This window comes from Drosophila teissieri, chromosome 3R (genome assembly GCF_016746235.2).
Source record: "Drosophila teissieri strain GT53w chromosome 3R, Prin_Dtei_1.1, whole genome shotgun sequence".
Taxonomy (NCBI): domain Eukaryota; kingdom Metazoa; phylum Arthropoda; class Insecta; order Diptera; family Drosophilidae; genus Drosophila; species Drosophila teissieri.
Genome location: NC_053032.1, coordinates 20,032,187 through 20,271,417, shown reverse-complemented (window position 1 = coordinate 20,271,417; position 239,231 = coordinate 20,032,187). Strand labels below are relative to the sequence as shown.

Below are 239,231 nucleotides of genomic sequence, written 5' to 3'. Positions count from 1 at the left end.
ATCATGTGGCACGGATGGACGGGATGGGTGCGAGTGTAGCTGTGGATGGTGGCAAGGCTGGATGGCTGAATGGCTGGGTCGTCATCTCTGCCGGCTCACTTAAATGTCTACACAGCCATCACGGAGCAACATACAAAAGGTGAGCCGGCTGCATTGGGCTACGACAACTGGATGGAGTAAATAAAATAAACCAAGTTTGCATTTACGCAACGAGCTCCCCGCCAGCTGCATCCTTGCATCCTTGCATCCTGGCATCTTTGCATCTCTCTATCTGAATGTGATTCAGAAACTGCGTTTGCAGCTGCAACTGCAACTGCATCTGTGTTTATTCTGCAACGTCTCCAAGGAGGCAGGTAAAGGGTGCTTGATGAGCATCATCGTTCTGCGGAGGGCAATCCACTTTGCAGCAGCGGCACAAGTGGAAAAATACATTCTGAATAGGACCCCCCCCTTTCCAAGCAGCATAAATTATGAGAAAACAGAGAAAAGGTTGAAGCCTCGGGTATACATTTATATGGTAATATAGACTTTATTTATAGTTTTTGAAAAATTTTACAAAATAATCAAATATACATACACATACGGTTTCTAGTCACATATACATTCAATACCGAAAATGTTCTGGTGTGGGGTTAGCATTATAATTACTTTAAAGTAGATTTGGTATTTCTTGTTGCATTTAACAAAATCAGATAACTATAACTAAGCTGTAAATTACACATACAAGTAACGGCTCGATCGCTATATCAGGTGTATATATACTGAGTACCGACTTCATCATCCTCCTCCTCCTAATCATCATCTTCATCATCATCATTTAGCTAACTTATCGATGGGCTCCAGTCGCCGGACCAAAGCAACTTTTGAGTGGGAATCGGTTGGGGGAATTGGGAGGTTTATAAGTGGGGAGAAGTTTGGGATTTGGATTTAACGTTATCTGTGGCGTTTTGTAATATTAATTGTATCGCTTGTTGCACATCCATTTACATTCACATTAACACAAATTATATTTCACTGTAATTCACTTTTCGCTTTGTGTGGCCAATCGTTCGACAGCTGTATTAATTACACATATGGCTCTATGCTAAGTTTTTGTTTTGTATTCGGTTATTTAACCACCTCATTTAATGCTAGAAAAGCTGAATGCGTATCTTGTATGTGGCTGAGTTTTATAATTAATTAAATGTTACTTTCCTATACATTTATTTATATGTAGGCGTCATCATTGTCGTTAATCTCATTACAATATTCACTTAACCTCTAGCTCATACGTGACTCATTCGACTTGGATGCTGGTCTTCTGGTCTTTGGTTTTCGATTGCCGAAATGGATAATTCAAGGGTGCCGGAGAACCAAACGAGAAAGGTGCCATTTGCGTTCTGAAGCAACAATACGAGTATCGAGTTTTGAGTATCGAGTATCGAACTGTAAGTACATGTATATCATGAGATTTCGAATGACTGTGGTGCACTATATTTACATAAAACAACCTTGGCCACACCCACTGTTCGGTGTACGAGATTAAGCCCGGCAAGTTCGGGAATTCATTTATATATATTTATAATTATTACTGTTTGCGATACACTGTTATTTAGCTATAGCACTGCTTCCCCCAATCAATCATATTTATTTACACTTACGCACTAATTGTAATCCAATAGCCATGCGGAAGCTGGCATTGCGCTGCCATTTTTGTGTGTAGATTAATTTACATACCAAATCAATAGGTCTGTTGACTAATTTAATTGCATTTATGCGGTCAATTAAGCTACTTAGCGCTACATACATACAAATTGCAAAAAGCTAGAAAACTCTATCTGCCGTCTGCCGTCTGCTGTAAGCCATTCAAATGCACTGCGTCTCGAATGATGCAAATATTTAGAGCTCTGAATTCAGAATTTGACTAAAATGCATGTGGTGTGTGGCGTGTGCAGTGGCAGTGCCATATCCGATAACTAGTTTATGCATTTATGTATTAATTAAATGAACTAGCCGCATAATGCTACAAAGTACTCCACACACCGCCAGCTCTTTAAACTCGAGTACGTTACGTTACTAGTTGTAGTTTAAATGTGTTTCTTCGCTCGTCGAGTGACTTTTTCTCATTCTTTGGTGCAGTTTATACCTAGGAGTATGCAATAAAATCTATGTACAGTGGGTTCCTTTTCTTTTTTCCTTATTTTTGAGTGCTGGAATGGTCGGCAAATGTGGGTGTAGTGAATGTATGGGCTTCATGGGTCCTAGTTTGAACAGTTGCATGCTCTTTTACATTGATTGTTACATGTATAATGTATGGTTCCGTTTTGCGTTTTGCGTTTCTTGATTCTTGCTTAATTCACTAAAACTTGCTTGAGAACGAATTGAGTTCGAATCGAACGATGAGAAATGCTTATGTCTATCATAAACGACTAGAGTGTTGTGCAGGACCGCGATATCCTTGGGAATCCTTGGGTATCCAATCTCCTTTCGGCTGTCCCAGATCAATGTCAATCGATTCGCTTTACTGTGCTATTGGCGGTGAAAATTCGTAACTCAGGTCGAATCAGAACTGGAAAGCAATTAGGCCACGAGCAGGCTCAGAGCCAAAGTGGCGGAACTCAGGGCCAGAAGGCCCAGTTTCTGTCGGTTGATGGCGCTGCTGCCGTAGAAGGTGACGCTCAGATCCCTCATCTCGTTATCTGCAATAAAGATGGATTGCATTCGCTGTTATTAATCCACTCGGCAAGGCATCGAAAAGAAATGGTACATAGAAACCCATATCGCAATATCGCAATATCGCACACGAATGTGTGCATTTCCATATTCATTGCTCTATATATGGTCGTAAAACAAATTGGTCGGGCATGCAAGTCAACAGATTGAAATGTACTCAATGGCTATGGATAGTGGATATGTGGATATATAGATATATGGATATATGGATGTATATATGAAATACACCTCGCCAGGACAAACACGCACACATGCACACACCTGCCATCTAAACGGACTTTGAATGGCATACATTAAAACTTGTTTTCGACTCTCTCGCCTACGTAGTTTTCTGTTTTTGATCGAGCATTGAAATGGCAACGGAAATGGCACGCCAAATAGTTGGTAAACTGTCCGGACAAACGCATTCAAATATGTACACCTATATGGTATTTGGTTTATTTCCCGATTTTATTTTCTTATTATTAAATTGCTATATTTCAGTTATTCCGTATGGCTTAGCGCAAATACTGGGCTGTGTGTGCACAAGGTATTACAAAACAAATATCATGCAGATAGAAACATGCAAAGAGTTATATATATATATAGAGAGAGAGTGAGAGAGGCAGACATACAGATTAAGACAGAGAGAGAGATAGATAGAGAATGAGAGTTAGAAAGAGAAAGAGTTGGAGGGAAGACAGAGAAAGAGTTAGAGCGAGACTAACCTGACAGACCGTGATTCAAAAAGGTTGACAGATCGACAGGTCCATCTGCAATTAGTACGTGTAGCAGTCGTTGAAAGTTAGGATAGTTGAAAGTGGGGATAGTGCGATATGGATGGTTGCAGGGGCCTACGGTGCTGGCAGTATTTGCAGTGAGTACCCCCCAAAAAAACACACATCCTGCCGATATTTAAATCAAATACATGCGGGCAAATAAATCATTAACGCTTAAAATGCAATCTGCAATCAGGCGGATTTACTTTTGCGCCAACGACTGCGATTGCGACTGCGACTGCGAATGCGACTGCGGATGCAGATGGCCAATCAAGTGGGCTGCTACAGCAGGCAAGTGGGTGGGTTGGTCAGTCCAGGCATTCCACGGATGCTTGGGTACTCAGATACTCAGATACGCGGATACGCGGCAGCCAGATCATTTCGTTAAGGCCGCCAATTAAAATGGCAACGTGCTGCATCTGTCAATAATGACAAATGAGCATTTGGCCACTGAAGTCGGGCCTCAAAGGGCGTATCTGACTCGGTAAACACCCGTAAATGAGGCGACCTACGGACCAGGATCAGCTCCTCCTGCCTGCCCGCATATACACATTTATACATATATTTATATATATAGTTGTATCATCGATTTTAATGAAATGTCCTGGCTGCCAGGGACATCGACTTCTTTATCTGCCGCTGTCGATAGCCGCACTGTCACAAGTTGCGGGCGAATAAATCTTATAAATATTTGATGGCCTGCCAGCCAGTCGGCAGCGACATATCTAAAGCACACACATCTCTTGGATGCTCCAAATGCACCCCTTATTCCCTCCCCCCGGCAACTAGAAAGGATGCCGCCCCTCCCACGCCCCCAGTGATTGCTGACACTTTTAATAGACAGCCAACATCGGACTCGCCTCCGGTTGGAAGCTGCTTTCTGGCGAGGAACGGGGGCAGCGAGGCGGTGGCAAGTGCCGGACGTGGTATCAATGTAGGTTGCATGTTGCACACGTGTTTGGCCAGCAACCAGGACAGCTTATCTATCAAGGCATCTGGGTTGCCAACGCCTCGCAACATGACAACTTTCATTTTCGAACTCCTGCGTACAATTGGCTATGCAGAGAAAACGAAGCTGTCTTGAGCATGTCGTACAAGGATCAGGAAAATATGAACACCACACACTTTTCAAAAGCCATTAAAATATAGCCATGCAATATGAACTGAATGTAGTACTTATATATACAAATCTCCCAAAGTTGGTTCTTAATGTACTTTTTGATACCTTTGTACAACAACTTTCGATGCAAGTTGAGAGTTTCTTCTGTCTGTGCATCAAATGCTGCCAAATCGCTCTCGTATGTCTCTATTCATTTGGCCATTTAGTCGTCGGCCGCTGGCTGTTGGCTGTTGACTGTTGGCGGTAAAGCGACTAAGAAAAATGGCCGACGGGCAATGCACACGGATACTCCCTCGGCATTACCATATAAATTCCCCAACTGTCAACATAAAATAAAAGCAAATTGTCAATTGCGGTGCCAGCTAACGCCGGCAATTTTGTAATGAAAACAGACGCGGCCACGTACCCGTGATGGCGCAAAGGATGCGGCATCGCAGGATGGCAGGATGCTCGTTTGGAGGATGCAGCAGCAGCAGCAGCAGCTGGACTCGTGGCCATGTGGCCGACTGGCTAATGCGTCCCGACCAATGCCATCCCCATTCCCATTCCCAGCCCACTGCCCATTCCCCAATTGGCATCGCAGTGCCCTGCTGTCGTGACGACTTTTATTGCTTGCGGTTGGCGGCACAAAACCGTAACGTCACTTGTGATTTCTCGTTTGCGCAGCTAAATAAGCGCGCAGCCATCGATGTCGCCGCAGTGGCGAGTGGGTCCGCTCCGGGTACGGTTTTCGGCACCTGTCCGGTTTCGGACCCCGCCACATCCCCACATCCCCGCCACATCCTCCACATCCTCCACATCCTCCACATCCTTTACATCCTGGCCATGCGGCACATCGCCCACATCCTACACGCGCTTTTCACGTTATAGCATTGCGGTGCGGCAACAAATACAAATGGCCGAATGCAATCGACATGGACGGACGCGGATTTGCTGGTCTGCCCTTACACAGCGACAAAAGAGGTGCTAGTTTAAAGTCTAGTTGAGTTGCATTTGCATAGGAAAAAGTTTCATTACAGATAAACTAGTTGAGTTCCTTTGAGTTGCATTGGCATAGGAATAAGTTTCATTATCGATTCTATGTGCGTTTTAATTTGATCATTTCCTTCAATGCTTGTTTTTCTCTCTGTGTAAGGACGTTGTTGTGCTGTCCTGGCACTTTTTTGTTGCCGCTGCCCGTAAGTACAGCAGGCAAATCCGATTTTTCGCACAGGTGACACGATGGTCGTGGTGGCATAGCCCAAGCCTGGGGCTGTGCTGCTAGTTTATTAGAGACTCGCAAAACGCAGCAGCGGCTGCCTCACCGCGGATTTTCAAGTTTGGCAACCCGGCAGCGACATTGCAACAATGCTCCACCAGCGGACCAGTGGACCGATGGACCAGTGGCTCGTTTGTCGCCGGCTGACCGCACGGATTTGGCTCTCCATTATATCTGGTTTGTTTTATTCCAGGGTTTGGAGTGGTCCCTAGCCCTGCGACCCTTAAAGTCCAGATTAAAGCTCATACTTATGCTGCCATAGCAGCATAATGCAGTTTCACATTCCTTTGTATGCAAGCACTCAGCGCTTGTGGCCGGGAACTTCAGCAACAGTGTCTCGGTGTCTCAGTTGTTTGTGCCCCAAAGTCCGCCCGTTTTGTCTGTGGCTCCTCCAAAAGCTGGAGCTGCTTGGTGTTGGGCTGGCATTGTGGGACCTGCACTTTACATAAACATAACATTCACGTGGAGAATTCGCATTACACATCGTGCAAGTTGCAACTGCAACTGAGAGCAGCGCGGTGCTATTTTTGCCTGTGTGCTTGTTATGCTGCCACTACAAAACTTCGGCCGGCTCTTGCCTCATTTTCTCCCAGCTTTTCTCGCATTTTTTTCCTCTCTATATGTGTGTGTGCCTTGGCAAACTTTCCAACTTACATGGAGGCAAACAAAAAAAATCAACAAAAAAGCAAGGAAAAACAGGAAAAAAAGAAAGGAAAGGAACGCAAAAAGCGATGACGCTGCTGCAGTTGTTCAGCGGGGCCTCGACTAAAGTATTCCCAGCGGCAGCACAAAAGCTTCAAACGCACAGGGGAGGGTCCTGGAGAAAGCGAAAGGGGGAGTGGTGATAGTAGTGGTGGTGGTGGGTCTGGTGCCGGAGGACACGATGGCCGCCATCGCCGACTAGGACGAGTAAATTGAAAGTTTTTGAGCAGACGCTCAGTGCCAGGAGCGGCGACGTCGCCCCGACGCATTCGCATTCTAAAGGACATGCAGTAAGGGTCCACTTTGTCATCGTTTGAATGCCTTGTTGCTGGTGTTGCTGCTGCTGGAGTTGCTGCTGTTGCGTTTGCTATTGCTGTTATTGCAGCAGCTCCTCAGTTGGCAGTTTCAGCAAGTTTTACGCAACTTTCAACGAGTCTTTCATTTTCTGATATTCCTCACTGGCAAACGTCCGCCCAATGCCCACTTTTCGCGCACAAACATCCGCATTCACACACCATCGCGCTGCCTGCTTACTTTATGCTGTAATTTTATTTAACTTCTTTTTTGCTTTATGTCGAGTATTTTTTCGCGTGCACAAAATGCATTATTTTTTATATCTCTATGTGCTCCACGTAACCCCTGACCCCTGTGCCCTGGCCCGCGTGCTCCACTGTCGTTACTATAACTGAACTCCATGATGTAAATGGCTGCATACCTGGCGGGGAGTCTATTCTACTATCCCATCCTATTCCACCCTCCTCCTCCTACTCCACCTGCCATCCACGCATTGGAGCTTTGACAATGGCAACACATACAAACACACACAAACGCACACACAAAAACAATGGCAACAAGGATAATATCAGCGACACAATGGGTCGCGATGGCAGACGAAGTATCGTAAAAATTAAATGCACTTGGAGCCCATTCGCAATGTGGATAATATGGCTGAGGAAAATCGAAGTTGATATGCCCTTTGGGGCTCCTTAAGCTGACCCATTATGTGCCGCATAAATTGTCCTTCTAAGCTGTAATGATAGCTTTCATTGTGCGGATACAGATCTTGGCTCGCATCTGCCATTAAAATATAATTTCTTTGAGCTAGTAGCATGCTGTATACTGTATATGCATAAAGCTCCCCATAAGCTGATAACTTTATATTAACTCCAAGTTAATATCAGTAGTTTAACCACCAAAGAAACCACCTTTTCCTCCACTTTTCCCCTTTTACTTGTTGAACTTCCCATTGGCTTTACTGTACAAAGTGCTATTGTTTCAGCAAACGTCACTGGCAGCTGGAAAGTGTCTACCTGTGGAAGCGCGTCATATTGCGGATGCAAGGTTCTTAAATGGAGTCCGAATGTGAACTGCAGGCAGCGCTCAATTGGCATTTTCTTACCCTTAGTGGCCAGGATGGAGCAGGAGTCCTGCGGAGCCACCTTGCTCTATTTTCAGGACACGTTTACGTGGCGAGGTGCACAGGTAAATGAACTGCTGATATTTCTGTGACTGCCTGCTGTCTGCCCTTCTCTCTCTCGACTTGTGCCAGTGTGTGTGTGTGTACATATAGTATGGCAGTCTAGGACAATTCTCGTCCTTTAGTGTTACGGTTATTGTGCGAGGATTGTTGTTATGACACTCCGGGCTCATTAGTTGCCGCTTTGCTCGATTGCACCACGCTGAAGGACATGGAAGTGGAGGGGGTGTGGCTGCTGCGGTTATTATTGCATCGCATGCTCGGTCACTAATTGCGTAAATTGTTTACGTTTCGAAAATATAATGAAGTCATTTCCATTAGCACAAAGCGCAGCCATAAATTGCCGCCAACGAAGTTGCCATTCGCATCGATGGCGCGCTCTGCAATGGCATTTCAATGGCGCGTAATGAAGTTGGAGGCGCAAGGACCTTCGCGTATGCCAGCATCTTATGCGGATACATGTGCGCCACAGCCAGGACGAGGACCAGGACCAGGACCAGGACCAGGACGAGGACGAGGATCGTCAAAAGCAACACGTCTTGCCGGCAGGCGACATCGATAGCATTTCACCATTTCGCGGCATTGAATGGCTGGCGAAGGGAAAGCCGTTTCCCTTTTGTGCAGTTGGTGCGTGCGCCGCATTCACGTTTTGCTTTATTAAATTTTCACCGCTTCGCTTTGTCCCTGCCGGCTTTTCCGGCTGGCAGTGTGTGTGAGTATTTCACTCACCATGTGCGTGTTTATTGCATATTTCTTTTGTTATTGTTCTTATTGCTGTTGTGGCTGGCTGTTGCCACTGCATATTTATGCGTTTGTTTGCCCCAAGAACGGGGCACAGAAGACCCATCAGCGTAACTGCAACAGCCGCAACGGCACTGAACCGTGCACTATTTGCATTTGCATGCATTTCACATGGCAGTGGCAGTGACTGTGGCAGTGGCAGTGGCTGTGGCAGGGGCAGAGGCAGTGGCATGGCAGCCAAAAGATGGCAAAAGACAGCGGATCTGGAGCCGGCGCCGCCAAATGTGCGTCATTTGCATGGAAAATCGCTTTTCTGTGCGCGCCACATTTCACGCTGGCAGTCCTACGTTTTCTTCACTTTTCCCAGCCGTTTTTCCTCCCCCCCTCTATCTCTCTCTCTCTCTTGCACGCTTTTCCAGCTGCCCGAATTCCGTATGCAACGCAACAATAGTTTTGCATATAAATGGATTTCGAGTGTGCATTTAGATCTACCCACCTTTCCAACTATCTACCTGGTCGGGCAGCCATCGACGCAGTGCATCTTTGTTTATTTATCGCCGTCACGAAGGTGACTTTCAAGCAACTCGGCAGGACTTCCGGTCTCGCCAGCCATCCAATTAGCGCCGCCTTGTGCTCCTTTTTGATTTTTCACCCTCATTATGCAGCGTCAAGACTGCGCGCCATCAATTAGTTATGCACACACATGCAGATTTTCTCAACCGCAAATTTATCAACTGGCAGTCAAAGTAACTGCCAACGTGGCGTATACTTGATGCGGAACGAGGTTTGGACCTTATTTACTCAAGATCCTTTGGCTTCTGCCAATTATTGACATCGAAAGCAAAGAACTACCTCTCAAATATGTTTAAATACAAACACTCAAGATTAAAGGCATGGCAAATATTTAATTTTCGCTAGAAATCGATATAATAAAAATAATTGTCCAAATATGGATTGCCATGTCTCTTTGAACTCGTAAATTAATTTCCTAACGACTGGTAACCAAAATTGGCAATGTTAAATTTTTTCGATTTTTTGCAAATTTTGATGATGTTACCCCTTACAAAAAAGTGAAAATTCATCGAAAAATTTAATTTTCCCAAATCCATCAAAAAGGATAGGGAACGTTAGTATAGATAATTAGCTGCAAAAATCAGTAATTTTTTCAGCTTTAAGATTATTTTTGGTCAAGTTATGCTAAAAATATTGATCAAAATCCACTAATTTGCTATATAACGATTTTCAGAATTTTTCCTCACAAATGAATTCGTTTTTCAGCCATAAAATTTAAAATAATTGTCCAAAAATGGAATGTTATGCCTTTTTGAACTCATAACTTAATTTTCTAACGACTGGTAACCAAATTTGGCAATGATAGATTGGTTTGATTATTTGCAAGTTTTGATGATGTTACCCCTTACAAAAAAGTGAAAATTCATCGAAAAATTAAATTTCCCCAAGTGCACCAAAAAAGGATAGGGAACGTTAATATCGTTAATAAAAAATCCAATAAAAAATCAGTAATTTTTTCAGCTTTAAGATTATTTTTGGTCAAGTTATGCTAAAAATATTGATAAAAATCCATTTTCAGAATTTTTTCTCACAAATTGATCCGTTTTTCAGCCATAAAACTTAAGATAATTGTCCAAAAATGTAATTTTATGCCTTTTTGAACTCTTAACTTAATTTTCTAACGACTGGTAACCAAAACTAGCCATATTCATTTTTTTCGATTTTTGCAAATTTTGATGATGTTGCCCCTTACAAAAAAGTGAAAATTCGTAAAAAAAAATTAATTTTCCCAAATCTATCAAAAAAGGATAGAGAACGTTAGTATTAGTAATTAGCTGCAAAAATGTGTAATTTTTTCAGATTTAAGATTATTTTTGATCAAGTTTTGCTAAAAATATGGATAAAAATAGACTCAATTGCTATAAAACGATTTTCAGACTTATTCCTCACAAATAGCTCAGCTTTTCAGCCATAAAATTTAAAATAATTGTCTAAAAATTAATTGTTATGCTTTTTTGAACTCCGAACTTAATTTCCTAAGGACTAGTAACCAATTTTGGCAATGTTAAATTTGTTCGATTTTTTGCAATTTTTGATGATGTTACCCCTTACAAAAAAGTGAAAATTCTTCAAAAAAATTATTTTTCCCAAATCCATCAAAAAAGGATAGGGAACGTTAGTATGGATAAAAAACTGCAAAAATCAGTAATTTATTCAGCTTTAAGATTATTTTTGGTCAAGTTATGCTAAAAATATTGATAAAAATCGACTTATTTGCTATAAAACGATTTTCAGACTTTTTCCTCACAAATGGAATCCGTTTTTCAGCCATAGAATTTAAAATAATTGTCCAAAAATGGAATGTTATGCCATTTTGAACTCCTAACTTAATTCCCTAACGACTAGTAACCAAATTTGGCAATGTTAATTTTTTTTAATTTTTTGCAAATTTTGATGATGTTACCCCTTACAAAAAGTGAAAATTCATCGAAAAATTAAATTTCCCCAAGTGCACCAAAAAAGGATAGGGCCATTTAGTATTGGTAATTAGCTATACAAAACAGTAATTTATTTAGTTTTATGACCATTTTTGGCCTAATTATTGTAAAATAGCCATTCATAAATTCCGAACTTTGGCCATTTTAGGAACAAAAACTAATTAGTATTACTATTATTTTCTTTAGCAATATTTGTACTGCACATGGTAAAGCTTTCATACATATTTATTTAATAGTGCTGTGCCTCGCCCAATTAATCGATTGTGTTTGATACAACTTAATGATGTTCCTTTGGTGTGGTTTATACATAGTCATTTGAATGAGGAGCGCGGATGATCACTACTCAAAGAACTCATTAAGCTGCGATTTCTATTCGTGAGTGCACTAGGACTGTGTGTGATAACAGACATGCTGTGCATGTGCAAGGTGGTCTGAGTTTTCCGAGTTTTCCGAGTTGTCTGAGTGTCTGGGTGTGAAATGATTGCGGAAACTCTCCGTTGGCTGCGAAAACAAACGAGAAAGCGACGTGTTCACTTCACGCTTCACTGGCCCGCTGCAGCAATAAATTTAACTGCATTAAGTTATGACAGCTTGAACATGTTTTCTCCTCGGGGCTGCGATACAAAAGCGATTGGTGAATTTTATTCTTTGCTATTTTTATGGCTTGCCTCAACTGTTTGCGTGCTGCAGCTTCATTGTGATTTTTGTGGATTATCGGCGAAAGCAGCGCATAATACCAAATTATTATGCATACAGCCAGCAACAGAAATGCAAAGCACACAAGCAAATGGTATTCAATTGACCCACGGCTAGCCGAGGTAGTAATACCCTAAGGGGATTCAACATATTCAACGCCAATCAAATGGTACATGGATTTTTCTGTAATTTCGTGTAAGGGTATTTGTATTTGCATGATTGCCACACGGAAAGGTAAACGGGATGCTCTATTGTGTTTGCTAAAGCTACAAAGAACGAGTTATGGCAGTTGGCAGTTGGTCGGTACTTACCATTTGATGATGTGGAGAAGACGAAGCTGTTGGTCAAATCGCTCCATCCGTATCGATTCCTGAAATGGGAGAATGGGAGAGCCGTTTGCTGTATTAATCATGGAGCTCAGTAACATTACCGGTATTAATATGCAAATGAGTGCTAATGATGGCAGCTCCCCCGTTATGCGACCATAAATAATATTTCGAGTGCGCAAATTAGCCAGGTTGGCTCATCCGCAACGCACAGTGGGCTGTTGACTCCTTTAATCTATGCCATAGCATAGTGTGTAGTATGCCATGCAGACCAACTAATTGAACCACAGTGCGGCTTTAAACTCCCTACAGTAGTGGAGTGGAGTTTGGCTCCCATAATCTGACACCATCCGGACTCACCTGGACTGCACGGTGGCCTCGTAATGCTGATCGGGATCCAGGCCGCGTACCATGTAGCTCATGCCCTGGGCGTAGTGGTGCGAAACGGGCACCGCCGGCAGGACGACGTTGCGCCAGTCGTTGTGGCCCCAGTGCATCACGTTGCCGTAGCCGGAGTAGCTGCCGCTGCCAGACAGTCCCGACAATCCGGACAGTCCGCCCATGTTGCTGCCAATCCGATGCGCATGTAGCCCAGAGCCGTACATCTGGGACGACGAGGAGGAGGAGGACATCGACGAGGAGGATGAGGGCGAGTCGATGGCGTTGCCAACGACCTCGTGTCCTTGCGGCAACTTGCGGAAGGACAGCTTGTACTCCTCGATGGGAGAGTGCGAGTCGACGGCCCAGGAGATGTTGTATCTGAAAATGGAGGATGAAGTTGGAGTCAGTGACTGAGTGGGTGAGTCAGTGAGTGAGTGAGTGAGTGAGTGGCTTGGTTATCGCAAAGTTTTTCGCGTGCAACAGTTGGCGGGGGATTTATTCCGAGGCGCTGGCAATCAATATGTAATTGTTAAATTCTCCATTGAGAGCTTCAGCCACTGCAGTTAAGGGCAACACGCAGACGCCAGTCACGTCAGCAGCGAGAATCCAAGCTGCAGCTCCAAGATGCTGGCTGGATGCAATCGGGTGCAGGGGGTTGGAAATGGGGAATGGGGAATAGGGAGCCCCAGAGTGACAACAACAACGTAATCAATGGCTGACGACAATGGCTGGGTTAAGATACTGCGTATGAGCGAGGCAGCTATCCAGCCAGCAGCTTTGTTGTCCGGGCATCGGGAGTAAGGTATATGATGGGGTAAGGAGCTCGGGATTCGAGGTTCGTCGTCCGTCGTCCTGCGTTTGCTGTTGCTGCAATCTTAACATAATGCCCGCGCCCTCGCCTTTGTTGTTGGGTCCTTGTTTGCCCAGCTGCCCCGCATCTCGCATCTCGGAGCTCAGAGCTCGCATCTTGCATCTGGGTGCTTGGTTCCTGGGTAACTGAAACTGCTCGCACAATGCGTCCATTCAACCGAAAAGCCAACAGTCCTGCCACATTCTCAGCTCAAGTGTAAATGAAGTTATATGACCGACCACGACTCCCTCAGCTGGGTGCATTGTGCCGCGATTAGGAAGCCAAGTGAAGCATTTTTGGTCATTGCCCCCTCCCGTTTGGCTTAAAGGTTCAACACCCCTGCTAGTTGGCTAGTTGCTTTAAAGTCGCAGCAGCTCATTAGCTCAAGTTATTTATGGCCACACTCCACTGGAGCTGCTCAAGTAAACAACTAATTACGGATGCCCCACTTCGTCCTGGGATGTCGCAGAACGCCATTACCAAAGGGGCGCAAGTTCATTGCTTTGCGATAAAGTCGGCACACAATTTGAATGTTAATCAGCATTGGGATGCTGATGCCATACAGGACTTTCGTCCTCTTTGGCATCCTGTTTGTGTCGGCACGGCCCAGCATTTGTTTTGCTTTCGAATGTATTTTGTATGATTATTGGGCCATGCGAACTAATAACTTCCAAGTCCTGGGCACAATAAAAACATAAAACGCCAATCAGGAAACTTTTCGCATATAGCATAAAACTAACGCAAGCAATAAAAATGATTATTAACAATTGAAGAGCCGGCGACTGGCGCCAGACGGCCGAGAAGGCATCCCAAAAACCCCCCCCCCAAAAATCACCCAAAAAAACGGAGCAAAAGTTGGTTTTGCGTACTTTGTATGCTCGTTTCGGGCTTTTTGGTAGCTTAATTGCTGGCAGCAGTTTCCGGCGGCGGGGAATCAAACCAAATGAAACGAAATGAAATGAAATCAGCGCCAAAGTTGACATGGCCAAAATGTTCGCTTAGTTGCCTTTTTGCAAAGTTGCGTTAACGGGGCGTATGCGCAATGTGGCTGCTACGCTCGCTACGCAGCTCGAGCTTTTTTGACCGCTTTTGACGTTTTTCCAGCAGATTATTGGATTTCATTTGAGTTGAATTATTGAAAGGTGTAGCTAGCCTGGCCGACATCTTTTTGTGAAATAAAAAACAAAAAAAAACAAGCTGTAAAGCCATCTAGCTGTCGGTCTATCTGTGTCTATTTCTTCTGCCATTTCGTTCGAGTGGAGTGACATGAGATGTGAGCTTGTTTGTCGCTTGGCTGACTTTCCTCACACTTTCCCCGCACTTTCCCATATCCGCATCCATTCGCCTTTGTCTGCCTGTGCCCCTTATCTGTGTGTGTGTGTGTGTGTGTGTGTGTGTGTGAGTGTGCGTGGGTTTGATGACAGCTAATCCAATTAAAAGTTTCATACGTTACGTTTACGTATGCGCACTGGCGGCCCACTGAGTTGTCCGTCCAACTGTCCGTAATTCGGTTGCCATGTCAGTCAACGAAATTAATCTAATAAAGTTACTCAGTGCATCATCATCATCATCATCATGATCGTCATGAGCTGCCACATCTAGGGGCAGTGTCTAATGTCCAATCAGGCCGGAGCACCTAGCATTTTCAACGGATTTTGCATTTTATACTCAATTACAAAGTCGTGGCCCTGCACTCGTAATTAGCCCACCCAACTGGCTGGCATTGTCCAACTTGGCACGTGGCCATTCTCCAAACTCACATTCCCAACCCACTTGGAATCGAAATCTTACCTGTCCTTGTACTGACTGATTGGCGGTGAATTAAAAACGGCCACGTTCGGTTTTCCGCTCAACTGGAGGGTCTTGCGTGCCTTTCCCAGCTGATTTTCCGCCACACAGGAGTAGTTGCCAAAGTCCTGCGGATGCACTTTGCGTATAATCAGCGTGTGCCTGGATCCTCGCGTCTCCATGATGTGCCGCTCCGTGGTATCCAATTGCATGGTGTCTTTGAACCAAATTACCTGTAAATAATTGAAAACTTGGTCAATCGAGGCGAGCACGAGCACGAGTTTCCAACTGGCAACTGCCAACTGGAAACTGGCAACTACTGGCAAATGTGGGTGTGTGTCCAGGTGCGTGATTGCGTTTCACCCGGTGTACCCGTGACTCTCAGGTTGCCCCAGGTCGAGGTTGAGTTCTGTGGTCGAGTGTTTTCGGTGCGGGGCGGGGGGTTTTGGGCGGACGAGGTAAGTTCACCATTTGGTGGGAAGGGGGGCAAAAGTTAAGACGATTTGCGGCGAGAGTACTTCCACTGGCACTTCGTGCGGCTGTCACTTGAGCGTCAATTAAGCGTAATTCCTGTTGAAATTGAAAACCAGATCGACGTGCCCCACCGACGCTTATTGATTTCCCATCAGATTTTTACCACCCCCCCCCCCCAATAAGAGTTGTGGCCAACTGGCGTCTGGCATGAAATTCATCTTCGATTCGGCAACGGATCCGTATTGTTTGTACCTATTTGTTTGCAACATATTTTCGCCAGCCAGCCGACGACGACAACATGTTTTGTGTGTCAAGTGCGAGTCCCGAATCCTCTGCAAACACATCCCGAAAAAGGACTGGAGTGTGTGTGTGTGTGTGTGTGTGTAGGGACTACACAACTACACAGACAGCGGAGGACCGTGCGTGTTTTGCAAATGAATTGAGGGCGCGAGTCACTGCAGCGCCGGGCTGTCGCCGCGCTGACAGCTCGTAGACAGGATACGCCAGCGTAGGGCCAGGATACGGCCAGGATGGGGCAGGATACGGCCGGATACGGGCCGTAGTCGGCAGATAAGCAAGGACAGAACGCACGAATTAACAGGGGATACGGGCAGCACCAAATTCCAAAAGCACCACGAGCACCAAAAGCACCACGAGCAGCAGGTACTCGATGCCATGGCGCACATACCGAAATCCAATCTCCAGTTCCCACAAAGGCGCAAATATTAAAACAAATAGAGGCAAACGTAAAAACAAGATGAGAATGAATGGTGGGGTTTGGAGGGATAGTAGCCAGCTATCTGTGGCATTTCTATTTGCAAGTCTAGTATTTATTTGCTCCTATTTGGCTGGATTAGTTAACGCTGGCGGTGCTTTGCCGCATATTCCATTAAAATGACTGTCAGCAGTGCATATGTGTTGTCATATTTTCCACTCACACCAGCGCGCCTGTCTAGCATTTTCACCCATTTCCCACCATTTCCACGCATTTCCACCCATTTCTACCCATTTCCCGATGTACGTGTGCAGTCGTAAATGTTTTTTTGCCCATGCCGTTATTTGTCCAAAATGTTGATGTTTGCGTTTTTCGCCTTTGTTGCTTTTGTTTCTAACCCACTAGCTGGCAATGCTGTTGATTTTACGCTTCCCTTAATTTAAGCTCTAGTTTTGGGTTACCCACTCCACTTGACCACCACTATCATCAGCGGTTAGAGAAATTGTCTTGGCCTCGCTGCTTCAACCGTGCGTAACGAGGCATAAGTGTTGACGTGGCAGAAAAATGGCCAGGAATTATTTTATTTGATAGCTAACTGAATTAATTGCTCCACGGATGGGGCAATTGATTGCCTCGGAGTGCTGTGTGCACTTCATTAATAGATCCACGCAAATGTGGCGCCAATCAATCTTTTGCACTTGCGCTTAATTTTCAATTGGAAGAGGAAATCGATGCGAAGCAAGAAACTTGGCTGGAACTCTGAAGCTGGCCGAAACAAAACAAACCGAAATGAGACGAGAAGTAGCGCCAAGAAATTAGCATTGATGAGCAGCAAAGCGAGAAATACCAATCAACACTAATCAGCCAAAAAGGAAAGAAAAGAAAGTAAAAGAAGGGAAGAGAAAAGAAAGCAGAAGAGTATATGCGTGCCTCAGCCAACTCGCATTCCGTCTTTCCTGTTCAAGGATCCCGAGTCCTGGCCACCAGCTCCTCTTCCCTTCCGTTTCGTCTGGCAATCTATTATGCAATACCTTCGCTCGCTGGCACGGCGGAAATTGCCAAAGGAAGAGTGTTGTTAGATGGGTGGCAGCTGCGAGTGAAAACGCGCTAAAGAACAAAAACAAAAAAACAAGAAAACAAAAAAGAAAATCGACCGAGAGCCAAAGTAATAATTGCAAGAGGCATGTGGGAATTACGCATACGCCACGTTGGCACGCACATAAGAGAGTTGCGTGTGGCATCGCCGCTTTCCTTTCCGTTTTTTTTTTCTTTTTTTTTTGTTTTTTGCTGGTGTTACTGGTGTCGCTGTTAATGGCCACAGTTTGACTTAAGTTGTTGCCAACACCAATTGGTCAGAGCCCCGGCAGAACCACAGCTGCTTCCCGAAAGTTGGCGCCCAGGGAAAAGCTAATAGAAATTAGATAATGACAATAAATAACTTTGGCGTAATTAATGACAGTAGTTAAACAGCAGTTTAGAGTGCTGGCCTACCATGTCATTAAGTCTATAATCGGGCCATCTCCTCAGACATTACACACTGCCGCATGCCACATGTTGCACACAGTGAAATCGAATTCAAAGTTTGGTATATCCTTGTGGCTTTAACCTAATTTCAACGGACATTTTATTGGGTTAACTAATTGTGGAGTTTAATGTTTGATATGCATTAATCCCCTTTTTGTTTAAATAAATGGTATAAAGCTTTCAATTGGAATTTGGGTATTACAAATGAAATGTAATATTCAGGTACCATTTCTAGCACATGAGCACATGAGCACATAAGTAATGCAAAGTATTTATTTAGCTAATCTGAAAACCCTTCATGAAGCCGTCTGCTTTGATTCCATTCTGATTAATTACGACTTAAATCGTGTGTATATCGAGTAGTTTTTGTAGCGTTGTGATGGCAAGTAAGCAATTTCCAGTCCGACGAATCTTCCAATTATCTCGCAATTTTGTGCCATCTAAACAGCTCATTTTGGATCGGGCCAATAGGCCAACTTGCAGTCCTTCCCAGCCCGGGCACAAAAACTCATTACGTGCGCTGTGTGTTCGTGTGTGTTCGCCTGTGTGTGTGTGTGTGTGTAAATGTGAAGAAAATTACCAATTTGGAAATTAATTTGCAAAATAATTAAAAGCCATAGAAGCGGCATGGCAGCCTCCACTTTCGCTCGCTGATGAGCGATGAAAGCTCATCAGAGTGGGTCCTTGTTTAGGACGGCGGGTGGTGTGTGTGTGTTGGTGTGGGTGTGGGTGTGGGTGTGCATGTGCTGGTGTGGGAGTGGGAGTGGGTGGGTGGTAGGGCACCAGTGGCTGTCCAAACGGTCGCCCATTAATGCTGTTAGCTGCTGACGTTGATGGCTCTGTCAAATGCTGCTGCATGTTTAATGCGTCCGACATCGATGACGGCGACAACATCGTTGACAATACTGCCACCGCCGCCGCCCGATGACGTTGATAATGATGTTGTCTCATTGCCGTCGCTCATGTTAATGACAATTGCTCTAATGACTTTGTTGCCGCCGCCCGTTGGTTGCTTGCTTGCTTGCGTGGAGTGGCACACACACACAGAGACAGAGAGACACACGGACAGAGCTTAGAGCATGTTTATGATATTCATTATGCAACAAATCGACAATATCAATGGATTATGAATATGCCAGACTTGGACTCGTGGTGCAATGCGTAATTAATATGTAAATATGCGCATAAGTGCCAATGCATGGGCGGCAGTCTGGGAATGTCAGCATATATGTACCTATATACATATATATATGGAGTACCTTTCAATGCGCGCTAAATAATTAATATGGAGCCCCCGTGTGGCGATGTTTGCGGTTTTTCCGCATCGAACTGCCTGGATATCGTTGACAAGACATAATTAAAATTGCACGCCGCACAAGAACAATCCGCACAATGATGTATATGTGCACATATACGTATACGTATAGCTATTATTCGCATCAGGAGTCATTAGTTCATTGGCTGCCGATCATTTGCACCTTTGTGCCATTGCTAAAATTCCGTCAGCGATGGAAATGAGAATGAAAATGCTATGCAACAGATTTGTGACCGTAATTACAGTACATGTGGCATGCCACAGATATTTGCAACCACTTTCCCCCTCTTATCACGCTAATTAAACTGACCTTTGGCTCGCTGCAGAGTTTACATGCCAATGAATTCCTTAATTAAGATTTTTTGCATAACAAAAAAACAGGAAACCAAAACCCTGCTCTGCAGCTAATCAAAAAAACTTTCTGTGTCTGTGGCACACACTTGAAAATTGTGTATATATGCGGTTGCAGGTGGAGCAGAGTCAAGTACTTGGAGGGAGGCTCGTTACAAAAAAAAAAAAGCTCCAAAAAACAAGCGAAAAGGAAGCGTTAAATTGTATACACTTAGCCACAGGGATACAAAAATAAAAGAAAAGCTTAACATAAAAAAATGGCAAAGGGGGAAAAGCATTAAATGAATGAAGGGAAAATGACGAACTGCGGCCAAAACGAGGAGCGAGCGGCGAGGGGCAAGTAAATGTAAAAATTGCATGCGGAAATGCCATTCTCAAAGACTACTAAATGCCACGCCCACCCTGCCCGTTGCAACCGCCCACAGCTCCGTCAACTGGCGATGGCGATGGCAATGGCGATGGCATGCACAATGCAAAGCAGGAGGCGTTGACGTTGACGCTCGGCTGCAGGGGGTTAAAACGAGGCAGTGCGGCCAGCGAAGGGTTAAGGGTCCAGTGGCGCAGGGGGACAGGAGGGGGGGCAGTGGCACAGGGGGGCAGCGACTATAATGAAATGTGTCGGACAGAGCAAATAAAAGGAACCAGCTAGCTGGCAAATAAATAGTTACGCTGTTCGCTGGAAAGCAGTCAACTCTTTGCGGCCACAAAACGAGGGCCGAAAAAACCAAAAAAAAAAAAACGAAAAAAAAGAAGAGGAGAAAATGTTAAAAATTAAATAGCATAAAAACTTAATGCGCTGTCGGAAAATTCGTGGAACGGGCCCAGGAGTCGCTGACGGGACGGACTTACCACGAAATCGGGCCAAAATGAAACGAAACAAAGTGAAATGAAACGGGGAGCTGTATAATTTTAAGGATTGACATTTGCGGTTGCAAGTCATTATTCGGGTTTCGTCTCTTACGTACGACGTTAGGGTGAACCCGCTTGCTTTTTGGCCAAATTAAGGTCCTGCAATCCCTTATTAAAGGTTTATGGGGCAGTCGGGGGAAGGGAAACTACGAGTAACCGGGTTTTAAGGACAATGACTTGGTCTTTTGGGCTTATCACTTCTGCCTGATTGTGCTGCCACTTGTAGCCACTTGACTATGTCATAAATAAACTAGAATATTGTATACACATTTAATTCAAAATTAATAATAATGGTAATGTTCTGGCTGACTTTTTGCAGCAAAGGATCACCCTGCTATAATCCAATCCCTCTCTTCTCGCCTGTGTGTGCGCCATGTCATTTTGGGTTTTCTTTTCACTTCTTTGGCATTTCTCTGCTGCTTTTTTTGATGTTTTTTCATTTTTTTTTGGTTTTTTTTGTCGGTAGACCGCCGCTTCTCACTTCCGCTTTGGCAACTTCCGCAATTTTACTTTGAATTATAGCCGAGCGTATTAATTTAAATGTCGACAAAAGGCGCAGAGCACAAAAATAAACACCAGAGGATGAGAGAGTGACTGAGAGCCGGGCTAAAAGTGAAGTCGAAATTACTGCAGAAAAGCTTGGCATGTACGAAAATGCATTGGGCAACAGGACGACAAGGACACGCTCAGTGGCACTCGCTCTCTCGCACAGTGTCGCCATCTCGCTCGGACTTTTTGTGAGCGATGTTTGATTAAAATTATGCTTGGCGCCTTTTCTTTGTCGTCCTGCTGTCTGCTGCCTGCGTCCTTTTTATCATCTCTTATCTGCTGCACTTTGTGCTGCACTTCAATTTGCCGCTGTAGACTTTTAATTAATGCGTGGTGGCAGCAGTCATCTGCCTTCGACTCTCAGCTCAACAATGGACTCCCCGTGACGACTAAGTCTTTGGGATCTGCCTTATACATATGGGCAGCGGCATCAGTCCGACTGTCCGAGTATCTGGGTATCTGTGTATTTAAGTATCTGTGTATCTGAATAACTGAATATCCGAGTATCAGAGTATCTATAATATTTGTGAATCTGAGTAACTGAATATCTGCAAAACTGAGTATACGTGTATCAGAGTATCTGAATATCTGAGTATCAGAGTATCCAAGTAAATCTGTATCTAAAGTATCTGTGTATCTATAGTATCTGTGTATCTGAGTAACTGAATATCTGAGTGTCTGAGTATCAGAGTATCCGAGTATCTCTGTATCTAAAGTATCTGTGTATCTATAGTATCTGTGTATCTGAGTAACTGAGTATCTGATTATCAGAGTATTAGAGTATCAAAGTATCTGTGTTTCTGAATATCTGAGTATCTCTGTATCTAAAGTATCTAAAGTATCTGTGTATCTATAGTATCTGTGTATCTGCAGCATCCGCTGCGGGGGCGTATGGTTTGCTGTACGTGTTTCCAAGTGAGCTAGCGCGATAATGAAAATTTATGTACGAAATTTAATTAAAACATACCTCAGGCTGTGTTTCGCCGTGGACGATGCAGACCAGCGTTGCCTCATGCCCCTCGCCCGAGAAGACCACGGGACGCTCCACGGAGATTTCCGGCGAAACTGCGGGCGCAAAATAACGAAGAGAATGTTAAGAAATTAGTTAATAACATGAACATTGTCCTGTCTCACGGAATGGTAGCGAACGCGAAAAATCAATGCCCCAATGGCGCCCACTCCCCCTCCTACATGAGCATCAGAAAAGTGTAAATTGAGATGGGAGCCATGTAATTAGCACATGTAATGACCAGGGGGGTGAGATCGGTAACGAACTCGCATCAAAATTATACGGACATATAAATTCTTAATAAATGTCAGAACGAGCGGGAGTCGCCGCCAGGCATTTCAATAATTGCCAGCCAACCAATAAATGTCGGTAAGTGTGTAAATGTAATAAGAGCAATCCCCATTTCAGTTGGCCAACCCGTTGCCACCGCTGACCCCTGACCCTTAGCCACTGAACACCTACCACCTACCACCCACCACTGACCTCTGGCCTTCCATGGCTCCATCATCTACGCGAATGCATGTGCCGCGAGAGCGTTAAAAGTCAATACCCGTTCGAAATCGAAATCAGATTTGACATAAATTGGACTGACAGGCGGACTCCGTGGCACAGTCGCGCACACAAAAAATTAATTCGTTTCGCTGCCATTGTGTGCCTACACTTGAAAATAAAACCAGCGGCAAAATACTGACTATTTATTATAAATAAAAAAACCCACTACGGTCTTGTGGAACTTTTTACAAAATTGTTTCGGACTAAAAGAGACGTTTTTATTCCGTTTGACTAATGGAAATGTACTCTGCTTGTTTCGAAAACATTCCGAATTGATATTGTTATTGATAGTGTTATGGTTCTTTTTTTTTGCAGTGTTTTATATGTGCATGTGGGTGGCATACTTACACAGGACATGGAGCACGACCTGGCTGGAAGCGGGCTGGCCCACGCGATTGTTAGCAGTGCATATGTAGACGCCGCCCTTGTGCCGATCCACATTCTCGATGGAGAGGACGTGCGAGTGGAGCTTCTCCTCGCCTGCAAGGGAGAACGATGGAAACCGCATGAAAAATGCAACCAATAAGGCCGCCGCCACGCGGACGGACAACCAAAGTCCGCTTCTGGTTGTCCAGTTGTCCGTAAGTGCAGCTGTCCGTTTGTCCGTTAGTCCAGCTGTCCGTTAGTCAAGCTGTCCGTTTGTCCGCGAGTGCGGCTGTCCGTTTGTCCGCGAGTCCGATAGTCCAAGTGTCCGCAGCCCAAGAAATGACAGAGCCAATTACGGGGAATCAACGTGCGGCCAAGTGACAGTGATGTCCGGCCGAGGTCCTTCTTCACCGCGGGCAGGCTCTGTCCGTTGTCCGCCAAACAACGAAGAAACCACCAACGGAGCCGCGTTCACACACTGCCATTTTGCCGTCGGAGTGAGCAAAGTATATATTTAATAATAAAGGACGCGCAAAGCGATGGCCGAAAGCGGGGCAGAAAATATAATTTCTTTGACTTTTCATTCTTATGGAAATTGTTTAAAGTTTCTTTTACGACTGTATTCATTTACGTTTTCGCCACCGCCTTTGTTGCGCTTTACGATTTTAATTTGCGTGGCCTCTGGTTGGTTTGTTTTTGGGTTTCTCGGCTGTTTGGTGGCGGGGGGCATCCTTTTATACTCGTCCTGGCACTTATGCGCAATCTTACCGTTGGGCAAAATATTATTCTTGCGGCTCCAGGTCACATTCGGCATTGGATTACCCGTGGCCGAGCACTCGATGCGCACCGACGAGCCCTTCTTGACTTGCAAATGTCCGCCGGTGCTAATGTGATGAATCCTCGGCGGCACTGTAGGGCAAAGAATGGAAAAGAATGGGGGAAAAATAAGTAAAACAGCGAAGTGAGAGAGTAGAAAAACACATTTGAAATGGCCAGTGGTCCCAGTGTCCCCACTGTCCACCCAAAAAAAAAAAGATGTGTATGCAAAGTGGGGCTGGGCAAGGACATCACACAATTTGAATAAATAACTGCGCCCCGAATGCAAATTGAATGAGAGAAAACGGCATTTACGCGTCTCCAACTTTGGACTTTGACTGGAAAAGTGCCCCTGGAAGTCCCCTTTTTTTTTTGTTTTTTTTTTGGTTTTCATTCCTTGACCCCACTGGGGCATAGTTTGATTTAATTCGGGACCGGCGGTTATTTATATTTGTGGCCGCATTATTTTGCAGCTGTTAAAAATTATGTCTGCTGTGCGGCGACTAAATCAAGGACAACGGCAGCTGCCGCCTTCGATGGCTTCATTCCATTTTATGGACATTTCCAAGGCCCTGTTATATTTCGTCCTTTTTTGTTTTTGGGTCTACTAAATGGCCAGCAGTTTGCTTTTTTTGGTGATTTTGTTTTTACTTCTTTACTTTTCAGTCTTGTTGTATTTTCTACACTTTTTTTTTGCTTTGTTATGTCGAAGCTCTCGGGGATTTTGTTCATTTGGCTAGGCCGAGACACACTAACACACACACTTTGCTGATATTTGGTTTTCCCCAGAAAATCCGACATTTAAGTGCGAGTATCAACAGCTCAATAAAGCAAAAGGCGCACAGAGACACTTCAATACATACACAAATACATATACATATAGATGTGCATTGGACTCAATATACGCATCAAATTTGAGTCCATCTACGGTCTCCAGAGGCGCCAACTTGAGGGGCTTGGGCTGGATAGCCCTGCATCACTGATTGGGACCCAATCAAATTATCACTGACTACGCCAGTGGACGCACAAACATGTGTTATTGATGCAATTCTTTCAAAGTACCTACATATGTACATACGTACGCTGTGCAATATATCAAATAATATATTCTATTTCTCTGGCCAAAACAAATAAGCCCAGCAAGGATGGCAGCGCGCTCGCTCTCCAGGATATTTGCATTCGAAAGAAAATTACAATTGATCACTGAGGGGCGCACAAATAGCTCGTGGCTTATGGCTCACAGCTGCACTGAGATAAATGAGTGCTACTTACATAAACTATATTATAAATATATTTCATATGCAGCGAAATTCAGAAGTATTCAAAACCATTTTATAATGGATGTTATGTAATGCTGCACCAGCTTTTTAATTGAGCTTACATCATACTTTTTTGCAGTGTAGCTCGTGTGCGGAGTGCTCTGTGCTCCTGCAGCCACAAAATATGCATTAGACTATAATAAATCATGAGCCTGGCAAAAGGCGCAGCGGGAATAAGGACTCGGATAACTCGCAATGAAGTTGCAGGCGGACAGAGAAGTGCTCCACCGCATTTACGTGTGTGTTTTGGTATGTATATATACTCTCAATATTCTCACGCTTTGTACACTCGCATATTGAATTCAATAAATATGTCTCCCCATTTTATGAAAGGGCGCCGCTTCGAATGGCGACTGGAGGGGGGAAGCAAAAGCTCTTTTAATACCCGATACCCGGACTGAAATTGATTTTGGCTGTGGAACTGTGCGGCTTGTAATACGTGGATTGCGGCATGTAATGTCATGCAGATGACGACTACTTAATGGGTCTCAATCTTGCAGACTGTCAGCGACGATGGTTTTGCGCTGGTTTTGTGGCCAGCTGGCAAAAATTTTAATAAGCAGCTCTTTCAAAGCATCCGCCGCATTGGCCGCAATGGCAGTGGGAGGCAGAAGGAGGAGCAAGAGGAGCAGGAGGATCGGGGGGAGCAGGACGAGCTGGAGGAGCAGAAGGAGCTGAAGGATCAGAGGGAGTGGGAGCAGCAATGCGGTGGTTGCGGCCAGTTTTGACAGAGTTTGTTTCATATTGATTTCGCAACAGCTATAGCTACAGCTACGGCGGCTGGTGGTGGCTCAACTTCGGGTCCTGGTTTTGTGGCATGCAAAGTTGCTCATCCAACCACTCATTCCCCCACCCACTTGGCTGGCCAGCCAGCCATCCAGCCAGCCAGTCATCCATCCCAACACACACTCATATCCAGGCTTAAACTTTAAGTGCGCCGGTTTTGTGGGCGGCAAAAGTTGGGAGCATGTCTGTTAAGTAATTTAAATCCATATTCTGTTGCATCCGATAAAGTTTAGTGCTAAAACTTAAGCGGCTGCCTGGAGAGCCCAGCACAGCAATCCGGGCATTTAATTGGGGGCTCCCGTTGCTCCAGATGCAGTGTCCTGTTGGTAATTTGTCTCGAGTAGCCAAGCAACTTGTGCGTGTGTGTGTGTGTGCGTGTGTGTGCGTGCATTTGTTTATCGTCCTTGTGGCATATAATTATATGCCTTTGCCAGCATCTTTTGTTATTGTACAAACATTGTTGTGCCGCCCATTGTACGGGGATCTATTGTCGGCCAGCTGGCCATAATTAAATGCGTCCCCCCCACCGCCTTCCGCCTTACTCCCCCTTTAATCCAACCCCCACTCCCCCCGCTTCCTTATCCTTTCTCTGCACCTGTCTCCGCCTGATGTGACCACATCCGTCTCCCTGTCCGTGTCCGTATCCGTGTCCGAGAGCAGTTGTTTTGGCATATTGTGCATATAAATCACATTAGGCGGCGGAGCTCCATTTTCCATTCAAGGCCACACCCACGCACATACACACACACACACACTTGTGCAATAATTATGGTTTCCGGTTCAATGATTTCATTGTTATCGATAGCATAAGTGGAATGCTTGACTTGGACTTTTGCGGTGCACAAAGACCCTGTAATTACACAGCTAATTGCCAGCTGCTGCGGCATTTAAACTAGTCGTAATCCGATGTTGGCCAATGCATTGGCCATTGGCCAAACCGATTTTTAAAGTCACGCGCGAAATGCATTTAAAAATCACACCGATTCGGCCGTGATAAAAATGTGTAAATTGCCGCCATGGCCGACCGCACAGCCACCGCATAACATAATGTTCTGCGGTTGGATTTGGTCCAGCCATCTCACCATTCAATCCCCCGCTCCGATCTGACCATAACCCATAACCCAAAGGCCCAAAACCAAAACCAAAAGCCCAAAAACCGAAACCAAACCGTACTGAACCGAACCGAATCGGCGACAGGCTGCCAGCGGCTAATGGATGGATTGTGGATGAGCCATGTCGAGGCCTAATTGGTTTTATTAAACGTCACATGAATAATGCGCGCTGCAGCTGCAGTCCTGTTAAAATGCTTTCAAGTCCTTGACACAGTTGCTGCTCCTGGCCCCCAAAAGAGGGGCAGTGGTATTTGTTGACTGCCGGTCAACAGAGATGGGCAACCTTGGTGGACTCATCAAATATTAAAGCCGCCACATCGGTTAGATACAGCACACCTAGAGTGCCAGATGTTTTCTGTTGCACAGCGGCGGGGAAAGAAGCTGGCAATTATTGCGAGGTCACCTAGAAATTAATGCTCGTGCCATATTAAAAGATTTGTCAACGGGCAAACTTTGGGGCCATTGTTTTTGGCCCTTTGCTGTGTGTGTGTGGGTTTGCTCGCCCAAGGAGTTCACCCAGAAATCCCAGCTATTCCGGCCATCCCGGGTGCTGGTCCATTTTTTTGCCATCGCCGGGCTAATGTCTTTGTAAGTGCCACGGCGGCCACGACGGCGGAAACTTTGGCATCGGCGAACATTATTTTTTCATCTTTAGTGTGAGCCAAACTGAAAGTAATTTACGCTCGTAAAAACTGCCAAGCCGAGATGCCAAAGAGTGGCAAACTTTATGAAATTTATATACGAACAGGCCTGCTGGATATTTGGGTATCTGAATCTGAGTCTGAATCTAAAGAGAATCCCGACTTTTTCCAGGCTCGGCGGTGCCGATTTCAGGGGAGGATGTCCATTGCCGGCCGTGTCGTCTGCCTGCTGAGCCTATAAAAACTTCGACAGCGCATTATTTCGCCTGTTTTCTCCTTTGACAATAATGGAGATTGGTGGTCGATGGGGGGGGAGAATCTGGTACAACAGAATGGTAGATGGTAGATGGTAGCGAATGGCCAAAAACGGGGCGAGAAATTTACGTGCGCCTGCGAAAGTTCAATAAACGAAATATTTCTGGCCATGATCATTATTTGGCAAACGGAGCGCATAATAAACACATAAAATAAACAAAACTTTTCAATAATCGACTTTTTTGCCCTCGCTCTCGCACTTCTCCGCTTCTCTGTTCTTCTCTGTTTTTCCGTTTAATGTTTGCCTGTGGCGCTGGCCGGAAAAAAATCTGGGGGAAATCGGAGCAACTGGGTAGGCAGACGCAGGACCACAAGGAGCAGGACCAAGTTTGAATGACAAATGAAAAAAGTTGTCGCCGCTAAAATAAATACGCATTTTTATAGGCCTTTGTGCTGTGCGATTAATGCCTCAGCCGAAATCCATACACTTTAAAGCGCCTTAAAGTCGGCAATAAAACTATTTTTCAATCGCTTACACTCGGCGCGGCAGATAGAGAAACTTTGGAGATTTGGGAATTGTATCGCAATTGGCATGCACCACACACACATAGAGGGGATTTTCGTGGAGCAGTTAAAAGGCAAGTGTTGGCCAGACACACAGGCAATCGTATGCAAATAAAGGGCAACATTGTAATTGGGGGAAATATATGTAAATTATTCATCATTGCTGATTAGAAGCGCCGTCGAAGACGCAAGGCAAAGCAAAGGCAGGCGGAGGGTGGGGCAAGGAAAAGGATAACCAGGATACCCAGGATACCCGGGATACCCAGAATGCCAAGGAGCCAGAGAGACAAAGCTGAAGTCGCACGCTTGTTAGCCACATCGGATTCGGTCTCCGGCAGGAAGTAGTTGAGCAGGACCCGGAGCCAAAGGAGCAGCAATTTGCATCCGTTCGCTTTTTCTCTCTCTCTCTCTCTCTTTCTCTCTGTGCGTTTGGATTCCAGGCAGGCACTTTTGCTCCGGAGGGATGAGCAGCGATGCCGGGCCGGGGCAAATGGCAGATTAGTTTTGATTTTTTCAAACGCCCCAAATTTCCACTCTCTATTGAATCTCTTGGCCGTAAGGCCGCCAAATTGCAGCCAAACCTACTTTGCATATTTGAGTGGCCCGGACGCATAAAGCACTAAGCACTAGGCACCAAGGATATGTAAGGATATGTTAATTTGACCAGCACACAACACTGTAGTAGACTCGCAGTGATGGAGCCTAACAATGGGGCCCCAGTGATTTGAGCCCGGCCGCATAAATTTCGCCCATAAAATTCCCATGGAACGTCAATCTGAATTGCGGGGTGAGGTGATTGGGATTGGGATTGGGAACTTTGCATAACAATGCAAACGCCGAAAGTGGCGAAAAGTCGTTGGGAAATTTGTGAGCCGGCCTACTTACCGAGTATCTCGACCGTGTGGGTGATTTCACGTGGATCCATGGTGGCAATCTGGCAGATATAATCACCGGCATCCGTGGGCAGGGCGTCGCGTATCTGCAGATTGAATCCGTTGACCAAACGCACTCGGGGATCGGGCGTCACTTTCACGGATCCGGCGGTTAATATGGCAATGCCACGCTTCCAGGCCACAACGTACGTGTCTGCAACATGAAAGAGAGAGAGAGCAATCAGAGGCGAATTGAATTTGAGAATCACTGCACTGCTGGAATTATGGCATTATAATTGATAAATTATGTTCGAGAGTTATTGAAACGAATGGCGGACTCGAGTGCTTGCATTGCAGTGGCAGCGCAAATTGAAAAGTCAAAATTCAAATGACTCAATTACGGGCCGCTTCAAAGGATCTAAAAAGGCTAGAAATTCAATTTGGCATGGACTCGCAATCACACACATACTCCTATACACTCACACACACACACACACACGCAGCTAGAGGCAGATCCAGAGTGGAATATAAACCGCAGACAGGCGGCATGAACAACACTGGATGAGAGTCAGACAGGCACTCAGTAACACCCACTTGATATCCGCTAATGTGCGGCATTTGCAATCATATGCCAGAATGAGAGGCAGTCAGACACTCGGATGCTTTCAACGGCAGTAGCTGCAGAGCAGAAGGGGGAGGAGCTGCAGATGGAGGAGCAGGACCTGGCTGCCATGATGCCAGCATGGTAGCGGAAGGATGCCAGTCCGCCAGGGTGGACCTTTATCGCTCGAGCTGATTATCATATAAATATTCATAAATCGAAATAGTACTCAATGCTGCTTAAGCGAACGAAACCCATTCTAATAAATAACTTGCGTTTAGTAAAATCCTTTTCTAACCTTAATAACCATATTTCTCAGTATTATGTTCATATACATCATTTTTCATAATAGGTTTTCATAATAGTCACAATGACAATCTTGGTCCACCCTAGCGCACACTAATACACTCATAGGCACGCTCAAACACTCAAACACTCATTCACGTACGACAGTCCAATGGCAATGGCGCATTCATCGAACTCATTAATTGTGATTCCTTTTTCAATTTATGTGAGTTGCTCGATGTAAATTTCCGAGCGCGTGCAAAGCATAGATGAGCGGCCAGAGGGGAGTCGCAGGATATGGCAAGGATATTGCGGAGTTGGGGCAGCAGAAATGAAGTATTGAAATGTGTATTGAAGCTGCCGGATTTGCTACTAATGATGTATGACTTCCGTGTTTCGGCGCCGATGAGCGGCGTTCATTAAAAATTAAAACAATTTTGCCCGCCATCGACGAATAAGTGAGCTCTGCTGCTGCCAAAAAGATTCGGGGCACGGGAAAATGACTAACAGCTGCGGGCAAAATTGTGAAACTGACGGTGCAAGTCAAAGGGATTTTCCTACAGCTTAAAGGATTACACATATTTTCGAGCTGCACTTTCAAATTATTCCATTTTGCGCAATAGTTTGTAGTTAATTACAGAAAAGAATAAAGAAACATTTCGACATCTTGTTATTGTAATATTTTTAAACAGCTTCGTAAATGCAAACAATGTCGGACTATCTGCATACCACAAGGCATTAGCATAGTTGAGCATAATCTTTTAATAATATTTTGGCCGCAGCTGTAGGCAGGCGAATCCTTTCTTCCGCAAATTGATTTCACCTCGTACGCACACCAACACCAACACCAACACAAACACAAGCACACACCAAATGGATGTGAGTGAGTGAGTGCAGCAGGACCTCGGTAGCAAGTTGGCTGGGCCGTAATAAATGCTTATGAAGTCATTTACATGCGCATTCAAAAAGCGTATTTATTTGCAATGAGTTCAACAACATCAACAAGCCAAGGCACACGGCACACGGCACTGCGCTCCATGAAAAGTTGAAAGGAGTCGCAAGGAGGTGCAGGCTATGCAGGCAGGAGGCGCAGTGCACTGCAAAAACAAATAAATAAACGAGCACCACCTGCTGTCGTTAGCGTGCTCTAAAAGGAGTCGAAGGTGGAGCTGTGGTTGCAGGATGTGGCTGGCGAGGATGGGAGGATGGGTCGGAATCGGAATCGGGTTATGTAGATGGTGTCCCTGCCGCAGAGAGCGGAAAGTATAATTCTTTAGGCTTCCCGGCTGGCGACGGCAATGGCGATGGCGTTGTCGATGGCGATGGCAAGGTGCTAGGGCATTGGGTTGTAGGTTGTAGGAACGCATCCTGCATGCATAGATCCTGCTTAGGAACGGGGTGGCAGGGGCGTGTTGTAACATGTATGTACGTGCTACAAAGTGCAGTCATATCATATTAGCCGCTTGATTGAGTTATGAATGAAGCAACGTCAGTGGTACATAGTTGGTACATTGCCAAGTCGATTTTTCAGCAGGAACATGCCAAGTTGGAGCCCAAGTCGGGCTGTCAATTATTTCGTTTTCCAGCTGGAATTGCCAGCCACACAATTGGTTAATTTCAACGAGTTCGGACTAATTGGCTGGGTTTGTTCTAGAGCTGTCAGCATATTTCAATTGCAAGTTCTTTAAATTCGTAAATAGATCAGGGAATTGCATTGTGCATGCCAATTACTGACATATTTTAGAGATCTCCTTCTTGTTACCCCCTGAAAAGAATGAGTGCGAAAGCCTGTAGTATAATTGATTACCCAATAGCATTAAAGGATGGTGTATATATTTTTATAGGCCTGGCTGGTAGGTTGCTGCATAAATGAATTTGGCAGCACTGGTTTGTGGAGTGGCAAAAATAATTATTCTGCAGTCGCTGTGCAGCAGAATCTAAGCCAAGACTGCGCAGGACTCAGGATCGTAGTCCTAGTCCGTTGCAAGGGCACTCATAAATCAGGAGCCTCGTTTCGTGTGCGCTGTGTACGGCTGCCTGGGCTGCAACTAAATAAATTGTTAACTAAAATAACAACAATCTAACGAAAACAAGCAAAACACGAAACGCCTCAATTTCCGGTTTAAGTGTTCTAAACTAAATAGAAAGGCACACAGATGTGGGGGGGGGCAGTTGTGGGGGCGGCATTACGACAACAATACATGCAAACAATTGCTCGCCGTTAAGCGAGCGGCAGGTCCTGGATTCAGAATTCAGGATTCAGGATCAGCCAACAGGCAGCAGGCAGCAGGAAAGTAACTGTAGCAGCAGCAGGAGCAGGAGCGTCAGCGGATGAGGATGAACGAGTTGGATGGCGTGGGGCGGAAACTCGGTAAAAGCATTTCGGTTTTTGTATCTCCTGCCCATCCTCGCTGGACTCACATAAACATGGCCTGCTCCTGCTGGACAAATGGCCGACCACACACGTCCTGCTGCAGAGCGGGGCTGGTTCATTGTTTACAGCCGAAAGCCAACTTTTAGTTTTCCACACTTCACCCAGTGACAGAGATACTACACACAGCACACACATCTATATGCACAGCTATAGAGCTATAGATATAAACACATAAACAGGGGTACAGAGGCACAGGCACAGCCAAACATACACGACCAATTCAAATATGGCCAATGCTCGCATTGTTGCAGCAGCGCCTTTTGTCTGTTTGCACTGGGCATACTGTGCGTATGCGCAATATGCCAGCCATCGTCCGCCTTGAGCTCGATTTTCTCGCAGTGTATATGAGGGGAAAAGCAGGGAAAGAGGGAGAAAAGCAGGGAAGGAACGGACCAAAGGCCGACCAACGGACATGTTGTTTGTCTGAGCGCAATTTATTGCATGTCGGAAAGGCCAATATTATAAGATGATGACCCCCGAAGATAAACGATGTTGCGGCTTAGCCGCCGCAGGCAAACTAGAGCGAATGGGGCAGACTTATCTGCAACTTCTTGCGAAACTTTGTGCCAGTATGTTTGCCCCCAAGTGTGTGTGTGCCAGTGTTGGCCAGTGTGTGAGTGTAAGTGCGAGTGTGAGCGTGTTAAGTGTGGCGTCCGTGTGCGTGTGTGCAGGGAAAAAGCGAAATTAGAACTGTAAATGGCATTAATATTGAAACTTTGTTGCCTCCACAGCTACACACAGTACAACATGCACCATGGCAAGTCGAGTGGTCCGTTCTGCTGTTTGCACAACTTCAACTTTTGCGGTACGATTCCATTTCCGTTTTGCTGGGGTAATAGTTTCCAGCGCCGACGCTCCATCAAAGCGTAATGAGCGTTTGTATGGCCGCAATGACGGGGTTTTTGTGTTTTGAATTTTATTGCATTCGAGTTTACAGTCACAGTCCGTTACAGTCAGTTACAGCCAGTTACCAGTTACCATTTACCAGTCACCAGTTGGCATTCGCCATTCGCCGTTCGGCAGTTAGCCATGTGGCCAGTTGTTAAATGTTTTTGCCCTCTGTTTGCTTAGTCCTTGTTGCTGTTTTTAAGCGAGACCGCAATGAAAAATTCACACGACACTGGCTTTGCATGCAGACAAACTCAAAATGGCCAGAGCAATTAATTAGCCGATTTGATAAAGCCTAAAAACTATGGCTTCTTGATGCTGCGTTTGGCATTTGAAAATTAAATTGGATTTGGCAACTCTGGCAGATTGCAACATACATGGTATATTTAGAAAGTTTTTAGCTATTTTGCCAGTTTACAAGAATAAATTATATAATAATATTTACTTGTCTCAGAAGGCACGGGATTAACATGCAAATTTGGCCAAACAAACTGCCGCAAAAGAACATGCAGCCACCTGTATTTGTTTACTTTTTCCTTTTGCCTGGATAATAAAACATCCTGCCAGCCAGGACATTTAGGTGACTGAAAGAGATACTGTACACAGGCCTAAGCAATCCGTATATAATTACGCTTTGACAGTATGAACTGTCTGTATGAACTGTTTGCCTCTGGTGATCAAAGAAGTCTTTGGATACACCGAAATTGATATTGTCGAGCTGGCACAAGTGCAAGTATTTCCACTCTAGAGGGTATCCTGTTTTTCCAAGCAAAAGCAGAAGCACAGCAATAGCAAAGCAAAAGCAAAGACAAACAAAGCAAAAGAAACAAGCAAGCCAGCAAGCAAGCAGACAATGAAATAAACAGACATTGCGTGCCAGACATTGAAGAACAAATAAAAATTCAAATGAAATGATAATGATGAAATGTTTCACTGTTTACTGTTTACTCGCACTCAGACACGACTATCCATTCCCTGGGAATGGCAAAAAAAGGAAAGGGAAAGGGAACGGCGAATGGCGAATGGCCCACTCGAGCTGAAGGATTACTCTTTCGGGGTGCAAGGATCCGTAATAAGTGTTTAAAGGCATTTTCATATTATATGGAAATGCTCACACGCGCCCTTTGTCTCTCTTTGAGTGTCTCTGTGAGTATGAGTGTGTGTGTTTGAATGTGATTTTCGTTCTCTCGAATTTTACGAGTTCGCATCGCATCACATCGCATAAAATGAAATGAAAATGCGCATAAATTGTACCAAGTCTCGGTGGGTTTAGTGCGGTTTTAAAAATTCTATCAATTATTTTCCTTACACTTTACGTTCGCGGCCATAAAAAGGGATGTGTTCCGGTTCACCTGCACCCGCAATCAGGCTAAATCGCCGGATACTCGTTGCCAATCATATTTCAGAGGACCTGACCCCATAAAGTATGCTACATTAAAAGCACGAAATCGCGGGGGGCAACTTCGCTTTTAATTATTCCGTTTAAGGGCGCAAGTAAGCCGCGAGCTGAGCAATGGCTGTAATGAAATTGTCGTATGGGCACTTTATTAGCATAATGCCGCATTAGCCAAGGGGAAGAAAACTGCAGAGTAAACCCAGCCATGGCAAACGCCCAGGCAATTTATTTTTTCCCCCTAACCCCGCGTGTCCTTTCCCGTTTATATATACATATACATATATATTTACTTTCTTGTGCTTTATTCTGGTATTTTCTATTCTCAGCCATGCTTTTTTATTATTAGTACCCAAATGCCCGCAGCTATAATTTTGTTGCAGAAATTGTCTGTGTATCGCATCGCCTGCGTTGCCCAGCTCCAGCTCCAGCTTCGTCCTCATCCTGTCGGGTCCTTTGCTGGCTGTGTCCCTGAGTCCTGGTCGAAGTTGCAGAGTTCGTCCTTGTCGGAGGCAATCAAGTGCAAGAGAAACGCAAATGAAATTCTTTGTTCTGTATTCGTTTTCTTATAAACGGATGCCACCCACCGCAGACGTCTCAAGCTCATATGCATCTATGTACATAAGGGGATACATCCTACAGGTCCTGTACACTTGTACAAAATTTGACAAACTGAGATAACGAAAAGTCTATGAACTTATTTGCTATCTAGATATTTTCTCAGTGTCCGAATAAAATGTATTCCAAGTGCTTGGGTCCGAGTTTTTGTGTGGCGTTTTGTCCCCGAGTTGTGTCGAGTGGCACAAGTTTCGACCATCTTGCCCAGTATCCAGCTTTATTTCAGTCAGTCCACCCACAGCTTTTTCATTCGAATTGCCTGCTCCGCTCGCATGCTGTTGCTTATGCTAAATCCCTGTTATGTACAAATAATCTCGCACACACGACCGCATTTAAATTGAAAAACGTACATGGACCGACCACGGCTCAAATGCCACGACTTGAGTGAAGCGCAAGCAAGGAAGGAAGGCAGGACGAAAGGACGTAAGGACGAATGGACGGATGGCTGGAGCGCCGTAACCACTACACATGTCTTGAATGGACATCTGGCCGTCCGTTTCGACCGCTGCTCCTGTTTTTCTGCGGTCGGATTGCCACAGCAGGAGCAGCAGCATCAGCAGCAGGATGAAATTTAGTCCTGTTTGCAGGGGTGGGGGGAGGGGATTAATGCATAGTTGTGGCCATCGCATAATGTCGGCTTAATTATTTGTATGGCACAGCCTTCGACCGCAGCATTTAAATGCAAACTGCGTGGGTGAATCAGCTCGTGTCGGTATGCCTGCTGGAAAATGCTCGGAAAATGCCCGGAAAATGTGTGGAAATGGGGGACTGTTTGGTACTCACCCGTGTTGGCCACTTCGCAGGGCAGCACTATTGTCTCGCCGGTGATGAATTTGAATGTCTCCGAACGTGAGATGAACATGGGCTCGTTCTTGGTCATCATGCTCTGGGCGGACACTGGAAATGGAAATAGGAGAGAGAGGAGACACAATTTTAATATGAAATGCCGTTTTGGTATTTTCGTACGCAATATAAGTAAATTACTCAAAATATTATTACTCGGCCTGGCCGACGTGTGTGTGTTTGTGTCCATGGATGATGTCATCTAGATCAACACAACATCTTGTGGATGGTCGGATGTGTGGCTAATTGGTTTAGAGCATTTAAGAATATTTGTCAGATGTCGGAAAGTTCATAAAGTGCATTTTATTATGCCCATCCAATGAAGCTTGTCAAATTTACACACACACACACCAAGGATGGGCGAATAATTTAATGCACTTGCTGTTGATTTGCTAATCAATTTTATATGTCTATCTCGGGATTTCTCGGGCGGTGTGAGTGGTAGTGGGTAAGTAGTGGGTAAGTGGGTAAGTTTTTGTATCTGCAGCATTTGCATGCATGTCTGTGCGAGTGTAAAGTGTTAAAATGCACTTAAATATTAAAGCCCACTTTCTGGGCCTAAGCCCCAAGTGAGCCCTGAATTAATTCAATTGCCAGCACCCACTGGCACGCACAGATACAGATACTTATACAGATACAGATACTCGTACAAATACAGATGCATGGTGCATGGTGCATTTGCGCATTAGGTAATTCGTGTCTTGCATAATTTATTCAGGCCCACGGTGACCACATCAAAGGACCTGCTGCATGCCTGGGCATTAGGGTATTTATTTGGTTTTGTAATTAAACAATGATTATTGCATAAATAGCCAGGCATTGCGGCCAGCCCCAATTAAACTCAATTAAATGCCGCACATACACATAATACATACACATAAATTATCCTTACAACTTTTCGCCTCACAGTGGGACAGTGGGAGTGAAGGAAATCGCCACGAAAAGCGGATACGCTCATATCCGGTTACAAGGTAATCGATTACTTTTAGTGTGACAGCGCAGAATGCGGATACAGATACGACTATGCTGGCCGCACTTCCGAGTCGCACGCAACAGCGGAGTGCCATCAAGGATCGTCGAGTGTCGGGGGGAAAATCGCTGGTGGAAAGTGGCGGGTAACAGCAAAAAAAAAAAAAGAAAAAAAGAACAAGAAAAACTGTGCGTCAGCTACAAAGCGTCGCCGACGAGGAAAACGACGATGCCAAAAGGCGATGGCAAACAATTTAATACGTTTAAGCGAATGTGTCAACAGGGCAAGCTGCCTTGAGCCTTAGGGCTCTGAGCGGCGATGAACAATGAATGCGGGAGCGGAGGTCCTGCGGGGAGGATGCCCTGCCAATGCGAATGCGAATGCGGATGCGAAGGACCCAAGAGCGAAGAGCGAAGACCAAGCACTTTTGACACCATGACAAGGCCTGACGTGGCCAGCCAAGGTCCTGGAATTGAATTGATTCGATTACGCTGCGGGCACAATAATGAAGTGTCAAATGTTGTATTTATCTGCTGCGGAAACATTCGGCCAGGCCAGGACTCCGGCCAGGACTTTGACTTTGGCGAAAAAGTAGGTAAGCAAAGCCAAAAGTCAGCAGCACGCACTTGCGAAAAAGTGGAGCCTGTCAGGCGACAGGACTTGGCACGACCCTCGATGCCATGTTGCTGGCATTTTATTTGATTCCTCTGCTGCCTTTCTGCTCTTTCTGCTTCACTCGGATTTTTTTCTATTTTTCTGCTTTTTTTTTGCCGACCTGCCTATTTGTGTTTTGTTTTCTTGATTTTTTTTTTTTGGCTTTGTGCTGTGCTGTTCTGGCCTGGTAAATATAATTTCTTTTGTAGCCGGGGCTAGTCAGTTGTCTGTTTTGAGCCCGGCTCGTTGCTTGTGACAATATTTTCGCAAGCCGGATAAAGGCGTTGGCAGCACGTGCCTCTGCTCCTGTCAATCGAGTCCTTGATGCGGATAATAACGAAATAATGTCAGAGGTGGAGGCAAGTGGCTTCTTCTTCGTGGAATTCGAACTTGGAAGCAAGGGTTTCCTGCCCCGCTTGTTGTCTTGGGATTTTGCCACTCGAGTGCTAATAAACCAAATGACTTTGTGCCACTTGGGCACTGATCCGCGTCCCCCCTCCAGGAAATCCAGAGGGGAGCTGAGATGAAAAAGAAAACGGAAAAAGAAAAATAGATGAAAGAATATTTCGTTCGGAGCCTCAGTCATTTGCACACTCACACGTGCCGCAGGAATATTTCCTGCATATTTATTTGATTTCAATTTTATCCACCGCTCCCCAGAGGTGAATGTGCACTCATTGAACCATAGTCCATAGTCCCGAGCCAGAGTCGAAGTTCGTTTCGAATTGGGCGTCCTCTATTTGTGTCTGGTCAGTTTGCCTGTTTGCCATGTCTGTGTCTACAATTCAATTTCAATTTTCCAATTTTAGTGGCCGTTCTAGGTCGCCCCGGGCATTGCCCCCTCCGCCCCTCCCCCCCTCCAACCACGCTTTCTGGGCAGGATTTTTGTGTTTTTGCGGTTTGATATTCAAAGTTTTTCCATTAAAGTTATTCGCAGAGAATAAGAAAAGTTTCCTCACATACAGTTGCAAATATTCAATTTGAGCAGAAAATTATCAAACTAGTTTTTATACTTCAACAGTTCCCGCCCCTCGCACCACGCCCCCCGCCCCCCGCCGGAAGCGGGAAGCACCCATTTCGCCCGCTGACCTTCATCAAAAACCATGAAACCCCCCGAAAAAAAGCACGAAAAATGTAACATTTTTGGTAGCACGCAAAGTGCATAAAATATAGAAAATGGCTGGCTGTTCCTGCTGTTCGCAGTTGCTGCAACATCTGCTGCCACCGTTGTAATTTCGAGGCTCGGGGACGCACCTGCTCTGCACTTCTGCTGTTCTGCTCTTCTGGTGTTCTAGTATTTTGGTATTCTGCTCTTCTGGGCCCGGAGTTGCAAGTGCGACAAATGAAACGGCGCCAGCTTGCTGCTGCACTCGAGCAAACTGGGTGAAAAAAAAGGACAAACAGAGTAAAAACTGGAAATTCATTAAACGCTGCGTTGGGCGTGGGGCGAAACTTTAAGCCAACATTGTAAATCCCCTGATAGAGCGCTAAAAAGAGCAGATCCTAACAGGTGCATTTCATGGCAGTCATGGCAAAGGCAAACACACGCAATATCTTTTGAGCGGCTACTTATGCCGAGTGGCCTTTATTCGAAAACCAGCTATAGCTCGCCAGACGTCTGCATAAATCTCCCACATTTCGGCCAGACAAAGTCCAGCCATCACATCTACAGCTCCACCTACAGCTACAGCTCCAACTCCAGCCCGGCACCATTAGAGAGCTCCATTCCCAGCACAAAGGGCAGGGCAATGCAATCTGACGGGCGAGGCGATAGGGAACCCAACCGACTAAAACCAAACCGAAGCGAACCGAGCTGCACTGCACTGCACTGAACTGGCAAATTTAGCACAAGGGAATCAAGGATTACCTCAGCAAACACACTGAGTACCGCTGGAATTGATGCACTGCGAGAAACTGTAATCCCGAAGAAAAACTACAAGAAAAAGTACTTGGATAGAAAGTTTCTTGGATAGCTGATGCTTTGTTAAGAGAGCAATAGTATTATGTGGTGTGTGAACTGAAGAATATTATAATTTCTTTCTAATCATCCATCACATATTTTAATTGCTAATTTTCTTCGTTCTAATCGTGCAGTTCCACATTTCTGCGCCTGCATGAGCACACAATTTTCGAGGAGCTCTTGGGGGTCGTTTGTGAGGTGGAGTGGAGAGTGGAGAGACCACAAGCCCGAAAAGCATTGCCAAAATTGAGTGAAAACCAAAGTTTGATACTGTTGTTGCAACGTTACGTGCCACTTCTCCTCTGGCCGATGGGCCACGCCCACATCCGCCACATGTTAAAACAATCTAAAAAGTTAGCGGGAAAACAATGTGATTGCAAGTGAAATATTCATGGAGTGCACTTTTGACATGAAACTTGGCCAAGCCGCAAAAGACGGCGAAGTTGAACTGCCGGCGATAACGGTGGAAAGGGGGAGGGAGGCCCAAATGCTTGTTGGCCAGGTTAGTAGAATGGAATAGAGCTGAAAGGAAAGGAAAAGAAAATAAGAGAAGGCCAGCACAGCGAGGCAGTGGAGCACTAATTTCGCAGCCACACTGGCCAAGCGGCAAACTGATAGTAAACTCCGCCGCCGAAACCCACAATGAATACCCACATGCACCGCCACTTTCTATGCACCACCACCACCACCACCAGCACCACCAACACCACCATTCCATTTTCGCACACATGTGGGCCATAAAATCTGAAGTTATGTTGAACAATTTTTGGCCAAACTGCTGTGGGTAATTTGTTTGCTCGCGTTCCTGTGGTTTAACAACATGTTATCCTGCGCCTGGGCCCACGAAAATCAATGGAACGCTTCTCGACCGCTGTATAAATTGCTGGTGCGCTTCCCTTTTTTCTTTTTTCTTTGTCTTGTGTGTGCTAGGGCATTCGGTATTTATTAAGTCCAGCTACAAGCGTAACATTTAAAGGGAACGTGAAGAGAGATACACGATACACAGATTCACAGATACACAGATACACAGATATACAGATACACAGATACGCAGATGCACAGTTACACAGATTCACAGATACACAGATGTACAGATATACAGATACACAGATACACAGACTCACAGATACAAAGATACACAGACACACAGATACACAGACACACAGATACACAGGCACAGAGACACTCGTACTTAGACTAATACGCAACAAATGGAGTAGGACGAATGCAATGTGTCACCTTTATGGCGACAGGAAAATGAAATCACGTTGTCCCTCACGTGACAAATGCTCGGGCTATGATAGATGTCCTGCGGGGGTGGGGGAGGGATGCCCGGGGTTAGATCCTTTCCGGGCTCCGGGCACGTTCCAGATGGCCCCAGTGACGACAACACGTAGCGAAATGCGCATTAAATTGTGAAAAATGGAATTTCTGGGCAAATCAAAAGCGTATTACAATGCCCGAAAATAAGTGAGAGAGCAGGCACAGTGAAAACCGGTCGGCGAAAAACAAATCAATGTCAATGCTCTGTGACGTCTGGAAGGACCCTCTGCATTTGACGTAACAACATGCGAGTGTGTGAGTGTGCGAGTGTGTGAGTGTGTGCCAGTGCCGTCGCCACGTGATTACGGCCCAGAAGTTCTACTCTCTCTTTGGTGCTGGTTACGAATTTGATTCGGCTTTGGTTTCGGTTTCGAGCACATGTCGCCCATGAATATCTGAAAGCATATTTATTGACTTGTCGACGGCTTCGTCACCTGGCTGCTCCTGCTTGCTCCTGGTGCTCCTTTTGCTCCTGCTGCTGCCGTGTCCCTTGACCTGCCTCATAAGCGCTGTCAGAGGCAACTTACGGGATGCCAAAAGGATACCAGGTGAGGTGCAGGGAGCGTGGAGCGGGGGCAAGGACTTCGACACGCCAGTTGAGTGCCTGCTCGTGCATTAGTCAACCTCCTGGCGCTCCGCTTATGCCTACAAAATTTTCACACTCAATTGCCCGGGCAACCTTTTCGCAGGATCACGCGCCGCAAAGCAGCCACCTCCGCCATCCGCCAGCTACTTAGCGAAAATGTTGCATGCAACACAGCGCGACAAACATCCGTAAGCACACACACACGCGCACACACATTCGCTCGTATCCTTTGGAGCAAGGACAACGAGTTTAGTTTGCCTTTCGCCAGCGGCGCCATTTCGTGGGACCCTTTGTGCGCCCAGCTCCTTGTGTATAAATTGTATTTTTCGATTGTTGTTGCCGCTCTCGGTGACATTTTTATTCACCCATGCTGTGTGTGTGTATGGCTATATGTGTGTGTGTGCCTGCATATCAGATTAGCGCATATATCATACGTAATGGTTTCCAAATGACGGCAATGATTTCAATTTCACGATAACCCAGCCAAGGGGTGCCACCTTCGAAAGTATTAAAGTGCGCTTCGCCTGGCGGGCAGATTGAGTAATCAAAGTTATTACCGAATTCCTGTCTGCCAACGGTGCGTATGAGTAATGCAGCAGGTGTAAAGCGAAAGCGAAGTACGGAAGTGAAATGCTGCTTCCTCCTAGCTGCTCAGACTTTTTCTACGCTTTGTGTACGTGTGGCACCTCTGGGCTTCTCTGGGCTTCTCTGGGCTGCTCTTTGCTGTTTCGTAGCCCAGTGATTGACGATAATTGACTGTCGCCGGCATAGGACATCAATCATGACGTCAAAATGGACAGCAGGCAGCATGTAAATTGCATGCGATAAAAACGAAATTGAATTCGGTAAACAAAATGATAAAAATCAGCTCGACTCTGTCCGATAATTTATGCAGGGACCAGGACTCTGCCACTCCTGCCACTGCGGCACTGTGGCACTCTGGCAGTCCGGAAGTGCGAACAGTGGGATGTCGCCGAAAAATGCTGCAAATTCATGCTATTTGTTAGCCGTTTAATGCGCAACGAAATGAATTTGAATATATCATGACTTTCAGACAAGGACACTGCCGGCTGCTGCTCCCTGCTCGCTGCTCGCTGCTCGCTGCTTGTGCATATTAAATATTTCTGCGTGTCAAATGAAATTTTTGTAATTTTCCTCGTGGCGTCAAATGAAATTCGCACAATTCGCACAGCCGTGGCATGTTTAACTTCTGTGCACAAGCAATCCACATCGAGTTCCCCGTTTAATTCACTGGAGTGCGATGCGAATATATATACATACCATATGTATATGTGACATGTTGCACGTGCAGCGGAGAAAGTTTCCTCGCGCTATGTGCCACACAGAAGAAGAATTCTGCTGAAGCAAGAGGAGAAAAAGCTTTAAACTTGCAGTCGGGGTGCATTCTTGATGCCCCTTTGTTTGCCGAGGTCTAGGCCAGAATGCTAAATAAATTGCCTTCAAAATCGCTTGGGGTGAAAAGTGGGAATTTACCGGACATGTAGCTAACGATTTGCCGCTGCTGCGAACCGGGAAATTCTGCAACGCTTGAAAAATGCGTGTATGCAAATTTCACCAACCTGCCAGTCGGCACCAAAAAGGAAAAAAAAATGTATTACACTCTCTAGTCGATGTGCTGGTGCAAAAGGCAAGAAAATGGTGGCAAAGGCGAACTGGTGTGGCACGAACTACGTTCGGGGGTCGTGGCCTAATTTTCGGTTCGCTTTTGCAGCGAAAAAGATGTGGAAAAAACGTTGGGGAAAGCTACCGGTGCAGAGTCAACTTAATTAGGAGGTTTTCCCAGGTTTTGCCAGGTTTTTCCCAGGTTTTCACGGAGTTTTTCAGGCTTTTCATCAGCGCGGTTCGCGCGGTGTGCGAAACGGGTAAATCGTATATATGCCGTATACCATATAATGCGATTCCTGACTGTGTGTCCTGGATGTCCGATCGTCCTTCCTGTTGACTCGCTAACTGGCTTTTTGTTTCATTCGCCCTGTTGTTATTGTTGCTGCACTAGCCGCATTGTTTCGTTTTTGTTGGCCAGTGCACGTGTGTTTGTGGAAAATAGAATGCATAAAGTGTGAAAAAGCAGGAGCAACAGCAATGGCGACCACCACAACACACAACACACAGCAACAAAGATGAATACAACGCACAAAGAGAAACAAATCGGATTAGGGCAGCGGAATTGTGGACGAAAATCTATATGTGTAAGTGTACATATATGGGAATGTGAGAATGTGTGAGTGTGTGAATGTGAGGTGACCTCTGTGCAGAAATATTGCGCTCATATCCTTCGACAGCTGCTGGCCAATATCAATTGCAGTTTACCGTATGTGTGACTGATTGCATAACTATATGGAAATCGCCCGAGATGGCTCTTAAAGCTCCTGCTCTCGAACTGGGCCAACACAAGCTCAATAAGCTCCGCATGCGGGTCCTTTTCACACATCCTTGCACTCGGAAAAATCGGCATGTTAATGAACTTAAATTGAAATCATTTGTGGGCTAATAAGTTCCAGAAATCAGAACAGAATCTATGCAATGCAATGGGTTTACTACTCTGTAGTGTAAAATATAACCCTTTAATATATAACCTCTTTTCTCGGCGTGTATGCGTCAACTGTGACACAAAGGACGATAACTAGCAGAGTGCATGTGTGCGAGTGCCAGGACATGGTGCATTTTTTACGGCCAGGCCAGCCATTTAAATTCTTCAACAAAGGCCTGAGCTAGAGCCACATACATAGAGCAGACAAAGCAGAAATGTTTGAAAAATGCGACAGGGCCAAGTGCAAGGCGGCGGAGTGGGTTAAAGCTGGGCATTGCTGCCGCTGGGAATTTAAGTGGCCACATAACTTAGTCGCCTGGTGACATTAAGCTGAAATTAACCTTGTAGTGTCACTCGGACAAAGGCAAGAGTGCATGGAGTACGCCATGTATATTATGTGGCTAAATGGGGGAATGAAAAACGGTGGGTGCTGGGGTAAAATTAATTACGCACCAATGTCGTAATAGCTGGCAAGCGATACTTAAAGCTGGGGAGAGAGTGGCTGGCAAACACAGACGCAAATGAGATGAGCGGGTTAAGGCGGCGGGTCGGATGGGGAATCAGATGCCAAGTGAGATAAGCAAACAAACAGCCTTGGTGCTAAATTTTAAGTGTTACAAGGACAACAACGCGCGGTGTGTTGCCCTATTTGTGTGTGTGCGTATGTGTGTTTGCATGCAAACGGAGATGGCAAGGACCTGCGGCTGTTTTCCCACTGTTCAAGTGTGTGTGTGTGAGGGAGCCTGCAGCTTGTGTGTGCGCCTGTGTGTGTGTAATTGTTTGCCGTTAAGTTTGCGGCAACCACAGGCGGTGGCAACAATCGGCGGCATCGCCAGCAATCAGCCAGCTTCCTTCGACTCCTTGATGAGCTCGACCTGTCAATGGTTGCCTTTGACACTAATACCCCAACATGCACAGCGGTTGTCAGGACGAAAACCCACACACACACACATACACTCGAGTAGACACAGACAGACATCTCATTATGGCTCCTCGAGCAGTTACGGCAGAAACGGCTTTGTGCTCGCACGATAATTTTATTCATTCCATTCCATTCGGCTAGACCCAAACGGCAAACGGGAATCCAACTACTTCGCCTTTAATTACGCCAACAGCCGAATACCATAATTAAGTAAGCGGCTTATGATGCACAATTAAACGGTTGCCTTGGCAGGACTTTCATCATCAACGGTATTGGCATTGGGATCGGATTCGGCATCAGCAGCGGCATCAGCGTCTTTGCCAGATTCAGTTTCCGCCGCCACAGAACCCAATCAAACTTGAAAGGCAGAACACGCATACGCCACGTGGGACGCACACGGCATTAGCATAAAGGCAGCGCAAGCCACTGCCATAAACAACTTACAACTGCCGCCGAGTCGCAGACGCACACAGCGAGAAATGGGGGGCACTTCTTATATTTTATACATAACAATACATATGAGTATAGAATCTATCACACAACTTTACCCCTTGCGTTGTCCTTTGGATTTCTTCCTTTAGATTTCTCGCTAGTCTTTTCTTGTTGTGCACACACACTTTGACTTTCTTCGTGTGTTTACATGTATAATTCGACCGGGTCGCACCTTTCATCTAACGAAGCTATCAGCCCCAAGCCGGGCACGTTTGATGTAGCGCAGAAATAAAAAAAAGGGTCAACATTGTCATGGCCAACTCAGGGCTGGCAGTGATTTTGGCTTGCTGCTCCTGCTGCCGGAATATTTGGGCTTGCGAAATGCCTATGCACGCACCGCTCCAAGTGTGCTGATAAAAATGTCAACACACAATTGATTCTCTCGCACTTTTGCATCGGGATAGGATCGAACATCGGCCATTCACATCCACATCGACTATGGCATCGACTATGGCATCATGGCATCACGTCTGTTGTTTGATTTTATTGGGCCACATTTTTTGTGCCCCGCATTTTCTCGGCCTAGCAACCGGAGTGGCGCAGCAGTTTTTATTTTCCAGCTTTCCTCTGCAGTTTTCCCTTTACTTGCTTTTTTTTTCGCCGAGCCATGACCCCAGCCTCATTCGCTTTTCCCATCGGGGCGTTGTTTAGACGACCCGGGCAATTGTTTACAGTCCTTGGGTTTCATGACGGGTCTCTGGTCCCTGGTCTCGGGTCTCTGGCCGTCGCTTGTTGGGCTCATGGCTCATGGCACTCCTGGCTACATGCTTTGCATGAAATCACGTCGTCATCAGGGCTGACATTATGTCCCTGGGATTAAAGTATCGAAATGGCCGTTCGAATTTATCGCTCAAGTTGCAAAGTGTGATTTTTATTGATATTGATATTGATACTCTCTCTCGACTTTCCACTTTCCACTTGCCACAGTGCCATAGTTTTGCAGGCAACAAACTTGCGTGGTTTATCAACTGACTTGCAAACCTCTTGCCAGCCAAAATAAGTATATGCAAATATTGTAATGAGCGACTGACTGGGTGGGAGATGCCTGCAAAGTTTTACTATCTTGCGGCTCAGCCCCACATTTGCAAAAGCCTCGAAATAAATATCAGATATATTTTGCATTTAATTATCCCTGCGCCTTGGCAGACGGAGTTCTGCTCCGGAAATAATCAACAAGCGGTGGAGCCGAGCAACCGAAATAAAAAACTAAATTGAATTTCACAGTAAATAAAAGTTTATCCGGCAGATAAAGGTGGTTGCAGGTGCAAACGCCAGGCTACGTGCATTATTTACTGAAAAAGGCAGCATTCTGGCCATTTTACTTTGGGCCCAGTAGTTCAGCAGCACTGCCAACTCCACCTTGGCTTAATTGCGAGGGAAGACGTGCGTGCGAGTTTGTGTACATTTTTGCGTCAATTAAGTTTCAACTCTCAGATACTTGGCAATTTACGTGTTGTAGCTGGGCTGTCGCAAGTTTTAAAGCAGATTCTCATTACGCGATTGCGAAACTTTTAATGTTGTTCTTTTGTAAGTTGGCCTTGCTATTGCTATTGCTTTTGCTATTCCTCCCAGCCGAGCGAGCTGCTCATTGTTTCTCGCCTCGAGTTTTGCTGGTGTTTCTGTTTCTGATTCTGGTGCTGCTACTACTGTTGATGTTGTTGCCAGTGATTTATGTGATAATTCCAGCTGAAGGAAGCCTCACAACCAGATGAATCCTGTTTCGCAGGCCCATCGTATGCGCTCCTCGCATGGCGTTGCTCGGCAAAACGGCAAAACGGATGTGCTCAGGATATGAGCAAGTTTTAGTGCCATAGTTAGTTGTTTATTTTGCGAGCTGCAACTTATTTTTTATGTTCGCTGGCAGGAAGTAATCATCTTGATGGCTCTTGAAATTTATAGCGTATTTTGCTGCATGTTGGTGGCGTATCTGCGTAATGAACTACACGATTTTGGCATTAAGGCAGCTGCTGCCGCCTAAGCAAAAAGCCGAACAACAATTGCAAAACACATTCCACTCGGAGACAACTGTGGGCGGTTTTCGGCTTAAAATCCCGGGGGCGTTGTGTCTGGGCGTGTGTGGCTGTGTGTGTGGCTGTGTGTGTGGCTTTGTGTGTGTTACCGACAGCTTAGCACGGCCTTAATGCCGTTAAACTCAACTGTCGCTAGCGCTTTTAACCTGAGGTTAAATTTTCAATTTGCTTTTACGCTTTTTGCCGGCTCAGACACAAAAACCCCAAGCCAAACCGTATAGTCACCAGACAATGGCGATTGCTAAGCATGTGTGTGTGTCTGAGTGTGTGTGTGTGTGTGTATTAACCGCCTTTGCCCACTTTGGTCTATGGGAGTGGCAAGCGCCTACAGGTTCCTTTTTCCACCAGCACCGCAGCAAATTACTCTCAAGCCGCCGCTTTGTATTGTTTTTCACATCGGCATATCCTTCTGCTGCTATTTCACTTGCCTCCTATTTTCTTGTTTTTTTGTATTTTTTTTTTTTATATTTATAAGTCGAGCAGACAGAGATACTTATGCACGCAGGCAGCTTTGCCTCTGACCTCTGCACTTGAATTTCGCACAGGCAAGGACTTGAAATGAAATTAATTCTATTGAATTTTATTAGATTTCGCCTAACAGAGTACAATGATCGTCATGATGACGATGGCTAGATGGCAAGTTGGCAAGGACATAGCCCAAAAACAGGCACTCGAAGCAGTTGCTTGTACAAATTGTACGGGAATAAAGTCAAAAATGCTCGTAGACGTCTCCGAAATTCCTTCTGCATTTCTTAAAATATATATATATGTATATGTATATATACACATTGCTTGCTGGAGTGCTCTTATAATTCAATTTCTTGGTGCTCTTGTTGGGGGCTTCCGACAAATTTGTTGAAGTAGCATATTTCATGCATTAATTTTTGTTTTCTACCCCAAGTTTGGCAATTAATTTAATCGCACTGAGCAGTCGAGGACACTGTCAAGAAACAATTACGTTCTAGGCAATAAAAGAAAATAAAATTCAATTAAAAATTAAATTGTGAATTGTGAATTGCTGGGCAAGGACATGCCTTTAAGAGTCCTGCTCACCGCACAAAGCCTAAAAACACAACAAGCCCAGAGAGAGAAAGGACGAAAAAAGGAGACAGCGACAGAGCGAGAGACAGAGAGAAAGAGAGGGAAGGCAAAAGCGTTTCAAGGAAGCCAGCGCCACGTTTGCATGGCATACTTTTGGGCGCTCTGTGAAGTTGAATGCAAATGCTTCCGTTTCCGTCAGCACAATGGAATGCGAGTGCGTGTGTGTGTGTCCGTGCTCTTGTTCGTGTGTCGGGATGCCTGTACTTGTGAAACCTTGACACAGAAAAGGGAATGCCGCATTCCACCCACGCATTCCCATATGGCGACCTCCCTTCCTCCTTCCACCAACCTCCAAACTTTCATAATTCATCTAATTACCGAGTCGGGGGCAAAATAGCGCACGACACTTTCGGCCATATAAATATCGACAGACGTGGAGCTGCAGAATGCTCCTGGCAGCGACCTTTTCCTTCAGCTCAGTCGCCAAATTTCAGCAAAATGACACGAAGTCACGTGTTAGACTTGGCGACTTTGGCGCTTGTTAACTTGTTAGCCCGCTGGCTAATGGCTAAAACGAATTCCCTGTTTGTCACCGAGCGACATTTAAGACTCGCCAAGATTTAATGAATCTCAGCCAGAGTTTCTGGCTATGTGTGTAAGTGTGCGACGTACGATGGCCAATACAAAAGTCACTAAATCTTTAAAAGGAAAACCAATTACGACCATTACCACATATGGCAATTACAAAGGACCGTTTCCTGTCTGCACGCGCTCGAACAGCAAAGTCTCATTAGTTGGCCACAAAAGTGGAGTGCGAGAGGGGGGAAGGTAGTGTGCCACTTACCGCAGATGTCGAAGGATATACGTATGAAGGATCCAGGCTCGGCGACTGGGGGAGCTAGAGGAACCGAGGAGTAATGCACGCTGGCCATGGATGACTGGCAATGTTAATGACTCTAAAGATGATGGCAAAGATGACGAGCACTCGCTGCCATCGAATGTCCTGGCGAACTGTTGCTAATGCAATAAAGCGACCATTTCACGTTTCACATGCATTATTCCCTGTTCAATCAATTTGCCAGCGATCCCGGCTAGGGTTGAAAAAGCAATCGAGTTTTCCCCACTCTCGACCTCAGGAAAATGCAACACAAATATTATATTATACCCGCATATATATTTTTTGTGTGATATATTTTTATGGACCTTTCAGGGCGGCCGGACATTTTACGGCTTCAAATCATTTTGCACATTTCGCCGCAATTTATAAAATAAATATGGGTGGGAAAAAAGCGTAATGGAATTTATAGAACAAAAGTGTGTATGCATAAATTACAATAACATCTGTACCCGCCCACCATTCTTAGCGACCGCCCATTCTATATCCCTATATCCGCATACGAATATATGTTTTCTTATTTTTGCTACATTTTTTGTGTGTGTGTTTGTTGTTTTTTTGTCATATGCTTTTCCGCAGGAATTTCATTTGGCGAATTGTTTGCCTTGCGTCGTAAATTTGCAGTAGTAAAATTTGTTAGTTGCGTTCCGTTCACAGGACACAGAACACAGGACATCGAACTACCGCCGCCGCCATATGTGCGTGTTTACAGGCACAACATACGAGTATACCACCGGGTTTTCATGATACCCCATAGTTTATGCCATCCAGATGATCTATGGATTGAATTTTCAGTTACTTGTTTTATTTTTTTTTTCGTTTCCGAAACGCCCTTATTGGGCATGCAAAAATCCATTAGCCAGAAACGCGGTTTTGCCAGGGATTTCGCATTCGTGCCGGCTGCTTTTCCTTCGAAGAACTCGGGAACCCAAAAATTATCTCATTAGCATATTGCGTGGCGGTGGCCTATTCCCGGCGCATATCGATAAGGTTCGTTAAAAAGATTGAAATGTGCGATTTAGGGCGATTTAACCGATGTGGCGAAAAGGCGAGAGGCAATCGAAGTAGTGGGGCTCCTTCTGGCCCGCGGGGCTTGGAGTGTTCGCAGTTGCCTGTTTTGACACTTGTCACCATTAAGTTAACAGCGCCAACAAGGGTGCTGCCGTATGGCAGGGTGGTTGGCTACATGGTGGGTTGGTGGGTTGGTCTTTTGGTGGGTGGCTTGGTTTGGTTTGGTTTGGTGGCGGAGACCGAGCTTTAAATTCTGCCAAGCCGTTTGACATGCCCGCCAAGATGTCGTTCGTCTACTGGCTGTTTTCTGTTCGCTGTTCGTTGTTCGCTGGCTGGCTGGTATTTTATGCTTTTTAAGTCAGTTTAAGATTTTTGTAGCCCACTCACAGACTGTCAATGACAACGGGGAAAAGAACGATGGGAAAACTCATGAAAAACGAGCAGGAGTCGCCGTCGCCGTCGGAGTTGGAGTAGGAGTTGGAGCTGGAGCTGGAGGAGCTGCGCCTCCTGGGAGATCTGGGGGCACATATAGCACCTCCCATGCAGCACGCTTCGCTTTTGCCCATTTCTGTTAGTCATTTGGCTTTTACTCGGCGCGGATTACGTTTTTATCCCTGTTGCCTGAAACACTTTCACAGCCAATTGTATTATACGCGAGTGTTTCGTTTCGTTTCGCTTCGCTTCGTTTCACTGGCTTTCGCTGTTGGAAAAATGGAAGCCTTTGTGTTTCAACTGCTGTTGCTGATTTTTTTTGCTTTTGCTGCTGCTGACGCATTTTGCTGTTTGCTGGCTTCGTGCATTTTTATGCCGCATATAAATAAATCTGTTAGTTGTGCATGTTTACGACTTTTAAAACCAACTCTGGGGAGCGGAACAGCCCCCCACGCTGTCAACTTGTTCATAAGCGTCACTTTTATGCATACTTCACTGTGTAAACAGCGTGAAATTTTGTAGCGAGCGTTTTGCAAAATTTATAAGGAGAAAAAAAGCGAAAGGAGAATGGGAGACTTAAAACTTAATGGCAAAACCATTGCCGACTTATGCAAATCGAAATGAAAAATGAATGCCAGCTGCTTCGGCGCGTGTTTGAGCTTATTTGCTAGTTTGCCAGCTGCCAAGGAAGCAGACCAATTGATCGGCCATTCCAAGTAAAGTACCTACAAATGCCAAAAAAAAAGGAAGTGAAAAAGGAGGAGGAGCAGGAGGTGGAGGTCGGAGTTCCAGGTCAGACAAGACAAGTGTCCAGAGCTTAGCCAGCGAAGCCGGGGTGCTGATTTAATGCCCTGCACTTGAGCCTCAGTGCGTAATTTTATGAGGTCCATTCCCGGGTTTTATTGGCCAGAGCGCCGACAATAAACTGTTTATGTTTATTATTTGCTGATGACCTACGTGCAACAAGCCCAGGAGCTTCGAGGAGCTTCAGGCTTTAATAGTGGCGCGTCAAATGAATCACTTACGGCCACTTTCGGAGTGAAAGGCCCAAAAACTCTTGCCCCATGAAACGCCTGACCGTCAGGAGCAACTGCGAATGTTGTTTGGCAGTAGTAAAAGCAAACGGATGCGGCCTGACTGCGTAAATTACAAATTAGCAATCACACTAAAACCGGCGCAATAAATTCCCAAATGCTTAGGGCCAAAATATTCAAAGCGTCAACTCATTAAACGGCCCTCGTCCGAAAAACTACGAGCAGCTCAACTCGAATCAAATGAAGCACGAAAAACAAATCAAAGTTTCACCACCCATACACTCAAACTCACTCACTCACACACACACTGGCACTCGCATTCCCACATTCTCGACTTTCAGATATTCACAGCCCGATTCGGATTCAGATCCAGCTACAGATACAGATACACACATTTACACCCCAACTTTGACTGCGAGTGCGAGTGTGAGTGCAAATAGGATGCGGATGCGTGTGCGTTGAGCAATTTGAGAGCGGAAATCAAAAATTGACCTTAAATCCCTGAAACGAGCGGCGAAACGAGTGCGAGTGCGAGAGAGCCAACCAAATGGGCGGTTCTGGGTCGAATCAAACGCGTCTGGGCCATTAAATCGACACCTACCATTCCATGCCATTCGATGGTTGGGGCGAAAGCCCCATGAAATGAAGTATACAAGTAGCAAAATAATAAAAATTTATTGAGAAATAAAAAACAATTTAATTTATTAGTATTTAGTGCAAGAGGAAATAATCGAAGTTATAAATTTTTTATGCCCGGCCAGGCCAAGCCATGCAGGTCCTTTAAATGCCAAGTGCCTGCGAATAGGATACGCTGTTTTGGTGGGCGGGCAGTTAAAAGGCGGAGGGAAAACAAATGAATTGGAATACGTTGGCAGTCAGTGCCAAAAATAAAGCGGAAATGCTGCCGGATGTGTGTCCATGTTACGTGTGTGCATGTCTGTGTCTGAGTGTGTCAGTGTGAGATTGTGTGAGTGGAGCAAATGAAAGGAAGCGAAAGGAGCAGAAAGGAATGTGAAAGAAAGGCTGCCCCGTTGTACGTGTCTATTTGTGTGAGTTAGTGTTTCAGAAACGCTCGTCTCGGATGTTGAGTTCCAGCTCTTATCAAGTGTGTAGATCTTACTTATGACTTTGGCCCCAAACTTCGTGGGGATTGGGTGAGGATTTAAGGACGAAAAGCGGTTAAGCACCGAGGCCTCGCCGCAGAAGGAAAGTCCAAATTTGTTGGCTGTCGCTGCTGGTGGCCGGGTAATTTAATTTATCGTCTTCTCTGTTAAATGACGCTCAAGAGTATAATTCGCTATCGGGGCACGCGACTAATGCTGGCACAAATTGCTCACTGTCAGCGATGAGATATATTTATATATATATATCTATATATATGGAGTATAAATAGGAAGTATCGACAGAGTGTTTCATCCACTTGGTGGAGTGCACAGGGAAAAAATGCCAATAATCCCATCAGTTGAAAACGTTTAAATAGTAATTTGTAGCAACGCATAATATTTATGTGCCATGAAAAACCATTTACCTAACCGGTAATACGATTCTACAGAGCTTTACACTTTTTATGAACGCTGTGAATTAATATCGCTTCTGCTAAATATTTAATTTGAAGGCCATAGGAATCTGTAGAATTTTAAAATTATCCCCAGATGCACAGCTTTTTTACATCTAAGAGTTCAATATGTTAAATTCTTTTATTTGCCAAGCTTTAAATGCACTATTTATATGCTACTACGTTTGATAATAAAGTACATTATTCTTGTTTTGGGACATGTGGAAATGGTTAGCAATTTTGTGCCGCAGTATTTTGCTTGCAGAAAGTGCTTAATTCGGCGCATTATTTCGCTGGTGTCGAGCGCGTCAAGTGTGCGGCTTTAAAAACACAAGCAAACAGCGACGCTCGTCGTGCGGGAAAATGCAAATGCTGTTACCAGTTACCAAAAACTGAAAGGAGGAGGAAATGGCGGGGGGGCTGGGGAGTCAGCCAGAGCGTAAACAATGCACATTTTAATTTTAGCCCAGTTCGTTGCCACAGAACACGGCGACGGCGGCAGTGGAAGCGAGTGAGCCCAAGCGGGAGAGCGAGGATATGTGCCAATAAAAAGTTTGGCAAACAAAGTTGGCGTCACAGAACTGCAACACATTGCAGCTGGAACAGCACCAGAGGCAAACTAACTGCCGAGCCAAAAATGGCAGGCAACGGGGCAAAAACCGAACCGCAAGTGCTCACTGGTATATACAACCTGATTTTCGCTTTTGGGCGGCCCAGCTTCCCAGTTTTCCAGCTTTCCAGGTACCCAGAATCCCCAATTCCCCTGATTTCCACGGACTCATAGACTCGCCGACTCACAGGAACCCACTTCAAGAAGCGCCTGTGTCTAGAAAGCAAAGTTAATTAACCCTAATTTGTATGTTGTGCGTGGAACTGGCTCTAAGCTGTTTGCTCTTGCTTTTGCTTCTGCTTTTGCTTTTGCTTTTGGCCCTCTGCAATTTGGTTGTGCTGAAGGAATGCACAATTCACCTGTCACACGAATGTCCCTGCCCTTGCGTTTTTGGGTTAAGAAGACTGGGGCACAGGATCAGGCGCAGAATGCCGCAGGAGCAGCCCGGCAGCATAAACGCTGTATAATTTATGCATTTTATGTGGAGACCGCAGCAAAAGGAAGCCCAGCTGTCCCAGACACCGAGCAACGTGTATTATGTATGTGGCTGGCTCACATTTTTTTCCGCCGACTAGCTGACTTGGCGAGTATGCCAGGACATCGTCGTCCTTTTGCCCGAAAATAAGTGGATGCCTTGGCGCACAAAATCACTGCAAGTCGCTGAAGAGCAGGCAGCAAAAAATAAGCTTTAAGACCAAAACGCTGTCGGCACAAGACAGCTCGTTTTTGGTCCTTGCAAGGACCAAGGAGCATCCTTGGGCATGGCTAAGCAACTGAAAATAGGGTGTTTCTATAAATATGGCGGCACCTTTCGTGCTTCCTTCTAAGGCTAAATTCCATTAAAAATTTAACAAGTTTTGGCCATGTTCGCCTAAATATTTAATGCATTTTCAGGCCCTTCGCCGCACCGAACCAATTGAAAGCCAACAATTAGGCAGCTTGACAGGGCCAGGACTTATCAGGCAAGTCAAGATATTATAAGGAAAACATAACACTTGTGTCTCGGCTCAACATTAAAATGGAAATATTTTGCACACTTCTTTGTGCGCCAGAAGGGGACAGACGAGGGCCATTGGTTTTTATGCCGACATGCTTACGCATTTTAATTAAGAAATTAAATTAAATACAAACTGATGCGTAACAGATTCCTCGTTACTAATTAAAATTCAATTTCTTGCCATTAAAATGAGCAGCCGCCAGTGGAGGAGGCTGGCCAACAACGCCAATTACAAGCCAAGCCCTTGGCGGCCCAGGAAAACCGCGCGAGGAACAACACAGGAATTGGGGGCGTGGCAGCACGCCTACGCCTCAGCCACGCCCCCCGCCCCCGTGTCGACCTCGTCGAACTGGCAAATTAAGCACGCAAAATTAATACGCAATAAAAAGGCAATAATAAAAGTCGAGTTGAGCCGAGGCGAGGCGAGTCCTTCGGGGAAGTCCTTCGATAACTGAAAACAATTTGTTGTCTTTCCTCTTGCACTTCACTTTTATGTGAATTTTCCAACCCCCACTACCCCCAACCCCCCTGGCCATGCCGCGAAAAAGCTGGAGTAAGCTGGGAAAAATTGAATAATTTCTTAATGAGAGTTGGAAAAAGTTTGCTGCTTCAAATTTTCCAATTAACATTTTATATTAAAACCGACATTTGCTTGATTCGCTTTAAGGCGAAGTCGATGCAGCAGAGCGATGCGGTTGGCAGCTCGGTATGCGGAACCGCTCGATAGAACCGCTCGATAGAACAGGACCCCCAGGACTCCCCAGGACTCCCCAGGACCCCCCGCCCCCCATTGAATCCAACATCCAACAATGGCAACCGCCAGCCGGCCGTACAAACAAAGGCTGCAAAAATACTTGAAGCAACTATGCCAAGAGTTCCCGAGCTGGAAAAGTGGATAACTCCCCGGCCGACCGAGCGGGCAGTTGAGTAAAATTGTTTGCTATTTGCCAGACTAAACGGCCCAACAAAGCGTTTTGGTTTCGTCCTGCAGGGGCAACAAATTACTTAAGAAAACTGTTCTTGCCTTATTGGATTAAGTACACAGCGACCAAAGGAAAGCTCTCTCTCTTCCACTCACAATTACCAGCGGCTCTTTGATAATTTCTGCCCAAGATTGGGTCGAGACCACGAGACCCGCTCGCAAACTTAAAGCTGCCGAAATGTTTGTCCATCTGCCAAATGTCAGACAGGCTTACCCTTTCGCCGGATTTCGTTGTTATGGCCACGTCAACTTGCAAATACTATTGGTTCAAAGGGGAAGCACTCCCCACCCCCCTCCGCGTTCATATGCGAAGATGGTCTCGTCTGGCGAGTGTTTTTGTACCACAAGCTCGTATTTGCCCTGGAGGCCCGTTTGCTGTATTGTTATACAATTTTGTTGGAATTTATTTACGGAGTTTTGTGCCACACAGTATACAGATTCAAGTTGGCACAATGGCTGACTGGCTGGCTGGTTGGGCATCCGCAGAAACAAAATCAAAATCCAAGAGCAAGACCAATATCGAAGCCAAACTCTGCGCTTGGCCAAGTTATGGCTTAAATTTCTATCCCAGCTCGCAGCGAGCACGGATAGCTGATTCGTGTTCTGCATGCCAAACAACTCTGTGTATATCTATAAAGATGTTGAGCTTGAGTTCAGGGGTCAAAATTGTTGCCGCTGCTGGGCGTGGCAGAAAACACAAACAAGATAATAAGTTCATAAGTATTATTTGCAATATAATCTCTCTTCCGATTTGATTTAAAATTCTCGCAGCCAGTGTCAAAGTTTTGTGACTCCTGGCCATTTTGCAGGATAAAGTGAGTGGAAAATGGGAGGGTTCTTGAAACCCATTTGCTTGAGCTTTGGGGATAAGGCAGAGCAGCCTTAGTTAATTGGTCACTTCTGTGGCAAGCTGCAGCCCAGAGTATAAATGAGATAGCGATAGCTGGGCGAGGGATCAAGTGGCAAGTGGCAAGTGGGAAGTTGTAAGTGGCGAGTGGATTTGCTTTGGCTTAGGGGCTACTGATTGGGCCACCAAGGCAAACAGGAAAAATTTGATAAGCGCCACGTGCTACGAGCCATTCAAGCTCCAGCTCCAGCTCCACAAGATGCCGCTCAATTTGCAGTGCAAACTGGAAATTTGTCGAGGAGCTCTAGCTAATTAATCAGCGCCAACGCCAAGTCGCAAGTAAACAGCAACTGCCACCTAAGAGCATTTAGCTAAAGCATACTTTGGCTAACACTTGCCAAGTTTCTTCCTGCGGAACAAGGACTAAGGACTCAGGACTAAGGACTCCGGCTTGAACTGAATAGCATGCTCCAGTGGGCTTCAGTGGGCTTCAGTGGGCTGCACTCGGGCAAAACTTTCACTGCCATCTTCTAACTGCAATTTATGAGTGCAGCGGGCCACTGGGCGAAATTTGTTTACAACTTAGGCGTTAATTGACACTGCCACAAAACAGAGGCGAAACTCAAAGAGAGAAGCACTAAAGTCTGGCTCTGCACCTAACCAACTCGGTTTCGCAATCCAATGACCCAGGGTCGAGTCGACACAACAATGCTCAAAGAGCTGACAATATTTATGCTGGCGAAACGGGCAAAGTTTCTAAATAAAATGTAACACCTCTTGCAGGTGTGCCCCCCGAAAACTTTTTGTTCCATTGAGGTCAAAAGTTGCACACCACTCCGCCCACCCAGACAACTTTAATGAGACAAACACGCAGGCGGGGAATCACACCAGATTGTTGTGCAATTAGCTTAAATGTGCAGAGGGTCCGCACCCAAAACCCCTTTGCTCTTCAATAGAAGATTGCAACAAAGAGTGCGAGTAAGCCGTGGGCATAGTAAATCAATGTCGCCTTAATCCTCGCATAAGGCACTTTATCAATCAATGCAGAAAGGATTTAGCCGGAGTTTTTTGTCATCGTCTAGTTAATGCATGACAGAGGGTTGCAAAAAAAACAAAGAAACAGAAAAAAAAGGTGGAAAGAAATAAAGTAACAATAAATCCGGGCCCAGACACGCCCGATTCGAGTGGGGAAAATCGTAATAAGCAATAAGAGGTAAAACAAAGTAAGACCGAATAACACAGTAAATCACAGGATAATGCCGCATTCACACACACACACATACTCGCACTGGGGCATCGAAGCAATCAAATTAAATCCCAATCGCACACTTAGGCGGCAAGGACGAGAGACAAGGACCCCGCGACGACACGACAAACGGCGATAAAGCGTTATGGTTCATTAGGCCCGCCGATTGCCAAGCGGTTTTGTGCTGAGGTGCTGAGGTTCCACAGATTTCCACCCGGGAATGGGGCATGCCACACACAATAGAAGCGTATATCATTTCAGCACAGCTCTGTCACATCAGCGCCCACGATGACATTGAGCTCTCAAACCCAAGACGAATGTCATGGCAATGAGGATGAGAATGGGAATGAGGATGAGGGTTGCGAATCGGTTCCGGAGGCTTAGGGGTTGCAATGCGCCTTGCACTTAATGTCAATATCATGAAGTGCCGCCATATGGGGAGATCTCCCGCCAACGGCACTCGAATGCAGCAATTGTCACCCGGCTCGGACGCTCGGCAAATATTTGCAGCAGGAAATTAGTAAACCAAACACGGCAGTCGGAATCCGGCACAGAGAAAAATATATGTCTCTGTTTCTTAAACTTTAAGGAAGTAAGGTTTTAATCAGGGAAAGCAAAGAGTTTTATACCTAAGTCAACAAGGATATTTTAAATAGCTTTGTAGGCTATCACATGAGTTACAGACATCTCTAGTTTATTTATACAAAATTTGAAACTAAAAGAAATCCTCATTTGAAACCACCGATTTCGCTCAGTGTGCATGGTACCCAGTCCATGTCGAAAAGCAGACAAATAAATAAAACATGCGTCGTATTTGTCAAATCTGTTGCAATTGTTCGCAGCCCAGGAGTGTGAGCGATTCCAGGTCCAGGACCTTAGCTCCGCCGCACATCCTCTCCACCCCCCAGATCCTTACCCCTCGTATGCCCGGGCACGACTCATTAAACTTGCAGACCCCGCCCCAACCCGATGGCGATGGAAACCCTGGGAAACTCAGGCGCTGGACACAAAACTGTTTGATTTATTTGACACTTTGTGCGTTTTGTACCCTGACACCGGAGAGCTGACACCTGCGCGCCAAATTAATGCAATGAAATTTGCCAAACTTTTATGAACGAGTTAAGTCCACTTGGCCAGAGTTGCCCCAGATGAAGGAGGAAAAGGTGGCGGATGGAGGAGGAAGCGCTAAAAATACGAGGAAAATACAATATTAATGAGTTTCCAATGTTAATAAGCTGAGAGAAGAGCTAAAATGGGCAGGACGTCAGCTGCAGTCCGCTGGCGAAAATCCCTTTATAATTTCATTTTAGCCTCAACTTGAGAAATAATTTAAAAACTTTGTTATGTATTCTTAAAGTCATTTAAGCACAGACGCGCAGCAGTTGCCATGGGCTGGTGAAGTGGCAAGAAATAAAAGGAAAAAATGCGATATTTTAGATGAGCTGCTGATGAGGCGTGCGCCCTGTCCACTGGCTATACATACATATATCTGTATAAATACATATAACTGTATACATACATATATATCTGTATTATAGACCCCAACCCCAGCGTTATCATCTGTCAACCAAAGTCGAAGTCCGACTTCGCCAGTTCTTCAGAAGCTTCAGCAGCCTGCGAGGCCGAAAAACTTTGCGCTCGCCTTTTGTTTTTTTCGTTTTTTTCTTGCCTTTTTTAATGTTTTTGTTTTCCATTTTTTCATCTTCATTTTCCACCAGTCGCAACTTTGCGAGCATAAAGAAAAATGAAAAATAACTGAGAAACTGTGGATCAAAAAACACAAAAAAAAAAGAACAAAAAATGGACAACAAAAAGGAATGTTTTAAAACAAGAGACAACACTTTGCCGAAGGCCGAATGCCCTTTTTTCGGTCCTAAAGTGAGAATTTCCCTTTGAAGCGAGCGAAATGTATGGAAAAGTCCAAGGACCTTGCAACGCGGGGCGCGTGGCACACACTTTTGTGATTTCTCGCCTCGCGAATCGTAATGATGGAAAAAGTATCTCCTGAATATGAAATGAAGCAGCTGGACAAATGTCGCCGGCGAAAACTCGGCCCTACTTCATCCTGCTCCTGCTGCTCCTGTTCCTGGTTTTGGTCCTGGTTCTGGCCAACTTGAGCCGGCCCATTGCCACTTTGTGCCGGGGATAATAATAATAAAGTCGCTTCGCCTGGTGCGGTTGGACAACAGCTGCGCTCCTCTGGCTTTTGCCAGCACTTTTGCTTTGGGCCAGGACACTACGGTCTCCGGGATAAGGATAAGGATAAGGATGTGAATGTGGAAGCCCGAGCAAAACGCACAGCTGGCGTCGAACTTAAATTAGCTTGTACATACAATCCGCTTTTCACAGCGCCCGGCCAAAGTTCTTATCCGTGAATTTATCTTTCATATGGCAATGTGGAAACTTTGGCCTCCATTTCCCGCACTGTTTGCGGTGGCACTCTGAATTTATTATTGCAACAACCACCGGGCAAGCAACCACCCAACACGAGCAGTGTGGCCAAGAAGCTTTTGATATTGTCGCCAATATAAACATTTTATCATAAAGAGATTAGACGCCGATAAGCGCCGTTGAGAGCAAACAGCAGGCAAATGAGAAAGGCCCTTACATACATACATACATACGAGTATATACGAAAAGACCCCGTGCATTTTGAAGATCCGGATCCTGGGCCTCTTTGTGCCGGCATCCTGATTTACGGCTTCCTGATGCCAGTGCCAAACAATGCCCGGCAATTTCCCCATGCGGTGAAATTAATTTGAAGCATTTGCTGCTGCCAACCACCCACTAACCACCCAACGGCAAAGTGCAGCTGAATGGTTCCCAGCCAACTGCAGGGCAGCCGTAAAATGGCCACATCCCATGGGCCACACCAGGAATCCCTGCTCCAAGCTCCACGCTCCACGCTCCGTGCTGCATGCTCCATGCCCCATGCTCCATGCTGCATGCTGCCTGGTGGAAAGGAGCAGGAAAGGAGGCCATCTGTTTGCCCAACGGGCAACGGGCTGAGTGCTGCCCTGCTGCACTCACTGTCAGTTAAATCCCGGCGCTGCATTACGACAACCCTACCCTACTACCCCACCACTCTTTTTTTGTGCCCGACAAATGTCTGAAGATAAAGCTGCAAAAATATTTTAACCTCCTTTGGCAGCATGTCGGATGTCGTCGGAGGACGACACTGGGCAACACCCAAGCCGGGCAATCCGATCCCAGCGCCACCACCAGCCACAAGTAGCCCGCAGTGCCTGCTCATTGTTGCCAATCCTGGTGATAACTACCAAGATGATGATGATGCTGATGATGATGCTGAGGCAGCACTGTTTCACCTGCACTAAGCTATGCTTTTGTCTGTTGTGGCTGTTTTCATATTTTATTTGCGGCCCAAAAAGACAAAAAAAAGAGAATAAAAACCAGTGGCATACAATGCCATCAGCCAGGTGCAAGTCCATGTCCAGCTGCAAGTCCATGTCAATTTGCTTGAAGTGCTCCTGCGCTCGAGAAAGCTGAGAAAGCCAATGCCAAACGCGTTGCAAATTAAAATTGCCCAGCCGTTTTAGCCATAATGAAATGGCTTTCCGGTTAAAGTCGGGCACAAAATGAAAGGGCGCCAGCTCGAGATTTTAATGAAGTTCGTAGCTCTCGTAGCAAGCAGTTAACTAGTATGTAGGGTGCCCAGCCAGACGGTGAGTCACTTTATTTTATTAGAAACCTGTTTGCCAAGCATTTGCACACAAATTAAATATGGTGCGCTACTGCAGCAGCAGCAAAGTGCTTTCCGCTGCTTCCAATTCAATCAGAGTCGTTAGCAGCTCAAAAGCCAACTTAGCAGACACACAATTTCTTCATTTGCCGGAGACTTTACTTTTTAATATCACCTCGATTGAAGATTATTATGCTGGAAATGCGGTTGATAACCTCTGCCGACAGCCGAAAGTCTGGTTCGCTCAACAAGTTCATTTCCCCATCGGTGGCAAGGACACTCGGGAGCACTGCCACACACACATGCACTCGATGGGCAATAAGCGGCACATTGCCCCATGCCCCATGCCCTGCGTTTAAGTGCGATTCCATCTCTGGCCTTAAATACTGCAATAAACTGGAATCGCTTTCACTGGCGGCAACTTGGGCAACTTGGGCAACTCGGCTGTGACTAATGTCGGCTCCTGGCATTCATGGCAATAAAATTTCACTCCTTACAACATGTCAAGCTCTCTCCACCCCTCGAACTCTCACTCGGTGGATTTGTGCGGCTTGGGTTTATGTTTATGATTTAATTGTCAATAAAATAATCATTTGCAAGCATTTTGCCACTGCAACCGCAGTACGTGCCAAACCGAGTTGAGGCAAATTTTTACCAATAAACGAATGTGGCAAACAGGGAAATGGGCATATCGAAGCCACAGCCAGCAAAATGGTACACTTAAAATAGGTAAAACACCTTAAAATTAAGTCAAATCACTTTAAAAATATGTGCATTTATTATATTACCATCGCCTATCCATTTCACTTTGCTGAGCAGTTTCAACAATAACTTTTAGTCTTATCTCAGAACAAGGCTTCATGAAAAGTGGCATTACTCGAACACACATTATTATTTATTCATCAAGTGGCGAGAACAAAAGCAGGTCCTGTAAGTATTTCTTTGTGTGTAGCACAGAGACCGAATAACAGGATAAAACTGTAGGGTGCCACAGGAACTGAGAGCCCTGGCTGGCACTTAAGTTATTGACGAGATAAAGTTGAGGATTTTGTGTGCATTTTTGTGAAGTGGCAGCCGAAGCCCATAATGACGGAGCAAGTGGAGGAATATGGAGATGGTAAGATGGGAGCATGAGGAGATGGGAACATGGGAAACTGGGAATCAGTTGGATATGGAGCTGGGAAGCTCGGAAGCTGGAGCTGGAGCTGAGATGATGGCGTTGACGTTGATATTGTCGACAGTTTTGATGCCTCTGCCGGCAGACTCACGTAGAGAGATGAAGCAATATGTGCCCGGGCTAAAGGCTTTGAGTGCCTTGTCCTGGCTCGCCACATATATGTGTGTGTGTGTGTGTGTGTTGGCAGGTCTAGTCTGTTTGCTCAAATGCTGCTCCTTTGCTCATGACACCAGAAGCAGGACAACAGCCAAATCAAACAAGCCAAAAAAGAAGGCGAAGGAAACCAATAAAAAGCCAAGCGAAGCGGAGCGGAGGCGGAAAAGAAAACATTGTGGCCAAAACGGCAATGCCAACGTCCCGCAGGATACACGGAAAAATGAGAAGGATATTATTAATCTCCAGGCATTAATGTTAAAAGCAAACTTAGCTTTCTTTGAACTATTTAAACATGAGTTTGAAAGGACTTAGCAGCTTGAAAGTTAAAATAACTATTTCCTTTTGAATATACGGATTAGGTTCTTAAATTCAAGAATACTTAATATGGTAAGTCCATTTTATGATATTCCTTCCAACCACAAATCATAAATTTCGTAGACATGATGTAAAAACCTTTTACGCACTGAAATATTGGCTTCTGAACATGATTGATTATTTCTCCGTGTACATGCAGGCATCGCCTCATCGATTTTCACTTGAGCCTTAAACGCGACGAGGAAATTCTCTGGAGTCGCACAAACAAATGCGCGTAAATTTTGCTTAGCGCGCAATTCAAGTGCAAATACTTGACACCGCCGCACCTAAACTGGTGGCAAAGTGTGGGGCGTGGGGCGGTGGGCGGTGGGAAATGGCAAATGGGAAATGGGTGGAAAAGAGGTGGCCAGGGACTGATGAACGAGCAGCCAACCCATTGCCACTCCCACACCCACTCCCATTCGGTCTTGCAATGCCATCAACGCGTGGGCCTCAAGAGCCTCTCGATGCGTCCTCGTCGTCGTCCTGCTCCCCGTCACACGTCAATATCCTTTTTGTGGTTTTTCCTTGTTTTGCTTTTTCCCCCAGCCCCCCGGTTACCAGCCCCGGAAAAGCAAAAAAGGCATTGGCAACTTTTCCGCCTCATCTGCCGCCGGCATTCCACCTATTATCGTTTGTTTGAGCCAAGTTTTGCACTGCCTGATGTCTGATTTATTTGCATTTGGCTTGTGGTCCATGCAGTTAATAAATTTCACTTACCCACTAGAACAAACACACATATATACGACGAATACATATGTGCAGAGTGTTATCTAACTGGGTAAACTGGGTGGAAAACAACTTTTCCGAAAAGTGAGTATCCAAAGTTTTGGGGCCAAAAGTTTGCCGCTGTGGCAACTTACCTATGTCAAATTGATTAGTTGAGTCCGACAGCTGAATCCAAATCTGTTCCGATTCGTTTCGGTTTTTCCCCCGAGGCGATTGGGATATGCAGATAATTTGATTGTGTGATTTATGTCACAATATATATTCAACATTAATGAAGATGAAGGAGACTTGCGGTTGGCAAATGCAAACTCAATCTGCCGTAGCGTTTTGCACTTCATTAATTGTGAAAAAATGCGAAATAAAAACCAAAAAGCATGGCGACTTTCATGCTGTTCGACACGCTGACAACCGCAAATGCAAATATTTGAGAGCGGAGCTGCGATGTCTGTTAACTGCAGACCACCGACGCAAAAGCCAAAACTAATTGTTACTGACACTCGCAGTTTGCCAAAGCGCCAGACAAACGTCCTGCAGCAATTGAAAAACATCCGGAAATCGGGGAGCACTGAAATTCTGAAGCGGAGCACCCGCTCGCAGACAAAGTCAAGTTATTTGCGGTTCATTATTCACTTTTGGATTGTATTTCCTTGTGGTGCCCGATGGTGGCGGAGCACGATCGAAGACAGTGATGGACAGCAGATTGAAGTCCGGTCGAGACACGTTGCCCTTCTGCTGAACCATCAAACCCGTACCCTTTTTTTTTTTCTCTCAAAAGCTGCATGCAAAATGACCTGACAATGAACCGCTGCTGTTCAGCCAACTGCATCGAGGATTCAGGGATTCGAACCAGGACGACGGCGACGACGACGTTTAAATTGGGAAATTTTGCTTGGATGCATTCAAAGCAGCAAAGCAGCAATAGAGGAGCATTTTTGCTCTTTGCTTATTCATCTAACAAGTTGAAAAATAAATTAATAATGCGTTCTTGCCACTGACGGCAGCTGCAACCGCACCAGAAGGAAAATTCAGGCGAGTGTCCGTTCACTGAGACACTGTCAGGCACTTGGAAAATTCGTGCTGAGCTGCTTTCTTTTTTTTTTTGCCCTCACGCTCTATATATCTATATAGATATTACGTTTATATATATATATATGTGCACTTTATATTTGACTCGTCTTTCGATTCCCGCATTCGTCTCGAAGACCATGACCACGTCCATCTAGATCTCCTTCCCGTTTTTTGCGCTCTTCTCCAAGCGACACCCCTGGTCCTAAAATTTAATTGCATCTTTTTCAACAATTCTAGCACGAAATGAAAATTCATGCAAACGTTGGCAGATAAAAGCGGAATCCCAAAAACCAGTCCCTTCGCAGCAGGACGAAAAGGACGAAAGGGGGGAAGTGTAGTAGGAGCGAATGGCCAGAGGAATTTAAGCTTTCAGTTTAGTTCAGTCAAGATATGAATACTAATAGCCACTGGAATGTTTGAGTAGCCAAAGGACATTGCACCGCCGCATCCCCAGATTCTCTGTCAAGGAACTCGGCCAGATCCCAAGACGCTGAAGGTTTCTCTGCCTTCTTGTCACTGCTTCCTGCTTCCTGCTCGCAGGATCACAGGCTCCTTTGGCTGGCAATGTCATTACTCTTATTTGATTCCGTGGACATTCGCATAAATGCCAGATTGAGTTTATGCACAGGCAAAAGTTGAGTCCTTGAAATGCACCCACTGCGGGGCAAATTTAAATGCAAAAAGTCCTGAGACTCCGACTGGTCGCCGCGACTCGTTCTGAGACAAAAACGTGGCGAAGAAAAGCAATTAGCGAAATTAATTGCTCAAGTTTCGCTTTGAAATATTCATCCGTGAGATTAATTCGCCGGCCGACAAAGCTCCGTCATCGAGCATTGCCCTTTCCCCCAACTTATGCCTCCGCTGCCCCGCAATTTGTGGCTTTGTCAATTGAATGGCTTTGCGGCCGGACTAGCTGATTGACTTGGCCCTCTTGCACGCGATTGAATTTGCAATTGCCAAGGGCCCAGTCCGCCAACCTGGGATCAGAGGTGCCAATTATGGCCGGCTGGAAATTTCAAAGCCCAGAATTATGCATGGTGATGAAGAAACTGCGTGAATAAGGTAAGCTAATATATTACTTGCTCTTAAAGTTATTGAGATCAGGATGGTCATACGGACGGACAAACTAACGGACAGAGGGGCGAACAAACTGAAGAGCATGGCTAGATCGCCTCGACTATTTAACACATAGAATCTGAGTATATGTTACGCTGAAATATTATGTTTACACATTTAATATATTACATGCTCCTAAAGTTACAGAGATCACGCTGCTCATACGGACGGACAAACTAACGGACAGAGGGGCGAACAACTGCAGCGCATGGCTATATCGCCTCGACTATTTATCACATAGAATCTGAATATATGTCACGCTAAAATATTCTGTTTACAGATTTATCATTTAGCTATAAAATAGCCAAGTAGGCAGCACCAGCTGCATAGGATGGAGTGATAGCAATCGTGCTCTCAACTTACCGCTCTCGAAGTGCAGGGACACCACTGCGATGGCCAGGAGCAGGATGTGGGGCAGGCTCCTCACCCGGCGATCGCGGATATGTCCTGGCTGGCTAATTGTCCTCGCTTCTGCGGCCATTTTGCCGGTGTTGCTGTTCTGCTTGCTGTTGCTGTGGCACTCGAATTTGTAAGCAATTCTACTGCTGCTGCTGCTGCTGTTGCTACTTCTGTTCGGCGACTTAGTCAGGTGCATTGAATTAATTATTTCATTGCTGCACACGAATTTGCAGGCCGCAGATTGTGTTGCGAGCAATGGTAGCTCCTTGCCGTTGTCCTGCGATTTCTTCTGCTTCCACTTCGCTCCAGAACTTGCACAAGCACTCGCCTTTGTCGACGTCTTCGACTGCAGCACTTACGGAATTTTAATTATTCAAAATAGGTTTTTAGCACAGCAGGCGGCGGCAGGATACGACGCTACCAGGATACTCCTGCTGGTACTGGTGGTACTGGGATACAGTACTACAGGTTCAGTTCGTGGTTGCGGGGCTGCACTGCTTTAATTGCTTGTTTTGCTGCAATGCATTTTCCTGGGGCGTTTGTAAATTTATAGCTGCAAAATACAAGGAAAACGATATGCGTTAGTTTTCTGCATGACCACAGAGAGTCCTTCGTGTGTGCGTGTGTGTGTGTGTATGTTTGCAGGGATGTATGTTTGTAGGGATCTATATGCCTGGTGTCCTGTGTAATGCAGCTAAGCCGCCGTGCCCAAATACATAATTCCTATGCAAATAAGCGTGGCCCAACACTAAAATTTATGTGCGCACAGCGTTTTGCATATCTGCACACAGAATAGAGGCGACCAAGAGCGAGATACCCTGGGTACACTCGAAACAAAACTGGACCATATTAAGCACCAAAAAATAGCATTGATTTGGTAATTTACTAAGCAGTTTTTAGAGATCCCAAAAGATTTCTGCTGCATAAAACTCAACAACTATTTATTAGATACTTTTTACATTATTGAGTGCAATGATTTGAGCCAAACCAAAGTGTAAGTTAATTTTTTGATGTGAAAAAATAAAATACGTTTTTTTCACTGCACATACGAACATTCGTATATATGCGAGTCTTCAGTGACGCTTTTTCCACAGGCAAATAAAACTCAAGCAGAGCGTAAAAAAATATAAACGACGGCAGGCAGGCCGGCAGGCAAAAAAACAAAATGCCAACGCAGGACAAGCTGCCAAATTAACAGAAATTTGGATCCAAGCCCGAACTTTTGGTCTCCGCAGGATAGTGCACAGGAGCAGGACTTTGGCCCCCTTTACTCCTGCCCACTCCACTCCACTGGCAGTGACAGCAAGCCAACTGAAATAATCCCGAAAAATATTGTGTGCGCATTTTGGATTTGTTGTCTTTGATTTGGCGCGGTTTTTCCACCATATCCCCGTGTGTGTGAATCTCGCCAGCTTTTTATTCTTTTATTTTCTTTGCATTTCCATTACAATCTCTATACTTAACATGTTTTGGCAGTTGCACTGGCTGGAACCCGCAAAATGGAGTACAATGAGGCCGAATGAATGCCGGCGATGCCAATATGGGGCTCATAAACAATTCTATTAAAATAAATGTAGCATATTTATAAGGAACCGGAGTCGTCGTCGTCGTCGTCGTCGTCGTCGTCGTCGTCGTCGCACAAAGTGAAAGGAAAAGCAACTTAAATGCTTTATAAATCGACTCGAATTTGTTTTCCTTTCGGCCAAAGACTTTGGCCAGATAGCCAGGATAGGTAGCAAAAAACAAGCGAAGCAACAAATTTTGATGATGAAAGCCATCGCAAAAAATATTGATAAAGAAGGCCCAGCAGAAAGATGATTGATTTTATGTGTTTGGACCAGGCCGAAAAACCAAAAAAAAAAAAGAAGACAACAACAAATAAAGGAGCAGCCGGGGAAAATGATGATGACGAGCAGACGAGCAATGGAGTGACCGCTTGGCCAAGAAGCTTGGACAGGAAATACGCAAAGATACACAAGGATATTACGTACCCAAAGCAATACGAATATACGGCTTTTATGTGCAGGACACAAGGATACGAGTTCAAGTATCCTGGCTTCCCAAAAAAAGCCACGAAATGAAAATCGAAAAACCAGGCCACAAGAGCAACAACCGGAACCACACGCAAAAGAGTTAAGAGTCGGGTGCGTATGAGAAAATTTGTGTATTTGCCATAAAATAATTTATCAATTGGAAAATTTCTACGCAGACTGAGAGTGGGTGGGATGACAAGAGTCCTGAATGGGGTAAGGAGACCCAAAGGGCGGAACTCGAGGATGTAAGGGAAAAGAAGGCCCAAGTATTTTGCTATCGCCACCCTTCATCTCGTCCTTGGAGCATGCATACTCTTCTATATATGCGAGTGTGTGTGTGTGTGTGCGTTTGAGGGTAAAATTATGACAGGAGGAAATAAAAAAGCATAAATTTATTACCGAGCCGAGAGGACGATGACTACTAAAACTTGGCCACAGGCCCGTGGGGAGCACTCGCTGGAAAGTAAAGATCATAAATAATCGAAAGGGCGACAATATTGGCGCAGGACAATGACAATGAGGGGGGCACTGTGACGTTTTGTGGAGCATATAAATAACCGTCGATACGTTTCGTTTCGATTCGACTTGAATTAAGGTGGTTGAAAAGTGGCAGGCAGGGGTGCAGACAGACGGGGCAGCGAATCCAGAATAATTGCACAACAATTTGCCGTAACAAGGATATCAAATTTGCACAAGTTGAAACCGAAGCGCAGACCGCGACGGCGACAGCAACAGCAACAGCGAAACAAAATAAAAAGGATAACGAGCACAATAAAAGAAATGAAATCGTAGCCCCCGAAACAGTTGCTAATTGGACAAAGCAACCGAAAAATGAAATCCGAGCAACAAGAGGATATACGCGCCAAGGATTCCCGACCGTCGTGTGTGACCCAAAAGCCAAATCCCACTGCCAGATCCTTTTGGACCCATTCCACTGCCAGCGCTATTCAAATGCACAACAAAAAGAAAGGGAACCAAGCAAAAAAAAAAAAAATAACCGAAATGAAATAAAAGAGATTGGCTTAGTTAGGTCCAATTTCTCGGGCAGACAAAGTGCTTAAAAAATAATTACACGCCGGCAATCAGCAAGTTGCGCTGGCTCAGGAAACCGGAAACGACGGACACGCGACGTCATCCGTTCGTCTGTCCGTCCGTTAGTCTGTCCGTCCGTATGTCCGCCCGTCCGTAAGTCTGTCCGTTTGTGTAACCTTCTGGTGCTGGCGGTGCTGGTCCACATTTGGTGGTGCAGGATGGCGGTGCGACTCGTTAGCAATTGACCGCTTGCTGGCACGTCAAATTCAATTTAGTTGCCGGGCCCCCGAAAACGCCATGCCGCAAATTCGCCAACTTACAAGTAATTAGGCAGCTCAACTGCAGCTGACCACGCCCACCCGCCCACAAGGCGACCAAAGGCTATCCGCACACAGACTCACACACACGATAGCACACACACACACACACACACAGCGACAACAAGGACACTCAGGACACGCGTCGTCAGCTGCTTTGCGTGGCTGCTTGATTGTCATCGCCACAGTGGAATGTGGATGCAACTGTATGGGTGTAAATGCAGGGAAAACAATTCGTTGAACATTCAACTGTATGAGAAAAATATCTCAAAACGATATTAGTACACAAGTAATACATTACACTACTGTGAAAAATGTAATGATTCAAGTCTCGCTAGATTATTCTCTTCAATAATGTAATGAGGGCAATTACTGGTTTTTTTCGAGCAGTGTAATTATATTTGTAGATGCTGCTGCAGTTTCAGTTGTCGTTGGCTAATTGCACATTGTTCAGAGACGGTGGCTGGCAGCTAGAAAGCGTTAGCTTTCTTTGCCGCACTCCGTTGCCTTTTTACGTGTTTGACATGCACTTCAGCCGGGGTAATTACCAATTTGCGGCGCCAATTTGGCTACCCATATCCGCCAACGCCGACTCAGGCCGGCAAAATTTAATTAGTTTGCCATCCAAATGCTCTGACACAGTATCTGCCATCTCTCTCGTTCAGTAGTCAACGCAAATGACACTTTTGCAACAAGGACAAGGAACTGGCAAAAAAAAAACAGAACGGGAGTTAAGGACATTCGATGGCCGCAGGCGTCGCGCAATTATGAGCAATCGCAGCGATCCCTTTGACCCTTTTGTAATCTCTTTAATGGCAGGGCATTGACGGTGGCCACAGGACTGAAGGACTGAAGGGAAAAAGTAAAATGGGCAACAGCAGCAGCAGTAACAACAGCTGAAATACACGCGTTTCGGGCCCAGTTTAATTTACTTCAAGTGGCCGTCAATTAATTTAATTTAAGCCTTTCGCACAAAGCATGATTACACTTTGACACTTTGACAACGCAAAGCTTTTGACCCACAGATGAATTCAGTAGCTGATATCTATAGCAACAGTACAACAGCACAAGAGTAGCGAAAGGATACCAAAGTGTTTGCCTGCTCGATAAGCGGGCCAAAGGTTGCTAGGTTGCCAGGACATTCCGGGTCGCATTGATCTCCCGACCGACCAGCTGAAGTTAAACTTTAATTAAACCAACCTCGTCCTGTCGCACAAATGTCGATGCACTTGCTCTGCGAATTATGCACACTTTTTCGACTGTCGCATAGAGTAAAGTAGTCTAGGTGCTTGTACACAAACAAGGACTTACACTGAGCACATTAACTAGCAGCTGTAATTTCAAGTTTTAAATGTGCTTAGTCTTCAAACTGAATCAAAATTGTATAAAGAATGTTTTTCAAACGAAATTCAATTTACTTTATATTCCACCCATCAATTTTTCCAAAGAATTAGACTTGAATTTGATTTTCCCTCTGTGCAGCAGGACGAAGAGCAGCTGCTGCAGCTATATTCGATTTCAAGGACACTCGATGGGGCAGCTGCCCTATCCTCATGCTCATCCCCATCCCCATCCCCAACCTCATCCTCATCGGTGTCCGGATGCCGACTGCTGGTAGCCGGAAGAGCTCTTCACAGTTTATAGCTCCAAGTGGCCGTTGGCAAGTGCAAGTGGAAATTCTTGAGCGCACTCGGCTCTTCAACTGATTACGGTTTGTTTTCCATGCAAGCAACACTCTGGATCGCATCGAGGACTGCCCCCACCCCGCCCCCGGCAAGGATAACGGCCAGGATATGAGCGTAAGTATGTGTGTGTGGTAGCAACGCTGTGTACGAGATAATGCGCTGAAATGATTAAGTTGACACACTGGCAAACAATCGAAATAGGCTTTTTAATTGGCCCCCGGTAAGCGGAAAGCCACCGGAAGGTTAATGAAAATTTGATTAAACATCTAATTGATTAGCGGTCTAGCGTGCGAGGGCATTGATTTTTACTGGGCGAGAGGATGGTATTTTTAATTTGATTAAACTCAAGACGCTGCAAATATTTAACGCTAATTAAACTCGACAACCAACAGAAGCCATTCAATGGACATGCCAAGGACTAATTAAGATTTTGTCAATTACTTATGGCGAGTGCCACGCCCAGTGAAAGAAGCAGAGAGAGAAGGAAAAGTAGAAGTAGGTCCTGACGCAGCAAACTGCACGCTTCACTGTATCCTGTATCCTGTGTGTGTGTGTCTATGTACGGCTGTGTGTGTGAGTGAGTGTGGTTGTATGCAATCATTAAAATTAATTTATTGGTTTCATTAACTCGACTGCCGAGTCTTTAGCAGCTCGGAGCACATTAGGCGCTTCTATGTCCGCCGATATCCCCCGCCGTTAGCTGAAAGCAAAGCTGCAGCATTTCCCTTCTTTCCTGTTCCAGGTCCATAGTCCTTGGTCCTTGGTCCCTGGTCCCTGGTCCCTGGTCCCTGGTCCTTGGTCCCTGGTCCTTGGTCCCTCTGCCGGGCGTCCTTTCGAAGCCAAATGACACTCTGACGACATTTTGTTTCATTTTGTGCGGCAGCCAAGCCAAAATCCGTTGAAAGCATAAGCCAGAAAATAGAGGCAGCGGGATTGAGCTGAGGAAACAGCTCGCTCCTTTCTCCGTTCTCCTTTTGCCCCCAAAAGTCTTCGCGCTTGGCTGACCAACAATGAAAATATAATGTCGTCGGGCCATCTAACGCCCCAATGCCACCCACCACCACATTTCCAGGCCCTTATTGTCGGGGCAAAAAGAAAAAAAAAGAAAAAAGAATGGCGCTAAATGAAAATGAACTAGAAATAATCATCATTAGGCACGGAGGCCACCTTTATGAACTTTGGCAACAAGTACGTACTTATGCTTTAAATGCAACCCACCACGAAAGTTTCCACCGCCAACTAACTAACTTGGACAATCCTCTCTGCCGGCGAGAAGGGAAATGGAAGCCAGCGTATTGAGTTTCATGCCTAAATTGAATTATTTCTCAAAGGAAAACTTTACCGGCGATATGAGTGTTGTGCAAATAGTTTATCCCCACTTCTGCGAATGATGAGTCACACATAGCCATGGCACTGGCACTGCCACAAATATTGTGGTAAGGAAACTTTGATTTTGACACTTGAACTAAGCTAATTATAAATAAGGAGGTGATAGATATGAAAGTTATAGCTGCATGAAAACTGCACCCCTCGACTGCTGATTACGAGCAATTCCCTGGACTTCTCACGCCCCTTTTCCCGCAGTGCAGCTGTCAGGGAGCCGTCTATATCTAAGCAGCTCAGCAGCAACACCAACACCATCACCACCCACGACTGCAGTGGTGGTTGTGCCCCTGATAAAGTGCACCCGCTTGATGCATTGCACTTTGGCGTGTTGCTGACGCCGCGGGCGAGCTGCGAATGCCGCAGTGCATTTGGCAAATAAGAAAAATTGCATAAATTTCATTAAACTCGAAATGTCAAGCAACTGTCGGGTGTGAAAGCACACCTCCCCGTCGCAGTCGCAGCCCTTTTAACCCCTCGCTGGCGGCGGGGGTGTGTTTTGGCCCCCGGCGCTATATCAACGATGTGGCTGTCTGGGCGACGGCCTGGCAATATTAAAAATTGTGCACCAAAATCCCCAAAGTAATTTATTAAGATGCCTCATGATGTTTCCACGTTCTACGTTCTACGTTCTGTGTTTTATGTATTTTTTTTTTTTTTTTTTATTATTTACGCGCCGCTGACTTCACGCCATTAAAAAACACGGCGCAACCTACATAGCGAAACCATTTTATATGCAAAAGTTCATTGGATTCGAGCTTTGTGCTGGCCTGAAAGGACTCACAGCGACTCCAAGAATGTGGTGGGGGAAAAGGAGCTGAAGCAGGAGCCCGAGATGAAGCCGTAGATATGAAGAGCAATCCAAGTGGCCAACTAATGCATCTGCAGAGCTGCAGCTCCCGGCTGCAGGGCATTCATCGTTAGCCCGGATGACATTTATATGAGCTTCTGGCCGGGTCTTAGCCGTTTTTGGCTTTGATTGCAATTCGCAGTTTTTGTGGCCAAGAAATTGTCATAAATTACTTTGCATTGCCGTTTGTTCCGCTTTGTATGTGTGCCTGCGTGTGTGTATTTGAAAATCGTAAATCAAAAGGGGGTGAGAGAGAACAAGAAGAAGGAGAAGCAGAAGAAGTAGAAGGAGAAAGTAGGAAATCTTTGCCACACTGCGTATGTGTGATATTTCATAGGCGTGTCATGAATTCTAATTACCTTCTGGCCATAGAAAGCAATTGCCATTTCTACGCTCGATTCATAAATTTCATTTTTAAATTGCTTTTCAAACTTTTTACACGCCACGCACACACATTTCACTATCACCTACATATGCATGTACATACATATATGCGGCAGTTGAAATATTAAATTCCACAGCGCCGGCAAAAAGCGCATAAAATAAACAGAATTATTTAAAAAATTAGTAGATAATGTGAATAATTAAATTTCAACAAATGCATAGCAACATGATAGCATGCAAATTTAATACGAATTACAATAATAATAACAATCATCATAGTTCCTTTTTTCTTCCATTGAATATTTAAATGCTTCCTTTGTTGCTCTGCGCACTTTGTTTTCCCGCTCCTTGCGTCCATTTCCCAACCATTTTCCCACCATTTTCCAACCATTTTCCAACCATTTTCCATTCATTCGACTGACCATTCAGTGCTAGCGATTCATTTTAGTGTTTCCATGTTAACGTCATAATCTGCGTTATGCAGTTTAGCGTATCAATTACCGCATCGCAGCAAAAACTGGCATGTGAATAAAATATATTGCCTCGCTGTGCGTCGCTCATCAGCGAATGATATTTACTACAGATAGCGCCGAGCAAATAGTGAATAAATGCACTCCAATCGAGAGTCTCGACTTTATTCCGCCATTTTCAGTTTTTAATATACATTTTGTAGTATAGTTATTCGTTATTCGCCTGTTAGGCTCGAGATCTGGGCAGCTGATTCATTTATTGGCATTTTTTTGTAATACAACATATAATACTTCCGCGTCATAATAACCCCAACTTGTATACCCTATACTATACTACACAGCATGCCGTGGATGAATTAAAAACAAAATATTTCCTGCCCATCTGCCAAATAAATTTACAATTTTTCGCAAATAAAAACAGCATTTGCCTTGGCCGTATGAATAAAGAATGTAAATCTGCCAAATCAAAAATTGATTTGAATGGGCATGCGGTAAGTACAGTTGAATGGGGGAATGAATGGCGAGGTGAATGGTGAATAATTGAAAGTGGGCATTGGTCAATGGTACCAGTACCACGTTGATAACATGAAAAATTCATTAAACGCGTCAGGCCACAAAAAGGGGGCAACCACAATGGGTGCGGTCCCTTCGTACTAGATTGCAATTGCAAATGGCCAAAAACGAGCCATTTTGATGAGGAGGCACTGCGGCGGTAAACGGTGGGGTAAACGGTGGCATTAGAAATCTCAAATTTCACGGAAATTCAATTTCAAACAGAGCGCACAAGGAGCGCCAGCCGATGGCTCAAATTAGCAAAATGCGGTTGCCAGCAGTCCGGCAAATATTTGCGTCATTTTCTGCATTCTGCATTCGGCCAGCGGCATTGGTTTAGTTAATAAATTAGTAAAATGTTCCCGGTGACAGTGTTGTTGGTCGAGCGGTTGTCAAACGACCGGCCTGTGATAATAGAATTTTTACAGCATTTTCCACGCATTTTTACTTTTCCTGAGCGACAGCTGCAATAATAATAATAATAGGAGCTGCAGTAACAGCAAAGGCAGCAGCACCAGCCACTCCATGCAACATCATCATCATCATCATCATGGGGGGCAACTAAAAATATGTTAGACAAGCGCCAACATTAGCAAAGTGTTTGTAAAATATGCCAACAACTCGATTTTCCTGCTTGTTGCAGTAAGCTGAACGCTCAGTTTTCCCCACCACGCCCACCGCCCACATTTCCATTCCAGCATTCAAAATATTTTGCGAATAGCCTAAAACATATATGCGGCTACATGGGCATGTGGATATATGTACGTACGTACGTGTATATACACACACACGCCATTGTTGAGGTCGACGTTGTGCCGGCCGTCGCTTTTGACGTTGCAATAAATTTTCACGTTTATTTATTATTGCGCCGCACGTCACTGATAATTAAAAATAAATCAATTTTTAATGGCCCTGGCTGGCGGACTAAACCGAGGCCCATAACTCGGCTCTCTCGCGGATGAGTGGACTCTGGTTATGAGGTTGTGCTGCACAAAAACCAATTAGCACACGTTTAGGATAAAAAAAGAAAAATGTAATAAGGTGCCCCCGCCAGTCAAATGTATAGGCATAGAATGCTGAACACGTAGGCAAAAACACACTCGCTTTTAAGCAAATCAGTTTATGATCCAGAAACAATACTTCATCAGGCGGCGCCTTTCACTTAGCCAACTCGCATGTACACACGCACATATGGCCCAAATGGCCCAAACAATAAAGCTCAGATCAAGAAGAGCGTAAAAGAGAAAAAAAATATAAAAATAGAAAAGAAATACACCAAACAGATGGAAAATGTTGATGCGTCACGTTGTTGCAATCATTAGGAATAGGGGCAGAGTGTGTTTGGAATCAGCAAACGTGGCTCATACAACACAGCGTATATGCCGCTCAAATGGTTAACAATTGTTCTGGCCAATTGCCACGGCCTATTGAATGGCTGGCGGAGTCGGTTTAATCAACTGGCGAAGATCCAGCCAAAACATGATTGCTGTGCTCGCCTTTAATTATGCAGTCAACTCTTTGCGGCGTTTATTTGAATGTCAGCCGTTTTATGGCCGTCGCATCAGCCTCCTCTGGTGGCAGTAAATCTAATAACATAAGCCTCGCTTTTCCAGCTCCCAGCTTTATACGCAATATGTGGAAAAGTCAGGGACCTTGTTATTTATATGCACGCATAAATATCAGGGCCAGCGTCTGACCACAGTTGACTTGGAAACCGCAGAAAATGGCATAAAAGTCAACATGTTGAACAGAGCCTGAAAAAATATATAGCCACACATAGTGGTGTGCGTGTGTGCGAGAGACTTTTCATATCTGGCCGGGCTATAAAGTATAAATTACAGGCGAATGTGTAACGCACAGTAAGGCAACAGTCCGCACGCACAACTAACTAACAACTATTAAGCCTCTGTGTGTGTTCCACTGTCCTTCTGGCTCTGACTCTGGCTCTGACTCTGAATCTGACTTCGTCTCCGGGTGAAATACGGCCGTAAGACATCGGGCATAATCAACATGCGTGGCACTGTGTGCGGTTTACACATGCGCCATGCCATTTTTCCGGTGATTAAGTGTTGATAAGTCTATAAATTAACTCGAACACACGCGTCTGCCGACAACGCCAGTCAGACAGACAGACAATAGACTGGGAAATCGCAGGACTCCTCCGCCTTGGTAGTTGTGCAGCATGGCCCACATGCCACACATACATACAACTGTCTATGATAATAGCACATGGACATATATTAATCATGCGGCAAAGACATTTACATCTGAATGGCCGATTGCGGGTAAAACTGTTGCCTACTTAATGATACGGCGGCCCTGGGGGAAAAAGTGTGGAAAGCAAAACAAATTGGAAATTCAAGCTGAGCGGCGCATTGCAGGTGATTACAGTATCAGCAATTCAACAAAATAACATCCTTTGTTGCGGCCACAAAGAACTACAACTACAAGTTCAGCAACCGATAGTTAGGCAATAATTGATTATTGTGCGTAGCCAGCGTGGGAACGATTTGCCCAAGAGTCTTATGGGAAAAATAAAATAAATTGGAATCGCCTTTGCATATATAAAAGCGCTTGTCGAGCATTCTTCAGCAGTTTATGTCAGATTGCAAGACAGACAAGTAAAGCCATGTTGTTTAGGTACTTGCGAAAACCAATCCCACAGGATCTACTGACTTCGCCAGACGCATTGCGGTACTTTGAGAATGGCATGTTTTGGATGGGATGGTTGGCTCCGGCAAAGAACCAGTGGTTGTACTACATAATAGCTGCCATACTTATGGCCTGGTGCATTGTCTATCTGCCCATTGGCATCACCATCACTTGTGTCAAGGACATCAATACCTTCAGTCCCAGCGAACTCCTGACTGTTCTGCAGCTCTTTTTCAACGCGTTCGGCACTCCAATTAAAGTCCTATTCTGTAAGATGCATTTTTGGCGATTTACAAAAGCCCGCAGTCTGCTGGGCGAAATGGACAAACGTTGCACTCATATTGGGGAACGCTTTGTGGTCCATCGCTGGGTGGTGCGCTGCAACGGGGCTTACCTCATCTATCAGGGCTTGTATGTAGCCTACATTTTATTCACCTTCCTATCGGCCACCATTTCGGGAGTGCCGCCGTTTGGCATCTACAATCCATTTGTCGATTGGCGCGAGAGTAGACCGAACTTCTGGAAGGCCATCCTCAATGAGTTGCTGCTCATGATGTGTTCCGTCTCGCAAACTCTTTTGACCGACATATATCCGCTCATCTATGGATTCATGTTGCGAGCCCATATCCAACTGCTAAAGCAAAGGGTCGAAAAACTGTGCTCGAATCCCGAAAAGAAGGATGAGGAAAATCAAGAAGATTTGGTCGAGTGTATCAAAGATCACCAACTGATAAAAGAGTAAATATAACGATTTATGATAGGAAAAAACATATTTTTAATATTTATAATATTTCAGATTTGCCAAGTTGATACATCCAATCATCGCCCGCACCATCTTCACGCAGTTCCTTCTAATCGGCGTTTGTTTGGGCTTGTCCATAATAAATGTGGTTTTCTTTGCAGACTTTTGGGCCGGGTTGGCTACAGTTGTCTATATCAATGGACTGATGATCCAAACGTTTCCGTTCTGTTTTGTATGTGATCTCATTAAGTCGGACTGTGCTCATCTCGAGATGGCCATATTTCACTCCAATTGGCTTAACAGCAGCCGGAGATACAAACTTTCACTGATTTTCTTCTTGCAGAACTGCCAAAACCCCATTGCATTCACAGCTGGCTCAATTTTCCCGATATCTACCAGTTCAAATATTCAGGTGAGTACATTGTATTAAATAAAATAAAACTATTTATTTTCTTTTAGGTTGCTAAGTTGGCATTTTCGGTGGTTACTTTTGTCAACCATCTAAACATTACTGAGCGATTGACAAAAACCTAAGACATAACTTGGCAGCAATGATATTGTAAAAACTATATAATCAATTGTTAAAATACTCTAATACTCTAAGAAAATCAAATTTTATTGTTAAAATTATAAATTATTAGTCCTCTTAAATAAAAAATGTGTGCTTTAGGCCAAAATAGTCGAACTACAATGTCGAAGATACATTAAAGAATTTCAGAAGGTCGACTATGGAATGTTTTTTTGTGGCAGGAAACCTCGAGAAAAGTAACAATTCATGCAGGATATTTTATTATGTGAGAGTGCACATCATATCCACCTTAATTATGGATATCCAATCTTAAATCCCAGTAACCCTTTTGGACCACCTTTCAAGTTCACATATAGTGTGTGCTCAGAACTATTGCGATAATTGCAGCTTTAGAAATTCTAAATTTTCTGTGATTACCCCAGATTACAGGTTTCAAAAACAAAAGATGATTTTGCGTAGCCATTGCAAATCAAATTTGCATTTTAGATGAAGACCTTTCTTTTTTGGGTGTGCGTAACAGTCCACAAAATTTGAAAATTGGCAGTATAAATAAAGTAGGTCTAAAGTAAACCCCTACAGTTTAGAACAGACTTCGAGACCGAAAAGTGCAACAATGTTGTTCAACTATCTGCGAAAACCGAATCCGCAGAACCTCTTGAGCTCCCCAGACTCATTCAGATACTTTGAATACGCAATGTTTTGCATGGGATGGCAAAGTCCAGCAACCTATAAGATTCTTTACTACATAACATCCAGTTTGCTTTTTGCGTGGTGTGCAGTGTACTTGCCCATCGGAATCATCATTAGTTGGAAGAAGGATACAAGCTCCTTTACGCCGAATGAACTGTTGACAGTTTTGCAATTATTTTTCAATTCAGTGGGCATGCCATTCAAGGTTATATTCTTCAATCTATATATTTCGGGATTTTACAAGGCCAAAAAGCTGCTGAGCGAAATGGACAAACGTTGCACCACTTTGGAGGAGCGAGTGGAGGTGCATCGAAGTGTGGTCTCTTGCAACAAGGCCTACCTTATCTACCAGTTCATTTACACCGCCTACACTATTTCCACTGTTCTATCGGCCGTCCTCAGTGGAAAGTTGCCATGGCGCATCTACAATCCTTTCGTTGATTGGCGAGAAAGTCGCTCCAGTTTTTTGAATGCTGCCCTCAACGAGATGGCACTCATGCTATTTGCTGTTACTCAAACCCTAATGAGTGATATATATCCACTGCTATATGGTCTGATCCTGAGAGCTCACATCAAACTTTTGCGCCTGCGGGTGGAGAAACTGTGCACCGAGCCCGGAAAAAGCGATGCTGAAAACGAGCAGGATTTGATCAAGTGCATCAAGGATCATAAGCTCATTATCGAGTAGCTAAAAACAAGAATTATTTTAAAGTACCATTTTTATTAGTTAATTTATTTTCAGGTATGCTGCTGCTATACGACCAGCGATCTCCCGCACAATCTTCATCCAATTCCTATTGATCGGAATTTGCCTTGGCCTCTCCATGATCAATCTGCTCTTCTTTTCGGACATCTGGACAGGATTGGCCACAGTGGCCTATATCAATGGCCTAATGGTGCAGACATTTCCCTTTTGCTTTGTTTGTGATCTGATCAGAGCGGATTGTGAACTTCTGGTTTCGGCTATATTCCATTCCAACTGGATTCATTCGAGCCGCAGTTACAAATCCACACTGATTTATTTCCTGAAGAACTCCCAAAAATCCATTGCTTTTACAGCCGGCTCTGTCTTTCCCATCTCCACCCGGTCGAATATTAAGGTAAATTCCTTAAGCACTTACAAATTAAAAGCATTATTAATTTGTATTTGTATTTATCAGGTTGCTAAGCTGGCGTTTTCGGTGGTTACCTTTGTCAATCAACTGAACCTGGCTGACAGATTGACATAGAATTAATTACTGCACAAAGTAAAGAATCTGATAGTTTGTAGCATTGCAGAAAATAACTCTGTCAAATTTAGTGCGCTATTAGTGAAATTATTTTCCATTAATTCTTTTGCTTGAGTCAAATAAAAAATTCCTTTCCCAGCTACTTCTGTGGTCACTGCTGCAAGCTAAATTCCGGAAGCTGACAAGTTGAAGGGGGATTAGAAGCAACTACCAACGTAAGTGACCTAAGTACACATGCACTCTGCTTAGCTCTAAAATCAATTTGGCCTAACCGCAAAAGGAAACATATACAGATAACAACAACGGCTTTCAAATTTTGTGGGAGAAAGTTTGCGGGGGGGAAAAACAAGTAAATAAACATGCAAACAGAGAGGCCAAAAGACGCTGGGGCAGATGGTAAAGTCAATTAAAATTCAGGAAAATTAATTGCTTAAATTACGCATAGAATTGATTTACAAATTCGCCAAGGACATCGTAAACAAGAAATCTGTTTTAATTGCGGTTGCGCCGTGGGCAAGGACTCCAGACTTTAAACTCTAAACGCCCCCCCTCCCATCCCCCCCGGAAAACCATTCCTCCTTCATTCCTTCAGCAGCGAGTTCAAAGTCTAGCCGCTAGCGAAAATGTTCTTGGCTGTCTTTGATGTGCAGCGCAGAGAAGGGAAGAGGAGTCGGTCGTCGGTTTGGAAAACCGTCTGGAGATGGAGCCACGGCGGATTCAACGAGATTTACATAAACCAAAAATGGAGGCCAAGGCAAGCGGCAAATGCAGAGCGCTCATATTTAATGGGCACCGCAGCAAAAGGCCTGCGGAAAATTAATTTGCATTTTCCCCCCTCCCCCCACCTCCCACAAAACACAAACGTGCTGGCATACATTTGCAATTGAGTTTGTACATAGTTTCATGGCGCACGGCAAGTTTTTGGCAACACAAGTTTTCACTTGCCCAATTCACTGGGGCATTCGAGGTGGCATTCCCGGTGGCGGCTCTACCAAACTTAATTCTCACAAATGGCCAAAAAACGAGAGCAACCACACTTTCTACAGTCCTTGCCTTCAGATGGCGGCAGAAAGGATGCGACGTTGTTTTTCCTTTCGTTTTTTTTGTGGCACAGACGCGGCACGCGTAGACGCATTAAATCAAATTAAAAGCGCGGCTAAAAGAAGTGACAAAACCCCAGGTAAATCCCATTTTAAATACAAATAGCATGCGTACTCCTCGGGGGCCAGCGAATGCAGGAGTCTGTCTGTGCCGTGAGTGGTTTTGCGGATTTCCCGCCCCACCAACAAGGACTCCGCCGCCGCATCCTGCCAGCATCCTGGAGCTGCTGAAGCTCCTGTTCGCTGGTCGGTGGCACACATTTTTCCGCAGCTTAGCGGGCGGTGCTTGTAATCTTAGTTTAAGTTGATTGTACGACAGTCTCACACAAACACACACAGATAGGAAAAGCAAGTGAGAGGAAAAGCAACGAGAGTGGGAAAGCTCGATCCTGGTAAAGTGCTTTAAATAAAAATTTGTGGGCCTGTCTTAGAGGTGGCAAATGTATTTGTTTGTTGGTTTTCCTTCTCAGTTCTCCCACTCTCTCTGTTTGTAAGCCAAAGGCTAAGGGTTGACTTGCCGGCTAACTCGTTGGAGTTTCTCGCCGGGAATTGCTTTTAGCGTAATTGCGTGTATTCCCCGAAGTTGGGTCCAAAACGCCTCCCCAGTGCCTCCTTCGTTTTTAGGCCGTGCACGGCGACCCACTCCGCTTTTCAATTACGCCGCTTTGCTGTTAGTTTTTTATTAGTTTTTAACCGTGGGGCACTGGAGCGGTATGTAGTGTAAACTACATACGCCATCATCGCTGGCGGATCGACCAACAGCAAGCCGTTCAATCAATCCGACGATCAATCAAAAAAATTCAATCACCATCAATTGCAGGCGGCGGGGCAAGCAGCATAAACAAACAAAATCCAACGTGGTAGAAAAATATAGCACCGATATACCGATATATACCGATTGCGGCTCATTCATTAACCCGCTGCAAAGCCCCTTTGGCCCAAAAAGCCGAAAATTGCAAATCGGCAGTTCAGTTCAGTTCAGAGCTCAGTTCAGTTCAATTCAGGTCGGCTTAGCTTACTTGACTATTCATTCAGTGGAGGCAAAGAAAGGCAAAGAGATGTAAAATAAAAAACCGTTCTGACTTTTTCACTGTAGTTTACGACGCTTTTTTCCTTTCTTTTTTAGCTCATGACTTTGGTACATGTGTCGGTGCGGCTTGTAAAAATCACTTTTTAAAGCATTTCGGCCGGGCAAAGCGACAGATACACGCATTGAAGCGTGGGCACTTTTGCGTTTTCCAGGACGAAACCAAAAGGGCCACACCCACTGAGGCAGTCAGCCAGCCAGCCAGCATATTTATTTTATTCCAGCTCGTTCTGGCAGTGCATAAAACTGTTTTTAACATGTCCTGCTGCTCCTGCCACTCCTGCTGCTGCTGCTGCTGCTCCTGTTTTTGTTGGCATCCCTTTTTATGCCAACTGTAAGCGATCCGCACGAAACTGACACAAATACGGGGCCGCTGAAGTGCCGAAGGACCAAAGGACTGAAGGGCGGAAGCCGAGTGTTGGACAAGCAGATTTAAACCGTTACGGTTTACCTGCCACCACACCGCTCTGCTCCTGTAAACACATATATGCACATCTATCTATATATATATGTACGAGTATATCTATATGTATATACATTTGCGTGCACACGTACATATTTAAATAAAACGCTTTCGCAGGACAACGCCGCACTTTGCGCAATCACAGGTGATGTGGGGGCCAGTTGGGGGCCATTTTTGGTGGGGGGATGGGGGGTTTTGAGTTTTCCAACCGAGAGAAGGGCCAGAATGCCTGGCGACGGCTGAGTGAAACAGCTTCCATTGATTTCACACAGCTTTGGCGAAGAAAAACACGTAAAAGCCGATGCAGTGCCGTGCCACACACAAAAAGAAACAGGGAAGCCTAACAATTTAAAAAAGAAATAATGACAAGGTCCAGTGTACCGACAGGGAGTTACCCCAGGAAAAAAAGAGTGTCTGTAAAAAATACAGCATTAATTGCAACTTGAATGAAAAACCAATTATAGAAATTAAGATCATAAATTGAATGCAGTGAATATTGTATTACTTTGTTAATTGAAATTCGTGCTATATTGTAATAAATATTCTGTGCCTTTCTTGTTTTGAAAAAGTTATTGAAACTTAATATTTGACGCAAAGCTCAAAATAAAAACAAATAATTTCGATGGTTTATATCATAATTCGAGTAACAGATGTTGATGGTTATATTATGGAATTAAAATTCGATATATGATATTTTCATATGTGGTCTGCATTTATTTCCTCTTGCCATCACGCAAATTTGCACAAATATACCCCTGAGCCCTGCAAATACCTGTGATAAAAAAAATGTTGCACACAAACACAAATGCAAATGCAAATACAAATAGCGCTACAAATGAGAGGGGGTGGGTTAGTGGGGCGGTGGTGGAAAATGTTGTCGTCACGTGGCCGCTGCATAAGCTGAAATGAGTTACATCAAATGCTTTTGGCTTTCACAGGAAATGGCAGCGCAATGCATTTTTATTTACATCTAAGGACAGCACAGGAGGGGAAAGTAAGCCATTAAGGAATTGCTCGACAATTGAAATGGCCAAGTCAAATAAAAGGCAGCCAGACATTTGCAGTGGGCGAAGAAGGCGGGGGGTTTGTGTCATGCATTTGATTAAAATTAAAAATACTCGGACCCAGCCAAGGCTTTGATGTAGACCACAGTGCGATATCAGCGGGATATTCAGCGCTCCTTTGGCTTTCGTTGTCCGCATCTCTTTGCCAATCCTGAGTATCCTGACATTGATTTATGTGAGCCAACTTAATGAAAAGACCATTGCCAGTTGTATCAGCTGGTCCAGGTGGCACAGCGCTGATCGTTTGATTAAGCTTAGCGAATAAAATTACATGGTATTAGGAACTGGAACTGGAACTGCTACGTTACGCATACGCAACGTTGTGCCGCTTGAGAGCCCCAATCCATCATCAATTACGATTAAATCCATCAGGAATTATGCGTCAATTTGATTGAAAGTCAGTTGGCACATTCTAGCCGGGTCGGACACTGAATTATGGCATTAAATCAATTTTCTTTTAGTTAAATCAATGGCCCAACTATTGCGCCAGACCATTGGCCCCGTCATTCGACTTCAGCCTTCAGACTTCAGACGGCGCATTAGCATTAGCCGCTCCCGTCACTCAAAGTCACCCAGCTGGCTGAGCTCATCCAGCACCGAAGCTGTACCTTAGGAGCACTGCAGCTGCAGTTGAGCACGGCAGCAGCAACTTAAATCGTCCCAGACTCCACGGCTCGAGTGACGGCGCAAAACTTTTGCCAGGCCAATAAAGTACGGCCAAGTGATGGCTACGCTCCTCAGTCCGCCAGTCCAGGACGAACCAGTCCTGTGACGCATCGACCTGTAGTCCACGGACAGAGCTCAGCAGCAGCAGCAGCCCGAGCTGCTAAGAAATGAAAATATTTTCTTGCAATTGCAAAAGGAGGAAATGGCAGACGATGGGGAAGCATAAAAAAGCAGACCCAATGAACAGAGGGAAAACTGCAAATCGCAGCGAATGCAAGTGTCTGGAGTCTCAGTCTCTGCAAGCGGAGCGCGTCAATTGACTGCAATAATTCTGGAAAATGTGCAAAGTGTAAGGCCGGACTGTCGGACTGCCAGCCGAGTAATTTATTTATCAAGTTTCAAGCTGCAGCTTGAAAACTTAATACGCCGCCAAATTGAATGCAACGCTGCAGACAAGGAGCGTCTTAAATTTCACACTGCCTGTAATTGCGGAAAATGCTGCAACAACTTTTGTCCAAAGCTAAAGCACGATCGTTGACTTTGTGCGAAGCTAGTGCAAAGCACTAGCCAATTTGCACTTTACCACAAAATTCAATTTACGCATCCTGCAATGCAGCGAAATCCTGGCCAGCAAGTAGCAATTCATGCGTGAACCTGACAAGGACACCCCCGTACCCACATGCCACACATAGCACACATGCACATAGCACACATGCACATAGCACAAATACCCATACACATACCAGCACACATAGCCAGGCAAATAGTGGGGAGGGTGGCAATGGCAAATAAAAAATGCGACAAAAGCATCCAAACGAGAATCCTTTGTGCAAAGTATCGAAATGACATTTATGCTGAAAGACATATGACGCAGAGGGTTTGACAACTCTTCTTCCCCAACCAAACCACTTGAACCATTACCACCACCGCCACCTGCCACAAATATTTGCTGAAAGCAATAACAAGCTCACTTTAAGTGCGAACAAAAGGGAAAGTGTGGTAACTGATGGCTGCCACAGGGTCTTTCATTACAGCCCAATTGCACGGGTCCTTGTCCGCGTTCTTGGCCCACTTGGCTCATGGCTCGTGCATCGAAGGGTCGCTGGGTCGGCCCTGAATATGTCAATTGAATGTAGTCTAATCGAAGCGCAATATGCAATATAAATAATTGATGTGCGCTTTTTTCCGGTTGTGGGTGCAACTCTGACGACAGCGGCGATAAAAACAATGGCGTTGCAATGCCAGCTGCCACAACGCGTTGCAACGGCAAAACAGTTTTGCATACTACTCTAAATGCATATATGAACAGTTGCAAACAGCAGATTAGATTATCTATTGCAAATAGATTTATATTGTTATTGAGTTTTAATAAAAAGCACAAATTTATTATCGAATCAAAAGCATGAATGGTTGCATACATTATTTGTATATCATGATATTCACTGATTTCTTTCTCAGTGGAAACCCGCTTAAAATACTCAATAAACAGTGTAAAACTTTTAAATTTCAATTGAGCTCTTATGCTGACCACAACTGTAGGTTGGTACGCTGCAAAAGCAGGTCCTTGTGCGCCTTCCCTTGGCCACTGATTGATGTCCTTTTGGCTGTTGCTACCATTGTTCTTGTTGTTCTCGCAAATTGGTTTCTATTGGGTCAGAATGCATACATATGTGCAGTGGTTGTAGCCCGTTTCAAGGTTGCAGTCGCATTAAGTGCCCACACACACAGACCCATACAAGAAGAGAGGCACACACATAGGCGGCAGCAGAAACAAACAAAAAATAAACCATTGCATACTTATGAGGGCAAAGTGTATAAGGCTCAATTAAAATTTTACGCCCGTTTGCATTTTAAGTGCATGTGCTCGTGTGTTTGTGAGCCTGCGTGTGTGGGTGTGTTTGTGTGTATAGGGTTAAAGACGGTTTAAGGACTTGGCGCTGAGTGTGTGTTTGTGTTTGTGAGGACCATGCATAGGCTCGAATGTTTGGTAGTTAGCCGGCAGCAGCTGCTGACTTGTTGTTGTGTTGGCCAACTTTTACAAAGCCTTTGCATGTGTGTGTGTGTTAGCACTTTGTTTTGGGGCTGGAGTGCACAAAAGCGTATTTAATGAAACGGAACTTGAAGCATAATTGAGTAAGGGCTGCCATAGCAGATTTGACAAAGCAGGATTGCCCTGGCCAGATGAGTTACACTCAATTTTTCCCTGTGTCCTCGAGGCATTGTGAAGTATTAACATGGCAATATGCAAATAATGTTTGCAGACTATGATGTGATGAAAATGTAGGCTAGGCGATTTATTTCGCTTCGTAAATGGATATTGTGAGCAATGGCAAATAAGTCTTTGAACTTTTCTCTCTAAATACACAATAATGGCACCTTATACTTTCTAGTAAATACCACCGATCAAGGCTTTCGAATCAATAATATTTACTTTAACAGCAGAATGCTTTGACAGCGTCCAAAAAGTATTTTTCAACAGTTCGAGTTGTTTATTCCGCCCAAAAAACACGCCCACAACTAAACTACTATCGTGCATCCTAACTTTTCCCCACCCGCATGTGCAATTCATTTTTTATTATCACTCATTTTATTGTTTCTGCCGACGTCGCTGCTCGAAAGGATATAAAAACAAAATCAACTTGCGAAATATGTTGAATATTTTACATAGAGCACAACAATGGCTATAACTAAAAGGCGGCAAATGAAATATGCAACAAAAGCGAGCGTGCAGCATGAGAATAAATTGAAAAAGTGCAAAACACAACGGGGAAAATCCAGAAAAAAAAACATATATATTTAGATGGCAAAGGGAAAAGGGAAAATGGGAAATGGGAAATTGGAAATGAGAGGGAACTTGGTTAACAAATTGCTGCGAATATTAGAGGCGAAGTCTAATGCAGCGGCAACAGACAATGGACCCATATTTCTGACAACGAATTAAAAAAAAATCCAACTGAAAACTAGAAACGAATGTGGATGTGGATATGTGTGTGTAGATATGCCTGGTAAGATTGGGATGTGCAAACACAATAAACTGCGAAACAGCGCAGACAACAAACTAAAAATGAAATGGTCGAAGTGGGAGAGGGAGGGGGGAGAAGAGAGGAAGGTCCTGGCAACTGGATCGATTTTTAGCGGATGATGGAGCAGCCAGCAACATGTGTGTGTTTCTTCCTTCAGGATTCAGTGCAGCAAAGCGTTTCAGCCAGTCCGTGGGATCCGGTTTGACTGGAAGCTTTCATATTTCCGCCTCGCCTTAGTCTGCTGCCAGGACAATTTTTAAAAATTCAATTTTCCCCCCCGGCTTCTAAGCGGTTTGGCTGGGTCTATGCGAGTGTCTTTGCCATAAATGTTGCAACCTCCTGCTGGAGAGCCTGAGAAAATTGCCTTTCTGCGGCTATTCTCGGGGCAAGGAGCAAATGGGAAAACAAAAATATCAACAAAAGTAAACCAGGAATAAACTATAAAAATAAACCCATGCAATGGCAATACAAAAACATGGCCTAGGTGGCTTTTCCCTGGCCCTGCTTTTCAATTTTTCAACAAAAATGGAAATGGAATATGGCACAAAATGCAATTTATGCTCATCAACTTGAAATTGAGAGAGAAACATACATTTTTGTTGGCCTGCACCACACTCCATTGATACATATATCAGTATATCAGTAGAGACGAAAAGCACAATTTCATTTATTTGCCAAAACACGCCAGGCCACGCCCCCCACACATTCAATCGAGTGATGCATGACCCCAATGGAGTGGCATGGATTGCCATTTGCTGCTCAGCTGTGCGTTGATGTCTAATCCTTAATATTAAATCCATACAATCAATTTGCAGACCTAAATTGCTGTACGGGATGACAGAGCGTATTACCGCCAGGGGACTTCAGGATATCAGGATATCTGGAATTTAATTTTCTGCATAGATACGCAACAGCAGCAGCGCTGCTGTGTGCGATATGAAAAATGCAAAGGGAATAATGAAAGTCACCTTTGGCACAATAATTCATCATTGTGGCTGTGCGAAAAGGAGGCGTGGCCGAGCTGCTCTGGAGCAGCATCGTCATATGAAATGAAATGCATAGTCATGCGATGTCAGCGCCCCAGACAAAAGCAGCACAGAGAGAGAGAGTCCCATTCCCATGTATACCTAACAACGTGGAAAAACAAATAATGCAATTTTTTGCCGCTCCTGCTCTATCTGCTGGTGTTGGTGACATCAACACATACACAGACGTACACACACAACAGGTCCGAGTGCAATCTACGCACCCAGCAGACAGTTGATGTATGACCCACAGTGGGCCAAACAGTGGGCACATGGGCACATGGGCAAATGGGCGGGGTCAACAGCCAGGGAATTGCTGAATAGATGAGCATACAAAACGCTGGCCATATGTCAGGGCATCAAATAAATATCATAAATTGCTGGCCCAAAGGAGCTGGGTGGATGTGAGCGCAAGGAAATGGACACGGAATGCTGGGTGTTGAGTAAGTGAGTAAGCGAGCGAGGATCCCGTGTCCCGGGGCAGGAAACAATCAACATTCTCTCTGCCCAATGGCTGGTTGACTGCCGTTAAGAAGCAAGGCTCAACGCTCCTTTTCCTATATATTTTTTTGTACCAAAAGGGCTTCAACTATTTGCAGAATTTATTGATTGCGAAAGCAAGGCATATTAAAGAAAATTGCCAGCAAGGAAACTCGGGCAAAGTTTAAGATTAAATACCCTTGCAGTCGGCTCATTTAAATGGTCAGGTTATGTAATATAAAATTGAAGATAGAGAGCAGAAATATACACTGCTTCGAATTCGTAGTATTCCTTTCAAGGGCATGAAAATCACAGGAGCCGGAGGACGATAAAAAACGGATTTACGCCTTTGATTCAAGTGACAGAGCGACAAAAGGAACAGGACTCCGTTGAACAGATAATGTCAATATTAGTCGCCTGCATAATGTACAATAAATGGCAAAATAATACAAAAGGCAGTGAGCGGCAGGACCAAGCGCGGCAAAAAGGGATGAAAAATCAATAGCCCCGAGTAACAAAGGAACAATGAAAATGAAAAGGACCCCACACACACACACAAACGCACACACACACACACAGAGAAGGAAGAGACGCACAAAGACAAGGACATCGACTGCGTGTAGCACTTTTGTATCCAAGCCGGATGCCAAATAAAAATGAAATTTGTCAGTTATGGTTTATGTGCATTTGCCATAAAATCCAATTAATCATTCCCCGTATAGATGGGCGTTGAGTACGAGTATTCTTTTTCCATCCAGCCCGTCAGCAGATTAGCATTGGTCCAATACACGAGACCGAAACATTTTATGAAAATTACAAGCAGTTTTTGCAAAATGAATCAAAACATGCGCACGTCATAAATTCCGTAAAAAGCATAATAAATAAGAGGAAATAATAACATTTTTATTACATTGCAGTCGAAGTAAAAGGCAGTGGAGCGTTGCCCGAAATGCTGTCGAAGACGAACTCCTCCCCCCAAAAAGTCCAAGTCCCAAGACTCCACAAAAAGGAAACCCAGTGAAAACCCAGCCATTGGCAACAGCTTCTAATACTTTCGAATGGCAAAAGTTTTGCAGCTCGGCAGCCCGGCAGCTCACCGTTTGTTGCTTTTAATGATGGCATCATAAATTATTACATTGCTATTTCGTTTTTATTGTTTCACCCGCGATTGAGCAGCTGCAAATTTCACCTAGCAGCAGAGAAGCTGAGTAGCTGGTGGTGGTCTGAGATGGTGGCCGAAACAAGGCTAAACGCAATTATTATTACTTTTAAAGCATTTTTATGCCCTTTTATTTCGCAGCCACACGATTTTCCTATTAACGCACAAACTCCTCGTTGAAGTATATAACAATCTTGGCAGCGCAAAAAATTTCACTTCAGAGTTTATTATGATTTTTTATGGATATAATATAGGCCGAACAGGTTCTTCCCCCAAAAACAAAAAAAATTGTAATACAAAATAAAAGACTGCGCACGTGCAGGTCCTGCCTGGAGTGGAATACTAAAGTCCTGCCTGGAGTCCTGGCGTCCTGAAGTCGCCACCTGTGCGATTCAGCATATTTCCAGCTCCCATTTCGGTCACCACCAAGCATATTGAAGCTGGCCACGATTTTTTGGGGGGAGGGGGGTGTGGCGGCAGGGAGCGGAAATTGTTAAAACTGTAATTGCTAAACGAATTTTAATGAGCTCATTAATTTGATAAAGGGATTTACACGGTGCTGCGGTCTGGCGGCTGGCGGCTGACTGCTGACGATGTCCTTGTTCCCATCCCTCGTCCTTTGGCCAAAATTCGCTATGCGGTTAACTCGGTTGGTATGTCTGTATCCGCCGGCACTGCTGCCGGCATTAATTAAAATTTGCTTCAAATTATTTCGCAGCTTTTTTTTTTTGCTGCTTTTTTGGTTGCTGCTGTTTTTGTTAACCAGCCAGCCAGCTGCCTCTGCTTGGCAAACAAAATTTGTTTGACTTGCTAATGTTGTTGGCGGAAAAAAAAAACAAAAAAAAAAGTCAAAACAAAAAAGTTGAAATGCTGAACATTTCACAATAATAGGTACACGCAGTGCGAAAAAATGAAGCAGAAAAATGGCGCCCAAAACTAAATAAACGAAGCGTGAAGAGATATCCAGCCGGAAGCGGCACTATCCTGCAGGATCCTGGCATGAGTCTGTGAGTGTGTGTGTGTCCGTTGGCCACAGTTGGTTGCAGTAACAGTTACTGGGAAGTTGCGATGACACTGACAGTCGCAGACAACACTCACACACATCTGTATGTATGTATAGATGGGCCATGGAGTGCCGCATGTTCAGTTGTCTGAAAGCCGAGAATGATGGCGAAACATTTATTCGCTTTTTTGTCGATTGTTTCTCTTTTTGTGCGCGCCAACAGACTGGTTCACAGTGCGTATGCTTGTTTTTCCCGCTCACCCCAGTTCATCACGTGTCCGAGAAAAACGGCGAAAAGATCAAGAGGCGGATAGTATTTCGAGGACTACTACTGCTACTGCCACGCTCATTGTTGCCCGGAGCTACTGTAAACGCCTTGATAAGCACCGAAAAAGCTAATTGGATTCCATTCAATCGAAGTTTGCCCCTCTCCAAAAGTGGCAATGGATGCCTGCCAAAGGATTTCACAGAATGCGAGATGAATATGGGCTTTCATATTTTGGGAAACAACACTTGGCAGTTTTTAAAGCCTAGTAATGTCATAAAATTTACATAAAGAAGGAAATCTCTTAAAGAAAACTCTGGAATTTACACCACTTATTCATTAGCTGACCCCTCGATACACGAGCAAAGTTAATTTTCTCCTAAGGCTGTCGCCTTTTCACTTTTCCCTGATCTGCATAATTTCCATAGTCACCATTCGCCCACTAGCCGAGCACAATTTGCACTCATAAAGCAATTTAAATTCATGCCAAAGATGAAAGATATCCTTCGCTGGGCAGCCAGGACAATGGCAATAGTGTGCAAATTGCTGGCGCTGTTTAAGCAAATGCTGCAAAAAGCAGGCCAGAGGATAACAGCACGCAAAACAGAAAGTAAACCCCAAAAACAAAAATCCAGAATTGTCGCTGTAGCTGTGCACAAGTTTCCCACGATCCAGGTGTATGAAATACGCGAAAAAATGGGGAGGAAAATAAATAAAACAGGAGGGGGTTAAGGTATATCAAAACATAAAAAATCATCACGCACCGCCGTAGCAGAGGAAATAAAAATAAAAATAATACAAATAGCAGTGGAGATAATATTTTCGCAGCCAGTTGTTGCGCGTTGTTGTGGACCCATCGGTGTTATTGTTTTCACACTTTTAATTCAGACCATTTTGCAGATGCGTAAATATTTTTAAACCATCGATGGATCGACAGTGCCGCCGACATCGCAGATAGAGCGACCATATTCCGCGCAAACTGGATTTTAATCAAGCCATCAAAATATGGCCAAATATGCAAATTGCAAGCGGGCGAGTTCCTGGCTGCCAGGATTCAGGATTCAGGACTCGAAATCTAGAGTCCGCCATGCGCTGGCGTCAGGACCGTAAGCCCATTAGCGAGTGACGAGAAAGGATTTTCGTCGGCGGGTTTGAAATGATGGAGCCAAATGTTGCCAAGGCGTCAAGTCAAACGATAAAATATTCAACAAGCGAGCTGGGAAAGCGGCAACAACAACAACAACAAGGACAACATTAGTAACATTTGTTTGAATTAAAATGAAAACGCTGACAATCTCAGTGACTTTGAATGCCAAAGGCGGTAGCAGCAGCTTGTCTTCAACAAAAATGGGTGTGTGTCTGTGTGGGTGTGTGTGTGTATATGCTTAAATAGAATTAACATTCGTCTTGCCAGCAGCTACGAAAAAAGCATAGCAAAAGCATAGCGAAAGCAAAGCACAAGCACAAGCAACAAAGCCCTGTAACCCTGCAGCCAACCTTTCACTGAAAGCGAAAACACGACAGCAGATTTGCTCGGCAGCTCATTCATTTTGCGCAGCCTGTCTGGTGCTTAGATCCTACACAGCGCCACGCCCATCCGCCTACATAACCCCCCGGAAAATCACCCCCCAAAAAACGCCCAACACCCTGCCCACCCCACTCCACTGCTGCCATTTCATTTGTATTCGAAGCATTGTGTCCTGTTGAACATTCTTAATTAGGTTAAATCTACTGTGCGACGCCGTGTTCTTGGGTTGGGCCCCAGGATTTGCGTCCTTGCCTCCCTGCCCCCTACTGTACCCCCCTCTGTGTCCTTGCATACGCACCCTTTTACGGGGGGGAAGGGGGGGGGGGGGGCCGTAATGAAGTCGGTCCTTCGGGGAGGCGACACCCGGAACGCGTGTTCGCCATTTGGCATAATTTAGTATGCCGCCGGCCGCCGAAGACACAAAACTCATATTTGCAATTTAAATCCAGGAAATGAAACAATTACAAAGTTTATCGGCTGCAATCAACCTCGTCACCCCCTGGAAAATCCTACCATGTGTGGTTCTATTAAAGAAAATGTATTGACAGACCCTTCTTATTGAGCACACTCGAAATAAAAATGGGGTATACTTTCATTATAGCTTAGTATTATAAACTAAAATCAAGCATTGGTAAAACCAAAAAAATAGATAATCATAGATGGAAACATTAGAATTATGTGAATTATAGCCGCATAACTTTATTATGTTTTTTTAAAACGCTGCACATTTTTTTCACAGTACATTGCCCAGATTTTTGGCAGTTTGTGGCAAAGGCCTGCCTGTCAGCCGGCTGCCAGCTCAAACGCTTATTATAAATGAACTGAAATTTAATTAAGAGTTTGCCATATTTTGTTTCAGTCTGTCCATGGAGCACGTCTCATCTCCATCAAGTTGGCCATCATCATCAAGATGGCTGGTGCGTTGTGTCTCCATTTCAGGCTTCATCACGAACAATATTAACGTCATTGTGTGGCCGACCACTCCACCAGGTTCACTTGCAGAGCCCAAAAAATGTTGTTAACTAAACTTTTACGCAAAATAACACAGCAGAGCACAAACACGAACACGATACAAAAAACCGTAGCCGTAAACGGCGACGTAACCATAACCATAGACTTTGCCAGGACGAAAGTGAGGAAAAACTTGAAATTCACTTTATTCGCGGGACAGCAAGAAGACACGAAGACGGTGCCAAAAAAAAGGACGAGAGTCCACTGTACACGAGTATACATGTATATATGTATGTTAGTGTCCTTTTTCCGTCCTGTTTTCCCTTTTATCAAATTGAATTTCACCCTCGGTCATGGACGGTGCCCAAGAATTCAAAATGAGGCCGAGGCGATATGTTTATGATGCCACTTGTCCGTCTGTCTACCAAATACAATTTTCGTATTTTTGTATTTTTGTATATTGGCGCTCATATTTCAGCGCCGTTGGCCGTTGACAATTTCGTCGCTTTTAAATTTGCTTTGACATTTTTGGGCTATATTGAAAGGAACTGAGAACATGTCCCAAGTCCATCCCTTCTCCAAAGTCAGCACGGGAAATCGAATTAAAAACTCATCTTTGCTCAATTTGTGCTTGCTCCTTGTGGCGCGGCAACCCATGTCCCACATTTCTCGCAGCCAGTCGCCAATGATTTGGGCCCGTGTCCTGACTAAAACACCATCTATCCTTGCCAGCCAGTCCTGACTTAAGCACCATTCATCCTTGCCAGCCTCTCATCGTCGTCCTTTCCTCCTTTTCAGAGCCACAGATCCGGAGTCAGCAGCCCAGAGCCCGCAGCAATTTGAAGTTTGATAATTGAGAATCGCTTTTTAATACATTTAATAACTGCAAGGGTATATATGCTTCGGTTTGTGCGAGCAAAGCTTCCTTTCTCGTTTTTATTGTTTTACTAGCAGAAAATCTGTTTCATTCGTTCGCTTTTATTGTTGCTACGAGTAATTTAATGTGTATTGCATTTAAGCTAATATTCGAGTTGTTGCTCGAAGGTTTTAATGCCGCTTTTACGATCTTTTTATGGCCTTTTTATTTGCTGCCCCTTGGACCTGACCCAGTGCCACTCACTGGTCAGCATTCCTCGCCAGCAATTTCTGTGGAGTGGCTCAACTTTACTCTACTAATTTCCAGCAATTACAATAGGGAAAAGGAATGAGCCAGCCCGCCAGCCTCTTTTATTAATTATAATTTCCCGGCTGCCAATTGCTCCATTTATGAGAAATACCAGCCCCATATCAATCATCGTAAAAGTCCTATTTGGGACGCAACCCTTTAAGGACACATTAGAGCCACTTGGCTGGCTGTCTTTATGTGATTCTGTTTTGTTTTGGGCGGGGGGAGAAAGTGGGGGGTTTTTCATTGAGTTTCTTGTTCACGACTTGGCTAACTGGTGGGCCACTTCAAAAGGATGGCAAACAAAGATAATCTCGACCACAATTTATTTACCTTTCGCTGACCAAACCAATTTACGATTTTAATCAAAACCCAGTCGGAGCAGGAACAGGAGGAGCAGTAGCTGCCATCAAAGCAAATAGTTGAGCTGCTGTCACTGTGCAAAGGGAAAGGGAAAGGGGAAAGGGAAAGGGAAGGGGCAAGGGGAAAAGGCAAAGGGCAAAGAGCAAAGGTCCAAAGGCAGCCGGCTAATGCTCGGTGTCCAACCTAATTTGACGCTGACGAGAAACGAGAAACGAGAAACTGTATGTCCGACTGTCTGTTTTTCCGACTGTCTGCCTGTCCGTCCAACCGACTAACCAACTGAATGACTGACATGCCAGTCTGTGCATAATGCTTATTACCGCAATCATTTACAGCACTTGGCCATGTTCCCCATATCCTAGGCCTGGTCCAGTGAAGATGCGGTGCTCCTCCCTGGCAGTGGAAGTGCTGCTTTCCCCAGGAATGCAATATGCAATCTGCAGGCACACGCACTCTACTCCCGCACATTAGTGAAAGTGTTTGGTGCAGTGAGAGAATAAGCAAGAGAACATAGTGCCATTCCAACAGCTTACACTTGAAGAAATTAGCCCTAAGCTAGTCCAATTCATTGGTATAGAAAAATGTAAGAAATTGGCAAACTTGATTTAATGATTGGCTTACAAATAAATTAAGGCTTATAAGTCTAAGTCAAACTGCTCATTCAGTTGGCTTCCTTTTTTGTATAACTGCAAACAATTAACACACAAAAAGTAGCCATTTTCCCAGTGCCGACAAGCAACAGTTTCCACTATTTAATGGCGATCTACGAGAAGCCCCCCTCACACTCCGTATGGTTAACACACACATGCGAACGAGTGTGTGCACTGGTGTGGTGTCATGTTGGCTATTATGAATTGTGCAATTGTCGTCAACGCCAGCGAGAAGTCAACCCCATTCTGTGCCGCTTTGGGTTCCCTTTTTCATTCCGCATCACCATCACCAGCACCATCGCCATCGCCATCACCATCTCGCCATCTCCATCCACATCTCCTTCTCCAGTTGAGCTGACAGTGAGGCAGTCAGTCCATCTCCCGGCTTTTGCCCCCGGAATCACTCTTTCTGTTAGTCACTTCTAGTGCTTGGTTTCATTCCGATTGCCTGCTCATCATCCAGCAGTTCTTTGTTTGGACGACGCTGGCACACACGGCGTATACGTAATGCTGGCTGCGTTTGCCTTCGTTTGCTTTCGTTAGCCGCCTGCATTTGCCGCCATTTTTCAACAGAGTGTTTTCGTTTTTTTTTTGCTTTTTTATTGTTTGTAAAACTACTGCTTTTGTTGCAGCTGCATTGCCTCGGCACTCGTAGTAAATGACTCTTCAACGTTTGTCGTATTTGTCTGGCAGCACTTTGGAGTGCCAAATATTTTTACATTTGTACATATACACCGCTTCCATTGTCATTTGTTTTAGCAAACATTTTATCTAGCAGACAAATGCTTTTGCTTTCTGCTAGGGATACGCACCGGATATCGAGCTGCTTCGGCATTTATGACATCCGACGGCACTCTAATTAAGCCACCAAGTGCCACCAATGAGCCAGGTGAGAAGCGCAGCAGTTAATCAAGCGAGCAAGTATTTAATTAAGTGCGGCAAATGGTTGTGCATGCGATGGGCTTCATTATGGTCCTTGCGCCGTAAAATCCTTTGCCCGCATTTCACGTGATTCTCCACGGGGGAGGATGCAGGTGGGTGGCATTGATAAGCAAGTTGGGTGGTGGGTTGTATCGCTATAACATTTATGCGCTTTTCCCGGCCCATCAAAGTCATCAAATGAAACGAGCAGCCCTGGCAATCCCACGTCACTCTAAAGATACACTCCATACATATAGCTCTGAATCAGATTGTGAATCTGCATCTGTGCGCTCTGGGTGTAAAGTTGTCAGCTAGTTTGCATTCATCAGCAGCAATGCCGGCAATTGAGTGACACCGTACCCATATTCCAGTATCATCATCATCAGCAGCAGCAACAGCAGCAGTAGTAGCAACAGCATTCTCATCTCAAAGATTTACATGACAGCAGTTGCAGTTCGTTCGCTATTCATTTGCTGGCAGTCCTTTTGATTGCTTGTATTAGTGATTGTCAGTTGGCCAAAGGGGGGCGGCAGAGGGGGCGTGGCTGTCTCTCCATTTGATTGCCATTGCAACACGTAAATCTCTTATGCTTATGAATATGCGCATAGCGAATAAAATTCCATGTTTGTCACACCGCATTGATTGAAGTGTGAGTCCTGCTACATATACATTCATAGTATATATACACATCCTCTTCATTATGCGAATGCAACTATTATCGATAGTACTCAAAAGGACTTTGCGCGCATTGAGGGCAATTTATTGATTTCTGGCTGAGCAAATGAAAGTCGCCCAAAGCAACGACGCTCATTACAATGCCGAATACCAATCAAACAGTTTCTCATGGCATTGTGAATGCTGTCGACACTGGCCTAAGCATTTAAGCCATTAACACGCAAAGGTCGCCAAATGCCATTGATTATGACCGCTGGCCAGACGAAAAGGGCCCAAGACCGACCCGCCCAGCGAAACGATAACAAATAACAAATAACAATAACAAACAAACAATCGACACAAAGAGTCCTGTTGAACTTCGAAGGGTTTTTCGGCTTTGTCTGCGGGGGAAATTCGGCGCTTGTACGGCTAAACTGTTTTCCTTTTCATTGTCTGGCTGGCAGTCGCAGTCGCTTGAGGAGGAATAAAAGTCGACTTGAGTTCAAGCCAACTGACAGCCAGTTGTCAATTAATACAATCGCATGCTATTACAATTTCCCTTAAGTATTGAGTGCATTAAACTTTGGTCCTTCTTACTTGAACATTTCAGTAAGCAACAATAAATTTAATAATCAATGAGTAGTAAGTAGCTTAATACATATATAAGAAATACAAACATCCAGTGAACATTAGCTTCTGCGACGAGGGTTTTTTAAATCCTTTTTCCTTGCCCGCTTCGAGGGTTTCATATATGACCTGTATTGAGAAGTATTGAGCCAATCGGCCAAGTGCGGCATGCTATTAATCAATAAATACCATTCGCCGAGGGGTATGTAAACGTTGCACACGCAGGCATTCAGCAAATGCAGTATGCCGGCAATTACGCCAAAGGCGCTCGACATATAGAATATGAATGCGAACTCGTTGCCGCAATGCTCGAACATGGACACGAGGAGGGTGAGGGCGCTTCCTAGGCACAGGAAGCCGCTGGCGAAATTGAACGTCATCGCCTGTAAAACACACTCGTTGAGCATTCATCATCGCCCAAAAACGCTCCCGAAACCAGAACAGCCCAGACCGAGCCCATCCCCAGCCCAGACCAGAAAATGTATGTGTACGCACAATTGGATCGAGGCCCACGGTGGTGCAGCACAGCCGGAATATGACGAGCACCACGCTCTGGCAGGCGGCGGCGGGCAGGATGAAGGTGTACATCCACACCGATATGCCGTACTCCTCGCCCAGGACACAGTGCGTGGATAGGATGCGGATGAGCAGACCTAGGGCCACAACCTCCAGGACCTGATGGACAAAGGCAGTGAGAGATGTTACCACGTTAGCCCATTGCACTGCCAGTTCGCAGTTGTAGTAGTCACCGCCGTTAGCAACTGCAGCACATAGTTCACCACACGAAAGGGAAAGCTCATAATGGTAACTAGAAATTTTGTTCAACTCATTGACAGTAAAATCAAATTTGCCATCCAAGTGTGGATTGAACGGAAAAACGGAAAAGTTTTCCTTCGCTTCGATTGTGCTTTGAATTGGGCGGAGATTGTACAAGTAATTAAGAAAACCCAATTCAGTTAGTGTGACCAACTTATCTGGATTACAATATCATGCCGCTTTGGGCACACTGCTTGCTCCGTATATGGAGATTGATAGGGACGTAGCGCATCTATGTACAAGTAATTAAGAAAACCCAATTCAGTTAGTGTGACCAACATATCTAGATTACAATATCATGCCGCTTTGGGCACACTGCTTGCTCCGTATATGCTTCATTCATGATACCCATTTGTGGAATGGCTTTCCCCGTGACTTTACGAAAATGGTGCACCGCAAAAGCACAGTATCTGTTCATCCGCTTGGCAGGAAAATGTTATTGTTTTATTTTCTGTTGCTCCTCCGTTTATTTGTGGCGTTTTTCATTTCGTTTTGGCCCAGCTAATCTAATTGGCCTCGATAGCGCTTGTTGAGTGCCAGCCAGAGTCGTTGCCCCGCCGCCACGCATTTGTTGCTTTGTTTGCACTAATTTCATTACTTGTGGAATGTGGCGATGATTTCATGCAATTTAAAGCCACATTTTTCAGTGGCCAAGCATTTAGCGTAGTACCTGACCGGACCCTAAACCGAACCCATGGAACTCGGACCCAAGTGCCCAAGTGCCCCAAGTACCCAGGAGTAGTCCCATAACCGGCTAGCCACCCACCCACTCCAGGCTTTTATAATAATTGCCTGTTGACACGGGATGGCCGAGGGGCAGCCGGCAGTTAGAAGGTACAGGAAGCATTGGGGTTTCGTTTCGGAACGCCAACTGGGATCGAGCAATGGAAATAGCGTTGATAAATGAAATTTTCAAAACGTGAACCAACAAAAGGGGACAAAAAACAAACGAAGGCAAGCCGAACACAAAACAAGCGGAAAAAAGTGGGCGGCTAATATAATATAATTTAATTTGTTCGCTTTTCAAAAGGTGCTCAGCCCTCTGCTATATATGTAAGCCAAACTCGCTTTGGTTAAGCATTGATTGAGCAAAAAATGTTTAATTTCTTAAAAGGAAAATGTGATCGATGGCCTACGAAGTCAATTGCTGGATGGGCGGACAACTCCCCCGAGTGGCATAAATTTTGCCAGCTTTGTTGCGACAATTGCATATTAGCCAAACATGACAACGCTTCGCCTTTTCGGTGAAATTTATGGAAAAATGTTGCAAAGACAAAAAACTTTCGACTCCAGATGGAGATGCAGATGCGATGCGAAGTGAACTGAACTCCCCAAAGCGGCCAAAAAGGAGCAGCTTCAGCAGCAGGAGAAAGAGAAATGTTCTCGAATAAACAACAGCGGAAATGTAGGCTATGATTTGCTTACTTGTGGGGCTGGCAGTGAAAATGGGGGGGGAGGGGGTGCATTTTCACCAGGGGAGTTGGACCAATGACAAGGGCGGTGTGGCATGGCAAAAGTTGCAAGAGTCAGAGAGCTGGCGAAACATAAATCAAATGCATGTAAAATTGTCGTACTTTCCGCACACATATCCTGATCCTGTGCAAGTGCATTGGGCAGGCCCAAAGCAGGACGTAGGAAAGGACGTAGGAAAGGACGAAGGAAAAGGACAAAATAGGAAGGACGGTATATATTGGTGGGCGGAGTGGAGCTGACAGTGTGTGTGTGAGTCGTAGTGCGTTGTGTTTTGTGCACATCCGTTAACTTTGTCATTTTTGCTCATTTCCTTCCGGCATGCGCAAGAAAACTGCAGCAGCAGGAGCAGGAGCAGGGCCAGAACCAGGACCAAACGAAATGATTCCCAGCAGTGCTCCAGTGAGCCACTGAGCCACCGAGCCACCGAGCCACTGAGCCACTGACAAGCCGTAAGCCGTAAGAAACCCAACCGAACTACAAACACACGGCTCGCTGGCGAAACAAAAGCAATGCGGAAAGCGGCAATAAGTTGAGGGCATAACTTTCAGTGCCTTCAGGAACACGCCCCCCAGTGGCGTGCGAAAGGGGGTCATTTAAGCCCACAAGAAGATACAACCGTTCTCAGCTTTAGCTTCCTAACTTTTGCGCATGCAAAGTCTTTTGCTTTCTCATTAATACAATTTTAGGCCATATCCATCTTTATTCTATATAATAATTATGAAATAGAGGATATTTTGTGAGCCCCTTTGAAAAATCAGAAGTACGCCCCTGAATGAGAGGCTCAGAGCATTTTGCATGAAATTAGAGTCGTAAGACACAACAAGCAGCAGGCAAAAAGTCTTGGGTCTATAACTTGCTTGTTGGAATTTAATTATTTTGCAGTTGCTGCTGTTTCAGTGGTGCAACTTGGTCACGGGGGTCTTATTTTTTGTGCATTACATGCCCCACACCCCACCCTCCTCCCCGCAGACCGCCACTTCCTGTCGGGAATCATGTGCCAAAAATAGCAAAACTTTGCTGCAATTTTCATTCGCATTTATTGTGTTGACATGCTGCCACACTGCGTATACGTATCCTTGATGCAGCCAAACAATTTATTTATTTAAGTTGAGCTGAGCTGAGTAGCAAGCCCGAGTTTTGGGGTGTGAGAAAGCGGGGGAAAAACTTTTTGCCGTATGTGTTTGCGTTTGAGAACTGGGAAATAAAAAAATATTTGTACACTTCGCGTTGTTTGCCATTGCTCGTATCCGATTAGATGTCCTGGATTCTCAAGGATGAGGTAGAAAGTAGGAACATGGGCGAATTTGAGCTGAACAGAAGTTAATACCCATGCCACCTGCATTCCGGAGCTAAATGCATTCAAAGTCAAAGCCACATTAATTAACATGCTTAGGTGACTTTTATCAAAAACCAATTAAATCCACACACTCAAACACGCGACACACACACGCACACACACACACACTAACACACACACGGGGGGCACAAAGTAAAGTTGATAATTAAATGAATCTGTGTGAGTGGCTTTGAGTTCAAAGTTGGCAGCCAGCTAAAACTCTGTGAACATAATTTTTTTCTTTATTTTCTCTGCATGTGTATGTGCATGTGTGTGTGTGTGTGCTCTTTGGTATAATGACACATGCGACACGACGGTATTAAAAAATATATATGTATATATGCATAGCATGAGGATAAATAAAAATTCACAAATAACATTATTAACGTTAAATTAAACTTTGGAATTTTGTTTGCCCCCCACCCCATCCAGACGGCCCCAAAAAAGGATTCAAAAGAACCTACAGGAGTAACTTTCAGAGTGCCTGTGAAGTGCATTAAAAGCGGGGAGGGGGAAGGGGGGCATTGGGGTTGTGGGGGGCAGGAAGCGGAAGTGAAGACCAAAGGCTTGTTTGTGTTTGCCGTAATTTGCGGCTCACTCTCAAAACATAATCAAAGACTTCAAATAAAGCCGCAGAGTTGGTCGTAATCGAGCATCTTACCTAGTCAACAGCTCGACGACTTCTCTGCGAATGTAGTGGGATTTTTCTAGATTTTTCCGCCACAGCTTTCCTTCCCCGTTTCCACCCACTACATGTATTTGTCAAGTTGCAAGCGTATGCGTGACACGTAGTAAATTAAATGCGAAACTCTGTAGCAGAGTGTAGCTAACTGAGAGTTTAGTGTTTGTGTGCGAAGTCGGAGTTTGAGTGGCTACAAAGAATGCTCTTGAGCATAGCTACATATATGTACATATATATAAGACATACTATATTTGTATGTAGCCCATGCTCCGGCTATAAATCATCAAAGTTCAACGTTTGCCATTTTGTCTACAATGTGCAAAAGTGTTCAAAAGCGAGTGTGTGCGAGTGTGTGTGTGAGTGAAAGTCTGTGCTTGCGTGAGTGTTTGTGCCCAAATGTGTTTGCTTTGCAATTTCCTTTTATTTATTTAAAGTTCTTTAGCAAACATTGCGCTCTCTGTACCAACTGCCCCTCTGCCCCCCTGCCTCTCTCTCACATTAAGTTTTCTGCCAAAAAGTTTTAACAAGTAATCTTTTAATTAAGTGTCTGCCATCCCACTCAGACAACTCCTCAGACATCCCGGCATTCGGCAGAGTGCCACAAACCCCAAAAATTATGAGAGCAACAGGAGGCGAGCGGGAAAAACGCACAAATCTAATTTGATTAATGGTCAAATGCTAAGCTTAATTAGTGCAAACAGCGAACGGCAACAAAAAACGCAGCCAACCAACTGGAATCGGCATTAATGGTTGCCACAAATACTGGCAAAATAAGAAATTAAATAAATAACCACAGAAACAACAACTAATTGCACCGCAAACGACAATAGCAAAGCGACCATTGGAAAGGAAAAGCGGAAGAGAAATGGAAATGGAAGTGGCAATGGAAAAGCGCAAAAAACACAAGCTGAAAATATTTCGCAACTAATAAAAACATTGCGGCGTACTAAATCAACTGGAAAACTGTAAAACTGTAAAACACATTTAAACAAAGGTGAGTGAGAAGAGCAAGGGAAAGCGGAAGGAAGTGCTATATAAGACTACAGGATACCCACTTTAAATATTTCATAGTAAATACATATGGAGAGAACAGATAGATACAATTGGAGTACTGCATTTACTGAGTATTTATATTATGTTCTAATTAAGGTAAGCATTTAGCAAAAAGCATATACCCGTTGTTTCTTGCAGTACCTGAGGCCAAAAGGAAAGCAGCCAACGGAAGGTGAAAATAAATGAGAAAGATGGTAAATAGTTTTCCCCCAGGGGGCAGCAGAACAAATGGCAACTGACATTTGACATTAGTTTTCTTGCGCCATGAACATTTGTACATTTATACATTTATACTTATCCAGCGCTGCTAATTAAAGAGATTGTCATGAATTATAATTGCGGCACTTAAGCAGAGCGATTCCATAAATACATATACTGGTATGCAGGGGGATCCGAGTGCGATTCTTTTGAATTCATTAGCATTGCGCTCTTTTTATCCACACTTTTTCCCCTCCACAATGGAAGTCAATGTACCCGAGTGCATACAGTTTTTTCCCCTTTTGTTTGGTTTTTTGCCATTCTAAAGCATCGGATCGCATTTCATACAATTGCGAATTGGAGTTTACATTGTCGGGAGTCTTTTTTCCATCTGTTTTTCCATCGTCGAGTAATTGGACTCCACTTTCAATTGCTGTGTTCTCTAAGCGTCTCTTGAGTTTTCAACCTTAATTGCACTTTAGCAACGTTTTCTGGCTTGTTTGTGTTTGACCAAATTTCATTTGTGCTGCCGCCGCCGCTCCCACTTGATCGATGGATTGATTGTATGATTGTATGATTGATTGATTGATTGTTTGCCCGATTGTTGTTCAAGTGTCTCGGACAAAGGAGAGAAATATTTGCATAGATTTTATTAATTGCCGGACCAACGACAGCCGCTGCCTGTTCCAATTCGGCTTAAATCGATTGCAATCGATTTCTCCTTTTTGGTAAGTGCGTTATAAGCGCATTGAAAACGAAGAGTCAATGGCGAAATTGACAGTAGATCAAAAGCTAAACGGCAATCATAATTAGGTTTTCAAGGAAACGTTTTCAATTAGCAGCGAAACAACAACTGGCCAATCAACCAAGCTCACGACCTTTTTGGTCAAAAGTGCAAACACGAGATGAAAACTTGGCCAAACTTTAGCGTTAGCTCTGCTCCTCTCCCACCAGCTGCTCCTAATTAAAGCCGAAAATTCCAGCATTTTACACTGAAAAACTGTGAAGACGAGGGGCCAGTTGGGGCCACGACGCTAAACCAGTTTTGCAAGATAAACGACACTTTTGGCAATTTATTTGGGCCACTCCTCAACGCCTTTTTGCCAGCACGTTTTTGGGGTATTTTTGGGGCATACTTTGGAGGCCACATAACATTTCAATTTCCTGACCCCATGAATAATGGCAAGTGTCCAAGAGCCGTTGGCCGAGCAAAATGCCATTTATAAGTCAGAGGACTAAGTACTTCAAAGCCCAAGTCGAAGGGTTTGTGGCCAAGTTTTGTGGTCGGCTAATTGAGCTAATTGCGAAAAAATGGCTTTCCATGCACATATAGTAGGTAAGGTTAGCCATTGCCAAGGGCCATTCGATAGGTAGATGGAATCAATGCCAACGATATTGATTTTGATTACGTTGATAGTCCATCATTCAATTAGTTTTTGGGGCAGAAGGCGTTGCACAGCTTCACAGTTTCACAGTTTTCATATCGAATTTTATGAGTTTATTAAATGGTATTTCCTTGTAAGCTGACAGCTCTCTCCTCTCAGCATCCATTTTGGTATCGGCTCAATGACAAACCAGACATTGACATGAATATTCACTTTTGTACAAACACACACGGATGGATTTGCGGACACTTAATATGGCAGCATGTTAATATTCCCGACCTCCCATTTGTCAGTCACAAACGTCAGAAACACAAATGTGCCCACATATATGTACACTCGTATATATTCGTATCTATAGATATGTACTTGTATATTTGTGGTATATTATTAACACCAAGCCTATGCACTTTTAATTCGGCGAATATTAAGTGCAGAACGCTTCATTATGTCCCCCCGATTTGAATGTCGAAAATGGTCGCGTGTAATAATTGATAGTAAAAAGTAAATAAATTAACGAAAATTCAATTACCTGATGGCTATTTGTTTTGGCCGACGTCGGTTTTAATTCCAATCGATGCGATGGCCTAAAAACGAAAAAGGGGTTAAATATCATGTACAATTATTAAATAAATAATTGAGTGCTAGTGTGCTGGTGATGGCATGTTATGAATGGAGGAGGCACAACCCTTTATTTTATATTTGGTGTCAAGAAGAATTGCAATTCAATTCGTGGTAAAAACCACGCTATGCTGGAGCAGCGACCACCGTCCGCAGTCACTAAAAATTAATTTCAATTTTATTGCAGCGAAGGATAAAAGGATGGATGTCCTGCAGGAAGTAGAAGGAGAGCAGTCAACGGTCGGCCGCAGCGCGGAAAACAAAACTGCACTGCACTGAACTGAACTGAGCAGAAATATGCAGATCAACTCGCCTGTCAAGGGGCGAACGGCGAGGTGAAGTGCGGGGGAGGGTATTTCCAGGCAAAAGCCAAACATTTATGAAAATGCAAAAGCGTTTTTAAGGTTTACCCCAGGTAAGCTGCACAGCAGCACCATCGCCACCAGCTGCATAGCGATATTAATGTGAATGGCTGCCAAGTAAAAAAACAGTAAAAAAAATATTAAAAAACGAAAGAAAAAAAGGGGAAAACCCAAACCGAGAGTCATACTAAAACCGGTGGGAAACTGTAAGGGGATGCCAAAAAAGCAGAGCATGAATTGCGGTTTAAACATTGAATTATGAATATTTCTTTACCTCGACCCCGACCTGGATTTCCCCGGGTGCCAGCGAACATTTATCATCCTGCCAGCCGAGATTCTGATTAAAAGCGAGAAATGTTTCGTAATAATCCCGCAGCCAAGCTCCCGAATGAAGCTCTGTCTTCCTAATGCTAAAATCGCGAATTACCAAATGCATGCATCAAAATTGCAAGTACACTCTTGCTACCCGAATATTCGGTATTTTGTGTGCCCCACAAGCCGCGTCTTATTTTGGGATAGGCGAATTTTTGTTTTGGCTGAATGATTACGTATAATGAAGAGGAGGGAATTTGCATTCAATTTGTAAAGCAATTCACTCGCTTCTTATGCTAAATGGCAATGGTATTATATAAATTAGACAAAAGCGCAAAACTTTTCAAGCGGCGAGAGTTGTATCCTCATCCTGCTGCTCCTTCCGCAAACTCAAACCGATACCGGGAAACTCAGCCTCGGGCCTTGAGCCACTATAATTGGCACAACTTTTGCTCGGTTAGCATGAAAACTCATTTATTTTAGCGCAATCAACACACAGATAGTCTCTCATACACACAGATACTCTCTCACACACACAGATACTCTCACTCACACACACAGAAACTCTCATACAGAGAGAGAGCAGCGGACAGAAAGTGGAAGTTATAGCAATTAGCGGACTCAACTGAATGGAGCCAAAAGAATTAGGCAACAATCCAGACAATCGTATCCAGGCAACGCCGCAATGGAGGAGAAAGTGGACCTTTGGAAGCCATTGAATGGAGATAGGGATGCCATGAAAGGATGTTTATCTTTTCCACAAAACTAGTTCATCTTGTTTTGCAACAAATTTGCTGCGAATGAATGTATAACCTTCAATTGAAAAGTGCAATTAAAAGCAGATTTAATGATGATGAAAACAAATGTCATGACAACGTGAAAAATCGACAGCCATAGTTCCTTCACTAGATAAAATCCCATTAGAGGCAATGACACATGTCCTGTGCTTTTCTTATGAAAAATTGAGATAAATACGTTTATTAATAGTATTTAATGGCTAGTACGCAGCAGTAATTAACAAACTATTCCAGGCGTAGCGGTAATTAAGTCCATTTATTATACAAAAAAATTATTTTGGCATTTAATCTGAAATCAAGTCCATATATTTGGAGCACACGCGCAATTAGCTGATTGTTCCAAATATTTAAATGATGTCAATATATAAGTATATACCATGACCATTCGATTTGCAGTTACCAACGGCTGAAAGTGTTCTCACAGCTGCTAACTGCGTATTTATATATATTCCAGATATTAACTTTGTATTGATTTATTAAATTTCGTGCAGTATTCAAGAGCCAGCCGAGCGGGCTCATTAAGTTCTATTCATTTAATGGCCTTTATTAGAGCTCCAATGGCGCTGCATTGTCGTCCTTTGTTTTCTTTGCCAAAAAAATGAATTTGTCATTTAATTAAGTCGGCAGACTGAAAATAATTTGCGCAATTTATGCACGACAACAATTTGCATAATGCAGCGCAACAAATCACAAATCAAATGTTTATTAATGCCCAGACATGGACACAGAAATCCACAACGAGGCCACATACGAAATACATATCCATATCCATAGCCATATCCATATCGTTTTGCATTTTGCAAACACGCTCCGCTGGCCTGTCCTCATGAATTATGTGAAAACAACTCAATCAAAATGCAAACTCTCAAAATGGGGCTTTTGGAAAATATAAAAACAAAAAAACAGAGAGAGAGAAATAAAAGCAAACAACTAGTAACAAATGAATTAGCCATATCTATGCGCCGGGCCATAAGCGCACGAGTGTGAGTGACGGCGTGATAACGCGTTATTACACTATAAAATCATTAATATGGCGGCTCTAATGTCGTGGATATGTAAATGCAGGCGCTGTCACGCGAAACGCTTATAAAAAAAAAGAAAAAAAAAAGCATAGACAACGAGCCCTGAAATGCGGCATTAGCTGCCTATAGACTATAGAGATCCATTGGCAACGCCTACCATTTGAGCCCATTACCCAACACTTTGGCCATAAAGTCGAGTGTGTGCCCCAGTGCGCCGCCAAGGCAACGAAATCTATTAGTTTGCCAGGGCTTGGCGGGAATTCCAGCAGAACGAGAAGAAGAGGTGGAAGAGCTGCGACAATTCCGTAAATTTGATATGCGCAATTTGTTGCGAGAACGAAGGACTAAGGACGAAGGACGAAGGACTAAGGACTCAGTCGAAGGACGAAGGACGAGGGAGCCTGGCAACCTGTTGCCGCTTGTTACGCACTTTTATGACGCCAGCGGGTGGGCTTCGAGTGGATTGCGTGTGTGTCGCAGCCCAACCCGGTGAAAACAACCTCAAAGTAGTCCCCATTAAAGGTAATATGCCACATGAGTCGCTGATGGAACTCACTCACATGTTTTCCGCGGATTGCCATAACATATTCAGAGGGGAGAACCATATTTGGTTGGTATATTCTGATTCAAAACATTAAAAATAACTAGTATGCTCTACTATGTTTCATTTGAATTGTAGAAGGCCTCTTTTCATTTCATACATTTCGACACCTAGCGAGTAATTGAATGTCTTAAATTGGTTATCAACTTTCCAATTATCTCAACTATGAAATTTAATTATAATAACGCATTTAAAGCAGACTCAATTCTTGGTTAGCTGAGAACTCACATTTAAAGCTGGAAATTTCTGTGAAAGTGCGATATGCTTATTTCATATTTTGCTGCTGTTCATTGCATTTTAGCATTTGATATGCAGCAAAAAAAGTGCACAAGTTTTTTCCAAGGCTCCGATATACTTATAGTTTATACTTTGGCAAATCTCAGTTCAAGACAAAAGTAGCCAACTCAACTTGGAAACTTTCCTCTTTTTTTCGTGCTATTTCTGTTGCAGCTCTTGGCATTTCTTATGCAGCTGATTGCATTTGGCCAAGAGCAACTGCAGCAACTGCAGCAGCTACAGCAACAAGAACAACAGCACAAGGAAAATGCAGCTGCAATTGAATTTTATAACAAACAATTTTACGCTTTAAGCACACTAGAATTCGCTTTTGTTGTAGCCACCAATGAGGCTGCTGCCTTGAAGTGCCCGGAGTGCGTCATTGACTTTGCCTCTGGCCAAAGGCGCTTTTCCACTCCTTTTTTGCTATTTATCGTTATTTACCATTAGCTGACTTTCACCTCTCTCCTTTTCGCCTGCAGCAAGGACCTGACTTTCCTCGGACTCAGTAACGGCCCCACACAATAAGCATTCTGGCCCAGTTACTTGCCTTGCTCGCCTTTCTTTCCTGCGGCTTCCCCTTTCGCAGCCTTGAGGGTAATCGCTGCCCATAAGCAGGCACAAAGTTTAATAAAAAGGCGCAGAACAAAAACGAAATCAATTCACCTAGGCAAGCAATTATGCCGCAGCAAGTTGAAAATGTAAAAAACTTATTCAAATGGTGCACAATTAAGTTAAGTTTCGGCCACGGCAAAGCTATGTAGCTGAACGGAGAAACAAGTTTGAGAAACAAATGTCCAAACTGATGAATGTCGGTCCAAAATGTTGGCTATAAAAGGAAATACTGATCTAACTATGTATGATATATTTTTTAATTTTTATTATTCTCATTTAAGCATTTTAAAGTTTTTACGCTCAGTTTAAAATATATACAAAACCAGAACAAAGGCATTGTCTTCAACAATTAACTTTGATTTAGTATATAACCGCATTTTGCAAGCTTCAATAATAATGTTTTAATAGAGTTATGGCATTAAAGTGCTAAACATTTTTGTAAAACTTTAGCTCGCACAAGTCGTTAGACTTTAATATTTGTCGTATACAAAGAGCTACATTTGCTTTATTTAATGTCGTGTGTGTGGATTTATCGCATTAGCATTTTTTAGCAGGCCACACTTAAGACATTGAAGACAAAGTTTGCACCCCCACAGCTCACAGCTCCACAGATCGTCAGCTCCACAGTGTCAGAGCTCCAAAGGAGGTGCCCAGCCCACTCTAATCCCATTTCAGCCCCTAGTGTATAATTATTCTATCTGTCGCATATGCATGAGATCAGCTATAAGGCCTGGAACACGCCCCCGATGTCTCCATCTGGCTTTATGTACATATGTATGAATGCCTGCCTATATGTACATATGTATATGCATTCATACTCGTACGTATGCCCAACTTCTTCGTCTTCCCACTCCGCAGCTTCATTAGCAACTTTGTGCGTATTCATTAGGAAGCAGCAACAGGGGGCATGGAGCCCCCCTTGGCCCCACCCCCCCAAAAATCCCCTTCGTTGCCGCACAGCTGCGACTGGTTGATAAAAGATTTATGCGAGCACTGATAACCCGACGAAACGCCCACATCCATAGACACACTGCCAGGATGCTGGATAAGTAAACCAGAAAAAAAAGGAAAAATTGAAAATAAAAATAAAACGAAACAAAACAAAAAAAAAATCAAAAACCAGAATACCGAAAATTGCTCAAGTCGGGTAGTCAAATGAAAAGATGGTTCAAAAAAAAATCGGGAAAATTAAAGCACATAAGGCAGCTGCTTGATTTGGCATTCAGCACAAAAAGCGACTCCGTCAGCTGGGGCTGCTCCTCCATGGAGAAAGCCTCACTGTCTGTCTCTCTGTCTGACTGACTAGGGGGCTTTGGACCCGGCGGAAAAGGCTCCCCTCTGCACCCCCCCTGTAACCGCAACTTGTTTCAGGAAATGTTTTGGCAAAATGTTTGGTAACTCGACGGCGGCTCTTTCACATGTTCATAAATTAAAATGCCGCAAATCAAATTCACATAAGGCTTCAAAACACTCAAACGCCCGGCTCAAAGCGCCGACAAAACTGACGGACAGAGGCGTCGTTCGGAAGGGGGTCTAAAAAGTTGGAAAGGGGGCCCGCGCTTCCACTGAAAAGAAGCGAGGCAATCCTTGAACATTGTCTAAACCGAAAAACCCAAAAACTGGCGCGCCGCTGCATGTTAAATTATGTTCACACTTTTGTGGGCTCCACTGGTCGGTCGGACCCAAAAAACCCCGAATCCGGACACGGACTACAGAATACGGACTACCAACGACTACGGCGAAGTCCATGTCCATATGGGTGGGAGTGGGGAGTGGGGTGTTGGGATGTGGCAAGCAGTGGGTTTGCATGTGCGGTTTTTATGCTGGCCAACCACTTAATCTCCTTTCGGTTTATGCCGCTTCTGTCTTGGTTCGTTTTTCAAGTGAAATTTATTATATTTTAATCACTCCCCGGGGACTTGTTGTAGCAGTTAAAGCGTATTTTTAACTTCTTTCTTTGTTTTTGGGGACGCCTCCTCGGAAATATTAACAAAATTGCGTCCGCTTTAAATTGCTTTAAGCGTCGACCCGATGGCGAAACATAATTCTTCGCACGCCGCCCCATTTCTTTTGGCCAGGCGTTTATGGCCCGCTTTTTGGGGCGATGGCAACGCGTCGTATACGCAACATTCGCATTGCTACACCCGGAACGCACTTAATCATTTTGATTGCCGTAAATGGCGCATTTTTAGTGCGTCGCAGCTCGTTGTGGCTGTGGCTGCCAAAAAGGGAAACAGTTTCAGCTCATTAGTGATTCATTTATTTATGCTGGCCATTACTTAAGTTATTATTATATGATTAGGCGAAAGTGCGGCTGGCTCATTTATTATGCATCACAGAGCCCACTTCAAATGCCAGAGATCGAATGGAGTTACACTGCGATTACGATTCTGAGTCAAGGGTAGCTGAAGGCCATGCACACACACACACACACACCCAGAGTCACACACACACCCAGTGCCTTTTGCTCGGCTCAACTGAACTGTCAGGCACACGGAACATCGATCGACTTGGACAGCTATTAGACATAATCACGGCCGATTCACACAAAGCCCAGTCAGCTGTATGATGGTATGATGGTTGCACGGCGCAGGGGGGAGGGGGGAGGCAATTGCAGGGGGCTGGGGATTGGTTATTGGAGTGCCTGAATAAATGCCTGCATGCCGAGGCAACCGACCAACAGACGGCCAAATTCCGAACGGGGCAGAGGGGCAGGCTAAAAGCCAAGGCGCAGGCAAATCACGGCCGAAAACACACACCAAAAACCAAAAAAAAAAAAAAAAAAAAAAAAGAGGGGAAACGAGGAAAATACCGTCAAGCCACAGGGATATATTGATTTTGCCTTTCGGGCCAACACACACAGCGTACATGGCCAAAAACGTGAACAAAGACAAAAATCAAAGCCGCATGCAGAACGCAGCCTGCGGCCTCAAGGAAGGATCCTTCTTCCTGCCTCCCCGGCTGCTCAGCTCCTCGACTCCTTCGTCCTGCATCCTCCAACTCACTTTCCGTCTCTATCAGTGGCTGGCTCCTTTGCCGGAGCGTTAACGAGCAGTTTGATGGCTCGCAGAGCAGCAAGATACTGCACTGCACCGGGAGAAAATGTAGCATGCAACATGGGCCCATTTCCCAAATGCATCTGTTGTGAAAATGCCATAGCTTGTACTTTCCTTATTACACTTTATGTGTTGTATGCGCAAAATGGGATTTTCTTGGGCTCACTTTCGTTTTAAGCCTTGAACAAGTTGGGTTTTTTGTCACAGTTTTTGGACCTCTTTGTTGCTGCCTTAAATGGCCCGGCCAAAAGTCGGCTTAAAGCCTAAACTGCTCGGCCAACTGTCCCGCGCTGACCCCTCATAGATCAACGGCACTTGTTGGCCAGTTTTTTCCGCCAGCTCGGCATTTTTGCTCGGCTTTTTTCTAGTTGCTGCTGGTGTAGTGTGCGTGTGTGTTAACGGTGTTGGTGTGCAGCGTGCAGTTGGCAAATGTCGTAACGGGCCAAGCGCAGCCACAAAGCGCAAAATAACATTGCCCCATCGTGATGCACGTTGCCTTTGACGGCCCATGGACGCCACATGCAAGGCAACAATGTTTTCCGACTCCACTCGCTTGCATTCGGCTCGATTTGGATTTCGTTTCGGCGGCTCGTCCTTGCGGTGGGCCTACCCAATTCAAAATCAAAAAAAAAAACGAAGAAATAGGGAAAAAAACTAGAAAAAAGTGGCGAACAATTCTATTGATTGACAGTTTGGTGAAACGCACACACGGCGCAACAATAAAAGCAAAAAGCCGAAAAGTGTAGAGCCGCAGGCGTTACCGCTGCGGATGTGCGCTTAAAACCGTTGCAGGCAACGTGAAAAAATGCTTCCTCCATTGATTTGTTATGCAGAAAGGTGCAGGCCTCACCAGAGGCGTTGAATGTGGCAGCAAAAAAAATTGGCAACAGGGCGGTGGTGGTGGGGATCCAAAAAGGGGGAGTGGCTAGATTAGCATTCAATTCGAACGCGATGCCGTGAGAAATTCTTTAAATTTTTGGCACATCTCCGACCGGCAACTAATTGACTTGATTGGCGGTGCGTGATTCCCCAGGATTTTGCCATGACTTGCCAAAATACCAAAATACCTACAGTTCCTAGCGTCCAAAAATCGCTTCGTTCGCTTGATTGATCTGCTTTTGTAGTACACGTTACCTGCGGGCCCGACATTGTCAACTTTTGCCAACCATTAATCACCATTAATCAAGGGCAGTGGCATTTCAGCAGATGTCAGAAGCTATATATACGCGCCCAGCCAGTCTTCATTTATTTTTTATCATGCAAATTAAATTTAATTGCTTAACAAGTTGTGGCAATTGGTCGGCAAACACTCCCCACTCCCCACTCACCATTGACCATTTACCACGAAAGTAAGAGAAACCCTCCACAAATTATCTGCGCCGGGCCAGACACTGCGGCCTGGGGCTCAAACAATAACTAATGTCAGCCAAGCGCAAATTGCTTTATTAAATAAAGTTCAGCCAAAATAAGCAAACCGAAAAAAAACCGAGAGAAAGTATCCCCACACGTCCGGGGGGACCGAAAAGGGGGCGAGGGGGGGATGAGTCCCTGGAGGGCAGGAAGAATCAGAGTAAATTGTACAATGTGGCCAGTGTTCGGAGCCGTCGTCTAATCATTGTGCACACACTCCAACTGGCTGTGAGAAAGGCTTTTGGTAGCAGTAGCTGTGGTATTGGGCCAATCGAGAAAAAGGGGCAAACAGCGCACACAAAAGGACTGGTAAGGACATGGCCAGGCGGCCAGGCGGCCACAAGGACTCAAAGTATTTTTAGCTAATATCAATTTTTCATAGTTCAAAGATTTTTGCCCCAGACACAATGAAACTGTGTGCACATGTCGTGGCCATTGAGGCAATAAGGAATTTTCTGGTTTTCTGATTATAAACGATCCTCTTGCAGTGTCTCAAACTCGAATATATACTCCGCATACTCCGGCGAAATAAATGTGTACACTTAAAGGGCAGAAGGCTCTTTGATTTGTTGTTATTCGCAGGCTAAGAAATAGTGCATATAATATAAAGTATCGCAGTAGTGGGACACTTACAGCCTGAAAGTGATAATTTATGGCCAATGAGCGCACGGCAACACATTCAATTTTCGACATCCGCCGCTGTAGGGGATTTTTTCCCGATCCCTGGCTATGAGATTTCATTAGCTGCATCTACTATGTATGGCATGGGAGATTCACAACAGGATTTCAGCCAGGTGTATGCTGTAGCCTGCTGCTGTTTTCCGATTCGATGTGACAATTTCACTGTGTGCTCATCGTAAATTTCCGCCAAGCGTTATCGACACAGGCATCCTTGGTGGCCCTTATTGTAAATCCCTATACCCTTCCCAAAAGGTATTTACCTCTTTTGTTCGAGGGCCATAGAACTATTTACTCTCGTTTTAATCAATGGGGAAAAATGTTCGAAGCCTTGGAGCATTTTTAGTTATAACTGCCCATTCAGAAGCATGTTTCATTAGGGATCCCTTGACTTGCTTCAATGAACTCAAGGGTATTTCAACTGCAACCAACACAAGTCAGTCAGTTTTCCTTCAGTTCAGTTCAGTTCGGTTTGGTTCAATTTTGTGCCGCAGGAGTTGGTCCTGAGTGTCACTCTTCTTGGCCGACTTGCAGCTGCATTGTTTATGTGCTCTGGCCTGGCTGAAGTCGTGTAAATTCTCCCCTTCATCTAATGGCAAATTTATTTGGTACGTAAACAGTTTTTTGGCAAGGGCACACAGGGATATATACAGGGAGATACAGGGAGATAGAGGGAGGCGTTGGGGTATATCTTCCGGATAGCTGTGCTGTTCTCTGCTGTTCTGCCTTTGGCTTCTGTATTGTCTGCAACTGCTGGTGGAGTCAACTTGGATTGCTTGTAATTCCTATGTCAGGCTGAAATTGAATTCCATTCGCAACCACAGTGGAGTGTGGGTAAGCCGAACTTGCTAATAATGCATGCAGTGCTGGTTTGGAATGGTGCGGATGGAAGGATTGGATGGAATGGGAAGGTGGTGCAACTACTGGCAACTTTTCCAACTAAGCCAACAGGTTAGACATTGACTCACTGAGTGATTGTCTAACTGTCTGACTGTTTGTTTTCTGCTTACCAAACCATTGGTTGTGATCAAATTCGTGTGCGTGTGCGTGTGATGTGCATTTCTCTTGTTTTCAGTTTAATTGCACAAATCCATTACGCATACGCAGCGTTTGCCACCATCCAGGACATGGATAGTGGAGTGGAGTGGCCTGGCCCACAAAGGGAGTAGCAAAATTAATTTTTCTCAGCCGCAAAATTGAAACCGAACAGCGTCGAAGCGCGTCGGCAAATTTACACGCCATTAAGTAGTTTACCAACACACAAACAAGGTGTGTGTTCGCCCCACCAACAACCCCATCAACCCATACACACATACACCCATACACACATGCACACATGCACACACACGCACACTGGCACATGATCCACATGGGTAGTCATTGTAATTTGATATTACTCTGCCAAATGGCGGCATGTGCCGCCTGGATGGTGCACACAATGGCAGAAACTGAATCGGAATACTCGAATGCTCGCTCGGCTGATAGAGAGAATAAGCAAAGTATGGCTGGGCAGGAGAAATATAATAAAATAAAACCCAATATCCTGCCGAGAAAGGAGTATGCGTGTGTGGATGTGGATGTCTGCATGTGGATGTCTGCATGTGAACTATTCAATTCGCTCATTTCATTAAGTTTCTTGTCGCACTCAAGCACTTGACGTTGACAACGTGCCGTATGCGCAATATGTGTGTGCGAGGTTGTAAGTAGTTGGAGCCCCATGTTTATCAGGCCGCATAACGATGTGTCACTTGTGCGTGGCACTGAATAGAGAGAGAGCCAGGAACCTGAGGATGTGAGCATGTGGGGATGTGAGGATGGCCCATCTGTGCTGCTGGCAGCGAGCGGAGTTTGAAGTTCGGTGCACACACTGCATATTGATATGCTAATCGAGCTGGCAGCAACACCAAAAAAACACCAACAGCAAAGACAGCAAATCGCTGGGCAAAAACCGACTACGCTAGCCAGTTTCTATGTGTGTGCGTGTGTTTGTGTGTGCATGTGCGTGTGTGAGTGTTTGCACGCCTAATGGCATAAAGACAAAAGCTCGGCGCACAAATGGCAAAAACGCAGAGCGTGATGTCCTGGACGTGGACGCTGTTGTGTGTTTGTTGGTCCTGGCTTTAGAGGTGGGTAAGCGCTATTAAGCGCATTATTTAGCTTTGGACACAATGGCAACACCCGCACAACAGCAACAACCGCAACTGAACAACTGTGTAGATAAGCACTTTTGACGCTGTAATGGCTCCGCTGACCACTTTGTATCCTTGTGTTACCATATGCTCGTCCCTTTTCACCACTATTCCTCTATCGAGGACACCCACACACCCACACACCCACACTAACACACACACATCTAAAGTGCCCTTAAGTGTCCTGGGCAGGCCACATAAGCGACGACACCTAAGCAAAACACGCAAACAACCAAGTCAGGCCAAGTGCCTGTTGTCCTGGCCATTTGGCGTGAGAGGCGCCTCCATTGATATGCCGAAACTCGGCTCGGACTCGGACTTGGATCCGCCCCATGTCTGCGGTTAGTTCTCGGTTCGAACCAAGTCAGCGCGATTAAGTAGTTGCCCTGCGGATAATCTCGAAGTTAAAGGACCCACCAAAGAACCAACCCAATTAATCATTCATTTGGTTTAACGTCATATTTGAACTTGGTGTAAAAATTGGGGATTGTTGTCTGCATAGGCAGTCTAAAAAAATCATAACATTCGTATGAAAAAATAATACTTAAACACACATTCTATTTACATTAACTATCCAGTTTAATAGTATAAATAGTGTATATTTTATATACTTCAATATTATGCCCTTCGCCAACTTTACTAAACCAGACTGGGAATCCTTGAGTATTGCTTTTAAATCTCTGGTAATTTGGCGTGTCCCTCTCAATTTATGCACGACTCATACGACAAGTTGACTTGGCTAAACAATTTCTGTTCTTCTGGGTTTTAATAAAAGTAAACAACCGAGCTTAGTTTGCAAACACCACCCCCTCCCAAATGACATAAAATTGGGGCCGAAAAGAATGCAATTTTCGTGCCTATTCAAAAGGACAACGCGTATTACTCAAAAAGGAATTAACTTTTCCTATCCATTCCGCCACAAAGTATTCCATTTGCGTGGAACGAGGGAAGTGCTTCCTTGGGCAGATGAGCTCACGTTAATCCCAAAATCTGCCCAAGTCCTGAGCTGTCTGCCAAAAACAACAACAACAACAGCAGCAGCAACAACAACAAAAGGCAAAAATAACAGATTCTAGGCGAAAGTAGCACGCACACAAATTCACAACGAGGAACTGACTGGGAAGCACGAGAATTACGCACATTCTGGCAAATGTACACACTGCGTATACGCAATATGGCTCCACTTTCGTTTTAATATGAATGCTAATAGGCTAAGTCGGGATTTCACTGGACGACGCACCACACTCGGGCTCCTCGAAATGTAATTTTCCCACAATTTTTGTTCACTTTACGCATGGGGAGGCCAGACAATGCGAGGCCGCATGAAAGGAACACTTGGCAATATGGTGCAGAAAGCGGCAACACAATGGCCAAGCCATTTTTATCGCTTTCTATGCCAGGGCTTATGTTCTGCAGTTAACCAGCGAGGACCAAGACCAAGTCCGAGACCAAGTCCAAGACCCAACTAAGCCCACTGCGGAGGGGGGGATGGCATTTCGTTTCCCATTTACTGACATTTAATATGACTCTACTTACGCAGCGGCCCACCGAAAAGTACAAGGCCAAAGCGGCGAAATCTTGGCCATATTATGCAAACGTCTTAGCCAGAGCAGTGACCTCCAATGACCCAAAAGCCAGCACACATACATAAATAGTGGCGAATATATTGGTACTTTTCGGGTATTAGTACACTGCGAAAACACAACTAACATAAACTAATTCAAGGTACGTTTTTTAATAAACTTACAAGTCTAATACGTACAAGTAGTACCATTCCATTTAGAAGTTTAATTTAACTTATGTAAAATATTTCATTATAGCTTGTGTAGTTTTTCCTTCAGTGCACTTGTCTACACTCGTATTTCCCTTGTATGAGCCATCTTTTATCGTTAACAAGCTTGCACTCTAATTTAGGCGACTCCCATTGTGGCCATTCCTTTTCCTGCAGGACCCCCGGTGGCGCAGGCAGGATGTTTATCGTGGCATTTGCGCCGTGTCCCGCCAGCTATAATTGGCTGTTAGGTCCGTTAAGATTGCGCTTCAATTTCAGATAGGTGACATTTCGTTGCATTTTAATGAGCTTCATTCCGCGCGGGCCACCATGGCCACCATGGCCATCACCATGCCATTCCATTTCATCAGCGGCTTATCGACTTATCTGCCAGCTGGTAATTGCGTGCTAAATTTTATGCTGACTCTGGCCAAAAACACAAAGGCCTTGGCGCCTTCATCCAAGACCAACCTTCAGCCATCCACCTAGGCCATAAAACGCCGAAAATGTCGAGAAATCTGTCCGAGCAGCAGGTTTTATGAATGCATGGAATATGTATGGCCTAATCAAAAGGCATTGCCAGTCAGATGTGTCTAAATAATTCAAGTGTTTCGAATAAACACATTTAACAGGTCGACGCCGAGCCAAGAAGTCAGCCAGAACTTTTGGCATTAACAAAAAAGGCTCAAACGGCAAAAGACCGCATAAATGATGCAAAGTATTCTTTTTTGGCCCCCCCCCCATTTGCCCGAAGTTTAAACAAAAATCTCTTGTTTTGGGGTAATGAAACTGCAAGAAGCCGCCGCCGGCAGCAGCAGCAAGGACACGGGGAAAAAAGCGCCACGGGTGGAAGGTGGAAGGTTGGAGGTGGAAAGCACCAGGAAGGAAAAGCAGCCTGGTGCTACACCTACATACAGCTACAGCTATATACACCTACAGCTACACCTACACACCTGCTGACAAAGACATTTACTCAAAAAGTTTTGTGCCGGCGCAGGGCGCAAAATAAAAGGCAAAACAAGGTATCCACAAACTGGGACACCGGGGCACGACAGGCATTTCTGGCAAGGCGCCCGCGCCCATTAAGGGAGCCCACAAAGGGCGCGTTTTTCATTACCATCGATGGGTGGTTGCGCCTAAGTGGGTGGCTTTTAAAAGCGGCGGGTAAAAGCCCAACAAAAGTCAAGGATACTGTCAAAAACTGCTGGCGGGCATTTCCTCACTTTCGATTTCACTTGTCCTTGCAATCGCTCCGTCGCCGTCTGTCGACTGTTTCATTCTTGTGTTGTTGTGCTTTCCTTTTTCTTTCCTCAACTTTTTTCTGGATTTAATTATTTGCGTTCCTGCGGGCAATACCCGTTCTCAATCCCAAAACCGAAAAAAAAATTAATAAAGGAAGTGTTGTCGTTTTTATTTGTACTCCCTTTTCGCTTTGGACTTTCAAGTGAACAAACATAGGCATACAATTTAGGCCTCGATTCGCTCGTTTCATTCATATAAATTTATCTGCCAAGAACTCACTCGTTTATTATTCGATTTGTTCACTTAATTAAGCCGAATTTAATAACAGCCCAAAATTGTTTGTTTATTTGCTTATGTGTATCTTGGGCAATTAGACTAAAGACTGTTTGGGATTCTGTAGGGGTCAGCATAGAAAACCAAAACAAAATAAAGTGTACCGCAGCAGAAAATACAAATTGCCCTTAAATTCGTTCAGGCCCAGTGTAGAAGCTAGAGTAGTATTTCCAATCGGTAATGAAGAACTAGTCGCACCGCTTCAATACTCCCAGTTGTCTAACTATCTCGCTCTCGCACACATTCGCAAGGCACGCAGACAGAATAGTATAGAGGCAAAGCCGGGAAAAGTCCCGTTTCTAGCGGTTCGCGCAAATTCCAGTGCACGTCGACTGTACAATGCGTAGATCAGCTCGTTCATTTGGTTTTGCAATCTCGAAGTATTTAAACGTGCGAAAGATCATCATCATCTAGTGCAAAGAAGTAAAGCCACGTGGACTTTATTTAACCACGAGGGTGTTACGTATATCCCAGTTTGTGAACAAAAACCAAATATTTAAGTCAGTGAAATCAGTCTATATTTACTCGCTTGCTCAGGTAAATATTTGCAGCCGTAAAGTTCGTAGGTAATTTAGTTTTTGTTTTATTGACGTAGGTCAAGGCCAGAACACGCGCTTGTCGCGGGCGCTCTCGCGCTTATATTTGTTAAATCACCCTTCTGGACCTGGCCAGCCTACCGTTCAGCGTGCAGCCACAGTTTATGGGCGCGTTCAGCGCGCAGCCACAGTGACTGGGCGCGTTCAGCACATTTCACGGCCAGTAACTTGATGTCGGAACAGAACAGCACCTCGGCCTAGGCAATACCGTCTGAACCACCGCAGAATGAAAATCGTCGCTAGGGACTAGTCCGGATGCAGGACATCCACCAAATCTGAACCGTCTCTCGCACCGCCGCTGAAAAGCCGCATTTACCGTTTTGCTATAAGCAAGCCCGCCGTAGCGCGCACCGGCCACGTGCGGCTCATGTTTAAGGAAAGTCGTCTCCCAGAAGTAGATCGTCTTGAAGAGAGATCCGCAGAAGCTCGTCAGCCGAACCGAAGCACGTGTGTCGCAGCCACATAATTTTGAAATTACGAATACGGATGCTGCAAGAGCAGGCAATCATTAAGGACCGCCATCGTTTAAAGATATAGAAAGAGAAGTCGTTTGCATTTATTAAATTTATAAACTTTAAGTCAGACCGTTTATCTTATACTAGTTATGTTCTTTTTCATATAGTTGTAAAGCGATCTGTATACCGCCGGAGTATATCCCATTTAAGAATGAATTAACTGCGCATTTACTTTGACAACGTTTTACACAGCACCTGCATCTCGATGGGCCCAGCGAATCAGCAGCGAGGATCTGTACGTAAGTGATTAAGCCGCAATATCGGCAAACGTAGCGCATATATTTTTATATTCAATTTTAAGTGGGAGTTGTAAAACCGGCGAATAAGAAAGCATGTAGGTTAATCTAACGAACTATCTTTATTTTGTTTTGGAAAACTTGTAATCGAAAAGAACACCCATGAAGGGAACATATTTAGATAATTTTGTAGTATGAATGATGGTTATTATGAATAGATAAGTCCACCAATCCGGGTCTGTTGCTAGTACCGTGATGCGAATGTCAATATCCTATGAAATGAATTGAAATATAATAAAATAATTGTTAAGGGGTAACCAATGAACATACATACAAGCGTTATCAAGGTTGGGAGGGTATAGAATGGGGGCAACTTACACCTAAGCCACCCTACATTGCTGGTATCCGCCTCTCTGATACACTACTTTTTAGGGTCCGTCTGTTAAAGTCCGAGTATTACACCTTTTGAACCAATCATTTAGAGAACAGATAGTGCACTTAAAACTTTTCGTAGTAGAACGGGTGTAACATATAGATGAGGAGGAAGACCCACGCCATATCAGACGAGCTTTGTATCGAGCAATTGCAAGAAGTGCACGAACCCCGATCCATCTATACGCTAGAGAGCCTTCTGCGTTCTAGTGAACACCTACCTCAGGGCTACTACAATTCTCTGCCACAAAAGCCACTTTAAATTTAAATAACAAACGAAAATAATTAGAAGGCAGGACAACGGGCTTCAAATTGTGCTCCATTTACACAAGCAAATTAAAAGCCAGATAATTAAAGGCCAAAGATGAACGCATTAGCACAGGCAATTGAAATGATATCTTATCTCCTCGGAAGATAAAGTTATTTCTTCTTTGTGCAATAATATTCATATCAAAACGCCTGTGGGCATGTCAAACATGATGCTTCTCCTTTGCAAATAATTGTGATTGGCTTATTGAGGAAATATATTTTTAATAACTCCTCTGTCATTAATTTTGAAAATTTAAAGAGCACAAACATTCCACACGAAACTGACTAAATAAATGTGCATGCCATCAACTGTGTTGCAAGTAAATGGCCGGCCACAAATGTCAATACAAATGCCTCGAATCAAATATTTGTTATTACTTGTCACAGAAGCTATTTAATAAATTTTGGATTTATTAGGCTATGGTTGCTGCTTGTGATGTGTAATTATTCCCCACTAGCACGAACAAATATTCGAACTTGCCATATTAAAAAACTAAATAAAGCAAATAAAAGCTAACGCCTAGAAATATATATTAGAAATGTTTTAAATACATAGAAACTCTTTTAAATTGGCTTTATAAAAGGTGCTTAAATAGCTTACATCACGAAATGTGCTATCTCTAAAATTGGAAAGTGAAATTAAATATTATGGAAAATCAGGTAAGAAGAAAATCTGTGTATCGTGTGCTGCAACTGGGCTCTTGGCTAATTAGCGACACGCACACACATGCAGCCGCACACACACACACTCATACACTCACACACACACACAGGGGCAAGCACAATCCTATAACAACAGCTTACAATTTAAGCTAATTACGTGGTGCACGTGAGGCTATGATTTAGCGTTTAGCATTGCAATTAAGCCGACAACTGGTCGTCGGGCCAAAACGAGGGATATCCTGGTGGCTGGTGGACCGGTGGACTGGTGGCTCCATGTAGCCAGCCTTATCATATCAGGAGCAGCACGCAAAGCGGCCTTAAGTAGAATGTGTGTCAAGCCATAATGGACAAGGGCGACAATCAAAGCCGCGAAGAAAGCAAATGGCTGCGAGTAAAGCAGAAGCCAATGCCCGTTGACAAGTCGCCAAGGCCAACAGGCTAAAACTATATTTTTATACACACATATACTACAATATTCTGTCCACTGTTTTTTTTTTGAAGGCGTAAGGATAACCAAAACGAGGATGCGTGCAGGACGGACGTTAGTGGGCTAAGTTATGGGCCCACGACCGCAGCGAAACGCGAATTAAGGGGGCGTTGGCAGAGAAGTGCAACAATTAAATTTAATTACCAGTGTCATAAATATGCCATGTCATACCGCACCACTACAGCCCACACTCACACTCGCACTCACACTCGCATTCACACTCACATCAGTAGCCGCAAACGAATGCAATTGCCCAAGTAAAATAATCAAATAACAGGCTGCCACGGTGCCAAGAGCGATGCACAGCCCACACAACCGAATGCCAACCAAAAAGCCAGTCAACCAACGTGTAAATTACCACTGCACAAATTAATTATTCAAATGTGCACACTTGAATGGCTAAACAAACGACGCATGTGTGTGTGCGTGTGTGTGTGTGGGTGTGGGTCCTAGCATTAGCCAGGCCCAAATGCAGCAACTGAGCCAATCTGCAACTGCAACGGCATCCTAATTAGCCGTAATAAAGCGCCTAAGCATGGATTTCCCTCGAATGCAGGCGGCACTGGCACTAACCAAAACAGCAGGATAATTCAAAGTCCGGCCGCATGCATTGAAATCAAGCGTCAAGCGGAATAAATTTATAGGGATCTGACCTAAGGCAAGCATCCCTCAAATAATTATATTTCCCGTTGAATAGTTTCTAACCCAACGCAAATATGAACCATAAGCATTTTATACAAAAGCCAAAGGATCATTTACTTAGCGAACGCGACGCCTTGCAAAAATATTGGCAATAGCAAAAGTCGTAGCATACTGTTCTGCACCGGCAGCAGAATTAGCCATTAGCCATTAGCCAAATCAAAGATTGCGCTTGACCCCCCAGTAATTCTACGCCCGTAGACGTTTTCATATTTTCACTATTTTCACGCTCATTATGCGCCAGGCAATGCTCATTGCCCCGATTCCTGGCCCCTCGGTCTTGGCCCCTTGGTTTTGGCCCTCTCACAGCAATTACCTGGGATCCTGGCTCATTTTTATTTTCCTTCCCGCGCTACGATTGCTGCCACATTTATTTTACTTACTCGCCGCTTCTGCCAGCTCTATTTCACTTTTTCCCCTGCTTGATTTTCTCCTCATTTTATTTTTTATTTTTTTTTTTTTTGCTATTTCAGCTGGCCACAAACAAAAGGAGGAGGCAGTGGAAAGCGTGGCTTGGCGTCATAATGAGCTCAAATTTATTGGGTCATTTGGAAAAATACGAGAAATCTACTGCGGCGGCAACTCCGTATGGACATTCCTTATTTTCCTTTTGCCATTGCCATTTAGCCAGAAATTTTAACATCGACCAAAATAAAAGCGAAGAGAAAGGGCACGAAAAATAAAATAGTTGCTTATTATGGCATCTAGATTTCGTTCTCTTTTCGTTTATTTTTGTAATTAGTCAATAGTTGGAAAAATGGTTGAGCGAAATTATAAGCCATCGCAAGGAAAATGAATTGTAAAATGAAAAGAAAGCTAATTCATATACATTAGTAAGCGGAGAAGCGAAGGACACCGAAAGGATAACAGAACAAAGTAAGTATTAGTTTCCTTTGTTTGCGTAAAATCAAAAAAAAAAAGTAAGCAGCTTAAAATTTGCTGCCCCAAAGTGACCAATATTTAGCTACATATGTGAGTAAACCACACGATCTGAGAGTGATTATGTGTAAGGCTCTTACTTCCACACAATTCTGTCCACTTGAGCTTCTGACTTAGTCACTAAGTAACCAAATAATTCCCTTGCCAACAGCTCTATTAATCTCTCATCCGGCAAATACAATTTGTAATTAAATGTCGGTAATTAATTATGAATTCCAGCGTGGCTGCGAACTAAACTAAAACGTACCCAAGCTCGGCATTTATCAATTTCGATGCCAGCAATTGGCAATGGAACAGCAAAAGGACGAGATCGAAATGGAGTATAGCTGTGGACTGGAAATCAGGTAATAGCCAAGAACCAATCGATGCACGGACAATTGAATTAAAGCCAATTGCAGCCAGTGCGTGTACGACTCGTTTTATTGTTATGAATTATGCTTTGTTATTATTGCCATCGACGTGGCCAATACAAGCGACCATATGCATATTTGGTACATGCACACGGATCCTGGCAGGACATGCGAGATGGCCCGAAATGGTGGCTAGTTGTCTGTGGTCGGTCGAAGCTACTATTTACATTATTCCATTATTATGGAATATTTTCCTGTGTACAGCGCGCGCGCCCGTGCGGTCTGGTTTAATTAGCCAAATTTATGTACGAATGCTTTAAAACAATTACCACAACAGGAGCTGCCACGCCCCCAATGAACATGAGGTATGCGCTAGTTGGCGTTCGGAATTTTGAATAACAATTCGAACTTAATAGAGTAGCTGGCTGGCTGGCTGGTTGGCTCTTAAATTAAATTGCATTTTGTGGGCCATCGTAGAATTAATGGCAAATGGTCAGGCAAGGATACCGAATGCCGAACACTGGATCCTGGGGATCCTGGGGGTCCTGGCAGTCCTGGCAGGCTCTGAATAATGGCCTTCGAGCCGGACCAATCGATGAATGCAGCTCAATAAATATAAATATGAATGTCTTTAACTATTATGCCATGTGATTGCTGTGGCTTTCGTGTGTCTTTAATTATTTAACCATTATGTGCGCTGACTTATTTATGCCAGTGTGTGTGTCTGTGTGTGAGTGTGCGTGTGCGTGTGAGTTTGCCCGTGCATGTGTGTGCGTTTGTGGAAAATGTACTGGGATATTGGCTGCTCGATTTTCCTCCGCGGGCGGGACGCACTTATTTATTGATATGTCTTTCATTTTTAAGCTTCGGCGGCTGCCCGCAGTATTAAACGGAAATTAAAGTTGCCGATATACACATTTATATAGTGGCTCGTGTGAAAAGATACATATACGATATGCATGCGTTTATTTTAAAACCCCATTTTCACCACATTTATACATACATACATATATGTACATATCGAAACTGTTTCTTTGCCCTCAACCCTTTCTTGCTGGAAAATATTGAGTTGCACCGTAAATTATTGAGTACATTGCGAATGAAAGCATCGGGAAGGGACTTTAAAATTTAAGGCAAATCCATTTCAACATTTTATGCTACTAAAGTCTGACCCGGATTTATACAAAGTATAGAATAATTTAATGTATTTTCCACCAATTCGCAGCTATTTGTGAATTCGTCCTTTTTGACAATTGTATTAGGCAAAGTTAATCCCATTTAAATACGATTGACACTGATGAGTCTTAATGCATTTTTTCCAAATCGTATTCCATAACAGATTTAAAAAACAAAATGCCGCACCGCAAAATTATCAGCGAGCATTCATAATTCATACAGATATCAATCGGTTAAGCTCGACTGGCATATTATGCGAGTAAACGAACTGTGATTGTCACATCGAGAGATTTGGTTTTCCTTTTGGATTTATGCCATTTCAATCAGATCCGCTCTGTGTTTTTGCAACTGGCGCATAATTGTTTTCTATATAAACTGCATTTTTACAATGTTCCCAACTCTCTGTTTTTTTTTTTTTTTGCAATTTGCAATTTGCAATTGGCCATGGCCAAAGCCTATGGCAAACGGCAATTTATGGAGGGGGGAAAAAGGAAAAATGATAAACTGGCAACAAAACGGAATAAAATAGAATTCTGGCAGCCAATTGAAGTGCGAAAACACATCATACATATTTTTAATTAATTGTTAAAAAATACAAACAATAAAGCAGCGACAAGAAATACGAGCAACACAAAATACAACAAAAATGGCAATCGTATAGCTTTATTTTATATTAATTATGCAGCTGAATGATTGCAGCGCGCGGGCATTTAAAATGCAGCAAGAGCGGCGCAACAAAAACAATGACTCCAATTAAATTGTGCAATTGCTTTATTTTTCTTAATGCCACTCGTCAACGCAGCGCTCTATTGTGAATGTGGATGTGCATATGAATAATTGTATGAAGGACTCCACTCTCAACAGGTGACGGTACTTACCTCAGACGGGAAAAATTTAAGGATTATTGCTCCTGTCGGATTTTTGGGTCTTTCAGCCTGACTAAGCACTTTGGCCCGATTGTTCGTTGTTTATTTGCTTTTGGCTGGCTTTATTTATGGCTGTTTTGGCTTGGCACACACACCATCTATGGCATTTGCTTGTGTTTCGGAAGCGGGAGCTTGGGATCACTGGAGCAGAGCACGGTGTATTGGGGATGTGGGATATGTCACTTTAATATGCCCAGCGATGCGACGTGGAGTCCTAATTTAAAATGCCGCACAATTTTCCGAGTGCAAATATTTAAATATTTAATTTGCCAGTGCTGATTGTTTGCGTTTGCGTTTGCTGCTGTTGTTGCGGCTGCTGGTATTTTTCACTCTTAATTTAATTAAAAATCTTCGTCTTGCTGTCGCTTTCGGTTGCGCTGCGGTTAATCACAATTTATGGCAATGTGCATGCGACGCTGGCGCTGCTAGACTCTTGCCCAGCGGTGTAGGCCCAACGGTATTTCGCGAGAGAGCGGACAATTTTTTGGCGAAGCGAGAGAGCGCGCGTAGGTGCCAACGCAAACGGTAGAGGACGACGCGAGAGGAGCAGCTTGGATAACCGAAATCCCGAACCGCGATTTTGCTTGCCGGTTTGAAAAGCCCGAAAACCTACAAAAGGTTTGGCAGTTGCAGTTTGATAGTTGTTTACTTTCCGAATGGTGTTTCTATGCACTTTACTGGCACTTCTACTTCAAAGTATTTTAGAGTTGATTTCTCAGAGAGATTGCTCTAATGATTTTAATTCAGCACTACTATTACCAAAGTACCGCGAGTTCGATTTTCGACTTGAACTTCTGCAAATTCAATTGTAACACCTTTTTTTCGGTGGCAGTGGGACGAGAGCGCACAACCGTTTGCTATCGCGTTTCGAATAGGACTGAAGACCGTACGCTTCGTTCGTCGTAGGTCGCACGAAGACGAACGAACGGGCGTTCGGCAACCACTCGTTGATTCAACAGTTAGCCGAGCGAGCACGACAGGCTGGGGAGGGGGGTGGTTTACGAACGACCCGCACAATGTAATTGGTATTAGAGCCTCTTCTCGCCCGTGTGGTTGTTGCTGTTGCTCTTTTTGTTTTGCTTGCGTTCGACAGCCGCAATAAATGTGCCACAAGCGAAGAGAGAATTTCCCGCCGCACTTAAGAGAAAATAGTGGGCGGATTATGGAACCCATTCACGCCGAGATGGTAGGGAATACTTATGTTCTTGTTTTAAACATTTGTAAAAAATAAAATAAATCAGTATTTACATATGTTTGAAGTAATAGTCTTTATAATATGAAAGTACTTTTATATGTATTCATTTTTTTATTAATGTATGTACTTCAATAAAATCTTTAAATATCATTACCAACTGTGTTCACTTTAGTTAACCTAATTTCAAATGAGATACCGCTGTCAAATTCCCCCTAAGGACACGAAAGCTTAAAGCTTTTCACAGCTTTGTTTTAAATGGGAAATTCACCTTAATATTCTTGATAAAAAGAGAGATGTTCTCTTAATTCGAACTGCTTGGTAAACTATATTTTTAAAACTCATATATTATAATATTTTTTTTTTTTTTTTTCATATTTTAATAAATAATAAATAAATAACCTCTATATTTTTAGAGAACCAATACTATTGTGCAACAATTTAGTGTTTCATCTGGACCTCTGATAAAACACTTAAAACTTGACCACGACATGAAGTTTATCTGTATTTTGCACTTTTTGTTTCGCCCCCCAAATATTTGAAAATTCCAAAATTAAGTAAGAAACTCTGCTAATTGACAGCTTTGTGGTGCGCCCTTCTGTCCATCGGAGTTCTGTGTTATTTATAGTTGTTTGCTTCTTTTTTTTTGTGCCTCCGGTCTCGTTCCATTGGCCATTCCGCCCATTTGGGCCATTGTGGCCATGGACATGAACTTAGACTCGGTTTTGGGCCTCATCTTCACGCTTCAAGGCCGACACACACTTGAGATGCGCCCTCAATTCATTTTCTTTTCTTACTTAGGCTCCTCGAGCGAGTTTATTGTTATTTTGGCCGTTGCTGTTTTTGTTTTCTGCCAAACTTCTTGTACTGCCATCTGCGAAATGAAGCTTACCGCCCACTGGCTGCCACTGGACGCCACTGGTCGCCAGTGGAGTGCCAATGGTTGCCAGCTCCTTGCCCGGCTGCTTGTTTATCCTGCAGGAGTCGTGGCCAGGACTGGCCAGTGTCCAGGCGCAGTTAGCCGCCGTGGCCGACAGCCCCAAACTATTTGCCATGCCCCACTCTCATAATGAATATTTATGAAGATTTAAAAAACATTTTCTTCGCGTCTGTTGTTTTATGATTTGCAAGTGTGCCTTTCGTCCTTTTTTTCCCTCCTCCTCCTCCTTCTGCCGCAGTGCCCGTCAGCTCAATGGCGTGCAAAGTCCTCTGTTTTTCGCCCCAGTGACGAGTGCGCCGGAATGCCATCGAGATGTACATTGGACATGGGACACGGGACACAGGACATGGGACATGGACCATGGACAAGGGGAAAAAGCAACCACATCCCATGCAACCCACGGGCAAAATCATTCTAAATACGCATCCTGCCATCGCTGCTTTGTCGTTTGTTGTCTCAATCGCTGCAGAGAGCAAAATGTTCAAACAAGCACTATAATTTCATTTTCAAAAGGATACTCAGTACATCTAAGCAGCACTTTTTGATTAATGTTTCAATTGAAGAACCTAATTTGGTATAGATTCATACCGAAATTGTTTTAATCAAGAGATTTTTCCAGGTCATCAAAACCAAAAGCTCTTTCTCATTTCCGTAGGAGAAATATGATTTTCATTGCTTTTGACAGGTTTGGAGTGCAACATTTGAATACATCTGCCCCCATTTTTTTGGGCAGTGCTCATCGGTTTGCCGCTGCTCCTTCTGCTGCTGTTGTTTTCATTTTGTAAATGATTTCATTATGTGCTACAAACGCCCCCATCGATGGCGTGGGTGGTGATGACCATCGCGCTGCCGCTTCTGTTTCTGTTTCTGTTTCTGGTGATGGCGATGGTGATGGTGATGGTGATGCTGATGGTTTGGGTGGACTGACGACTGACGGTGGCGTATACTTGATATTGCCAGTGCCATCGGCGGCAGGAGCAAGGACGAATTTGCGTCCGGCATGGCTCCTTGGTGGGAATTTATTGATAATTTAATTTGACATTTGCGGTCCCTGATTGTCATGATTGTTTTCATTTTAATCTTGTTGTTTTCCTAGCCGCTTCTTTGTTCTTTCAATTGTTTTTTGTTTTTTGTTTTTTGTTTTTTGCGTTTTTTTTTTGTTTTTGGCTTCTGTGCGCTTGCTTTTTTCATTTTTATTTGCTCTTTTATATGCATTGTGTATACGATTTTTTTTACATCGAACCTTTGGCTATTTGCATTTAGGTTTTATGCCCTTGTTTTTCCCGCTTTTCAGCGGCACTCCTCATCATCATTGGCGGGAGTTGGAGTCCACGCTGGAGTTGGAGTGGGAGTTGGAGTGGGAGTGGCAGTGGATGGGAAACAATATCGATGGGGCGTGCTGAAGGAATTTACATGCCGTTATGGTCCTTTAAAGGATCGCATCGTTTAACTTTTGTTTGCTGCTTTGTGTTTTGTGACTTGGGCCACGCTTTGTTCAGCTTGGCACATTGCAAATTTGCATGCGAAAACAATGAAATTCATTGGTCCTTGGCTTGGCTGCCCGGGCAGCTTCGTGTCTTATTGAAATGTCCTTCGTCCTGGCAGGCCTCTCCAAATACCTTGAGCATCAGCAGCAGCAGCATCAGCAGCAGCAGCAGCAAAAGCAGAATCTACAAAATGTAATGTCCTTAATGACATTGCCAAAGGAATTTTAATTAAACTATTTCCTGCCTGACTTGCTCGCCGGTGCTGTTGGTTGTTGGCTGTTGGCACTGGGCGTGGCTAAGCAGCTTCAAATGTGCACAAATATTGAAATATTTATGGAACCAGCACAAACACACATGAGCTTACAGTCAAAGAAAAAAGCCACAGTAGCTGTGTGTTTGAATGCATTTCCATGAAACATTTTGCTCTAAGCAGGCAACCAAATGAGAATGCTAAATGGTTTTAATGGAACTACAAAGATTATATGTTAAAATGCTGAAAGGAATTGATTCCTTGTGGGTTTTTCTCCTGTGCAGCAGCAGCGGCAGCAGCATCATGCCCATCAGCAAACCGAAGCGATCCAAGGCGAAAACCCAAACCAAATCTGAACCCAATACGTTGCCAGCTCTGGGCCGTAATGCAATTTTAATTTCAGGCAGCAGCAGCAGCAGCGGCGCAGCAGGCAGGCAAAAGTCACGGGGAGGTCATGTGGCATCAGCTGTGCAGCAGATTTTCCAGCATCAACCCCACCACCAACCGAAGGCCGCCCAGAAAGAATAAATGGCCCAACCCCCCTCAAAACCACCTATCCACCCATCCACCTTGTCGCGTTCCGTTTCCGGCAGGGCTGCCATCATTTCCGCTGCTCATTTTTGACTGACTGCTGACAAATTTGTATGTCTTCGCTTTATGTTTTCGTGTTTGTCTTGTTTGGCTGATTTGATTGTCGTCGAAATGCTGAGCAATTTCGATTGTCATTGTCTGCTGTGCTGTGCTTTGCTTTTCATTTTCATTTTCAGTTAGCGTTTTGTGTGTTGGCTGGCAATCAGCGGCAAATGTGCAACTTTAACGCTTTAGCTTTAAGAGGTGCCAAAAACGGAGCATAAATTTTGTGGCAACATAGCCGCAAGTTTTGCGCCACCGAAAACTTTGCATCAATATGCAGGAGTTTCCCCGTATTCCTGGGAAATGCAGCCATAAGGAAATTTCATTATTACCGCGCTTACACGCTAATGAAGCATGTAAAATGTCAATGTAGTCGTACATACACCTACACATCTACACCTACACACCCACACAAGCACACTCCTTGAAGCCTTTATGTACACACACATATATGGGCGTCTGAATTTGTGTACGAGTTGGGTTTCTAGTTTTATTGCAAATGTGTGTAATGAATGTAAATTAGTAAAAAGTTTTCGGGCGGCGGAGGTGGTGGAGGTGGCGGCGCCGAGGAAGCGTTTGCCAAACTATCCTGCGGCTGGCAAGGATCTGCTCCTTGTGCCCACACGTGTGTGCGTGCGTTTGCGTGTGTGTGTGTGTGTGTGAGTGTGCTTTATGAATAGCATTCGAATTAGGATGTCGGGCAAGACGAAATGCAGGTGTGTGGTTGTTAATTATGAGCAACTAAGCTACCATTTTATCGGTGCACTCGGAAAAATGAATATATATTTGCTCTATTTCAGTCTCTATTTTAGTTAAAGAAAATTTAGACTAGGCTTTGAAACTTAATCTCTACTTTCATTAACTTTAAAAGTACAATCCAAATTTGCTATTCGTTCATAGAGTTGTATCTAAAACAAGTTATTAAGTTATTATTAGGGCTAAACCTAGTTAAATGCAAAGCACTTCATGTGCTTGTGCACATTAAAATTTACAGCACCTCAAAGGCATAGCCTTTGGATAATTGTATTATTAAGCTGTCAATCAAATTTTAGGTTCATATTCGCTGTGCAGCAGCAAGGATATCGCGCCGAAAAATAGGAAAAGCAATGACCCCCTAAGCCAATTAGTTGGCTATGCAAATTAGCCGGAGATATTTCGCAAGTTTTCCAACTGTTAATTATCATTTAACTAATATCATTTAATGGCAAACACAGCTCTGCACTTTGTGGCATTAGGCGGGGCCCAGTAAAAACTTTAAACTTCTTTGGCCAACTGAGGTGCAGGGAGACGGTGGCAACCGACAGCTGCAACTTATTAGATGCGTTGTCTGGTTTATGCAAAACCAAAGGCAACAGTGGCCCCTGTCCCTCGGAACACCATCATCGCGCATCCTGCCAGTCCTGGCCACTGCAGCCATTCAAGCCATTCAAGCCACTCCTGGCACTCCTGGCCACCACCTAGTTCCATTTAAAATAAGCAAAGCAAACTAACAAAATTCGTTTATCAACGCCATGCTGTCTGCAGCTCAAGGAAAGTTCAACCAAGGTGCAAAATAATTTGTTGCAATCAGCTTAGCCTGGCCAGGATTCCGAGGATGCGATGCCCTTCGCCCGATGCCCGGTGCCCGATGCCCAACCACCCGAAAATGGGTAGTGCCTTGCCATGGTTGCGTTTGCCGGGGACGGGGCAAGTTTTCAATTTAAGTTGAATTATTATGACCTTAATTAACACGTCGTTTCATCATCAAATGCCGCACTACATCTTATGCTTTTGTTGCAGATATTTCGGCATGGCGCCGTCGCTTCAGAGCCAGGTGGATGGACTGAAACGGAGGAGTTCCATGATGCTGGCTCGTGGGGCTCGGATGAGGATGTTGAGCTCCTGATTCGATTTTCTGCAGACATGCACTTTCGCCAGGAAGGAGCTGCACCAGGAGCTTTAATCCCTGCGCCAAGTAACTGTTGCTCCGGTTGGTTGGTTGGTTGGTTGGTTGGTTGGCTGGTTGGTTGGGCTGCCCTGCTCCAAAAAGCGTTCTGTTCTGGGCCCTACTAATTTTGGTTTTAATTAAATTCAAACTATGTTGACGCTCCCGGCACTGGCGACCTCCGACGAGCGGCAATCACGTGGGTGATGGCCATGGGGGACCATACTCCTCCAAATGATGCCGATGATGATGATGATGAGGCTGCTCCATTACTTATGTAGCTAAATTTTATGCACCTCCTAATTGAATGACCGAAATGTAAATTTAAAGTGCCCGAATAGCTTAAATGGTTGTGCACTTAAAGACTTAGTCACTTTGAAATTGAAAATCTTAATTAGTTCTTATTAATCGATTTCCATCTCATTAGAGTTAATACTTCAATGCCCTTCTATTACCAATCTCTACCTAAGATCATAAACCATCTTGCATATTGCACTTCTGCTGAGATACTAGCATGCTTTCCTTTTTAATAATGTTGAATGTATACCAATTCTTTCGCGCCGTGTAAGCATACACTCGTACAAATCTGGAAATTGGCCAGCCAGAGCCGTCATCATCAGATGGCTGGCTGCCTTACACTATTTGCGTTATGATTTCTTTTTAATTTCCCAGCGGTATTTAGGGAAAAAATTTAATAATATCAAATATGAGAGCAGCGAGTGCGAGTGGTGGCCGTGGTGGTGGCGGTGGCTGGATGTCCTGTGGAGACTGGACAAGTGCATGCGTACATGTGGCATGTGTTATGTGCCATGTGTATTTGTGAGCAAACATTCAACAGCGCACAACAATGCGATCCCCCATTTTCCCCCGCTCTTCCTCTGCGGCTTTCCCTCGGCGAATGTGTGTGTGAAGGAGAGTGTGTGTGTGTGTCTGGACTTCCGCTTGGCTAAATTTGTTTACACTTTTTTTTCGCCCGCCGCCACTGCCCCACTCATAATTTCATTTTGAAATGTTTGCCTAAGCGACAATTTCACTCTTTTTTTTTTTTTGTTTTTTAGCTGTACGTTTCTGTTGTTTTTCACAGCCGGACATATGGCACTAAGCCTGGCCCACATTATTAAAACCAGCGACAAAAGACAACCGAAAACGGGCGCAGGACTCTCTCCGAAAGCCCAGAAACTGGGTCCACGGTCCATTTAACAGACTCCAGGAGGCGATGGCGTTGACGATGACGACGGCGATGGCGATGGCGATGGCGATGGCTGAACCTGAACCCTTGGCGGCACGGCACTCAGCACGTGATTTGCATACACTTAGGCCGGGCCCACCCAGTCCAAGCATCTGGCCCACACTTAATTACATGCCAAATGAAAAGTTGGCGGAAGCAAACAAAAAATTGGGGAAACCAAAAATATATAAACAGGAAAACAGCAGGAATTAAATGTGCGTTAAATTGCCAATAAACATGGCCTGCATCTCAATGGCCGAGCTAAAGCGAAAGGGTTCTTAAAGCAATAACAATATGCCACAAGACTTGTGCACTTGGCAAAAAGAGGGGGTACAAATGGAGTTACATCATTTTCAATAGGTTATCAAGTACATCTAGTGAGCTGTAGCAGCACTTTTGTGAAAAGTAGGCATTGTTTTTTGTGCTGGCAGTTTTGGGTAACTCAGAGAGCTATTTCTCATTCCCAAGGCGGCAGTCACATCGAAAACGCACCCAACCAAATATTATACTTGAAAAAAAACGCCACAAATAATATTTTTTTTTTAACTTTTCACCTGAATATCTTGTTGATCCATAAATGGAAACTGTGCGAAACAGGAACCCTCCTCGGGTGAAATACACCGCTCCACCGAAGCCGGAATCGACTGTAAGTCATTGGTTTTCCCCGATTTTGTTAGAGGTTCAGATCTGTGTTTACTTAGACGGATCTGAAGTTCACCGAGAATGAGAAGAAAACCATTACCGACCTGAAGCAGCTCTACTTGGAGACCATCAATCTGGATGTGGCTCTGCAACGCGACATTTACAACATGGAAAAGAAGTACGAGGATAAACACAACATCATTTTCGACAAGCGCAAGAAGATCCTAGAGTAAGTCACAAATGGCATGGGTAGAATGGTCTTAATTCCAGAATCCCCATTCTGCAGTGAGTTTAGGAAGCAGAACCACGGAGACACGGAGTCCAGTCAGAGCGTTCCCAACTTCTGGTTGAAGGTCCTCAAAGCATCGTACACAGAGTTCATTAGCAAGAAGGACGAGAAGATATTAGAGGTAATGGGTCATAGAACCGCCTACTGAGTTTCAATATAAAGTAGTGACTTTTCTCGCAGTGCTTGTGCGACATCCGTTCGCGGATCTACAACGATCCTGTGGTGAAGTTTGACATCGAGTTCCACTTCGATCCCAATGATCACTTCACCAACACGGTGCTAACCAAGACATATTTCCTCAACTGCCTACCGGATCCGGAGGATCCGCTTGCCTACGATGGCGCCGAGATCTTCAAGTGCGAGGGCTGCGTCATCAACTGGAAGCCGTCCAAGGACCAGGCGAAGAACGGTAAGCTATCTGGATAAACCGACATTCATATGTTAGTTAAATCAACTGATTGACCAGAAAATCATCTAGAAGAGCCGTCGTTCTTTGACTTTTTCTCGCCGCCCCTTCTGCCGGACGACACCGAGGATGCCAACTACTGTGATGTCAATGTAAGATCGGAGATTGGGGATCTGTTTGCTAGAAACTGGGGAACTTACATGCATCTCCCACAGGCCATACTGCAAAACGACTTTGAGCTGGGCTTCTACCTCAAGGAGCGCGTCATACCCAAGGCGGTGATCTTCTTCACTGGCGAGATTGCAGATTGCCAGAGCTCCAGCGGTTCGGAGACAGAGTCGGACGACACCGAGGACGACTTGGATGGCGAGGAGGAATCGTCGAATGACAATGACAAGTAAACATGAAGCCTGTTCTCAGTTTTACACCGTTTTTATAATTTATATACATTTTTAACTCGTGACACACCGAACAACCAAATTATTGGCCTGTCCTTACATGCTACAAACCTACCAAATAAGCATTTCATTATACATATTTACCAAAAGGATCGCGCGTTCTTTAATGCCTAGCTACAGGAATTGAATTGTGATTCTGGGGTTCTTGGATTTTTACAGTGCGGTGTGCGTATATTACTAGGTGGCTGAGCTACAGCACTTGCTTGTAGCCAGCGTTGTGGATTCATCGGCTTGGCCATGTCGTCTTCGTTCTAAATAAAATTAATCCAGCACGGCCCACTTCTTTACAAACAATATTCTAAGGAGCCACCAGCTCCTGCGAGGGCGGTGGCGATTTCGGTGGCTGTTGGTCGTGCTGCGGATCCTCCTGGTTAGACAGCACCACCGTATCATCCTCCTCTTCCTGTGGCTCCTGCTCTCCAAGTTTCTCATACTCCTCCAAGTGGTTGGCGACGACTTCGCACTCCGGTTTGGAGCTTCTGAAGCGCCGAACCGCCGGAAGCGTGATGCTTGTGCCACTCACATCGATATACACGAGATGGGGGGAACACTGCACCAGGTGCTCCAGGGTAAGATTTGTGATGAGATGGTAGTTTCGCAACGACAGTCGCTCCAGTCTGTTGTCTGGCGAGCGGTTGAAATTCCGGATCCAGACAACGTTCGGTTGCACCGGTCGCGATGCTCGGCCAAAGCTGAACATCGCCCGGTCAGAGACATAGTACTGAGGTGCTGTCTGACAGGGCGTCGGACGGTGGCGCAGTCGGCGAGCATAGTCACGATCCAGTGGGTCAAGCATGTTCCAAAACATCGGATGCTGAACCACCTGATCGTAGTTCGGACGCGGATGCGTGCGGTGTCGTCGTGTTGGCAACAGAACATTCATTGCGGGTGAGCGTTGTTGATTGACATAGATAACCTGGTCGCGTCGCGGTAGAAAATGACTGCAAGCTGGATTGTTACCGCGCATGCGGCCGAGTTGCTCCGCCCTCTGTTCAATTACGGCCACAATATTTCGCTGTTGTCGCGAGGTGTCAATAGCGTCGGGCATGTAGATGTAAGCGCGCGGCGTGGGTCTGGGATCCAATCCGGGATCCTGCCCGGCATCCTCGGGATTGTCTGCATCGGCTGCAGGCGGACGTGGCGGCATATCTGCGCCCATACCTCGCAATGAAATTACCAAAACTGGTGAGCTCAAGGGTGCAGCGCCGTTATGACCATTGCTGGGCGGTGATGAAACCTCGGATTTGTCCGACGAGGAAGCTGAGGTGGCCGATGTGGATGATGTGTCCTCATCATCGGATTCTGATGGTGTTCGGACTCGTTTCACCTGCAGGTCCTGGCTATTCGAAGGAGGCTCTTCCGGCACCGGCGACTGCTCCTCCTTTCTCTCGTTGCAGTTGTCCGAATTGAACGCAATCTTGCATGCACGCAGATGCTCCATGGCGGCCCGCGATGTGGACGGCTCGTCATCATTAAGCACTTTCAGTGAATCAGGCTGCTGGGAAGCAGCTTCGTCAGTGGCGTTGCCGTTGGTGGTTTTATCAGCAACGGCTTGTTCGGAGGGCAGGAGTGGCGACTCTAGCAGCAGTTCCTTGAGGTTCTCAATGGCGATGAAACACTGCAAATCTGAATTGTTGATGGGCGTCAGGCGAAGATCTAATGACTGAAATAAATAGCTCTTTGTAAATAATACTCGTTTATAAAACTAATGCCAACCTCTAGCTTTTTGAAACCGAAACGAGCCGCCATGCTGCCATAGGGCACAAACATGCACAGCGTCTGACAGCCCTTGAGACTAAGACGTCGCAGGGAAGGTAGCTTCGAAAGACCCATAATATAATAGGGCTCGAACCAGCTGTTGTCCTCAATACTGAGATCCTAGATAAAACAGCGTTAGGTTATTAATTGGACTGCCGCTCGCTTCATTGCGTTTGAAACAAACTCACCTCTAGATCCACCAGATGCAGCTCTATAGAGTGGAATATGCTTTTGTTCGAGTTGCAAACCCTAACGCTGCAGTCCTTTAGCTTCAGGCGCTTCAGCGTGGACGGGAACTCGGATATGTCTATCTGAAAGAACATAAACATTGAGATACTACAAGGACACTCGAGAAATGAAAGCCCTCACGTATTCGAAGTCCAGGCTGACGCCCTGCATCTCCAGCACTTTTAGCTGGACAACCTTGGGAAATACGGAGCTTAGGGTTTGGGTGAACTGCCGGAACTCGCCGGCTACATGCTGCGAGGATGGTGGTCCGCAGATTTTGATAGTGTGTGTCTTTTCGTTGGCTCGTCCAAGAATCTCTTCTAGAATGCCCATGGGCAGTGGCCCGTTGCTTAGGTCTATGTGGTGGTAGAAGCGATGGTCCAGTAGGAGGTTTTCCAAGCGCGGCGAGCAACTAGAAGATTACGGAATATTATTACTAAGAAAACTTTATGGGCAGAGAACATTGTAGAAATCTCATCGGCCTAGTGAAGTGAGCAGCTGATTGCGGGCTACTACTTACTGCATCACCGCCATAATGGAGGAAGTGTCCAGGTACTGGAAGATCTCGAAGAGCAGCTCATCGCAGAAGTCCAGGAGGTTACGCTCCGTATCCCGGACGAGGTTCTCTTCCTGCTCTTGTTCCTTTTTGCGCTGTTTCATCTGCGGCTCCTCTTCGGCCGGGATTTGCGGTAGCGGTGGCTGCTGGGGCGTGGCGGCTGACTCCCGCCCACAACGCTCGTTGGCCGGGAAGCGGCGCTTAGGCGCTGCAAGGCACGCACTGACCACTTCGGCCTGTTCCATGCTTGGGCTGCTCCTGCACTTTATTGCCAATTTTCGCCTGCAGCTTTTTTTCCAGCTAAAATGCTAGTAGCCAGTGTGACCGCATTCAGATCACGAGATAAACCGTTGGTAGGGGTATTCGCTTAGCGAAGGTAAGACCACTGGCTTTACTAACTGTTGTTATTCCAATTTCTAGGGAGTTTTTAGTGTCCGTTTTTATTTACAGATATTAGAAGTCTTTTAATTCTTAATTATTATAATTTGGCACAAAAAGCAATTGCTCCTATCATTGGAAACAAGCGGTAGCCTGAGCTGCTATTGCTCATAGTTATACCATGAAAATTGCTAATGGTCATTCCGAAAAAAGGGAATAATATCAGGTAGTTAATAATAAATTTATTTTAATGTAGATAGTAAGGTATTTTGCAAATAAAAGTTTGAAATAATGCATATTATTTATAAGTCATCCGGTGATATGGGAATAATATCAAGAGTTAATAACTGATTTATTCTTATGTAGATAATAAGATTTCAGTTTTGCTAGTGAAATTAATAAATACTGCATATTATGAATGTGCGTTTTAAAATGTGTATACCATACAAATAAAATAAACACATTAAATGTAATTCATTAAAAATAATGCTTAAATTTAAATCATCGCTAGCAAGCAGTGTTGGAAAACTGTGCGCTGCCATCACTAATTTCTGGACCCGTCTCGTGTATTTTTGTGCCGGATTTTCTAACTGAAAATGCACTTGCTGCGGAGCCTGCGCCAGCTGAATGGCCTCCAAGGAGTGCGCCAAGCCATCCGCCAGGTGTCCTCGGCGCCCACCAAGCCCTCCGCCCTGCAGTACGAGCGGGATCCGCAGCCGCTCTTCACGGATGCCGAAACCCAGCGGCTGCTCCAGTCCATGACGCAACTGAACTTGGACAAGGTGTATCGGGAGCGTACGGTGCCGGACAACAGCAGCGAGACGAAGTTCATGAGCAACGAGCAGCTGGACAACGAGTTCCAGGACTTGGTGGTGCGGGCTCAGCACATGCTCCGAATGCCACCCATTGTGCAGATCAAAAAGGATGTGGAGCGGGTGATAGCCAAGGATCCGGCGTTGAAGGACTTTGCCAACTCCAAGTTCGTATTTACGGATATCACCTTCGGTCGACGGCAGTCGGAGCGCAAGGTATTTGTCCGCGAGACGGACGGAACCTTGGCCTACGCCACTCTGGACACCACCAAGCGCATGAACCAGTTGTATTTCCCGCTAGAGGGTCGCCAATCATATACTCCACGCATGTTCGCGCTGGAGGAACTGCTGGCCAAGTGCCTGACGGAGCACAAGTACGAGTTCATCCTGGATCGCCTTTTGGTGCAGTACGAACCACATGAGCCAGAGTTCCACAACATTTCAGCGCGTGTGTTTGAGCATCTAAACGAGTCCAAGCAGTTTGATCTTTTGCGCTCCACCCGCCACTTTGGACCCATGGCCTTCTTCTACGCCTGGCACCGCTGCATCGACGATCTGCTGTACGACATGATCCGTCGGGATTATCTGCACAATGCCGTTGAGTTGATTGCCCTGAGCTACAAGCTACACAGCATCCCAGTGGAATATCAGTCAACACTGACCGAACTGGACAAACTGCATCCCACGCCAGCGGAAAGTGCTCTGTCGGAGCTAAGAAGTGTCTTCCGGCGACAGGATGATAAGCAAAACATTGAGCAGGAGATCCATACGGCCATTGGCAAGACGGAGTCTGATTTTGCCGCCGATGAGATCAGTCTGAAGTTCATTGAGCAATACATTGCCAGCGAACATTCGCTGAAGAAGGTGCAGCTGGAGCTGGCAGTGCAGACGCTTAAGGAAGTTAACCGGGAGAAACTGTTGCTGTTCCAGGGATTGAAGAAGGCTCACGGCGTACAGGCTTCGTAGGATTTTTTCGCTTTATTGTTATCGATTTCTATCAACTAATAAATACCAACTAGGTCAAGATTTGTATAACCTATTCATAACTCCTTAAAGAGGACCTTAGACAGCCGTCTGTAATGGCCGAGGATGCACTTTCTCCGGTGCCGCAGGCATACCCTCTCGCTGCTGAAACGCTTTAAACAAACTGAGCAACGTCTGGGATCACATCTACCCTTGGGCAGACGATAGTGTCTCCGAAAGAGGGCGACAGCTTTCGCCTTGGTACAACTCTGCTCTATTTTTCGATGTACCAACAAGGAGGTAGTGGTGTTAAAGTAACGCTTGCACTGGAGACATCTGTAGCACTTCCTGTCGATATGGTTCTTCAGGTGCTGGAGCAACTGCATCTCCGAGTGGCACATGGCATTGCAAAGGAGGTGGGGGCATTTAAAGAGCATGGATGACTTTCTGGGCGCCAGAGCGGGACAGCTCAGACTGTGACGCTTCATTAGGTTCTTGTGGTCCAGACGCTGGCCGCAGTTAAAGCACAGGGCACCTGGTCCAAAGTGCACCGTCATGTGAGCCTGATGCTCCAGCAAGGTATTGGCTATATCGCCGCACACCATGCACTCCAACATGCCGTTGGGAAACATGCTCGTGTTCTCGCTGACGTATGTGAGGAACTCGTCGGAGTCGGAGGATTCAGAAGTGGTATCCTTTGGCCGATCCTCTGGAAGATTCCACTCCTCCGAATCGCGACGGCACTGAATGCCCACGTCCTTAGTGCCCGTATCTTCTGTTTGAATGCCGCGTTCTCTGCTCGGAGCTGACGCCTCGCTCGCAAACATTCCAGTGACTTCGTTAAGTCTCTCCTGCTGCGCGGATTTCTTGGGGGCTTCTGTAGCCACACCATTGGTGATCGGGTCATGCAGTCCCTCCACTGGAATGCCATTCTCCATCGCGTATGTACGTGTCACCCACTTGGTCTCCACGCACACGTACTCCGGCAGCTCGAAGACCGGCACTGAGATGGGCTTCAGTCGGACGGGCCCGTGGCGCATATGTTTTCCGGCGGACACCGCTTTACTGGTATGTACCACCATTGACGGCTGCGCCGGATGCATTTTCCTGCTCGAGGTTAACAAATGACATTAAACGTTCCGCTGATCGATAGCTGACCCATATGGGAATTCGCATTTTACTTCGATCCTTATTTAGCCATTGTTCGTACTAATCTAAGCTTCGTTTTTATAAAAAGACGCGCCGTTTGCGGGCAAAAAAAAATGTGTGTTGCTATTAGTGCTGGCGAGTTGTCTTTTTTCCCGCCACATCTGACTTCTTGTAAAACTATTATAATTGTTGGCATATGAAGAAATTTTTTTTTCAGAAAATGTTAAAGATTATTTTTCAATAAGTACAATGAATAGATGGAATTAAGTGTGGTTTTTTTTTTATTTTTGCAGGCTAATATAAATTTAGATTCGTTCTGAAATTTGTACAGCCACACGTGCTGTTAGGGGTTGCATGAAATGTTAACAGTTATCAGTGTCATTCACGCTTTTATCTACAATTTGAAATTTGTTAAAATAATTAGGGGTATTCAGAAAAGAAAAAACGTTGAAGTATTTCTGATTTTTGTAATTAATTGCAAATTTAAATAAACAAACAACAAACGATAGCAAAATTTTAACCTTTTTGCTAAACTCCAACCTAATGCATAAAATATACAACTATAGTTTTCCTCTCTCTCCGTATAAACCATTGTCGACCGAGACGAGCTGAAGGCCCTAGCTGCTAATGCGCCTAGTTCTTAGTTACCTAAATAAATAAATAAACAATTATGTATAAATATCTTTCATTTTTTATGTTTCAGTGGAGTGTCAATTCATGTTATTTGATTTATTCCTATAAAGATTGTTTATTTGAACTGATTGTAGATCTGGTGGAATAAAACATATATTCTTATTTTTTCTTGAGAGGTATTAAATCAATCCTTATTTTATTGTACAATTATTAAGGTAAAGGACTACTTTTTGCTCTTATCCTTGTCCTTGATGGTGTACTTGTCGTAGGACTTGGTGGGATCGTAGGGCTCCCATCGGCTGGCCGGGAAGATGTGCTTGTTGCGTTCGTACCAGGAGCGGAGGAGCACCTTTCCCGCATGGGACTCCTCCTTCTCCACGGAGGCGTCACTGATCATGCGCACATCGTCGTGCACATCGAACTGGAAGAGGGGACCGGATTTGCCGCGAGCCTTGGTCACGATGAAGTCGTAGAAGGAGTAGTGGTGCGGAAGGATTAGATCCTCCTTGACGTACATCAGCTGGTCGGCCATGACGGTCTTGAGTTCGATGAACTCCTTGCGCAGCAGCTCCAGGCACTTTTGCAGAAACTGGTAGATGGAGTTGCCCTTCTTCATTAAGACGTTCCGTCGATGGCCTGAGCCATCCCAGTAGCTGAACGTGATAGAGATGTCCTCGTCCTTCAGTTCCGCCTGCTGCATTACCCATTCCTGACGCAGCTGCTCGCGCAGCCTGTTCTCCTGCTCCTCACGTTCGCGATCGGGCAGGAAGGAGGTGTCCACGTCGGGATTCTTGCAGATTTTCTTTTTCTTTATGGGCAGTATCTCTTCCTTGATCTCCGTCCACTTGGGCTTGGCCTTCTCCTCCTGTTTAATCTTCACCTGCACGTCGTCGTGATCCTCGTCGTCCCCCTCCTCCTCGTCTTCGTCCAGGTTAAAGGACAGCGCTTGAATCTGTCGCTTCTGCTTGTTCTTCTCCGCCTGAATGGCCTCCAGGGCGCGCTGCTTTTCTCGATCCTTTTCGTCCTTCTTTTGGGCTAGCTTCTTTTCCCGTTCCCGCACTATGTCCTCCTGCTTGGCCTTCATCTCGTCCAGGGTGACCAGGCCAATGGTCGAGGACTTAAGCTGCTGCTCCACGGCATCGTAGTGGGTGGCAAACTTGTTCTCAATCTTGTCCAGCTTCAGCTCCTCCTCGATCTTCTTTTTGCGGAACTCAATCTCCTGCTGCTGGATCTCCCGCTTCTTCATCAGCTGGGCGGCACGGCCCGCCTCGCTGGCGGCTCCTTTGTAGTGGGCCATCCTTACTGTTTTTTATATATTCTATATATTTGCTTTTACTTAATTCACGACCAAAATTTGTAAACATCCAATTGGTGTGACCGTGGCAGCAACATTGAAAAATACTACTCTGCGGGTAAAAAATATCCATCAGAAATTACTGCCATACCAAATGGAAATGTTTTTATTAATATAATTTTTTTAAATTAAATAAAGATTGTAGCAGCCACTACGACAATAAAGATCTTCAATTTTGTATATAAGCTGTATATTTTGTGTATCCTCTTTCTTTAACTTGTTTATCGGACTCGCTTAGTTTACTAAATTTACGTTGACTCATTGGAGGATTCCTCCTGGGCCTCGGGCTTGTCCTCCTCCTTGCTTTCACCATCGGCCTCTGCTGCATCTTCGCCTGGTTGATCCGGATTACTGGAACTACTGCCGTTGCTCTCGGCCAAGTCGTCCTGGTCGAATCCATTCGTGTGCTCCGGCGTGGGAGCCGTGTCATTTGCGCTGGGTGGCGGGGCAATGCTCTGCAGCTGCTGGCGGGCGGCATGAACGAGCTTCTCCAGCTCGACGCATTCCGTTTCGATTTCGTAGTTCTTAGAGACGAGCAGCACCCAGTGGGCCTCCAGGGAGCGCAATCTCTCGCCGGCCTGCGTTTGCGCCTGCTTTCGCTGCCAGTTGACGTCCTGGATGTCCTTCTTCAGCTGCTGCAGCTGAAGCTGGGCCTTCGCCTGCATGGCAGTGAAGACCTCCAGGTAGGACTTCCATGCCTCCGTGCCGTAGTCGAGCATCAGTTCCAGGTTGAGGGAGCGCACCCACTGGTGCTCCAGCTGAGCCATGGAGTTCTCGATGGACTCCTGCCAGGCGGACACCTCGGATAGTTTGCCAGATGGCGGCGGGGGCAGTTCGTAGCGCTTCATGGAGAGCGTCTCCATGGGCAGGCGGTTCTGGATGCGCTCGAACTCGTTGACCATCAGGGGAGTCTCAAAGGGCGAGCTGGCGGGCAGTGGCAGATGGTCTAGGTAGTTTTTGGTGGGCCGATAACGCCGGCATTCCTCTTCCACCATGGCGAGCGCCTTGGGAAATATAACATGTCATTAAATGTGTGTTTCTACGTGAAACGTGTATTTTCATATATTTACCGATTCCCGGACCCCCACATCATCGTATCCGTGGTCTATGTAGGGCAAAGCATCCACAATAACCTCGCCAGCCATTATTTATTATTAATTTTAAAGTTTTTACACAGTTTTTTCCGCAAGTAAACAAAAACAATCGCCGCTTCGCAGTAGCGTTACAGCTTAAGCTATTTTATAGCTATAATAAGTTAAAATGTTTGGTAACAGAATTCGGTTATTTATCAGCAACCAACAGTTTTTATTTTTAATTATTAGGATTTAACTCTTACTTGAAAGTTTAAGCAACAAAATCAGCATTATTAATTTAGCAACAAATATTGGGGAAGTTCATTTATTAAATAATTTGTAAATATAGTATTTCGTCTTGAATGATTTAAATATGATTCTGTTGAATTTTATAAGTATATTTCTGTTCTTATAAAATTAAATGGTACTTAATCAATTAACTCAATAAAGTAGAAATGTATAGTATCACCATAGTATACCTAATAGTATCATAATTAAGGTTTGTTATATAGTTCAAATAATTACGAGTATATAAACAAAAATTTGTCTTACAGGGATAAAAATCGCTAAAAGTGTTGGTCAACGTCAAAGGCAGCCTGCTAACTTGACACTTGCCGCTGTTAGCAAATGCAACCCTGCGCCTTGGAACGCGATTGGCGGCCATTTCCGGCAGCTCTCTTTCTTTCTTCGTTCTTCTTAATAAAAAGAGGACGGTATCTGCGTTTGCAGAATATTTAACACCTTTCATTGGGTTTGAAAATCAACGAAAATGGTGAGAAACGACGCCCAATGCACTCCGCAACCGCCTCCGACGCCAAAGCATTGGATTTAACACACGAAACGACGCGAAAATAGTGTAAAAGTGTCGCCCTAACCTCCACGTGTTTGGAATGTGCGGCGGTGGCGAAATGCGGTTGTTGTGTTTTGTGATGTGATCAGTGAGCAGTGAACTAAACTCGAATTCCATATCCAATTTCAGAGCTTAGGCAACGCCAGGCCATTGGTCTCCGTGTACACGGAAAAGAACGAGCCAGCCAAGGACAAGAACATCTGCCTGCCGGCAGTGTTCAAGGCGCCCATCCGTCCGGATGTGGTCAACGAGGTTCACCAGCTGCTCCGCCGCAACAACCGACAGGCCTACGCCGTCAGCGAGCTGGCTGGTGAGTAATCTGTGAATAACTCCTTATTTGTGTGAGTCTAACCCGTTTGAATTCCTATTTGCAGGTCACCAGACCTCCGCCGAGTCCTGGGGTACCGGACGTGCTGTGGCCCGTATTCCCCGTGTGCGCGGTGGCGGTACTCACCGTTCCGGCCAGGGTGCCTTCGGCAACATGTGCCGTGGTGGACGCATGTTCGCCCCCACCAAGACCTTCCGTCGCTGGCACCGCAAGGTGAATGTCAACCAGCGTCGCTACGCCCTGGTGTCGGCCATCGCCGCCTCCGGAGTGCCCGCTCTGGTCCAGTCCAAGGGCCATGTCATCGACGGCGTCTCCGAGTTCCCCCTGGTCGTTTCCGATGAGGTGCAGAAGGTCCAGAAGACCAAGCAGGCTGTCATCTTCCTGCGTCGCCTGAAGATCTGGGCTGACATCCAGAAGGTGGGTAACCTTAGACACGTTTTAGAAACTGAATCCAAAGAAGATGTTAGGCCACTTTGCGAAAGCTTATACCCATTAACCTTGCGTATATGGCCGTAGCAAATTAAAAAACCAGCGTGATTCAACATTTTTGTCTAACAAAACGTGGAGTTGTGATGGTTTATTGTTACGTACTATCTTTTTATTAGCTTCCTAAATTTGGGATGGTTAGATCTTACTCGGCAGCGTGTAAGCAACTGGCTACTCTACTGGTGGTCAGACGCTTGCAAGGATATCCTGCGTTGCCAGATTAAATGCTCTACTAGGCGTTACGATTGAAACTTGTTTCACGGCTTCCATCGTGGTAACGGAAGAGCTACATCTTTTGAACCATTTCAATCAAATTTTTCTTTTAGATAGATTGCATAAATTTGCTAAGAACTCTGTTTCCTAATTCCTGAAATATGCTCAACATTAACTTATTTCCTCATTATTCCGCAGGTGTACAAGTCGCAGCGTTTCCGTGCTGGCCGTGGTACCATGCGCGACCGTCGCCGCATCGCTCGGCGTGGTCCCCTGGTGGTCTACGACAAGGATGAGGGTCTGCGCAAGGCCTTCCGCAACATCCCCGGCATTGAGACCATCAACGTGGACAAGCTCAATCTGCTGAAGCTGGCCCCCGGCGGTCATGTCGGTCGCTTCGTCATCTGGACCGAGTCGGCCTTCGCCCGCCTGAACGATCTGTTCGGCACCTGGAAGAAGCCATCGACCTTGAAGAAGGGCTACAACCTGCCCCAGCCCAAGATGGCCAACACCGATCTGTCGCGTCTGCTCAAGTCTGAGGAGATCCGCAAGGTGTTGCGCGATCCCCGCAAGCGTGTGTTCCGCAGCGTGCGCCGCCTGAACCCCCTGACCAACGTGCGCCAGTTGATCAAGCTGAACCCATACGCCGAGGTCCTCAAGCGTCGTGCCGCCCTCGCCGCCGAGAAGCGCACCGTGGCCAAGGTGCTGGCCAAGGCCAAGAAGCAGAACGTCGAGCTGGCCAAGTCCCACTTCGCCAATGTGGCCACCAAGGCTGCGGCCAACCGCGCCAAGCTGCTCGCCGCCCGCAAGAAGAAGGTCGCCCCCAAGAAGCCAGCGGCCAAGAAGTAAACTTACTTTCCCCAGAGTAGAGCTGACACACTTTTATATTATAATAAACCACAAACGTTGTATGAATTTTATTCATAATACATAGAGTGCGACAGTAATGCTCATTAAACTCTTAGTCTTAGGCACATTTAGTTGGCTCTCTTTTTGGTCGTCTTGCCCGAGGCAGCGATCCTCCCTTATCATTCACCATACCATACCAGACCCAGACCATACCTCACACTACTCCCGCTCGCGCTGATAACAGCAGATGTGGCGGCTGTAGCTTTCGTTATCGTCGTGCTGCCGCCGATCTTGGTCTTCGTACACGTTCGCACATCCATGGGCCGCACATACACTTATTGTCACACGTTAATTGGCATTTAATTAAACGTCGAGCGTCGTCGCCGCTCTTATTCCACTGCGAACGGTCGACTGGCGCGGTTCTGCGTATCGCGCGAATACCGAGTGAACCGAATCAGAATCCCTCTGTGGTGCGGCGAATAAAAGGAAAAGGGAAACAAAGACGGGCGGCAGCGCCAGAATAAAGGATATATATTTGATTCAATTAACCGATGTAATTGCGCGACGGTTTTATAGCAATAAACCGGTTTCGAACCCACTTTATAGCTGTACGGCACGAGTGTAGCTGGGCTTGCCAAAAAAGTGTAGATGCTATCTCGCGCAAAATCTCAAACCTCGGATCATACGATATTTTTCTATGTGCGGGTCGCTACCGATGTCTGGTTATATTGGGTAGAACGCAATACCATATAGCCACCACCGATCGGTCAGAAGAGCGAGAGCGCCATCAGCATCCCGAAGAGAGAACGCTGGAGCGGAGCGTTTCGATGCGCGTCCATCATCTCCATCTCCTCCACCATTTTTCATATTTTTTTGCCACCACAGTGGATGGCAGTGCAGTAGTAGTGGCCGCTGCCACCAAAAGGGTCGCTCTCGCGTCTGATTAGTCTCGCGTTGTTTAATCGTCGGGGTCGGTACGTTTCCGAGACCACTTCCGATCACTAGGCTGCCGGCTGATGCCGGAGCATCACTGTACCCATCCCACTGACTAGTAGCACCGTGCCACTGCTGTCCAGCCCATCCGATCCGATCCGATCCAGTCCCCGGGTCCAGGTCGCAGCATAATCATCGCCGAGCCACCATCAACATGTTGACGACCGTCCTGAACTTTGCCCAGCGCGTCGCCGAGATTTCTTTGCTCGGCGGCATCGAGATTGCATCAGTCGCCCTTATTGTCTACTACATATTCGCCAAGACGAGGTGAGTGCAAATGGGCGCAGATGGAAGCCAAATAAATCCCATCAGCCGAGCCGAGCACCTATCTGTACGTATCGCAAGTGGTGTGGATGGTTCCGATAGTGTGGGTATCGCCCCCAACCTCCAAGTTCAAGTAACGCTGGCGAGGAAGAAGCGCCGTTATTTTTAGAGGCGCACTCGCAAGTTATCCAATGCATGCTAAATGAACAACAGTGGAGCTTGCCTAAGTAAGAGGCTCATAGCTCAGAAGTTTTCCCCAGTTTCGTTGGGTCGTCAATTGGGGATTTTTCCTTATCTACATGGGCTGTTCATTTGGCTTAAACTTTTACGGCTTAGATTAGTTTAATTGCCTACTATTGGCATGAAAATATGGTTCAAAGTTCAACTTCATAAATAACAAAGATGTATAAAATCAATTATTTGTATATTCTTTATAGATTAGGATTAAATTTGAGTGCACACTTATGATTCTGATAAGCTGATAAGATATTTGTTTTGACAAAATTTGATGAGATATATAACTGATAATTTCTGCTTTCTCTAATGATTCTACTTATAGTTTTATAATTAGAAAACAACCTTTCTTGATAAGAAATACTTTGTATTGCCTTTGAAACAAAATCAAGTTATTTCCAATCACTGACATAAAGCGATAAACCTTTCATTTCGAATGCGATGTAACGCAGTTTACAGTATGCATACATAGTGGTTTCCTTTATAGATGTTCCACCGTAGTTATGTTTTGTTTTGGTTTCGATCGCACAACAGGTGGTTGCTCCATTGGCCATGACTCACAATGCCCCTTTGTCCAGTTGGCCCTCTGTGGAATGCAAATTGCTAGACTTCCGCCTATCATCCACGTGCTAACCTACGCTGGGAGGCTGCCCTGGGTCATCGGTCGTCGATTGACGTCACCGGGCGTCAATAGTGTTGTTTACTCCGGCACAACACTTTCTCCCGCCCCCAGCAGCTCCCCTTTCCACCGCCTACTTCCCATAGAGCACTCTCTTTGCAAGGCGCAATTTGCGATGGTGCACTCGCAGTGATAACCACCGAAACCCCCACCACCCACATTTCGCTCGCCAATCATTCTTGGCAACAATTATCGGAACGATTGCCGCTGTTAAATTTGTACCCAATTATCTGATTAAGATTTCACAATGGCTATTCTCGTAATCTCGCTGGATTTCGAGCAGCTTGGGGGCCACAAAGAAAGCGTGACATTCATCTCGTATCGCTGGGCAATAAAGGTAAATAATCCAATGCGGGAATCCACTTGTCCTAGACCTCCATACAACACATTCGATCTCGATTTTGGGATAGGCCGCGAAATTTTCCACACCTCGAGATGATTGCAAAAACCCACTTAAAGATTAGCATATAGATTGCTTATACTGGATTTAAATTAACGCTATGGTCCCAACGATCTTTGCCTAAAGTTTTCCAGCTGAAACTTATTTTAATATTATTACTTAGGCACTTTGTACATATAAAGGTCTTACTTACACTGTATTGGTTAAACATTGATCTTAAGAATGAATGAATGAAGCACTTCCTACATATAAAGGTCTTACACTGTATTGGTTAAACATTGATCTTAAGAATGAATGAATTTGACTGTACATACACATCTCGATTTGTAGAAAGATGTGATTAAATTTGAAAATCTTTCATATCGCCGTTGAAGGTTTTCTTGTCGGATTGGTGGGTTTCGTCCTCCTCAAGGGAATCCATGTCCGAGTCTAGACAGAAGGTCGCCATGTGCTCATCCGACTGGGTATTATCCGATGTGCTTACAGAGGGTGTCCGTGGGCGGGGGCGACCTGATAGGTGGCTCCAGGGCTTCTCAGCTTCGGTGGCATGTGGCTGCTTCTTGAGACCTTGCTCCTCGTGGTACTTTATGTACGCGCGAAGCTCGGCGATCCGTTCCTTCTCCTTTTGGATCTGCTGGTTGAACTGCGCCTCCATCTTGCAGAAGCCCTTTAGGCGGCGCTCGTTTTTCTCGTGCTCCTGCATCTGGCGATAGAATCCCAGGTTGTCCGATGCTCGCTGGTCGTCCTGGAACTTGCTGACCTTGCGGTAGAGCTGCTGGAATCGAAGCGGATCCTCGAAGTAGTTGGCCACGTTGGGAGGCAAGTTCCTGTCGATCGGGACTGTTCGCAGATCCCGCTTGCACACTGGGCACTTCTTTTCTGGCGAGGATTCGGTCAGACAGGAGGCACAAATGACGTGCTGGCACTGAGTCATGTGGAAGATCACCGTTGGCTCAACGTTGCGGCGTCGAAAACACTTGTTGCAGTGGATTCGAAACATTACGAAACACTATTGTTTTGGTCTGTAAACTCGGAGTTTGTTGAACTTTTATCAGCTGCTTTTGAGCGTCTGTAATCTAACGGTTTTTATCCTTTCCAGTCTGGCCACTTCGGCGGCTGCGCGTCTGGCAGCACTATCCCCTGATTAAAATGCAGTGAACACTGTTGAGAGTGAACTATTGCTTTGAAAAGTGCAGGAAACACGGCTTTCATTGTTTAGTTTATGCTTAATAGCAATACGAATTTGGATTTCGAATCCAAAATTTCATAAATTCCTATTCTAAAGCGTATAAATGGTGTGTTTTGTTTACATATTCTCTTTGCAATTGAGTAGTCGTCTAATCAAGAAATGGTTTCGTGACAAAATAATTCAGCGTAAATAGATTGGGGTATTTAAAACCTTGATGAGAGGAAAACGTGCTTTTCAACGTAATGCGAACTTAAAAGCGAACACTTATGTAATTTATTTTATATTGTTTACTTAGGTATCCGCCTGGGTTTGATAGTTGTAATATGGTTTCAGTTTCAAGTTCACGTAAAGATTAAAAGCCAATTAACGCCTTCCTTTTAGTATTCAAATAACTTAGAAAAATATTTGGAATTATAAGCAAACTGCCAGAAAGTTCGTCATATAGCATTTGAGAAAGGTTGTTTTCTACACAGTAGCGAGAAAATGTTTAGCCTCTGAACATGTCAGCTGATTTTCAAGCGAATATGATGATACAATTGTATGTAGAGCCATACAAAGCGCGCTCAAAGTTCAATTCTGCGCCATATTTTATGAACAACTAAACACTTATCAATAGCGGCACTACTTAAAAACATACACCACTTTCCATATAAAAATATATACACGCTGATGACTGCGCGTTGGGCTAATGAACTCTGGCGAAGTTGGACTGTCGACCGCTCAAGTAGCCGAATAATAATCGAAGAGGTGTTGTATTGTTAATTGCGTGCTTCTGATTTGATTGCAGCACCACCCGCATTGCTGATATTTTATTTATTGATAATGATTGATTGTAACGCCATCCCGATCCGATTATGATTGCAGGGCACCGGTAATCATCGCTGGCCTGTTTCCCAATCTGAATCTGAGCTACCGGACGAGCTACCTCAGCAAGATCAACACCATACGCAGCGATCTCCTGGTCACTTTGCGATCATCCAATGTAAGTTTTCCCGCCTATCAGGCACCCATCCTCCATTAACATTAACCCCATCACATAGTACATGCCGTGACGCAATTGCAGGGAGTGTCTATTATCGCAGATAAGCAAACATTTCCACTCAATGAATTGTAAATACCGTGTCCGTATTGCAATTCAGTCAAGGTCCATAAAGTGATAAATTTAGTTGCCAAAACTGAACTTAATTACATTTATTTATGTTAATAACATTGGTTCCTAACTCTATCGCTCTATATAATTAAAAGATGTAACTATGCTTAAAATTTAAAAAAAAGGGTTTTCCCAAAGTTTGCACTATTTGAATTAGAGTACTCGCGGCGTTGCCACCTCGTCCTGCCAATCGATAACAATCCTGAAAGCTGAGCAGGACCTATCGGCCGTCGATTTCCTGCGAAAAAAGCCGGGCGCATGGAAATGCGTATATTCTGAATTAACAATTGGAAAGCGCTGTAGAACAGTAGAATCTCGTAGCTATAATGACCCTGAAGGAGTTTCACGCTCGCGGCTGGTTCGAGGTACCGATTGAGCCATCTACATGACGTCTATATGCATGTCCGTTGCATCACAATCACAGAATCGTTCCGATCGTTTCTTTGCAGGAGCCCAAGACGCAAAATTCGGTGGCTCATGGCATCGGGACGCAGAATATGTTGGAGCTGACCCCGCAGTCGGGTCAGAAGCCTTTCAAGAAGCTGTTCGACTGGGGCGTGCTCTTCCCATATGTTGCCCAGGTAGTGCGCAGCGAGAAGTTCGAGTACCGACAGGTGGGTGACCCCTTAAAGCTCATAAAACCCGTACTTATTTTGACCTGTATCCATCAGGTCACCGAGATCGTGCACAACGATGCTGTTCTGAAGCACGCAATTAAACAGGCCGCCGAGCAGACGCTGAGGGAGCAGAGGTACGCTAAAAATGGCCATCGTCTGCTCACGCGCAGTGCTAGCGGTGATCAGGAGTCGCAGGAGGAGGAGGACGAGAAAAGGGGCATATCCTACCAGGCTATTCTGCGTAAGCAGGAGCAGCGCGCCATTAGCATACTGAAGGACATGGGCTCCACCCTGAACAACGGCTTGTTGGCCTTCACATCCTGGATCCTGTACAAGTTGCTTCCCTGCTTCCTCTCCGGCGTTGTCACGAACACGAAGCAGATCGAGATGCTCAAAACAGCCACTGAGCGATCGCCGGGCACTCCGCTGATCTTTGTGCCGCTGCATCGCAGCCATTTGGACTACATCATGGTCACGTGGATACTCACGAACAACGATATACGAAGTCCGTTGGTGGCCGCTGGCAACAACCTGCAAATACCCGTCTTTGGTGGACTTTTACGTGGATTGGGTGCCTTCTTCATCAAACGCAAAATTGATCCTGTGGAGGGCAAGAAGGACGTTCTTTATCGGGCTGCTCTACACCTGTATCTCACCCACGCCTTGAAGCAGGGCCACAACGTCGAGTTCTTCATCGAGGGCGGACGAACGCGCACTGGCAAGCCGTGCATGCCCAAGGGCGGCATTCTCTCTGTGATTGTGAACGCCTTCATGGACGGCAGCATACCAGACGCACTGCTGGTACCAGTTTCCGTGAACTACGAGCGTCTCGTCGACGGAAACTTTGTGCGCGAGCAAAAGGGCGAAAAAAAAATACCCGAGTCTTTCGGCAAGGCCATCTCGGGCATTTGGAAGGCCCTTAAATCAAACTACGGACTCATGCGCATCGACTTTAACGAGCCCTACTCGATACGTGAGCTAGTCAGCTCTTACAACAAGATAGCCCGAGAGGACGGCAGCAATTCTAAGGTCTACAAACCATCTGCCAGGTAGGCTGCTGAAGATGATTTGACATGACATCTGTTTCAAATTAATGCTTCGTTTGTAGTTAATTTGAGTACGTTTTTCAATATTGATATATACCAATTGCTCTTTTATCTCAGGGTCCTGCAGCACAACCAGTCCACCTCCTCCTTGTACGGCACCGATGTTGTGTGCGAGGAACACCGCAATCTGATTGAGAGCATCTCGCGCCAGGTGGTCTTTGACTCCGCCGCAGCCACGTCTGTGATGTCCACCAATGCGTTAGCCTTTTTGCTGCTCACCCGCTTTAGGAACGGTGCTGAGGAGCAGATGCTGGCCGAGGCACTGGACGACTTGCGAAACTCGTTATCGGGTTGCAAGGACATCGGTTTTTCCGGGGAATCCTCGCAAATTGTGGCATATGCCTGTGACCTACTCGGTTCAGGTAGTCTGAACGTCGATTTTTCGTTTGGTATCCTGGCTAATTTTATTTTAATTGTCTAGGTCTTGTGACTCGCACCCGGGATGAGAATGGGCGTTTAGTGATTAAGGCTGTAAATTCAGTAGAAAGCTTTATTGAGCTGGCCTACTACTCGAACATGCTGACTCCGCACTTCGCCCTCAGTTCGATACTGTTGACCACCTTCCACTCCCTGCTTCCGGAAACGGAGAACAAGAAAGACGCCGCGGTGTCTCGCAAAAAGCTGATAGACACCGCTCTGGAAAACTGCCAGATCTATCGTTACGAATTTATTTTGAACAAACCGACTCAGGTGCTGGAGCATTTGCTGTACAAACAGTTGGACGACCTCTTGATTAGTGGATGCGTTCTGCCCGAAAAGGTATTGTATATTATAAAAACCACTTTGCCTTTATATTATAATGCGATTTCAATGCTCAATAGCTGCAAGGTGATGTGCCGAATGCGGATGAGTGCAGGCGCTTGGCCAAAAGCCTGGCCGACTGTCTTGACGAGGACGACGACGTGCGCAACGGCGACGCTGATGAACCCAAGCTGTTGTTCGCCAGCGAAACCCTAGCGCAGCAGCGCTACATTTGCGAGGTGCTGGCGCCCTTCGCCTGGACGTATGTGACGGTGGCGCAATCCCTGCAAATACTGCACAAAAACTCCATGCTGGAGTCTGAATTTATTAATTTTGTGATCAATGATTTGAGCAGTAAAGTCAAGCGCGGCAGCTGCATCTATGGTAAGACGAGCTATTTGAATCAGTAGTTACACTTAATACAATCGAGCATGATTCTTACTTTCAGCTGAAAGCATATCAACTGACTCCGTGCGCAACTGCCTGAAACTGTTGGAGAAATGGTCTGTGATCGAGGTGTGCAACCAGCAGGGCATGCGCCTGATCTCACTCAACACGCTCTACGAGATGTCTCGTGAGTCGCTCAACTCGATTGTGAAGAAGATCGACGCAATTGTGCCAAAATTCAACTCGGGTTACTTTACTGTAACGCCTTAACAAAGGGCACTCGCTTTATTTTTGGCACTCATTTTTTATCCTTGTATAGTGCATATCCACTTAAGTTTAAAGTGCGTACTCCTAGATCTTAGACTTAGATATGTCTAGTTTTATAGTCATACGAGTTTATATATGCCAAAGTGCTAGCTTTACTGTAACTAAGCGACAAACAGTGAAATATGAACAAATTTCTAATGTATAATTTAAAAAACCTTTTCTATATGCGAAAACAATATCAACTATACTGAACTGATTGATTAAACTTTATAACATTATAATAGAACAGCTTATACAATAATCTTCTCACTTTATTTTCACAACATATTTCAGTACAATCTGGGCAGCACAATCTTCGCTAGATTGTCTTAAAAACATAGTCATAACTTTTAGGAAATAAATACATGTGGTGCAAGCTAATAATAATGATTCATAATACAACAATAATGTAATGTTAAAAAAAGTTGCTAGAGTTTAAGCGATACTTAACTAATTGGCATCAATTACTCATTCTTCACATCCATTGGCTCATCGTCCGCACTTATGTGTTTAACCTTGGGAGCCTTCTTAGCCTTTACGTGGATGCGAACGGCGGATGCTTTTCCCCGCCGTATCTGCTTTAACTTGGCACTGGCCTTTCCCTTGGCTGTCTGCGCATTCGATTCCTAAAAACGGAATAGATTTGGAGCTGAGCTAGGCATTGTGCAAGTTGTGTATTTCTTTTGAACAGCTTACCTTAACTGCGCCATCCTTGAGTTTGCCACCGATCTCACCGGAACACCGAGTTGCTCCGCAGAAACAGGCCTTCTTGCTGTTGTTCATTAAGTCGTCCCACAAGTAGTTGAAGGTGAGCTCCGTGTTCTGAAAAAAGCAGTTTCATTAGATATACTATCACTGTGGGATCAGTGCCATTCAAACTTACCACTGGAATGTCTTTGATGGCAAATAAGCCCACACGATGGATGCAGTTGACGGTCCACTTTTGGGTCTCGCAGTTGGGCTCGCACGAATGGTTCATAAACCGAGCCAAGTTGCCCTTCGGTCCCGCATCAATAATAAAGTCCTTTTCCACGCCCAAGAAGTAGTAGTTCTCGTCCCGATCCCGCTGCTTCTGTTCCATGCGCCGCTGGAATTCGGCGTGGTTGATCACCTCGCCCACGTACTCGATGACAAAGTCACCCTCGGCAATGGGCTCACGGTTGACGAGTCCGAATCCCCGCTTGTTCATGTAGACCACCTCCAGACGTGGCGACTTGCGCTGCTCAAACATTTGGTTCTCGCAACGATTGCCCGCCTTGCAGAATTCCGGATTGCATTCATTGAACAGCATACGGTTAATGCAACCGGAGTCCGGACCGCAAGGATGTTCGTCGTCCGGCTGGCAGTAACAAGCACTCAAATCCTCTAGATTCTGTGTGAATCGCACCGGCGGCACCGCCTTGTTGGTCTTGATTTTCACGTATGGAGGCGGATGGAGCTTATTACCGCTCTGCCGTCCAATGGCCTGTTCCTGCCGGCGGGCTTTGATGATCTTGAGGAAGCGCGACGCCTCTTCCACGCCGGTGGTGTAGTTCCGAAACAGCTGCGACTTGGTCTTGTGGCCATCGCCCGTATCCCCCTCGATGTAGAGGTATACGCGACGCCGCGAAATCCAGCCATGATCGTGCGTACCAAAGAATCGCACCACAAAGTCATTCTCGCCGTGGGCCTTCTTTAGTATGTTGCTGGGCACCTCGGTGGGCGGCAGGATGATGGCCGGCCACCAGCGGAAGTTGTTAAACTTCGCCCACACGATTTCGCCGTAAAGCGGCAGGCGACCGCTCTCGCACTCCTCGCAGATGTAGTTTTCGTTGGTCTTGATGGGAATATTCCGGCAGTGGGCGTGCACAGCAATGGGGCATGTTTCGCAACATACCAATTCGCCGCCTTTGACGCAGATGTAGCACCACAAAACATTGACATGGGCATCCGCCTTGGCGATGTTGTGCCGCGGACAGATTATGTGGGTAGCATTGAGCATTTGTGTGCCGGCTGGAATGCAATGTGAGTCCTGGTGATAGGTGGCCGGGCAGCGAACGCATTTGGCCAGTTTGGAGCTGCCCAGCTGCTGGAACTTACCGCTGGGATCGTCAGACACGCATGTGTGGCACACGTGCCGCGGGCAACGAGCTGAGAGTTTGCTACTGTTCGCCTGCGGCCAATATTTGCAGCAACTCGTGTGAAACCGCTTGCCACACAGAGGCTGGCTGCATGTAAGGAGCTTATCTTCGAATGGGATGTGCGATGGTGCCTCCTCCTTCATGGGTGTGCTTGGTACAGCTGGTGATTCAACTTGATGGCAAATGACACAGCCTTCCGGTTCGCCTACATTGCACTCATGGCAAACCAGCGTAGTACTACCGGCTGCCACTTTGCCGTCGGCTGTTACATGCTCCTCATCGGGACTGGGAGATTTCGATGTGGGTGAAATGACCAAGGCCTTTCGACTGCCTATTTTAGGCATCGGAGCTCCTGTCTCCTTTCGTTCCAGGCAGTCGGCATGGAGCCAGCTCGAGCAGCTGCGGGAACAGCGCACTAGATCGGATCCCGCCTGGTAACAATATTTGCAAATGGGATCGCGTCCAAGTCCACGGAAGAGGTACTTGCTGTCCAGCTGCAAGATGTCTTCAACCACTTCTTCGATGGGCCGGTTGACGGGCTTTTTGGGCTTCGGCGCTTCCGCCAGGCGACGATCTGGCTCCGATGGTGCTGGCGTTGTACTCGGAGTCACCACTGGGGTCATGCTGCGGCGCACCATCATGGTTTTCAGGCGATTCGAGAGCCGTTTCATTGTGCCAACTCCATTGCCACGACCCACCACCGATGAGCCCAACGGCTCCTCCATTTCGCCGCTGGCCAAGTCGCGTTCCAGCTCGCGCAATTGGATTTGCTTCAGGGACCAGATATTGCTCACCACGGCGAGCAGAACCTTCTCCACTTTTTCCTCGGAACGGTGCACCATTACGTATTCCTTGACGGCTTCGAATAGTTGTCTAAACTCGGGATTCTCGTAAATGGAGCCGTCAGGCGAGTGGGTCTTTTCCAAAGTGCTTTCGGTCTGGGAAGGAGTTACTGCCATGCTGGTGCTACCAGTATCCGCTTCGGTGCCATTGCTTAGTTTTCGGCGCTTGGCTCGCTTCTCGTTTTTGCTCTTTAAGGGCGAGAAAGCCGGGCTAAAGGGCGACTCTGAGCGTTCTCGCTTCACGGCCAACAACTGCGTGGCTTGCTTGTTGTGCAGGTTGTCCGTGGAGTCGTACAGGCTGCTGCCCACGTCGGAAGTGTCCTGCATCATTGACTTGGTTCGGTTCCGTTTTTGTCTATTTAGAGTACTAAAAAGGCAAACCATTACATTGTATTCACTGTGATAATAGGGAAAGTGAGAGTTGATCTACTTACACCACGTTCTCGTAGATCTGGTAGAATTTTTCGAGGCGATCGGAGTATGGGATCTCGGTCATAACTTGAGCCTCTTCTATGGCCTGGCGCCAGATGACAACCTTTGTCCGCTTGGGCACCATCTGACGGTACTTGGCGCTCTTCGGTCCATACTTGATTCGCACTTCCTCGCGCTGGTCCTCGAAAACCTTCAGTCCGGCAAAGGTTAGCAGATTCTCCGGCTTAATCCAGTTGCGCCGTCCGTTATCAGCGAAGAAGCGCACATGCACTTGAATTGGAACGATGGCGTTGTCAAGGGATGAGCGCTGAGGATGGCTCGGCATGTTGCCCACAATCTGGCCAAGCGGATCCGGACACACCATGCATGGCCAGAAGCAGTACGAGAAAACCTTGCCCCAAAACAGATCACCAACTTGGTAGGTGGGCCAACCGGGATCAGTTACTATGGACAGGCCTTTGGCGCTATCGATGCTCACGGAGGAGGGGGATTTGATGGAGGTGGCAAGCGCTGAAGAGCTCAAGTCCGGGGGAGATTTCAGGTCCACCTCTGTGGAGGCGGCCAATGGCAGGGCAAATGTCAGTTCTTTAGTACTTTTTTCCAGTTCTTTCGGCTCTTCAGTGACAACTATGGGCGTGGTCTCTACTATATTGCTAACCATATCTAAGCTGGTAGCATCCTCTTGCTTTATATGAACATCTTCAACGACTGCTTTATTCTCAGCCTCAGTCTCTGGTTTGATGGAGATCTTGGAAGTTTCAACCTCTTGATTTGGAGCTTCTTCTGCCAGGTCAACTTCCCCTATATCTAGTGGCTCCGTTTTCACTGGCTTTTCTTCATCCAGCCTTTCCGGCTCCAGGTCAAGGGACACTTTCGACTTGGACATTCTCTTCATTTTGCGCTTGAGCTGCTTGCGAACAGGTGGCCGTATGGCCAGGTCCTCGGAGTCCGCCTCGAAGCCGGTGCTGTTGGGCGAACTGGCGCCGTTTTTGATTAGCAGCTTCTCAATGGGGCTCATATAGGTTTTGCTAAGCAGCTGATTAGCGTTACCGCTTCCCCCAACTCCTCCTCCTCCCCCGGTGGTCCTTGGTGAGGCATTGTCACGGGACAGGGTCTCGCAGGCACTGCTGCTGTTATTCAGAGCCGCTTGGTTAACGCGCCGCCTCGTCGTTCGTATCGTGTCATCGGAATCGGATAGCGGCGTGGGTGAGTTGGCATTGGCATAACCAATATATTTGGGGCTCAGGGCCGACTGCAAGTTGATAAGATCTCGTTTCCCTAAAGCAGCACACACAGGCGCGCACGAAAAAAAAACACAGATATATTAGCATATGAACGACATAGGGCGGGGTAAATTGCGCCATTGTTACACTCACTGTTCACCATGGAGAGACGCTGTTGTGGCTGTTTTTGGACTGGCGTCCGCCGCTGACTCTCCAGCTCGGACTCCTCCCCCGCCGGCTGCTCGCTGTTCTGGCCGGGATGCGGCTTGACCAGCCGCCGTACGGGCGTACTGTTGGTGGCGTCCTTCGGAATTTCAACATCGTCGCCTTCGGTGGCCACCGACTCGTCGTTGCCCGCAGCTATTTCGTCGGTGGCGGCCAGGGAATCGGACGCGGGATTGCACAGCACATTGCCGTGGGCACCATCGCCCTCGATTTCGGAGTGCGCGTCCGTGCTCAGCTTCATTCTGCGGTCCAGTTTAATCGCGCTTTCGTCAACCAAACACAACCATTAACTTGACAATTTCCCAGAACACAGAGGCTTCTCGTGCGCCAAAACTTCGATTGCAACCGTGGGCATCGCGGGAGTTATCGATGACGCTGCCGATGCATCGATACGTTCGCTGAAAAATGGGCGTCCCATATTCTTATCGATTACATTTAGCAAACTCGCATCGTTATGTACAGTGGGACAAAGAGTTTTCTTTTACTCACACAAAATAAATATTTTTTAATAAATTCAATAATTTGGTGGTTATTGTACATGTACTTCTTAAAACACTATTAAGTATAAATTGGCACATAAACTTTTTTTCTATTACTGTATGGGAACTTGGAATGCAAAACTATTAGTAAATAACTATGAGCAAGAGTAGTTTGAAAACCGTAATGCATTGTGGTATGGTAAATTTAATATCAATATTTTAAACTTTTAGTCAATGCATTCAGCTTACCAAAAGCAACATAATATTTATATTTTGAACTTTTACTCAATGCCTCCAGCTTACCAAAAGCAACGGAACACAAACTTTTTTTAACATTATGTACATTTAAGTAACTAATTTGTAATTTAATGAGGTATAACTAATTCAAATCAACTTAGATTTAAAATTTATTAAAATTTAAAAATCCATTTCAGTTGTATTTCATTATTTTATTAACTCTTTTCAGCCCTTATAAGTAAAAATGATTAAAGTATCTTTATCTGCAAGTCGGCAAAACTGGCTAGAAAAACTGAAAAGTTGGCATACCTACCGCTCACGCACGACTCACGAATCCAATCAGGGCGAAACTCACGCGGATCGGACATCTCTAGCGTAAACATATGTACATACATGTAAACGCATGTAAAGACAAACTCGACGTTTATCCTGGATTTCCACGACACTCACGGGTGTCGCGGCAAGCAACAGCACACGAATCGCAAGGGCAAAGGACCATGGACGACTTTATTAAGACGCTGATTGCCGAGGTGAAGTCGCAGGGCGTTTTCGACGAATTCCGCTTCAACTGCTGCCTGGCGGACGTGGACACGAAGCCCGCCTACCAGAATGTGCGCACCCGGGTGGAGACGGCGGTCAACGATTTCCTGGCCAAGCAGCAATGGACGCCCGAGACCAACAAGGTCCAACTGCGGGAGAGGCTGCGAAAGCACCTCCTGGAGTGAGTATGCTTTTGGCGGGGCCTTGGTAACGTAATCACATCGACTGTTTCAGCTCCGATGTCCTGGACAAGGGAGTGGACCAAATCGTGGACCAGGTGGTCAATCCCAAGGTGGCCACCATATTTGAGCCAAAGATCGAGAGCATTGTCTACAAGTACCTGGGCATCACACCCCCGCCGCCTCCGCCAGCGCGACCCGCCATGCTGCCTGCTCCGCCATTGCCGCCATTTGCTGGCCACTTAAACGGCAGCAGCCTGCTCAATGTGGAGACCACAGCCAGCCTGCTGCCCACGGACCTGGAGCAGATAAGTCCGGACTCCGATCGGGCTACCGTCAAGTCCGACTTAAGGGATGACGAGCTGCCGCCCGGAGTAGACGATGAGGACACCTCGCCATCTTACGAGCTAGTTAGCGATCGGAAAACACTGGCCAAGGAGGAGATAAATAACGTATCCTTGAACAACTCGGATTCGGTGAACGGCGTCTCGCAGGCGTCGCAACTCTCGCAGGTGTCCAGTGACAGTCGCTTGACCATCGCGTCCTCAACGGAATCGTTGACAGCACAAAACAGCGGGGAGCCAGAAAACATTTGCGAGGAGGCGCAAATGCCAAAGTTCAACGAAAACTCTTGCGATGCTAGTGCTGCAACAGGGCAAAGTGAAGGTCGCCAACTCCACTTCGACATCAAACAGGATGCCATTACCTTCGAAGGTGGGTGTACCAGGCGCCACAAAGGGGAATTTAACTTCTACGATTTATATCTCCTGCAGGTACTGAGCGAAAGAACTCAATGTCGGAGACAACTAGCACAGGCCCCCAACTTCTTTCCATTGAGGATGAGATTATGTCCGAGGTGAAGGCGAACATAGATGACGCCAACAATGCCAGTATTGAGTCTACAGTACCGGAGTCTGTACCAGTTCCAGCCCCGCCAAAAACTGCGCCGCCTCCTCCGCCAGCAGCGCCGCCGAAAGTAGAGCCTCCTCCGCCGGCACCACCAACAGTTGAGCCGCCTCCAGTGCCCCAACCACCAGCGTCACCTCATTTCGATCCACCTCCCCCACCAGCACCACCTGCAGTTGAGCCACCTCCACCGCCAGCACCACCTACAGTTGAACCACCTCCTCCACCAGCACCAGCTGAAGTAGAACCACCTCCTCCTCCAGCACCACCGCAAGTCGAGCTTCCTCCTCCGCCAGCCCCACCAAAATTGGATCCACCTTTAACGCCCCAAAGGGCAGAAGGCAGTAATGGATCCTTCCCAGAGCTGGCTGCGACACCCAATGAGACTGAAACTCGGGATAAACAACACAATGTAAACGCGGATGTCAAAAAAGAAGATGACCAACAATCAATAACGGAAGTCAAGGAGGATAAACACCCAGAGCTTGGATTGGAAGCACCAAAAGAGGATGTTTCCAAATCGTGTGAGTCCACAGCGTTGCCAGCATCCGCATCATCGCAATCTAAAAGCCATTCTAAGTCCAAGGACAAGGAAAAGGATCGCCGACACCACAGCCACTCAGATGATAAACAGCGACGCAGGAGCAGAGATCGGGACCGCGATCGTGACCGTGATCGTAGTCGCGACAAATCCCACAGCAAACATTCCTCGAGTTCCAGCTCTAAGCACTCCTCATCGAACTCATCCAGTTCGAAACATAAGAGTAGTAGCTCCAAGAACGATAACAGCTCCTCAAGGTCGTCAAGCCGGAGTAATCGAGAGTCATCCTCATCCAAGCGCTCGGGAACCAGTTCTTCATCTCGCCACGAATCCTCCTCACACAAAAAACACAAGTCCAGTTCATCCTCATCACGATCGGATCGAGATAAAGACAAAGATAAGGATAAGGACAAGGAACGGGAAAAGGAGAGTCAAAGTCGAAGTCACCACAGCAGTAGCAGTTCCTCGTCGTCTTCAAGGAGAAAAGATCACGATCGGGGCCGCGACCGTGATCGTAACAAATCGAACTCTTCGGGCAGTGCGGAGAATAAAGCGATCCACGATGATCACAGCGAAAGCAAAGCAAAGTATAAGCAGCGACGTGGCTCCGACTCAAACGATGAGGGTAAGCCTCCCAGTTCCGGTGGTCCTGCCAAGAACACCCAGCCAGAGGTTTCAGCAGCTCCAGTTAAATCAGATGCGCCTGTGGAGAATGGTAACGGCACGAATGGAAACTCCAATGGTAGCAGCAATGGTGCTTGCGACAATGCGGTAAGCAGTGCCAGTGGTGTTGTCATCGTAAGCGACATCCTGCAGCAATCGTCGAGCAGTTTTGTTGAACTGACAGCGGGGTCCCAGTCTCATAAAACAGTGGAGAGCAGTAAGCCTGAACCCGAAGATATTGACATAAAAGAGGCGGAGAGTCAGCCGGAAAAAATAGAATTGGAGGCAGCCCAAGACATATGCGCGTCGCAAGATGAAGTACCCAGTGTAGAACCTCTAACCTCTGCTGACTCCGTTCCTGATTTCCCAGCCGCTGAAAGCAGAGGAGACGAAAAAGCGGAGACCAATGTGGAAGAGAATATGCCTGCCCAGGAAAACATACCGGAAAATCCGCCTGAAAAGTCCCCCGAAGAACCTGCCAAAATCGACCATGTTGAGGATCTACCGAAAGAAGCTGACAAACCCGCCACACCAGTCCCAATCTCGAATGAGCAAAGCGACGAACTGCACGCCGACTTTGTGACCCACTTCGAAGAAAATACAGACGAGTTTAAGACCCGTCTGCAGCTCATCAATCAACTGATAGAGGATCAAAAGAATTTGCTAAACAGGTTAAGTGCGGATGGCACGCAGGAAGAGGCAGTGGATGTACGAGCCCTGCGACGGAGCATATCCAAGCGAAGACGGAGCAGCTTGCAGGAGCAGCAACGAGCGGTGCGGGAGTCGACACCGCCGCAGCTTAGAAGTCCGAGCAGCAGCACCTCCGGCAGTCCGGCAAAGAGACTGCGACGGGACGAGCCCAAGTCATCGCCAACGCCATCTGACGCCAGCATAAACTCGAAGGAGAACGAGGCTTTGGAGAAGCAGGAGCATGGTGCGTACTGTATCATTGCTAAGTTTCATTTGGTGTAGCAATCTAGTGTGTATACGAACATGTGTTCCTCGAATCTCTCTTTTGCTAACCCACACAAAGGGGTGGATCGATGTTATTAGATTGTCCTATATCTTTACGTTTAGATCAGCAAGTTTAATTGGCGAATAAAATCTATAATCAGCACAAATCGATCCACCCTGCGACTCTGATCTTCTACATATCTCATGCTCATCCTCATTGTTATTCTCTATCGCCTCTATTTTCTCCACACATGCATCCACATTATATGTAAACTAATATAGCTGTATGAAGCCACCACTAGTCCTAACCAAATCGCAATTGAGCTGGGTAAGCGGTTCCCGCGAGATTTTCTGCCTCTTTGCCCGCTTTATGTTGATGCTTCGAGCGAATCCCTTGAATGCGTGTGACTAAAGTGCTTGTTTATTCAGCAGACGCCCTGTCCGCCAGGCGACTCAGCAAGAAGCTCTGCCAGCAGCAGCGGTACACCAACGATGATCTCTACAAGCCCCGTCCAATCCTGTCGCAGCGCTCTCGTCGCCGGGGCCTGGACTCCATCCTCTAGCTAACCAGCTAACGAATAACCTGTTATCGGAAACAATAAAAGGCAATTGTTGTTAATGCATTTGACATAAAACAAGTGATCTCTTCTTTCATCCGTTTAATGGGCCTTTTCGCTTGCCAATGGTTTTGCTTTCGCTTGTGTTTTCTTTTGAATTCTTTAACAATAAAATTGTAATTTTAGCGCTACACCTTACAGTTTAATAATCGCCGGTGTAGCATATCCATATATATATTATGCATATATATAAACAAAAATAACAGTGAACGTAATAATATGATGTATTATTGTATATTCTGATCTCCGGCACTAGACTGCGTTTGCTACTCAAGAATGGAGAACTCTAGCACTGAGACGAGGTTGATGTGTGATGATGGATTAAAACACTGCAGAGGATGGGAAAGATCGTGCAGCTATATAAGCAATTGCAGTCGAGTGCCTGGAGCAAGGACAATAGACATAGCTAGGCTACTGCTCTACATGGGGCTGGCTAATTAGTACCGGGTGTATAGATTGGGCAATCTGGGGGAGACGTAGTTCTCTGGGAGCTGTATCTGCTGTTCGTTATATTTTGTAACATCTCAGTTTGAAGATTTTGGGGTGTAATTTGATTACAAATTATTGAATTTGCTTCTCGCGCGCGTGTGTGCTTTACATTTTTTGCTCTTGATTAGTTTACAACGATCAACATAAATATATGCATATATCATTTGAAAATTGTTTAAAAAAAATATATATAAATGTAGTAAATCAAAGTTTGTAATACATAGGTAATAGTATTTTACAAGAAGGTTCTCTCATTTCGAAATAACATAGATACAATATTATCAATAGCATATACTTTTAACAAGAATTTCGCACTTTGCCTAAAACTGTCATTGTGTTTGTGTGTGTGTAGGGAAGGTGTAAGGTGTGTGTGTGTTTGTTGTGTGTGGAGTTTTGCGTGTTGTGTGTGAGAGCGAGAGTTTTGTGCAGAACAACAACTACGATTTAACCTCCGACTATGGAGTGATAAAACTCTCTCACCGACTCCTCGCAGAGTATTCATACAAGCAGCTGGGTTCGGGTGCGCTGGAAGTGGGGCAGTGGCCAGGCGGTGGTTGGCGGAACGGCAGGCGTTTCGAACACCGTGTCGCTCACCTGCCCAAAAGGCCCCCAGTTCCATCCCAGCTTCCCCATTCCCCACCGCCAACTAATAGCTACGCTTAGGTTTAGCTGTCGCTGCTGCTGCAAACGTTTCGAACGCGGGCCCCGCTCGCGGCCACGCCCACTGGCGGCGCCTACGTGCTGAAGCCCCTTTCGTAGGGACTCTTCACGTCCGTGTGCCGCGTGTGCAGGTTGATTGTTGGCCCGGCGGGTCGCGTCGACAGCTCGCACACCGTCTTAATGGCACCGGAGGTATTGACCGAGGTCGGAGCGGAGTGCAGGGTCGCTGCGGTGTCCTTCTCCTTCGTCGCCTCGCGATTCTGATCGATCTGCTCCTCATCCGTAGTCCTGGGCAGCACGTAGTCCGCTTTGCGGGGCTCCGAACTGCCCGTAATTGACGATTTGTACTGATCAGCGTCCAAGCCGCACAGATAAAACTTGAAGAACTCGTACGTCGACCAGCAGATGGCCGTGGCGGGCATGGAGTACAGAACGCGGGCGGTCATGCCCCTGAAGAAGCCCAATGGACCGGCCATGTAGTAGATCTGTAAGTGGTTAAAGTTCATTGTACATAAAGTTTCATTTAAGCTGGCGTGACCTATAACCTTTTCAGGCAATTAAAAATAGTGAAGTACGATTTACGGCAATTGTCGAAACATTTGGAAGTCTAGAAGCAGTTGCTTAAGTTCTAATAGCACCATATTCACCTTTCGACTGGCCTCAATCATGCCGCGCGTCAGTCCAGTCTCCTGAGTATTCAGTAGCGTCTTGATCACGTCCAGGGGCGTGGTTACAGCCGCCGCACAGGCACCGGCTGCTGCACCCGCTGCCATGTGCACTGGTGGATTGTATTTGCGTTCCAGGTTCAACTGCAAGGCACACGAATATCATCAGTTATTGCAAAGATAAGTTCGTTGTTTTACTTACTTTGTTCTGGAAAAACTCGTATGTGGTAAAATGTATTGTCTGATATGGTAGATTCATGACCAGCTGTGTGCCGTATGCCCTGTAGAAGGCCTTGAAGCCCTCCTTCTTGTAGATATCCCGTACGCAGGATACCACCGATGTGTAGGGTGAGTTGTACATCTGCATCCGCTGCTTGATCACATCCGTGGGACTAGAGATGGCGTCGTGTATGAGGGTGGCCACCACTCCCGAAATCACTGCAATGGTTAAGGTTGATTAGAGGCCTTCGGCGTAGGATAATATCAAAACCTTACCATAGTTGAGGTTTCTCACTGATGTGAACTTGGCCGTGAGCTCCTTGGTCATCTCGTAGGCGGCGAAGTACAGCGAGTGCGCTGGTCCCGCACCCAGAACCACAGCACTGGCTCCCCGAACGGGTCTGCAAGTCGGAGGTTACAGTGATCACTCGATATGATATACCTTTCGCACCACTCACCTCAGCAAGCCCTCACGCGTGATCATGTTCCGAAGGGTGGACACAATGTTCATGTTTTGTGTGGGCGGTGAAAGACTTTGCATTCGCGTCTAAAAGTGGGCAATAATAAAACGTTTAAAATAATTATATTTATATTTACATTGTGCATTTCACAATGGGCTGTCGCAGTACTTGTTATTTAATTTACTTATTGTTTGTCCCAGATTAAAGTGGTTAAAGTGGTGCGTCAGAGTTACTAACTTTTTCTCTGATAATACATCAAAAACTCAGATTAAGTCAAGGGAAGTTAGGCGAAAAGACTCGTTTGTGGCTATTCTTCTGCAAGTCATGGTTACTCATGACATACAATACGGAACCCAACTCAATTGTCGGGGGTATCCAATATTCATTTCACTTGCTGACATTGTCAAGACCTCAGAACGTGCTCTCATCATGATTTGTGATTCAGAATTGATGTGGTGATTCCCGAAACTATTTCAATCTGGCGCAGCAGTTGCAGTCGACGAGAATCGAATTGTGCAATGTGGCAGCGAAAAGGAACAATAATTGTTTCAAGAAACTATTAAGCATTTTGTTTGGGCTATTAAACTTTTCTGGGCTTGTTAATTGGCAGTAGATAAGAACTATAATCTGTACACAATACCAGGGACTAATAACCGATATCAATGCAATATACAAATATATAATTGTGCGCTTGCCGGCAAAACTTTCGCTGATTTACAAGCCAGTCAGTCAGTCAGTCACTCGGGGCCTACAGATTTGCAGTTGCCTACGTATTTAACGATTGCACATGTACATTGTATCTGTATATACTTAATTGTATTTATTTAAAGGCGTGCCTGCCGCGCACTCAAGTCGGAATTGTATCTGGGAACAGAGAGCAGCAGCATCCATATTGTAAATTACGGAGGCGCTGGCTTGGCGATGCAGATAAGATTCCCTGGAATACAGCCCAACTGCATTTATCTATCTGCCGGCTGGCTGCTGCTATCAATAACAAGTCAACAAAGCAATCCAAGGTGAAAAGTAGCCTCTCGAGTGGGGGAAACCTAATTAAAGGGTGCTACGACGACCTGATAGAAGTTTCCATTACATAAATGCTACAATAGAACTGGGTTCGAAGAGATGGCGGAGTCAACATGATTCATTCGTCCCGATGGTGGGTGGCGTGATAAGAGAAATAAGCAGCTTCAATTGGTGTCCAATTAGGGTTTCCGCTTTGGCTTTCAGAACTTCACGAAATTAGCTCGTCAAACGGACTGTGTCCAGACTCTAGATTATAATGATGACGCCGGGAATCCCGGCCAGGCTTTAAACTGGCAACCAACTGCCTGCCGGCTGTCACTTGCGCGATTGACACATGTGGCCACAAAAATCAATAAATGCTCGAGCCACCAGCCAGCTGAGTGAAATACAACGAAACAAGAATCGGTCAATAATAGGTATTGAATGCGTGGTGTACATATCTATAGCACTATACATATCTATATATAAGCATATATATATTTGCGGCGAACGTCATTACGAGGTAGGAAGGTAGGCAAGTACATTTGCATATGTTTAAGTGGCGAACCTGTGTACTTGGCCCTACCGAATATTTAGGAGAACGCTGAGAACGCTTCACCAATGGGAGCTGCTAGTCCATTTAGCGAAATGAAAAACACTGGGACTAATCTTATCGCGGAAGCATAAACCAATGGAACGTGCTTTGATAAGCGCACAGAGTGGCTATGTGGCTATCTGGCTATACCACCCAGAGCTCTTAATGAGGAACGCAACTCTTGGTTGCACTCGAGACGTGGGGAATTACATCACGATTATGCCGAAGCAGCGGCGGCACACACAAAATTCCGATTGATAGTGAGGTTAGGTCGGGTTATGTTCATGCTGCTCCTCCGATTACCAAGCGGCAATGCAGTCTCACCTTGACGGAGTCCAGCGGATACATGACCACATGCTCCAGCACGCCCGCAATTGCGCCCGCCGTCATATTGACACCCACACTGGTGGTGGGCAGCGATTCGTAGTCGTCGATGTTCATGGTGGATCCGATCCGTTGCCGATCCGAACTGTTTCAAGTGTTGGGGGCTGGTGCTGCAGCTATGACTATCGACTGTGCGCTAATGTTGTGGTTGTGCCCTTGCAGTCGCTGCTCCTCTTACGACAACCTGCAAATCCGGACCAGTTCTGCCAAGTTGCAGATGCAGTTGCAGTTGCAGATGCAGAGCCGCTTTCTCCGCTGGGACCGGGTCGCTCCGCCTGGCGAAGATCGGCGTTGGTTTGCGGGCAACTTTTGGCCGGCGTATGTTGGGCACGGTGCAATTTTGTTGTATAACACGGATATCACGACGATACACGGACGCACGGGCGGGTGGTTTTCGGGGGGGTGGTGCTGGCGGTGGTGATGGTGCAGAGTGTACGCGTGAGGTGGTGTTATGCGAAACTGCTAATTGACACTGCGGCTGCTGGCCTGCTAGTACTGCTGCTGCACGACTAGCATACAGACGACATAGAGACGATTCTCCGATTCCCCGATTCAACGAGATTCACGCGATTTCGGAGCGAAGAAGCGATTTCTGGTTTAGTTGCCCGCGGATGAACTGCTGCTGCTGGAGTGGCGGCTCCGGATCGGTTGTTTTCTGGATATATACGAGTTGGTTGTAGGCGGATTGTGGCCGAAACGGAATTTTGGTTGGGTCGGTGTTTGGCAACTCACGCAAATGTTGAATGATTACAGGCAATCATTAAATTTCGCCCAATAAACAAGCCTCGTGCCCAGAGTGACCGCGGCGGGTACGTCGCGAAATACCAAAGGGCTCGTTTAAAAATACCAGGCCACGTCCAGATATGCCACCCACATGTGGGTGCGGAACTTTAATTACGCAGAAAATAAAACATACTAGAAAACTACCAACATTAAAATAATTAACTTAACTTTATTTTATTAACTGATCTGTACAGAATCATATGTTTTTATCATATTATATGGAACAAAAAGTATTACTTGATCTTTGTTAACATTTCAAACCTAAGTAAAACTTCATAAATATTTGTATCATCATTCCATAGAAACATCCAGAAATTTTCAAATATCCACATATCTCGTTAATCTTAAAAAGTTAAATGTATGTGCGAAGATAATACTGAACTGTCCGAAGCATTAATTTCTTTTTGTCGTGAAGCTTAAACAGATTAAAGAATACTTATTCGCTCGAAATAAATATCATATATTTTCGACTGCAAAGTCCCTTTGGAAAGCTTCATACATATTTAAGAATGCAAGATATAATAAAATAAACAGTAAAGTTTTGAACCTAAACCCATTTTTAAGCAAAGCCCCAAATAGATTGTAAGAATGTATAAGCAAAAAACATTAAAACTTTACATTTTTAAATGATCTCATATGGACACTATTTTCGTGCTCTATGCTGTAGATATATCCATCTTCCAGGGCAGTTTTTGGTATTTCTTTACAAAGCACTTCGAATATTCCAGCGCCGCAAAACGGTCACTCTGCGAGGCATTTAAAGGCGTTCCAGCCGTGCGTCGGCGTCAGTAAAAAAAAATCAAAGCAGGCGTCGCAAGTGCGGATTAATTTATTGCATCTGTTATTCGTGACGTGGCCTTTCGCCGGACCAACAGATAGCTCGTCCTCCGTAAATCAAGCTACCACCGATCATGAAGTACTTTTTGCTGTTGGGCCTGCTGCTCTTAGCAGGTAAGTGTCCGCATTTGCCACGCCGCCATGAACCGGTGTTTTAACCTAATTAATTGGCGTCTGATTCGCTTTCGCTAGGCGTCAATCAGATCGCCGCCGCTGAGGAAGAGGCCGCAACTGAGACCATCGACCTGGATCTGGGCTCCTTCAAGGAGGGCTCCCGCACCGGTACGTAGATACGCCCCCTGCCGACGAGTTGGGCGAGTTTTGTTTGGTACACGTCAGCGTTGCGATAACCGCCCCCTTTTTCCATTTCCAATCCCAATCCCGCAGATGCCGAGACTCTGAAGCGTGAAGAGGAGGCCATCCAACTAGACGGTCTGAACGTGGCGCAACTGAAGGAGATTCGCGAGAAGGTGGGTTCATGCCAGGTCATTCACTAGGTACACGTATGAACGGGAGTTCCTTTCCCTTTTTCTTTGTCTTTTGTCGTATGCAGGCCGAGAAGTTCACTTTCCAAACCGAGGTGAACCGCATGATGAAGCTGATCATCAACTCGCTGTACCGCAACAAGGAGATCTTCCTGCGTGAATTGATATCCAACGCCTCCGATGCCATCGACAAGATCCGCCTCCTGGCTCTGTCCAACAGCAAGGAGCTGGACAGTAATCCGGAGCTGCATATCCGCATCAAGGCCGACAAGGAGAACAAGGCGCTGCACATCATGGACTCTGGCATCGGCATGACCCACCAGGATCTGATCAATAACCTGGGCACAATCGCCAAGTCCGGCACTGCCGATTTCCTGGCCAAGATGCAGGATCCCAGCAAGTCGGAGGGACTAGATATGAACGACATGATTGGACAGTTCGGTGTGGGTTTCTACTCCGCTTTCCTGGTCGCTGATCGTGTGGTGGTGACCACCAAGCACAACGACGACAAGCAGTACATCTGGGAGTCTGACGCCAACAGCTTCAGCATCATCGAAGATCCTCGTGGCGATACTCTGAAGCGAGGATCCGTGATCTCGCTGTACCTGAAGGAAGAAGCCCAGGACTTCCTCGAGGAGGATACCGTTCGCGAGCTCATCCGCAAGTACTCGCAGTTCATCAACTTCCCCATCCGCATGTGGTCCAGCAAGACTGTCGACGAGGAGGTGCCCGTGGAGGAGGAGGCAAAGCCCGAGAAGAGCGAGGATGACGTGGAGGATGAGGACGCCAAGGTTGAGGAGGCCGAGGATGAGAAGCCCAAGACCAAGAAGGTATCGAAGACCACCTGGGACTGGACCCTAATTAACGACAGCAAGCCCATCTGGACGCGCAAGCCCGCCGAAGTGAAGGAGGATGAGTACACTAGCTTCTACAAGAGTCTGACCAAGGACTCCAGCGAGCCGCTGACCCAGACGCATTTCATCGCCGAGGGTGAGGTGACCTTTAAGAGTTTGCTCTACGTGCCCAAGGTGCAGCCATCAGAGTCCTTCAACCGCTACGGAACCAAGTCCGACAACATCAAGCTGTATGTGCGCCGTGTTTTCATCACCGATGAGTTCAACGACATGATGCCCAACTACCTGAGCTTCATCCGCGGTGTCGTCGACTCCGATGATCTGCCCCTGAACGTTTCCCGCGAAACTCTGCAGCAACACAAGCTGATTAAGGTGATCAAGAAGAAGCTGGTCCGCAAGGTTCTCGATATGCTGAAGAAGATCGACAAGGAGGCTTACGAGAAGTTCTGGAAGGAGTTCTCCACCAAGTAAGTGTTGCTTGCTAGAAATTAAGAAACGATCATGCTAAAACGGGGAATTATTTATGGATCATGCTGATAAGAATTTCCGCAGAATCCATTATAATATTGACCAAAGTGTGACGTGTATTCTTCTTTGCCAGCCTTTTATTTTATATAGTTTGTTGCTTTAAAGAATTTTGCGCAGATAAGATAAGGGAACCCACGTAATATTATAATATTGACCATGGTGACGTGTAAAGTTTTTACTAATGCATAATTATATTAAATATGGTAATATATTTTAGTAAATGTAGTATCTCATTAACTATGATAATTAATTGTTCGATTTTTTTTGCTAATCATTACTTGAATTACTCATTGCAGCATCAAATTGGGCGTGATGGAGGATCCAAGCAACCGATCGCGTCTCGCCAAGCTGCTCCGCTTCCAGACCTCCAACGGCAAGGGCGTTACCTCGCTGGCCGAGTACAAGGAGCGCATGAAGGCCAAGCAGGAGCACATCTACTACATCGCTGGTGCCAACCGCGCTGAGGTCGAGAAGTCGCCCTTCGTTGAGCGTCTGCTGAGCAAGGGATACGAGGTGCTCTATCTGGTGGAGGCCGTCGATGAGTACTGCATCTCCGCCCTGCCCGAGTTCGATGGCAAGAAGTTCCAGAACGTGGCCAAGGAGGGATTCCAGCTTAACGAGTCCGAGAAGAGCAAGAAGAATTTCGAGTCGCTGAAGAGCACCTTCGAGCCGCTGGTCAAGTGGCTGAACGATGTGGCACTCAAGGATCAGATCTCCAAGGCCCAGGTTTCTGAGCGTCTGAGCAACTCTCCATGCGCCCTGGTGGCCGGCGTCTTCGGCTGGACCGGCAACATGGAGCGTCTGGCCATGTCCAACGCCCACCAGAAGTCCGACGATCCTCAGCGCACCTACTACCTCAACCAGAAGAAGACACTCGAGATCAATCCCAGGCATCCGCTGATGCGCGAGCTGTTGCGCCGCGTGGAGGCCGACGAGGCTGATGACACCGCCAAGGACATGGCTGTGATGATGTTCCGCACCGCCACCCTGCGATCGGGATACATGCTCCAGGAGACTTCGCAGTTCGCCGACAGTATTGAGCAGATGCTACGCCAAACCTTGGGTGTCTCCCAGGACGAACAGGTGGAGTTCGATGAGGATGAGGAGGATGATGCCGAGGAGACCGCCACCGGCAGCCAGGAGGGCGCCAACGCCGATGATGAGGATGAGGAGCAGCAGCACGACGAGCTGTAAACTACTTCACCCACTGTCCACATAGATTGTACATAAGAGTGTGAAGGTCAGACTGAGTTTTAAATAGCCACCGGGTGGCCGGGCGCTCCATCAACATTACACCCTAGATTCTAAGTAAAGTAATTTCGTAGTCCTTCGCCCACGTTGTCATCCCCGCCAGTCGCCCAGAGAGCGCTCCATTACAGCCGGCACACTCAGCATTTCGGTTGCTCAAGCGTTTTCTTTTTTCGAAAGCAAATGAATTATGTATTTATACAATGTAATATGCTTAGTACAGAAAAGATTCCAATCAAACTAAATAAAGACAAATGAATTTAAACAAATGCCTGTTTTATATGGCGCGTAATGGTAATTTGTCCGCAATCGGATGCTAAACAATAGGTCTATCAAATACAAATAACGAAATGGATAAGTTCAGTCAAGGTCGGAACTCAGCGGCTCATCGTTCAGGGCCTTCAAGTAAGTGTTGTACTTCATTTGGTCTCGGATCTGCTGCACGGCCTCCGAGTGCGATAGCTTGTATGTGTCCATAAAGAGGCGCACTATCCACAGCGGGAGCAGACCGTTTACCAGGAGCGCCGTGTGGTTCTGCTGATCGGGAAGTGTTAGGACATATGCGATTCCAGGGCGCCCCAAACTTACGCTTCGACTGCTGTAGACCTCGCCCAGTTTCTTGAGCATCTGCTGATGAATGCCCTTGCTTAGTATGTCAATGATGTCCATGTGGGCAATGTTCATGTAGTGACTGGTGCGCGGCTTGAACTCGCGCTCCTTGAACAGCTTATCGAAGTCACTGCGATAGCTCTCGAACGTATTCAGGACCTCGTCTTCGCCCATTTTTTCCAAGAGTCTAAGACAATCAAAAGATCGCAGGTTGGAAGGCACTTTCGTATACGCTTTATTTTCATCTAGTCAGCATCACTTACAAAATCTTAACTTCGCGCGGCCTGGGCATGTCCAGCATGCTGTCCAGCCGCTGCAGTGCATCGAATCGTGCCCCGTCCATCTGCTCCACCTTGAAACCCTTGGCAGGCAGTGGCGATACCCGTTTCACCTTGGGCTTGGGTCCTTTGCTCTTGCTGCTCTTTGTCTCGCTGAAAGGGCACCCAGGGAAATGATTAACACTGGTCATTACAGCACAGTTTCTGTGTCGTACCCTACTACAAAGTTTTTAAATCGACTCGGGCGTATGGGCGATCGGCCGGAGCGGCGTGCAGGCTTGGACTCAACCGAGCTGGCTCTGGAATTCCTGCGAATATACCAATACGCTCTTAATCCTCTCACATCCTTCCATCTTAACTCACCGCTGCACTGGACTGTGAGATCGTTTCAAGCGGCTGCTTTGCTGCGAGGAACTGGCGCTGCTGGAAGCCTTATCCTTTTGGCCACCCTGGGAAATGGACCTTCGCTCGCGTTTGATCTTGGTTGGTAGGCTGGTGGAAATCTTATCATCTTCGTCGTCAGCGTCTATGTGCCTGGGCTTTGATTGCGTTCTAAGGGGATTGGAAAATACATTTAAATGCATTCAACTTCTGTGCATAAGATGTTAAAAGTGCAAAGGTGGCGTAAAGCTATAGACATGTAGACATAAAATTGGAGTCCATAAACGGCACCAAAAACGGTATTAAAATTATGAGGTTCTTGTGTTACTTGGGGGACAAACTTATAGGGTCCTAATTGCACGGTTTCCTACCCAGCTTTTGGCTTAGATCCCGAGTTTGCTACCACGCTCTTGCTGGAAACGGGTCTGGTGCCATTGGTTTCTGCCTCCGTGGCAAGTTTGCGCTTGGCCGGTATGACGCCCACAATGGTGGTGTCCTCATGGGTGATGTACTGCAGCTGAATGTCTAGGCAGAGACTCCTGGAGCTGGACTCCGCACCCGCCAGAAGTGCAAGCGTTGCAGGATGCGGCTTATCGGTGGCCTGGACGCGCACGTTGATGTGATCGATTATGAGCTCGGTGTCCAGCTTGAAGGCATCCTGCCACTGCTTGAGGTTCTCGAACAGACGCCACAGCCCACTCTCAATCCTGCTCCAGCGATCCGCCGTCATCCAATGGAAGACATTCTTCGGTTCCCGCTCAAAATGGGTCACAGGTGTCGGCAGAACTTTGACGCTGCAGACGACGCGGTGCTTCTTGTACTGAAAGGAGAACGGCTTCAGGACACGCCGGATTACACGTATTAGTAGTTCTTACTTGGTATATTTGCGAAACTAGTTGGCAATCGCCGATGGCGGAAAAAGACATTTTTACAAAATTACTATGCGTCCTGGTGTGACCGTCGTCGCTGACAGACACAACAACAATACTCTTGGCGAGTCTTTTGGCCACACTGCGAGCGCTGTGATTGTCAATCGATTGTATTGCCTATCGACATTTAGGCGCCAAAATTTCAATTAAACAGAATTCAATGATAAGCTTGCTAAGTTTCATTTATATTTATTATCAAAATGTTATATATATGACAAGCTTTAATTTTGCATTTTAAAACAAATTTCGGCAAAAGAAACTATAAATATAATTTATAAACACAACTAATATAAAAGTAGTTATTACTATAAATAGGGTCGTACTTCTTTGTATTAAAAAACTGAAGAGATGAAACCAAAAACTTTAGAACTCAATTGTGTAAGTGACAAAAGTGACGATTTTGAAACCATAACTGAGAAATGTTTTCAATCTGAATGAATGAGGCACCACTCAATGAATCTCCCAGAACTTACAAATCCTTATCACCAGCAGCGTGTGGCTTAGGTCAAGTCTTGGCAAGTCAAGTCTTGACTACACAGTGCAGCAAAATCATTCCTATGCCTCGAAAGTGTTTGATCAAATACTAATATGCCTGGAGTGATAGTTTAGCTGCCCATGACCTCCTTAACATTGTGCAAAACAGTGGCTTAGAATGCGCGCTATAGATGGTGAAAGTGTGCTCAACGACGTCATAGTGATGCCTGCTTTATAATCTCTGTTGTTCAGTGCTATAGGTCGAGATGGTTGCGAAAAAAGCACACGCTGTTGGGATCGGAGAGATGCCGCTGCTTGTTTAGTTCTCAATCGCGTTCCGGATTAGGCAGTCGAGCTGGTTGGGTTTTCCAAATAATCCGGGTCAATCGATCGTTCGCCGCACTACTTGATTATATTATACAAACTGCGTGTGTGCCCGGCGAATCGGTCCAATATGTTCTCAATCTCGGGATACTTTCGACTGCCCTTATGTACGCTGCTGGTTGGCATCGTGATCTGCGTGGTTCTGATGAGCGACTGCGAGGCTAGGAGTGTTGGGGATGCGTCCCATGAAAACACGATTACAGATGAGACGGCCGATTACCTTCGAACCCATGGCGCCATGATGAAGTCCTACATGAACTTAAGCGTCGACCCGTGCGATGACTTCTACGAGTATGCGTGCGGCAACTGGAAGAACGTGAAGCCTCCGCGGCAATCCTCCAATAGGCGAAACAATGTCATTGACATCAGCTACACGCTGACGGACGTGACGGAGCAGCTGCTGACCAGGACGCAATTGGCGGAGGCACTGAACGTGTCCGCCGAGCTCCTCGTTGCACAACGCTTCTACAATTCCTGCCTGGCGTCCGAGCTATTTCCGCACCCAGCTGCCGATCCCGCTTATCTATCGCTTATCAGGTCTATTGGTGGGTTTCCCGCCGTCGATAGAAGCGCTTGGAATGCCTCCAGCTTCAGTTGGTTCAACATGAGCGCCCATCTCACCAACTATGGCGGCCGTGGTCTGATCCACGAGGAAATTCTTCCGCAGCATCCCTTCCCCCCGTACTTTAAACTTCCGGAGCTGGGCTTCGACCACGTCGTCCACACCACCCACGTTGCCAATACGAGCTCGCGGGCCTACCAGCTCAACGAGAATCGCATGCGCGGCTACCTGAAGGCCTACAATCTCACCGATGATGAAATCTCTGCCGTGATCGATGGCGTCTTTGCATTTTGGACCGAGGCGCTCAGTATTGAGGATAAGTTTGAAGGCGATAAGGATAAGTGTGAATGGCTCAGTGAGATGAACGAGGTGCCACGATTTGGCCAATGGAGAAGCTACTATGAGATAGCCTGGAATGGGATTGACTTCCACAACGGCTCCTCTGGTGACGAATTCTGCGATTTTTACTATGTGGAGCTGGATAAGGTGTGCGCCAGGCATACGGAGGCGGTGGCCAACTATCTCGCCATGCGGCTCCTTTACCGCATGGACGACAAGCTGAAGGAGCCCAATGAGCCCAAGGACCTCAAGGATAACTGTCTGATGATCGTCCAGTTTTCGCTGCCGTATCTCTTCAACAGGCTCTACATGGCGGTGAGTTGAAAACGTGTGAAAATTAAGCTTTTCAATTGATATCAATTAACTTACGTGACTAATGCGGTTCCGCTTGCTTCGCAGGAGCACTTCACCGAGGAGAAACAGTCCGAGATCTCGGACATAGTGAACGAAATGCGAAAGGCCCAGCGACAGATCCTCGAGAATGTGGAGTGGTTGGACACGGAGACGCGGGCCGAGGCACTGAGCAAGGAGGCCGGCATCACGCCAGTGATTGGCAGCTACAAAAACGAAGAGCTATCGGACACTCTAATCCGAGAGATCAATAATCTGACCATTGTCGAAGGCAACTATGCCCAGACTTTGATCAATCTGCGAGTATTGGGCACGTATCTGCAACGCTACTATGGCTTCCATGCAGAGAGCATTCCCGAGGACACAAAGCCGCTGACACTGCTGGTCGGGATGCAGGTGAATGCCTTCTACTACAACCTGGATAACTCGGTCTACGTGATGGCGGGAATCCTGCATCCGCCTGCGTACCACCGCTCATGGCCCAACTCTTTGAAGTTTGGCACCATTGGCTACCTGATAGGTCACGAGCTCACCCATGGCTTCGATACGGAAGGCTCCAATTATGACAGCGAAAGTAAGGTACGCGACTGGTGGTCCACAAAGTCGGAGGCGGTGTTCCAGGAACGGGCTCAGTGCTATGTGGATCACTTCAACCAATACCTGATACCGGAAATCAACCAGACGATTCGTGGCAACGAAACGAGAGACGAGAACATAGCGGACGCCGGTGGGTTGAGGGGTGCACTCGCTGCCTACCGTAGCCACATGAAACAGCTTCAAAGAAGTGGGGAGGAAAACGAAACGTTGCCACCCAAGAACGAACAGATGCCCGGCCTTGACCTGTCGCCAGAGCAGCTCTTCTTCTTGGGATTCGCGCAGCTGTGGTGCGCCGACTACCAGCCGGAGCACTACTGGCAGGAGCTCACTGACGAACACACCGTCGATAAGTACCGGGTTCTAGGTGCCGTTTCGAACAACGACGATTTTGCTGGGGTCTACAAGTGCCCCCTGGGCAGTCCCATGCATCCAAAGGCTGAGAGCTGTCGGATCTGGTAGCCTTATGACACATATCAAGAAAACGATGTAAAATACTCTAGATGTTTCACTACAAAATAAAATAAATCATTAAAAATCGACTCTACCTTTTAAAGTTGTGTTATCTTGAAGATAATACACTGCAGTTTCTCCTTATTTAAACTGACTCGAATTCATCCACTTACTCTTAATAGTAAAGCTTTAAGGCATTCTTTATTTCTAATTGGTTTTAGTGGGCAACTTGTTCCGAGGATTTAAAGGCGTTGGGTCCCCGGTAATTCTCGACCAGCAGGGATTTGTACCGCCTCAGGTGGACGCTGAGTCCTTCCTCGCGTTCGCTGGCGGAGAGGATTGAGACGCGGGCCACGACCAGGTGAGAAGGATTCGATTGACTGAAGCCCCGGATTACGTCGATATCATCGCCGACTTCCAGCTACCAATGATAACTTATAAGATTGGATTTCTATTTATATGTATTCCTTACCTGTGCACTCTTTTTGGGCAGCTTTTTTCCATTGACGCGTATCTTGCTCTCGTAAAAATTAAGTTCTACTTTGCTGTGGGAGAAACAATATCATGGTTATTAGGGAAACTTTGGTGATCCTCGGCCAGTTCTTACTTTCTCGCCATGCCGAGACCAGCTTTCAGGAGCAGATCTGCGCGCAGTGAGTTCACCTTGGTCTTGACCACCTTCGAGTCCCGTTCATCCTTGAAATCCTCATCATCTTCGTCGTCGCTGTCCAAGTCATCCGACGCTCGCGAGGATTTCTTGTCGTACTTCCATGCGGAAACACTGGTGTGCAATGGAGCCTGTAGCCGTGAAGTGGTGGGGAGTATAGGTAAACTTCTGGTTCGAATTGGCGTCTTTAGGGATCTTCCTAGTCGTGCTATTTGACGTAAACTCCGGAGCATTTTGTGTGCGGCGCCTTAACAATTACGATAACAAACTGAATAACATAACCTAAAAACTACAGCTGATGCGGTTGCGTTGCCAACCATCTCTAGGACTTGGTGGCCTTTTTGCTGCGCTTCTTTTTGGGTTTCTTGTCGGGATTAGGACGTACTTGGTGGACAGTAAGAGGGCGGTAGTTCTGCAGATCTCCGGGCAGAAAGTCATCTTCATCTGGTTCCACCTCCATAGGCTTTGGGCTGGGCGACTTCTCCTTTTTGACTGGGTTATGTTTGACTCCTACTATCGGCTTTTTGCTTTTGGCTTTCATGGCCAAGTTACTTAGGGCATTGCCCAGTTTTTGGGTCTCCACTTGGACATCCACACGGTCGAGCCTTACAGAGGGTACGTCCGAAAAGCAGGATATGAAATCATCACCCCAATCCTTCTTTTCTTCCTTTCTTTCTGGTACCGCCGGCGTTTCTTCCTCTTTGCTTGGTTGGATTGTTTCGGGCTTCCTCTTGGGTTTCTTGTGCGTTTTTGGGGCTATCTGCTTGGCAGGCATGGGTGTCCTCTTTCGGGCAGTAATCCACTGTTCCAAGTCTTCGCTTATTGACTTCAAATCGGAGGGCAAGGCCAAGGAAAGCGCTCTTACTCCAAAGATTTCATGGGTAAGCTCCTCCAGCTTGGGCTGTGCGTAAATGGGAGCCGTAGGCACCTTGACGGATGCACTAGTGGCCATCAAACGGACGAGGTGAGCTGGTCGCAGGCTCAAGGAAATCAGTAGGCAGGAGAAACGCCGGGAGTTTATGGCGCGCAAGGAGCTCTCCAGGCCGAGATGTATGCCAAATCGAGTGGCAAATGATTTGGTTTCCCCGCCGCTGCTTTCAATTGCATTTTGCAGTATTTGGCGAAACTGCTGCACTTCCTCTTCCGATAACAGAGGGCTAAAATTTAACAAGCAACCTGTTGACTGTGCTTTTGATGATTTCTGCCCGCCTTACCTGTGCTGTTTGTAAGGATTGGCCAGAATATTGCGCAGCTTGGGCAGTACTTTCTTTTTGCCCTTGACTTCTTTCTGCTTTATGCTGGCCAAACTCATATTTACACTATAAATTAGTAATAAACTGTTAAGTTCTTCAGAAATCTCAAACAAAAATGTGTTTTGCTTTTTGCCAGTGTGACCACGTTCCTTTATTTAAAATAATCCACACCTGAAATCGCGTTGCCAATTATTGTAAGATAGCCAAATAAAACAACGGCTTTAATTTAAATTCAAAGTTTTTAATTTATTTTTTGCAATCATTTTCAGGACCAGTAAAGTTCGGGATCCGTGTCTGAAGTATACTTATATTTTCTCGGTCTTTGGCGAACAGAATCTCCGACGAAATTCAATTGCCTCGGTGTTGTGGTTTCTATTTGAGTTTGCACAGTTTCCGTTTTTGTTAAATTAAATACAAATGGAGTTGATAATGTAGAACTTTCCTCCTCTGTGCTGGCAATCACTGCATCCAGATACGATGTAGAAGTTTCCACGCCCGGAGTCGTGGCAATGATTTGCAGCAAGGATGTAGTTGATTCCGGAGTTTCAGTAGTTGATAATAATCCTTGTGTAGAGGTTTCTGATGCTTCAGTTGTAGGTTGAGCTGAGGATGCAAACGTGGATTTGATGGATTCTGTAGTGTAGTCAACAAATTTAGTTGTTGATTCCGCTAATCCTGTAAAAGCTGTAATCGTTTCTGTAGTTGCTGGTTCTGGCAATCCTGTAGTGCTTGAGTTGATTTCTATTTCTGTGGTAGTTTCCAAAATTTCTGTCCCTGTAAATTTCAGACTTAAAGTAGTCGTTGATTCCGGAATTTCTGTAGAACTTGGAACATTTTCTGTAGTAGTTTCTAGCCATCCTGTAGAATAATCTGCATTGCTTGTCGTTGATTCGGCGTATTCTGTACTCCTTGGATTTGTTTCTGTAGTTGAATCTGAGGATTCTACACTCGATGTTGTTGTGGAATATAAGGCTTGAGATTCAGGTGAACCTGTAGCTTCCGTGCTGGTGACTTCCGGCCAAGGCGTTGTCGTGGAATACCCAGTATACGTGGTTGTTTCGGGCGCCTCTGAAGTTGAATAACTTAATTCGGTTGTTGAATAATCCACCGACGAAGTTGTTGTAGATTCCTCAGTGGTATACTTCGCCGTTGTAGTAGATGCTTCCCCATTGAAGTAAGTAGTAGTTTCTTGTGGATTGGTGGTAGATTCTGCATTCGTGGCCATCGTGGTTGTGTCCCAAAAATCTCCATCGAATGGGTTGGTGAAATTTACGATGCGCGGCTTGTAGGGCTCGTAAATCTTAGCTTTATATGGCTTGTGGTTCTTGATGTAGTTCTTGGCTATGTTAATCCAGTCCTCGCGGCTAAGAATATCGTTTAGATTTCGGTTTGAGGCCACCAAATGTGCCATCAAAATCAGCAAACAAAATTTCATCATAATGATGCTGACGCCTTCGGTTGACACTTTCGACTAATTACCTTTGGCGACTGCAGTGCAATATAAACGGAAAGGTCTACCTACGTTTTTACTCCTATTTCAGCTACCTGCTTGCTGGCAAAAACGTTAATTAGCGTTAATGAACTGGAAAATTCAAATGTTGCCGCCAGGGCTGCAAGCAGCAAAAATATTTGTGTTGGCAATGCCGTAGGTAATGCCGGTCTTTTAACAGCTGATTGTTTTTCGGGGAAGAAGAAGAATAGCGTGCTTGCAATCCGCGTTTTTGTGTAAAAATTGTGAATTAGTAATTGATTTGCAGTTTTCTTTAATTTTAAAGAAGAAATTAGTAATCAGCAGGTGCTGTAACCTTTGGTAAGTCCCTAAAGACAACAAAATACAGCAGGAATATAAGTTTTGACAAACCGCGAAAGTATACAAATTTCTGAGACGCCGCCGGCAAATCTTGAATGAAAATATTAAAAATATATATTTTGTAGGAAAAACAATGGATTCCGATTTGTACGATGAGTTTGGCAACTATATTGGCCCCGATCTAGACAGCGACGAGGATGATGACCAAAGTATTTACGGGCAACCCGATGTACAGGATGATCCAGAGGTAAATGGGCAAAAAACCAATACAAATTGTCATTAATCGATCCTTTTTCATTAAAAGGACGCCATGGACGAGGACGAGGTGGAGCCGCAGGAGGACGAGGATAAGGAGGTGACCGCCGTGGTGCTACACGAGGATAAACGCTACTATCCTTCAGCAGTTGAGGTTTACGGCCCGGATGTGGAGACCATTGTCCAGGAGGAGGACGCCCAGCCGCTGGACAAGCCGCTCATAGAGCCGGTAAAGAAGCTCAAGTTCCAGATCAAGGAGCAGGACATGCAGGAGACCACCTACGACATGGAGTTCATGGCCGATCTCATGGACACTCCACCGCTAATCCGCAACGTGGCGTTAGTTGGGCACCTGCACCACGGCAAGACCACCTTCGTTGACTGCCTCATTCGGCAGACGCATCCACAGTTTGAGACCATGGAAGAGCGCCAGCTGCGCTACACGGACACCCTGTTTACGGAACAGGAACGCGGCTGCAGCATCAAGGCCACGCCGGTCACACTTGTCCTGCAGGATGTCAAGCAGAAGAGCTACTTGCTGAACATCTTCGACACCCCGGGGCATGTCAACTTCTCGGACGAGGCCACCGCCGCCATGCGAATGAGCGATGGTGTGGTACTGTTCATCGATGCCGCCGAGGGCGTCATGCTCAACACGGAGCGGCTGCTCAAACACGCGGTGCAAGAGCGCCAGGCTATCACCGTTTGCATAAACAAGGTGAGGGTTTAGCCTTAGGGGTCCATTAAAATGTCTAATGGTTTTCTCTGACTCGCAGATTGATCGCCTTATCCTGGAGCTCAAATTGCCGCCCCAGGACGCCTACTTTAAGCTGAAACATATTGTGGAGGAAGTCAATAGTCTGCTGAGGTGATTAAGTGCTTTATGCTAAGCACTTTATAAATTTTACTAATTGATAATTATCTTACAGCATCTATGGCGCTGCAGATGACAATCTCTTAGTTTCGCCCATCCTGGGCAACGTGTGCTTTGCCAGTTCGTTGTACGGCTTCTGTTTCACTCTGAAATCCTTTGCCAAGCTGTATGCAGACACCTACGAGGGAGTGGCTTATCTGGACTTTGCCAAGCGCCTCTGGGGCGACATGTACTTCAACAGTAAAACGTAAGTAACGCTTAATTATATCCAACTCATTTATTAATCCAAAGTATTTTAATAGTCGTAAGTTTTCGAAGAAGCAGCCGCACAATTCGGCACAGCGCAGCTTTGTGGAGTTCATTTTAGAGCCCATGTACAAGTTGATAGCCCAAGTGGTTGGCGATGTGGACACCACTCTGTCGGACACTCTGGCCGAGCTGAATGTGCGCGTCTCCAAGGAGGAGATGAAGTCCAATATAAGACCTTTACTGCGTCTCGTCTGTAACCGTTTCATGGGCGACTGCAGCGGCTTTGTGGACATGTGCGTGGAGCACATTAAGTCCCCCTTGGAAAATGCGAAGCGTAAGGTGGACCACATTTACACTGGACCCAAGGAGGGTGACATTTACCGGGATATGATTTCATGCAACCAATACGGCACTCTGATGGTGCACAGTTCCAAGATGTATCCCAACGACGACTGTACCTTCTTCCAAGTGCTGGCGAGAATTGTCTCTGGTACTCTACACGCTGGCCAAGAGGTGCGTGTCCTGGGAGAAAACTACACCCTGCAGGATGAGGAGGACTCCCGCATATTGCAAGTGGGTCGATTGTGGGTATTTGAGTCTCGTTACAAAGTGGAGTTAAATCGAGTACCCGCCGGAAATTGGGTGCTCATCGAAGGCATCGATCAGTGTATCGTTAAGACCTCTACCATTGTGGATATTAATGTCCCAGAAGACCTCTACATATTCCGGCCACTGAAGTTCAATACCCAGAGCATTATCAAGATTGCTGTGGAGCCAGTAAATCCTTCCGAGCTTCCCAAGATGTTGGATGGCCTTCGCAAGGTGAACAAATCCTATCCGCTCCTCTCGACTCGAGTTGAAGAATCTGGCGAGCATGTTATTCTGGGCACTGGCGAGCTATACTTGGATTGTGTCATGCACGACCTGCGGAAGATGTACTCTGAGATCGACATTAAAGTGGCGGATCCTGTGGTGGCTTTTTGCGAAACAGTTGTGGAAACTAGTTCGCTGAAATGTTTTGCCGAAACCCCGAATAAGAAGAACAAAATAACCATGATCTCGGAACCACTGGAGAAGGGACTGGCCGAGGACATTGAGAACGGAACCGTTTGCATAAACTGGAACAAGAAACGCATTGGAGAGTTCTTCCAGGTCAACTACGATTGGGATCTGCTTGCGGCGCGTTCTATTTGGGCCTTTGGTCCTGACACCACGGGTCCAAATATCCTGGTCGACGACACCCTGCCCTCGGAAGTGGACAAGAACCTGCTGACCGCGGTTAAGGATTCGATTGTGCAGGGCTTCCAATGGGGAACGCGAGAAGGACCGCTTTGCGAGGAGCCCATCCGTAATGTCAAGTTTAAGATTCTCGATGGTGTTATTGCCAACGAGGCGTTGCATAGAGGTGGTGGACAGATCATTCCAACAGCCCGTCGAGTTGCTTACTCGGCGTTTTTGATGGCCACCCCTCGTCTGATGGAACCGTATCTGTTTGTGGAAGTTCAGGCGCCGGCAGATTGTGTATCCGCTGTTTATACTGTGTTGGCTAGGCGCAGGTGAGTTCTATTGCTCATGCATCCTTTAAAGTATGCGTCTAAATGATAAAATCTTGTTTACAGAGGCCACGTAACGCAAGATGCTCCCGTATCGGGTTCTCCCATCTATACGATCAAAGCCTTTATACCCGCCATTGATTCATTTGGATTCGAGACGGATCTCCGCACGCACACACAGGGTCAGGCCTTCTGCCTTTCGGTGTTCCATCACTGGCAGATAGTGCCTGGCGATCCCCTGGACAAGAGCATCATAATCCGACCCCTGGAGCCGCAGCAAGCATCCCACTTGGCCCGAGAGTTTATGATCAAGACGCGCCGCCGGAAGGGTCTTTCCGAGGACGTGTCTATCAACAAATTCTTCGACGATCCTATGTTGCTGGAGCTGGCGCGCCAGGATGTGCTGGTCAACTACCCCCTTTAGACACCAGCTATCAAGAAAATAAATAAAATATTTAGACATACTTTCGGAATTTCAATTGCGCACTTTAAAGGAAGTCGTGTTTTGTACTATATTTACTAAAATTTTATTTGAAGCTCGTTCGGGCCAAATAATTTACAAAATAGTATACAGAAAACAGCTACAGTTGTGATAGTTTCTAGGACTTTACTCTCCATTGCCGTTCTGCAGGACCTCAGACTCGTAGCCTTCCTGCTCGCCCTGCTCGTCATCGAACTCCACCTCGTCGTCGGCGGTAGCCTCCTGAAGAAGTAAACCAATTGGAATCGTTTTTATAGATGCTTTACATATGCAGTGACACTCAGCAAGGATATGGAACGGTAGCTCACCTGGTATTGCTGGTACTCGGATATCAGGTCGTTCATGTTGCTCTCGGCCTCGGTGAACTCCATCTCGTCCATGCCCTCGCCGGTGTACCAGTGCAGGAAGGCCTTGCGCCGGAACATGGCGGTGAACTGCTCGGAGATGCGCTTGAAGATCTCCTGGATGGCGGTCGAGTTGCCAATGAAGGTGGCGGACATCTTGAGGCCACGGGGCGGGATGTCACAGACGGCCACCTTGACGTTGTTGGGAATCCACTCGACAAAGTAGCTGCTGTTCTTGCTCTGCACGTTGTACATCTGGGTGTCCACCTCCTTCATGGACATGGGTCCTGTTAATTATTGAGTAAGCGTTAAAAAAGATGCCTTGCGAGCTGCGAGGAGCGACGAATTCTTCCTGTGCGCATTTACATCAAAAGGCAAGTTCGCTTTGATGCGCCCCGGAATCGGCGGAATCCCCAAATCCCTGAATATGAAATACTAAATGGCTTCCAAGTCCTGCCTGCGCACCTGGCCACCTGCACTGGGATCTCATCTCGGTGTTGGGGAATGGAAACAGTGTAACAGTGTAACAGTCCCAGGAGGTAACTAAAAAAGTTGTTTAAATTCCTGCTCGCTGGCATTTTTTCCGCACATTCTTGTGATTAATTATTTTGCAAGTATTTCTGGCAGTCAGTCGGAGACGAAAACGAATCCTGGAGATGCTGCCGCCGGAACTGGGTGAGCTGAGCCCCGACTGAGCGCGGCTGAGCTGAGCCTGGGTGGTGTGTGGGAGTGGGAGGCAGTGGCAGTGGCAGTGGCAGTGCAGCCCAAGTCACGTTCGGCATGATTAGTTAGGCCTGGGGGCCGTGTCAGGCGGCGGTCGCAATTCCCCAATGGATCTTGAAAGTAAATTTCTAATTACGCGCGTTTTGCGAGTCATCAGTCAAAAGCAAGGGCCAAAGCGCCGCGCACACAAGGAATAGCAAATGAAATATTATGCGGCATACTTTTGGGCGCCGCGCCGCATCGCAGTTTATTAATTTAAGAATTAGCGCGAAAAAATGCCAGCAACCTACACGCTGGGCCAGACGGGGGCGGTATGCCGTGGCTAACAAATTTGCGCTACGTGCGCGTTGACGGATTGCAGCCTTTTTAGCCGCCAGCCAGCGGGCATTAATCATTTTTAGTGGCGCCCATAAGTAGTAGGCCCAGTGCGCGGCTTTGGCTAATAAAATCGTCGCCAAAGCCAAGCCCCAGGAGTCCAAGGTGTTGGCCAGGTGCGGATGGGTCGTGCTATGTTAGGGGGTTTCTAAATGCTACTCAGTTCTCAAGTGATTTGATGTCCTATGATTTTTAGAAAGCACATCAAGGTAAAGATTAGTCTGGTACCCCTAGTTCCACTAGTTTGGTAATGGTTTTTTTTTGGTCTTAGAATTTTTTCCATATTCTAGATGCCACCCCTTTTGAGCCACCCCTGGTGGCACGACTACGTGCCTGCGGGTCCGGAAAATCGGCGGACAGGTGCGCCACCGGCTGCCCATGACAAAGTGACAAAGTTGGCTCGGATAAGCCGGTGCGGGGGCTCCTGAATAAATGAGCGGATGGATGAATGGATCCCTGTGTTTTCTGGCATTCTGACATTCTGGCGTGGAAGTGTTTAGGACTTCTTGTTAAATAACTATTTTTCTTTTCCCACCCTAGGGGCTACACACATACATCTAACGGCTGGACTCACCCCGGAAGATGCAGGCCACGGTGAGGTAGCGTCCGTGCCGGGGATCACAGGCGGTCATCATGTTTTTGGCATCGAACATTTGCTGGGTCAGCTCGGCCACCGTGAGGGCGCGATATTGCTGGGATCCCTTGGCGGTCAGGGGTGCGAATCCGGGCATGAAGAAGTGCAGACGCGGGAAGGGCACCATGTTCACCGCCAGCTTGCGAAGATCAGCGTTCAGCTGGCCAGGGAAGCGCAGGCAGGTGGTCACTCCGGACATTGTGACCTGATTGGAAGAGGGTAAGCTGTATTATTGTCAAGAGAAATGAAAGGTTGCAAGGTATAGAGTGTGGGGAAGGTAAGGTGGATTTATTGCTCCAGGGTTGGTTGCTGATATCGGGTTGGTCATCATCATCCTCATCTTCATCTTTGCCTCAGGCTAACATCTTAGCTACTCACGGACACTAGGTGGTTGAGATCCTGGTAGGTGGGCGAGCAGATATGCAAGGTCCGATAGCAGATGTCATACAAAGCCTCGTTGTCGATGCAGAACGTCTCATCGGTGTCCACAATTAGCTGGTGCAGCGACAACGTGGCGTTGTATGGCTCCACCACCACCTCAGACACCTTTTCCGCCATGGATTCCGATTGGAGAAGGCGCAGGAGCAGGAGCAGGAACAGGAGCAGGAACAGGAGGAGGAAACGGGGGATGGGAGCAGACAAACAGAGGATGCATTAGATGGATTGACTAGGGGTACTCACGGAGACGAGATGGTTCAGATCGCCGTAGGTGGGCGACGATAGCTTCAGCGTGCGGAAGCAGATGTCGTAGAGAGCCTCGTTGTCAATGCAGAAGGTCTCGTCGGTGTTCTCCACCAGCTGGTGGATGGACAGCGTGGCATTGTACGGCTCCACGACAGTGTCGGATACCTGGACGCATTTATGGTGTCGATGGAGGCAGCAGTGCGACATGCAGAAGGAGGAGCAGATACAACTTTGTTAATTAGCAATGCTATCAGCAATCAGCGGACTCGCAGAGGAGCCAGTTTTAAATATTATGTGCAAATCAATTAATTAAATGGATGAGTAATGACAAAGCAGAGCCATCGCCAAGCTTATAAGCTCACTTTTGCACTCTTCAAAATTCATAAGAACACTTGGAAAAGTGCTTCAAAGTATTTATATTGCAGTATCTTAGTTTCACAAATGTAACTTCTACCATTTCATATTGAAGTGCCTTTAAAGACGACCGTTTCTAAAAAGGCCACTTCAAATCGGCATGAAGTCCAGTTCTCTTTTGGCCGTATTTGTGCTGGGCAATAATCAACGATTGTCCATCTAATTCCCACTTCTTTTGGACCAATCGCATGGCCGGCTGTTGAGGCATGGACATGAAAAATGCATTCGGCCAACAGGATGCAATTCGAATGCGAATGCGAATGCAGTGCTAACCGAATAGCAGACCCTATTAATACAGCCAGTTGTTTGTGGCTGCAACCTGCAGTTGCTAATGCCATTTTGAGCCTGGAGCGGCACTCAGCCCGAGAGTTGTTGCATAAATGCAGTTGCATGTTGCACAAACATCTGGGTGCCAGGTATAGCCCCATTCACATTCACATTCGTATTCGCATACGCATTCATACAAGCCTGGTGTGTGTTTCGAATGCTGCAAATTGAAAATTATGTATAATCTTTGGCTTGCCCTCTATATTTGCGCAGCCAAGATGCATTGCTCGTCGGTTGTTGAATGTGGCAGGGGCATGGGCACATGGAAAGGGATTTCATGCCGAACGGCCACTGTAAAGCATGCGACAAACTTCACTTCAGCCTCAGTTTGCCGTATGCGTAGTGTGTGCACATAAATTGTGGCAATTATTTAATGGCCGCAGCCCTAGAGCGATAACGTGCACCACCCTGAGTCCTTTGCACCTGGAAAACTTTTGAAAAGTATTCCCTGCCTGCCCCTCAGGACATGCCTAACTCAATATAGTTACATATCTGATTTCTTCATCAATTGTAACTGTTATTAAATATATATATAAAATCACATATAAATCTGACTAAAAGTAAGTTGTGAAAAGGGGAAAGTCTTGTCTAACTAGAATGCGAATTTAAAACCTTTCTTGCTAAGCCTCATATATTATACAAATTTTAAGAGATTCGATTTGTAAGGAGTTAGTTTAAAAGCAGTTTTTTCCTGTGTACACACCCACACTCCACGCACACAACACACACCTTTGTCTGCTTAGGTGGTACATGCAGTTAATACTAATGAGTTATGCTCCTACATATGCATTTTGCATTTTGTATTTGGTATTTGTTGCCAGCCTTACTATTTGTACACCGCCAGGACACGATATTTATCTGTGGGTCTGTGTGTGTGTGTGTGTGTGATTAGAAATCTGGAGGATTTACGAGCATGCATTTTGATATCCTTGCATTGTCCAAACGGCAGGTGCAAATCTCAGAGAGCAACCATGACAACCATTCGATGGCTTCAGTTGCAGTCAGTTTGGGTCTTTCGCAAGCGACTTCCGTTAATTAATGAACGCAATTAAATACGTTAATCAATGGCCAAAATATTGAGCATTTAAACAACAGAGATGCGGCCATTTTTGCGCTGATTATTCTGTGCGAATGGGCTGCATTTGCATAAATGCCGCCAATCAAAGCGACAAAGGCCTTACATGGCCTATGAAAAACTATTAAATTATATACGCACATACGCGCATTTTAAAACCGCCATAACGTGACAGGCATGTGTCAGGCCAGGCCGCAATAAAATGACCGCCGAAGCCAAAACATTGCGGTAAGCCGGCCAAACCCAGCACGGCCCATAAATAACAGTCGAAGGGGGGCAGGGAGGGGGGAGGCTATGTATATCCGGATGGGGGGCTATACTCCAGTCTCCGCATATTCCGGCATTTAAAGTTAAGCCCCCATCACTGGACATTTGGATCGGAGGTTGGAGTTCGGAGTTCGGGCAGTGGTTCAATAGTTGACCATTGGCGTTCAGCCGTGACGGTAATAAATTTAACGCAGTTCGAGTGTGTGTGCCCTCTAGGCTGCACTAAAAATTCCATAAAATTTATTGTGCACTCCGATATGCCAATAAGAACATTGTCAAATGTTAATTTCACGCCTCACGAAATCCACCTTCTCACCGGAGTCTTGCAACTCACATTTGCCAAAAGATGTACTCGCAAATCTCAATCGATTCCATTTCATTCGGCCCAATAAAAGGCATCCTCTTAAGACTTAAAACCAGCTTATAGTTTATTGGTTAAAATATATACACCAAGAGGCATTCGGAATGGCCTTTGAGTCCTTAATCCTTATGTTGATTAAAGTGCACTAAAGTTTATTTATATGCGCCTCTTTCTATTTGGCTAATTAAACGAACTAAAGTTGCCGTCACATTTGATTTGAATGCAAAATATTTAGCTTCTCCATTTTTTACGATATTATTTGTTAAAGCAATGCAAAATGCTGTAATTGTTTGTCTACCAACATGACCTCGTGCCAATGACAATTAATTCTGCACTGAATAAATTTAATTAAACGTCAAAATGTAATTAAATGCGAATAATGCAATTGAAGGCGTATCACGTGCAGCCCCATACATCATCTATTAATATTTCTACAACTATAATGCATATCGGAACGCACGTGTAATATATGCAACTGGGTTAATTAAGCGCCAATTGAGGCGTGTCAAAAAAAAAAAATGACTGAAAAGCCTGTGGAAAAAGTCCAGGCGAAGAGGGGGAGGAGATGGATCTTGCGATTTCGAGCCACCAAATTGCATTAAAATTGCATTGGCAATTAGGCTTTGGCCGCTGCTCGTTGGCGGTGCAGCTAATTTCGCCTGCAAATTAATTAGAATAATTCGAACAAAGCTGGCCCAGTCTGTGCGCAAAGCCGCCAATTGAATTTAGCGTATGAATTGCATAAATAAAATAACATTTGCGGCATACTTTCGACACACGAAAATAAACGGGAGCGGCTCTCTGCGGCTTTCGCCCGCTAATTTGGCCAAAACGCGTGCAGGTGTAAAGCGCTTTTGGGTCGGCTTAGGACCGTCACCATGGCTGGTCCAAAATGGTACATGGTTGATGGTAGATGGTAGTTGGTAGATGGTAGTTGGTACATGGTCGATGTCAACTGGCGTTCAGCAGAGGACACACCCTGATTTGCTGGCAGCATTGTGCGCGGCGGTAAGCTGATTTGGCTAAGCGGATTGCATTCGTCATGACCACAATGATAATGATATGCTGCCATGCCGTTGGGCATTCGCATTGGCTGGGCCAAATTGGATGCGGAGCACTCACCTTCGGCGACGGCACCACGGAGAACGAGTTCATGATGCGGTCGGGGTACTCCTCGCGAATCTTCGAGATGAGCAGTGTGCCCAGTCCGGAGCCAGTGCCTCCGCCCAGCGAGTGCGCCAGCTGGAAGCCCTGCAGGCAGTCGCAGCCCTCGGACTCCTTGCGCAGCACCTCCAGCACGGAGTCGATCAGCTCGGCGCCCTCTGTGTAGTGGCCCTTGGCCCAGTTGTTGCCTGTAATGTTAACCAAATATATAGAATTAGAATAAAATATATATAAGTCTATTCAAATACATCTTAAGCTGTTAAACTGGCGGTCTCTAAATTAGATCACTTCATAGCTAAGCTACCACGCCGAAACTCATCAAAGTTCGCGGCGATTGTGGGTCATTACGGAAGCCACAGCAACAGCGCCTGACATGTACAAAATTAATTTTCGTCGTCATCCGCAGGCCATTTTATAATTGCAATCATCATAGCCATCATGGTCACCATTCTCATGGCAGCCGACCGGATGAAGTGGGCCGACCGGGAGGTCCTGGCCGCGGAGGTCCTGGCAGGAGTATCGCACCGGCGGCTGTTAGCTGATAAGCTCCCCTGTGATAACAATGCCGTGCTCATCTTGTCAATTGGTTGGCACTTATCAAAGCAAGGATAAGGCCGCCCTCTGTGGCTGCTGTTGTCACGGATGTTGCTGCTGTCCCTGCTCCTGCTCCTGCTGCTGCTGCTGCTGCTGCTCCTGTTTTCGATGTTGCAACAAGGCTGGTCCAGCTGCAATAACTGCCGTGGCAAAAGGACACTCGCAGCACAGGATGATGATGATGATGGTGGGGGACAGCGGACTTTGGTCGACACAAAAGCATCCCGAAAAGCGGCAGGAAAACAAAAGCCACGTCCTAGCACATGAGCACCACATTCGCCCATTAACGAGTGCAACGGAAATGCATTAGGAAAATGCCAAAGAGGCTGGATACGAAACAGAAACAGGAGAACATGGGAATGCCACTGTTTTCAACGGAGCTACGACATTTTCTGTGCTGAGTAGCATTAGGAAATTCTAGCGTATTGCAAAAAATAGTTCACAAATTGAGTTATGTATTCCAATTTAGGTTTTCTAACTAGACCTATGTAAGTTATTATATTTTATCATATCATCATAATATCAAATATCAATCAAATGCTCAAAAATAGACCGCAGATAGCAATGGCATGTCACATTGACGTACAATAGCTTATCTCCTATGCTGTGACACACCAGCGATTATCTGCAGCTGGATTTCTACTCACCGGCTCCCGACTGGCCGTAAACGAAGTTATCCGGCCGGAAGAGCTGGCCCATCGGCGACTGGCGAACGGAGTCCATGGTGCCCGGCTCCAGGTCGATGAGCACCGCTCGCGGAACGTACTTGCCGCTGCTGGCCTCGTTGTAGTAGACATCGATACGCTCGTGCTGCAGGGCGGACTCGCCGTGGTAGTAGCCATTGGGATCGATGCCGTGCTCGTCGGAGATGATTTCCCAGAACTGCAAGTGGCACAGAGAACAGAGAACTTTAATGCCGTTTCAATAATGATTTAAGTGCATAATGGAATGGCCGCCTGCTGTATGCAAATATGCGGTGGTCGCAATGAGCGCATTTGCATATGCGACCCACACCGTTCGTTTCACATGACGTATGCGTGATATTTCGTGACAGCGCCCGCTGGTGTGCAATGAAATTTCGCGAGCCTCTCGCCTCCGTTTTCCTTTTCAGAAATATTATTTTACAATCAATGTGGTGTGGCTGTGAGTATGAGTGTGAGCTGGCCTCCGACTGAGTGTGTGTGTGTGTGTGTTTGTGTTGCATTGCTTTGGCAATCAATGCATATAAATATGAGTGTCCTTTTTACATGCCTCTTGCTTTTATTGCCGCCGCCATCGGAGTTCTCATATCTGTCGTCGATTTATGCGCGTGCATATGCTGCATGACCCCACCTCCTACTCCCCCCGCCCTTCTCCCACACACACACACACAAGCACACGCACCCACGCACACACACACACACAGAACCCCGCACAGCGAGCACTTTACATGCCGTGAGCAATTTCTGTTGCATACTTCCATGGGCGCGCAATTTTTTCATGCCGTGTTATTTTTTTGTTGTTGTGTAACGAGCGGGAATAATTGAATCCTTTTAGGTATTTTCATACACATATACCTGCGCACGAAAATATATATATGTGTGTGTGTGTATGTATGCAGGTGCTCCCTCTCGATAGCGTTTCTCGATTTTATTTACACAAGAAATTCTCCAGCTCGATTCGTGTTTGTTTTGTTTTTGGTTTGGCTCTTTATTTTTTATTGCACAATACGCTTGGCAAAACATTTCACGTTTGCTGCGCATATGAATTTCAAATTTTTAAAAATGTTTCAATCGCCTCCCCGCCCCTTTCTCCGCTCCGCTCTGCTCGACAGGTGAGTGCGTGTGGCGGGGGATAAAAGCGGGGTGGGGAAAGTGCGGGAAAATGGTAGGAAAACGGGAGAAAATGGTGAAAAATGCTAATTGTGAGAAAATCGCAATGTGTGCGCTCGGCCTGCCACGGCTCCCATTGATCGAAATGATTTTTAATGGACTAAAAGGCAGCAGTGGCAGCCAAGGGCCATGAATTCACTTTTATATGCGAGTATTTTTTCACGCATTTATTCCAGCTTGGCTGGTAATGCCAAAGGTCACCGGCAGATTGATTACTGAATATGAATTTTAATTAGTCGCACATGGCGCTGAAGATGCGACTCTCCCGTTTCCCCGAGATCCCCGAGCTATAAACTCAAGTGACTTGTCGAGGAAATGACAGCACAGAGAGAAAACCCATCACCGAAATTGGCCATCCATTCGGTTGATTTTATATCATACATATCATTCATATCATACATATCTTATCTGTGACATATCGATGCGACATATTCAAATGATATATATAATTTTATTGCTTTTGCTTAAATTAAAAGCTTTAGTTTCTCCACTAACGGTGATTGAAATTATATAAAAGAAAAACAAATGTATTGAATGATACTGTTAAAATTCAAATAAAAAATGCATTAAGATTCTTAATCCTTTTAGATCTTCACACCAATTTGCTTGTAATTTATACGTAAATATTATTTGCAATATGCCTTTGATGGAAGTGAACACGCTAAAATTGAAAGGACAGCATGGAAGCCAAATATTTTCTGCTGTGCATGAAGGAAATGTCCTGAATAATGCATGGCACCCGGTGTTTATGTCAAGCCCGCTTGTCAGACATTCCATCGAGCACTTTGAGGCACACTCCTGCCGGGGATTCCCGGGGCACACACGCCTGCATTTGGGCCATAAATAGTTAAGTGGCTTGCGTAAAGCGTTGAAGTTTTCCCAGCCAGCGGACAAAGTAAAAAGGGCTAGGTGAAAGTTGTAAAAGTTCGAAAAATTTGATAACGGTTGATTGCGCACACACAAAGAGCCCCATCCTGTTGGTCCTTTTTGGTACCAGCCCCAGAGCATATGCTATGTATGGCTGCGCGTATCTGTAGCTATTTGGCATTCAGCTTTTCCGAAGACACCATGCCATGCTAATCCAAGAGCCGCATAAATGTTTGCGCTGGCAGTGCGATTGTTTGGCAAAAGTTTTGCTCCTCCATTGGCTTTTAGACACGCAACAATGATAACAAGTTGCATGGCAAGGCCAAAATAGAGACAAGAAAAATCGCTGGCCAAGAAAACTTTCGCCTGGCAGTGGTAGAAGTTTTTGGCCCTCACATGCTGGCTTTTGCATACATAACAAACTGGAAATATGACACTCAATTGTACGCATCGGTGGGCACTTTTGGCTTGACAATAACTTTGATTTGCATGCCCAGTCCCCTTTTCTCTGCGCCCGCATGGGAGTCTTTCGTTCCTCGTCCTTCGTCCTTAGTCCTTAGTCCCTGGTCCTTGGACCCTGGGCCGTGGCACTTGTTGCCTGTGGGGAAATTCAAATGCTTTCTAGCAAGCCAATTGCAGATAAGCGCTTTTCTTTTCCGACTACTCACGCTCCGTTAGCCGGCCGTTGGCATTGAGTGAGCAGCATAATTTATTTACAAAAACTTTTGCCAGTCGATCTGCCCATCATCCGCTTGCTCCTGACAACCAAAAGGAATACACAAAAAATATGAACACGACCAGCGCCCATGTTTGGCAGTTTTTGAAGTGGGTAAAGTGGTCCGCGACAGGCCATCAGATTCCCATCAGATTCGGGAGAATCCCCCATCCAAGTGGCGGAGCAGAACAAAAAAAAAAAAACAATTACGCTGCCTTCATTTGCTTAAAACTTTTCACTGGCTGCGGTCAAATTGCTTAATTACAAAATTACTTCCATGTGGCCAGGAGCAACCGAGGGAACCTGGCGAAAGCCACTTGGCCTCTCCACAGGATGAAAAAAAGCACCAATGATCAAATTAAAAGTAAACAAAAGAGCTGCGTGCGTTGACCAAAGCGGCGCCATTTTGCGGCGCCCGCTTTTTGTGGGTCCCAAACTCCTTGGTTCTACTTGAAAGAAATCCAAAATTAAAATTCCCAAAGCGTTTGCACAAAAACCGAGACAAAAGTCAAGTGGCAAAGTCGCGATCCGCAGGAAGAAAGGAAAAAACGCGAATAAATTAATTCTGACTAGCTGTACACGGAAAATAAACCTAAGCCACTTATATTTAACGTTTAATTTTTAATGTGTTTAATTGAAGTTATACAGTGAGATTCTAAAATCGCTATAATTAAAACATAATTCATTATTCAATTAAATGCTACTTTGTTTTCCGCATATTTTCGTAGCTATTTTATTTGTATATATTACTATATAATGCGGCCGTGACTTGAAATTAAATTTACGGTTAGTTATTTTTTTGTTTTTTTATAAATAATACATTTTTAATAAATTATTTTTCGACTCTGTATCTCCGTTCAGTTCTGTTCTTCCAAGCCGCCGGCTCTAAAAGGACATTTCAGTTTGCTTTGGACAAGGATGCGAGTGGCGCAAAGCGACGGAAGTGCATGTCGCACCGGAAGTGAACGAGCGGTGGGGGCGTTGGATTTAGGGGGCGTGGCAGGGGCTTGCAGATTGCTCGGCAGCTGCGTTTGCATACTAAATTCGCTGCCGTAGCTCGCGGCTCACATAAATAATAAACAATTGCAGTAATAAATATGAAATGATGCCCAAGTTTGTCTCAAGGCGCTGAGCTTGACATGCGAAATGATTGCGACGCACTTCGCTTCGCTATTCTATCAATTTCATGAAAATTCCCCCTGTCCAAATGGATTATGTGATTTAATTTAGAATTTTGCATTTGGCACATACGTGAATGCACGCATTTTTTGCAAATATTTGAATTAAGTTGTCAGCGGGGTCGGAAAAAATTAAAAAAATTATTCATTGCTCTAAAATATTAATTGTTAGGTTGCCTGGCACTATGCCACTTTGATTAAAATGCAATTAAAATAAATAATTAAATATATATACATTTCAATGGGCCCCCACATTCAATGCCAGAAAATAAAAAAAATATTGTGAATTTCTAATTAACGTTCCTGTGTGAAAATCATTAAAAATGCAGCCGCAAACGCATTAACCCGCATGCTCAACTCCTCGAACGATTTCTTAACCCATTTATGCCCGCTGACAGAGCGAAACAAACTGGAAATGCAATTGAATTTTCGGCCACCGGCATTAAGCTAATTATAAAATAATAAACAGGATTTCAGCGCATTTCGATCATTTGCAAATTTACAAATGTGCGACAAATCCGCGCGATTTGCGGACGAACGCTTAAAATGCAAAGCGTTTGCCCAAGTTAATTTATTTTAATTTCGCAAAAATCTATTTGAATATGCGCCGGATGGGGGACTGCATTTGCCATCCATTAGAGTAATGAGCTTTGGCCGGCAGAAAATATCCCTTGCCATAAAACCGAAAATGCCAAAACACTCTGGAAACTTAACGGCCGCCCATCGACGAATGTTCGAATGACACTTTGCAGCCTGCGGCCATAAACCATTCGATTCGATTCGACTCGATTCGCAGTGGAAAAAAAGAACAAAACGTATAAATCCAACATTTCTATATGGCGTATATCCTCAGTGCTGGGCAGCTGGTAACTGCTAACTGGTAACATGGAAACTGAAAACTGTGTACTGGATACTGAATACTGGATACTGCCAATTGGCAGCTGAGCTCCATCCGTCTCCAACTGCTCAAAAATGCAATTTATGTGTGCACAAGGCAAATAACGAATTGTACCCCAAACTACGTTTAATGCTCCGCCGAATGGAGCTGGAAATATAAGGATATTTTGTAATAACACTAAAAGGATCTTATCGACAGTTGACAGATATGCTACACTCGCATGTTGTCTTTATTGGCCGACGTCGTTTAGGGCCATAAAATGCTGGCACTCAGAAAAAGCAGACATCGTTTGCCTGCGAATTTTGAAAAATGTTCCATGCTATTTTCTGCGACTACCAATGACTTATTTCTGAGTTCAAACATTTGTTAATAATAATAAAATAAAATAATAATAATTGTACAAATCTTTCATGCAGAGTGTGACTATAGCCTGCTTTGCGGGGCAGAGTCCTGCGAAATGGAGCAGCATAATTAGACTCACGTAGCCATTGCGAATGAAGCAATTGGCGATGCAGCTGCAATTTATAGCCCAACATGGCCATACACTCATATAGAGCAGCCTCAATTTGGACGGCACGTGTGAGTTTCGAGGCGAGCTGGGTTCGCCAGAAAAATGCAATTTTTCCTCTGTAAATTACCCTTTGTACACACACGCATGGTGGCTGAATTTGCAATTGCATTTATCGTCAAGTGCATCAATTTAAATGTGGCCACTAATTGTCATTATCAGCGCGTTGCGTTGCATTCGCCGAGCAGTATTTTCCCAATGCAATCCTTGTTTTTTTCAGGCTTCTGCAAACTGAAAACTGCAAACTGCGTTGTTTATGTTGTTTTAATTTTTATATTTTTTTAATTGCCCTCGGCATTAAAGTGCTCCAAGTGCTTCTTTAAATTCAAGATGCCATTCCACACTGTGTTTCGTATTAAATCAATGGGGGCGGCAGGTTCAAGGCTCGGCCAAAGACTCTTGTCTAGCAAGGATATGCAAATATTGGTTCATTAGTATTGGTCATTCGGCTTTCGGCTTATTGTGTGGTGCCGCCTGTGTGCATAAACACACACACACACACTAACACACCCGCATACGACTCGCACACACAAGGACAACGGTGACGCAGTCTAAGTGCAACATCAAATAGCTTATAATTAAAATTTCCATAACTCATACGCACTGTTGGCGGCGAGAGCATGGGTGGAAATTGAATAAATGCAACGGCTTCATTGAGCTCAAATAATTGAGTTGCGATGAGGTTTGTAAGAGCTAATTTGGGAAACAATAGCTAAAAGTTGTCGTATTATTCCATTACTAATTAATTATAAAATACATATTTGGTATTGTCTAAAATTCTAAAACCAACATAACTAATGACAATTTTTTTTTTTGGCTTTTCAAGAAGCATTCAAATATTATAGGCAAAAGTTGATAGATTGATAAACGAAATATGTATTGAACTTTTTGGGTCTCCCTCGCCTTTGGTAAATAATCAAACAGCGGCTTTCGAGGGTTAATCCTCTGATGGCATCTGTCGTCCTGTAAGATTTCAACGACTATGGTACTCAGATTTATCCCTTCTCTAGATATCAATGTATCTTGTTGAAAAACAAAAGATATAGATGTGTGTGAGTGTGTGCCAACGGTGCGTATGGCTTAATTTAACCTGCCATACAGACACCGAACGATGCGGCTAACAGACAATTTCAATTGAGATTTCAATAATTGTCGATTTAGATATGTAAATATTTATGGTATATTTCGTTGGTTGAACTGCTATTGACTTAACTAATGTGCACGGTGCGTCTGTGTTTGTCCACGTGTGTTGGTGTGCGTGTTGGTGTGCGTGTTGGTGCGTCTGTCTGCGTGAGTGGCCAGGCCACCATGGTCTCGTTTGTTTGCTGCTCCGTGGTCAAAACGAGGCAAACATGGCCCAAATCAGATTTGATTTGTGCCCAGGTGTCGCTCTGCTGCCATTGCTTTTGATGCTTAGGCTAAACCAATGATCATTAATGAGATGTGTTCCGATTTCCCATTTCTTATGACGTTTTCAATGTGTATAAACCCATATGTCATACATAAATCCTTTTCAAAATGTATTTACTTTGAGAGAAACTGCAAACTGGCAATGGAATAAAGGGGAAACTATAAAGTGGCCTTGGAATCATCTTAAAAGATGATGTTCTGGACGCAGAGACAATCTCCAAACGACCAAGAGCCTGTGGGCCGAAGGGTTGCAATAATATTTGCTAATGGCCTCAGTTTGGGGAGCAGACTCCGCTGTATGTTTTACGTTCCTGCCACAGCATGCATATAAACAACTGCCACTTGCACTCCATCATTCCACACGAAAAGCGTGAATTTGGGCCGGTTGCCGGTGGCAAAGAGGGTAATAATAATAATAATATTTATATGGTAAGCGATATGAAGTTCATGGCCTGAAGAACACTTTGGCAAAAGCTAAATAAATAAACAGTGTCGGCGGGCGAAAGCATTTTGGTGCTGTTAGGCGTGAGCGCATGTGGTGCTAAATGGCAAGTGGATGCCACAACCACCTGAATGGGCGGTGGAGCATCTGAGCCACCAAAGAAATTAAGACCGTTTAGATGGGGAGGTAGCGAAATGGGCAGTGCAAATCCCCGGAAACTCTCAAAACAAATACGACACGATAATCCTTAAAGAACATAGCAGAAACGGTTCAAAAACTTCAATTTATCTGTGGCAACTGTGGCTGCCACAAATATCTGCCGGAAATTTTATGTACTGCCTTTTTTTTTGTGCCAGCGAACATTATTTTTTACGATCTGCTCTATTTGAGGTCTGGCTTTATTAAGTGCGGTACAAATAAAGCGCTGTTGGATATTAATGAATATAATACCATTACCTTTTTTTTCTGTTTTGTACTCAAGAGCGCCGCTTTACTAGCAAAATATTTCATGTTTTTTATAATGATTGGGAAATGCAGTGGAATCGATGAAAGGGACAGATAAAGTACTGAGCAAACTTTCGCTCTATTAATCAATTTCGATCTACTTCTATCTCTGTCCCGCAGGACGAGTGCATTTGCAGATAAAACTTGGTCATTTTGCGGGGAATATCCGATATAACGATTTTTATGATTCCACAATGAAATTAATTTTTATTACCACCAAGCGTGAATTTCCCTTTGACCATTTGATCGGGCAATGCAAAAAGTTTTTACACAACTCCGCAACGCAGTGTTTTATTTTTCATTTTAATTGCCATTTTGCCATTTCGGATGCGGAATGGAATGACTGGTAATATATGTGCGAGCATAAAAAAATCCAATTAATACTGTTTGTCAAATAAGTCCGAAATAAAATACAATATAAGGCAAATGCAAATACGGCAAATTGAAAAAACTTGTGTGTAAAATGCGGGAATATTATGGCTGGCCGGCTGGCGATTTGAAGTCCTGCTGGTTTCTCTAAAACTAATACAGTGCAGAAAATCGCACTTAATTGGATTGCCACGAAATTGCTGAATATTCGGGCGTACTGGTCGTTGGCCAGTGGAAAACAAAAATAATTGCAACACTCCGTAGCTCTCAAAATATTTTGATTAATTTCGTTGCGCTAACTTGACAGACCACAAATTTAAATTATGCTTTGATATGTGTGCGCCTATCTGCACAATTTGCCAAATGTGTTGATCTAGCCATCATTATGGCCGAAAACCGAAAATCCGAAACCAGATTGTTGATTCAGATTTGCCATAGTTTCTCCACCCCCAGCCACCCGCATTTCAGCCAAGTTATTCGTGCGATTGCGGTTTTGTTCGCCTAAAATATCGAATTTCTTTTCGCCAAAATGCTTCTACTCCCTCGCTCCTCCCTCGACCGCCTGCCATAAATAATAAAACCGATGTTAATCTTTCAAGGACATGCAGACGGACATATGTTTGTCCAAACAAATGCAAACAAACGCTAGTCGAGCGTGGATTTAGCAGGAGCACGTGAATGATAAATATTTTGACCACATTGGTTTTTAATGAGGTTTCGCGCATTTGCTTTCGTTATTTTTGCGTTTAGTGTATTCAATCATTTGTTGGGGTATAAGTTTTATTGCATTTCGTTCGCTGAAACATCACTGTCACAAAAATCGATCAGAGAGTGGTCGAAAACCAGCTGAAGTGGAGTTTTCATTGAAATATATATTTAATTTAATATAGACCAGCCAATTTTAAGTCCATATCCTGGTAGAGCATCCTGCATTCTAAATAAAACATTTCTCTTTGTTTATTTAGGCAATTCATTTCGTGTTTTTGGTCGCACAATTAGTCAACGCAATTTGCGCAAATAAAATAAAACGATGCAAAATGAATCGAAAAGCAGAAACACGTGCAAAAGCAGAGCGAAACCAATCTTGATTATTGTTATTTCTGGTAGCTGTATTTGGTATTTTGTATTTTGGCTTAATTACGCCCCGCTTTGCCATAAATTTGCTGGTGTTTTTGCGGTTAATATCTGGCGGCCAAAATGCTTTATCTGCCGGCTTTCTGTGAAAGCCGAGGGCGTGTGTAAAATATTTCTGCCTTCTTATCGAAAAGACAGCAATTTGTAGTTCGCATAGCCGGCAAATCCAATTGCATAAATAATTCCCGTGGCCGGCGAGAACTCGGCGTGTTTTAAAACGCATTGCCAGCTGCTTTATTGTATTATTAATTTTTTCGTAAATACCAGATTACAACGGACCAACATATTTCACGGCTGGGCGTTATCTGCCGTCGTGCAGAGCTCGTTGGCAGTGTAATGCGCAATAATTACAATTTGCGGCTTGCAATTTCAATAATATAAAATTACCAAAGTAATTGAAAAACTGAAAAGCTGCAAAAAAAATACAAAAAATGAGCCTGAGAGCGAGCGAGCAAAACAATTGCTCGAATAACAATGGTAATGAAACATATGCCCCAACTCCCTGGCAATCCAACTCCACTTACCATATGCAATTTGCACTTTTGCCCGAGAACTGGCCGTCTGAATGGCGTTAAGAGCAGCATGAGATATTAATGAGCAAAAGAGCGGAATGCTTTTTAAAAGTGTTAAATAAATAACAAATGGCCATTTCCCGGACTGCCATACTGCCCACATACTGGACGCCTGGCCAGTCCCCATACGCCCCATTGTTGGCCTGGTCAACGTGTTGGCTCAGAGGGAGCAAGCGGCTTACAGGTGCCCACAAAGGCAGGAGCAGCACTTGGGCTTCCATTTCGGCCATGTTCGGCTTGGTTTGCTGTCCTCGGCGGAGAGCAAACATATATTGTACAGGGAAAATGTGCAAACCAAATGATTGGTCAACTTCTACTTTAAGTTGGGCAGCTCAACTAATGAATTTGTGGAGCATTCTTATAGAAAAGGGTTTGTTTAGTTTCAAAAGACTTTGATATTAAATTGTTATTTCAATTGTATTTCATTTGCATTATGATCCTAAGCCGATTGAGACTTCTTTTGTTTGCTTGCTTAGCAAAAGGGTGAAGATGAGATGACAATACGGAACGAATGCTGTTATGCTTTTCCCCGCACGTTTTCCTAATATTTATGCGCAGTTTCTTTCTTTTTTATTGTGATTTCGCCTTTGTTCATCAATTTGCATGCACATGTTCAAAGCAAAGCGTAACTGAGCAAAAATATATACATAAATAAGTAATTTTTATATTCCATCAAGCCAGCAGCTACGCAAATGGCGGGCAAGTGGGTGGCGAGTGTGTGGTGTGGTGTGGAAAATATTTATAAAAATTCCCTTTTGTTTATTTATAATCAGTTTGTGCAGCGGAGCACAGCGTCGACTGTGCCCTTCCACCTGCCACGCCTCCGGCCTCCTTTTCCATTTCCATTTTCTATTGCATACTGCTAGGCGCAAGGACGCGCTGTGCGCTAGCAGCTGCAAAATGGGGTGTAGGTGTGTGAGTGTGAGAGTGTGTGTGTGTGTGCGGCTCATTTGGTATGCATAAACGCATTTTTATGTAAATTGAAAAATATTTCGCCGGCGAAAAAATGGGATATTTTAACCCTTGCTTGTACTTTCCCATCGCCTCCCTTCCCAGTTTTCTCCCCTTCGATTATTTCGCCGAAGTTTTTGTTGACCATGGCCCTCGTCTAAGACCCATAATGAAATCGGTCCACAATAGTGCAATCTTCGATTGCTAATCAACATTCATTGATTTCGAAAACCCAGTTGACTGAACGTGGAAATAGAAATACAATTGGCAAGTGGTGTACGAGTAACTGAATGCAGGAAGATGCCAACCAAGTTAGCGATGGCTTGTTTATCCAGGTCCACACATCAGCATCCGGATATGTATATGCAGTGCCGCATGAAAATTGCATTTGCATACGAGCGAGGGCATTACCTATGACGTGCCAAAGCCGTAATGCCGGGCCATAATGTAATCCGACCGATTCCCCAGTTACCCGGCTCGATATCGGGTAACCATAAAGAAATTACGGCTGCCAGCGAGCGTCATCGATAATTCAATTTTGTGCATTATTTTGGCGCTGCTCGATGATGCCCTGCCATTATGGGCCAAACAAACGTATCCTGGTGCCCGGGGCGGGGTAGACATGTAGGGTGTGGCAGCATGCCACATTGGCTCAAAGGAGCCGTTGCAGCCCGGCTTATTCCACTCTTTAATTTTATTGTCTGTTCTTGCCTGGCTTTCTCCATTTGCCCCCCGATTTTCCCGCTTTCCCCGTTTCCTGCGCATTCGATGTTCTGCTCGTCTATAAATTTCATCCGCACTTTCCCCGCCATGGTGGCACAACGCTTTTCCTTCGGCTTTATGCCGTGCCGTAAATAGATTTTCCTTGTTATTGTTCACAAAATGATTTAGGGAAAATTAGGTTTATGTAAATAATGAAGAAAAAGAAAAACGAACACTCGCTGCAGGCCAAAATATCCTTGGATAGATGCCTTTGCCTCGCCTGGATATGTACATATGTGATCAATTTTTGGGTGTTGGCAAAGGCAAGCCGGAAGACGTTTTCAACGGCATTTTGCAATATTCAAGCGAAGCCAAGAAAATGGCTTAAATAGCAGTCTGGCTTAAAATCGAATTTAACATAATTCAATGAAAACATTATGTTTACAAAACATGCATACGCTGCCGGGTATTTCAATTGTTAAGCTCTGTTTTTATAATTACAATCCATTCTGTTTGCAACCCATTCATGTGTGAATAAGCTCTGCTCTTAATGTGTAATCAATCTGTTAAGTTTTTTTTTTGTTTGCTTATTGGCCTTTATCAGCGGAGCAATTAGTTTTGAAAATTTATTTAAAAATCACATTCACCATTTACGCCATTCACCATTGTGCACACTGCAGTGTACTGTTTTGCCACGTAGGCAGTTTTGCACATTTATTATTTGTTTATTCTAGGCTGCAACAATATTTCACACTGACAGCCAATTAATCAGAAAAGGACATTCAATTAAGGCACAAAATAATCGGGGAGTGTGTAAAAAATGCGCATGAATGGGACAAGCAACAAAATATGTTCGCCATTATTATATTCAAATTTAATGTACCAACAAACAAGTTTTATGCCATCTATAAAGATTCGATAAGCGCAAATTGCATAAATAATCGTATTTATTTTTTAGCTGCACAATAGCCACTGCCCAATAACAATGCCCGCAAAATATGGATGTATTAATGCTCTGATTCGGGGGCGTACAAAGTCGGAATGGGTGCTTATCCCGTTCTAATTAACTGCAGAGGCAGTGGGGAAAACACGCAAAAAAGTGCTTTAAAATATATGTGGAAATGTGTTTGCATAAAACTCAAGAGGAAAAGCGAGCGACGCGAGAGAAAAGAGAAACGGCCAGTGAAAACTGCTCTGGGAAACGCCGGGAAAAAGACAAAACAAAACGAGAAACAAAAAAAAAATAAGCATTATAAAAAAACTGTGTCAAACGTCAACGACTTTTTGTAGCTGGATTTTCATGACGCGGCAAATTGTGCGAGTTAATGTTAATGCGCTGAATTAGCTTAGAATGGGCGATGTTTTCATTTCCACTCCTCTAATTGCCCGCAAACATGCACCCGCTTTTCTACTCAAAATACCAGAACACCGTATGTAATTGCTATTTTCGGCGCAACCCATATCAGTTTTTACTTTTCGAGTATTTATGTTTAAAGTTGTGTAAACAAGCCCACTGATTAGAGGCCGCCGATAGTGAAAATAGCGCACACATAAGCCCGCCACTTTGTCACAGTGACAGCCATGAGTCAGATACATCGGTTCGAGATACAGATATTATTTACAAGCTCCGCTGTCGTAATTAGAAGTACCCACGAAACCTTTTCCTATAGAGGGACGGGCTCTTTATGACTGTAAGATCAGCCAACTGTACGAGGGCAGACCTCATAAAAAGCCCATGAAGAGTACTAGTTTACAGAACCAGTTAGCTATATTAATTGTCCGAAAGACGGAAGCTTCGGAGAAACCTTCGAGCCAGTTTCAAAATGCCACTAGCAGGGCTCTAAGCTGGCGTGGTTTACTTAAAGCTCCCGCCAAAAATACTTGGTTCACAGATCGGATTGCTTGAAATGTGAAACCTCCAGGTGCACAGAGAAAAAAACAACTGCATTTCTATAATAACAAATAAAATAATAAGATCTTAATTTTGAAACCCTTACTTATCGTTGTGTATATTTATAAATATATAGTACGCTTAAGTAATCAAATAAGGTTTATTCATGTTTTTCAAACGTACTACTTCTTCTCCCTGTGTAGATTTACATAGCCGGCTGATCACAAGCTCTTAACTGAGCGGCGAGCTAATTGTTTACACCTGACTGAGGTGATTTTGCTTAGTTTGCGAGCGGATTTCTGGGCTTAATTGACTGCGATATGCTGCGAGTCCAAGGTAATTTAAATGTGATACTTCGAGGTGGCTGATACTCGTATCTGGCGAGCGATAAGATAAGTGCCAAGTTCGTTAGGTTTCTCCAATGTTTTTGCAGTTTTATAGTTTCCCGAACAGGCGAAATAATCTATGCTACCCCCCAAGTTCCCCCCTCACCAACCCCATTTTAATTGCTAGCCACTAAAAACAAAACGTGAAAAGCCAAGAGAATGCTAGAGAGTAGAAAGTCACGATGAGAGAGGCCAAGAGCGCTCTTTCTACTTTTCCGCCTGTTTTATAATTAAACATGTGAGGTTAGGATAGCGAAAAAGTGGCTAGAAAATAGAGCAAAGGTCTGCGATGCGAACACCGATGGAATATCAATTATACGCACCTTCGAACCGATCTGATTGCCGCACTGGCCCGCCTGCAGATGCACAATTTCCCTCATTTTGCGATTGAATTAGTAACTTTGTCAGCCGAAACTTAACTCAATTGAACACACACTGACGCACACACGCACTATCAGCAATTATCAGGCACTTTATCAATCTGAATCCGAATCTGAATCACAATCGGTCACGCATTCGATGGAATCCGGGAAAGAGGCGGTGGAGAGCTTTTCGGGCGCAGAACGATCGACGCGCGTTCGCTTTGAGAATCCAACGTGAACTGAATGAATGGCGAGAGACGGCGACCCGTTGGGGAATTAGTGCTCTACGGCTAAAGGGGGCCGCATTAGTTTTCCACTCGGAAAAATACATACAAACGTGCAAATAGCTTTACATATTTCTTCATAACATGATTAAATGATGTTTCAAGTCCTAAAAGATAGTCCCATAAAGATAGTTTCTTTAGCTAGCTACTTTCTTCATTTGGCTGATTTTAGGCATTAACTTAAGTTTAATCGTGTGAATTACAATTTTTGTTGATATATTGAATTCAGCCTAAACCATATTTCATAACAATGAACATGATCATTACGAATTCTTTAAATATATAAGTTTAAACCTAAAGAAGTTTTTTAATTGTAATAATAATACTGCTATATACTTTATTAGAGTCCACATAAAACAGGTTTGTTTCTGGTTATTATTTTCATTTACAGATAAAGCATTTATTTTATAAAAATTGATAAAAAATCCTTCTTAAAGTAAATATTATTTCGTTAAAAAATGTTTAATAGTAAATTTTAAAACAATGGGTTTAACAAAAAATATTAAAATAAATTATATTGGGAAAGTAGTGAATACCAGAATCACTTATTCATTCTGAGGTTCTCTCTATTAGTAAATATATATTAATTAACAAATCATCATTCATAATCATTATTAAATCACGATCCCCAAATGAAAGCATATCTTCCCTGATTTCTCGAAGTGCAGAGAGCGCGAAGAGCAGAGGTCGTAAATACATTAGTTTAAGTGAAACTGTGGGACAGAGCAAGATTTGTTCACTAGCAGCGTGTTTTGAGTTTCCGCTTTTCCCGAATTTCCCCCCTTTTTCTTATGATTTTTACCGGCGAGGCGCCAACACTGCAATTTCTGCTCTCATCTTACGCTTCGCTGAGCCGCTGAGAATACTCAGAGAAAAGAGAGAAAGAAGAGAGTCGAAGAATGAGGTGACAGCATGTGAGTCTAAGGTGCAAAGAGCGCCACATTCTACATTCTACAACTGCCATCGAACTTGTAGAATTACAATCAAACTAATCTACATGATTAATTGGAAGCGGTTTAGTTTGTCATTGTGAACAGAAACATCTAGGTTATCAGCTACATACGATTGACAGTAGACTAAACAGCTGAAATGGTATGATATGAAGTCTGTGGAGTCTCACTCATATAATTCTAGTTGATGGTGATCATGTTTATACCCGTTACCCGAGTAAAAGGGTATGCTAGATTCGTTGAAAAGTATGTAACAGGCAGGAAGCGTAGTAAAGTATATATAAAGTATATATATTCTTGATCAGGATCAATAGCCGAGTCGATCTGGCCATGTCCGTCTGTCCATCCGTCTGTCCGTCCGTCTGTCCGTCCGTATGAACGCTGAGATCTCAGGAACTACAAAAGCTAGAAAGTTGAGATTAAGCATACAGACTCCAGAGACATATTTAGCTGGCGAGATGAAAGAAAGTTGAATCGAATCGATTTCTTCAATAGCCCATTTCTTTAATAGTTCTTTTAATAAAATCAGCATAGTATCGCACACTCATGTACACGTCCGGCTTTTGGTTGTTGCCGCACTTGAAAGTCCACGTGTTGACGCCACAAACTTGCCGCCCCAACAGAAGAGGTCCGCCGGAGTCGCCGAAGCAGAGAGTCTGGTGGTTGTAGGCACCGGCACAGAGAACATTGGGTGGCATCTTGCGACCTAGCTGCTTCTCGCAAGCCAATTTGCTTACATAACCCACTGTCATCGAGCGGAAAGATTTCCTTTTGAGCTCATCCCAGATGCCGCCTTCGAATCCCCAACCGGCTGCAATGAGTTTATCCTTTGGACGCAGCAGCGATCGACAGATCTGGGCATAGCCAACGTTCTGGTTCTTCAGGGGATACTTGATCTTGGCCACCGCGATATCCGCGATGAATCTCTCTTTCGCAAAGTTCGGATGAATTCGCAACTTTATAAGTTTGTTCCTCTTAACGTGGGTGTCGTGCCGTCTAAACTCATCCGACATTCCACCGATCACGTGGAAGTCAGACTGCCTCGCGTCCTCGAAACAATGGGCTGCCGAAAGGATGTGTCGCGATGTGAGTAGTGTTGCAGTGCAGACGAGTTTTCTCTTGTTGAAGAGCTGAATGCCCACTCCTCCAAGCGATTGTACAGTCGTTAGTATGCCATTATAGATCCTGGGCTGGATCCTGGCAGGCTGGTGGCCTTTATGTCGAGCTTCTGTTCTGACGGAGATTAGAATAATCAGCAGCCGAACGAGCGCCCAACCTGATGCCATGGTTTTTCAAGAGAAAATGATGGGCTTACATTCTCAAAACAGTTTGTTTGAATAGCTTGAAATCGATTCGTTCCTTGGGAAAAAGCATACAGTGACTAACAAAAATATTCTGTATTTTTTAAGGTAAATCGCAATATGTTTATTTAAGATCTAAATACTAAGAAATTAAATAAGGAATGCTTAACATTTGATTTCTCGCTTAAAATTATTAATTAATGCATTCTGAATACTTTAAAATAATATAAAAAATTTCTAAAAAATACTTAGATACATTTTGATGTTTGAAAAGGAAAGGGTATAGATGTAAGATTAGCTTTACGCTGCAAAAATCTTAAGTGCTCTTTAATAAAACCATATAAATAGTCCACGTTCCATGCCGAACTGATAAAAAATCAGCAAAATTCAAGGAAAAATAATTTTGGATTGAGTTAAGCTGGAATGCCTTCTTACCATAAAGAAGTTTCGCTGGCCAATGGGATTTTGGCCGTGACAGCGGCGACGTCGAGTCGATTACGCGAAAAGTTCTCTGTGTGAGTGGGAACTTTAACCCATTTTGCTCTGAGAATTCCCATTGGTCTTTTTGTGAAATCGCGGCACGTTTTGTTGGCAGTACATTTGCGGTTATGTGCTCATTGCAGGCTCACACGCACACACGTAAATATGCATGTATTACTGTGCGTGTGTGCGTGCGGCTCTTGCCAAATTGTCGATTTTATTATTTGTGTTTATATGATTTTTCAGCTGTTCTGCATTTTAAAGGAAGCCGGCAACTGGAGTGAGATAGAGGGGGATTTCTTTTTTCGAGTTTCTAGAGCACGAAATGCGAGGCGCGTCTTCAGCCTCATTTCTTATTATAATGTGAAAAATATCCCTTTACAAATTCAAAACGTTGAGATGTGCTACTTCTTTTGTTGCCGATTTTAACGGCCGGATAGAGAGACTCCATGCATTCGACTCAGTGTTCATAGGACCCGCGTGACTCTACGAATCACGTCCGTTTGGCATGTAGTTTACGTATCTAGATATCCATCAGTGGGTATTGAAATATTCGGCGCATCACTGGGTGGCAATTTTCTAACATTTTCGTCCTGCGAACTCATCGTTGTCGCCTGTTGGAGCAGGCTCCATAAATTGATTTATGATTTCGGTTGTCCTTTTTGTGGATGGTGCCGTGATGCTATTGAAATGAATCCAGTTTTTCTAATGAATTGGCTGCTTCAAAGGGATTCAGCAGGAATCAAATGGTTATACATATCTAAATTCAGTTAATTGAAGCAGAAAGGGTTTATAATTAGTTCCAAAAAATATATAATTAATCTGTCGATGTTTGTAATTAAAATTTATTTACCCGACTTCAAACTAATTAAAATTTTCAACACAAATAAATCAAGTCAAGCATTATATAATTTTTTTAAAATAATTTTTATGTCTGTATAAAAATTTATGTTTCGTAATTTGCAGAAAAAAATTCTGGATAATATAGCAATTGAATTAGTAAATATTATGGCCATAAAACTGTATGAAATAAATTTTTTGTATCATTCATTTTTTATGCCATTAAGCACCTAAAAGTCGATTTGAGCAACGAAAAACAAAAAGTAATTTTTTGCCATAAGCATTAGTTGCATTAGTTTGGAAAAAACGCATTTGTTTATGTTTTTACAGCGTTTTTTGTGGGCATCGTAAAAAAAGGAAGACATATTCAGTTGCAGAAAGGCCATTGCAGCGGAGCTTTTATTAGTTTAGTTTTCGAAATTAAACGTATTTGCATATCAAACTGTCACACACACCAGCGTCGCAGCAAATAAAAAACTTTGCCATTTTGTGTGAGTGCCAGTGTGTGTGTGGGTGTGTGTCTGTGTGGGTGTGTGTCTGTGTGTGGGTGTGTGTGTGTGTGTGTAGTTGATGTATTTTTGGCCGAATGGCGAATGTTATAATATTGTTGTATGATGTGCCTTTGGTGTCTTTTGTCGACGGATTTGGTAATAGTTGTTGTTGATTTGCTTAGCTTTTGCCTGCTGCCAGTGCCGAGTGTACAATTTAATTGCTTTTTCGGTTTTTCAGGCTCTGTCCGGGTGAGTGTGTGTGTGTGTGTGTGTGAATATGACGGAACTGGTTGTCGTCTAACAATTTTTAGAATCGCATCAAAAGGCGGAGTGGGAGACAAAGAAAATCCAGTTGAATTTTCACGCCGCACCGCAATGCAGCTGGAGAAGTGGAAAGGATGGCCAGCATGTCGGCTACAATATTTTGCTTTTAACCTAAAATCTAAAGTTTAATTGTCACTGGATGTGTCTAGATGTGTGTGCACAAAGAAAAAGTACTAACAAAATTTCTAATATTTTAGAAATTGTAAAAAATTAGGTATTTAGGTTTATTTATAATAATTTTTCTTATTATAATTTCATTGCTTCTATTTGTCCAACTAGTTGGTTTTTATACCCGTTACTCGTAGAGTAAAAGGGTATACTAGATTCGTTGAAAAGTATGTAACAGGCAGAAGGAAGCGTTTCCGACCATATAAAGTATATATATTCTATATATTCTGAATTCCCCAGGAATTCCTCCCTGAATTCCCCAGGAATTCCTCCCTGAATTCCCAAGGAATTCCTCTTTGAATTCCCCAGGAATTCCTACCTGAATTCCCCAGGAATTCCTACCTGAATTCCCCAGGAATTCCTGCCTGAATTCCCCAGGAATTCCTCCCTGAATTCCCCAGGAATTCCTCCCTGAATTCCCCAGGAATTCCTCCCTGAATTCCCCAGGAATTCCTCTCTGAATTCCCCAGGAATTCCTCCCAGAATTCCCCAGGAATTCCTGCCTGAATTCCCTATGAATTCCTGCCTGAATTCTCCATGAATTCCTGGCTGAATTCCCCAGGAATTCCTGCCTGAATTCCCCAGGAATTCCTGGCTGAATTCCCCAGGAATTCCTGCCTGAATTCCCCAGGAATTCCTCCCTGAATTCCCCAGGAATTCCTGAATGATTTCCCCAGGAATTACTGCCTGAATTCCCCAGGAATTCCTGGCTGAATTCCCCAGGAATTCCTGCCTGAATTCCCCAGGAATTCCTCCCTGAATTCCCCAGGAATTCCTCCCTGAATTCCCCAGGAATTCCTGGCTGAATTCCCCAGGAATTCCTGCCTGAATTCCCCAGGAATTCCTCCCTGAATTCCCCAGGAATTCCTCCCTGAATTCCCCAGGAATTCCTGGCTGAATTCCCCAGGAATTCCTGCCTGAATTCCCTATGAATTCCTGCCTGAATTCTCCATGAATTCCTGGCTGAATTCCCCAGGAATTCCTGCCTGAATTCCCCAGGAATTCCTCCCTGAATTCCCCAGGAATTCCTGAATGATTTCCCCAGGAATTCCTGGCTGAATTCCCCAGGAATTACTGCCTGAATTCCCCAGGAATTCCTGCCTGAACTCCCCAGGAATTCTTCCTTGAATTCCCCAGGAATTCCTGAATGATTTCCCCAGGAATTCCTGGCTGAATTCCCCAGGAATTCTTCCCTGAATTCCCCAGGAATTCCTCCCTGAATTCCCCAGGAATTCCTGCCTGAATTCTCCAGGAATTCCTGCCTGAATTCCCCAGGAATTCCTGCCTGAATTCCCCAGGACTTCCTGGCTGAATTCCCCAGGAATTCCTCCCTGAATTCCCCAGGAATTCCTCTTTGAATTCCCCGGGAATTCCTCCCTGAATTCCCCAGGAATTCCTGCCTGAATTCCCCAGGAATTCCTGCCTGAATTCCCCAGGAATTCCTCCCTGAATTCCCCAGGAATTCCTCCCTGAATTCCCCAGGAATTCCTGCCTGAATTCCCCAGGAATTCCTGGCTGAATTCCCCAGGAATTCCTGCCTGAATTCCCCAGGAATTCCTGCCTGAATTCCCCAGGAATTCCTGCCTGAATTCCCCAGGAATTCGTGCCTGAATTCCCCAGGAATTCCTCTCTGAATTCCCCAGGAATTCCTCCCTGAATTCCCCAGGAATTCCTGAATGATTTCCCCAGGAATTCCTGCCTGAATTCCCCAGGAATTCCTGCCTGAATTCCCCAAGAATTCCTCCCTGAATTCCCCAGGAATACCTGGCTGAATTCCCCAGGAATTCCTGCCTGAATTCCCCAGGAATTCCTGCCTGAATTCCCCAGGAATTCCTCCCTGAATTCCCCAGGAATTCCTGCCTGATTTCCCCAGGAATTCCTGCCTGATTTCCCCAGGAATTCCTGCATGAATTCCCCAGGAATTCCTCCCTGAATTCCCCAGGAATTCCTCCCTGAATTCCCCAGGAATTCCTCCCTGAATTCCCCAGGAATTCCTTCCTGAATTCCCCAGGAATTCCCCCCTGAATTCCCCAGGAATTCCTGCCTGAATTCCCCAGGAATTCCCCCCTGAATTCCCCAGGAATTCCCCCCTGAATTCCCCAGGAATTCCTGGCTGAATTCCCCAGGAATTCCTGCCTGAATTCCCCAGGAATTCTTCCCTGAATTCCCCAGGAATTCCTCCCTGAATTCCCCAGGAATTCCTGCCTGAATTCCCCAGGAATTCCTGGCTGAATTCCACAGGAATTCCTGCCTGAATTCCCCAGGAATTCCCCCCTGAATTCCCCAGGAATTCCTGGCTGAATTCCCCAGGAATTCCTCCCTGAATTCCCCAGGAATTCCTCTTTGAATTCCCCAGGAATTCCTCCCTGAATTCCTCAGGAATTCCTAAATGATTTCCCCAGGAATTCCTGCCTGAATTCCCCAGGAATTCCTGCCTGAATTCCCCAGGACTTCCTGGCTGAATTCCCCAGGAATTCCTCCCTGAATTCTTCAGGAATTCCTCTTTGAATTCCCCAGGAATTCCTCCCTGAATTCCCCAGGAATTCCTGCCTGAATTCTCCAGGAATTCCTGGCTGAATTCCACAGGAATTCCTGCCTGAATTCCCCAGGAATTCCCCCCTGAATTCCCCAGGAATTCCTGGCTGAATTCCCCAGGAATTCCTCCCTGAATTCCCCAGGAATTCCTCTTTGAATTCCCCAGGAATTCCTCCCTGAATTCCTCAGGAATTCCTAAATGATTTCCCCAGGAATTCCTGCCTGAATTCCCCAGGAATTCCTGCCTGAATTCCCCAGGACTTCCTGGCTGAATTCCCCAGGAATTCCTGCCTGAATTCCCCAGGAATTCCCCCCTGAATTCCCCAGGAATTCCTGGCTGAATTCCCCAGGAATTCCTCCCTGAATTCCCCAGGAATTCCTCTTTGAATTCCCCAGGAATTCCTCCCTGAATTCCTCAGGAATTCCTAAATGATTTCCCCAGGAATTCCTGCCTGAATTCCCCAGGAATTCCTGCCTGAATTCCCCAGGACTTCCTGGCTGAATTCCCCAGGAATTCCTCCCTGAATTCCCCAGGAATTCCTCTTTGAATTCCCCAGGAATTCCTCCCTGAATTCCCCAGGAATTCCTCCCTGAATTCCCCAGGAATTCCTGCCTGAATTCCCCAGGAATTCCTCTCTGAATTCCCCAGGAATTCCTCCCTGAATTCCCCAGGAATTCCTGAATGATTTCCCCAGGAATTCCTGCCTGAATTCCCCAGGAATTCCTGCCTGAATTCCCCAGGAATTCCTCTCTGAATTCCCCAGGAATTCCTCCCTGAATTCCCCAGGAATTCCTGAATGATTTCCCCAGGAATTCCTGCCTGAATTCCCCAGGAATTCCTGCCTGAATTCCCCAAGAATTCCTCCCTGAATTCCCCAGGAATACCTGGCTGAATTCCCCAGGAATTCCTGCCTGAATTCCCCAGGAATTCCTGCCTGAATTCCCCAGGAATTCCTCCCTGAATTCCCCAGGAATTCCTCCCTGAATTCCCCAGGAATTCCTCCCTGAATTCCCCAGGAATTCCTGCATGAATTCCCCAGGAATTCCTCCCTGAATTCCCCAGGAATTCCTCCCTGAATTCCCCAGGAATTCCTGCCTGAATTCCCCAGGAATTCCTGCCTGAATTCCCCAGGAATTCCTTCATGAATTCCCCAGGAATTCCTCCCTGAATTCCAGCATGAATTCCCCAGGAATTCCTCCCTGAATTCCCCAGGAATTCCTGGCTGAATTCCCCAGGAATTCCTGTCTGAATTCCCCAGGAATTCCTGCCTGAATTCCCCAGGAATTCCTCCCTGAATTCCCCAGGAATTCCTGCCTGAATTCCCCAGGAATTCCTGCCTGAATTCCCCAGGAATTCCTGCCTGAATTCCCCAGGAATTCCTCTCTGAATTCCCCAGGAATTCCTCCCTGAATTCCCCAGGAATTCCTGAATGATTTCCCCAGGAATTCCTGCCTGAATTCCCCAGGAATTCCTGCCTGAATTCCCCAAGAATTCCTCCCTGAATTCCCCAGGAATACCTGGCTGAATTCCCCAGGAATTCCTGCCTGAATTCCCCAGGAATTCCTCCCTGAATTCCCCAGGAATTCCTCCCTGAATTCCCCAGGAATTCCTGCCTGATTTAACCAGGAATTCCTGCCTGATTTCCCCAGGTATTCCTGCATGAATTCCCCAGGAATTCCTCCCTGAATTCCCCAGGAATTCCTTCCTGAATTCCCCAGGAATTCCTGCCTGAATTCCCCAGGAATTCCTGGCTGAATTCCCCAGGAATTCCTGCCTGAATTCCCCAGGAATTCCCCCAGGAATTCCTGGCTGAATTCCCCAGGAATTCCTCCCTGAATTCCCCAGGAATTCCTGGCTGAATTCCCCAGGAATTCCTGCCTGAATTCCCCAGGAATTCCTCCCTGAATTCCCCAGGAATTCCTCCCTGAATTCCCCAGGAATTCCTGAATGATTTTCCCAGGAATTCCTGCCTGAATTCCTCCCTGAATTCCCCAGGAATTCCTGCCTGAATTCCCCAGGAATTCCTGGCTGAATTCCCCAGGAATTCCTGCCTGAATTCCCCAGGAATTCCTGCCTGAATTCCCCAGGAATTCCTGCCTGAATTCCCCAGGAATTCCTGCCTGAATTCCCCAGGAATTCGTGCCTGAATTCCCCAGGAATTCCTCTCTGAATTCCCCAGGAATTCCTCCCTGAATTCCCCAGGAATTCCTGAATGATTTCCCCAGGAATTCCTGCCTGAATTCCCCAGGAATTCCTGCCTGAATTCCCCAAGAATTCCTCCCTGAATTCCCCAGGAATACCTGGCTGAATTCCCCAGGAATTCTTGCCTGAATTCCCCAGGAATTCCTGCCTGAATTCCCCAGGAATTCCTCCCTGAATTCCCCAGGAATTCCTGCCTGATTTCCCCAGGAATTCCTGCCTGATTTCCCCAGGAATTCCTGCATGAATTCCCCAGGAATTCCTCCCTGAATTCCCCAGGAATTCCTCCCTGAATTCCCCAGGAATTCCTCCCTGAATTCCCCAGGAATTCCTTCCTGAATTCCCCAGGAATTCCCCCTGAATTCCCCAGGAATTCCTGCCTGAATTCCCCAGGAATTCCCCCTGAATTCCCCAGGAATTCCCCCCTGAATTCCCCAGGAATTCCTGGCTGAATTCCCCAGGAATTCCTGCCTGAATTCCCCAGGAATTCTTCCCTGAATTCCCCAGGAATTCCTCCCTGAATTCCCCAGGAATTCCTGCCTGAATTCCCCAGGAATTCCTGGCTGAATTCCACAGGAATTCCTGCCTGAATTCCCCAGGAATTCCCCCCTGAATTCCCCAGGAATTCCTGGCTGAATTCCCCAGGAATTCCTCCCTGAATTCCCCAGGAATTCCTCTTTGAATTCCCCAGGAATTCCTCCCTGAATTCCTCAGGAATTCCTAAATGATTTCCCCAGGAATTCCTGCCTGAATTCCCCAGGAATTCCTGCCTGAATTCCCCAGGACTTCCTGGCTGAATTCCCCAGGAATTCCTCCCTGAATTCCCCAGGAATTCCTCTTTGAATTCCCCAGGAATTCCTCCCTGAATTCCCCAGGAATTCCTGCCTGAATTCCCCAGGAATTCCTCTCTGAATTCCCCAGGAATTCCTCCCTGAATTCCCCAGGAATTCCTGAATGATTTCCCCAGGAATTCCTGCCTGAATTCCCCAGGAATTCCTGCCTGAATTCCCCAGGAATTCCTCTCTGAATTCCCCAGGAATTCCTCCCTGAATTCCCCAGGAATTCCTGAATGATTTCCCCAGGAATTCCTGCCTGAATTCCCCAGGAATTCCTGCCTGAATTCCCCAAGAATTCCTCCCTGAATTCCCCAGGAATACCTGGCTGAATTCCCCAGGAATTCCTGCCTGAATTCCCCAGGAATTCCTGCCTGAATTCCCCAGGAATTCCTCCCTGAATTCCCCAGGAATTCCTGCCTGATTTCCCCAGGAATTCCTGCCTGATTTCCCCAGGAATTCCTGCATGAATTCCCCAGGAATTCCTCCCTGAATTCCCCAGGAATTCCTCCCTGAATTCCCCAGGAATTCCTGCCTGAATTCCCCAGGAATTCCTGCCTGAATTCCCCAGGAATTCCTGCCTGAATTCCCCAGGAATTCCCCCCTGAATTCCCCAGGAATTCCCCCCTGAATTCCCCAGGAATTCACCCCTGAATTCCCCAGGAATTCCTGGCTGAATTCCCCAGGAATTCCTGCCTGAATTCCCCAGGAATTCCTGCCTGAATTCCCCAGGAATTCCTCCCTGAATTCCCCAGGAATTCCTGCCTGAATTCCCCAGGAATTCCTGCCTGAATTCCCCAGGAATTCCTGCCTGAATTCCCCAGGAATTCCTCTCTGAATTCCCCAGGAATTCCTCCCTGAATTCCCCAGGAATTCCTGAATGATTTCCCCAGGAATTCCTGCCTGAATTCCCCAGGAATTCCTGCCTGAATTCCCCAAGAATTCCTCCCTGAATTCCCCAGGAATACCTGGCTGAATTCCCCAGGAATTCCTGCCTGAATTCCCCAGGAATTCCTGCCTGATTTAACCAGGAATTCCTGCCTGATTTCCCCAGGTATTCCTGCATGAATTCCCCAGGAATTCCTCCCTGAATTCCCCAGGAATTCCTTCCTGAATTCCCCAGGAATTCCTGCCTGAATTCCCCAGGAATTCCTGCCTGAATTCCCCAGGAATTCCTGCCTGAATTCCCCAGGAATTCCCCCAGGAATTCCTGGCTGAATTCCCCAGGAATTCCTCCCTGAATTCCCCAGGAATTCCTGGCTGAATTCCCCAGGAATTCCTGCCTGAATTCCCCAGGAATTCCTCCCTGAATTCCCCAGGAATTCCTCCCTGAATTCCCCAGGAATTCCTGAATGATTTTCCCAGGAATTCCTGCCTGAATTCCCCAGGAATTCCTGCCTGAATTCCCCAGGAATTCCTCCCTGAATTCCCCAGGAATTCTTGCCTGAATTCCCCAGGAATTCCTCCCTGAATTCCCTAGGAATTCCTGCCTGATTTCCCCAGGAATTCCTGCATGAATTCCCCAGGAATTCCCCCCTGAATTCCTGCCTGATTTCCCCAGGATTTCCTGCCTGAATTCCCCAGGAATTCCTGCCTGAATTCCCCAGGAATTCCTGCCTGAATTCCCCAGGAATTCCTGCCTGAATTCCCCAGGAATTCCTGCCTGAATTCCCCAGGAATTCCTGGCTGAATTCCCCAGGAATTCCTGGCTGAATTCCCCAGGAATTCCTCCCTGAATTTCCTAGGAATTTTTCCCTGAATTCCCCAGGAATTCCTGCCTGATTTCCCCAGGAATTCCTGCATGAATTCCCCAGGAATTCCTACATGAATTCCCCAGGCATTCCTCCCTGAATTCCCCAGGTATTCCTCCCTGAATTCCCCAGGAATTCCTCCATGAATTCTCCAGGAATTCCTGCCTGATTTCCCCAGGAATTCGCCCACAAACCGCCTAAAACTGCCACGTTCACACTTTTGAAAAAAGTTTTGATATTTTTTCATTTTTGTATTAGTCTTGTAAATTTCTATCGATTTGCTAAAAAACTTTTTGCCACGCCCACTATAACCCACAAACTGCCAAAAACTGCCACGCCCACACTTTTGAAAAATGTTTTGATATTTTTTCATTTTTGTATTAGTCTTGTAAATTTTTATCGATTTCCCAAAAAACTTTTTGCCACGCCCACTCTAACGCCCACAAACCGCCAAAAACTCTCCTTCGCACTTTCAGTAGCTGAGTAACGGGTATCAGATAGTCGGGGAACTCGACTATAGCGTTCTCTCTTGTTCTTTTTGAATTTGTAATAAATTATCCGAAAACTTAATAAAGTTATTGTATTTCTTTCTTTCAGTGCTCCTCACACTCCCTTTATCTTTGGATGGTGTCAACGGAAGCAGTCGCTGTGTTTGTTAGGTGGCTGCCATCGAAATTCCGGGCTCAACAGCAAAGTAACCAAAATGCAATTGTTTTGCAATTGGCATTTTGACCACATTCTGACACCCCAAACACACACACACGCACACAGATACAAGCACTAATACATATGGACGGCGAGTGGCAGTGGCAGCCACTGTAAATTGCGAAAAACTAAATATGCACAGACATGCCCAAATGTATGTGCGAAGTTGGCGTAATTTAGTTAGCATTTCAAATGTTTTTCCATTGCCGGGCATTAGGAGGCATAGGACATTTTCTGTCGATATGCCGAAAAATTCTTAATTGAAAATGAATTTGGTTTTTAGCCAAGTGCTGCGTGCCTCGTGCCCCGTGCCGCACTTTTGGCCAAATCTTTTTTGCAATGCCTTGTTTTGCTTTCTACTAATTCGGATTGTTTTGTTGTGTGTGTGTTATCTGCATGTGATGGCCGTTCGCACAGATCGAGGGTCTGCTGTGCTGCTGTTCTGCTGATGGGATACAATGGGGCATATATCGATGTGGATTGTCCAGTTTTTAGGGGGTCTGTTGGCTGACATTTGCATATTTTTCGAGCCTGCCAGCCGACGAGTGCTGTTATCCTTTGGCACAGCTGCGCTGCTGTTTACTTAGTGTCGCTGAATCTGTATCAGAATCCGAATCCAAATCGGGCTGGAGCTATCCTCTCCTCTTTTAACCGAAATGGCACCAACAACACTCACAGACACACACATGAGCTGGGCAAATACAAAAATTTGTAGTCTACATATTTGAATTCGAAAATGAACGAAGCAAATGCCTCTGTTCTGTCTCTGAATTTGATGAATGTGGAAACGGACATCGCATCGAGGCACTCTGCTCCTCAACTGCCTGCGGATATTTACACTGTGATATGGAAAGCAGTGCTACAAAGTAGCAGTTCAATTTACAGCTAATCAAATTTGTCTATTTATGATATGTATTCTAAGGTCTTAAGAAACAATTGTTGCATTACTGAAGATCGCAGAATAATGTCATTAAATTGGACTAGTTTTCCACAGTGTAGCTGCATCTGTGTATTTGTTGTGGATATAATAGATGGGCTTGCCAGTTATATAGACGGACAGCTGGAAATCTGGACAGGCCGGAGGCTTCATCTGGCTGTTGGCCATATTTGCCGTTATGCATGCAAATTGCACTAATGAGCGTCACAAAATTTTGCATAGACAAATGCTTGAAAGTGCAGCGAAAACCGGGCGGGGAATGGGCCAAGCACTTGCCCATTGCCGCTGCTTGGCTAAAAGGTTTCGAGTTCTTGGCCCTTAAATGAGGTCGACCTCCGAGAAAACAGCACCGAGACCACAAAAGCTACCCCATTCGCCAGCTGGAGGGCAGTTTTCACGCACGGTTTCCCTCGTTCACGGAGCTGTGACAGTTTTTCGCCACTGCATCTGGAGCTGGAGCTACTTTTGCTGCTGCTCCTGCTACTGGTGCTGCTGGTGCCATTTTTGCTCATTAGAGTAAATGCACTTAATTAGAGCATACCAGCCATCGGGGGATACAGCCAAAAAAACAAAAAAAAAATATAAATAGAAGGGCAGCAAGAGGAGCAGAGCGGAGCCAACGGCTATGATTACGCCGTTCTTAATAACAATGATGGAAACAACAGGGGGTTGTGGATAAAAAACAATGCAGTTTACACTTTAAATGAGTGCAAATAAATAAATGGCTAAGCGAAATGCGACAAATAGCTGGGAAATGGCAAAAATGGCTTACAAAGTTGCGCATTTCAGTGGCCACCGGTCACTGGCCACTGCTCACTGGCCACTGGCCACTCTTCATTTACCATTCTCCACGGGCTCTCCACTGACCAGTAATTTGTGTGCGACAGGACCCCGACTTATTTGCATTTCCCGGCAATTGTTGCTGGGCATCATTAGCGCACGAGTAGTGTGTGGTTCCGGCAGATAAAGAGTACTGTGAAAAATAATTTGCAATCTTGCAGCGCCGCAGGTGTGAGTCCAACTTAAAATTTACCATATGCAAGTAGGGGTTCTTAATTGGAAGTAGGTAAGTTCATGACTTAAACAGTAATTCAATGGCTAACATGTTTTTATGGAAAGAATAATGGTTCCGTATTTTTCTCTCTGTTTTCTGCAAGGACCTTTAGGCCTTGATTGCAATTGCAGGCAATTGCTCATTAAAAACCATTAAAATTGATTGCAGCGGATGGGTTTCTTTATGCCGCTGCAACTTTGTGGCAGTCATAAGGATCGCAGCAGGAGCCTACATGCCAATCTGATTGTACATACATATGTATGTACTATATACTATAGAAAGATCTGAATTTCAACGATTTTTGAATTTCGGACAAAAGAAATGACTGGTGTGGAAACTTTAGAGACTAACTGCCGATGCAGCTCGAGGTCCTGTCCCTGCGTCCAATTGTCTGCGTGGGGGAAAAGCGCTGGGGGCAGTGGCAAAGCCAAATGGTGCAATGTGCGAGGGGAAATTGTTTGCCTTTTGCTTGTCTTTGTCGTTTAATTAACTAAAAAATTGCTTTTTTAAATAGTTTCCAGCTGAAAGTCAGCCAGAAACGCAGACACAAGGGCCAAGGGCCGCAGGACGATGAACGCAGGACGCAGGACGAAGGATGATGGGGGGCAGGGGGCATTTCCGCTGGGGCGAGTCTCCATTAAAGAAACGCTTGAATAATTTCAGCCTTAGGCCAATGGGGAGCAGCCATTGGAATATTATGCTTGCCATTTGCTTTGACGCTCGCTTTTAGCTTATTAGATGTTCTGTGCCTGCCTGCCTGTCCCACATTTCCACATTTCACATCCCGCTTGCCCCAATCTAGTCGTTATGCAATATTTATTAAAGTGAAATAAAACACTGAGCTCTGCTCTAGTGGCTGTTGTTGATTGCTTAAGTATTCTCTTTTGGTTACCTCCGAGCGTGCCATTTTTTCACACATCCCTACACATCCCTACTCGGCAGCCCCTGCGCTCATCAACAAGTAGTAGTTGTAATCCAGCGCATATCTCCATTAAATATTCGCAATGTAAATACATAAATACTTAAGTAAGACGCTTAACCAGCGCACACTCATTCCTCAGCCCTCCCACACACACATACATACACCCACACACACTCACACATTCCAAGTGCCTAGCTTAGCGTAGGCTTTGTCCCGCCCCCAAAACTCCTTGTTTGCGTATACGTATCTACTTAGCATTAGTGCATGTACTTGGGCTTTGTATTAATTTAACTGAACAGACACGAATCGTGGGGCAGCGATAGTCTATGGCAGGGCTTCCATGTGCTTGGGGAGCAGGAGGACTAATTTTCCAAGTGGGAGGGGCGGGAGCCGATTGGGGCGATTTCGAGTGACGCACGTAATAATTAAATTTCAAGATCCAAAGCCAATTTGCGGGCGCGATTTGAAATGCTGAAGCTGGTTTGATTCAAGGTCGATAGCGAGTGGATTTATGGGCAAGGACAATGATATTCCTAAGACTTATCAAGAACTCTTGTATGGAAGCTACTTGGCTGGAATCAGTCCACTTGAAGCTGCTAAATGTATTTGAGAAACGTCTGTAAAGGAGAAAGAGGGATAGTATTTTAGGAAAAATAAACATTTTTGAAATTTACAGGATACTGAAAACACCTTAGAACTTGAAGGAGTTAGAATCATATATAGAATTGATCTGATGGTATAGTACATATATCCCAAATTCTAACACTTAAGCTTAAATTTAAATCGTTTTCTCTCAAGTTGGGTTGCATTTTTTTCGAGCACTTGGCCTAATTAGCAAACCGCCAGGTGGTCGTCTTAATTGCTTGGGGCTCTGGGGGCCTTCAGACTCCTATACTTGGGGGGCAGCAGTTGAAGTGTCCGTACTTGGCCTATAAATAAATATATTTCCAGCAATTTCCGCTGCAGTGCTGGGGCGTGTCCACTTGGCACCGGGGTAATGAAGTGCCCCAATGCCCGTACACATGCATGCACTCACTCTCACCTATGACGTGTACAAATTGCGTCACTGTAACTTCTCATTTTGGCCATTATTTTGCCGGCCGTTCAGTGTTCGCCGCTTTTCTTTTTTTATTTTTTTTTTATTCTGGCCAGCTTTTCCTCTTTTAACGACTTTGGCCGGGGTGGCTGGCAAAACGCAAATTTTTCGGTGCATAAATTAAAATGCAAATCCTCCGCATGGAAAATCCCCCTGTAATTAACATACATTAGCACGAGGAAATGCAAAACTTTTCTTGCCATTCCTTTTTCGCCTTTCGCCGTTTTCCTTTTGCCTGCCTTTTTTTCCATCTTTTTTTCGCTTTTTTTGCATTTCTGCTCTCGCCATTCCCTGTGTGTGTTTGTGTATATATTTTCGTTAATTTCTGGACAATGACAGTTAGGCGCGGCCAGCGGACCAGGGGGCAGGGGGCAGGAGGTCCTTTAGGTGTCTGTGTGCTAATATAAAAATACGGCGGACCAGCGACAGAAGGTCCTTTCATGCATATGCAGTATGTAAAATGAGCAGCACTCTCGCACACACTTACGTAATGCACATAAGGTTGGCGTACTCTTGTATAATGAGTAAATTACACAATCGCCTCTGTCCAAAATTTTCCTCACTTGACTTTCTTTTATTTTTTGCGACTCTCTCTCTGTTTTTGGGTCTTCAGCCAATGGCTCTTTTTTCGTCCTATTTTAATTTTCAGCTCGATTTTTTGTGCTTGAAAATTTTTCCACATGGAAAATTATTTGATTTATTTCCACTTGGACACACTGGCACTGCAATAAATCTTCGTTCAATATGCCAGAGTAGCGCAGCGGGCACGGGGGCCTTTTCCATATGTGTGTGTTAGAGCGCCCAAGGACATGCGTGCGTATATGTGTGTGTGCGTGTGTGTGTTTGCTCTCACGCAGTTGAGAACTGAAATTTTATTTAGTGTTTAGTGCGCCTCCTCTGACAGCTGCAAGGCAACAACAATTGCAAAACTTCGGCACAAGAATTCCAGTTTTGGCCAAAAACAAAAACCGTACAATAGCAACGGGCCACAGTAATGCTTTCAATTTTCTTCTTCTGTGAAATTCGGGCCACATTTTCTGCTGCTGCTGCCGCTGCTGCCGTTGCAGTTGCAGCTGGAAAAGCGGGTAAGGGGAAAATTGGAGGGTAAGCGGCAGGAGTCTGATGGGCACGAGTTATGCTTTTGAGGCTGCGGCTGCGACTGCGGCTCTGGCGTCACCAAAAGCTGCCCAGACGTGCTGGCAGGTCTATAAAATGAAACTTTATTACACATCACACTCAGGACCCCACACACACACACACACTCGGCACACTCATACATACACACAATACATGGGCGCAGCCATTTTGCAACGTAATTGAATTGTTCCTGGCTTCCTTCCGGGCAACATATGCATGGGTCAAAGATGAACCGAAAAACGGAGTTAAGGTGGCTCGACGTTTTTCTCTGGTGAATTTCACACATGCCACGCCCACCCGAAATACCACATTTTTTAACCACTCGTCTTCATTTGCCTGCCAGCGAAAATTTGCCTATGCGCCCTGCTGCTCACTGGATTTTTTCCCTTTGCTCCCTGGCAGTTTAATGAAATTTTATTATTATGAACAGGCCCATTAAAGTTTATTATGCTGAGTGTGTGGGTGTGTTTGTGTGTGTGTGTCTGTGTGTGCGAGTCCTTTGGCTATTTGCTTGGGTTTGGTGGTGTTTTGTCCCAGGTTAACCGCCGAAAGTTAGTGCATAGCTCAAGGCGTCGCTTGTGCAGCATTAAAAGAATATCTGAGAATCATTTGACCATGAGCTCAAAGGAATTCCCAGTAGCATCAGCATCAGCAGCCGCAGGAGCAGGAGCAGCCGCAGGAGAAGGAGCAGGAGCAGAAGGAGGAGCATCTGCCACGGGACTCGAGTGGATGGGGCGGCAAACATCCTGCCGCTTTTGAAGTGGGTTGTAACACAAGGGCGTTGGAGCATTAAAATAAATACAAATTAAAATATTTCGCCCGATATATGTGAGTGTGTGTGCTCTGCTGCTGCTCTGCAACTCGAAGACCAGAAATTGTTCGAATGAAATGGCTCGGAAATGTTTCTTTGTGGCTGCTGAAGTAGTTGACGTACAGGATTAAAACATGGCCGGATTTTGTTGTGGAATTCAGAGGGCATTCAGGTGAATACATGCATTAATGAATAATACCATGCTTTACTTTAAAATGTCTAGGCTTATGTTTTAAAGGTAAATGCTCGTGAATCATTAATGCGATAAGGCCCGGCTGAGCTGTTGGATCTACATCAAATATGCCAAAATACAACTGTTAAATACATATAGGAATTAATGTTTTAATTTCACGCTCAGCTTAGCATTTAATATTTTGATTTGGGACAGGTTCCTGGGGTGGTGGTTGGCTTTGTTTACTTATTTGGGGCCAGATTGGCTGGGTGAAAATGAGTGACAGCCAGTTGCAACCTCTGCCTTATCGAACACCAGCAATCATACAATAGACCCACACTTCTGACACAATTTCTGTGAGAGAAGCTAGGAAAGTGGCCGGAGGAGCAAACCGTTGCGTAATGAGAAAAGGCCAAGTAGGGTGCACTCGAAAAATCATCTAAGGTTTCCCAAAAAAAGAAACTTTGGTTATTCAACATATTAATAACTAGCTTAAACATATATTTTTACTTGGCTAGAATACAATATTTCTAAGAAAATTAAATGAATATGCTTTAAGAAGCTTTCGAGTGTACCAGCTCATCAAATGATTACAAGTCGCCCAACCACACAATGCCACCAATGCGACCGCCCATTCCCATGGCCAGGCCCATTGCGAATCCCATTTCGACTGCCATTTCCACTCCCACACCCACTCCCACTTCCAGTTGCCACTCTACCGCAATCAAGGGGTGCGGCAAGAATATTCAAACCTGTGCCCCTCCAGCGCTCGTCCTGGCTCCTTTGGATCCTTTGGCACGTCTCTGAAGTTGAGTTGAGTTTCATTTTGCCTTTTGTTGCGCTCGACTTGAGCACAAATACCGGAAATTGTTGTCAAGATAATTATTGTTATTTGTTTTTCAACAGGGGGCACACAATATGAAGCAACATCGAAGCAGGAGTTGGGTTCCTGTTTTCCTCCAGCGACGCCTTCTGGCTTGTCCTTGCCCAGGCCCTCAACTCCCTTTTCATGCTGCTGCTCCTGCTCCGGCTCCGGCTTCGTCTCTGGCTCCTTCCACTCGAAACCTTGTTTTTGGGTATGTTCATCAATCTGGCAAAAACATCAAAATTCGCCAGGACTTGCTGCGGCATATCCTTGGCCAGGGCAACGTGCAATTTGCGGTTTTCCGACGGCCAGTGATAGTGGCTCGAGGGCATCCGGGTGTAACTGGCGGACAAAGGGTGCTCCGTTCGGCGTCTCCTTGTGGCTGTGGCATCAAACTTTAAGAGTGGATGGAAGTACTTGAACGGGCAACTGATTAAAATTTGAACACTTGATTGATTCTGAATCTGGCCGACGACGAGCTAGTTGTTGGCTTGCTAGTGCTCGAAAATGTAATAACCGAGGCAAAAATATTTACCTTTTGGCAACCGGAGCATGGAGCATGGAACATGGAGCATGGAACTTGAAGCACGGGGCACGGAGAATGGTGACTGTTGAATGGAGCTGATGGTGTATGGTGCACTTCATCGAGATGGCCGCCGCCATTGGCCATCGAAACTGGGAAAGTGTTGTCCTTGCGGCGCACTTAAGATGGAGTCTCGTTTACATGCTCCTGTTGTCAATCACAAGGCCCATTCACTCCACAGGTCCTTGGTCCTTGGTCCTTGGTCCTTTGTATCTGCAGCGGAGTGCACTTGACATTTGAACTGCAACTGTCAAAGTGGCGGCCATATGGGCCTGCAAAACGAGCCTGTCTCCCAAGCCCAAAGTCCTGCATATCCTGTGTGCCATGTAATCAACGGCTGAAAGACTGTAAGACTGCAAGTTTTACGGCTTTTAATTAACCCTCCGCACATGGAGCATACGTTCCCAGCACGAACATCAAGATTATTGGGTCTTCAGCAGCGGAATGGGGAGCCAGCGAAATAAAACTTTAGTAATTAGCAAAGGGAGTTAACTGATTTTGCAGAAGGCCAGTGGCACAGTAACTGCAAATGAAGCATGCCTTAAAAAAAAACACACACAAAAACAACCAAGACACGAAACGTAATGAGGCGAAAGGAATAAAGTGCAGAGAGAAATAATAATGCGATTGTTTACGCAACAAAAGATTAATTAAAATATGTCAAAGTGCTTTTTTAATTGATTATTTAAACATTAAATAAAAATCTGTTATGGATAGTTCGCATATAAGTTATAAATTATATTAAAACCAAAAAAAATCACTTCAATTTCCCGCTGTGTAGCGAAAAAGAAGTGAAAACAGTAAACAGCAGGGGACGCTGGCAAAAGTCACAGAAAACAGAAAGCATTTAGCGCATTGCGGAGGATCGCCACTCGCTGTGTCTAGATGAAAATATAACGAAATTAAATTAATTACAATCATTATCGCCCCGTGCACACCTGCTGAAGGTGGGGAAGGGGGGAAGTTGTGGAAGGTGGTATAAAGTGACTACGGCGACGGAGTGAGCTGATAATTTTGCTTCATTAGCGGATAGGATACGGCACTGCCTTATATATATACGTATATATATGCACTTGCAACTAAACCAGAAGCGGTAAAGTTAATTTGTTCCTGATCCTGCGACCTCTGGCAATCTCTGTTTGTTGGACTCGAAAGTAATTAAGGCAGTATGTTTGATGCACTTTTGCTGGGAAAGGAACGCAAAGGCAAGGAATTCCAATATCGGGCACCATCATATTTCATTTGCCAGCATAAGGCGAAGTTCGATTGGCTGGGGGCTGGTTGGTACTAAAAATTATTATTTGTTGTTTAATTAAAACTGCAAATGTCATTGAAAAATCCAGGACATTGCTGGGAGGCCATGCGACGAAGACAAAGATCGAAGGACAAAAGGCGAAGTGCTGGGCAAACAAACGCCCTGTGGCCATGACAGGTTTTTCGGAAGAGTTGTAAATAAATATTTATGACCAGCAGCAATGGAATTAATCGCATGCATGTAAAAGACAATTGTAATTTACTGATAATAAATATTAGATGTCCTGGCCTCCGATTCAGATTTAGATTTACATTCAAATTCTGATACCGATTCCGATTCCGAGGACTAAGCCCCGAGAGCTTGAGTCCTGGCACGATATGTTTTTGTACATACACTTGCCTCACTAATTACGAGCTGCATTATGCATAAACTACATACGGCTGGCCGCATAAATCAAGTGCGGGCTGAAAACTAAAAGTTGTACTACGGTACAAACGCAAAGTGCCAACCGAAAGTCCTATTACCACCTGCATTTGTTGCTGGCCCTGTTCTCGTTGCATTTGCCGGCTTTTGCCGTGTGTTTGCTATTAATTAAGTTGAAAATAGCTACACGCAAAAGCACTCTTAGGCGACTATTTTTGGGCTCCAGCATGCATGACGGCCAGCGAAAAGCAATTAAAATGGCGCACTCGCATTCCGAATGGGCAACGGAAAAATGAGAATCGAGCTGGTCCGCTCGCCTAATGGCCGCCCAAAAACAGTTACAGCTTGTTATCGACGAGGGCGAAATGTGTTAAATGCCCGCCACGCCCCTCCAAAAAGTAAAAAAAAAAAAAAAATAAAAGATGGGCGGCTATAAAGCGGACTGCGGCCCGCTTCACGCTTAATTTACAAAGCTCATGCAAGTGCAAGCGGCGCACGCGGCGTATGCGCAATGCGCCCGTGTACATGTGATATGTATTTTTAAAAAATATTTGCACGCACTCACACCGAAACTGCGAGCGAGTGTGCATGTGTGTGTGTGTGTAAATACAGCAATTTTAATTACAGTGTAATTAGCGACACGAAATGCTTAAAGTAAGGAGCGTGAAAAAGACTGAGGCGGAGAAATAAAGGGGGCGTGCTGCACAAATTACACGACAATGAATTCAAATCAAACAATGTCTGCCAGAATTGCGACATTATGTGGGCACAGACAGACTGTATTCAAACAGCAAGCGGAGCCACGCAGCAAGCCAAGTCAAGGAAAAAAGCAGAAGGAAGGATTTCAAAAGGAAGTCGAAGGATGCCTGGGAAATACCCTTTCAAAAAGAAATACTAATTACCTGAATCACAAATATGATTTATTTTCTTTTCCTGGTTTTTTTGTTTTAATCATTGATGTTACTAGCACTCCATTAGACTCATTAACAAGCGCAGTAGGTCTGAAAATATTTATATATTTATGGTAGAGCTGAGAGCCATTTGAGCGCAACGAAGGTGACGCCAACAATCGAGCCAGCAGCTGTTCATCCGGCAAACAAAGCCTGCAGTGAAGCATGCTCATTGAGTGCTCGTCCTGGGTCCTTCGTCCTGGGTCCTTGGGTCCCTTCAGTCTCCTTTTGCCAGTCTCCAATCTCCATGAAGCCGGTGCTGCTGCTGCTGCTCCTGGCATCCCTGCCGAGCATCCTGTGTGTGCGGGGCGACGCGACAATCTGCTGAATCTCGAGTACTTTGGCATGTCATTCGCATTTTAGAGCAGCTAAGCTCCAGTGATAAGCAGCGAAATTAGATTGAATGAAGGTGCAGCAACGTCTCGTGGAGAAAAGGACTTGGCGTGAGGTTAACAAGCATCCTGGCTTGTTGTTGTCACAATTGGCAGGGCAGAGCAGGACGTGCCAGGACATCTCGGGCCACACGCAGCCACCCCCGGTGTAAAAGTCGCAACCCTCCCTCACTTATTTCAATTATTTCGCTTTGTTGCTGCGCTTTAAATATTTATCAATCACAGGAGTTGGTTAGCTTTCACCCCAAAGCAGAGCAGCAAAGGCAGGAAAAATTTGCTGCCTTCGTGTGCTTTCAATTTGCCTTCCCTGCCATCTGACTCCTGATCCCGCACGACTTTTTGCTGGTACGTAAATCAGCCTATCCGAGTGTCCTGGCGGCGGTGTTGCCCCGAAATTCCCGGCTTATTGTTTTTCCGCAAACTCCAGGTCCTTGCTACATCGCCAGCGGAGGCGGCTTAGTTGTCAGTCCTGTGGCCTTGGGGCTAAGCCACCACCCGTTCCGCCTTGGAGCTGCTCCCCCGCAGACAGAATACCTCATTTCCCACTCATTAATAAATTTATGCAGTTCACTCGGCGACTCCCGCATTGCGGACTCCGGCGCTATGTTTATTAGCCACATGAAATATGATGTTGAAGAACATCCCCCAGCTTTGTCTGTCCTTTGTGTTCATATGGCATACCTTATGGCGTAGCGCACACGCCCCCATAATGAAGTTACAGGTGCGCGGAGGGGCGGGGTGCGTAGGGTATTCAAGGAGCTGAAAAGTGCAGTGAGGGCATATCTGTTGCTGGAAAAAGTCTAAGAGTGTTGGTTCTATTGACTCCCAATATTTATTTCTTAATATCTTTCGAAGTGTAAATGCACAGTTTTATAATATGCATATATTTCGAGAGGCTTAAGTAAGAGTTTAAATCAGTGTTCTTTGTAGTGAACTCCAGATGCCGCATGGCAGGTCCTGTGATGATGCCTCCTTTGAAGAGTCCTGACTGACTGTTGCTCGCTGATATACGAAGTGGCGTTTGGGGCGAAGGGGTGGTTCCGTGCGCACTTTTACTTCAGTTTGAACTTAAGCACTTCCTGTTTGATCGGAAGCGCCTCTGGGGAAATTGAAAAAGGCACTTCAGAGCCGGCGTCGGTGAAAAAATTAAGTACAATATGGAGCACAGAGCACAGAGCACGGCGCACGGAGCACGAAGCCACACAGAAGAGGACAGCACAGGACAAGACGGCTTGTTAGCCAGGTAGCTAACCATTCAGGTGTGCAGACCTGGCAGGATGAGGCCTCCTTCCAAATTATATGTGTGTGGGTGGGTGTGCGTAGTTCATTTTGGAAGGACTCGAAGGAGCTGAAATTTAGCCTGCTATTTGTCCGTCTTTCGCTCTAAATGTGCACGTGGGTGGATGTGGACTTTGATGCCTTCTTGTTTTACATTTTTGCCTAAGGAAGTATTAGGTTTGCTGAGCAGGAAGCTTGTAAGGAAGCGCAGGTGATTTGCCAAATAACCATCAACAGGCCACCCACCCATCCACATGGCCTAAATGGCCACGAAAACAAGGCAACAAAATACAGCGATAATAATATCAACCACAAATGGGGGCCCATAAAAAATAAATCTCAGCCATTATGTCTTTATTAACTGGCACATCCAGATGCCTCCAATCCCAATCCCGATTCGACATTCCTATTCCGATCCGTGTCAACTATTCCGCACACATGGCGCACACGCACACGGTTATTAAAAAGATTTGTCCCTTTGACTTTTCGGACATGGTCAGCAATTTGGCAGCGTCTTAATGGCCGCAATTGTGACAACTGTCTGCCGTCGTTTGTTGTTTGTTGTATGCTGTTAGCTGTTTGTTGTTTGTTCTTTGCATTACGCTTGACACTTGACGGAGCTTAGGCGCAATTGCTGTGACAGGAGGCTGGGGGTCAAGGGGCAGCCATGTGTGGCATAAATGTATTTAATGGTCGGCAAATATGATGTTAACGGCTTACTGGCAACGGCGTAATTAAGGCTGTAAGCCAGGCGGATTACTGAGCCTTCATGCCCAATATGCAGCTTTAAACAAATCAGTGAAATTTATATCCAATAACTTTTATAGTTTTCATACGCACTTAAAAAACAAAAGTGATTTGCTAAACAGCAGCTGCAAAGTTCCCACTCTATTTGGTGATTTATCATCTTGCATTTACTCTTCGTGGAATTTATTTTATTATTACCGCGACCAAGGACTCACCTTGCGTCTTGCGTTCGCCGCATATTCAAATTCCATTTAAGTTTTTTCATTACAAGCCGCGAAAGGAGTCTGCCGCCTAAGGATTTGCATGGCTTTCAATTTACTGGCCGGGATTCCAAAGGCTGGATGAGGAGAGGGGGGCGGGCGGTTGACAGGACCATTTCAATTCTTGTTTTCATTTCCGTTCTTAATTTAAGAATAATACAAATTTATATTCGCATTTTATATTTTCTCCGGCAGCCGCAAACGATGCAACAAAGTTTTCGCTACCTCGTAGTCACTGCTTTTCCCCGATTTTCCCTGTGTCTCAGAGCTGGGGCTCTGATAATTGTGTTCTGTTACGTTTTTCCGCTGCGCTACAGTTGCATTTACTCGCATTTTCCGCATTCTTTATGCAAATGCGCATCAAATTACATGGGAGGCAAGTTTGGAAAGCTCCTAAGGCGACCAGTGTCGCCCTTTATGCGTTTTTATGGCATGTGACGCAGTTGCTCGCCCTGACTTGTTGCCAAGGACCAAAGAGAGAGCTAGACCAGGATCCATGGATCCGCCTCAAAGTGCCTCCAACCGGCTGCAATTGGCATGCAAATGTACGACATCGATTAAAATTTTATTACACGCCATGTTGCAAACGGTTGGCCCGACATGCTAGGGCAATAAATCAAGCCGAGTTTACAGGTAAAGCCAAAGAAAATTGTCAGCTGACTGTGGGTGGGGGTGCTGGGTGGGTTGGTGGGTTATTTCCACCACATCCACAACTACATGCACATCCACATCCTTGCAGCAGACAGTCAACGAAATGCGACAGCAAGGAGCTGCTCTAAGCACATCAAATGTGGGATTTAACATGCCAAACACAGCAGAAACAACAACTGCAACAAGGGGTCCTGCACTCACACTCCTGATGCTTCACTCGGAAAAAAGTTGTATTAAAAAGTAATATCCTTGCCATAAAGGTGGATTATTAAGATTATGAAGGTAACCCATAGAATAGTATATTACTTCATATTATAAATATACGAATATAAGTTATAACGATTGTAAATAAATCTTAAAATCTACTTTTTCATCAACATTTTCCTTGGTGTATCAGCTGTGTTCCACGAGGTCCTCGTCCTGTTCGTCCTGCTTTGAAGCAGACACTTGATGGCGGCACTCTTAAGGTAATTGAATTGAGTGAAATGTTGTCGCTCCTGTTGTTGCACTTCTTTGTTTTTGTTGCCGTCGATGAGACGGACATTTAGAAGGCGATAGCACAGAACAAGATTGCAGAGGACACGGTGGCAAAGGGGGGCACAT

The 239,231-nt window shown here is 45.3% G+C and overlaps 25 protein-coding genes across 34 annotated transcripts; 10 read left to right on the top strand and 15 right to left on the bottom strand.

Moving 5' to 3' along the window:
• Window positions 1-597: 597 nt before the first annotated feature.
• Window positions 598-130,493, bottom strand: LOC122620369 (leucine-rich repeats and immunoglobulin-like domains protein 1). The gene is made up of 12 exons (XM_043797797.1): window positions 129,595-130,493; window positions 107,562-107,616; window positions 67,312-67,900; window positions 36,451-36,564; window positions 29,462-29,662; window positions 23,852-23,992; window positions 23,066-23,197; window positions 22,124-22,221; window positions 15,323-15,552; window positions 12,661-13,059; window positions 12,286-12,344; window positions 598-2,678 (listed from the first exon to the last, which is right to left on the bottom strand). Exons 3-12 carry the CDS (start codon window positions 67,541-67,543, stop codon window positions 2,560-2,562), a joined length of 1,725 nt encoding a protein of 574 aa, XP_043653732.1. The 5' UTR covers window positions 67,544-67,900; window positions 107,562-107,616; window positions 129,595-130,493; the 3' UTR covers window positions 598-2,559.
• On the top strand, window positions 78,683-79,981 carry LOC122618907 (odorant receptor 98a-like). Its single transcript, XM_043795502.1, has 3 exons — window positions 78,683-79,443; window positions 79,502-79,859; window positions 79,907-79,981. The coding sequence occupies exons 1-3, from the start codon at window positions 78,683-78,685 to the stop codon at window positions 79,979-79,981; spliced, it is 1,194 nt and encodes a 397-aa protein (XP_043651437.1).
• On the top strand, window positions 80,590-81,895 carry LOC122620370 (odorant receptor 98a). The gene is made up of 3 exons (XM_043797799.1): window positions 80,590-81,350; window positions 81,409-81,766; window positions 81,827-81,895. Exons 1-3 carry the CDS (start codon window positions 80,590-80,592, stop codon window positions 81,893-81,895), a joined length of 1,188 nt encoding a protein of 395 aa, XP_043653734.1.
• LOC122620371 lies at window positions 100,058-100,960 on the bottom strand. Its single transcript, XM_043797800.1, has 4 exons — window positions 100,839-100,960; window positions 100,585-100,764; window positions 100,279-100,472; window positions 100,058-100,218 (listed from the first exon to the last, which is right to left on the bottom strand). The coding sequence occupies exons 1-4, from the start codon at window positions 100,887-100,889 to the stop codon at window positions 100,152-100,154; spliced, it is 492 nt and encodes a 163-aa protein (XP_043653735.1). The 5' UTR covers window positions 100,890-100,960; the 3' UTR covers window positions 100,058-100,151.
• Window positions 130,494-137,743: 7,250 nt separating the features above from the next.
• On the top strand, window positions 137,744-139,180 carry LOC122619124 (nucleosome assembly protein 1-like 1). Of its 4 annotated transcripts, none has more exons than XM_043795864.1 (6): window positions 137,744-137,942; window positions 137,998-138,167; window positions 138,225-138,348; window positions 138,408-138,636; window positions 138,709-138,785; window positions 138,849-139,180. In XM_043795864.1, exons 1-6 carry the CDS (start codon window positions 137,874-137,876, stop codon window positions 139,032-139,034), a joined length of 855 nt encoding a protein of 284 aa, XP_043651799.1. In that variant the 5' UTR covers window positions 137,744-137,873; the 3' UTR covers window positions 139,035-139,180. The 4 variants fall into 4 exon arrangements, with proteins under 4 accessions (XP_043651799.1, XP_043651797.1, XP_043651798.1 ...); XM_043795862.1 differs by having other exon boundaries at window positions 137,745-137,942; window positions 138,010-138,167; window positions 138,694-138,785; XM_043795863.1 differs by having other exon boundaries at window positions 137,745-137,942; window positions 138,706-138,785.
• LOC122619123 lies at window positions 139,050-142,027 on the bottom strand. The gene is made up of 5 exons (XM_043795860.1): window positions 141,598-142,027; window positions 141,219-141,489; window positions 141,038-141,160; window positions 140,808-140,969; window positions 139,050-140,754 (listed from the first exon to the last, which is right to left on the bottom strand). Exons 1-5 carry the CDS (start codon window positions 141,876-141,878, stop codon window positions 139,390-139,392), a joined length of 2,202 nt encoding a protein of 733 aa, XP_043651795.1. The 5' UTR covers window positions 141,879-142,027; the 3' UTR covers window positions 139,050-139,389.
• A 508-nt stretch (window positions 142,028-142,535) lies between these two features.
• On the top strand, window positions 142,536-143,847 carry LOC122619824 (28S ribosomal protein S22, mitochondrial). The gene has a single exon (XM_043797004.1). The coding sequence runs from the start codon at window positions 142,608-142,610 to the stop codon at window positions 143,787-143,789; it is 1,182 nt and encodes a 393-aa protein (XP_043652939.1). The 5' UTR covers window positions 142,536-142,607; the 3' UTR covers window positions 143,790-143,847.
• On the bottom strand, window positions 143,776-145,093 carry LOC122619825 (zinc finger protein 354C). The gene has a single exon (XM_043797005.1). It carries the CDS (start codon window positions 144,887-144,889, stop codon window positions 143,864-143,866), a length of 1,026 nt encoding a protein of 341 aa, XP_043652940.1. The 5' UTR covers window positions 144,890-145,093; the 3' UTR covers window positions 143,776-143,863.
• Window positions 145,094-145,695: 602 nt separating this feature from the next.
• On the bottom strand, window positions 145,696-146,947 carry LOC122621316 (protein FAM50 homolog). Its single transcript, XM_043799148.1, has one exon. The coding sequence runs from the start codon at window positions 146,863-146,865 to the stop codon at window positions 145,792-145,794; it is 1,074 nt and encodes a 357-aa protein (XP_043655083.1). The 5' UTR covers window positions 146,866-146,947; the 3' UTR covers window positions 145,696-145,791.
• A 54-nt stretch (window positions 146,948-147,001) lies between these two features.
• On the bottom strand, window positions 147,002-148,163 carry LOC122621317 (pre-mRNA-splicing factor SPF27). The gene is made up of 2 exons (XM_043799149.1): window positions 147,993-148,163; window positions 147,002-147,926 (listed from the first exon to the last, which is right to left on the bottom strand). Exons 1-2 carry the CDS (start codon window positions 148,065-148,067, stop codon window positions 147,171-147,173), a joined length of 831 nt encoding a protein of 276 aa, XP_043655084.1. The 5' UTR covers window positions 148,068-148,163; the 3' UTR covers window positions 147,002-147,170.
• Window positions 148,164-148,608: 445 nt separating this feature from the next.
• On the top strand, window positions 148,609-150,819 carry LOC122621315 (60S ribosomal protein L4). The gene is made up of 4 exons (XM_043799147.1): window positions 148,609-148,767; window positions 148,975-149,155; window positions 149,220-149,590; window positions 150,071-150,819. The coding sequence occupies exons 1-4, from the start codon at window positions 148,765-148,767 to the stop codon at window positions 150,719-150,721; spliced, it is 1,206 nt and encodes a 401-aa protein (XP_043655082.1). The 5' UTR covers window positions 148,609-148,764; the 3' UTR covers window positions 150,722-150,819.
• A 290-nt stretch (window positions 150,820-151,109) lies between these two features.
• LOC122621314 (glycerol-3-phosphate acyltransferase 1, mitochondrial) lies at window positions 151,110-158,999 on the top strand. Of its 2 annotated transcripts, XM_043799145.1 has the most exons (8): window positions 151,110-151,981; window positions 155,345-155,462; window positions 156,080-156,244; window positions 156,302-157,296; window positions 157,411-157,715; window positions 157,775-158,112; window positions 158,175-158,478; window positions 158,543-158,998. In XM_043799145.1, exons 1-8 carry the CDS (start codon window positions 151,869-151,871, stop codon window positions 158,749-158,751), a joined length of 2,547 nt encoding a protein of 848 aa, XP_043655080.1. In that variant the 5' UTR covers window positions 151,110-151,868; the 3' UTR covers window positions 158,752-158,998. The 2 variants fall into 2 exon arrangements, with proteins under 2 accessions (XP_043655080.1, XP_043655081.1); XM_043799146.1 differs by lacking the exons at window positions 151,110-151,981; window positions 155,345-155,462 and adding an exon at window positions 155,865-155,995 and having other exon boundaries at window positions 158,543-158,999.
• On the bottom strand, window positions 151,988-155,338 carry LOC122621318 (RING finger protein nenya). Its single transcript, XM_043799150.1, has one exon. The coding sequence runs from the start codon at window positions 154,289-154,291 to the stop codon at window positions 153,632-153,634; it is 660 nt and encodes a 219-aa protein (XP_043655085.1). The 5' UTR covers window positions 154,292-155,338; the 3' UTR covers window positions 151,988-153,631.
• A 42-nt stretch (window positions 159,000-159,041) lies between the features above and the next one.
• Window positions 159,042-163,976, bottom strand: LOC122621313 (probable histone-lysine N-methyltransferase Mes-4). The gene is made up of 5 exons (XM_043799144.1): window positions 163,558-163,976; window positions 162,184-163,459; window positions 159,671-162,116; window positions 159,484-159,609; window positions 159,042-159,413 (listed from the first exon to the last, which is right to left on the bottom strand). The coding sequence occupies exons 1-5, from the start codon at window positions 163,868-163,870 to the stop codon at window positions 159,252-159,254; spliced, it is 4,323 nt and encodes a 1,440-aa protein (XP_043655079.1). The 5' UTR covers window positions 163,871-163,976; the 3' UTR covers window positions 159,042-159,251.
• A 758-nt stretch (window positions 163,977-164,734) lies between these two features.
• Window positions 164,735-168,763, top strand: LOC122621984 (nucleolar protein dao-5). 4 transcript variants are annotated; one of them, XM_043800051.1, is made up of 5 exons: window positions 164,735-165,066; window positions 165,120-165,778; window positions 165,838-168,108; window positions 168,411-168,456; window positions 168,561-168,763. In XM_043800051.1, the coding sequence occupies exons 1-4, from the start codon at window positions 164,843-164,845 to the stop codon at window positions 168,416-168,418; spliced, it is 3,162 nt and encodes a 1,053-aa protein (XP_043655986.1). In that variant the 5' UTR covers window positions 164,735-164,842; the 3' UTR covers window positions 168,419-168,456; window positions 168,561-168,763. The 4 variants fall into 4 exon arrangements, with proteins under 4 accessions (XP_043655986.1, XP_043655987.1, XP_043655985.1 ...); XM_043800052.1 differs by having other exon boundaries at window positions 168,558-168,763; XM_043800050.1 differs by lacking the exon at window positions 168,411-168,456.
• A 9-nt stretch (window positions 168,764-168,772) lies between these two features.
• LOC122621988 (mitoferrin) lies at window positions 168,773-174,031 on the bottom strand. 2 transcript variants are annotated; one of them, XM_043800058.1, is made up of 7 exons: window positions 173,953-173,967; window positions 173,161-173,875; window positions 171,237-171,325; window positions 171,055-171,179; window positions 170,762-170,997; window positions 170,542-170,703; window positions 168,773-170,379 (listed from the first exon to the last, which is right to left on the bottom strand). In XM_043800058.1, exons 2-7 carry the CDS (start codon window positions 173,275-173,277, stop codon window positions 169,969-169,971), a joined length of 1,140 nt encoding a protein of 379 aa, XP_043655993.1. In that variant the 5' UTR covers window positions 173,278-173,875; window positions 173,953-173,967; the 3' UTR covers window positions 168,773-169,968. The 2 variants fall into 2 exon arrangements, with proteins under 2 accessions (XP_043655993.1, XP_043655992.1); XM_043800057.1 differs by having other exon boundaries at window positions 173,161-174,031.
• A 734-nt stretch (window positions 174,032-174,765) lies between these two features.
• Window positions 174,766-178,220, top strand: LOC122621986 (endoplasmin). The gene is made up of 5 exons (XM_043800053.1): window positions 174,766-174,954; window positions 175,033-175,122; window positions 175,228-175,310; window positions 175,394-176,646; window positions 177,004-178,220. Exons 1-5 carry the CDS (start codon window positions 174,915-174,917, stop codon window positions 177,899-177,901), a joined length of 2,364 nt encoding a protein of 787 aa, XP_043655988.1. The 5' UTR covers window positions 174,766-174,914; the 3' UTR covers window positions 177,902-178,220.
• On the bottom strand, window positions 178,215-180,254 carry LOC122621987 (uncharacterized protein CG4951). 2 transcript variants are annotated; one of them, XM_043800055.1, is made up of 7 exons: window positions 180,099-180,254; window positions 179,595-180,043; window positions 179,206-179,394; window positions 179,058-179,150; window positions 178,828-178,995; window positions 178,544-178,751; window positions 178,215-178,492 (listed from the first exon to the last, which is right to left on the bottom strand). In XM_043800055.1, exons 1-7 carry the CDS (start codon window positions 180,147-180,149, stop codon window positions 178,316-178,318), a joined length of 1,335 nt encoding a protein of 444 aa, XP_043655990.1. In that variant the 5' UTR covers window positions 180,150-180,254; the 3' UTR covers window positions 178,215-178,315. The 2 variants fall into 2 exon arrangements, with proteins under 2 accessions (XP_043655990.1, XP_043655991.1); XM_043800056.1 differs by having other exon boundaries at window positions 178,215-178,489.
• Window positions 180,255-180,524: 270 nt separating this feature from the next.
• Window positions 180,525-183,392, top strand: LOC122619404 (membrane metallo-endopeptidase-like 1). The gene is made up of 2 exons (XM_043796324.1): window positions 180,525-182,226; window positions 182,311-183,392. The coding sequence occupies exons 1-2, from the start codon at window positions 181,081-181,083 to the stop codon at window positions 183,316-183,318; spliced, it is 2,154 nt and encodes a 717-aa protein (XP_043652259.1). The 5' UTR covers window positions 180,525-181,080; the 3' UTR covers window positions 183,319-183,392.
• A 92-nt stretch (window positions 183,393-183,484) lies between these two features.
• On the bottom strand, window positions 183,485-184,209 carry LOC122619407 (mitochondrial transcription rescue factor 1). Its single transcript, XM_043796326.1, has 3 exons — window positions 183,917-184,209; window positions 183,782-183,854; window positions 183,485-183,730 (listed from the first exon to the last, which is right to left on the bottom strand). The coding sequence occupies exons 1-3, from the start codon at window positions 184,207-184,209 to the stop codon at window positions 183,527-183,529; spliced, it is 570 nt and encodes a 189-aa protein (XP_043652261.1). The 3' UTR covers window positions 183,485-183,526.
• Window positions 184,210-184,298: 89 nt separating this feature from the next.
• Window positions 184,299-185,355, bottom strand: LOC122619405. Its single transcript, XM_043796325.1, has 2 exons — window positions 185,191-185,355; window positions 184,299-185,133 (listed from the first exon to the last, which is right to left on the bottom strand). Exons 1-2 carry the CDS (start codon window positions 185,286-185,288, stop codon window positions 184,299-184,301), a joined length of 933 nt encoding a protein of 310 aa, XP_043652260.1. The 5' UTR covers window positions 185,289-185,355.
• Window positions 185,356-185,494: 139 nt separating this feature from the next.
• LOC122618906 (A-agglutinin anchorage subunit-like) lies at window positions 185,495-186,694 on the bottom strand. Its single transcript, XM_043795501.1, has one exon. It carries the CDS (start codon window positions 186,665-186,667, stop codon window positions 185,495-185,497), a length of 1,173 nt encoding a protein of 390 aa, XP_043651436.1. The 5' UTR covers window positions 186,668-186,694.
• Window positions 186,695-186,911: 217 nt separating this feature from the next.
• Window positions 186,912-190,449, top strand: LOC122620894 (116 kDa U5 small nuclear ribonucleoprotein component). The gene is made up of 7 exons (XM_043798567.1): window positions 186,912-187,039; window positions 187,165-187,286; window positions 187,344-188,012; window positions 188,071-188,162; window positions 188,224-188,415; window positions 188,471-189,973; window positions 190,037-190,449. Exons 2-7 carry the CDS (start codon window positions 187,173-187,175, stop codon window positions 190,392-190,394), a joined length of 2,928 nt encoding a protein of 975 aa, XP_043654502.1. The 5' UTR covers window positions 186,912-187,039; window positions 187,165-187,172; the 3' UTR covers window positions 190,395-190,449.
• On the bottom strand, window positions 190,433-212,457 carry LOC122620895 (tubulin beta chain). The gene is made up of 7 exons (XM_043798569.1): window positions 212,195-212,457; window positions 198,061-198,295; window positions 196,778-197,007; window positions 193,209-193,376; window positions 192,468-192,732; window positions 190,760-191,082; window positions 190,433-190,673 (listed from the first exon to the last, which is right to left on the bottom strand). Exons 1-7 carry the CDS (start codon window positions 212,249-212,251, stop codon window positions 190,578-190,580), a joined length of 1,374 nt encoding a protein of 457 aa, XP_043654504.1. The 5' UTR covers window positions 212,252-212,457; the 3' UTR covers window positions 190,433-190,577.
• Window positions 212,458-213,950: 1,493 nt separating this feature from the next.
• On the bottom strand, window positions 213,951-214,753 carry LOC122621512 (seminase). The gene has a single exon (XM_043799381.1). It carries the CDS (start codon window positions 214,751-214,753, stop codon window positions 213,956-213,958), a length of 798 nt encoding a protein of 265 aa, XP_043655316.1. The 3' UTR covers window positions 213,951-213,955.
• Between the last annotated feature and the right edge of the window lie 24,478 nt (window positions 214,754-239,231).

Excerpts from the sequence above, each read along its gene's own strand:
- LOC122621984 (XM_043800049.1), top strand. The coding sequence starts at position 164,843 with ATGGACGACTTTATTAAGACGCTGATTGCCGAGGTGAAGTCGCAGGGC. Across the intron at positions 165,779-165,837 it reads GGATGCCATTACCTTCGAAG|GTACTGAGCGAAAGAACTCA; the intron begins GTGGGTGTACCA and ends TATCTCCTGCAG. Across the intron at positions 168,109-168,557 it reads TTTGGAGAAGCAGGAGCATG|CAGACGCCCTGTCCGCCAGG; the intron begins GTGCGTACTGTA and ends TTGTTTATTCAG.
- LOC122619825 (XM_043797005.1), bottom strand. The coding sequence starts at position 144,889 with ATGCATCCGGCGCAGCCGTCAATGGTGGTACATACCAGTAAAGCGGTG.
- LOC122619404 (XM_043796324.1), top strand. The coding sequence starts at position 181,081 with ATGTTCTCAATCTCGGGATACTTTCGACTGCCCTTATGTACGCTGCTG. Across the intron at positions 182,227-182,310 it reads TCAACAGGCTCTACATGGCG|GAGCACTTCACCGAGGAGAA; the intron begins GTGAGTTGAAAA and ends CTTGCTTCGCAG.
- LOC122621317 (XM_043799149.1), bottom strand. The coding sequence starts at position 148,067 with ATGGCTGGCGAGGTTATTGTGGATGCTTTGCCCTACATAGACCACGGA. Across the intron at positions 147,927-147,992 it reads ATGTGGGGGTCCGGGAATCG|GCGCTCGCCATGGTGGAAGA; the intron begins GTAAATATATGA and ends ATATTTCCCAAG.
- LOC122620371 (XM_043797800.1), bottom strand. The coding sequence starts at position 100,889 with ATGAGCTTTCCCTTTCGTGTGGTGAACTATGTGCTGCAGTTGCTAACG. Across the intron at positions 100,765-100,838 it reads TGCTGCAGTTGCTAACGGCG|GTCCTGGAGGTTGTGGCCCT; the intron begins GTGACTACTACA and ends TTTGTCCATCAG. Across the intron at positions 100,219-100,278 it reads TACATACCCCTCGGCGAATG|GTCATATATGAAACCCTCGA; the intron begins GTATTTATTGAT and ends TTCTCAATACAG.
- LOC122619405 (XM_043796325.1), bottom strand. The coding sequence starts at position 185,288 with ATGAGTTTGGCCAGCATAAAGCAGAAAGAAGTCAAGGGCAAAAAGAAA. Across the intron at positions 185,134-185,190 it reads AATCCTTACAAACAGCACAG|CCCTCTGTTATCGGAAGAGG; the intron begins GTAAGGCGGGCA and ends GTTAAATTTTAG.
- LOC122620370 (XM_043797799.1), top strand. The coding sequence starts at position 80,590 with ATGTTGTTCAACTATCTGCGAAAACCGAATCCGCAGAACCTCTTGAGC. Across the intron at positions 81,351-81,408 it reads GATCATAAGCTCATTATCGA|GTATGCTGCTGCTATACGAC; the intron begins GTAGCTAAAAAC and ends ATTTATTTTCAG. Across the intron at positions 81,767-81,826 it reads CCACCCGGTCGAATATTAAG|GTTGCTAAGCTGGCGTTTTC; the intron begins GTAAATTCCTTA and ends TGTATTTATCAG.
- LOC122621316 (XM_043799148.1), bottom strand. The coding sequence starts at position 146,865 with ATGGCCCACTACAAAGGAGCCGCCAGCGAGGCGGGCCGTGCCGCCCAG.
- LOC122620895 (XM_043798569.1), bottom strand. The coding sequence starts at position 212,251 with ATGAGGGAAATTGTGCATCTGCAGGCGGGCCAGTGCGGCAATCAGATC. Across the intron at positions 191,083-192,467 it reads CGTGGCCTGCATCTTCCGGG|GACCCATGTCCATGAAGGAG; the intron begins GTGAGTCCAGCC and ends AATAATTAACAG. Across the intron at positions 190,674-190,759 it reads CCGAGTACCAGCAATACCAG|GAGGCTACCGCCGACGACGA; the intron begins GTGAGCTACCGT and ends TTACTTCTTCAG.
- LOC122621315 (XM_043799147.1), top strand. Across the intron at positions 149,156-149,219 it reads CGCCGTCAGCGAGCTGGCTG|GTCACCAGACCTCCGCCGAG; the intron begins GTGAGTAATCTG and ends TCCTATTTGCAG. Across the intron at positions 149,591-150,070 it reads TCTGGGCTGACATCCAGAAG|GTGTACAAGTCGCAGCGTTT; the intron begins GTGGGTAACCTT and ends ATTATTCCGCAG.
- LOC122618907 (XM_043795502.1), top strand. The coding sequence starts at position 78,683 with ATGTTGTTTAGGTACTTGCGAAAACCAATCCCACAGGATCTACTGACT. Across the intron at positions 79,444-79,501 it reads GATCACCAACTGATAAAAGA|ATTTGCCAAGTTGATACATC; the intron begins GTAAATATAACG and ends ATAATATTTCAG. Across the intron at positions 79,860-79,906 it reads CTACCAGTTCAAATATTCAG|GTTGCTAAGTTGGCATTTTC; the intron begins GTGAGTACATTG and ends ATTTTCTTTTAG.
- LOC122621986 (XM_043800053.1), top strand. The coding sequence starts at position 174,915 with ATGAAGTACTTTTTGCTGTTGGGCCTGCTGCTCTTAGCAG. Across the intron at positions 175,123-175,227 it reads CAAGGAGGGCTCCCGCACCG|ATGCCGAGACTCTGAAGCGT; the intron begins GTACGTAGATAC and ends CCAATCCCGCAG. Across the intron at positions 175,311-175,393 it reads TGAAGGAGATTCGCGAGAAG|GCCGAGAAGTTCACTTTCCA; the intron begins GTGGGTTCATGC and ends TGTCGTATGCAG.
- LOC122621512 (XM_043799381.1), bottom strand. The coding sequence starts at position 214,753 with ATGGCATCAGGTTGGGCGCTCGTTCGGCTGCTGATTATTCTAATCTCC.
- LOC122618906 (XM_043795501.1), bottom strand. The coding sequence starts at position 186,667 with ATGATGAAATTTTGTTTGCTGATTTTGATGGCACATTTGGTGGCCTCA.
- LOC122620894 (XM_043798567.1), top strand. The coding sequence starts at position 187,173 with ATGGATTCCGATTTGTACGATGAGTTTGGCAACTATATTGGCCCCGAT. Across the intron at positions 188,013-188,070 it reads TCACCGTTTGCATAAACAAG|ATTGATCGCCTTATCCTGGA; the intron begins GTGAGGGTTTAG and ends TCTGACTCGCAG. Across the intron at positions 188,416-188,470 it reads ATGTACTTCAACAGTAAAAC|TCGTAAGTTTTCGAAGAAGC; the intron begins GTAAGTAACGCT and ends GTATTTTAATAG.
- LOC122619407 (XM_043796326.1), bottom strand. The coding sequence starts at position 184,209 with ATGCTCCGGAGTTTACGTCAAATAGCACGACTAGGAAGATCCCTAAAG. Across the intron at positions 183,855-183,916 it reads GGTCTCGGCATGGCGAGAAA|CAAAGTAGAACTTAATTTTT; the intron begins GTAAGAACTGGC and ends TTTCTCCCACAG. Across the intron at positions 183,731-183,781 it reads TGCCCAAAAAGAGTGCACAG|CTGGAAGTCGGCGATGATAT; the intron begins GTAAGGAATACA and ends TATCATTGGTAG.
- LOC122620369 (XM_043797797.1), bottom strand. The coding sequence starts at position 67,543 with ATGCACCTGACTAAGTCGCCGAACAGAAGTAGCAACAGCAGCAGCAGC. Across the intron at positions 23,993-29,461 it reads CCACACGGTCGAGATACTCG|TGCCGCCGAGGATTCATCAC; the intron begins GTAAGTAGGCCG and ends TTTGCCCTACAG. Across the intron at positions 2,679-12,285 it reads CTTCTCCACATCATCAAATG|ATAACGAGATGAGGGATCTG; the intron begins GTAAGTACCGAC and ends TCTTTATTGCAG.
- LOC122619123 (XM_043795860.1), bottom strand. The coding sequence starts at position 141,878 with ATGGAACAGGCCGAAGTGGTCAGTGCGTGCCTTGCAGCGCCTAAGCGC. Across the intron at positions 141,490-141,597 it reads TCCATTATGGCGGTGATGCA|TTGCTCGCCGCGCTTGGAAA; the intron begins GTAAGTAGTAGC and ends GTAATCTTCTAG. Across the intron at positions 140,970-141,037 it reads TGCATCTGGTGGATCTAGAG|GATCTCAGTATTGAGGACAA; the intron begins GTGAGTTTGTTT and ends TGTTTTATCTAG.
- LOC122621988 (XM_043800057.1), bottom strand. The coding sequence starts at position 173,277 with ATGAACATCGACGACTACGAATCGCTGCCCACCACCAGTGTGGGTGTC. Across the intron at positions 171,326-173,160 it reads ATCCGCTGGACTCCGTCAAG|ACGCGAATGCAAAGTCTTTC; the intron begins GTGAGACTGCAT and ends GCCCACTTTTAG. Across the intron at positions 170,380-170,541 it reads TGATTGAGGCCAGTCGAAAG|ATCTACTACATGGCCGGTCC; the intron begins GTGAATATGGTG and ends AACCACTTACAG.
- LOC122619124 (XM_043795861.1), top strand. The coding sequence starts at position 137,874 with ATGGAAACTGTGCGAAACAGGAACCCTCCTCGGGTGAAATACACCGCT. Across the intron at positions 138,637-138,693 it reads CAAGGACCAGGCGAAGAACG|AAAATCATCTAGAAGAGCCG; the intron begins GTAAGCTATCTG and ends CTGATTGACCAG. Across the intron at positions 138,786-138,848 it reads CCAACTACTGTGATGTCAAT|GCCATACTGCAAAACGACTT; the intron begins GTAAGATCGGAG and ends CATCTCCCACAG.
- LOC122621314 (XM_043799145.1), top strand. The coding sequence starts at position 151,869 with ATGTTGACGACCGTCCTGAACTTTGCCCAGCGCGTCGCCGAGATTTCT. Across the intron at positions 156,245-156,301 it reads AGAAGTTCGAGTACCGACAG|GTCACCGAGATCGTGCACAA; the intron begins GTGGGTGACCCC and ends TGTATCCATCAG. Across the intron at positions 157,297-157,410 it reads GTCTACAAACCATCTGCCAG|GGTCCTGCAGCACAACCAGT; the intron begins GTAGGCTGCTGA and ends CTTTTATCTCAG.
- LOC122621313 (XM_043799144.1), bottom strand. The coding sequence starts at position 163,870 with ATGAAGCTGAGCACGGACGCGCACTCCGAAATCGAGGGCGATGGTGCC. Across the intron at positions 162,117-162,183 it reads CAGATCTACGAGAACGTGGT|TACTCTAAATAGACAAAAAC; the intron begins GTAAGTAGATCA and ends TTGCCTTTTTAG. Across the intron at positions 159,610-159,670 it reads CCATCAAAGACATTCCAGTG|AACACGGAGCTCACCTTCAA; the intron begins GTAAGTTTGAAT and ends TGCTTTTTTCAG.
- LOC122621318 (XM_043799150.1), bottom strand. The coding sequence starts at position 154,291 with ATGTTTCGAATCCACTGCAACAAGTGTTTTCGACGCCGCAACGTTGAG.
- LOC122621987 (XM_043800055.1), bottom strand. The coding sequence starts at position 180,149 with ATGTCTTTTTCCGCCATCGGCGATTGCCAACTAGTTTCGCAAATATAC. Across the intron at positions 179,395-179,594 it reads GGATCTAAGCCAAAAGCTGG|AACGCAATCAAAGCCCAGGC; the intron begins GTAGGAAACCGT and ends CAATCCCCTTAG. Across the intron at positions 178,493-178,543 it reads AGGTCTACAGCAGTCGAAGC|CAGAACCACACGGCGCTCCT; the intron begins GTAAGTTTGGGG and ends CTTCCCGATCAG.
- LOC122619824 (XM_043797004.1), top strand. The coding sequence starts at position 142,608 with ATGCACTTGCTGCGGAGCCTGCGCCAGCTGAATGGCCTCCAAGGAGTG.